Source organism: Lissotriton helveticus, chromosome 3_1 (assembly GCF_964261635.1).
Source record: "Lissotriton helveticus chromosome 3_1, aLisHel1.1, whole genome shotgun sequence".
NCBI lineage: Eukaryota > Metazoa > Chordata > Amphibia > Caudata > Salamandridae > Lissotriton > Lissotriton helveticus.
Window position 1 is genome coordinate 1,581,610,753 of NC_136061.1, and position 288,358 is coordinate 1,581,899,110.

The 288,358-nt window shown below is 44.0% G+C and overlaps 1 protein-coding gene across 1 annotated transcript; it reads left to right on the top strand.

Moving 5' to 3' along the window:
* The first annotated feature begins 24,677 nt into the window (after positions 1-24,677).
* Positions 24,678-238,014, top strand: LOC144823650 (nicotinamide N-methyltransferase-like). The gene is made up of 3 exons (XM_078682339.1): positions 24,678-24,845; positions 152,885-153,092; positions 236,476-238,014. Exons 1-3 carry the CDS (start codon positions 24,692-24,694, stop codon positions 236,906-236,908), a joined length of 795 nt encoding a protein of 264 aa, XP_078538465.1. The 5' UTR covers positions 24,678-24,691; the 3' UTR covers positions 236,909-238,014.
* Positions 238,015-288,358: the final 50,344 nt, after the last annotated feature.

Here is a 288,358-nt window from a genome sequence, read left to right on the forward strand (position 1 = left end):
CAGCCAGCCCTGTGCCTAGCCCCATTTCCAAACACAAATTACAGGTAAAATAAGCGTTTGGGGGGAGGTAGTATAATGGAGAATTAGGAGAGACGAGAGACTGACGGTCCTAGGACTATTGAATTCACTTACTCTGTGAGAGGCACTTAGTTTTGAAAACATTTGGGCAATTACTTACACAACTTGAATCAAGATGAGACTTAAAGTTTCAGGAAAACAAACTTACTGTTAAAACCCCACCCACCAGCCTCAAAATCAGTAAAAAACACATATGCTATATTTATATCCCTAACATAAATAATCTCCCACAAGTCCCAACCCACCCCCCTCCCGAACCCCAACGAATGTCCGTGAAAACTAAGTCCAAAAAAGTAGAAAACCCAACTCCCAATTCCCACCCCCTAGAAGTCTTTAAATTTAAAAAAGGGGCAACGGACAGTCTCCTCCTACTGCTGGCTGCTGTTGACTTTTCGGGCCAGGTCGGCATGCTCCTTGCAGAGGGTCTCGAGCAGGGTTTTGGTGTTGAGCAGCTCCTGCTCGAGGTAGGACACCCTGAGTGAAAGGCGGTGCAACCTTTTTTTGGTACTGCTGTGGGGGGCAGCTGATTTTTTTGCTGCTCGGCGATGGCGGGTGGCTGCGGTACCCCGGCTCCATACCGCTGGAGACCTGCTGCGCTGACTGGCTGACCCAGGGAGCGCGGAGGAGGATGCAGCTGTACCGGTAGATGTTCTGGTCGACTGTGTGTCCCCCTCCTCCTGGGCCACCAGCCGCCGATATTCGGCGACAGTCGCCTCCAGCCTCCGTTGCCGGGCCCTTTTAGCCAGCTCCTTCCATGTTGGTTTGGAAGGAGCATCTATATGAAGAAAGAAAGACATAGTCTGTAACCAATGCTCTTTAAGATTAACACAAAATGATTCAGCAGAAAGTTGTGTCACAGTAGAACTAGCAACTTGCAAGCGCAGTACATAACTATTGTGGCCAGTATCTATCTAACCTCCCACTTCTTCATCCTTGCTCTAACATTAGTGGGAGTTTAAGGAAGCAATTCTACAAGCACTATGGACTCACTCCATTAGAGTCGACTATGACAGTACACCAGTCTTATTCTTCTTCTTCTCTCTTGTTTAGCAAAATTGGTACATTAACTTCTGCAAGCCAGCATAATGCAAGCACAGTCAACTTGCACCCGAGAAAAACAGACGCCCGCCATGATGAGTGAGACAGACTTGCGTTACTGTACCGGTCCAGTACATGCAGGTGGTGATGCTCTTACTTTTCTATTACGGGTGGCACTGAGAATACTCTGTTACAAAGGCTACTGCTTAATTAATTAAAATTTCACCCTACAGTGCCAATGAATACTAGAAAAGGAAAATGAAGAAGATAAATAATCTGATTATCTATCACTGCACATGGTATGTATTTGCTTACATATGGGATGACTTTGGGTGCTTTGCTTTTTATTGAGTGAACAGTGATACATCCACACATGAATGACCAAGTTCTACTAAACTTATTAACAGAGGTAGTGAGTGGCATCGTAATAGCCGGATATATGCTGTGCATGCAATACAAACTACTGCTACTATTCATGGTAGTATTCGGACAAAATTAAAACTTCTTTTTCTTGCCTTTCCTACACTGGAACGGACTTGCGGGTGCGGTGTTACATGCTCTTCAAAGAAACACTTAGTTCATCCAGTGACCGTCTACTCTCTCTAGATACACATATGCTATCTAAGAGTCAGATAGTACCATGATCCAGGCATCCATCCATTCAAACTATATGTCAATCATTCTTCTTCATGTCTCTCATCTGGACAAACCTTACGTTTTCTCACGGGAAAACAACCTTTTCATTTTATTTGGGAAACTGCAAGCCATACATCCGTGCTTGACTTACATTTGAATTTCAACCAAAGGATATATTGCGCACACATACAGTTTCTGTTTCACCCACCAAGGCTGTTCTCCTTCCACCCATCCTTGCTTCATCCTTCACCCAGCCATGCATCATATTCCTTCCCAGCCACCTCGGGCACCAATCAAACACGTATCATTCTTCTTTGTCAGTCATCATTACTTTTAACTTGCTCGTCCTTCCACACTTACTTACACCCTTCTTCCGCTTTTCGTTCATCCCATCCATCAAGTTCATCTCAGATCTGATTTGGATTCTCAAAAAAACATTCATCGCTGAGTTGAAGTACATTTAGAGGAGGCTACTATCTGGTTGATAAAAACTTTGTTCTAAATTTGAAAGTCTTCTTAACAGTATAGTAACTTAACTGTACAACATATATACTACACCGGTGCAGAGAGCACACTCTGCAGTCTGCAATCTCTATAAGTAAGGAATATAAGAGCTTACCACTGCCTGCCACTACCTTGGCAACCCTCACAGCAGTTTCCTCCGGCACTTGTACCGCCTCCTCCCCAGAAGTGTCCTCCTCCACCTCAGCGCTGGCCCCGGCACCAGATATTCCACCTACAAAGTACATTTAAGAATGTTAGATGTCATAGACATACACCACTCACTAGTTTTGAGTCTAGGAATGAAGAAATGTGAATACAGAAACCAATCTAATAATTTGTGACTGTCTACTCAGGGAAGGGTGTTGTCTTGCTGCACTTTTTAGCACAACTGATGAATGCTTGCTTTTTAACACGCACCATTTTTCTCATAACAGACAGAAGCTTCACTTCTAAGAACAAGAGCAAGATCAGATCATCATCACTAGGACGGAGTGACCAACTATTCAGCACCAAAAAGAAAAATTAAAGTTCAAACCAGGTGAGGGCTCGGATCGCCCACAATAAATGTGTGAAATAAATCACTAAGCACTTTTCCATTTTTAATCAACCGTTTATGTTTTATGACAAACTTGATTTTTAATAAATGTTTTTACTTTTAATAAAGCTTTAAAACTTAAATAGACTCTGTGGTTTTTGGTCATGAGTGAGTGAGCAAAAGGTTTTGCAATTTTCAAGCAAGAGTCCGTGCCTCTGACACTTCTGGACTCTGACTCCGTACTCTTGTCCTGCGTTGGATAATCATCATTGGGGATCAATCATCGATGAATTCGGGAGCTAAATGACTCTGCCACACTATCTAGTCAGTAAGGAGATTGGGGGTTCTTCAAAGTCTGTTATCACTGAGGTATGTGGAAAGTCTATCTGCGCCTATTATAATTGATAAACAATGCACTATTTAGTGTCCATAGTTCTGTTTGTGCAGATTTGTCCCTGCAACAGTAGTAGTATGGATTGTCCTCCTGACCAAACCAAAAGTAAAGTAGTATCTTATTCTTTCTTGGTGGTCATTTGCATTTTATTGTTGGGAATTGTCAAAGCATAAACATTTTGAAGACTTGAAAAGACATTATGGACAATCCCAGAGGACTGCACTAAGTTCATAGAGCTATTGATGACTAGAATGGGAGTTTCGTTTGACACCTTTTGCCAACTGTGCAATCTTAGTTAGCTACACAGACAGACTAATAAGAATAATCTAGTAATACCACAGGGAGTCATAGTAGAGGCAGGATAAGAATTTAGATACAGTCTACAAGAAGATCAAAGACGATTTAGAAAAAATCGAATGAGGAACGCTAGGAAAAAATAGGTACTCTGTATTAAAATGAAAACTTACTGGGGCCAGCAAAGGAGCCCTCGCCTGACCGATCCTGGCCTTCTACAGCAGCAGCAGCCGACACCACCTCCTCTGTCCTCTTGTCCCTGGGGGGAGCTGATGTACAACATGAAAGAAAGAAAGACCCGAAAACATGGATGATTGTTGTCAACCAAATCAAACATTTCAAAAGAACAACAACAAAATATTTTGGCGAAATAGCAAATAGACAACTATTCCACGGGATATATTGACCTATCTCATGTGGTCTACTACGATATTAGTATTGCTTGATTTGCGGACCGTTGACTTGGAAAGTTATGTAACTCACTAAACAACGTACTAAAAAGGTTCGCCTAGGACTGGCAAGCAGCAGTCCGCAGCAAGCGAAGTGACATACAAACTCCATCGTGATTGCAGATCAGTGACAACACTAAAAAGTTTCCCACTACATTAACCAGTCATTAAAATACTCAAACTATCAATACACCACCACTATTTCTTCTTATTGCCAGGTGTACAAAGGAAGGATTTGAGTCTGTAGGGGCAGATTTACAAGCCCCTTGCGGCTCTTTTGCTCCGTTGTTGCGTGACTTTTGTGACGCAGTGGCAGAACAAAAGAGGCGCCATAGTGCGGCGTATATTAACAACGTGACGCATATGGGAGATGCATCACGTTGTAAAGCCCTGCTCCATCAGGGGGCGTTCCGGCGCAAGGGAGGGCGTTCCTGCGCAGGAACGCATCCTAAAAGTGGCTGAGGGAAATCTAAAAGATTTCAATCAGTCACTTTTAGGACAATGATGCGTCACTCAAACCCTGCGCCTGCTTGAAGCAGACGTACGGCTTGACACAGCATTGGGGAGATAGGGCACCCCAGAGCATTGCTGGAGCTGCGCCATCGTTGAGATGCAACTCCAGCAATGCGCCGCCTTTACGGCACAGATGCGTAATGCTTCGGTGACGTTTTGGGCCCATGGTGCGCCACATTGTAAATACGGCGCACCATGGGTGGTGGTGGCGTGGCACACAATTACTGGCGCATCCCTGCTACTTTGCAGGGATGCGTCGGTAATTGCAAATCTGCCCCTTAGTGTCTAGCATTACGCAGTTCTGTAAACTACACTCATACATAATTTCTCAGGCCAATGAAATGAACACAAAATCGAAAACAAATAAGTATAGTAGCAACGCTACTGGGAAGGAGAGCAGTGCACCTGAAATGCAAAGAAGATTTTGAAATATAATTTACCTACAATGTAATCGGCAGCATTATTGCTCTTGATAAAAAACAACAATATGCAATATAATAACACACAGAGCAGGAGAAAACAGAGTAGTGATGAAATAGCTACTACTACTCACCAAGCCCGGGGATCTCGACGCCAAGCAGGTCGAGCAAGTCGCGTTCCCGGTCCAGGAGATCCGTCCAACGGTGGGTGGCCTGGTTGTAGGTGCGCCGGACCCGAGAGTGTTGATACATGGCCCCGCACACCTTCTCCCACCGCTTCCGGCACTCCCGGAGCCCGGAGCCGCTTGCGATCTTGCCGCATGCCGCGATGGTCCTGGGGAGGCGGCGCTGTACAAAGTACACCAGTGCGGCCACCTCCTCCGCGCTAAAGATCTCCCGTGGTATCACTAGCTCCCCCCTCAAACGCCCGCTCGGGAGCCGGGCACGGGGTGCGGGACCCTTCCACCTTCGCGGGCTGCTTCCCGGCTCCCTTCACCATGGTCTGGGCAGAAAGGAAGGTAAATAAAAAATAAGAAATAGAATAGGGAAGAAGAAAAGAAAAGAGTTTAAAAAAGTAGTTTAAAATTAACCAAAAGTAGCAGAAAACACAAAAATATAGAGCTAGAAAAATAGAGGGATAGATAATAAGTAAAATAGATCAAAAAAACTTCAAACAAGCAAAGGATAGCAGAGATTGAGAGAGGATACAGAAAGGTTGCCCAGAACCATAGCAATGAATAAAAAACAAGATGGCCGCGCCCGTTCAGGACCGCATGGGTAAGTTCGCGCGAGTTTTCCCCCGCGATCACACGCGAACTTGTACTAGCGAGCCGCACACTTTGCGAGATTACACATAGCGCCCGGAAACGGAAATACGTCACGCAAACAAGATGGCTGCGCCCATGTACGACCGCTAGGGTAACTTCGCTTCGTTGCGCTACAAGCGGCTCGCGAAAATGCAAAAAACCACGGGAACTAACATGCCGCAAAAAAAAATCACATATTCGCACAAATTCGCGGCTTCCGAATTCGATCTTGTGCAAATTCGTGCCCCGTGAATCGCGCGAAATTGCAGAAAAACTATTTTTTCAAAACTGAAAGCACTCAGCAGGTGCAAAAGTTCAAGCTCATCATTAGTAACCATTCCCTGTAGTGCTTCCTGAGGGGCCCCTCCAGAGTTCAGTTGCCTACTTGCAACTATTCTATGACCCTGCTCTGACCCTCACAGCAGGCTCAGAGAATAGCTACAGGTATGCCACAAAGGTCCTGTTAAAAAAAATTACACTGCAACAGAAAGCAATTACAGATAAGGAAGCAGGTGCCAGACTGAAAGTTCAAATTCAGTGACACATAATCAGCCCCTAATTCATTCATGTCAGTTGAGGCAGGGCAGGTGTGCTAACGAATTTTGCAAAACTGAAAGCACTTAGCAGGTGCAAAAGTTCAAGCTCATCATTAATCAGGAAGCACTTACAGCTAAGGAAGCAGGTGCCAGCTCAAATTCAGGGACACATTAATCAGTCCCAAATTAATTCATGTCAGTTGAGGCAGGGCAGGTGTGCTTTTCCCCCATAATCTACAGTGATGAACCAGAGGGTGGCAGTGATGAACCAGATGTAGCATGGGTGAACCAGAGGGTGGCAGTTGTGAAACAGAGAGTGGCAGTGGTGAAACAGAGGGTGCTGTGATGAACCAGACGTAGAAACAACATGGTCGCGACCGTTGCGACCCGACAATTAAGTTCGCGTTTGCAAACTGGTAAAAAACCCTCGCGAACTGGCAGAAACCCTTGCGAACACAAAAAAAAAATCCGCAAATTTGCAAAAGTTTGCGAATTTTGCAGATTGCGAATCCGTAAATACGCAATTTGGCGAATTGTGAATTCGCAAAATTCGCCCATGCTTACTCTTTTGCTTTTCTGTTGGCTGTTGGGTGGGCGGTTCTTTGAGTGTTACTGAAGCTACATCCAGTGACTGCCTGGTTGTTCACAAATTCAATTGTAAATTTCTCCCAGGTTGTGTGGGCTGCACTCACATTGTTCAGAGCTGTCAGTAAACACATTTCTTGTTCTGAAAGGGCGAGGATTGCCTTAGAGGACCATTACAGTTTCATGTTGTTTATTGTGTAAGTGGTGCCCTATGTAGAGTCTGTTGATTTGTGGCAGTCCAGGGAAAATTTAAAGCACAGCTCTTGTGGTAAGTTGCGGCTTTCTTCCCTCAGCATTATGGAGCCACTAAGAACTATCTCAAAGATACGAAGGCAGTCCTCCAACTGCTTAAAGATCTACCTTTTGACCCAGGATCATAACTCCTGTTGAGCCTCGATGTGGAGAGCTTATATACGAGCCTGCCCCACGATGAGACACTCTCAATAATCGAGGAAGTACTTTCACCACCCCATGGAAATATCAGACACCCAGAAGTGTGGTGTTAGAATGCATTTCAACAGCACTCACAAAATACGTCTTTCAGTATAACACAACCGTTTATCTCCAAAGCCATGGGACCAGCATGGGCAGCACATTTGCTCCAAGCCTAGCTTGTCTGTATATTCATCACTTGGAAACCAACAAAATCCTCCATGCGGACAATCCTTTCAGAAATAACATTCTTATCTGAAAGAGGTACATAGATGAAGTATTTTTCATCTGGCAAGCAGACCTACAATCAGTTACAGATTTCATGGCATGGCTGAATAACCAGAACACCTACTTGAAATTCACGAGCACAGTCTCTAATTAATCCATGGTGTTTCTAGACCACAATGTTTACCCAGAAGGAGGCACTTTAAAGACTACTACACACTTTAAGCCTACCGCCAGAAACTGTCTTTTAAGATTTGACAGCTTTCACCCCCGGCATCTCCGTGAAAATCTCCTGTATGGCCAATTCCTGCGCCTGCGGAGAAATTGCACTGATGTGGCCACATACAAGCACAGGCAATGGACCTAAAAAACAAGTTACAACAGAGACAATACCCAGACCGGATAATCAATTCAGCAATGTAACGAGCAAGAAACAACAACAGAGAGGCTCTCCTGGAGGATAAGGTCCAAACCAATGCAGATCAGAAGAGACCGATCTGTGTAACCACATATAGCACACACTCGAACGAGGTCTCAAAGATCATCAACAAACACTGGCGAATACTAACATGGAGAACTAAAATTTGATAAACCTCTGTTTGCACATAGGCGGGGGAGAAACTTGACGGACATTTTAGTCCATACCCGTCCTAAAGACAATCAACAGCTCACACCGCCACTACATGACATACAAGGTCATTTTCCCTGTGGAAATTGCAGTAGCTGTCACCTCATCAAAAAAAACAAACAGCTAAGATTCAGAAACGGAACAACATGGGACCAAAGGAAACTGACTAACTGTAATAGCAAGAACGTTGTCTACATGATCACCTGTCCCTGCGGCCTGGATTACGTTGGAATGACTACAAGAGCTGTGAGAATATGTAGGAGTGAGCACAAGAGCAACTTGAGGTGCAAGAAAGCACAACAAAGATGGCCACACATTTTTTGGACGCACAACATTGCGTAAACGACCTAAATTGGACTGTGATAGAACAGCTACAGTCAGAAACAGGTCTGTTTCAAAAAGAACAAAGTTGGGTGTTTCGCCTTGGAACGCACATTACCGGCCTTAATGATGACATACCCTGGAGGCATTTGAACTAACAGAGACATGGGGGACATGCACTTCGCCCCCAATACACCCCAGAACCTGGGCAGTTCCACCATCCACATGTAAATGGCACTGATAAAAAATGAAATATGTAAAACAACCCCTCAACGGGTTCAACACACCTGCCCATGCGGGTTTAGGTTATGAAATAGCTAACCTTTCTCCTTCCATTACCATGTCACTAGCCCACAGGGTCTGAGAGCATATGTACATTAATGTTTAAAGACTGAACGATACACATGCTGTGAATGTATTGCTTCATTCAAGAAAACATTCTGATTATAACAATTGAGGCAGATGAGAAATGCACATCATTTCTTTTCTATATGCACAAGCGCTGCAAGCAAGACCCATGTGTCTCGCAGCCGCACATGCGCTATTAAAACTCCACTGCAATTTTGCTAGCCCATAGGGCGTGTGAGCGGGGTACATTTAATTTGGGAAGCCGAAACTATAAAACTCGCCCTGATTATATTGCTCCATACCAGAAAACATTCTGAATTCAACACCTAAGGCTTATGAAGAATGCACGCCGTTTTTCGCCTTATGCGCATGCACCGATGGCGAGACTCTAGTGTCTCGTGGTCGCGCATGCACGAGTAGGACTCAGCGACCAACTAGGGCGCATGCGCAGAAGCATTTGAGCCGCACTGCACTGTATGAAAGCCAAAACGATCACCACCAGTAACGCCGGAACACCCAAACATGGGCATTAAACACCATCCGGTCCGGAGGGTCGTTAATTTCCTAATTGCTGCTCAATTGACCACCAAACCGAGTATAAATAGCGCTCCTCCCAACGCATCAACCGCATTCACAGCGGAGCCGCGTGAGGGGCAACAAGGAGGAATCTTCTCAGTGGAATCGTGAGTATTCAACAAACTAGCGGATGGTCAACCTGAACTCTGTAATTAACGAAATCCTGATACTATGTATTACTTATAGGTAGCAGTCTGGCACGAAAACCCCTGACGCTATGAGGCTCATGAGGTCCAAAAGATTGAGGAAATAAGTATGCATTCAAACAAATCTGTTTATCCTCATTTTAAACACTAAATCCAAGAGGCACAGAAATACTAAGAAATAGAGCGTGTGTTTTATGTTTGATGTGTGTATGTCCTGTCTAAGCATGGGCGGATTTTGCGAATTGGCAATCCGCGAACTTGCGTATTTACGGATTCGCAATCCGCAAAATCCGCGAACTCTCGCGAATTTGCGGATTTTTCTTTTTTGTTTTGTGTTCGCAAGGATTTCTGCCACTTCGCGAGGGTTCTGTACCAGTTCGCAATTGCGAACTTACTTGTCGGCTCGCAACGGCCGCGACTATGTTATTTCTACATCTGGTTCATCATCACAGGTTCACAGCACCCTCTGTTTCACCACTGCCACCCTCTGGTACACCCCTGCCACCCTCTGGTACATCACTGCCACCCTCTGGTTGGTTTATCACTGTAGATTATAGGGGTGAAAAAAAGCAAGCACACCTGCCCTGCTTCAACTGACATGAATTAATTTGGGGTTGATTAATGTGTCACTGAATTTAAACTTCCAGTCTGGCTGGCACCTGCTTCCTTATCTGTAATTTGCTTTCTGTTGCAGTGCAATTTTTTTTCACAGGACCTTTGTGGCCTATAGTTGCAAGTAGGCAACTGAACTCTGAAGGGGCCCCTCAGGAAGCACTACAGGGAATGGTTACTAATGATAAGATTGAACTTTTGCACCTGCTGAGTGCTCTCAATTTTGTCTGTAATTGCTTTCTGTTGCAGTGTAATTTTTTTAACAGGACCTTTGTTGTATACTTATAGCTATTCTCTGAGCCTGCTGTGAGGGTCAGAGCAGGGTCATAGAATAGTTGCAAGTAGGCAAATGAACTCTGAAGAGGCCCCTCAGGAAGCACTAGAGGGAATGATTACTAATGATAAGATTGAACTTTTGCACCTGCTGAGTGCTTTCAGTATTGCAAAAATCCAAATATCCAGCAGCATCCACAAAAAGTAATCCTTCCAGGTCAAGATCCAAATCAAAGTGACCAGCACATGAAGAAAGCACTGGGAGGAGCCTGGTGGACAGGGACAGGAAGTTGGAGACTGTGGGGCACTTCCTTCCTCCCACCCCCACCCCCCAAAATGGACTCCATGCAAAGAAAAAGTGCAGGCAAATGTCAACCTGAGGAGTTATTCTGATAAAAATCATAATTTTCAAGGTTTATGCTGCCTGCTGGTGGACTTCTTGTGCGAAATTGCAAATTTTGCAATCTCGCAATTGCGAGATTGTCGCTGCCCGCCGCATCTACGTGTTCGCAAGTGTTTACTCCCGCGAAATTGTATAGTATTCTAGTTGGCAAGTGCGACCAAGCAAAAAATCCGCTTTGCACGGATTTTACGAATTTTCGGCAAGTTTGCGAGAGTTCGCGGATTGCGAATTTCCCAAAAATCTGCAAAATCCGCGAGCGGAACGGATTTTACACCCATGCTTAGTCCTGTCCTCGTTTTTTCTTACAGGATGCACCATCACAAGTAGAATGACAGCATCTGTCTAGTGATTGTAGCCCACACTAAATATATATATATTTTTTTCCCCAGGTCACTGAACCATGAATGATATAAGGAGCGGAATGCAATATCTTTGTTTTTTTTCCTCCTTCCTTCCATAGGTTTTGCTAGTAGCAGAAACCTCGGATACTATTGCTGTAGGTACATTTTAGCCTGCATTACATTTCACTTTTCTGTAATTAAACTATGGATTTTGAATAGAGAAACGTGAGTAAGGTGGGATTTGTGTACCCCGTCCTGAAGAAGGAGTTCCACTCCGAAACATGTTGACGCACACAAGAGGTGATGTACATTGCATTACATAAACACCTCTAAACTCACCCCTTTTAAAGTATCAGCCCGGGGGCCCATTAAAATTTTTTTGAGTTCACCCCACGAGCCAGGTACTTTTTAAATTTATCACTCACCTTAAAAAAAACACCACTCACTCACATTTACACATAAACCCTCACACGCACCACGCATAGTCTTTGAACTAAGTGCTCCTGCGTAGTCATAGGTAGTAGCACGCCGCATCCCGTAGAGGGGTGCGAAGACCCCAATGATGAAGCATGACACCAAGGGTCCTTTTGGTGTGTGAGGGGTATTTTAAAAACACTATGTGCTCCCCACCACAGTAGGGAACACCCATTACCCACAGGTGGATTCGTTTTGTTTATGTGCAACTAGGAACTATGGGCCAGATGTAGGTAATTCCGATTTACCTACTCTTAAATACCGAATCATACCGAATCGGTATTTAAGAGTAGGTAAATAGGAAGCAGGCAGATGTAGGTAATCTTTATTTTGCGATTACCGAATCGGTAAGATACGGTATTTACCGATTCGGTAAATACCGTATCTTACCGATTCGGTATGATTTCCCATTGATTCCTATGGGCCTTGAAGCCCATAGGAATCAATGGGAAATACCGATTCGGTATTTACCGAATCGGTAAATACCGAATCCTGACAGGGGGAACGGGGTGTCACTTTGACACCCTGTAGCACCCCAATTGCAGGCTTGTGTGCCATGTGGCACACATACATGCCCTAAGGGCATGTCTGTGTGTCACATGGCATAGGTGTACATGCACAGATGTGCATGTACACTGGAATTCGGTATTTTACCACCCAATAGGATTGGGTGGTAAAATAAGAACTCCTAAGGGCCTGTGGCACTGCAAACTGTGCCACCTACATATGGATTTACAGATTCTGTATATTTACCGATTCGGAAAAATACCAAAGTGGTAAATTTACCGAATCTGTAAATATACCGATTCCGTAAATTCCGAGCCACCTACATGTCAAAAGCCAAATACCGGTCGGTAACAGCCGAAATTGGCCGTTACCGACCGGTATTTGGCTACCTACATCTGGCCCTATGTCTTTAAGTGGAGCAGAAAGAACTGTGAAGTCTATTAAGGACCACATCTTGTGATTGCTGTAAGTGAAGGACTGTGGGCAGTCCTATTGGAAATTGCCATTGGTTGCACATAGATTCAGAAACTTAAGTTCTCTCATGAGCTTGTTGCCCTTTTTATGGTGCTTGAAGATGGGGTTTTAAACTTGTTCTTGGACCAATCAGAGAGCTTTCTGGACCAGCAATAGCTCCCCATATTGCGTTGACCCTAATAGGTTGATGTTGAAGTCCCCAGAGCGCATTCTTTCAGGAGGATGTGGTCCATCATACAGGCCTGTTATTTCATTTGTCAGATTTTCTTTGGCTTTCTTTTTTGATTTTGTTATTGAGGGTATGTAGATGTTCAAGAGTTCTAAATTAAACGTACATGAGACTTGTTCAAGAGTTATTGGGACTGTTTGCAGGCTGCTCCAAACTGTTGGTTTCATTGAGTGGTTACCTTTTAAAACCCAATTGATGTAAATTGCTAGGCTACCGCATAGGGGGCCGTAGATGGCTACTTTTGTCACTGGTGCTGTACAGCGAATATAACCTGATATAGCAAACACTTTTTCAACCCATTTCTCTTGCACCATGATTATTTAGCAGGAGAGAGGTATTTCAATGCCTCATTGTCTGTTCTGTTAGTTTGTCTTACAAGCTGTTGATGTTCCATAAGAAGATCAGAAGCTTGCCAAACTGGTCGGGTAGTGCAGATGCTATAGAGCTCATTCACACTTGACGTTTTCATTGACTCAGGGCTCCTGGGATCCAGCTCCAAACGTTGACCTGAAAAGGTGCTCGGTGGTGTTTGCATGCACCGGAGGAACTTAAGGGCTGGATGGGCGTTGGTGACCTGCTCTGTGCCACCCTCAAAATCGGACTTGAGTGTTTATTCTGGATGATGGGCATTTGGAACTTTTGTGAGCTAACAGAGCATGGAGGTAAGCCAGTTCTGCATATGATGACACCAATATCCATCAATGTTTGAGGGCCGTGGGGACCACAAGTACATGGTTGGCAGCTGCTGGTGATGACCAGGTCACCTGGTAGTTTCATTTGTTCGTCCAGATCCTGGGGCCAAGAATTCAACTGATATTATATCAGCCATGGTCAGGTTCTCGGTCTTTAGAATTTAGCTTAATAGTTGAAGGATTTTCCTGAGATTGAGAAGATCAAACTGACTTCTTGATTTGATATTCAGAATGCATTAGGGCTGTCTGGCTGTGATTGTACTGGGGGGTATGGACCTGGTATTGGCTGTGCTGCTTGCAGAGACTCAAGACTTCTTAGCCACTGTTGTATGTGGCGGTTCTCAAGTATCTGATTCCTCTTTGGACCTTGTTACGATGGTAATTGAGTCTAGTTTGATGTTGTCTTGGAATCCGCTTTTTCCTTGACTAGAGTTGTGTGAGCCCCAAGCAAGCTTGATGGCTTGTGACTTTAATGCCTTGTCCTTGGCTGGCACTGGACAAATGCTTTCTTTTTCATGATGCAGCTTGTTGTGGAGGTGACCTTTGGTGCCGGAGTTCACTTGATGTCCTGTTCCAAGGGGTGTATCATCCCTTCTGTTTTTGGGTGCTCCCGCCGAGGGTGTTACAGGGTCTTAATAGATTACTTGGTGTGTTGCCTGACAGAGTTCGCTGTGGGTGCCCGTTTCCTCCTCTTCCCAAACGGTGAGTTTGTCAGAAATCATGGTGTCTGGATTGCCCGTTTGAAGTTCCTTGTGATTGACCGGACATCTTAATCAGAGCCGGGATTTGTTGCTTGTTCATTTGGTGGTTTTCTATTGTGCAGGTTTTGGGTGCTGCTTGGGTTGACAAATTAGGAATAGATGTTTTACTTTAAGCCCAGTTTATCCCTGCGTTTTTGGGCTTTATGGTGATTCTTCCACCGCGGGCCTTCTATAATTTGGTCAGGAGCCGGTTGTGTCTCCTGGTTCCTACCAGGAGAGCGAAGGTTGAATCCGGGAGTGGGCCTGTCAATCGGCAAGACGTTGGCTAAGGCTCCCTTGGTAGCCACTGCAGTAGCTGTAATGCCCATAACCTGGGGTACGTCCTTGGAGATTTGTTCCTTACTGTCGCTAGGCGCACAGTTCTTTTTTCTTGTGCTGACTTTGGGGTGGGCTCGGTGAGTCCCTTAGGGCCTAGTGTGTAGGCCCATTCCCTCAGTTTGCAGAATTCTAGGCCTTTTTGAGGTAAATAAGAATTTCACCTAAGATTACAGGGAGTGACTTCGGTCTTTCTAGTATTGGGGAGCAGGGGCAGAGGGCTACCAGCGCCATGATTTCTCCCTTTATGAGCTTTAGTTATGAGACTGTTAAGATTGGCTATGTTTGTTTTAGGCCTGGGCAAAGCACTACGCTACGCTCGCGTAGTTTGTGAAGTTTGCGCAACTTCGCACTACGCGAACTGCACGTAGCACAGTGCGAACATGCGTAGCGTAGTGCAGCGGTTATTTTTTACTTGCGCGCGGTCCTCAATGTCAAGCTGGCGACCGCGAGCAAGCAAAATGACATCCTGGCGAGACTTTTTCCCCGTTAAAGATCAAGTTGCCGATCCCGAGCGTGAAAAATAAACCTCCCTGCGAGATTCTCAACGCGGGGAGGTCTGGTTTCTCATTGCGAGTGGTCGAGTATGCTTGCGACTGCTCACGATGAGAAACTACCAGTCCGCGTTGAGAAAGCTGCCGCTCGAGGAAAAATCTCCTCGAGCGGCAGAAAACTACAGCTCGCACTGTGCATGATGCCGTTTTCAATGATTGCACAGTGCTGGATGCTTGTCCACACTGTGAAATCATTGAAAACTGCATCTTGCACAGTGCGAACATGCTACTACGCAGTTCGCGTAGTGCTACGCATAGCTCGCGTAGTGCGAAGTGCACTTTGCATAGCTTCACGAAGCGCTACTTTGCAAACTACGCCCAGCCCTAGTTTGAATCATTCCTGATGGTAAAAACTGCCAGAGTGTTCAGTAGCTTGATTTGAGTGCCCATTTTCATTGATTGGCAATTTATGGCTTCCCCTGTTAGATGTAATGTTCTTAAAAAGGTTGCCCATACATCTTCAGGGTCATTTAACTTGTTGGTTAAGCTGACATGTGAGATTTTGTGAGCCTCTGCTTGGGCGGGGATTGAGTATTTCTCCTGGTCAGTGCCATACATTGCTATCAAGGCTTCCCATTCACCTGAGGTGAGTGAAAATGGGTTTTGAGAGAGTTTTACCTTAAATATATCAAGTTTGATTGTACTGTCTAGGAGAACACTCTTAGCATGCCTTGCTGGGTTGTACTTGTTGTGTTTGTTGAGGTTGGCTTCATTGGCAACTACTCCAGTGCTATTGTTTAGTTGGGAGCCTGTTTCATTAGAGGAGATTGACCCCCAAGCCAACGGTGAGAGATATAGGGGGATGTAGGACAAGTGTTCAGTCTCTATGCTTTGCCTGGTTTCCAGTGCTTTGATTAGAAGGGAGAGGTTGACGCCGCCCTTGCTATCAAGTGGGTTTGGTGGACTATCATTCATGTCCACACCTGGGTCTGCACCTGCTTGTACTTGTGCAGTGAAGGTGAAAGTAGATTGTGTTACCCCACTCTGTTTACATAGTTTTGTAGGGCTCGAGGATATTCTTTCCTGGTTCAAAGGGGCTAGTTTGAAAACTGCTCGCCCTTCATGTAGTTGACTTATGTGTTAGCGAGCATGTCGTGGTCATCATTAGTTGGGAAGCTAAATGCAGGCTGTGAAGTCAGCCTGTCAGGAATGCCTCACAAGAGGCCGTAAGAGGCAACTTGGTTAATGACGGTTGACTCTAAAGGGGACGTCAGTCCTGGGATGTTGGAATTTTCTTAAAAATAGCCATTGCTTGATCCTTCAGATAGTAAAATTTTCTGTGGAATTTAGGTTGGTGCCTTTTTGCTGCTAAGACCTTTAGCAAATTGGGTGGGCTGGCTGCACCATGTTGGTGCGGTAGTATTGCTCATAGAGTGTAGGGACTGTCCACGTCCGGGGCTCAGTCAGGGGCTCCATGCTGCCACTCGGGGCAGTTTACTATGTTTCAGAGTGCTGGAAAAGGTATTTTTCCTGTTGGCTTGAGTCCAGGGGGGGAGGGGCTTGCTTTACAAGGCCTCATTTAGCACTGTTTTTCTGTGCCTAACCAGGCTGATACTGGGGCGGTTAGGCGGCCGTGTCAAGAGAGGTACAAGCCACACCAGTCTAACACCAGCTGTCTCTGCACCCGCTGACAGCCACAGCCTTCTAGGTCCTCTCCTGGGAGCCTTGTTGCTGCTGCCCGTACCGCTTTCCTTTTCTTTTCTTGCTTTCCTATACTTTACACTTCCTTTGTACTGATTCTGTGGCTAAGTTGGAGGAGTGAGCTGAGGTTGATAGAGCTAAGAGCAGAGAGGTGGGCTAGGCTAAGTGTCTGGGCAAGGGCGACCGCAGGTTATGGGAATCCACCAGTCTCTAATTAAGATTCAAGTGCCCTAGCCATTAAATGAGAGTGGATTTTGGAGTGGGTAGCAGCAGTGCCTCACAAATCATCTGACAAAGAGTGGACAAGAAAAGAGTGAAGAGGCAGAATGGTGACCAGAATGTTTAGGTGTAGGTCTCAGGGCTGTTGAGCTGGAAAAGGCTTAATTGAGGGCTAGTTTGCAGAGCTCCTTGCTGACAGGCCTTTGGTTCAGGAAGTGAGGAGACTGAGAGGAGGGTAGTTGCCAGGCAGTTGGGCAGACTGGATGGCAGGCTGCAGGCTAGAAGGGAGTGGGCGCTTACTCACTCACAGCGGCAGACACTAGGTTTCATTGCCTTCTCCGGGGCCAGCTGCTCCGCCTTCCACTTGCAGCAGTGCAGTCTCAGTGCGGGAGCTGTGAAGTGCCTCCCGGCTCACTGAGGCATGTTGTGACATGTCGACTGCCAGCTGCTGCCACCGCTTGCATATTCCTCACAAGCGACCATGCTCCAGACCGGCCCGGTCCTGCTTACCCTGCTTTTGGTGTGACATGCTCAGGCTCCGCTCCTCTCTAGTGTCTCTCGGGCTCCATGACACTCTCCTGCTTGCCTGCTGGAACTCTCTCACTCTGTGTCTTGCTTCACGGTTTGTTCACCAACTGCTGACAAACTGATGAAAAACTGATATATTGTTTATGCACTACTGAGTCATGAGCGGATCCACAACCAGTAAGTGTGCCAGAGTTCTAACTTATTAGTTGCCTGGTACAGCTAAACAGAAGTTCTGAATCCCACCGTTAGGCACCAATGTGAGGATGTGGGTGTATTATATGATATGGCTGTGGTACCTTATCGTGTAATACATTTACAAAAGCTGTCTTAGGTCAGTCCAGGTTATTTGTAGACCTTAAGCTCAACCCAGGGTAGCTGTGGGTTCAAGCAGCAAGACTTAGTAAAGAAACAATGTGTAAAGCTTTTACATTTACCAAACAAAAAAATAAAAAAAGTGACACAACAAGAAAGAGACAAGACAACCATTTATAAACAGTAGACCATATTTTTGTGAATGTTTACAGACCTTGATGATCAAAATCCACCAAAGGGTTCCAGAGATACAGATTTCAGAACTTTGAAATACTTTTAAATGCAACCACAAACAAGTAGTGCTCAACAAAAAGCTTGCAAACTTTTGAAAGATTTGAACGAGTTGGTTAAGCAACTCTGGACCAGCTCGGGTAACCAAATTCGACAGGATGGAGGACTAGGGGGCAGGGAGAAGATACAGTCACCTTGCGGCCAGAGTGTTTTTAGGGCAAGTTCCAAGCTCTACACGATGAAAGCAATAGACTAAAATGGAGTGGTCCTGATGCTGGGGATGATCAAAGAATGCACTGGTTGAGGTACAGTTGACAAGGGTGTCTTGGTGGGTGCAGCTTGGTCCTCAATGACAAAGGGTAACTCTGGCCACAGGAATCAAAGTCCCTCAATGACCTCTACTTAGCAGTAGCTGGCCAGACAATGCTGGATTACTGATCTCATTGCACTGAGGTTGGCGCAAAATCCTTAGGTGGGGGGCTAATGTCCCTTGAGTACGATGATTCCAGACACTGATAGCACTACTGAGTCCATCAGACACGGATGCAGAATTTGGCTATCTTGGATTTGTCCTTTTGTGTGCCCGATGACTGGTAGCGGCAAAACTTCTGCAGTGGCTATCAACTTGTTGATTTCAACTCTTTCAGCTCTTGTGTCCCTGTAGCTGGTTTCAGGGGATAAGCCACCTGATCGTTTGAGTCACTGAAGTGAGATGAAGACAGTAATCAGATTTTCCCTGGGTCAGGAGCTGCAGGCACCATCCAAACTTCACTAGACCGCAAGTGCAAAAGGTGCAGTCCTTCCGATGGGGCAGCCTCTCTCCGTGCAGCTTCAGGGTGAGCAGGGAAATCCTTCTTTAGTCCTTTCTTCAGGTCAACAGTGATCTGGTGAGTTGGGTGCCAGGGGTGCCATATTTATCCCAGGAAAGTGCACTGAGGGAGCCACATTGTAACTAACAAATGGGATTTTGGGTCCCTTCCCACCTAGTGATGTGTTTCCTGCACACTGTTGCATCTAGCTATCCCAGAGTCCACTATTCTTGTCACACTCAAAATTTCGGGCCCTTGCTCAGCTGTCAGGAGCTCGGTAGCCCACTCTAACCATGATGTTTGTGTTTTAGAAGTTTGTAAGTATTAACAAGTTCACTTGCAAGCTCAAACAAGATCGCAATATGCAAAGGACACCCAAAGTTCTATGTTCGTATCTGTTCATATGATGTTCAACATAATACACTATAGTTGACACTTTTTGAATTAATGATCGAATATTTTGTGCTTGCTTGCTTGCTTGCTTGCGTTGGGTACCATTGATAACTTCTTGTTTTTCATTTGCAGGTCACTGAAGCACGATTGTTGCTGAAATATGTAACATGAGATGACTCACCGGAATCAAAGTGGAGCACCGGGATCACTCACCTGAATCAAGGGAAGTCTCTTTGACATCTGGATACCTTCAGGTCAGTGAATTATGAGGAGAGATTGTCACAAGGCATCGGATCTGGAAATTGAGAACCGAAACGCTGCTTCTCCAACGTCGTCCAGGCAACGGTCTCAAGGCAAAGCAACCTCTAGACCTGTGATACTCAAAGTATGGCCCGGGGGCCGCATGCGGCCCTCCTGACCTTTACATGCGGCCCTCTGGGCAGCAGCAGCTCTGGGCTGCTATTTACTCAAGTTAGCACTAACATGGAATTTTCTTTTAAATATACAGCAATCACTGATTTAAAGGTTAATTGCAGTTAGGGTAAGGATGTAGCTAAGCCCTTAACTTTAGGAACACCTTAATTTCTAAAGCCAGCCACTAGATATACATGATTTGCGTCCCCTACACTCACTTTACACCCCCACTGGCATCAGTGCAGCCCTTGGACACACCATAGACCAAAATTTGCGGCCCCCGGGAAAATGTTTGTGAGTACCCATGCCTAGACCGTCGGATGTGGTTCATATGGGAAACCACACCCAAGAGAACTGCTGCGACTTCCGAGCTCTCGCGAGAGCGCGCTTCCTTTACCTCGGGGCTAAGAGAAGTGTACAACGGGAAAAACAAGCATTAAGTCCCCCCTTAATAGTGCTCACGTGGTAAATTGACTGCCATATACCCAATGCTAGTAATAGGAAGGTCAATCTTGGTCATTAGCAATGCTATTACCAGTATTTACATTTTAGTCACAATCATTGTACAACAAAGAATAGAATCAGTATGAGATCTGTCCATACAGTGAAACCACTACAAACACATTAGGAAGTGCTGGTGCACGGGTTAGTGGTTGGGATTTTCATAGATATAAGAAGCCCTACACATTGTATAGACTTGTGTCATGACACCAATTCAAGATACTTTTAGGGTTAAAAACACTGGTGCTGAGGTCTGGATAGCAGGCCTCAGTGCACTCTCAGAATCCAAAAACCAGCAGCATCAGTCCAAAAATGTGGTGGTGAATATGTAAAAAAACACATTTCCTTACATTGATAAAGAATGATGGCCTTACCTATGCACTCGGGGGTAAAAAACATGCTAAATATTAATTTAGTGTGTGATCGGTCATGTGCTTAACAAGCACTGTGGTATAATATTGTTAGGTGTCTTTTCTATGGCAAGCTTGAAATCATTTCCACAAACCACACGGAACTATGCATATGATAGTAAACTTTCCAAAACATACTAATCCTTTTAAAAATATCCGCTAAGTTTCCCACACAGTTTATTTCTCAATCACCGGCAGTATAAATGTGAAGTAGTGGGTCATAATCAAAATAAATAGGAGGATATCTCCTAGTAATGATGAATAGCAATTTTATTGTCTATATGTCTTGCATGCTTATATGCTGTATACCATACCATACCAAGCAATTTATAGAGTGCTCGGCTAGCACTAACGTCAGTGTCCTGGCGCTAAGTGGACAGAAAGTGGGGAAGGAACACACTAGGGCAATTCAAACAGCCATGTTTTCAGTGCCTACCTAAAAGTAGGTTCTGGTTCTGCTTTGCTCAGGTGGTTAGGCATAGCATTCCAGAGAACGGCTGTTCTTACTGCAAAGGCTCGCCCGCCAATCCTGGCTTTAGAGAAGCGAGGGATATGGAGAAGCATCTGAGAGGTACAACGCAAGGTCCTGGACTGATGGTATTTCTGAAGTCTCTTTTTCAGGTATCCTCGACCTCTATCTCTTGTGGCTCTAAAAGCAAGAGACACTGCCTTAAATTCAATTCTCCTTTTCACTGGGAGCCAGTGAAGTCTACGCAGATGAGGGGAAATGTGGTGTTTGAGGGGCACATTTCTGATGAACCTTGCTGTGGCGTTCTGGACTGTCTGCAGCCTATGGGTAAGATAAGCTGGAAGACCTAAGTACAAGCTGTTAGCGTAGTCCAGCTGCAGTAGCGGTCGGCAGTAGGTGTTTCTGTAGGGACATTTGGCGATGCTGTGTGCGCAACGGAATTCGTTTTATTTATTTAAATGTTTACTTACCTGTAAAACTCCGTAATCCATACATTATTTCCCCCCACCCTGCCCCTCCCCCTGCCCACGTCACCGCCCTACAGAAACACCTACTGCCAACCGCTACTGTCCAGCTGAGATGTAATAAGGGCATGGACTATGGTGGCCCGACTAATAAAACATTGATGGAAGGAAGTAAATGAAGAATATGGATCATATGCATTAAAGAAGATAATATGAATATAAATACACTTTACATTTGTAAGTGTATGACTTCAGGGAATTGTCCCACTTCTCATCCCCGGTAAGTGAAAATGACCCAAATTTAGGATGTCAGCATAATTAAGGATGATAGACATGCCTGCAATCACAATTACTATAGCTAGTAAGTGGCTGTGTGATGAAATAGTGCATGCCTGAACCACGTGGTCTTAACCACGACTCCATCTTCACCACACATGCCTTTACCAGCATGCCTTTACCTTGTAATTTCGTGGTAAAGACATGATTGGTAAAGGGACATGTGTGGTAAAGACCACACCTCTGCCCTGTGCCCTAAAATTCATCCCTCCTGCTGTGTATTATACCCACACCAGCCCTAAAAACTACCCCCACCCCCTATCTTGAGCCCTAAACCCAACCCCCTAGCTCCCTAGCCCCAAACAACTACTCGGACCTCAACCCCCCTCTTTAAGCTCTCAAACCAGCCCTAACCCCTTAAAACCTACACCCACCTCCCCTGGCCCAATCCCAACTGGCCCCAGGCCTGAAAACTGCCCCTTTCCTGCCCTCTGCCCAACAACTCAGTGTGTGTTGCAGTACCCACAAAAGGTCTTAGTGCAGTTCTACGACAAATAAGCTAATTCTGTGTTTTCAAAAAATATCTTTATGTCACTTTTAGCTTCAGAAATGATGAATCTACAAATAACAGGTATGAGAGCTTGACATTGTGTGTTGCATGTAAGTAAGAGCAAACAAGGTACGGTAACTGGATAAGCCCTCAAACTCAGCCCCCCAAAAGCTACTCCAACCCCAGCCCCCCTCCCTGAGACCTAACACCAGCCCCCACACCCTAAAACATATCCCAACCCAACTTACCCAGCCACATCCTAGTCCGTCCTTCCTGTTGCATGCCTTCCGGTTTCTCTCCCATGCCCTCACACAGCTAGAATTCTGACTGCATTAACCACGCGTGGTTAAGGCAGACGCGTGGTTGAGTCAAGCATTGTTCAGCTTGTGCGGAAACGGCATGCATGCTTAATGCTGCGTTGTTAGGAACATTTCCCCTAATAGGCATGCTGTGTACATACGTCTCCATTGGGTACATCACAAAAGTGTGTGCTGCAGTGTCCACAAAAGGTCTTAATGCAGTTCTATGACAAAATTAGAAAATTCAATGTTCTCAAAAAATATTGTTATGTTACTTTTACCATCAGAGATGATCAAATCTACAAATAACAGGCATGGGAACTTTATGGAGTGCCTTTTTGTCTTGCATGTTAGAAAGTGCAAACTAGGTAACGGCCAACTCAGTACTGAAGATAGCATATGGCCCAGTAGAGTGCAAGAGATGGCCAAAACATGTAGGCAAAATTCAATGTCTGCTTGAAAAATTGATTTCAACAAAAATCACAGCTCAAGTTTTTAATCATACCCCGGTTACCCTCTGAATAAAAGAGAAATCCTTTGGGTGCACCATTAGACATTTTAAAATAACTGGATCACTCCTTATATCCAGAGGAGTTGGAGCTCCCATCACTTGTTGAGTCCATCAAGGTGGGATTTACCGACCTGGATTGGGAGAGTACATCTATGATGAAGCATGCAACAAGGAATCGTTGGTTAGATGCCATCATCCAATGTCTTGGGATAACTGTCATGTTCCAGGAGATGACTGAAAACGTCAGTACATTGGATGTTCAATTGTGACTTTAGCGAGGTTGCGTGTAGATCTGACTTCTCTCCCCATAGTGTACTAGAGGGGTAGTACTTGGCAGAGATGTTCAATTTCCATAGTAGATCTGGCCCCAGGACAGCAAGAGTAAAATACCTCAAACCTCCCAGTTAGGTCCAGTCGCCTCTGTCTGCCCAATTGCCCTCTGTAAGGGGTATTGGCATTCGGTAAGTGTAAAACTGCTAGCAATAGATTTGTGAATTGTCTTCAAGTAGTTTCTAGAAATTCATCTGCCTGTAGATTTGTAAATCAGTTCTGACCTGTTTGGACAACTTTGACGTGATAATAGGCTTGTTTACACAGGGCTGAAAATCACTCTCTTCAGAATCTACCTAAACACTTCACAGCAGTTTCCACAGTTTCTTCTTTCTGCTTAAGTTACTCTTTTAGTCTCTCCTTACTTTCTGTTTCATGTTCTAATTTCCCTCCACAACCCAATCTATCAAAAACAACTTACCATATAATTAAAAAATGAGGGACAATAACACTGGAATGTGAATAGAGGGTAAATACGCTGGGTTTGATTTGTAAAAGTTACAAGCGCCTATGTACTAAGCCTCAAAGAAGATTTGAACCTGGCCAAACTGTGCTGCATGTGCACAACAGCCTTGTGACCCAGATTTCTGCCTGTTACTCAATCACAAGATACTGAAATCTACTCCTGGCATGAATCACAGCATTACTGGGCAACAGCATGACTTCTGGGACTGAAGGAGATGCGTTCCAGATAAATTGGCAGAGGGCCAATAATGGGTGGAATGTACCTTCCGCTCCAACAATTAGGTGTTTTTTTCCTCTTTCTCCGTGTTTAGTTTGGAACATTTTGCCATCAGTGTGTCGCAAGTTCTAATAGCATTATTGCCCGGGCCCAATGGACACTGTCCTTTCATTCATTAAGGAACAAGTAAAATCTGAGCGGAATAAAATGACTTAAAAAATGATTAACTAAACGTACGTTTCAGAGAACTCCCTTGGGTGATGTGGATGTGTGTGTGTTTGGGGGGGGGTTTGGGGGGGTCATGGTGCCCCACTCTGCACCCACGCAGCTTACGGGAAGCATTGAATGCTGCTCATAAGCACATAGTCGGCTGACTATTATATGAAGTGGAGATACATTGTACTTAAACTGCCTGGTTACATAAGCTCCGTTTGGATTTCACCATGACTGTATTACAAGCTTGGCAGAGTACCAATGATTCATTTCGCAATAGTATAAAAGGAGCTGTTGCGATAAAATTATCACTCTTTGTTCCAGATATTCAAGCTAACACAATGGAATCTGAATCCGACGTAAAAGATTTGTATCAAAAGGATTTTGATGCAGAGAGCTATTTGCAAATGTACTACAATCCAAATTCTGATGTATACGTCGAAGGTTACTATTTGTCCTTTCTACTGGAAAATCTGCATAAAACCTTCTCATCAGGTAAGTAGCAAAATAACTGCATTGATTTTTAAATTATTTTTAGCAGGTGAAGGTGTGCATGTACATGAGACGTTTTATGTAATTGCTTCTGTTTTACTTTCTCACAATAGTATTTATTTCATCAAGTTTCCTAAAATACTATATAATAATATAATGCATAATTATATGATATCATTTTATATAATATATAAAATATACATTTCTGTCAGTATCCTTGATCACACAGGTTAATACAAGCAGAAAGATGTGACACATGCGACACTAGTGTATTATCATTGTACCACAAAATGGTACCTAGCCTTGCCGATTGGAATTGGTCATGTGACTATGCATTCAAATCGATGACCTCATCTGCCCATATCTTTGCAGGTCCCATAAGGACTATCTCCATGTTTGCAATACTGTATTGTTTCCCCCTTGCTGGAATGGGTCGTCGGGTGGATGAATAAAAATATAAGTTGAAACAAAAAGTCTTAGAGTATATTAGAGAAAAAGCACAATGAGATTATGACGTATTTGACTTGTGAAAACAAATATGATTTATACAGAGGAGTATTTGAGGTGCAACAGCCAGTCTTCCAAAACAGTGTAATAGATACAAGAGATTGAGACATGTGAAATGACATCAACTCAGAACTGCTGATGCATATAATAATTTTCAACAAACAACAGGTATATATGTTTTATTATTATTATTATTATTTTTTGGGTGTTTCCTCATTTTGCCAACTCTCATATTGAGTCTCTTTTCCTATCTCTCTATATTTGATGTGGAGGCCAACTGAGAGGAGGAGAGGTACTCTTTAAGAGACATGCTGTTTCTGATCCCATCTCGACTTCACTTCTATCTGTGCGCCCCTGTTTAGGAATTCTGGAGATACCAGAGCCGCCAGCACTATTTGGCTTAGTCATTGGACCCACTTGTCCTGTCTCTCCATTCCAACAGTAGAGTCCAGATCTTATCTCTACTTCCCGCATCACAGGCCATGTCAGATTTGCTTGTTAATATGCCACTCTTTAAACACTCAGCAAGAGTCGAGGGGTTTCCAGATTTCAACTTTATACAAATTTCTCGTCTTGCCAATATTACCACATAGAAGGTGAACATAGAGCCCACCTCCTTTTCCATTCTTTCTTCTTGTCCAAGCCCAAAGAATATTTCCATTGCAAGATCACTGACATCCACGACACCTTCAATACCTCGACCGCCCAACTACAGTACCCTCCACACCAAAAGCCACCTGCACCTACCAGCTGACCTCCTGATCCCACATCAACTACGACGAGACTGGCAAGGTCATAAACTCCATCCACTCAGGATCACCGTTAGACCCCTGCCCACACCACGTATTCAACAAAGCAGAAGCTACCATCACCCCCCCAACTAGGGAAGGTCATCAACATCTCCTTCGACACAGCAATATTCCCGGAAAGCTGGTAGCACGCCGATATCAACGCCCTCCTCAAAAAGCCCAAGGCGGACCCAAAGGACCTCAAGAACTTCTGGCCCATCTCCCTGCTCCCATTCCTCATCGAGAAGATCGTCAACACACAACTGACCCGTTACCTCGAGGACAACAACATCCTTGACCCATCCCAGTCCGGATTCAGACGAAACCACAGCACCGAGACAGCCCTCATCGCCGCCACAGATGACATTAGGCGCCAACTAGACAATGGTGAAACTTCTGCCCTCATCCTCCTGGACCTGTCGGCCGCCTTTGACACAGTCTGCCACCGAACACTAAGGACACGCCTCCAAGAAGCTGCAATCCAGGAGAAGGCCCTGGACTGGACCACGTCCTTTCTCTCCGGCAGAACCCATAGAGTCCGCCTCCCACCCTTCCGATCAGAAGCCACCGACCTCATCTGCGGTGTACTCAGCCCGACCCTGTGCAACATCTACATGGCCCCCCTTGCACAAGTGGCCCGCCAGCACGACCTGAACATCATCTCCTACGCAGATGACACCCTCACAAAGGACCCGCACACCGGAAAAACCAACCTCCATGAGGGAATGAAGGCCGTTGCAGAGTGGATGAGGAGCAGCCGCCTAAAACTGAACTCAGACAAGACGGAGGTCCTCATCCTCTGCCCCACCCCCTCCGCCTGGGACGACTCCTGGTGGCCGACCACACTGGGAACAGCACCAACACCCACGGACCACGCACGCAACCTAGGATTCATCCTCGACTCCTCCCTCTCCATGTCGAAGCAGGTCAACACCATCTCCTCCTCCTGCTACAACATCCACCGCATGCTTTGCAGGATCTACAAGTGGATCCCGACTGAAACAAGAAGAACGGTGACCCAAGCCCTTGTCAGCAGCAGGCTGGACTACGGAAACGCACTCTACGCAAGAATCCCGACCAAACACATACGACGGCTGCAACGCATCCAAAACACCTCTGCCTGCCTGATCCTCAACATCCCGCGGCGCAGCCACATCACCTCTCACCTAAGTGGCCTGCAATGGCTCCCCGTCAACAAGAGTATCACCTTCAAGCTCCTCACCCACACACACAAAGCACTCCACAACACCGGACCAGCCTTCCTGAACAACAGACTCAACTTCTACACCCCCGTCCGCCAACTCCGCTCCACCAGCCTCGCCCTCGCGGCCGTCCTGTGCAACCAACAAATGACCTCCGGCGGCAGAGCCTTCTCCTTCCTCGCCGCCAAGACCTGGAACACCCTCCCCACCCATCTGCGGCAGACCCAAGACCTGCTCACCTTCAGAAGGCTTCTCAAGACCTGGCTCTTCGAGCAATAGCAGCCCCCCTCCCCTCAGCGTCTTGAGACCCTCACAGGTAAGTAGTGCACTTTACAAGTTTACTGATTGGTTGATTGAATGGAGGCTTACCTTCATCTGTTTCCCCCGGACCTCTCCTAGAAAATTACATACGTCCAACCAATATTGCATAATTTTTGGGCATTCCAGGAACATATGCAGATTGTTCGCTTCTTCATACTTACATCTCGGGCAACAATACTGATTACCTGTAACCTTCGACAACTTCCATGGTGACCAATAAACTCTGTGAAGGGTAATTAGATGATTACGTTTTAATGAAGCAGGTTTTACAACTACTCTAAGCATATCGACAGAGTCTGTCCACAAAGTCTTAACTTCCTCCTCCCTGAATTCTTCGCCCCATAGATTTCTAATATCAGTGTCAAAAGTATCTTCTGCTTCTACGAAGGACCAGTACCAAAAGGAGATCTCCTTCTTACAATCATCTGTTCTTGTGAGCTGGACTAACTTCGGATCTTCCTCCTCCGTCCATTCTTGAGTTGCCCAGCAGGAGCCTAATTGATAATATTTAAACCTTGTCAGTTTCACCCTGGTGAAATTACTAAGTGCTTGCCAACTCACTACTCTATTGTCCTTCAAAAGATCTGCCCAACAAAATATGTCCCCTGCTTTTAATGGTTGGCTCAATTGATCTTTAAAGCATTCTGGGGTGCCCGGAGATTCTCATATCGGTGCCTGTGCAGAGTAGTATTTAAATCGTAGTTTCTTCTGCACATACATCCATGTCCTTAATGCAGTGCTTAAAACCATCAAACTGAACTTTTTGAAAAATGTTGGGTCTCCATACTTAAAGAGAAAATAGTGCTGGCCTTGACTAACATCCCCAAGCATTGCTGAAAACAATGAGCCCACAGATGACCTATCTGGCTTATTAGCTAACAAGCAAAAATGTTTTAAATGAAATGCATAGCAGTACGCAAGCAGGTCCGGTAGTTCAAACCCCCTACTCCTAGTTCCTCCATGCTATCCTGGGGCCTTTTGACGCCCATATAAAACTCCCAATTTTTCCCTGTATCTTAACTATAACATATTTCCTAAAAGTTAAAGGAATAGAATTGAAAAGGAAAGTAGCTTTCGGGAGTATAACCATTTTTATAAGATTTACCCTACCATATATGTTTAATGGTAAATTCGCCCATTTCAACAATAAGCTCGATATTTCCTGGCTCACTTTCTTCCAATTTACCCTCGAAATATCCTCTAACTTCTGTGTGATCATCACACCTAGATATCGCATTTGGGTTCTAACTCCTGGAATGTTTATTCTCAGATTCCATTGCATAATCTCTGTTTTATCTGCTTTTACCTTATATCCAGATATTGCGCCAAACTCTTCAGCCCTTTTCATTAAAATAGGTATCTCCTCCTAGAAATTAATAGTGTATATGATCAAATCATCAACGTATAACCCCAGTTTTACTTCAAACCTATTGAAGTTAAAAGGAATAATCACATTATCTGCCCTGATTAAATTAGCAAATGGCTCTATATATAGGTTAATTAAAAGCGGAGACAGGGGACATCCCTGCCATGTTCCTCTAGTTATGCTGAACTAGTTTGTTAGCTCGCCGTTAATCAGCACTCTAGCTCTGGGGTTATGATACAGATTTTTCACTGCCTTCACCATGTTCATTGCGAAATTGAAACAGATTAAAACCTCCCAAAGATACTGCCAATTAACCTGATCAAATGCTTTAGCAGCATCTACTGCCACTACCGTCAGAAGGATTCCTCTTACTTCCGCCATATCAACTGCTCCTATCATCTGGAAAGTCAGCTCATTCAATTTCCTCCCAGGAATAAACCCCCTCTGATCTGAATGCACAACCGCTTTTATCACCTTGGCTACTCTTGATGCCATGATTCCCGAATAGATTTTATAATCCACATTTAAAAGGGATATAGGTCTATATGAATCAACCTCTAGCGGATCCCTATTGGGTTTTAAAATTAAAGTAATGGTAGCTTCTGACCAGGAACAAGGAATACTTTCTCACTCACTACATAACCTATTACACATAGAGACTAGAGCAAATATCACATAATCCAGAATACAGAGGTATATACCCACTGGGAGGCCATCTGGTCCTGCTGCTTTTCCCCTAGCCATCTTTCTACACTGGATCCTTACCTCCTCTTCTGTTATCTCTTTTTCCAGATATCTTCTCTGCTCTTCATACAACTGTGGGAGCCTAGTCTGTCTTAGCCAATTCTCAATCCTATCTTTATAAGGGAACACACTCTTTTTATACAGCTCATCCATAAACTCGTTAGCCTCCCGGCCGATTTCTTCATTTGCACATAACTCATCCCTTGTCTCTCTACTCTTCAAACATTTTATTGTATTTCTAGCTCTATCTGTATTCACCTTCCAGGCCAGCAGGGAACTACATTTCTCTCCATAGGCGAAATGTTGAAGCTTACTAGCGTTCCATTTATCCAGTAATTTATCCAGTTGTGCCTGAAAATTGGCCTGCATATCTTTAATATCTTGGTCAAAAGAGATATATTGCTAGCACCATTTAATGAGGCCTTCTGTACATCTCCCTCTTTCTTCTTAATCTCCCTTATTTTACTCTCCTACTCTTGTTTGGCTATCTTTCTTTTCCCCCTGTTATAGACATCAACACTCCCCTTAAATAAGCCTTAAAGGCATCCCAAACCAGTTACTCACTAGCAGAACCTGCATTAATTGAAAAATATTCCTCAGTTTCTTTCCCAATTCTTTAACTACTATTTCATCTAATAAAATGGTCCTATCTAATGTCCACCTCCTTGGCCCTTGTCTTTGATAGAAGTTTACATACATCATCACAGCAGAGTCGTCTGACAAGATTGCCGGAATATGTACCACTTTTTCTATGTTTGAATATAAAACTTGGTCTTCAAGGAAAAAGTCTATACAGGAATGATGTCTGTACGTTTTACTGTAGTAAGTAAAATCCCTTATTCCCTTATTTTTATTACGCCATATGTCTACTAAATTAAATTCTTGTATTATACTTTTCAGTCTAGCTATAGATTTTGGTGGGGTAATGTACTTTACACGTGATGTTCTATCAAGCTATTTGGTAAGAACTAAATTAAAATCCCCAACTAAGATCACAGGTGCTTCTGTTTCCAACAGACAACTTTTGAGATACGCTAAAGGATCCTGATTATCTTCGTTCGGCCCATAGAACACAGCTCAAACCATGGGCTTATCTTGTATTAGAATTGTGGTGACCAACCACTCTAATTCCAGAATTTTTCCTTATAATAATAGCCACCCCTCTTGAACTTCCCCTTTGATCTGAACACAAAACCTCTTGGACCCAATATGCTTTACAAAAAGACTGCCAGTACTCCTCCCTCTCTAAATGCATGTCTTGTAGAAAAATAATTTGTGTATCATTTTCCTTTAAAAATTCTAGCACCCTGTAAGCCTTTTTCTGCTCCGTAGACCATTTACATTCCATGTTATAAAGCATATTATTTTATGATTATCGATGCTCTGCTCTTTTTCTACTTTCCCACGGGATTTTCTAACTCCTTTCGCGTATATCCTATATCATACTTATAATTATTCATCTCTTTAAAGTTCAGCATCTTGAGGACCTGTTTTCTCCCTTTTCCCTATACTCCCCACACCCTGTGCCCTCCCCCACCCCCCTGGGAAACCCCCTTTTTCTCCCTGGGCACTGCAGCCCACCCTTTGTGACCCCCTGGTTCCTGAAGAGAAAGAATAAAAAAAAAAAGAGCGAAAAAACAGTATCCATATATACACTTTATACACTTAATATAGTTTACACAATCCTCTGTAAGAGCATTAACTCCTGTCTACAATATATTTTCTTCACTAGTTGTATCTAAGATACTCAACCCTCCATCTGCGTCAGGAAGACATCCACTTCCTCTGGTAGGACGGAGGCAGGGAAACATTGCGGCAGGCTAGCATCCATTGCGAGACCCCCGTGGGATGGGTGAGAAAGAACTGGAGTGATGCGCGGATTTCGGCAGAATTAGGAAATAAAAACTAATTTAGCAAATACACTTTCATTTAGTAAGTATAATGAAATAGGACCTACTACGCATGGGTGCAGATCCGGAACGTCGGAGTAGAGGTGCCTGGAGCAGAGCTGCGGCCCGCTTTAGAAAGACGCAGGCTGCCTCCCTGCTGGTTGGTTTCTGGGTAAGAGGAGGCAGCGTCAGTATCGGAGGCGGATGGCCAGCAGGGGAGAGGCTCAAATGAGGCTGGAACGGTGGCTGGGACAGCGAGTTTGGAGAGTGTTGATTAGAGCGCGAGAGGAGCCGGTAGGGGAACAGAGGCTCTACCCTGGCATAGGCCAAAACCCGTTTATGAGGGGTGGAGCAGGTGATTGGATTTCAGGAATGTGGATAGGGTATGGTTAACTATTTTCTCTGCAATTTTGCCAATTGCCGGGAGCAACGAGATAGTGTAATAGTTGCCGAAATCTGCTGGGTCCAAGTGTGGCTTTTAGAGCAGAGCTTTTACCATAGCTTTCTTCCAATGAAGGGGGACAACCCCTAATGAAAGGGTGGAGTTGATCAGACAGGTCATACTGGGAGCCACCGTAGATGCTGCCAACTTTAAAACATTGAGAGGAGCAGGGTCCAGTGATGATCCTGACAACCTTCATTAAAGTGGCTAGAAAGGACTCCTGAGTCAGCGGTGTGAAGGTCTCCAAATTGTGTTTACATCCAGGCTGGCCTATGGCAGTCGATTCTAATGTGTCGGTATCTTTGTGGGGGAGATGTTTTCGAATTTTGAGAACCTTGGATGCAAAGAATTCTGCCAGTTCATTATAGAAGTCACCTGACAGGTCGGGGGGTGCCGGGGATTTGCACTTTTGAGAAGTTTTTTTACAATCAGGACAGTCTCTCTGGAGGAATTGTCTGCCCCTGAGATCTTTTCCACGAAGTAGGAGGCTTGAGCTCGTTTTATTTCAGCCTTATATTTGCCAATGGCAATCCTATATTCCTGTTTCTTTGCTGTCGAGAAATCCTTCGTCCAGATCCTCTCTAGGCGTTTACACTTTTGGTTCAGCATCCGCAATTCAGGGGAAGAGTATCACGCCTTTTTTTGTGCAGCTCCTGTTGTCACAGCCTCAGGTCTCTCCTGTGTCCTTTGTTGCAAGTCTGATCAGAACTGAGGTTCTGGTGCCAGGGGTGCCCCTTACATATTAGATTTAGGGGCATTAAGGGTGTGGGTGCAAGTGGCCGATGGGCTTATAGCCCCAGCACCTAATCTTCCCTGAGATGACCACACCAGGGGGTATATACCACCTGGGATACCCAGAATGCTACATTCTGCCACTTTTCAAAATGGCAGAGACCTTTCATACCTGAACAGACCAGGTAGCCCACCACAAAGGTTTGGCTAGCCTTTTGGGGGTGCACACCTCTTGACTAAATACTTTTTCTGACAGCCCTGCTTCAAATGTGCCTGGATGCAGGGGGAGGGCTGTGTCCTCCTTTGGGAGGCAGCCTGGTTGTATATCAAAGGTGGTGTAGGCTTTGAAGCTCACTACCTTGTTGTGCCACTTCACTACCCGTCCGGTTAGGTAAGGAGGTGTGACCTCCTTCTCATCAAGGCTTTGTTTCTGACTCCTGGGTGAGTTCACACCTCCTGGCATGTGGTCAGATTCCTGTCTTGGCAGTAGCAGCTGTGGGCTGGAAACCCGAACACAGGAAAGGCTGGGGCATCCAGATGGACAACCTCTAAAGAAGCCACCTAGATGCATGCCATATCGTCCTTGGCACGAGTATCATGTCATAAGTGATGAGGAATGTTGTTTGATATAAAACAGGACATATTTCAGAAGTACCATAATGGAACGTGCAACCTCGAGGATATTCGCGTGGGAGGACATTTTGTCCTATTGTCCCCTGATCACTTATAGTAGCCCTAATGGAAAAGGCTACTATAGGGACAAATGACCTTGCACTTATATGTTCCCACTTTTAATATAATTCACTCTGCCTCATGGGCTTTAGGAGGCCGTCCTTAAGGGTGACTGGTATAGATTAAAAAGAGTGCATTGACTTTCCCACACAAGGTGAGGGCAAAGTCAAGTATGAGCATTTTGCACTGCTCTGCAAGTCTGCAATGGCAGGACTGCTGTAATATGGTTACTTGGGTCACTCACGGTGGCGTAAATAGTGCTTCAGGACCTGATGACACCTTTAGTTCCCATGTCCTGGTTCCCAATTCACCTGTATCAGTTTTCGTGAGAGAGCACTGGCGCCTTGACAGCAGCCTACAGTGCACTTTCAAAGTCATAACCATCAGCAATGGGGCAAAAAGGGTCTGTGGGGGGTGACCATACTAAAAGGGCACTTTCCTACAATGACAGCCAAGAACATTGCACATTGCAAGGATGCCTCTGCCAGGTAGGTACAGTCATATTTTTATATATTCATACGTTACCCTTTAAATGTAACTTGTAAGCCCACAGGGGTGCAAATATAAAAAAATAGGACACACTAGATATTGGGGTTAGAGTGCTCATTCAGTAAAATAAAAGCCAATAGCTACAAACAGATTTTTTAAAGAAAACACACAAGAACTGTAAAGAAGAAACCATTGACCATTAACAAACTGAAAGGCAGGTGCACTAATGATGGCAAACAATAGCCATTGCAATCCATGCATGAAAAAATGGCTTCCACAGAGAGGAGGGAACAGAGAGAGAGATGAAAAGAGTGACAGAAAATATCCCATTCAAAGTACTGTAAAGCAATTAAGTCAGGATACCTCATCTAATTAGAATACAGTGTGGTGATATGTTATGTTAATCATTTTTCTAGAGCACTCAATTACCTGGAGGTGTCTTGGCTCTGGCTTTGAAACAGGAGAAGAGTAGCAGGGGAATGGACCAAAGAACTAGCAGGTTTTAAAGAGCCTGGTCCTCAGGAGCTACCTAAAAGTCATAAGATTGCATGCACTGTTGATGTGCAATGGTAAAGCATTTCAGGTTTTTGTTTTACTCAGATAAAAACTTCTGCCACCGCAGGTGGGTCATTTGAATCGGGGACAACAATATGTTTGGCAATTGCTGAACGTAGGGTTTTGCCTGGGGTATACCAGTTACAGCTTTGTTGGAGAAAGTCAGCGCCTAGGCCATGGAGCCTTGCAGGGGCGTAACAAAGGCCCCCGCAGCCCCCGCAGTGCGGGGAGGCCCCCAGTCTTACCCACACTGGAGGGGCCCCCCTCAGCCCCTACTGGTGTTAGCGTGAGGGGCTCCTTCAGCACATCGTGCAGGGGGCCCTCCGTCGAAGTTGCCTTCTCATGGCGAGTTATTTTTCACATCTCAACCAGTGTGTAGCAGGCAGGCATGTCATATGTCAAGAAATACGTTTATATCCTTCGTTTTATCTAAAACTACTATGTAAACAATGGCAAGCATGAAACGAGACGCTAATGCACTCTCTCTTTACTGGCCACATATGCAAGATATCCAACTTTTTTCCATAATCCAAACAGAATAGTTGTTCTTTAATCTTGTAAACTTGCGTACACTTCCTATGCTTTTTTTCTGGAGTTGCGATTTGGAATTTTTTAAGTAAGACAATTTTCCTTTCTGAAATGCGCACTTTAAAAACAATTGAGGTTGCAATAGAGGGAGATAAAACAACAGTTTGCTACAAGGATCATAAACGTCTCTTGCATACAGCGGTGGTGCGCAGATCACATGCGGTTAGTTACCTGCTACCAGCTGTCGAGTGAGTGAACCGATGATCCTAAGGGTAGGCACCTGTCCCTGAGCTTGACAACCTACTCGGGATAATAGCACAGTCCTCATCAGAGCCAGGTGCATCTGCAAGCTATATGTGGCTAGGAACCCTAAAGTTCTTTTCGATTTAAAGCTGCAGTGGCACCTGTTGGGCCGGGGCTGCAGCAGGACACCAGTGGTGACAGGCATCTACCAGGAGGAGGGGGAGCGAGGCACGCGCAGAGAAAATATTATAAAAAAATAAAAATAAAACATATCTGACGTGACATCCTCGCTTTGTACCTCTTCTTTACTGGAACCGAATGCTGTCACTCCCTTGCCCAATCCTGATGCTGATCACATGCAGCATGTCAGAAGCGCCAGGATTGGTGGGAGCGGCCTCCCTCGGCGCTCCACAGCACTTCAAAGGATTTGGCTTCCCCATGAATGCTCCCCTGGCATAATGTCATGCTGTAACTCAGGGGTTTAAGTGGGCCGGGTCTCACCGGGTCTGAGCACCAGCAGCCATAACTTCTCCACTAGTGAGAAGGGAGCAGTGTGAGCAGGGCAAATTGATGTGCCTGTTGTCACTTCAGTCCGGAAAAAAACGCACCGCCTGTGCTAGAGCACAAAACAGAGCCCGACAGAGACCCATTTCGAGGCTTTCTTTAAAAAACTGCTGGTGCTCAGCACCGGTGAGACCCGGCCACTAAAAGCCCTGGATGTACCTGTCCGAGCGCCAAGTGAAGTTTTAGCCCATGTGAGTGCAGGGTAACAGCTTAGCCGTGTGAATGCAGTGTGAAAGGGAGGCCTCTGTGAATGTATTTCAGACCTTGTGAATGCAGGGTGTGCCTCTGTGAGTGCTGGTTGAGACGTGAGCTTATGTTCATGCAGGGTGAGTGACATGCCTATGTGCGAGATTAGTCTGTGTGGATTAAGGGGGAAGAGGCGTACCTATGTTAGTGCATGGGAAAAGGTGAGTGTGTGACAGTGCATGGTGAGAGGTGAGCCTATGTGAGTGCATGGTGAGATCTGAACTCTTGTAAATGCATGGGCACAACAGAGAATGCAGGGGATATTTGAGCTCTTGTAAATGCACGATGAAAGATAAACCATGGTGAGTGCATGGGGGAGGATGTTCCCATGTGAGTGCACAAGGAGGGGTGTGCCTCTGTGAGTGAGTAGTGGTCTACCCAGGTGAGTGCAGGGTGAGAGGGGTGCCTATGTGAGCAGAGAGTGAGTCACGTCAGTGTGTGTGTGCAGGGTGAGTGGTGTGCTCACATGAGTGCAAAGTGGGAGGTGTGCTCGCTTAAGTAGAGGGTGATGGTACAAAAGGGGGTGGTGATGGACGGAGCATCTGAACCAATCAAACACTCACACCCAGTCAAAATATCTGGGTTTAATCCATCATCGTTCTTTAGCCCACTCTGCCACCCCAGTTCAGACATGGCTATATGCATATCAGTCTGACCCTGTGCCTCATGGGAACAGTCCACCCCGAACTGCCAAGTCTTGCCTTCCCTGGACCAGAAACAAGCTTCCGAGGACCGGTTTCTGGCATTACAGCCTTCTTCAGCCCGCCTTGCTTGAATCCAGTGGCAAAGTGAGCAAGGGACTCACGTCTGAGCATACCCTGCCACACTTATGGCGGCCAAAGCGGTACAAAAGGGGGTGGTGATGGACGGAGCATCTGAACCAATCAAACACTCACGCCCAGTCAAAATATCTGGGTTTAATCCATCACCGTTCTTTAGCCCACTCTGCCACCCCAGTTCAGACATGGCTATATGCAAATCAGTCTGACCCTGTGCCTCATGGGAACAGTCCAGCCCGAACTGCCAAGCCATGCCTTCACTGGACCGGAAACAAGCTTCCGAGGACCGGTTTCTGGCATTACAGCCTTCTTCAGCCCGGATTGCTTGAATCCAGTGGCAAAGTGAGCAAGGGACTCACGTCTGAGCATACCCTGCCACACTTATGGCGGCCAAAGCGGTACAAAAGGGGGTGGTGATGGACGGAGCATCTGAACCAATCAAACACTCACACCCAGTCAAAATATCTGGGTTTAATCCATCACCATTCTTTAGCCCACTCTGCCACCCCAGTTCAGACATGGCTATATGCAAATCAGTCTGACCCTGTGCCTCATGGGAACAGTCCAGCCCGAAGTAGAGGGTGAGTCATGTGAGTTCAGGGGCAGTGTGTGACTGTGTGAATGCAGGGTGAGAGGCATGTCTGTCTGAATGCATGGGAAGAGGAACGGCTGGGTGAATGCAGAGTGAGAGACATGCCTGTGTGTAACGGAGTAGCCAGAAAATTAGAATATCCTACCACTTCGAACAAAAGCTCTGATGGCACCAAGCAAGCGCAGCAAGTGAGTCCAACACACCCTAGAAGTGCTCCTCTGTCTCTTCCATCCACGCAACTGTTCATTCATTCTTTCTCCCTCCCATCCACCTTCTGCTATCAATCATTTGACCTTTACATTGTCATCCATTCATTATTTCATCCAACTTTTAATCGTTCACCATTTCATCCATTGGCCATTTTATCCATCCCTCCTCTAAGATTGTCATTTACTCTACCATCTATTCACCCTTCCTCAGATTTCCATTAACTCTGCCATCCATCCATCCTCTAAAATTTCCATTTACTCTGTCATCCTTTTATCCACCCATTAATCTATCCTCTCACTTACTTATCCTCTCATAAAACATATGTATTTGTAAAGCACACGTACAAGCAGAAGGGTATCTTGGCATTGGATAACAGATGTTTATTGTTACCCACTCAATGGAATTCATTGTATCCACCCCGGAAGGATGAAAGTCTGAGTGGACCTGCTGGGACTTGACTCTGTGACTAAAAGGTCAAACACAGTTTGACCTCACAGTTGACAAATTAGTCCACTGATCTACCAGACCCACTCATTCACCTATCCTCTCACCAGTGACAAAACAATAGCCCTCGCACACCCAGTAGTGCGGTGGGGCCCAACCTACAAAGGGACCCCTCCAGCACTGCGTATGAATGGCTGGTCCCTGGCCTGAGAGCTCCTGAATGGGTTCACAGCATGGGGGGCCCCTCCATGTACTTTGCAGGGGGGCCCCCTCAGGTTTCGTTACGCCACTGGAGCCTTGTAAGCTATACAGAGTGCTTTGAAAGTAGTTCTCTGTCTCAAAAGTAGCCAGAGCAAGTTTTTGATCGCTTTGGTCACTGAGTGAGGTTTTGAAATCTTTAGAAGTCTTGCAGCGGCATTCTGCAGTGATTGCAGTTTGTTGAGGATGTGCTGGTATGCGGTGAGTAGTAGGCAATTACAGTAATATAATTTGGCCATTACTAATGATGCAATGAGAGTTTAATGGAGATGGACAGGAAGAAAATGGGAGAATCTTTTTAGCATTCTCAGAGTAAAGAAGACTGAGGAAGACAAAGTACTCACATGACTAGTGTAGCATAGTTTATTGTTGATCAAAACTCCTAGGTTCCGGGTTTTGGTGACAGGTGTTGGCAGAGGGACCACAACTGCTGGCAAACAGGAGTGAGTCCAGAAGGTAGTTTGTGCACCGAAAAGCATCACTTATGTTTTTCCTACGTTTAGTTTCATGCAGTTCCTACTCATCCATGGGCTGACTTCCTGCATGCAATCATTAAATCTTAGGCTTATGCCTGTATCCTCCTTGGCCAGTGAGACCAACATTTGAGTGTTGTCTGTGTGAGAAGTCAAAGAGAAGCCAAAACTTTGAATTACACTGGCCAAAGGTGTAATACAGACATTAATTATTGTTGGAGTAAGTGAGGACACCTGAGAGGCCCCGAATGGGAAAGAGAAAGGATGAGAGACGAACCGGTCCAGCCAGACCGACTGTTCTCTATCTGATAGGAAAGATTTCAGTAAAACCCAGGCCAATCCTATGACACTGATTTCTGTCAACAGTTCCAACAGCAATCCATGATTTACCATGTCAAAAGCTGCTGAGAGATCCAGCAGGATGAGGGCTGCCACTCTTCCCTGATCAAGTGCCTGCCTGATCTCCTCAGTATCCTTGATCAGAGCAATTTCCATGCTGTGGCCACTGCAAAATCCAAATTGGGTGGTATCTAGATGATAATTAGATGGAATATGTTCCACCTGCTGGATATTCATAATTGTTTCAATTATCTTTGATGGCAGAGGGAGACGGGAAATTGTGCAATAACTACTGGGATCTGTTTAATCTACCGTTGCTTTCTTTAATAATGGAAGTATGGAACCTTTCTTCCAAATGGAAGGAAACCAACCAGTCATAATTATGAGCCAGAAAATAGATGTGAACTGAGATACAATTGTCTCCACCACTAATTTGGCTACCTGTGGTGGGCAAGGGTCATTGGGCAATCCAGAAGATGTGTCCTTAAGTATGTTGGTGACCTGTTCTAGAGTAGGCACTGAGGGTTGACAGGTTTTCACGTGAGATGGTGGGGACACTGATATTGTCAAAATGAGGGATAGAAGAGGAGAATAAATTATGAACTGCTTCCACTTTGTGCAAAAATAAATTGGCCAAGGTGTTGGAGAAAGAATGGCTGCTGAGACTGATGTTTTTGGAGGTGTTAGTGGTTAGCTTGGTTACTGTTCGTAAAAGTTCTTTTAAGGAGTTTTTTGCTTCCTCTATCTTTCTAGCGAGATAGCCAGTCTTCTCTCTGATACTGAGAGACATGTAAGTAGCTAAGCAGAGCTTTTAATAAACCTTCTCTAGCTTGTTGTAGTTGTGCCTCCATATTTTCTCTTGTCCGCGGCACCTTTGCTTTTGTGCCCTAAGTTTAACTCTGAACCAGGTGGATAATAGATTGTTCCATTTAGGTTTATTCGGTTTGCATAGGGCCAGCTTTGCATTGAGAAGAAGCTGTGCCAATGTTGTTGGAGAGATCAGGATGCAAAATATTACATTTTTCGGGGAAATTATCCGGCTGAATATTGTGCAGGCTCGGAAGGTGAAAGTAGCTGATCTGGTTTTGGGCCTATGATTTAGGGAGTTGCATTTAAGATTGAAACAGATAGCGCTATGGTCAGACCATGTTAATGGAAGAGTGTTAGTAATAGCTAGAGATGTATTATTTGTAAAGATTCCATCTTAGGTGTGCCCTGCCTGATGTGTAGGGCCATCTACAATTTGGGAGAAGCCAAAAGCAGACATGGTCTGAAGAAGAGCAAATGTGTCCATATTGTGAAGTGTTTTTAGGTGAAAATTAAAGTTACCTAGAACCATAAAATGCATGGACAGCATATGTCCCTCCAGGAAATTACTTACTTCCTGTGAACAAATGTATCTGGTACCAGAAGGTCGATATAGGAGCATGCCAATAAAAGTTTGGGTATCAGTTAATGCAATTTTAAAATAGAGTTATTTACAACATTGTGAAGAAGCCAGATTACAGCTGATTTTTAGTTCGGCTCTGTGGACAATCTTTAAGCCTCTGCCTCGCTTGTGTGGCCTATCCTGTTTATCGATGGCAAAGCCTCGGGGTATTGCCGCTAACAGGTCTGGAGTGCAAGAGGAATTGGCCTGCGTTTCCATAATGAAAGACAGGGCTGGCCTGTGAGTGTCAATAAATAGATGGAGTTAAAAGTTATGCTTAATTAAGGACCCAGCATTAAGCAATATGCACAGCAGAGTGTCTTGGGAGAGGTGTAGTTAATAGGCAGGTAGCGAGCGGGTGTTGCAATAGTTGCGTTGTGTGTAATTAGTTGGTCGCCATATCTGAGGCAACTGTGTCGCGAGTTGGATGAAATTACAAAACAGTCAAGTTTAGGGCAATCTATGTTTGTACCTAGATGTAAGTTGATCAGTTCATCCTGTGAATTTCTTTGTATCACTGGATCTGCCTTGGGGTGACCAGGGAGACAGGCGCTAGATGTGATCTGGGCGTGAATGGGCTCAGACGTGCTTACATTTGGTGTGCCTTCGGCACCCCACTGACGCTCCTGCTGCGTGTTTAGCAGCATTAATGTAGCCTGTCATGTGTAGGGAGTGGCAGGGGTGTGACTAGAATGCACGACATCTCTTCAGGCAGTAACCTGTGAGAGAAAATGATTAGACAAATTAAAAAGGTCCAGCAACCCCGGGAATCAGCTGCAGGCTCCCCTTGCAAACTAATAACTACTAGTAAATAAAAGCAATTAAATAAATAATGAAAAAGTAAAAAACATAAATGAAAAAAAAAGCGGGGATCACCCTTCCAATATGGCAGATCCTCTAGGCTGAGAGCCAGGCACCTCCCAAAGTACAAGGAAATATTAGATCGGTGAGACCTTAATGCTCCTGGATGGGACAAACAAAAGAATAGTCAGGAAAGACATTGAATGAGGAACAGGAAAGTAATATAGACTACATGGACCTTCGACTATGTGCAAAGGGCTGATCAAAAGTCTGCCCTAAGTATATATAATGCATTGGAAACAATAGCTCTGGCCAACAGACTCCTAAACATGTCTGCAGTCCACACTTAAAAAACACATCTTCAAAGGGGCATTCAGGTAGTACCTCGGATTTTCATATTAACAATGCAGAGAAATAATTTGTCTAAGCAGTCTAAGCATCAATGCTTAAACTAAACTCTGCTTAAAGTAAAAATTCAGGCTCCACAGCACTGACATGACAGACATTCATCAAACTTACATACACAAAGAAACACATCTTTTAAAAATTCTAATTTCCAGGTTCAACAGTTTGTTTTGAAGAAGCAGATTGAAATTCATTTCTCCTGAGTCTTTTTGTCCAGCTTCCCTTCATATTCCTACCATCCCATTCCTTTGCTTGGACCATGCTGTGTATTGAATAATAGCCATTTCAATAGCTTGAAGGGTGAATGGTGTTCCTGCCCAATAGCAAAAGAACAAGCAAGATGGCAGACGGGTAGGAGCACCTTCATGGTGCTTGTCAGGGCAGTTTCACCAAATACTGCCATCCAAGACTTCTTAGCTCTCCTCTGCCCTGCACCATCTTGTACCTTTGTCTCTACTTCCTAGGGAGCATCTAGACACCCCTAGGTTAACTTTCACTCATCCAGTGAGTTTTCTTTGGTCCATTAGGCTTGGTACAGCCCCTAACTACTTTTCCCTTGATTGCAGCTGTAGTCTGTCCTGTCTATGGGTATTGGTTTCCTGTCTAACTTCTGGTTATCTCTCCTGGATTATAAAACTGAGATTGCCAGCACTTCTCAACCTCACAGCACAGCCATGCACTTTGTGGTGATTCTAGGGCCCAACATTTCATCTGACCAATTTTCGTCCCGGTTTACTGATGCACCTACATTTGGGCAGAAATGAGTAGATGCCTGCTAGGGATTTCCATACTCACTATGAATCCCACAACTTTGAATCCTGTAGCATAATTTTCACCCTATAGTCTTCTTTTCACCTGGATGCCTGCCTGGGTAACTTTGTTAGGTCCCACTGTGAGAGCCTCTCCCATCGAATCCTCATTACAGGGGATTTTAATGTACGCCCCTGCGGGAACCCAAAGAACACTGAAATTGGATCACTGGGCTGTCATAGGATGAGGGGCCTACATTTTGAGCATACTTGCCGGGGTGATCTGTTGAACCAGCTCACAAACAAATTTGATCTTATTCCTGCCATGTCCCTGGCGGATGATCGTAGTCTTCAACCGGTACCTACATATAAAGGCTACATGGGGGGATTTTATATTGATCGTATTCTTCTCTCTAGTGGCCTCTGTACATCCATATTAGGTTTTGAAATTCAGGAGAACCAACACAGTGATCGCAACCCAGTTTGTATTCTATTGGGTGGCAACCTTTTAAAACCACGGGGAAAAATACAAGAAGGTGGCACTTTCAAATGCACGTATGGAAGGCAACGCTTAAAGTGGGCTAAGGTAAACTCTGACCAATTATATGACAAGATTAATATTTCTTGTGCTACCAAGTTATCACTTTGTGTGTCCCCAGCATCCTCCCCCTCAGATATTCTTTAAGCTTTTGATGCTATTGCATCTAAAGTAGGTGAAATGTTAACTGTACCATCCTTGGGCACTGTTCGCAGTGATCCCAAATGGTTTGATCACTCTTGCTCCAGGGCATGTCGTGATTTAAAGGCGGCTCCGAAGATTAAACCTAGGGATCCGACACAGATCAGGGCATTACGCAACTTATATAATAAGGCTCTGGCTAAACGTAAGTCAGAAGTAAAAGACGATATCTGGCAAGATTTGATAGACCCCAGAATTCTTGGTAATAGCGAGAAATTCTGGGGCATTGTTAATAAACCCTTTATTTGAGTCGTCAGGTGATACCTCCGTTGGTACTAATATAACTGAAGATGAGTGGGTATCCCATTTTAGTATTATTTTTAATAGTAACATTCCTCAGTCTGAACCTATGAGAGAAGTACAAGGAGTAACTCCACCACGTTTTTCCACGAGTGAGGTTGAGAAGGGCATTACGGGGTTGTCAAGTAATAAAGCGCCAGGTCCCGATGGCTTGCCCCCAGACCTTTTTAACTCAAGGGTACCTCTTTGGGCACCTGTCCTTACTGCCGTGCTTAATGCATCCGCAGAACATGTGTGACCTCAACGTTAGTGCCAGTTTTTAAGAAAGGGGACCGGAATAGCACATCCTGTTACCGGCCGATATCTTTAATTGACTCTGTGGTAAAAGTAGTGGGTGGAGTAATTTTGAACAGATTAACAGCTTGGGCTGAAGAGCATGAGATAATTTTTCCAATTCAATATGGCTTTCGGCCTGGTCACTACATAATTGCACAATGTCTTAACTTATATATGGTCTTAGGAAAGTATACCCGAGCGCGCCAGGGTACCATCCACATGGCGTTCATGGACCTCTCCTCAGCTTTCGACTGTGTTAATAGAGGTAAGCTTTGGGAGGTCATGGGCAACACGGGTGTGGAGCAAAATCTGGTTAACCTTTTGGTGGACCTGCACCAGGATACCAGGGCCAATGTAAGGTATTCTCAGGACCTTAGGGTGTCTAGGGAATTTGGTGTCCACCGGGGAGTCAGGCAGGGCTGTATTTTGGCCCCGTTCCTTTTTAATTTATACATTAACAATTTGGAGGAGTCCCTATTAAATACTGGTGCGGATTACCCTTTTGTTGGGCGTAAGGGGTTACCTGTTTTATTATACGTGGATGACGCCGTCTTGTTGGCCAGGACCGCAAGAGGGCTTCAAACTTTATTAGAAGCTTTTTACAGCTTTATGAAATCCCGTGATTTATCTATTAACAATACAAAATCTTTCGTAATGCAGGTAGGGCAACCTAACAAGAAGCCGTTTGTATTTCGGGTTAATGAGGAGAAGATCCCGACAACAAAAACCTTCTCATATTTGGGCATCCTTTTTGATGACCAGCTGAATTGGGGCCCCTCAGTCCAGAGGAAAAGGGGGGAGATAACCCGGGCAAACGCGGCTATCTTTAATTTTGCCAGGAAAATGGGTAAACGTCCCATTGCTGCCCTGTTAAAGATCTATCAGGCAAGGAGTGTGGCTATAGGCTGTTACGGAAATGAACTCTGGGGGTATGTGGCAATTAATGACCTAGTGGTGGCAGAACACAACTTCTTGAAACAGCTGTTGGGGGTTCCGAGGGGAACTTCCAAATTAATAGTGCGTGTAGAATCAGGTATCCCCTTTCTAAGTGACACTATTGCATTACGACCACTAATTTTCTGGTTAAAATGCTGGCTAAATAAAGACCTGCCTTTAAATCACCTACTTTTGAGGGAAGCTTTATCCTGGCATAATATGCTCAAAATTCCATGGTTAAAGTATTTGAAAGACTGTTTTTTAGTATGGGGCGTCCAGAACTCTTTTTAAAACCAGATTCTATCAGGGCTGCTGACGTAGAGTATGTGAGGAAAACTTTTTCCCTCTCTCAATACTTGCTTCGCGAAGAGGTGGAATTAAATAAACGTAGTGTTCGGAAATATGTAATCTTGACAAGTACTCCGCATATGGAGCCTTATTTATCCTGGCCAATGTCGGGCTTTGATCGCCATCTGTTAACTAGGTTCCAACTGGACTTTTTCCACCTAATGTTAGCTGTCCCAAAGGGTTGCCACCGAGGACAAGTGCAACCAGCCTGCGGCTGCGACAATGAGTCTCCGCAGGATTTGGTGCACTTTTTATTTATTTGTCCTTTTTATGATCTACCTCGGAGGTTTTATCTTAAGCCCCTCCTTAAAAAACGGACTTCTCCCAGGTCAGACCTGCACTTTGTTATTTGCAATTACTAAACACCGAAAGCACTTCATTTGTGATTTGCTTTTTAAAATCAGCCTTAAAATTTAGAAACAGCATGGAGGGTTGATTGCTTAGTACTGCTCTTATTAATCTATTTGCTCTACTGTGATTGTTACATGTGTTTTTAGATCACCTTTGTTTTATTGTGTAATTTTATCAATTGTGCTTTTATGGTTGTTTCTGTTTGAATAACCGAATAAAGATTTTGAAATGAAAAATGAAATGGATGCCTGCCGTCAAACCATAGTTAGTGGACAGTCATGCCCAGACCCCTACCGTCAGGTCAATCAATGAAACAAACTTTATTCGGATTTTACCAAAAAAAACATAAAAGTTTAAATTTGCAATAGATGTACAACATAAACAATCTGTAAAATAAAATCAATGCTGGATTAGTAAAAGCTATTTGGAAAATTCAAAGAAATAAATAAATACAAAAGAAATAAATAAAAAATAGTCTCTCAGCGACACGTTCGTCCATAACTAACCCTCATCTTTTATTCACAGCTGGATCTAAGCCTAACAACAGACATTAAATACTGCAAAAATAAAGTACAGTGTTACCTGAAAGCATTGATAAAAAGGTAAAAGCAGGTTGGACCTGCCTAAAATTTGTCTTTTTTAAAAATAAGGATAATATATGACATCCTGGGCACCTCATAGAAACTACAAAACATAAAAAAATTATGAATGTCCTGTGGAGACTTTTTGTTACAGCAACAAAGCAAAAGGCTTTCACCCTTATTCCCCCGTTAGGGTGGGAAAGGAGGAGATAAAAAAGTCTAAGTGGACTTTACCAAGTCAGTTTCAGGTTTACCCACCGTACAGTTGATCACCACTTGAAGGTTTGCCCGCCCCTATAGATCTGATGACACAGGCTCGCTTTAGGCCATTTGTGCTCATTCGTGGTGGCTTTTTTTATTATGTGTTTTTGTGACAAGCGTAGGGCAAAGATTTACTAATATTTGATGCCAGGCAGTGTAGCAACCAAACCTGCTGCACTGCCTTGAAACAAAAAGAGAGTTAAAAAATATACCATACTAAGATATGCTTGTTTCAGGTCCAGGGACAACCTGGCTGGCAGTTCGAGATGGACTGTTCCCACGAGGAGCAGGGTAAAGACTGATTTGCATATGGCTGGGTCCACACTGGGGTGGTATAGTGAGCAAAAGAACAATGAATTAAACCCAGATCTCTTGACTGGGGTTGAGTGTTTGAAAGGTTTAAGCACTCCATCCATCATTTTGGTGTGTTTGCTATACTAGGATATGGCACATTTCTCTATCCCATAGTGCTGGCACATTCTTGGCTGCCATGTACCAATGCACACACGTTTGCCCCATAGTGCAGGTGTGTGTGCGTTCTCCAAAACATAGGTTTTGTACTTGAAGGGGATCTTTCCAGTACAAATACTATCCTTTAAGACTTTTCCCACTTTTTGTGTGCACTGTTCAATGCAAAGTTGAAAAATTAGCAGAAATTAAAACACCTGTCCGTAATATGACTACCTTGAGGAGGCGTATGGTATTGCCTTAAATCCGTTACAACAAATGTTAGTGGGTTTGGATTTACATCAAAACCCATGGCTGGTTGCATGGAAACATCAAAGTACCATCCACGGAACAGCCCTTTGACACAGAGTAGTGCTAAGTAGTGCATAGCATAACGTTGTGTTACTTTGGGAAACTTTCAAGGGAAATAACCCAACTATTTTGAAAGGAAGAGGAAACCGCCAGGTAATTGCAATCTCTTTTATTAGACACAAGAGATCTCCAGAGTAAACAACAAGCCAGAGGGACATCCAAGAGTAACTGCCCTTCTGAACATTCCACATGCCACCATTCCAGCATGGAACACATAGTCATGGTGGCATGTGCAAGCATTTAAAAATACAGTGAAAGCATTTAAAGGTATACAGAACCTAACACATCTCTCCCCTTGAACATAGATAAAAGAAAGGTTATGCAATAAATACAATTGAGAAAAGAAACAAAAACATTAGGCATTATGCAAGAATTGTAAACAGCGTTGATAAGAGACCATCAAGTGCTAAAGTAAGCGTTAAACCAGAAAGATGGTTTCCGTTCCCTTGCAGGAACATTGGAACTAGGTGCACCATGGATGATGGAACTAGGAACGCTTTAACAAGTGGAATCCATGCTAGGGTCACCAGCAAATCTTTGTATGGACAACCTTTCCATATTCCACCATTTTCTATCACTTAGTTTGACAGATTTGTTTCTCAACAAAATAATTTGCATAGGACAAGAAAACTTGGAATGACCTTTGGCAACAAAACCAGGAAGTCTCACCATAACCCATCCCCTTCTTTGAAAACCACTTGTTTTCTTCCTTTAACAGGTTCATTAGTAACGTACTTGCTCTGAGCTTTGACACAATTGTCTTTCACTAACTCAGGGTTCATGTTAGAAGCACTCAAATCACGCATCCAAGGTCTAAACAATTATTGGAAGCTGATCTACCTTTCAATAATGCGAAAGGAGATACTTTGGTGACTGCATTGGGTTTTGTACGTACAGCCCAAAGTAAATTCTCCAATTCTTTCTTCCAGTTTAAACCATTGGCCATGAACAATTGAATACTATCTTTTATGACCCTGTTGCAGCTCACACCTGCTCACCCCTTCGGTAGCTTGGCACAAGCAGACAGGCTTATTCGAAAGGCAATGTGTAAAGTATTTGTACCAACACCCACAGTAACACAGTGAAAACACCGCAAATGGACACCACACCAGTTTAGAAAAATAAAATATCTTTATCTAAACTAAACAAGACCAAAACAACAAAAATTCAACATACAAAAACTCAGTAGAATGTCATTAGAAAGGTTGTTGCAAAAATAAACTTGTAGATGATGAAATGCAACACTTTACTCACAAAGTATCTGGGATGCGTAATGCAAAACAAACAAAAGGGTCACAGAGAAGGCGTTGTGTCAATTCATCCTGCGCTCCGGTTCCGATGCAACAGAATGGCACCTCAATACGTTGTGACGATCCAGTGAGATGCAAGAAAATGGGGTCTCTGTTGCGATGCGACAACTTGGAGGCGATGAATGCACGCCCGACGGCAGTGCGGCGAACTCAGTGGTTTTCTGAGCCGCAGCAGGCCCTGCAACATGCTTCTACGTTGATGCGACCTCGGAGACTGTGACACACTTCTCCGGTGATGCAACAGCACACTCTGTGGTGGTGGCACACTTCTCTGGTAATGTGACGGCGAACAGCGGCGACACACTTTCTCGATGATGCGACAGCGGCTGTTGTGGTAGTGTCATGCTTCTCTCTCGTTGCGTCGTGCTTACCAGCTCCCCACAGCAAAAAGGCCTCACATACAATTACATGCCCTCCTGGCAGCCTGGAACTCCCAGCAAGGAAGTTCAGGGAAGCTGGGGGTGAAGTCCTTTTATGACTGGGACTTCAGACACAGAAGGCCAGCTCTTCTCCGACCCTTGGAGACTTTTCTTCAGATGGACACAGCACACAGCAAAGTCCCTTAGTCCTCTCCTCAGTAGAAACGGAAAACTGCAGGCCAACCCCAGACACACAGCAAGGGCAGTACTTCTCCTCAGTCTCTTTGGCAGGGATTCCTCTTGATCACAAAGTATTCTTGGAAACCTTTAGATCCCTGTGTTTCCACAACAGGAGGCCAGCTCTTCTCAGGCTCTTGGAGACTTTCTATTCAGGACACAGCACACAGCAAAGCCTTTTATTCAAGTAGGGGACACAGCACACCGCAAAGTCCATCTCCTTCCTTTGGCAGAAATAACAACCGCAGGCCAACCCCAGACACACAGCAAGGGCAGTACTTCTCCTCCAGCTCTTCAGCTTTTCTCCTAGGCAAAGGTTCCTCCTTGATTCCAAAAGTAGTTAATTTGGGTTTCAGCTCTCATATTTATACACCAAAAGTCTTTGTTCTCTATGTGTGAGGGGTCCAGGACCAGTCCAAACCAGTTCTGGGTGCACTCTGCCAGTGCACAACTTCTTCCTTTGTTAGTGTGGGCCAGGGTCATCAGACGCACCACAGGGAGGGGAGCCAGCATTATAGAAGGCAGGCATGGCCCTATTCAAGCCCAGGTGCTACTTCTCCCACCACTCCAAATGCAGATTTGCCTATTCAACCTACTGCTGACTCACCCAGACTTCTGGAGCCACCCCAGCCCCTGTCACTCTCAAACCAGACAGTCGATCCACAAACAGGCAGAGGCACACAGAAAGGTCGAACAAGAAAATAGCCACTTTCCAAAAGTGCTATTTTCAAACACAGAATTTAAAAACCATCTTTACTAAAAGATGTGTTATTAAATTCAGGGATACCAGACTCCAATTTTCTATCTCAGTCCTATGGGAAGATATGCGGGTAATATGCTACACAGCATTCCCCATTCTGTCCTATGGGCAAGAGAGCCTTTCAATAGTGGAAAACGAAATTGGCAGTATTTCACTATCAGGACATGTTACCCCAACTAGTACATTTCCTACCTTTCACATACACTGCACCCTCCCCAGGGGGGTACCTTGGGCCTACCATAGGGGTTTCCAATGTGTAAGAAAAGGGAAGGGTAATCCCTGGCAAGTGGGTGCACTGGCCAGCCTGACATGGCAGTTAACAAACTGCGTACAGGCACTGCGGTGGCAGGCCTGAGATTTCTTTTCAGCGCTACTCATGTGGGTGGCACAATCAGTGCTGCAAGCCCACTAGTAGCATATGAATTACCAGCCCTGGCACACTCAGCGCTCTCTACTAGGGACCTATTGGTAAAACCAATATGCCAATCATGGATAACCAATCACAATAACAATTTACACAGAGACCATATGCACTTTAGCACTGATCAGCAGTGGTAAAGTGCCCAGAGTCCTATAGCCAACAATCACAGGTCAGGAAAAACAAAGGAGGAAGAAGCAAAAAGTTTGGGCATAACCCTGCAAAAAGGGCAATTTCCAACATGGACTCTAACATCTTTACGGCTGAAGCATATTCATCAATGGCATCAACTTCACCCATGACTACAGCAGGAGGTAAATGTTTTAAAACTTTACTCCCTTCTCTACCCAAGGAGTGATGCAGTAGGGCTAATTTTTTCTATTGCGTAAAAACTGCTTCAATGGCTTCTAGATAAGCCTCAAAACCTTTGAGCCACAATTCCCATTCTCCAGATTAATTTCCTGGAGTGGCGAGAAAGGGGGACGAAGGAAATAGAGATTGTTGCATTTGAACTATTTGGTACACTAAAATATAAAACAGCAACAGTAACACACTTTTGTGAGAGAATAAAATAACTGATATTGATAAGAATTAAGGTATGTATGTGAAATAGTGCGTGGAAAAAAGACAATCCGCTGAATAGTTTTGATAAGGAAAGGTGTGCGTGTCACCAACGTGCCGTGCACTTGAATGTAAGGGGCAGTGAGAATGCAATTTGCAAGTAAATGTTATGTAAAGATAGGTGTGCACATCACCGTGATATGCAATCAGGCAATCAACTGATAATGAAAGAAAAGCACCAAGTCGATTGAAGTGTGTGTAGATGGAAAGCAATTGGCATGTAATAGTTAATTATAGATTAGGTGTGCACATTGTATTGTCCTCCGGCGGGGTAGCGGTGCAGTCTACCCGCGCTCGGAGGCAGCACGTAACCGCTGGCGTGTGACGATACGCGCCAAGAATGAAATAAAAGGGGCATGGCATGGCTCTGGCAGTCGAGACCACGCAGTTGAATACACAAGCTGTGTCTCTCAGTCAGTCAAAATACAACTTTATTTGGTTAATCTTAACTCCGTGGAGTGGCCGTGCGCTATAGAAGCATAAAAATAACATAACATAACATAACATAAAGCATGAAGTACAGAAAAATATATATATATAAATAGCACCACATAAAAACGTCATATTTCAGTAAAACTTCTAAAAACATTACCTAATCTAAAAATCCGCAAGCGGGAGCCCACGTACATTTACTCCATATCTGCCTTTTTGATAACAGGGTGTCCACTTTAATCATAAATTATACACCACAACAAATTAAAATATTGGACGTGCCCCTCATCCAGCTTATTACCGCCTGCCTGGCAGTGCGAATTTGTAAGGCCTTGAAGTGTGCCAGTAACAGCTTCCTTCGTTCCATATTTAAATGATCACAAACACACATTAAATGGCATAATGATTCCTTACAATATCCACACAGCCGGCAATTTTTTGAGAGTTCTTTTCTCTTCCAGGTAGGGACTAAAGTCCTTTGTATTGTGGTCACCCAATCTGTATTCCGTAATCTTCTTTTTTTTAAATAGCCGAAAGTGCACCCTTAAATAGGGTTGTGGTTTTAATGAGGTATACAAATTTACTACTGCCCATGCATGGCGTTGTTTGGACAATCTTTTTTTATTTTCCAGAAAAGACTGTTGTTTTGCCATGGCATTAAATGCTTTATTAAATGTAGCTCTCTCCATCTTTTGTTTCCAGACTTCTTCCATGTCTAATACCGCCAGAGCAGTTCGCAGGGTATCGCCCCATGTGTTTGTTATTCTTTTAATATATTGGCTTCATATTTCCGTCCAACATAAATAGTTCAGCGACCCTGATTCAGAAGCTCTAAGTTTCCAGCACAGTTTTATAAATGTTGCCTTTCTTTGATATTCCTGGTTCTGGAGGCCAAATTCTAGACGCACTTGTGCTGGAGATGCTCCCTTTAGGAGATTAAAAACAGCTTTAAATCTTTTTGTCTGCAGCTCATTTAATATAATAATTTCTTGGCCGTGCCAGATTTCCAGGCCGTAGGACAATGTCGGAAGCAATTGTGCTACCATTATTTTCAAAAGGTGTCAAAGTGAAGGGCATTGCAATTTCTTGCGGAGTGGGCTTTCGCTTTAATGTCCATTTTTTGTTCCATAAAAGACATTCTTTGGCCCAATTTGATGCCTAGATATTTGTATGTTTTTGTTTCCCCAATTTGCGTCTCCTTGGCATACCATTTATATTTTTACCCTGCTTTTGGTCCTGCTAGGCGAACCACCTTTGTTTTTTTCTAATTTATCTCCACGCCTGCCAGATCCAAATATTCAATCAATTTATTTATGGTTCTTTGTAGGCCTATCGGTGTTTGGCTCATAACCACAATGTCGTCCGCGTACTGCAAATACCAAATTGGCTCATTTGCTATATTGGGTGGGTGTCCGTTTGTCGATTGCAGATAGTTGCTTAAATCTGCTAGATATAGATTAAATAGACATGGTGATAAAACACAGCCTTGTTTTAAGCCATTGTTTATTTTTATCTTTACCGATAGTCTACTTCCATCTCCTAACTTCACCCTTGCCCATGTTTCACTATATAATGCCATGATCGTATTTAAGGATCGTATTTAATGGGTCCCTTGCTCGCTGTGCTACTGGATTCAAGCTATCCAGGCTAATGAGGGGTGTTGCCCCGTAACCGGTCCCAGGATATTTGTTTGCAGTCTAGGGAGGACCTGGGCTGCCAGTTAAGTCTGGACTGTTCCCATGAGGAGCAGGGTCAAGACTGATTTGCATATGGCTGGGTCCACACTGGGGTGGTATAGTGAGCAAAAGAACAATGAATTAAACCCAGATCTCTTGACTGGGGTTGAGTGTTTGAAAGGTGTAAGCACTCCATCCATCATTTTGGTGTGTTTGCTATACTAGGATATGGCACATTTCTTCTATCCCATAGTGCTGGCACATTCTTGGCTGCCATGTACCAATGCACACACGTTTGCCCCATAGTGCAGGTGTGTGTGCGTTCTCCAAAACATAGGTTTTGTACTTGAAGGGGATCTTTCCAGAACAAATACTATCCTTTAAGACTTTTCCCACTTTTTGTATGCACTGTTCAATGCAAAGTTGAAAAATTAGCAGAAATTAAAACACCTGTCCGTAATATGACTACCTTTAGGAGGCGTATGGTATTGCCTTAAATCCGTTACAACAAATGTTAGTGGATTTGGATTTACATCAAAACCCATGGCTGGTTGCATGGAAACGTCAAAGTACCATCCACGGAACAGCCCTTTGACACAGAGTAGTGCTAAGTAGTGCATAGCATAACGTTGTGTTACTTTGGGAAACTTTCAAGGGAAATAACCCAACTATTTGGAAAGGAAGAGAAAACCGCCAGGTAAGTGCAATCTCTTTTATTAGACGCAAGATATCTCCAGAGTAAACAACAAGCCAGACGACATCCAAGAGTAACTGCCCTTCTGAACATTCCACATGCCACCATTCCAGCATGGAACACATAGTCATGGTGGCATGTGCAAGCATTTAAAAATACACTGAAAGCATTTAAAGGTATACAGAACCTAACACATCTCTCCCCTTGAACATAGATAAAAGAAAGGTTATGCAATACATACAATTGAGAAAAGAAACAAAAACATTAGGCATTTTGCAAAAATTGTAAACAGCGTTGATAAGAGACCATCAAGTGCTAAAGTAAGCGTTAAACCAGAAAGGTGGTTTCCGTTCCCTTGCAGGAACATTGGAACTAAGTGCACCATGAATGATGGAACTAGGAACGCTTTAACAAGTGGAATCCATGCTAGGGTCACCAGCAAATCTTTGTATGGACAACCTTTCCATATTCCACCATTTTCCATCACTTAGTTTGACAGATTTGTTTCTCAACAAAATAATTTGCATAGGACAAGAAAACTTGGAATGACCTTTGGCAACAAAACCAGGAAGTCTCACCTTAACCCATCCCCTTCTTTGAAAACCACTTGTTTTCTTCCTTTAACAGGTTCATTAGTAACGTACTTGCTCTGAGCTTTGACACAATTGTCTTTCACTAACTCAGGGTTCACGTTAGAAGCACTCAAATCACGCATCCAAGGTCTAAACAATTATTGGAAGCTGATCTACCTTTCAATAATGCAAAAGGAGATACTTTGGTGACTGCATTGTGTTTTGTACGTGTAGCCCAAAGTAAATTCTCCAATTCGTCCTTCCAGTTTAAACCATTGGCCATGAACAATTGAATACTATCTTTTATGACCCCGTTGCAGCTCACACCTGCTCACCCCCTCGGTAGCTTGGCACGAGCAGACAGGCTTATTCCAAAGGCAATGTGTAAAGTATTTGTACCAACACCCACAGTAACACAGTGAAAACACCGCAAATGGACACCACACCAGTTTAGAAAAATAAAATATCTTTATCTAAACTAAACAAGACCAAAACAACAAAAATCCAACATACAAAAACTCAGTAGAATGTCATTAGAAAGGTTGTTGCAAAAATAAACTTGTAGATGATGAAATGCAACACTTTACTCACAAAGTATCTGGAATGCGTAATGCAAAACAAACAAAAGGGTCGCAGAGAAGGCGTTGTGTCAATTCATCCTGCGCTCCGGTTCCGATGCAACAGAATGGCACCTCGATACGTTGTGACGATCCAGTGAGATGCAAGAAAATGGGGTCTCTGTTGCGATGCGACAACTTGGAGGCGATAAATGCACGCCCGACGGCAGTGCAGCGAACTCTGTGGTTTTCTGAGCCGCAGCAGGCCCTGCGACATGCTTCTACATTCATGAGACGGCACCCTCGGAGACTGTGACACACTTCTCCGGTGATGCAACAGCACACTCTGTGGTGGCGGCACACTTCTCTGGTGATGTGACGGTGAACAGCGGCGACACACTTTCTCGATGATGGGACAGCGGCTGTTGTGGTAGTGTCATGCTTCTCTCTCGTTGCGTCGCGCTTCCAGCTCCCCACAGCAAAAAGGCCTCACATACAATTACATGCCCTCCTGGCAGCCTGGAACTCCCAGCAAGGAAGTTCAGGGAAGCTGGGGGTGAAGTCCTTCTATGACTGGGACTTCAGACACAGGAAGCCAGCTCTTCTCGGGCCCTTGGAGACTTTTCTTCAGATGGACACAGCACACAGCAAAGTCCCTTAGTCCTCTCCTCAGTAGAAACAGAAAACCGCAGGCCAACCCCAGACACACAGCAAGGGCAGTACTTCTCCTCAGTCTCTTTGGCAGGGATTCCTCTTGATCACAAAGTATTCTTGGAAACCTTTAGATCCCTGTGTTTCCACAACAGGAGGCCAGCTCTTCTCAGGCTCTTGGAGACTTTCTATTCAGGACACAGCACACAGCAAAGCCTTTTATTCAAGTAGGGGACACAGCACACCGCAAAGTCCATCTCCTTCCTTTGGCAGAAATAACAACCGCAGGCCAACCCCAGACACACAGCAAGGGCAGTACTTCTCCTCCAGCTCTTCAGCTTTTCTCCTAGGCAAAGGTTCCTCCTTGATTCCAAAAGTAGTTAATTTGGGTTTCAGCTCTCATATTTATACACCAAAAGTCTTTGTTCTCTATGTGTGAGGGGTCCAGGACCAGTCCAAACCAGTTCTGGGTGCACTCTGCCAGTGCACAACTTCTTCCTTTGTTAGTGTGGGCCAGGGTCATCAGACGCACCACAGGGAGAGGAGCCAGCATTATAGAAGGCAGGCATGGCCCTATTCAAGCCCAGGTGCTACTTCTCCCACCACTCCAAATGCAGATTGGCCTATTCAACCTACTGCTGACTCACCCAGACTTCTGGAGCCACCCCAGCCCCTGTCACTCTCAAACCAGACAGTCAATCCACAAACAGGCAGAGGCACACAGAAAGGTCGAACAAGAAAATAGCCACTTTCCAAAAGTGCTATTTTGAAACACAGAATTTAAAAATCATCTTTACTAAAAGATGTGTTATTAAATTCAGGGATACCAGACTCCAATTTTCTATCTCAGTCCTATGGGAAGATATGCGGGTAATATGCTACACAGCATTCCCCATTCTGTCCTATGGGCAAGAGAGCCTTTCAATAGTGGAAAACGAAATTGGCAGTATTTCACTATCAGGACATGTTACCCCCACTAGTACATGTCCTACCTTTCACATACACTGCACCCTCCCCTGGGGGGTACCTTGGGCCTACCATATGGGTGTCCAATGTGTAAGAAAAGGGAAGGGTAATCCCTGGCAAGTGGGTGCACTGGCCAGCTTGAAATGGCAGTTAACAAACTGCGTACAGGCACTGCGGTGGCAGGCCTGAGATTTCTTTTCAGCGCTACTCATGTGGGTGGCACAATCAGTGCTGCAAGCCCACTAGTAGCATATGAATTACCAGCCCTGGCACACTCAGCGCTCTCTACTAGGGACCTATTGGTAAAACCAATATGCCAATCATGGATAACCAATCACAATAACAATTTACACAGAGACCATATGCACTTTAGCACTGATCAGCAGTGGTAAAGTGCCCAGAGTCCTATAGCCAACAATCACAGGTCAGGAAAAACAAAGGAGGAAGAAGCAAAAAGTTTGGGCATAACCCTGCAAAAAGGGCAATTTCCAACATGGACTCTAACATCTTTACGGCTGAAGCATATTCATCAATGGCATCAACTTCACCCATGACTACAGCAGGAGGTAAATGTTTTAAAACTTTACTCCCTTCTCTACCCAAGGAGTGATGCAGTAGGGCTAATTTTTTCTATTGCGTAAAAACTGCTTCAATGGCTTCTAGATAAGCCTCAAAACCTTTGAGCCACAATTCCCATTCTCCAGATTAATTTCCTGGAGTGGCGAGAAAGGGGGACGAAGGAAATAGAGATTGTTGCATTTGAACTATTTGGTACACTAAAATATAAAACAGCAACAGTAACACACTTTTGTGAAAGAATAAAATAACTGATATTGATAAGAATTAAGGTATGTATGTGAAATAGTGCGTGGAAAAAAGACAATCCGCTGAATAGTTTTGATAAGGAAAGGTGTGCGTGTCACCAACGTGCCGTGCACTTGAATGTAAGGGGCAGTGAGAATGCAATTTGCAAGTAAATGTTATGTAAAGATAGGTGTGCACATCACCGTGATATGCAATCAGGCAATCAACTGATAATGAAAGAAAAGCACCAAGTCGATTGAAGTGTGTGTAGATGGAAAGCAATTGGCATGTAATAGTTAATTATAGATTAGGTGTGCACATTGTATTGTCCTCCGGCGGGGTAGCGGTGCAGTCTACCCGCGCTCGGAGGCAGCACGTAACCGCTGGCGTGTGACGATACGCGCCAAGAATGAAATAAATGAAATAAAAGGGGCATGGCATGGCTCTGGCAGTCGAGACCACGCAGTTGAATACACAAGCTGTGTCTCTCAGTCAGTCAAAATACAACTTTATTTGGTTAATCTTAACCATAAAGCATGAAGTACTGAAAAATATATATATATATAAATAGCACCACATAAAAACGTCATATTTCAGTAAAACTTCTAAAAACATTACCTAATCTACAAATCCACAAGCGGGAGCCCATGTACATTTACTCCATATCTGCTTTTTGATAACAGGTTGTCCACTTTAATCATAAATTTTACACCACAACAAATTAAAATATTGGACGTGCCCCTCATCCAGCTTATTACCGCCTGCCTGGCAGAGCGAATTTGTAAGGCCTTGAAGTGTGCCAGTAACAGCTTCCTTCGTTCCATATTTAAATGATCACAAACACACATTAAATGGCACAATGATTCCTTACAATATCCACACAGCCGGCAATTTTTTGAGAGTTCTTTTCTCTTCCAGGTGGGGACTAAGTCCTTTGCATTGTGGTCACCCAATCTGTATTCCGTAATCTTCTTTTTTTAAAATAGCCGAAAGTGCGCCCTTAAATAGGGTTGTGGTTTTAATGAGGTATACGAATTTATTACTGCCCATGCATGGCGTTGTTTTGACAATCTTTTTTTATTTTCCAGAAAAGACTGTTGTTTTGCCATGGCATTAAATGCTTTAATAAATGTAGCTCTCTCCATCTTTTGTTTCCAGACTTCTTCCATGTCTAATACCGCCAGAGCAGTTCGCAGGGAATCGCCCCATGTGTTTGTTATTCTTTTAATATATTGGCTTTATATTTCCGTCCAACATAAATAGTTCAGCGACCCTGGTTCAGAAGCTCTAAGTTTCCAGCACAGTTTTACAAATGTTGCCTTTCTTTGATATTCCTGGTTCTGGAGGCCAAATTCTAGACGCACTTGTGCTGGAGATGCTCCCTTTGGGAGATTAAAAACAGCTTTAAATGTTTTTGTCTGCAGCTCATTTAATATTATAATTTCTTGGCCGTGCCAGATTTCCAGGCCGTAGGACAATGTCGGAAGCAATTGTGCTACCATTATTTTCAAAAGGTGTCCATGTGAAGGGCATTGCAATTTCTTGCGGAGTGGGCTTTCGCTTTAATGTCCATTTTTTGTTCCATAAAAGACATTCTTTGGCCCAATTTGATGCCTAGATATTTGTGTGTTTTTGTTTCCTCAATTTGCGTCTCCTTGGCATACCATTTATATTTTTACCCTGCTTTTGGTCCTGCTAGGAGAACCACCTTTGTTTTTTTCTTATTTATCTCCAAGCCTGCCAGATCCAAATATTCAATCAATTTATTTATGGTTCTTTGTAGGCCTATCGGTGTTTGGCTCATAACCACAATGTCGTCCGCGTACTGCAAATACCAAATTGACTCATTTGCTATATTGGGTGGGTGTCCGTTTGTCGATTGCAGATAGTTGCTTAAATCTGCTAGATATAGATTAAATAGACATGGTGATAAAACACAGCCTTGTTTTAAGCCATTGTTTATTTTTATCTTTGCCGATAGTCTACTTCCATCTCCTAACTTCACCCTTGCCCATGTTTCACTATATAATGCCATGATCGTATTTAACAAGTCCTGCGGTAATCCCCATTCTTTTAATTTCCGCCAAAGTCGGTCTCATGGCAATCTATCAAACGCCGATTTCAAATCGATGTAACATGCGAGTAGACTTGTTTTATTCCTTATGGCTTTTTCATTAAGTATAGCCATTGTTGCCAGATTAGTGATGGTGCCCATACCCTTCCTGAAACCGGTTTGAAATTTTGGGATTATACTTTTTTCCTCCATCCACTCCTGTACATGTTGTAAGATGCAGGATGAGAACAATTTTGCCTCAACGTCTATTAAGGCAATGAGCCTATAGTTCCGGGTTCCATTTTACTTCCATTTTTGTAGACTGGGTGAAGAAAACTTTCTCTCTAGGAGTCTGGTAGCATGTTCGTGGAGTGCAAGTGGTTATAAAGGGGAGTAAGATAATTAGCCCAAAACTCCGGGTCTTTCTTGAAGAGGTCATTCGGAAGACCATTTGGCCCTGCTGCACCAGAGTGCTTCAGCTTTTTTATCTACGCCATTACTTTTTTTATTGTTGTTAACGTTATTTGATCTTGGGTAACTGTGGGCCCTTCTTTCAGAATCGGATTACCAGTGGTAGTTGGTTTCTGATTTGCCTCCACCGTTTCGTTAGACAGTGATAATGTACATCTGCACGTACTTGTTTGGCTGTTGCTATACAAATTACCTATATGTTTAGTCCAGACTGACTCGCTTATCCCTGTGTTTTGAAGGGTCTCGGTTTCTTTAGACAGTTTATTTATTAAACCCCAAAACTCACCGCTACTTGGTAGTTTGCTTGCCCATAATAATTTCCCCCATAGATTTTCAATATGAACCTTCTTTGCCTCTCTACACTTTTCTTTATAAACCCGTCTCATTGTTTTGATCTTATTAGAGTCTATTTCTTTGTTCCAAATTGGCCTCTAAGGCAATTACTCTTGCTTCCTTTGTAATTAATCTCTTCTGGTCTCTGAGATTTCCGTTAAACGATGGTGCCTTTCTTAATCCGTACAGGGATTTTCCTGCTCGGCCTGCAGGAAATTTGTCTAACAAGTATGTACTTAGGCTCTCCCAATCCTGTAGTAGTGAATGGATAACTAATGTCTCCTTATTCCCCACATACAGTTTCACTGTGTTCATTATATCTTCTATGTTTGTTCCACTCCAATTCAGTTTCCTTTGATTGTACACATTCGGCATTACAGCTAAAGATACTGTGCTTTTTTTTGTGTCAAATTCACAGACAATGATATTTCTTGGGGAAAATGATCACTCTCCGGTCGAGGTTTTATGGAAAAAGATTCCACCAACTTTGATTGATCCTTACTAATTATGGTATAATTAATAATCGGTTTGTTCTTTCAACTTAGATAGGTGCTTCCCACCGGTTGGTCTCCCTTTGTACTCCCATTTAAAACGGCCAGCCCTAAGGCTTCCAGTTCTTGCTTCCAGTTGAGACCATAGGGTATACATTGCCAACCTTGTCGACCATTCTTGGTTAATGGGACCCCTATTATTTTACTATTAAAGTCGCCAAATATTACCATACCATAGTCTTGATATGTTACTTGTAAGATTTTTATTAGATTAATCAGGTTTGTCAGTCTTTCCAATTTTTTTGTCTTATCCGGATGGATGTAAATATTTAAAATCTGTGTTTTCCACGAAGCAGTGTAGCAGGGCCTTTTACATTCCAATTTAAATGCTTGTATCCAGTTTGCTCCAGAATCTATTTCCTCTACCTCCCAATTATTTTTACCGTTAGATACGATGATAAGCCCCCCTGGGATGTCCATATTTTGAATTTTTCTGCCATTACATGGTATTCTTCGTATCCTGCTATGTGCCTTAGAATTAAATTCCAGGTTTCTTGCAATAAGATTATTGCAAAGTTTCCCAAGTAGGCAATGGTGTCTTGATCCTGTTCCATTTCTCTGAACCCATGAGTATTCCAGGAGCAGATTCTTATTAATTCTCCACTTTTTGTAGATACCTGATTTACTCCAGACTGCTCCCTTCTATCCCTTTGATTTTCATCAGGGTCGACGTTGGTTTAGGGTGTATGGGACCCACGACCAATCCTGTTGGTTCCCGGTCCCCAAAAACTCTCTTCTGGTGTTGGGGCTGTTTAAATGCTTATTCTGATTGACTAGGTTCGTACTTCTTGCCCCCTTCAACACCGAAATTGTTGCTGTTTGATGTACTTTCTGAGTCCAAGTTTTCTCCTTATTTAACAGCGGATATGGATACTTTATGCGCTTTCGATATGTTAAAAAAATGCCCCACGCTTTAAAGACTGTTTTTGCAGAGTATATCCACTCTATTATTTCCTTTGACGCCCATGTTGTGCAGGTTGCTTCTTGTTTTGTCCCATATTCTGCTTCCCTAAATTCTACCGCCAAAAGGTCTGCTGTCGTTATTTGACTTAGTTTTGGGATTTCATTGAACAACCTCAATAAGTTTCCCCTATTTAAAATATCCAATCTACCTTTAGATGAATATTCTGGCAAGAAGATCAATTTATACCCCTGCTCTTCTGCCTTACTATATTGATTTTGATCTGGGTCTCGTTCCCTGTCATCCCTGCTTAGTGCTTGGTACTTGTGTGATTGCTCCTTTGTTAACTCAACCCTGCCTCTTTCTTGTATGGCTGGAGTTGGACTTAGTAGTGTTAGGTCCGCTCTATTGGTTATTTCTTTCTCTATCTTTGATTTTGTTTGCCCTATTTCTGGACAAGAATTGTCCACTATGTTTTCCTTTTCAATAGGAAACTTGCAAATCCTTCCTACGTTATTAAGTGTGATTTTCATTTTCTTTCCAGACATATTCGCATTCTCTGTTTTTTCTTTTGTATGTTCCCAATTTAAGATTGTTCTATTTGACTGATCTACAGTCTCCATCTCTACTTCCTCAGTACCTCCATTTACTTGAACTTTGTTTTCTATTACTCTTTTTGGAAAAGCCGTTTGATCCTCCCACTTCATATCTAGATCTTGACTTTTTATTAATAATTTTGGCTCCAACCCTTGGTCATCTTTCTCCTTGTTATCCTTTATGTTGTTTGCCTTTTGTTCTACCTCTTCCGAATCAATAGATGTTTTTCCTTGAACCATTGTATTTGTCTCGTGATTACTTTGCATTGACATGCTAAGACTCCTAGGCCTATCAGGTGAGTTTATTCCTGAACTATGTAGTTCCCTTTTTATAAGATTTCCATCCTGGCCGTTACTCTTTGTACTTGCCTTTTAAGTGAATATTGCATAAGTTTGACTTCTTTCCTGAATAGCCTTTTGTCCGGCATGTTTCCTGGTTTTCCGCAGTCTTTTCCGTTGTCTTTTTGTAATTGGAATGGCTAATAAACTCTGTGTGTCTGTTGTTTTGTTTCCGTCTTGACCAATGTTTTCTTCATTTATTATCTTAGCTTCTCCTAATTGTGGACCATCTTCGTGCGGAGCTTCGGGCCGCATATTTCCGGGTCCTCCCGTGTTAATCTTTCCATTATTTTGCAATGTTAGTGATTTTTCTCCTACCTTTCCTGAAGATTGTGCGACATACAGGATTTCTGTCAATATCTCCGGTAGAGACTCCAGTTTGTCTATTATTCGGCCGCATCCGCAACTTTGATCCAACAATTTATGTTTAGTTAGTGTGGCCATATTGTTGCCATTTGTAATTTGTGCTGTGATTTTGTCCAATTTTGTATTTATCCCTGCTATGTGTACCGCAATTAGGTTCATTAGATCTACTTGGACCTCTAGTTTATCCGATTGAAGATTTAAAACATCGATTGCTTGCTGCAGGGTTTTTAACAAAGATTCGCTCCAGACATTTGTTATATTATTATTGGCTAGCGTCGAAATCCCTGTAATTGACTCAATACCACTAACTGAAGAAATGGTAATTGGGGACTGTATTTTCTCTCTTTCTTTTAGGCCTCCATTGTTCTCATTGTTTTGTTTATCCCATTGATCCTTATTTAATGGGGGTTTAATTGGTGTTGAAGCTACGCCCCCTTCTTCTCCCGTTGTCCCTTTTTGAAACGTATCTGGTTCTTTCATATCCATCTCCCTGTTTACCTGTTGTCCCACTTCAGATTGTGTATTGCGTTCTAAGGCTTCTATAAGTTCTTTTTCCTCGGAAATTGAAAACAATTTTGACCATCCTGAGGATTGTGCCAATTCTTGTTTTTCTGTTTGACCAACATATTCTTGATTCCTTTGTCTTTTAATACTTTCCTTTTTTACTACCTCCTCCCTTTTTTCCTGTATATCCAATGAATGATGCACCTGCGCTGTTGTTTTTATCAGCCAATTTATTATTGAATTTTTTTCTTGGATAGCCACTCCTGTATTCTTTTCCTGTCCACTCTTGTCGATTTTTTGTTTATTTATTTTATCTATGTATTTAAAAGGTTTTATATAGCGCTGCTGGACCCGAGAGTATCAGAGCGCTTTACATAGTTAAAAGAAGATAACATAGTAGCATTAACAGGAATATATTAAATACAGACTACAGTTTTTTAGTTTATAGGAAGATTAAAAGAAATAATAGAAGAAGAATGAGAGAAAGAAGAAAATGAGTTGGGTAAGTGAAGGGGTCATGGGAGGGGAGTAGAGGAGGGATTTGGAGGGTAGAGCATAGTGACGGAGGGGGAAAAGGGGTAGGGTAAGAGCGTTAGAGATAGAATGGTACTTAGCAGGATTCAGGATAGATAAAAATTAGGGTCCCCAGTGTTTATTGAGGAGAAGTAATTTGAGTCTCTTTTTGAAGAGAGGGCAGGAGGGGTTGCAGCGAAGGTCTTTGGGAAGGGAGTTCCAGATCTTAGGGGCATTGCCAGAGAATGCACGAGATTGGATCATTTTACATTTAAGTTTATGAGGGATAAGGACAAGGGAGTTAGTACTTCTCAAGGATCTGGTGCAGCCTGCTTTATGTAGTTTACTTGAAAGGTAGGAGGGGGTGTCTTGGGGAAGTGCTTTGTGTGTAATGCAGGCTATCTTGTATGTGGAGCGGCCTTCAATTGGGAGCCAGTTAAGATTTTTGAGGGCAGGAGAGATGTGGTCGAAATTTTCTACAGTCAGCGATCAGTCTAGCTGCTGTGTTGAGAACAGCTTTAATCGGTGCCAGGTGGGCTTTGGGTGTACCTGCCAGAGTGGCATTACCGTAGTCAATCTTGGATAGGACAAGAGATTGAACAACGATTTTGAAATCATCGGCAGGAATGAAAGGTTTAATTTTTTTGAGGTGGTGCAGGGTGAAGAGAGCACTTTTAGCTGTATTTTTTATGTGGGGGATGATGGAAAGGTTCTCATCAATATTGATACCAAGGGATTTGATAGAATTAGAGGTGGAGAGGGAGCGAATAAGGGCTTTGATGTCCTTAATCCAGATTTGAATGGGGAGGGGATTTTGTTTAGGGGTGAAAAGAATGATTTAGTTTTTTTTGGGATTCAGTTTAAGATGATTAAGGTGGAACCAGGCTTGGACTTTCAGTAGAGTGTCATTGAGGTGAAGGATGTCATTGTGGGATTTAATCTTGTAGTAAAGTTGTGTGTCGTCGGCATAGAGGTGGTAGTTGATTTTGGCTTGTTTGAGAATGATAGTGAGGGGTTCTATGAAGAGGTTGAAAAGGGTTGGAGATAGGATAGACCCTTGGGGTACCCCGAGAGTGATAGGTTTGGGTTTGGATAGACAATGACTGAGCTTAATTTGTTGTGATCTGTTCTGGAGGAAGGATGTGAACCATTTGAGTACATTGCCTTCAAAACCAAATTGCTCTTTAAGGGTGGTCAGCAAGGTGGGATGATGTACCGTATCAAAGGCGGCCGAGAGATCAAGGAGGATAAGTAATGAGGATTCGCTTTTGTCAAGAGAGCGATGAATGTCATCAGTAACATTGAGCATCGCTGTTTCTGTGCTGCATCCCTTTCTAAATGCGGATTGGTCAATGTCGAGTAGATTGAAAGAGGAGACATGATTATCTAGCTGGGAAAGGACGTTTTTTTCAAGGGCTTTAGAGAGGAAAGGAAGGTTGGAGATGGGGCGCAGATTGTTCAGATCATTGTGGTCGGCAGTGGGGTTTTTAAGAATGGGGGACATTTGGCCTAGCTGAAGGGAGGCAGGAAAGCAACCAGAAGAGAGGGAGGAGTTGATGATATCGGACCAAATAGGGGCAATGATATGCTTGAGCTCTTGAACTAAATGGGCAGGGAGGGGGTCGCTGGAATGTGAAGACGGTTTAAGTTTGGAGATGATGTTGATGATATTGGTTTCAGAAATTGGTTTAAAAACGCTCCATGAAGCCTTGTTTTGGGAAGGGAATTAGTCGGTGAAGATGCAGGTTGGGTGCTGGAAAGGAGGGGGTGTGCAGGGTCGAGGTGTTGGAGTGTGGGGGGAGAAAGAGAGCTATCAGTACTAGGGAGGGAGAGTAGGATGGGCGGTTGTCGGGAAGGAGGAGGGGGGGCGGAGGAAGATGGTGAGTTGGGAATAGTAGGGATGGTGAAGTGGGTGGAGGGAGGATGAAGAGGGAGAGGAGGGGATGAGAAGGATAGTTCAATGGTGTTAACTTTATTAGAGAAGAAACTAGCAATTTCTTTGCATCTTTCCACAGAGGCTGTAAGTTTAGGAGGGCCAGAGGAAGTTTGTTTTTTAACAATGTTAAACAATTCCTGGGGCGGTTTCTAGCCTGGTCAAGTTGAGACCGGAGAAAGGTGGCTTTCTCATTGAAGATATGCTTTTTGTATTGGGCTCTGTTTGCTCTAAGAAGAGCCAGGTTTTCAGCGGAGGGATGGCTACTCCAAGTACGTTCAGATTGTCTGAGGGTTCTTCTTTCGTTATTGAAGTCGGCATTAAACCAGGATTTGGAGGGGATGATTTTTTGTTTTTTGAGTTTAATGGGCGCAATAAGGTCGAGGTCCTCAAGAATGGAATTATTGTAATGGTCAGTGAGATCATTGGTGCTAAGAGAGGGGGGAGGGGAGTAAGTGAGCTTTAATTGTGGATTCGAGTTCACCAGGTGGGATGAGGTGAAGGTTACGAGTGGATTTAGTGGGAGGAGTACTGATACGGGAGGGAGGTTTAGAGAGGCATTTCAAGGTGAAGAGGATGAGGTGGTGATCAGACCAATCTACAGGAAGTATACTAGAGAGAGTGGCCAAATCTTTGTTAGTGAGGACAGGATTTGCTTTGATATGAGTAGGGGCCAGGCAGATTTATGTCAGGTCAGTGATGTCTAGGGTTTGATTGAAAAGGGTGACCGCAGGATCATCATTTTTGAACCAGTGGATGTTGTAGTCACCCAGGAAGAGATTCTTGGAGTGAGAAATCGAAGCTTGCATAATAAGGGCAGTCATCTCTTCGGCGAACGGTAGGCAGTTTCCCTGGGGGTGGTAGATGGTTTGAAGTCGAGTGGAGGGCAAGTCGGGAAAAGAGAGGTCAGCGCAAAGGTATTCAAAGGACGAAGGGTCTTGGAGCAGGACAGGTGATATGTCGAATTTGCCATTGAAGATCAGGGCAAGTCCTCCACCTAATTGTTCTTTTCTATCTTTTCTGATAATAGAGAAGCCTGGAGGGACAAGCAGGTCGAGGATAGGGGTAGAGTGGGCGGTTAGCCAGGTTTCAGTAAGGAATGCGATGTCAATATTTTTACTGAGGATAGTTTCTGCAATCTCAGTGGCGTGGGAGGAGGCAGATCTACAATTTATCAACATGTATCGGAGGGGAGGGGGGACATGAGATGGGGTAGTGGGACCGTGGGGAATAGGTCTAAGAATTTGGGGAGGTCTAGGAGATGTCGGGTGCAGGGGGAGTCTAGTCGAGTTTAAGAGAACAGGTATAGTAGAAGGAAGGGGGATAGTGAGCGAGGAAGGAGAGGGGGGTTAGGGGGGTTATTAGAAGAGTTGGTTCCTGAGATTAAGAAGCTAGTGTCTCGGTGAGATTGAGATGATGAATTAAGGTTGCTAGTTGTGGTGCTAAGAGAGTGGTCATTATGTTTAGCTCGTACTGTGGGTTTAAAAGGGAGGAGAGGGGTGTCGGTGGAGGAAACTACAGTGGGAGGTCCGTTAGTGTTCGGCTTGCCTTTATTATCACCTTGTAAAAGAGCAGCGCAATCCGATGATGTAAAAGTGTGATCTGGATTGGACAGATGGATTTTGAGGAGGAGAGAGATATCACTTCTGAGTGAGGAGAGTTCTAATGCAAGTGATGAAAGAAGAAGTTCGACGTAGAGGCGTAGAGTGTATCAGTTAAATTAAAGAGATTGGAAGAGTACGGGTTATCAAGGTGGGGGATAGCATGGGGCAGAAAGGGGGCAAAGCCTGGGGGGGTGAGGGGGAAATTAAAGAGATAGGTAGGGGGTATATTCAGATTAGGAGGACCGATAGATGAGTGAGGTGGAAGAGGAGGTGGAGTGGGTGGGGAAGTGAGGGGGCTATTTGAGCGGTGGGCAAGGTAAAGGGGCTCATCAAGGGATGAGGGAGAGTGTGAGTGAGTGGTAGGTAGGAGGTTAGAGGAGGGAGAGACAATAGCAAAGGGGGATGATAAAGGGGAAGGCAGTGAGTCAGGAGGAGCAGGAGTAGTAGTTGAGGGGTTGTGAGGGGTTGTGGATTTGGGGGGATTGACTAAGAGGTGATCGTCAGGCGGCTTGAGAGAGGTTGAGTGAAGGAGATTAGGCGTAAGGGCGTGAGTCTCAGTAGGCGTGTGAGAATCAATGGATGTGTGCAAGTTCAAGGAGCCAAGAAGTGTGTTGGAGGGGGGGAAGAAGGTCGGGAGGAGAGCATTATTAGAAAAGGTAGGTGACAGGGAGTCAATATGTGCTACTGGAGGAGTGACTGGGGAGTTGGATAGGGGGGAGGTTGCGGGTGGGGTAATTGAAGTGTGATTGACAGGAGGTGAATGATTGGTTATGGTTTGGGACTTGTTGATAAGTGAGGGGGCCTGAGTGTGCATAAAGGAATCTGTGGGTAAAGGCGATATTGGGGAAGCAACAAGGGAGTCGGGTCGGACAGAAGTTGAGAGGGGTGAGAGGGGGAAAAATACATTGGAGGGCTGGGAGATATTCGAAGGTTGAGAGAGGGGGGGACTGGGCGACATTCAGGGACTGGGAGGGAGTTGGGGATAGAGGGACCGGGGTGTTAGAGCAGGTTTTAATGTTAAGGGAGCTACAAGGAGATTGAGGGTAGTCTGCTAGCTTTGGGGATATGGAGAGGGAGCAGGAGGGATGGGATAAAGGTGGAAGGGGAGTAGGGGGATCATTAAGAGAGCCATTGAGAGGGATGGGGGAAGTCATGTGTTGTTGGGAAAGGAAGAGGACGTTGGGTGTAAGAGAGCGGGAGGGCGTATCAAGGATCAGAGAAAAGGGGGAAGAAGGAAAGATGGGAGGGGAGGGAGTTGTAGGTTGAGTGGGGGTCAAGAGGGGGGCCAGGGGGGTCGTGTCGGATTGGGAGAGGGATTGTGATAGAGAGCTGAAGTGGTGTTCAAAGATGAATAGGTGGTTTTCGGAAGCTTGGATAAGAATGTTACCAGATTTAAAAATGGAGATATTGACCTCTCCTGGAAAGGAAGGGGAGGGAGTAGTGGAGAGTTTTAGACCGTATGGGATGTTGCGTGAGTTTGTGATGGGGAGGAGGCGGAGAAAGAGGCTTTTCCATTTGGAAGTGCGTTTAGTGTAGAAGATGTAGTTGGTGATGATGGAGGCATTAAGGGTATTATGGTGGTCCTCAAATAAGGTTTCTGGGTGGAGACAGAGGAGTTTATGTTTGAGGTTTTTTTCACCGTGTTTGGATAGATGAGAGGGGTAGAGGATAGACCAGGAGTTAGGGCCGGTTTTAGTAATGGGTGAGGCTGAGGTAGCATGGGGAAGCGAGAGAGGAGGCGTGATTAAGCGTAAGGGGAGAGGAGGTAGGAGCAAATAAGTAAGATCAAATAAATAATAAATAGCAGGACAGGATGCTGAAGAGTATGATAAAGCTGAGCAGCATACGAAAAGTGGAGTGAGCACAGAAATCATTAACATAATCATGTAAAATAAACAACAAAATAGTTTGGCCAGAGCGGATTGCAATGTTTAGACGTGAAGGTGAGCCAAACAGAGGTCATCAAATAGGGGGGAGCAAAATGAAACAAAATAAACAATCAAATACAGGGTACATAACGTAAAAGGAGCAAATCACGATGTGAATTAGAAGAGTTACAACTAAAGATGAGAAGGATGTAGAACAAATTATTAATGAGAAATGTGTGAATCAAAGTAAAAGGAGTAAACGTCGAAGCAATAAGGTGTAAGTTGTAAAGATGGTATGAGCTGTAAAGATGGTGACCTGTAGTATATAAACATAAAAGCAAACAACATGAGAAGAGAGAAAGGGGAACAGGCGACTTAGGCCGCAGAGAAAAACAAATAAAAAAAATGTATATGTTCAAACAGAAAGTACAGCTAAAAATTAACACATCAAAACGGAAATTAATAAAGTGCACAAAATCAGGTTATACAGTGTAGGTATAGGTCGAATATCGGCCAAGATGGGGGTAGAGTTAAAAGGTACCGTAGAATGAAGGTCAATAGTAAAGAAGCGGGTAGAGTGAAAGATGGCATAGAATAGAGCATTCTCAGTGATGGGTAGTATGTTCAGGAAGAAGGTAGTCGTAGGATAAATGGGGTGAACATGGATGAGAGAGATAAGAAAAGAGATAGGGGAGGCAGGTATAGAGAAGAAAGTAGTTAAGTGTGCAAAGACAGTAGGCTAGAACTCCAGAGGCAAAATGTAGCTGGGGCTCCAATTCAAAGATGGCCGCCAATATTTGAGGAGGTGGAATAAGCCCTTTTCCAATGTTTAATTCTCAGCAAGGCAAGGGTGTAACAGCACCAAAATAAAGGAAGGAAGTCAAAATGGAGGCTGAAGAAAGAAAAATTGTTAGTGATTTAAGAGACATGCAATAGGTACCACAAGTTCAAAATCACGTGGGAATATTCAGCGCAAAGGTGGGCGATTAACAGTCAAGTTCAGGGCAAATTGGCAGGGACAAATCCACCGGATCATCCGCAGGGTCCCGGTTCAAGATCCAAGAATCGGCGGGCTAAAGCAATGAGGTGGCCAAGGCAGTGGTAGGGTCCCTATATGTGTATCAGAGTTCCGGAAGCACCAGGTCGGCCAGTAGGAGCCGGTCACAGGCTCGGAGGGGACCCGTGCAGCACCACATGGAGGGGAGCAGCTGGACATAGGCTTGAAAGCGAATGGATCATCAATGAATGTGCTGTAGAAGCAGGAGACCCAAGCAAGTCGTCTGAGAAGGCACTCACCTCGACGTTCGGGGAATCAAACAAGACAGGTCCACCAAAGAAGAAACTCAGCCTTTCCCGGTTAGTCAGCATGAAGCCAGTGCAAACCGCCGAACACTCTGCTGATACCCCACGCTGCAGAGGAGTCTACACGACCCTTGTTTATTGTAATGGTGCGGTCCTCTTTCTGTTGTCATTGCTAGATAAAGCCTGGCTGGGGTAAATCTGTGGACCCTTGTTTGTTTTTATTGTTTGGTCCTCTTTCAATAGCCATTACCAGGTGCTGCCATTTTAATGGGTAGACTGTCTAAGGCAGAGATGGGCAGTTTAGTGTACAAAATGGAGGGGGTAATAAAGCCGATTTTGCCAGAGACCGGCAGCTGCACGGTATTGCTAAAATTCCGAGACCAGACGAGGCTTTGTCTTTTGATGTGTGCTCATTCCATACCGTCTTACAGCTCCTTGGAGTCCCTGCTGCCCCGAGCGCAGTCAGGCACTGTGGGGCGATCAAGAATGTCTTCAAACCTCGCCATTTTGGAGCCAGGCATTAATCGCAAAAGGATCCACAAAGAAGCTGCATACAGGCCAATCTGATAAACACACTCTACAGGGCTGCAGAGCTATTAGTTTTAGGGATGCTTGCATGAACACCTCATAAGCGGTTAGTTAAAGAACCAGGAGTAGTAAGAGATGCCCTGTGTAAGTGGTACAGCAAGTGTGTCGCTCAACCAGCCTGGGGCCACCGGAAGATCCCATATTGGTGCTCTGCTAGAATAGTACCCTTTGGTTTTTCTTTGTTCTCCCTAAGTTGGCAGGGTATGCTCAGACGTGAGTCCCTTGCTCACTTTGCCACTGGAGTCAAGCAAGCCTGGCTGAAGACGGCTGTAATGCCAGAAACCGGTCCTGGGAAGCTTGATTCCGGTCCAGGGAAGACATGGCTTGGCAGTTCGAGCTGGGCTGTTCCCATGAGGCACAGGGTCAGACTGATTTGCATATGGCCATGTCTGAACTGGGGTGGCGGAGTGAGCTAAAGAACGGTGATGGATTAAACCCAGATCAGTTGACTGGGGGTGAGTGTTTGTATTGTCAACGCTCCGTCCATCATCACCTTTGGTTTTTCTAAGGATCTTATCTTTGCCCAAGTTCTTGCCAGGCCCTGTTTAACCTTCAGTTTCACCTTTTTTAAAAATTTGGGATCTTCAAACGTAAACAAAAATCCAAACTGCCCGATTCCTTCACCCTTCAACAAACTACCAATGCCCTCTCTTGTAGGCGCTTTTAAAAGCATACGAGCATGAGATAGCTGAAATGCCCATGCGTAGATCTGTAAGTCTGGACCAGCCTGGCCCCCCTTCTCCCTACGGTGTCTTAGCTTTTGCCAAGCTATCCTTGGGTTCTTGTTTTTCCAGATGAAGGAGGTTATCTCGCCCTGTAATTTAGCCAACAAGGAGGGGTCAAAAAAAAGAGGGATTGTATTGAACAAAAAAGAAACCTTCGGTAAGATGGACAATTTCACCAAATTAACTCTGCCTAATAATGAGAGGGGAAGATGCATCCAAGCTCTCATTAGTTTTCGACACTCTTTCGCAATTATCGAAAAGTTGGAAGACGCGATCAAAGAGATATCTTTAACGATATTCAGCCCTAAATATCGCAGGCTCGTGCTAAGTCGTTCATTGAAGCAGGTCACGTCTTTATTCCAAACCATTATCTCCATCTTAGAGGCGTTTACCTCGTATCCGGAGACTTCGCTAAACTCCACGGCCAAGCTAATAGCTGCTGGGAACGCGGTGCTAATCTCAGATGTCATTATCATGACATCGTCCGCGTATAACGCGACCTTCTTCTCCCAATCTCTATATATGAAAGGCTCAATATTGCAATCGTCACGTAATTTTTGAGCAAAAGGCTCGATATAGAGGTCGAATAAGAGGGGGGGTAGGGGGCAGCCCTGACGGGTTCCTCTGGTGATGGCAAAAGAGTCAGACAGGCCCCCATTAACAAGTACCCGTGCTGATGGATTATGGTATAACAATTGCACTGCTCTACGAAAGCCCTCACCCACACAGAACTTTGCCAAGGCCCCCAACAGGTACAACCAGTTGACCCCGTCGAAGGCCTTGGTGGCGTCCAACGTGAGAATGGCCAATGGGGCTGCTTCTGAAGTTGCCATGTTAATTGCCCCTATTAAATCGTACGTTAACTCGAAGAGCTGCCGACCTCTGACAAACCCCTTCTAGTTGGGATGTAGAATTGTGGGGACGATCTGGCCCAACCTCTTTGCCAATAGGGATGCGAAGATTTTATAATCAGCATTCAATATAGATATAGGGCGATAAGAGCCACAATTGGAAGCAGGTTTACCTGGTTTTAATATGAGTGTGATAGAAGCGTTGCTCCATGTAAGTGGTGGAAGAGCCCCCTCTCGTAAAATCTGGTTAAACAGGGTTGCAAGGAGGGGAGATATTTCTTCTGCAAGGATCGTATATGTTTCTGCTGGCAGGCCGTCAGGCCCAGCAGCTTTGCCCCCCTTACTAGCCCGTATGGCGATCTCTACCTCTTCCTTGGTTACCTCACTTTCCAAAAAGACACTTTGATCTGGAAATAGGCTTGGAAGTGAGATGCCATCCAGCCACCTCTCTATATCTTCAGGATTAATGTTCTTGTCTTCCTGATAAATACTTTGAAAGAATTCTTTGAAAGAGGTTCTAAGATCAATGTCTGAGGAGACAGTTCCTTGGCTGGTTATTACGGAATCAATGATGTTACGTGCCCGGTCCGACTTTGACTTCCAGGCCAATAACTTCCCGGCCCCTTCTCCATACTCAAAATGAGCCAATTTGCTCGCTTCCCTTTTTTGTAAAATGTGATGGTTTAACACGGAAGCTAAGTTATCTTTAAGGGAGACCAATTTGGCTTGCAGTGATGTGTGGATAATACTAGAGACTTCGCTGGTGGTATCGATTTAAGCTTGGGTTGCAAGAAGTTCAACCTCAATAGAGGCAACCTCCTGCACATACTGTCTCCTCCGGTATACAACCTTACTCTTAATTACGCCTCAAAGGTAACACTTAAACCCATCCCACACTATACAGGGCTCTGCAGATCCGATATTTACTTGCATAAATTCAAGTGCTTCAGATTTAATAGCAAGCACATCTTCCGATGAAGAAAGAAAGGACCGGTCAAAAGACCAAGAACTAGAGGAAGGTTTAGTTACACCTGTCAGTTCCCAAAAAACAGAGGAGTGATCTGACAGATGGGACGGAAGATAACGAATATCTTTAACTGAATCGACCAGGTCACGACTTATCAAAATATAGTCGATTCTAGATTGATGATGATATTTGTAGTTGCGAAAAGAAAAGCCTGATTTAGTGCCTGCTCTTACCCGCCAGATGTCAACAAAGCCGTATTGATTCATAGAACTATGCAGCAGCGCTCTAGATTTAGACGGCATCCGCTGTCTACTACTCGGGGTCTTGTCTAAAACAGGGTCTAGCACAATATTAAAATCCCCCGCAATAATAATGGGTTCAGTAAAATGCAATAAATGCGAAAATAGGAGCTCCAAGGGTGCAGGGTCGTCCTGGTTGGGTCCATAGAAACCCGCCAACGTCAGATGTGCCCCACCAACATCTACCGTGGTAATCACCCATCTACCTCCCGGGTCTACTTTCTGTGTTATAGTTCTTGTGCTAATAGGTTTCTTGAACAGAATAGTCACACCCCTTATATTTAGTGATTAGGAGGTAGATACCGAGATGTCCAACCACCTGTTCTTTTTCACAAGATCGAGTATCTCTGCCTCAATTAAATGTGTCTCCTGGAGTATAATGATCTGCGCATCGATGTCATGCAAATATTGTATAATCCTGTTTGCCCTTGGTTTGGTGCGCAGACCATTAACATTCTAGGAGAGAATCTTGAGATTACTCATTCTTCGCATTCCCTCCTATAAAATGAAAAACACTAAAGGAAAAAGACCTACTCTTCCGCCTGGAGCAACTGCCTAGAAAAAAACGACTACCATTACTACTTAAAAAAAGCCTAAATGGAACCAATCTGAAAATGAGGAGAAATGTTTGCCCCAGGCTGGTTGGGCGACACACTTGCTGTACCATTTAGAGAAGCTGGGATAGTGGCTTGGGGGGACCGCTTTGTGGAAGGGATTTTGCTCCCTTGGGAGGACTTAGTCCGCAAAGTTGGGCCCAACATTTCAAGATTTAAATATATACAAATAGCTAGCTGGGCCCATGCATTAACAGCACAAGCCTCACGTTTTAATAATTCGCCAATAGGGGGAGGTAGTTATCTGGAATCCCTTTAGTAGATCAACCACCTGTAAAAAAAGAGGTTTCTTTATGGTACTCATTAATAATGGACGAAATGGATGGAAAATTCTGTCTCCCAGAACAACTGTGGGGTACCCTGATGCCCGACTTCAATGTAAATGATCTCTGGACTATGTCTTACAAGGTGTTGTGGGACCTAGTTAAGCCTGCATGGCTTCGCAGGAACCATCTGTTTACCCTGCATAGGGCATACTACTCTCCACAAAGCTCTCCAAGTTTTCTGCAGGGGGCCCTGTGGAGTGTGCAAGGTGCGGTCTCATAGAGGCCTCGGACTTGCACATGTTTTTTGAATGCCCCCAGTTAACTCCATTTTGGGACTCAATAAGCAGCAAGGTCTCGACCATCTTGGGATGCGCAGTAGTTATGGACCTGCGGTTAGTAATTTTTGGAATAGTGGATCAGACCCGTACCACGGCAGGGAACCTCCTGTTCTATTCTATCCTGGTGGCCCGTAGAAAAATATGCAAACATTGGAAAGAGCCCTCTGCACCTACATTCCACGACTGGTACACAGCGCTTTTACAGATTTCAAAACTCGATCTTGCCAGGACTGCGAAACAAGACAAGAGAAACATTTGGCACCTACTTGATTGGTCTCATTGAGCGTGCTGGTTTTTTTTTTTTTTTCTCCCAGTTCCGATGATTATGTTGCCTTGGTACAACCTCGCTGCTATTTCACTGGGCCGCTCCTTTCCCCCCCTACTCGGCACAGGGTCGGCTGATAGCATCTGGGGCAACCTGAGATTGGTTAACATCTGCCAACTGTACAGTGGGGGTTGGATCGGGAGGGTGCCCGCTGCTGCTGTTGGGATCTCGCGCAGACAAGGTATTTATTTCCCCACCAGTCTTGACTGTGGCAGTGCGGCGGCACCCCCCGTCGTCCTTCTTCCTTGCCTTACGTTGTTAGTAGTTTGGAACCAAGAGAGATGCCCTGTGATCAATTTCAAGCGCCGCCATTTTAGTTCCTGGGGAAACATCAGCCAACAAACCTCAAACAGTTAAAATAGCCCAGAAGACAATATAAATACCTGGCGCGAGATTTGAACTTCGCGTAGGCGGAAGGGCTCCACAGTCAGTGTTTCTGCTACCTCCTGTGTGATTAAAGGATCGGCGGCATCGACCTCAGAAACCTGGCGCCAGGGGCTGCAAGGCGCGGGTGAACCAGCGCTACGCAACCCGGGCTGAGACCAGGATGAAAGGCAGCCAGACGGGTCCAATTCAGCGGTCGGATTATGGTGTCGGTGCCCCCCGGTCGGGTAGCGGGTCTCTGATAACAGGTCTGTGGGGTGACTGCACTCGCATTAGGACAGAAAGTCAGAGTGCCCGATCATCGCAGCCCCCCCACAATCAACAGGGCAGACTGGGGACATTGTGGCGAAAGCACATGGTGTCAGGGGGGCCCTCAGTCGCAGACGCCGGGGGCTCGCTTCGAAATGACCAGCTCCACAGCGGCGGACTGATCCGGGAACCAGTGATAAGACGCAGCAGAAATCAGAGCAGTGTCTGGAATGGATACAGGACACCCGCATCAGCCGATCCAGCACGTAAGATAGGTGCCCGATTCTGCTTTCACGCTCGATTTCTTAATAAAAGCGCATTAAGGTCCCGGGGCAAGTGGGAGGGATGGCCGGTGAGTGTAGAGCGGGTTTAAACGGGGATATTAGCCAAATTGGAATCCCCAAACCAAGAGCTCCTCGGGGAAGCTCCTACTCTGCGGCCATCTTGCCGATATGTTGTTGCTGGTTTGTTTGTAGTTCAAGATGGTAGGGGCTAATAACTCCCGATTTTTTAGGAGTGATCACATTTATCGGTTTAATTGGGCTTTGAAGGCCAGACAATTCTCCACAGGGTGCGTAAATTGCCGCCATTGAGTCTTTTAGGAAGTGAAACTTCTGCGTCTCATTTTTCCCCCCAAAATTAAAAGGTTCTGGAGTTGAAAGCGAGATCAGTCTCCTTTTTTGTATAAAATCCTCTTTTATTTTGCTTTTGTTTGCGATCCGTGTTGGGTCTTCTGAAAGCACCTTTCTCCTGCTTTTACGTGTAGGTGCTTGCCGAATCTTTCCTGACCTCATCCCCACTGTATAAACTCTAATATGACGTAATGCCTAAAATATTTATTTATATATTTATTAATTTATTTTTTTCCCCACAGCGCAGACTTTACAAGTTTACTAGGCTGCGCAGTTTAAAGATGAAGGAATTAATCAACCCCGAAACCGCGTGTACTTGCCAAGCTCTGTTGGAGAAGGGACACCTCCGCCTCTCAGAACACCAACAGCGCGCTCTGTCCAGTTGCCACCGGGAGGATGCAGGCCAGAATCACTCCTCACATCCAGTCAGTGAGGGCCACTACTGGGGAGTTATTGCGTTGCTGCCTGGCTGCTCCCTTGGTTCCAGCCGCCCTGGGATGCCTCACGAGGCTCCTGCCGCTACCGGGCACCTCACAGGGCTCCTGCCACCACCAGGAGCCTCCGGCAGCCACTGGGCACCTCACGCAGCTCCTGCCACCAGGGGGCGCCTCTCGCGGCTACTGCCATCACGGGTTGCCTTTCCCAATTCTTCCGCGGCTGTTTTCTCTTACCCGGCCCCCCAGTACTCCTCAACAGTCACTGGCAGTCCTGCACCCCACACTGCTGGGGGGGAAGCGCGAGCACAATACACAATGCGGAAAACAGTTGGAGGCTTATACCAAAACCTCCTTGGCCTCTCCTTCACTCTGCTCTGCTCTGCTCCAAGCACTGAGCACAGAGCACAGAGAACCAAGCGTAGAGCGTTGGCGCCAGCGCTTTCCTCTCGCTTTCCCCATGGTCCCCACGGCCAGGGCCGAGGGTTGGGGTCCAATGCACCAGCAAGGCGAGGCGAGGCTGCTACAGGCGGTTTCAGATCTTCAGGGCGGTTTCCGATCTTGGTCGCGGACCCGGTCTCGCTCCCGCTGCCGCCGCCGCTCTCACTCGCTCTTGCTCTCTGTGAGCTCTGCGCGCCTATCGTGAGCAAAGCGCAAAACCCGTACTGGAGTGTACAGACAGGCAGTAGAGTTGTGTCCCTATGGATCCCGCAGTTTTCCTGTTTTCCAGCTGTGTCTCTCATTAATTGCGCCTGGAGGCGCTAATGGCGCACATCACACTGGCGATGAGGCGGAAATGATCCCAATTACCGCAATTAGTGGGCTTTTATACCCAAAGTGGTTAAGAGCCTTTGATCTAGGCCGTGAAACCATGTGGGACCCAACTGCCCTCCGCAGGCCTGCTGTGTGCCCCTGGCAATTTTGTTGCATCCAGTGAGGCCCCTTAGCCCCTGAGAGTGCCTGTAAAGAAGAGTGGCTATCTCTACACACCCTGTCAGTGCCCACAAGTATGTTTGCCTCCAGCACCCTGGAAGAGGAGGACACCACAGCGAGGCCTAGCACCTACAGGCCACAGAGAAAGGAATCCAACTGCGCCTTCGTCACCCTCGGCCAGACGGCTACCACCACGCCCAGGAGGTAGGCAGTGCACAAGCTGCGAGGAGGTACTGTGATGGCACTAAAATGGCATCAATCCCGGCCATTGAGCCCTTTGTGGTAGATGGCACCCCCTCTTACCTCACCCCGTGGTGGAGGGACTGGACTGGCGTCTCCAAATTTACTTTGAAAGGGCAGGCATATCCCGGGACAGACGCAGAGCCCTGCTCTTCCATCTAGGAGGTAAGGACATCCACTTCATTTACAAAACCCTGGTGGAGGCCACACCCAAAACGTATGTGACACTGCTCAACACCCTAAATGCATACTTCGAGTCAAATTTCGAACATGGACTATGAAAGATTCATTTTTCGCCAGGCCAAGCAAGAAGTGGAGGAGTCGTTAGACGTATTCTATGGGCGTTTGAAGGAACTGGCCAGCATATGCGGATTTTGAGATGAACAGGAAAAAAACCGAGGTCAGATAATACAAGGGTGCTACTCGTCCAAACTCAGAGTGAACATCCTTCAGGAGGACGGCAAGTCTCTAGCGGACACCTCACCCTGGGCCGGTCAAAAGAACTGTCGCAAGCCAGAGCATCCCACATGGAGGCGCCCATCCACCGACCCATCAAGACAGAACAAGTCAGCGCGGAGGAAAAGGCGAACGTGGTGAGGCCCAAAGCATGCCAAAACTCAGGGAGAAGACAACAAGACAAGAAAAAGGAATGCGCTACTACGGAGGCACGCCCCATCGCATGCAAGACTGCCCAGCGAGAGGGAAGAAGTGCAGTGCTTGCAAGTGGATAAACCACTTCGCAGCGGTATGCTGGTCAGCAAAATCATGGAAAGAAGCAGCACAGACAGTGGCTGAAGCGCATGACAGAGAAGACATGGACGATGACACAGGAGACTACCCAGTCCACTATGTATTCGCAGTAGACCAACAATGAAAGAAGAGACAATGACTTCCAAGGTGCAGAATCAAGATCCACCACCAGGATATGAGAGCCACCATAGACACTGGGGCCTCGATCGAACTAATGGCTGCCAATGTGTACAATCAACTAAGTCCACGCCCGCCGTTACGTGAAGCAAGGATCAGGGTATTTGCATACGGACAGTAGACACCTATGCCGCTCCTGGGATGTTTCAAGACTGAGCTGAGACACCGGGACCTCAAAATCCCCACCACAGTGTACGTGACCAAGGAACGAAGCGGACAATCAGCAGAAGAGCTGAAGCTAATATCATTTGACATGGCGGTACAAGAGGAGGAACTGGAGGCCATCATGGAGGAGTTCGAAGACGTCTTCAAAGGCATTGGATGCCTGAAAAGGAACGAAGTCTCTCTCCACATAGACCCGTCAGTCCAACCAGTGGCGCTGAGGCACAGGCGTATTGCATTCCACTTGCAGGTTGAAGAAAAGCTAGAAGCACTGGAGAAGCAAGGTGTCCCTGATCGTAGTGGCACGGAAACCGAAACAGTCAGGGCAGGTCCACATCTGCATTGACATGCACCTCCCAAACGCTGCAGTGAAAAGGGAACGTTGCCTAACCCCAACTATCAACGACATCTTGGGAGAACTGAACGGCGCAAAGTGGTTTTCGAAGATGGACCTCTATCACCAGCTGCCATTACACCCGGACTCTCGATACATCACCACCTTCTCCTGAAACCGACGCCTCAATTTTGGGATCTCGAGTGCTGCAGAGGTGCTCCAAAACACCATCCGTGAAGTCCTCAGCAGGCTCGCGGGGGTCTTGATCGTAAGCGACGACCTCCTAATATACGCATTGTCGATGGAAGATCACCACCGCAGACTTTGTGGGGTCTCCAGAGTATCAAAGAGTCCGGACTGACCCTACACAAAGAAAAGTGCCAGCTTCTTTGGCTACACTTTCTCTGACAAAGGAGTGGCCCCGGACCCCGACAAGGTGAGGGATGTCCAGGAAGCCCCAGCACCCTCCAACATCTTGGAAATAAGGAGTTTCCTAGGGATGGGGAACTTCTGCGGGTGGTTTGTCCCGCACTTATCCAACCTCAAAAAGCCCCTCAGGGAACTAACGAAATCCACCACCACGTGGCAGTGGGGCCACGACCAGCTACAAGCCTTCAAGGATACCAAAGCAGCCCTGTCAGCAGACACTACACTGTCATACCTCGACCCGGCCAGGTCCACCAACGTCGCTGTTGACGCCAGCCCATATGGGCTAGGAGCCGTGCTCACGCAGCTACAAGGAAATGGAGAGTGGGCCCCGATCACATATGCGAGCCGCTCCCTGACAGACACAGAACAGAGATACTTGCAGATAGAATGAGAAGTGATCTACATCCACTGGGCCTGTCGGCACTTCCACGTCTACGTGTAGAGCCACCAATTCACACTGTCCACCGACCATAAACCCCTTATCCCCCTGTTTCAAGGGTCAGCATCCAAGCCTCCCCGAGGATTGAAAAATGGATCCTTCAGCTACAGGGGTATCACTATCAAGTAGAGTACAAGCCAGGCTCATCCAATCTGGCGGACTACCTTTCGAGACATCCTAGGGCCACCACCAATGCGGAAAAAGAGGATGCAGAAGACACTGAAGAATATGTCCGACTCGTATCGGAATGATCACAACCACTTGCCATGAGTCTTGAAACTATTGTAGAAGTCACCCAGACTGATGAATGCCTGCAGCTGGCCATAATAATGGTCCGAGCAAATGACTGGTGCCCCATTCAGTCAACTATGTCCAGACGGACGCCACAAGCAAAGACTGTCCTGGAGTCATTTGTGTGGGTCAAAGATGAACTGTGGCTGCTTACTCAGAGGTCCGCGACTGTTGATCCCATCAAGCCTTGCTTAACAAGCCGTGGATCTCGCACACAGGGGACATCAAGGCATGGTAAAAACAAAGAGAAGGCTGATGGCCAAGGTGTGGTTACCGGGGATGGACCCAATGGTTGAACAGACGGTCAGAACGTGCTCATGGTGTCAGGCATTAGGCCAACCAGATTGCCCTCTCCCCGTCATCATGGAAGAGAACCCCCAACGGCAATGGAGCGTGTGAGTGTTCATTTCGGACACCTCCCAGATGGATGCTATGCCCTGGTGATCATTAATGACAGCATGAAGTACCCCGAAATTGAGATTGTAGGAAGTCAGACAGCCACGGAAGTGATTACCAAACTGGAGAAAACAATTGCAACCCATGGAATATTCGAGGTGGTGAAGACAGACAACGGCCCACCTTTCCATGGACAAGAATTTGCAGACTATCTCAAGGCCTGATAAATTCAGCACAGAAAGTGACCCCCCGCTGGCCCCAAGGAAATGGAGAAGTAGAGAGGTTCATGCGCACTCTCAATAGGTAATACGCCATGCGTACGCTGACGGAGCACCCCTCGAGAGAGCTGTATACAGCTTCCTGAGAGAGAACCGGTTGACGCCTCAACTCACAACCAAGGTGGCTCCGGGGCCCGCAAACATGCGCCGAATAGTGCGAGACACTATCCTGCATCACCGAAGCTGGACCCCGTCTCAGATTGAGGCCAAAAACGCCCTAGCCAACAAGACCAGTTCCAATGACCAGGCCAGCATCAACCGACGATCCAGTTGTCGGCCATTCAAGTAAGAGACAGAGTCTACGTCAAGGAAAGATACCCCGGGAGTAAGTTCCAGCTTCCGTTTGAACATCAGCCATGGACAGTCATCCGCTGAACCGACACAATGATAACAGCAAGGATAGAAATGGAGGAAATCACGCGCAAAAAGTACACGCCGGGACTCCTGACCAGCCGCCATCGGACAACCTGGAAGCCCGACCACGTCAACAGCCAGTGGAGGAAGGAACGGATGGTGACCAAGGGACAATCCCCGTAGAAGATCTGGATGGATCTGACCAAGGCACCCCTTTGCTGTTTGGAACTCCAAACAGAGAACTGCCAAATTCCCCAGTGAGATCTTCATAGGGTGGGTCCTCACAGGAAACAACCCCGTCATTGCCATCCTCATGGGGAGAACACTCCAGATTTGGCCTGAGAAACAATCAGGCTCCATCCTCCCGCCTAGCAGGGTTCATGGTGTGAAGAACCAACGACTGGAATCCTAGTGACTGGTAACAGATCTATGTTTTCAATGTTTTGTTTGTTGTTTAATAAAGGTTGGAAGGAATGTAGTGTCCTCCGGCGGGGTAGCGGTGCAGTCTACCCGAGCTTGGAGGCAGCACATAAGCGCTGACGTGTGATGACACGTGCCGCAGATAAAATAAAGGGGCTCCGGCAGTCGGGACCACGCAGTTGAATACACAAGCTGTGTCTCTCATTAATTTTGCCCACAGTGCTATTTATATGTGTCACGACTTCCCTGCAATAAGGACAAGGACTCACTGGCTTCGTTACAGAGCCTTTATTACATTGACCCTTCCCTATCAGTCCCTACTCTATTCTGCCCCGTATCCTGTTTCCACGCTCCTCCCTTTCCTGTCCCTCCCATGTCTCCACCCTCTAACAACTAGACTGCTGTTTACCCCATTACATCTCCCTCTTCTTAAACAAATGCAAACGTAGATTATGAAATGTTTATAGTTCCTCAATCAGCCGCACAGGTCTGCAGATGGTTCGTCGAGGTCTGAGATGTGCCTCTAAAGTTTCATTTTCAGACTCAAGCTGATTCTCGGGCCTTGGCAGAGGACTTCTGGAGATTGCTGTCTCCTTGACTGGGATTCCTGATGGCTTGTCAAGGGCATCTTTGACTACCGAAGTGCACTTTTGGATATGTGACAAATTTCGTGTGATCCTTTTGTTTTCAGATTCCGCAGTTATCATAGTTCCTTTTTGTTGAGTGACTATCAGGGGTTCAGCCTCATAGCGACAGTCCATTTTCCTCTGTTGCTCTTGTTTGACTAGCACCCAGTCTCCTTTCTGATTGGACGGGTCTTTTGCTCTCCGCCGGGCATCAGCATAGGACTTCATCCTTTCCTTGTTCTTGCGATCAGTGTCAGAAATGTCATCATGTGCCACGTCAGGTGTGTGAGACTGTAGAGCGTCCTCCAAAGTGGGTATTCTGGTCTGTATGGGTCACCCCAGCATGAGGGTGGCAGGGCATTTGCCAGTGGTCGCATGGGGAGTTGTGCGATATGCCCGTATTCTTGTCGAGGGACACCTGTTGAAATGTCTTTTTCAGAGTGGGCATGAATCGTTCAACCATTCCGTTAGCTTGCGGTCACAGAGGGGTGATCTTACGATGCTTAAAATTAAGATGTTTAGCAAATTCTCCGAACTCTTGACCGTTGAACGGTGGTCCATTGTCTGTTTTAACTTTTTTCAGTATGCCCCAGGCAGCAAATATTTCATCCAGGACAGCGATGGTAATGGCAGCTTTGGTGGACGAGACAAACTGTGCGATAGGAAACCTTGAATATTCGTCCATGATGATTAGGACGTATTTTCCCAATTGAAGAGGCCCGAAGAAATCCAGAGCAATATCTTGCCAGACGCCAGTGGGTAATGTGGACATTTGAAGGGGAGCTGGGGGTTCTCCCTGGCTCACCCTTTGACATTGAGGGCAGTCCTTGAGAGTCAGTTCGACCATCTGATCCAATAGCGGGAACCACACTCTCTCTCGGAGCGCTCTTTTATTTGCCACCACTCCACGATGTCCTTCATGTGCTAGATTGATTAAACCTTGGCGGAGTTGCATAGGGATGGATATTCTTTGGTCTCGGAGCACAAGTCCATCCGCTGTGACAGATAGCTCGTCTTTTACATGCTTGAATGCACTCAGTTCTTGCCTTTCACCCGGATCTCTGTTTTCATCATCATTGGAGTGTCTCCAGGTATTTGTTTGCAGCCGATGTTTCACTTGTTGCAGGACGACATCTTGAGCGGTGGCTGAGCAGATGGCTTCCAGCGGGACAGCCGGTGGCCTGGCTTGGTCAACTACAAAGTGGATATATTCCTCCGCTAGCGACGGTCTTGATGCACATAAAATTTTGGGGTGTCTCGACATATAGTCGGCCGGGTTGGCAGACTTCCCGGTTTTATGTATGATGGTGTATGTGTACTCCTGAAGGCGTAGGCCCCATCGTTCTATCCGGGGAGGCATCTTGGCTCGTGGGTTGCCGAAGATGGTGACTAGTGCCTGGTGATCCGTGACCAACGTGAAATGCTTGCCATACACGAAGATGTGGAAATGTTCGCAAGCCCATACAACAGCAAGGCTCTCCTTCTCTGGCTGAGAGTATGCCCTTTCTGTGTTGATCAGACTCCTGCTGGCATACGCAACAACGTGCCTCTGATCGGTGTCATGATCAAACTGCGCAAGGATGGCCCCTAGGCCAACAGGGCTGGCGTCAACCATGATTTCTGTTTTCCTCTTGGGATTAAAGTAGGCTAAGTTGTCTGCAGATTCAACAGTTTTTTTTGATCTCTTGAAAGGCTTGTTCACATTGTGGAGTCCACTGGAATGGCTGCCCTTGCTTGGTGAGATTACGCAACGGGTAGCTGATTGTGGCATAGTCTCTTATGTATGGAGCACAATAGCTCGCCATTCCTAGAAAAGACCTTACATCACCAACATCCTGCGGGCTTTTCGTGTTATTCAGTGCTGCTACTTTCTCAGGTTTCATCCCTGCTCCTGAAAATATGTGTCCAAAGAACTTCAACGTGGCCTTGTGAAATTCGCATTTCTCTTTGTTCAAAGTGAGATTGGCATCTAGGAGGGCGTGACAGATTCTATCTAGTGCCGTGTCATGATCTTGCACTGTCGCACCATACACCAAGATATCGTCGCTGTAATTCAGTGCATTTGGAATGTGGTGAATTGTCTTTCTTATGGTTTCTTGAAATATCTCCGCGGCAGAGAGGACTCCGAAGCTGAGCCGCTTATATCTGAAAAGTCCAAGATGCGTAGCAAATGTAGTGATGTATCGTGACTTTTCATGTAGCTCAAGCTGGTGGTATCCTTTATTAAGGTCCAACTTGGAAAAGACTTGGGCTCCGTTGAGGGACACGATCATATCACTCAGATGTGGACCAGGATGAAGCTCTTGCTCAATGGCGGTGTTTGGTACCCTCATGTCCACGTAAAGACGCACTTTGTCTCGGATACCCTTTTTTGCACGATCACTACTGGTGAAACCCAAGGGGTGGGACCATCTGTTCTCTCAATGATGTCAGCTTGTAACAATTCTTGCAATTCATCCTCCACGGCCTTCTGGAGGTGAAACGGGACTCGCCTGTGATGCTGAGCGACGGGAGTAACCTGCTCATTAATGTGTACGCGTACTTGACACCGTGCCATCTTCCCGAGTCCAGTGAACAACTTGGGAAACTTGTGAATGATGTCTGGGTCATCATTTACTCGATAGAGAATCTCTACTAGCCGGAGCCGTTCAGTAGTGGGGAGGCTGAGGAGACAGTCTGCTTCTGGCCCTTCGATCACATGGATGTGAGCGGGTACAGTGTGATTCTTGTGGGTGAGAGTGGTTGCGAACTTTCCTAAGCATGGAAGTGGCTTTTTAGACATCCATATATACACCATTTACGTGCGCTGGGCTTAATGGAGGAGTCGGCTTCATTCTCCGGTATTCGGTCACTGGGATGTAATTTAAAGAGGCGCCGCTGTTAAGTACGAATTTTGTCGTGTGATTTCCTACGCAGATGTCCAGCCGTGGATACTTCTTAAGTTGATCTGGGTCAGCCACCATGCAGATGTACTCGTCACTGTCTTGTGACACAGGTGACGGTGACCTTGACTCTTGTGACGGTGATCTTCTCAACCACTGCGATTTTCGAGACTCTCTGCTCGATCGCGAGGATCCGGTGGACGACTCTCGGCAGTCTCGAACTGCTTTGGCGTGATGTCGCACAGTTGTTGGGCGAGACGACCTGGCCTGATCTTTTTGTTTGTCTTTCCGATATTCTCCACAAACATTCTCAAAATGATTGTCTCTCCCGCATTTCCATCATTGTTGTCCAAGTGCGGGACATGCATCCGTGTGAGGGAAATCATATCCGCACCGGTAGCATTTGAGCGGACGTTCCCGTCTCCTGTCCCTTCTGCTGGAGTCATGATGTCTATGACCCGTGTGCAGGTGGTGGATTTTGGGTCGTGACGTCCTCTGTCCGTCACAAGAGTGTCGGCAGGTGGTGCGCGATTGAAGTCGGAATGCCTGCTCACGTTTCTCTGTGCGTCCCGCCTCCATCTTCTTGGCATGTTCCTCTGCCTGGTCATGAACTCTGGTCATCTCTTCGATCTCATTGAGAATGTAGCTTTTCTTGAGAAGTCGTCTTCTGAGGGATTCTGACTGGCATCCCTCTATATTGCGCAATCTGAGAGCATCTTCAGTGGAGAAGTTGTCGAATTCACAGTAGCGGGCGAGCCGTCAAAGTCTTGTGATGAACCTGCTCTTTGGTTCTTCCTTCTCCTGCGATGCTAGATTGAAGGTGTACCCTTCGTAGTCTACATTTTTCTTGTGCAGAAACTTTTTGTTTAGGGCGTCACGCACTTTGGTATATGACCCAGTATCATCAGTAGGCAGTTCTTTGATGAGTTGACTGACTTCCTTTCCCACAAGGTTGCGCAGAGAGATTAATTTCTGATCCTCTTCCGTCACTTGAGACCCTTGCATAAAATCTTCAAAGTCCTCAAGCCATTCTTGCCATCTGAGGCCCATTCTTCCTCCCGCCACAAGTGCAAGTGGTTCAGGAAAGGGTAAATAGGAGACGCCCATCATGCCTGGCCTGTTGGTCGCAGCTGGGACTTGGGCTCTTCTGGATGGTGATCCCAACATCTTTCTCTTGCTTTTTTAGCGCTTTGTGCTGACCACCAGTCGCTTTATTAGTGGCAGGGAGCTTTCCTTGCACGTATTCACTAGTGCTTCTGAAGTGTTTGTTTTCTTTCTTCCCACTATACTCCAGCTGTCTCTGGGCAGGTTTGCAGCACTGAACAGCAAATTCGGGGTCGTAAATTTGCTTGGATTTGTTGGAAAACCAGGTTGTCTGACTTTAAAATGGTGCTGAACAGCAGATTCGGGGGTTGGATTTGCTTGGGTTTGTTGAAAGCTCCCGGTCACCTGACCCCAAAATGGCCACTTGCTATCCCTGACAGGGGATAGGTGGAGAAGCCTGACTCTAAGATGGCTGCCGTCCTCAAAATCTAGTTCTCCTTGAGATTTGGCTCCAATTCACATTCTCCCAACTCCAACGCATGCAGGCGGGCTCTCACCGGGCATGCGGTTACCACGCTGGATGCTGGATCTGACACGACGTGGGAGATCGGGGTGGCCTCCCGTCTTCAATCGGCAGGGCTTCTAGGCATCAGGTACGACCGGCTGGGCTCCCGATGTCGATACTTTCGCGTGGGCAGCACACGCAGCTGGGGTGAGCACCCAGTCTTCAGCGCACGACCGCGCTAGTAGGACTACACTCCACACGGCCTCCAGGCCGTGGAGCTCATGTCCAAGTGACGCGATGCCGTCGGCCTTGACTCTGCCGCGGCACGCACTCGGAGGGGCGCGCTCATCGCGACTGCGACACTGGACACGCGCCACCATGGGGACAGGGTCACCAGCTTCAGGGATCAGCGCGTTTGCACAGCGCAATGCATCCCATCCTCGTCGCCAGTTGTCACGTCTTCCCTGCAATAAGGACAAGGACTCAGTGGCTTCGTTACAGAGCCTTTATTACATTGACCCTTCCCTATCAGTCCCTACTCTATTCTGCCCCTTATCCTGTTTCCCCGCTCCTCCCTTTCCTGTCCCTCCCACGGTGGGGCACATCACACATATCACCATGATGTGCCAACAGCTGATCACGATTGGAAAATTGGGCCGCTTGTAAAGATCCACATAGAGATGTCCAGAAGTAAGGTGGCAGCCGTATGCAGCTCAATCAGTTGCGTGGAACCCAGGAAGTCTTCTCAGGAAAATGCGGGCTGTGCGAGGTTGCACCAGACTTTGCCAAGCGATGAAGGACGCTAAGGAGACTTGAAACAGGCTTTCTGCGGGTTGCTAAGCAACATAGGACGCGCTAATGCCTTTGGTCAGCATCTTCACATGTACGTATTGCATCAGAAGTGAAACACGTCACAAAGAGGAGCAGGAAAACAGCTCAAGCAACCTCACGCTCATCTGCTCGAGGGCGGTGCGAGGCTGCAAGGGAAACTGTCAATTAGGGAAACTGCGCAAAGTATTCGAAAAGCAAATCCTACCGGAGTCCAATTTCAAGTTGTAACACGGAAAGGGCTCCAGCTGCATGTAGGATCACGATGGCTGTCAGCAATAGAGACAATGAACAGGGTCGCAGGAGAAGTCTCCAGGGCAAAGGAAAATGCTCTTCCCTGGTCCAGGCTCCAAATCCAGTCATGGCCAGTAAAAGGAAGATGAAACTCCCCCCGGTAAGTACAATCTCTTTTATTAGGTACAAGAGATCTCCAGGGTAAACGACCGGCCAGAGCGACAGTCAACAGTAACTGCCCTTCTGACCATTCCACATGCCACCATTCCAGCATGGAACACAGTCATGGTGGCATGTGCAAGCATTTAAAAATACACAGAAAGCATTTAAAGGTATACAGAACCTAACATATTTATTCTGTGATTGCATTACTTTTGTGACTGAACTTGGAGCAAAGCACGAGTAAATCAGGGTCTAGACAACTTGCTAAATACTCCCAGTGCACACTACCTCATTCTCACAAAACCTTGCAAAATATTCAGGCGGCATGATGTTCTTAAATAAAAGCAAAGAGCTGGTAATTCTATTCTAGATCTGAACATTCTTTGATTTCTCATATTTACAACTAGAATTTTTTTTACTCAATTCTAATGTAAACTGCTGCTATCTAAAGAACTTTTAAACAATATGAAAATGTTAATGATTGTAACCTTCATGTTTAATGCATTCTTACATAAACTGCTATATTGAAGTATGATACTGTCCTTACATACATTTCTCTGACAATCACATAGTCTTTGCTCGTGCTATCTAATGCTGCAACATAACAATATATAAATACCTGTGTGCTACATACAAGTCCGAAGTTAAGATCCAGTCACAGCTAACTCCGCATTTTATCCTTTTGAAGTCATGTACATGGGAACCATTTAGCTGGGCTTTGGTGAAAATAATAAATTACAGCCATTAGAACTACAAAGGAAATTATTCAGGATGTTTTCTCATGCATCACTGCAATATGGTCTTAGACATGTCTGTAACAGCTGCTGGGAAGTTCTGTCCTTCTATTTTGGGTGTGGTGTGGGTGTATGGCACACATCTTCAGTGTACACTCTGTCATGTTAACCTTTTCTTCAGCAGATAAGGCCACATTTTTTGTATACAAGACACTTTCTCTGTGACTCCCGAGCGTGGTGAACAGTGTCACATTATTCACTGTGTGACTGCTTTAGCATATTCTGGAAAAAGGTGAACATCAGCCGGAGCAGACCTTCTTTCTATCAGCACTTAAAAAATACACCCGGCTCCATCTCTAAAAGAGAAGGAGGCGTGAGAAACTATGCAAAGGGAGTGCAAGTGTTTCAGCGGCCTATAGGAAATATGCCATAAGCAACACTACCCAACTCCACAAAACCTACAATCTACCACAAATTATTCATAAGGCCCATAAACTAACATGACATATTTTGACCAACTGAATCATGTGACCTAATTAACCTATTCACAAAATATATACATTTATATACAACTGCAGTAAAACGATTTCATCACACTTTATCAAACCCTACGATTAATTAAGCCACTGTGGCGAAAAGATCTGCTATTAGTAACCTAAACTCATGAAGTAACAAGGCCAGCTTGTTTTTTTTTCAAAGTATGTTTTTATTAACTAATATTTAGAAATGGCATTTGGAATCCTTTATTAAAGCATTTTATTTCAGAATTTGCAAATAGTAATAACAGTTTCAAGTTAATTTCAAAAAGCTTAATTCAAATAGAAAATAGCAGTTTGGCATCATCTAAATTCTAAGTCCCTAACTATTCTTGCTCTATTAAAATAAAGGGTAAAAGTCTTAATCCCTAAGTTCTTACGTGCTCCAAGAGAAGTCCGTCAGCACGACACACCCATCTAAAGGTCAGCAAGCAGCAGCAGCTCTTCCCTAGAGGAAGAGTTTATATACCTTTTCTAACTAAACTAATCTAAGGAAAATTGTATTCTTTCTGCTCGGTCTGGGATTTCATTGGCTATCAAGTGACAGGCCATAATGTCATTGCATTCTCAAAACTTTAGTTCCGTCTCTTTCTTAGAGTCTCTTGTCCTTCGCTTTCGAATTGTGAGGCTTCCTCCAATTTGCAACATTTTAATAACGAGGTTCATAACTTCCTCAGCTTGTCATACTCCTCTGCCGGTTCCTGGCCTTGGCCTCGCTGACTAAAAGAATAGTCAGCTCATCACGTTTATTTATTTCATTCCACACGAATAATTTTTGGCAGAGAAATCATTTTTCCTCACAGGACTCTTTGCTTTCTCCGAGCAGAACTTTTGCCAACCGCGAAAAATACTAGGCCTCAAAACGCCTTCACGTTAACTAGTGTATAAACAAACATAAAAAGAATAATTAATGCAAAGAAATATAGTTTGTTCTGTTACCCACCCACCATTGCTAATATTTTAACCCATTAGTCTATATTATCTAGCAAAAGCAAACAAATAAAGCAGCATTTATATCTACCATTCTTCATTTAGTCCAACAGGATTCTCCACAAACCTGTATAAAATAAAAAGACATAACATAGACAAAAGCATACATAAAATAAGCGCATGCCATTAATTAAACAGCCGCAATTAATAAGACAATAGACGAACAGACAAGGTTAGCTAATTATTTTTAAAACATGCTTGCTGCAACATAGAGCACATAATGTTAAACCCATATGTTCGTGAATGTAACTTTTATTCTAGGTTGAATTAATTTTTTTTTTCACTACACACATTATTAATTTTGTTACTGAATTATGGAAGTATAACTTCGCGAGCTGAAATCGATTTATTTCTTAATCTCGCTCCATCAACTCCCTCATCTGGTGATTTCCAAATCACCACACCACACCCAAAATTTAGTAAATTTTATCTAAAATGAACATGATTCAATTCCACTGTGTTAGTATTTCTTAAAGACTTGTCTCAGCTGTTTGTTTGCAACTATCATATTGAGCTTTACGAAACTCCTCCAGCTCTATTTCTCTCTCCTGTTCCTTTCTGATTTTGTAAATCCTTCTCTTTTCTTTCATGTACTTCTTTCTTTTGTGTAACATGCAACTGATCTTAATCAAAACTATCACAAAAATTATTACAAATAAAGGTGTTAGAATCTTTCCAAGAACTGAACCACCAATCTCTTGAAACCAGGTTTTAATAGCCTGAAATCTTTTGGAAAGACGTTCCGAAAAATCATCCTCTTCTAATGGGACTATTTCCGAATGCATCTCTGTGATGTTCTTAATGTACATTTCAATGTTTCTCCTTTCATCTGGGATATATGTACAGCAATACTGAACATGTAAAATGCCACAGACTCCTCCCTCTTTTGCTAGGAGCATGTCCAAAGCAAGGCGATTCTGCATCACCATCGATCTAATTGCAATAACCTCGGTATCCATTAATTGGAAACCACCAACTGTGTCTGTTGACAATCTGTCAACTATTGTGGACAATGTTCTGATTCTTCCTGGATTTAGGGTTATACCTACTAAAGGTATCACTGCCTCAAAAATGTCTCCCAAAATTTCTGAAAAACTTTCTCTTTTGTACCTGTTTATATGACTACTGATTTCGAATGAGCCTTCTGCATTTCTGTCAACATGAAATATTTTTGGAAAAACAAGACCAACAAAACACGTCCCATACCAATGGTCCGGGAGGTTATAATAGGCTTTGTCTCCGCAAACAAAATAAATTCCAGGAAAAATTGGGTCTTTACCACCTTTAAATCCCCAACCCCCCATGATTTGATAAGTGTCTTCACAATTGCTAGCTCCTACAAAATAATTATCAAAAAGTGTGTTATCTCTTCTAATGCAAAGCTTGCCACTAATTGGTTTGTCTATGTGAATTGCAACATTATCAAAAGATTTGCCATTAAATTTTTCATCCTCCTTCTGCCAGAATTTGGATTTGGTCTGTTTGACCATCTCATTTCTTTTATAACTTGCCCTTCTCTCCTCAACAAGATTCAGGAAAGACTTTTCCTCAGCTCTCAATTTGCAGGTTAGATTATTTCTGTAAGCATACTCATAGGTAAGTTCATTAGTCACTAAAAAGAATTCCCTCATCTGTTTAGCTTGCTTGTGTTTATTTAAAAACTTTTCAATTTTCAGATTAGCAAAAATCTCGTCATAGTTAAAATAATAATACTCTAAACGACCAGTTTGATAAAATAAACTAGCTATCACACTGCAGGTCATGCCATAAGTTAGAGGAAGCATATTGTATGTCACTCCCTCTGAAACAGAAGCAGGCAACTTTACACAGATGTAACAATCTTTGACACCCATAACCTTAACATATTCACCCAAAAGTCTTGAAAAAGTATTGCTAGAAAAATCACCAACAGACTTGTCTTGATGAGCCTCTGGTCTGTGATCAATAACCTTGTTAGCTTTGTCTGTTGCACTATGTTTGTCTTGTCTAACTGAAGCTTTGCTTGTCATATGGACCTTGTACATCTCCTTATCGATCCCGAAAGGAAAGATGACAGCTAAAACTAACCAGAGCAGAATTAATATGAGCATACATATCAGAGTCATCTTACAGCAGTTTTTAAAAATGGAACATTTCGAGGTACTACGTTTCAGAACAAAAGGCATTTTCACTAGCCTTATCACAGAAAAAGGAAACAAAAATTTAAAAATATGTCTAAATGTCAAACCTAAAATCCTAAAATTTTAAACACCCCCCTTTTAAAAAATTTTTTTTTTAAAACCCTCTAACAACTTTTCTTCGACCTTGTGTCACAACTTATTTTCCAGCTAAACACAATTTCTTCGACCTCGTGTCACCTAACACAATTTCTTCAGCCTTATGCCAAAAACAGAAACCTAAATTCTAACAAATCAGTACTTCAATCTTAGTCACTGTAGTCCTCAAATTCTTCCTGACTGCTACTATTTATTTCAACTACAGGTGGAATAATAATGTAGGCCCATTCAGGAGACTTATATTTCTGGTTTGGTCTTAAAATTCTCTTTGTCTTTCTAGTGATAACTTCTATTTTCCTTCCTGTCTCTGCTTTCTTTTCAGGATCTTTCTGACTAGTTATTTCATTCACTTGTTCCTTTGATCTCTTTATCAACCTGTATCTCAGCCCTCCATTTTCACTTGGCCAGATATCACCTTTTCTTAGTATTTTCTTCTTTGGCTCAGTCACATTCGATTCCGTTCTCCAAGATCTCTTTCTCAATCTGCCTATTTGAGAATCTTCATCACTTTCTCCAGAATCACTGTCAGAAACTTCAATTCTAGACTCAGGTACTTTTCTACTCGGCAACTTCACTCCGTTAGGAACATTATTTCCCCCACTGGTACTCGGCAATTCGTCCTCTTCTTCAATAACCTTCAACTTCCCAGCTTCGGATTTCTCGTTCCTTCTTTCAGAGCTTCTTCTCTGCTTTTCGATACTCTCCTTGTTTTGTTTCTGAATTTGATCAGACTCTTCTGCAGCTTCTGCTTCTTTTTCTAGCAGATCTTCATCATTTTCAGAGTCTAGCACAATAATGTTCAAATCCTTTTCATTTTGATCTCCATTCTCAAATTAATTATCCAGATGTCTACCACCCTGTCGATCTTCGTCTTCAGAATCTGAATCAGCTGTTGTATCACTCTCTTCATCAGAATTTTCAGGTGTAGGTATAGGGATAGTATGACTCGGATGTATCCACCGTTTTATACCTCTGCACTTTATTGCATTTGTCGTCACAAGTATCACCTGTCTCGGCTTCTGCCACCTCGGCACCAGACAGTTCCTTCTTCGGTGAACTTTTGTCCTCACCCAATCTCCAGGCAACAGATCATGTGTTTGTATTTTTTCTTTTGACTGTACTTCAGTTCCCACCTGATTAGACACAGAATTCACGACATCAGACAGCTTCTTGCAATATTCCAAAATTGCACTGTCATTTATACTCAACAGTTTTCCTACTGGTACAAATGCTTGCCTCATGACTCTGTCCATGAGAATATCATGTGGACTTAAACCTGTCTTTTTAGCTGGTGTACTTCTTAGGGTCATCAAAACAAGTGGAAGAGCATCTGTCCACTTTATCCCTGTAGCTAAACACATTTTCCCTATTCTGTTTTTAATCGTTCCATTTATTTGCTCTACAACTCCAGATGCCTCTGGTCTGTATGCACAGTGTAACTTCTGCTCAATGTGTAGTGCTTCACAAATTAATTTCAACAGTTTGTTGTCAAAATGTCCTCCTCTATCACTCTCCAGAGTCACAGGGAAACCGTATCTCGGTATAATCTCTCTCAAAAGCAATTTTGCTACAGTAATTGCGTCACTATGACGTGTAGGGAATGCTTCTACCCATCTTGAAAACAAACAGACAATTACCAAAACATATTGTAGCTTGTTGTGTTTGGGCATCTCAATGAAATCCATCTGTAACCTGGTGAAAGGACCACCCTCCCGTCCTATGGTTCCCGTTCCCACAACCGTCTTTCTGTTTGGGTTCATTTGTTGACAGATCAAACACCTTTGACAAAGGGATTCTGCAATTGTTCTAAATTTGGTATTAAACCAAGTTTATTTGAAAAGCCTAATCATTGAATCTCTTCCAATATGTCCTGGGCCATGATACATTCTGGCCATGTCAGCAATCATGCAATTTGGTAAAACTACTCTGCCATCTTTGTAAGTCCAAACTCCATCCTTATCCCGCTGCCTACATTCTGCTTTCAACCATGTGTCTTTTTCCTCATCATCAGCTTCATCTTGTAAATCTTTGACTTCCTGCCATGTCTAAACTACTGATGTTAGCATTAATGAATTTGAAGCATGTTCATTGACCCTTTCCCGATTAAGTGCAAAATTGTTTCTTGCACAATATTTTGCAATTTCATCTGCATAGGCATTTCCTTTGGTGATAAAATCTTCACCTTTCTGATGAGCAGCACATTTTACTACTGCTATTTCCTCTGGCAACTGTATGCCATCAATCAATCTTTTGATAAATTTTGCGTTTCTGATTGGTGAACCTGCTGATGTCATGTAACCTCTCTGAGACCAGAGCTGTCCATAATCATGCACAACTCCATACCCATATTGGCTATCAGATATTATCGTTATCCTCAAACCCTTTGCTCTTTCACATGCACGAATTAAAGCAATCAATTCAGCTACTTGTGCTGAACGAATTCCTTCAAGACATGATTCTTCCACAACATCTGCAACTGTACAGACTGAGTAGGCTGCCCTTAAAACGCCTCCTTCTGATCTCAGACAGGAACCATCTACAAAGTAGACATAATCTGTGCAGGCAAAGGTACATCCTTAATGTCCTGCCTTGGCTTGGTACAGTATTCCAAAACATCCAAACATTCATGATCCGCATCATTTTCATCTCCAATTTCAGTTACAGTACCATCAGGCAACAACGTGGAAGGATTTAAATTCACACATCTTGCTATTGAAACATTATCTGATCCCAGAATAATTATTTCGTACTTCGTGAGTCTATTGCTTGTTAAGTGTTGCGTTTTGCTCCTTGTAAGGAGAATCTCAACTGAATGAGGAACATAGACTTTTACAGGAAATCCCATTATAATTCCTTCACTTTGTTCAAGACTCACACTAGTTGCTGCAACTGCTTTTAAACAACCTGGTAATGCTTTTGCAACTGGATCAAGGACTGCTGAGAAATATGCAATAGGTTTTCTCAGATTTCCATGTCTCTGAATTAACACAGACAATGCACATCCCTCTCTTTCACTGCAATATAGCTCAACATCTTTCTCATAATCTGGCATGCCCAGAGCTGGAGCTTCACGCAAACTTCTTTTTAATTTTTCAAAAGCCTCCAACTCAGTGTCAGTGAGGACAATTGGATCTTTTATGTCTGATTATGTCAGTCTCTGCAGTGGTTTCGCAATTACTGAAAATCCACTAATCCATTGACGACAATAACCAACCATTCCTAGAAACATTCTGACCTGTCTTTGCGTTTTTGGAGGTTGCATTCCCTGAATCATTTTAATTCTCTCAATTGTCACCTGTCTGATTCCCTTTGCAATTCTATGACCAAGGTGTTTTACTTCCTGTTTACAAAACTGCAATTTTGCAGGAGACACTTTATGTCCTTCTTCTGCCAAGTGATTCAAGAGAGTAATTGTATCTGTAACACATTTTTCTCTTGTTTTTGCTGCCACTAAAAGGTCGTCAATATACTGAACCAAATTTGAACGACCTGGTAAATCTAGGTCTTCCAAAGATTTCTTTAATAGCTCATTAAAGATAGAAGGACTCTCTGTATACCCTTGAGGAATTCTACACCATGCTAGGGTCCTACTTTGGAACCTGAAAGCAAAGATTTCCTGGCTTTCTGGATGCAATGGAACAGTAAAGAACGCATTGCAAAGATCAATGACAGTATACCATTCTGCATCATGCGGAATTTGGTAAAGAATGACTGCTGCATTTGGTACAACTGGACAACAAGGAACAACTATTTGGTTAATTTTTCTCAAATCCTGAACAATCCTATATGTTCCGTTTGGCTTTTTAATCCCCATAATCAGTGAATTACAAGGACTACTTTCAATTTCTTTTAAAACACCTTGTTTAATGAATTTTTCAATCACAGGAATGACACCCTCAATTGTTTCAGCTTTCATTTTATACTGAGGAATGTTTGGAAATTCAATTCCCTGCTTTACTGTAATTTTGACTGGATCAACATGTTTCATCAGACCCATCTCATTCCCTGTTAAATCCCAAATTTCAGCTTTGACTGTTTCTTTTATTTCTTCAGGCAGATTTTCTTTATCAAATACAGGAAATAGTTCTGCTTCTTCTGCTTCAACCATTAACATTGTTAACCTGTACAGCCCATCTTCTTCCATGGTTTGCAACTCAATTCCTTCTGGCGAGCAATATATTCTGCAATTCATCTTGCACAATATATCCCTTCCCAATAAGTTTACAGGACTGCTGTTGCAAACTACAAACCTGTGTTTGTCTTTAAAATTGCCAATTTCCAACTTCACAGGTTCTGTCAGATCTGTTTTAATTTGCTGATTAGTTACACCGACTACTTGGATGGAATCCCCAGAGAGAGGCAGGTTTTCAATTTCCACTGATCTAACAGTAGAACGGGTAGCACCAGTGTCCACAAGGAAAGTGATTTCTACATCATTCACTTTACCATTTACATATGGACCAGACTGGTCAACCTCAAGAGTGGCTCCAATTACACACTCTTCCTCCTCTCTCGGGCACCGTCAGAAGCAGTCGTCAGAATCGCTTCCTTGGTTTCCTGTTATCAAAAATTGTCCTGATGCATTTTGCACATTTGGTCTTTGAGCTCTTATTACCTGATCACCTCCGCTGAATCCAGTGTTTGAATGAAATCTCTGATCACCCCCACAGTTTGGAAGAGGAGGTTGTAGAATCTGACTCTGCTGGTGCACTAACTATCGCTGTAGCTGTTACTGAAGACTCAAGTCATTCAATTGTCGCTGTAGCTGTTGCTGCAGATCCACATCATTCTGCATCTGTGGATTTAATGATGCATTTTTAAAATTTCTGGGCGGGTTTTTACACTCGCGCTTCCAGTGTCCAATTTCCCCGCAATTAAAGCAAGGTAATTTTTGTTTTAATTTCTCAATGTTAACATAACATTTTTGCTTGCTGAAATTATTTTTAAACTTTCCCTGACCCTGATTCTGATTCTGATTCTGAACAAAGTTTACATTTTTATTCTCGAGACTTGCAATTTGATGTTCAGTTACCTTCACCTGTGCCCACATTGCCTTCTCTTTTAATTTCTTTTGCTTTGCTTCCAGCTCATCACTGCAGTATTTTGCCTTTCTCAAAATATCATCAACTGAATTTGATTGCCAACCGACAATATTATTCCTGATCATTTCTCCAATTTCTGGTCTGAGACCATAAACAAATCTGTAAATAAAGTGTCTCATGTCCTTTTCATTTAATTTCTCATAACCACTGTACTGCTTGAAAACCAACAGTAATCTTTCATAGAATGAATGTACTGATTCCTTTGGTTCTTGATTTGTTCTGTCTATTTTTACCCAATCAACTTCTTTTGGTGGAATTTTTTCTTTTAACCAATAAATCACTTTGTCATATAGATCCATGACCACTGGTGCTGGAGCACATGTCTCCTTGATTCGATCTGGCTCTGACTTGGGCCAATTCACAGCAATTTTACATTCTGTCCAAAGATCTATTGGGACAACTATGTCAAAGAATCCATCTAGATCAATCCACAGAACTTTTGAAACTTTGATAAATCTGTCTACCTGCCGATACCATTCCACTGGTTTTTCTCTCAGCCGAGGAAAATCATTTGTAAAAAGCAGAATGTCTTGTCTTGTCCATGGAACATGAACATATCCACCCCCAGCAATTTCCCTCATTGGAAGCTGTCTAGATAGTTTTTCTAACCTTTCGTCTTCCTTCTTTTTGGTCCACTTCACTCTTCATTTACTCAGATCACCTAACCTTTTGATGTACACAATCAGCTCTTTTATATGCATGATTCTTCCCATTGTATTGAAATTCCCAATGTCTTTCTCAGTAAAATCTAATCTGTAATGTTTTCCAAAATTTTTTTGTTTACTCAAATCAACATCCAACTCTGCAGCTAATTCCTCCAACTGATCATATTTGTTTTTAGTTTTCCACTGAATACTTTTGCTGATGAACAGAAGTTCATCATCCCGATAATACTTCAAACTGTCAGGACCAATTGTGCCAATTATTAATTCCTCTAAATCTGCTTTTAGTTTTGCCACATCAAGTTTAGAAGTGTCTTTTCTGATGATTCAGTATCTGACTCTGCACCCATTGGTGTTCTGTTTAATGAACCTTCATTAAAAGTTAAATCAGGCATTTTTATTTTCTCACGATGTATTTCAGTTAATTCCTAATAAAAATGTTCAGCTACTTTCTGAATTTCTGCGTTTAATGGAATTGTCAAACCTGGTTGTTTAATTTCTCCTTTATCAAAAACAGGCTGGACAGGACCAATCGTTACTGGAACTGTCACCGCTTCCATGCCCTTAGATAACTGCCGAATTAATTCCTCTTTTGATCGTAAATAGTCTGATGTATTTGCAACTTCCTCATCTCGCCCAGTTCCCATTGAATTTCTAGGAGCTTCCTTTCTCATTGGGGTTTCAGAAAAATTTCTACTCTCATTATAGACACTAGAATTAGTTCTTGTATCAAACCTTTCAGGGGTTTCAAAAGATTCATAATTATTTGGATACAATCTGGATGATTCTTCATTTAATGGAGGTGCACTCGGTGTGGTCCCTGGAGAAACCATCGGAGTGGACCATGAACAAGCTGGTTTTAATAGGGTCTGTTTTTTGTTTGTCATATAAAGTTCTTCTAAGACTGCATCTTCTGTTTCACTTTCTGCAACAGCATTATTTTTCTTTTGAGTACTCTTTTCACCTGGCGTTCCAGAAACCATTTCTCTTATTACATAAAGACCCTACACATGTCTGCCTGTCTCCACACATGTATTCTATCCTCATGTGTTTCTCGTTTGTAAATCGATGTTTTAGGAGGTCTTATTAAGCCATTTGCTTCCTTCTGAAGTTGAAACATCTCATCCTCCCATTCAACTAAAGCTTCAAATTGTGTCGGCCTAGGCTTTGGAACAAGAGCTGTCATTTTTTCTCTCAAGTTTCTCAAAATCCTCATGTTAAATGAACCATCTTCCGGCCAAGCTAAAACTCTGTCATCTCTAGTGTAATATTTCCAAACATCAAACCATAGGCAGGTGTGATAACCATATTCACCTTCCATATACGCTGCAGGTGTTTTATATTTATGAAGTAATTTTCCACCTCGCGCTTCAATTTTCTTATTGGGTGAAATAAAAAATTTTAATCTTTGAAACAACGTAGGCTTTTTCTCTACCTTTTCGTAGAAATAACTCATTTTTAAATCAAATCCGCTTAATTAAAATGTTCGTAAATACTTCCTGTATGTTCCGCAAACTCAGCCAATCCGTGCGCGAAACACACCAACAGACCAATGAGGTTCGAGCTACGTCACCACCTTGCTCAACCAGTAAGAACGGAGCTTTCCACAAAGCCAATCAGTGTCTAGCTCGTCAAAGTCACGTGAGCCAATCAGAGTACAAGCTGTGACGTATGATACCCAATCACAGCGCGGACGTGTGACGTACACAGCCGCTGCGGTTTCTCGCGTCTCACTCTCAGCGCTCACCCCTCCTTCACAAAAACTTTTCACAGCACCATTTTAAGAACACTTTTCCCAATGAAACTCAATTAATAACGACAAAAAGAACAAACCATTTGTCTGTTTCTCTAAAATAAAGTGACAGTTTTTACAGGCATGCAAGAATTCTTTTGCGTGGAATAGACGACGCTACTCTCACAGAATATACATTCGTCGATAAAGGAAACTTTTACTCTACCCTTCAAACAGGTAATAACGAACTCATTTCCCTCTGAATGCACATAAAGTAGCAATTCAAAGTTTGACTCAAACGGAATTACAGAATAATTTTCGCACTTTCAAACGGAAAATTACCCTAAACTACACATACGTGAAATCCAGGCAGGACTTTACCCAGCCTCAGAAATCCAGAAAACGCTAGCAAAATAAACGAAGTTATTTTACCCTTCACACAAGCTCGAATATGTTCTATTACTCTTTTCGCAGCGAGTTTTAAAACGGGCTCTCTGTTCCTATCCTCAAAGCTAAAATTTCATAGATAATCCTCACTATACATGCATTTTATCTAGCACACCTAAATCCCTAACACGTGTTGTACGACCACAACACCTGTGATATAAAGTAATACCACTATTCTGAAACAGATCAAATGCACTGTGTAACTTTACTTCTCGTCACACCACTCTGTACCGGTACAACTAGGATTTTTCACGCTACAAGAAAAAAAACCTTTCGACTACATGTAACACAAGTGAACGAACTCAACATATGTTAGACATTGATCCTATGTAACTACCATGTAGCATGTTGGTTACCATAGCAACCATATCTCTGCTACCAGGAAATTGTTCCAGCGCCTATAGGAAATATGCCATAAGCAACACTACCCAACTCCACAAAACTACCATCTACCACAAATTATTCATAAGGCCCATAAACTAACATGACATATTTTGACCAACTGAATCATGTGACCTAATTAACCTATTCACAAAATATATACATTTATATACAACTGCAGTAAAATGATTTCATCACACTTTATCAAACCCTACGATTAATTAAGCCACTGTGGCGAAAAGATCTGCTATTAGTAACCTAAGCTCATGAAATAACAAGGCCGGCTTGTTTTTTTTTCAAAGTATGTTTTTATGAACTAATATTTAGAAAGTGCATTAGAATCCTTTATTAAAGCATTTTATTTCAGAATTTGCAAAGAGTAATACCAGTTTCAAGTTAATTTCAAAAAGCTTAATTCAAATAGAAAATAGCAGTTTGGCATCATCTAAATTCTAATTCCCTAACTATTCTTGCTCTATTAAAATAAAGAGTAAAAGTCTTTAAGCCCTAAGTTCTTACGTGCTCCAAGAGAAGTCCGTCAGCACGACACACCCATCTAAAGGTCAGCAAGCAGCAGCAGCTCTTCCCTAGAGGAAGAGTTTATATACCTTTTCTAACTAAACTAATCTAAGGAAAATTGTATTCTTTCTGCTCGGTCTGGTATTTCATTGGCTGTCAAGTGACAGGCCATAATGTCATTGCATTCTCAAAACTTTAGTTCCGTCTCTTTCTTAGAGTCTCTTGTCCTTCGCTTTCGAATTGTGAGGCTTCCTCCAATTTGCAACATTTTAATAACGAGGTTCATAACTTCCTCAGCTTGTCATACTCCTCTGCCGGTTCCTGGCCTTGGCCTCGCTGACTAAAAGAGCAGTCAGCTCATCACGTTTATTTATTTCATTCCACACGAATAATTTTTGGCAGAGAAATCATTTTTCCTCACAGGACTCTTTGCTTTCTCCGAGCAGAACTTTTGCCAACCGCGAAAATACTAGGCCTCAAAACGCCTTCACGTTAACTAGTGTATAAACAAACATAAAAAGAATAATTAATGCAAAGAAATATAGTTCGTTCTGTTACCCACCCACCATTGCTAATATTTTAACCCATTAGTCTATATTATCTAGCAAAAGCAAACAAATAAAGCAGCATTTATATCTACCATTCTTCATTTAGTCCAACAGGATTCTCCACAAACCTGTATAAAATAAAAAGACATAACATAGACAAAAGCATACATAAAATAAGCGCATGCCATTAATTAAACAGCTGCAATTAATAAGACAATAGACGAACAGACAAAGTTAGCTAATTATTTTTAAAACATACTTGCTGCAACATAGAGCACATAATGTTAAACCCATATGTTTGTGAATGCAACTTTTATTCTAGGTTGAATTAATTTATTTTTTCACTACACACATTATTAATTTTGTTACTGAATTATGGAAGTATAACTTCGCGAGCTGAAATCGATTTATTTCTAAATCTCGCTCCATCACAAGAACCCTTGGTGAAATCGGTAACTTTCCCTGCACCTGACCTTTTTTGATGACTGAGGAATAAAATAAGTGTTAACATTATTTAAGTTGATTTAATTTACAGTGCAACCCACTTGGTTGCACGATGATGACCCAAGTCGGTAGATGAGAGTAAGTGTAAATTTATTACAGATTTAGAGTCAGGCTGATATATACCAAGCTTAGAAATACGTCGTAAAAAATAGGATCACAACTGGCAAACCATATTGTCTAACAAAGTTAAGTCTTAGTAACATGAAACATAAAGAAATTCAATAATTGTGATGCAGAAAATGACGACAATGATTTGATGATCAGAATATGATTTTCGCTCCTCTTGACTGGGCATGAGTAAAACTGAAGTTATCTGACTAATCGTATGCTAAGCAATTTGACTGGGAAACCTCTATTTAGATCCAGAAAGAAAGAAAGGTCTCTGCAATTACTGACACATATGTAGCTGTATATATTCTTGTAAGCAATATGATTAGTTTCACAACTACTAGTGTACCTACGATTATGTACCTATGTCTAATGTTATTAGTATTGGCTTCCATTGCTTTCTCTAGAACCAAACAGTTGAGTGGAATGTAACAGCAGCAGAACCTTCTTTGTTTATTTCCACCTGTGTAAGTGGCAAAATCAAAGTTCAAATGATATACAGTAAGATTATATGCAAAATCTACGTGAGACTTCCTTAGCCCTATTACATGTTCTTCTTGAGGACAAACTTACGCTGGTTAAGCTGCCTCGGTATGCTTCTTGCTTCTCCTGCAAAGTATGTTTAAATGTCTCCGATAAGGAACAGTTCAAGTTGATTGACAATCAGTTCCAAAATGAGATGTCTAAGTTCATTTATAACTAAAGGGAATTCCTTCTCAACCAGGAAAGGAAATTCAACCACCTCCAGGATAATATATCTGAAGGTGCTAACTCTTAGCAACAAAGGGAGTGCGAAAGTAAGATCAAACTGAAGATCAAGTTCCCCAGAATTCTATATCTCTGCAATTTACAGCAAAGTATGTCCATTCAGGTGGTGAGTACCTTCAACATGGCACTCTGGCTCATTTCTATCTTCTGAGAGTGATCCCTTCACCTCCTCTGGCACTCATATCAGAATTCTCAATGTCCTCTGGAATAGTCTGGAGCCCTCCTTCTCTTTGCCAAACCAGTCTCCTTTCCTGCCTTCTTGGCCAATGTTCTCCTGTTGCCACTCACAGTTCCACAGCACTAGGCCCTTCATCAGCCACAGGACAAGATTCTCCTGTTTCACCTTCAGCTACCAATTCCTCAAGCCCCTCATCAGTCCAAACAAGGTCCCCTACAGCTTGACTAACCTGGTCTCATGATCTCCCAACCACCACTGGCACTTCTGTAAGAGGTGCTGTTATATCATCAAGGGGACACTGTACTCAGTGAGTCTGGACAGCATGCACCCATTTGTGGAGACCTCCGCACTTCACAGCAATTGTAGTGACTAGAAACAGCTGAAAAGAACCACAACAGCGGGGCTCCAGATAACTCTTTTGTTTCTTCACCAGAACCCAGTCTCCTGAACTAAGGTAATGGCACTGCTCCTGATGGGGTGGGGCTGTGGTGGCTTCAACCTGATGAGACATTGAATGCACTATGTAAGCCAATCCTTTGCAGTAGGCAAGTATCAGGGCATCAGTAATGTTCACAAGCACATTTGCAGGTACAGCTGACAGGCTCATACCTCTGCCCATTATGACCTCATGGGAGACATTCCTGTCCTCCTATTAGGTATTGTGCGTAGACCAAACACAAACGGCAAAGCATTAGTCCAATTTAAAGATGCAGAAGCACACACTTTTACAAGCATTGCTTTGAATGGCCAACTGACCTGCTCCACCAGACTGGAAGCTTCAGGTCTATAGCTACAGTGCAGACTTTGCTCAACTTTTAACACAGCACACAGCATTCTCACATGTTGTTAAAGTGCATGCCTCAGTTAAATTCTAGAGAATTTGGGAAGCCAAAGCTAGGTATTTACTCCCTCAGAACGAACTTCACTACTCTGAGTCTGTTATTTCTCCTTGTCTGGTATGCATCAACTGTCATGTAGTTCCTATATTACCCATACAGGATCTGCACATTTGGATAACATAAACTGTAGGATTGGTGGCAGACTGACTCGGTACACCCCCACCAAGGTATTCTACCCTTACTCTGCGGATGGTTCTGCCCATTACCATTTCTGCACATTTTTTACTTAGCATGCTGTTAGTATGCATGCTACCGTTACTTCGCAAATAGGTTTATTCGCAGGCTATCTACTTTGTTGTGTTTATTTAAGGCGCTTCCGTATGCTGCGAATCTGACGACAGGAAGCATAACAAGAGAGGAAGCACGCTTGAATGTGAAGAGAGGGATTACGAGGGGAGTCAGGTAAGTGGGGCTGTGTGTTTCTTAGGGTGATGAAGGGGGTAGACTTTTAGGTTTTAGGGTTATGTTGTGTAGTGTAGAGTAGTGTATTTGTCTTTAGGGTAGTGTCGGGGAAGTGAAGGGTAGTGTAAGAATGTAGGGGCAGGACTGGGGGAAGGGGGAGGGTCGTGCAGGGTGTAGTCATTTAGGGTTTAGGGTAGTGCTGTGGTGTAGTGCTGTGGTGGTTGTGTTGTGTTTGTGTGTGTGAGACAGGTAAGTGGGGCTGTGTGTTTTTTAGGGTGGTGAAGGGGGTAGACTTTTAGGTTTAAGGGTTATGTTGTGTAGTGTAGAGTAGTGTATTTGTATTTAGGGTAGTGCCGGGGAAGTGATGGGTAGTGTAAGAATGTAGGGACAGGACTGGGGGAAGGGGAGGGTCGTGCAGGGGGTAGAAAGTTTGGGTTTAGGGTAGTGTTGTGGTGTAGTGCTGTGGTGGTTGTGTTGTGTTTGTGTGTCTGTAGTGTAGGGTAGGGTAGTGTCAGGTTGGGACTTGCATTAAAAAAAGGCGGAGAAGGAGCATAGTTTTTGTATTGACAATGTATTTACGTAGTAATAGCATGCGAACTATAAAATTGCGAAGTAATGGTTTTTGCGATGTAAAAACATTGCACTAAAGTCATGCGTAATTATGGTCCGCTAAGTAACGTCATACATTCCCCACCGAGAATGTTAGCCTTTTATGTTTTAGCTAGCTCACAGTGCCACTAGAATCTCCTCTTATCAGGGAGGGGCTAGTTCTTGGCAACCTCAGAACATGACAACCCAGATCCCTCAGAATCGTGAAAACAATGTACTACCTTTCGCTCAGTCACTTGTGCTCACTTATTCGGTCTCAGAGAGTTACACAGAAGAAACAGTTGGGCGTGTTATAATAAGAATTTATTGCACAGTTCTTCTAGTGTAAAATCGATGTGCTGCAACAACCGTTAAACAGTAGCAGATATATATGATTAGCAGTTCAGTAAAAATAAAAGGATAGTACAGTTCTACCATCTTGCAATAATCATGAAAACATACATGAATATGAAATGTATGATAAAAAGAGAGTGCATACTCCTACGATACCTGTGTAGATGTACCTAAGTGTACCTAGCATGTGAGTAGGTGTGAAGCCAAGAATCCCTCTAGGATTTAGTCTAACCCCATCCCCTGAAGAGAGAGAATATGGGACCCCATCCTGGTCTCAAGTTGGATCTCCCGCGAGGGATGTGTTAGACCACAGTCAGCTGGAGCGTCTGCATGCAGGAACCTCAGCGTCTCTGGTCAGTGTGTCGGCTGAGAAGTGTTGGTCTCTTCTTCCTAACCCTAGCAAGATGTGCTGTATTTAAACAAAAAGTATTTAGGGTTCCTTTGTCCCTTGTTTCTTGTATTAGCCATTATTAGATTTGAGGATGACGTATGGGATGAACCATGTAAGTGGATATTATGCAGGAATTGTAGCTCCTGCCTAGTTTCCCAGAACCCTTATGAATATTCATTCATACTGTTTGAGTCCATTGATGAGGGTATAGAACTCTATTGTTTGGGGAAAAACCCTTCACCTGCGCCAATGGACAAGAACTAGGTAAAGGTTCAATCCTAAAGGCTCATTACTGTGTAGTATAAGGGAGATAATGTAGGTGAATGTATATGATATTACCCTGGCCTATATTAGGGTACCTATATGGAACATAACACAACCCATTGTGAAAAGCTGCACAAAACAACCAAGACATATCTCAGACCATAGCACACTAGCATCTCAATGAAATCCAACTGCCTCCTGTTAAAGTGACCACCTGATCTTCCTACGTGGCTCAATGTTACTGCAGTCTTTTCCCTACATTGTCCTGTTGGCATGCAACACACCTATGACATAACACTACAGCCATCCGCCTAAATCTTGGATTGAACAAGGTTTGTCTAAACAATCTGACCATGGCATCTCTTTCTTCATGAGACAGGCCTTGAAAATGTCTGGTCATTGGTGGCAAAAGACTGTTAGGCAACACAGCTCTTCCATTTTCTGAAACCCAAATCTCATCCTCATCTCTCTTCACACAACCTGCTTTAACCCTACTCTGTTCGTCTGCCTCTGACCCCTCATTCTTGTAACCTCTTAACTTCCTCCCAAGTATCAGCTGCCATTAATCAAAAGTTGTAGTTGGTCTTGTCTGTCCCTTCTTTGGTGTATTCATGGTTGAAGGTGCAAGCATTGTGTACACAGTACTTTGCTACCTCATCGGCATATCTGTTGCCAATGGTAACATAGTCATCACCTTTACAATGAGCAGTGCACTTGACAACTGCAATCTGAGTGGGCATTTGCAATGCTATCAGAAACTTTACAACTTGCACTATATTTTAGATAGGGGACCCAGAGGAGGTCATAAACGACCTCTGGGATAATAATTGTCTGAAATCATGAACAATACCAAGGCCATACTGACTATCAGTGAAAATGGTCACTCTCTGCTGGTCAGAGACACAGCATGCTCTAGTAAGAGCAATCAAACCAACCAATTTATTCAGAACATATTCCTTGGAGCCATGAAGCTTCAGCTACTCCTGAAACTGCGCAGACTGCATAGGCAGCTTGTAAATTTCCTCTGTGGTCTCACAAACAGTAGCAATCCATAAACAATGCAAAATAAGATTCAGGCAGTGGCTCATCTTGTATATCTGGTCTTGGCTTGGTGCACAGTTCAGTACAACGAGACAATCATGCTCCACTTCTTTCTTAGCACGCTCACCTTCAGTAAGGGACAATATGGCGGCAAGGTTAAAAATAGAACACCTTTTTAATGTACCCACCACCGGTATGATCTGGTCATACCGGTTCAAGTGGTTATTTGTTAGGTGTTGTGAGTGAATATGTGTCAACAGTATATCCAGAGAGTGAAGAACATAAACTGTCAGAGGGTATCCATAACAATGCCCTCGCTACTCTCAATGTTGACACTACTGGTGGCCACAGATGTAGGATAACCAGGCAATGCCGCAGCACTGGATCAAGGGTAGCAGAAAAGTAGGCAACAGGTCTGATGGCCACCATGGGCTTGTGTATGCACTGAGAGTATGTCGCCCTTCCAGAAAAGCAAAAACTCCTTGTTGTCATCAGGCATTCCGGGATGCAGTAGAGACTTTCTCTCAACTCTAGGCAGGCAACCAAATAATCAGTATCCCAGGATACCGGATCTAATACATCCTTGTGTGCCAGCCTCTGTAAAGGCTTGGCCACTAGGGAAAATTGGATTTTCCCTGGTGACAGTAGCCCACCATTCCCCAAAACATCCTGACTCCTTTCTCAATGTGATGTCTGAGATATATAACTTCTTTCAAACAGTATTGTAACTTAATGGGGCCATCTTATGTTCATTCTCGGCCAAGTGGTTCAACAGGGCAATAGTATCCATTATGCAAGTTTCCTCAGTATTTGATGCAACCAGCAGGTTGTCAGCATACAGCACCAGGTCCGAGTTAAAGGATTCAATCAAGGACTTCGACTTCTTTTGAGAATCAGGTAAAAATTAATGGGTTTTCAGTATACCCCTGTGGAACTTGGCACTATACCATACCATACCTGCCAAACTGAAATGCAAGGAGGAACTGAGAGTCCTTGTGCAAGAGTGTGAAGAAAAAGACCCGACAAAGATCAATGACAGTAAACTACTCAAAATCACATTTTTTTTTTCTTTTTTTTTTACTCAAAATGACATGGAATATGGAATAATTTCACAGCTGGATGTGGTACCATGGGACAACATGGAACCACAATATTATTAATTTTTATGAGGTCCTGTCCGGTGCAGTGCTTATCGATAGGTTTCTGTAAGTCCATAATGGGTAAGTTACACTGACTCCCCATAATCTCCTTCGGAATACCTTGCTGGATCATTGTCTCGATCATTGGAACTGTTTCAGGGGTCAGATTATATTACAGGGTCCTTGGGTACTCAGCCTTTGATTTTATCTGTATACGGACAGGCTCAGCTCCTAGAATGAGTTTAATGTTCTTCCCTGAAAAATACAAAGCTTCAAACTTCACTGTATCTCTGAGATCCAGGGGTAACTCTTCACTAGACATCAAAGTCAAACAGTTTGATGGTGGGAATCTGATTAACCAATTTAAAGGCAATGTATTTGTCATGGATCTGAATTACCATATCACTTGTGGGGCCGTAAATAGTGCAATTCAACTTGCACAACAAATTGCATCCCAATGAACTCACAGGACTTGAATTGCATACAACAAACTGATGATTCTCCTCAAAAGTTTACATTTGCAATGGTACATCTTCCTCTCAGGATTTGTAATCTATTTATTTGCAGCACCTACAACTTGGATTCTCTGTCCCGAGAGGGTTGGTTTGAAACTTCTACTGTTCTGACAGTAGAACGGGTATTACCAGTATCAAGCAAAAATTATACAGGGTGGCCATTTACTTCCCCATCTATACCTGGACCATGCTGATCTACCTCCAAGCCTGCACTAAATAGGTAATCTTCTTCCACTATCAGGCATCGTCATCAGGCAGACTGATCGGAGCCATAATTGCCAATCGTCTCAAACATGAGGGATTTCTGAAATGGATTATTATTCTGGAAAACATTCTGATTCTCATCTGGAACTTGATTTGAGGTAAATTGAAGGGAGTTAGAGCTTGCAGTGGCATCAGGGGTTGGGGAACTTGCACCACTGGAGCTTAAGGTACATTGAAATTTAGAGATCTTGGATGTGGCTTGTTTTGTGACTGAATTGGATTATTACTCTGAGACTGTATAAACCCTGATTTTTTTTATCTTGATTGGTAGTTTTCATATGCCATTCTTGCTTCCAATGCCCCACCTATTTACAATAATGACATGGATTAGACTTTTTCAAAATAGCTACATCAGTACCAATACTCGGTTCAATTGGAACACTACAACCTCTTCCTTGTGGCTGTAATCCACCTCAATCTTGCATCACAGGAGGTTTCAGCTGCTACACTCACTGCATCTGAGGAATGTTTCCTACAAAAGGCTGATTGACCTCTCTGCGCAGCTTCCATTTAAACCACCATCAGCTGTCCTTTCACTGTCTTCTGCCTCAAGTCAATTTCATCATTACAGTATTTGGCATATCTCAAAATCTCACCAAGTGACTTATTCTGCCAACAAATCAAATGCTGTTGAATCATGCTAATCTCAGGCCTCAATCCTGTCACAAACCTTTACACAAAATGTTCAATATTTTAAGTTCCAGTGTCTCAATTTCGCTGTACTGCTTAAAAGCCTGTAGCAATCTCTCAAAATATGAATGAATTGTCTCTTTGGGTTCCTGCGTTATTTGGTCAATCACGACACAGTCAATATCTTTGTGGGATCCTATAAACATCAACCATATAATCACCCTTTTTGTACTTTCTCATTACTATGGGTTAGGACCATTAGTCAATGGATCTCTTGTTGGCTCTCTCTTGGGGAACTCTGTGGTGACTTTGCATGCGGTCCACAAATCACTTGGGACCACAATATCAAATAAGGTATTCAAATAAGTCTATGAAACCTTTGAGATTTTCACAAACTGCTCAATTTGTTTCTTCCATTCTATAGTGTTTCCTCTCAATTCCAGAAAGTCATTTGAGAATGATGTAAGATCACTCTTACTCCAAGGTGCATGAACATAACCTCCGCTGGGTACTTCCAATAAAGAGAAACTTGTACTGTTCACTGGCCCTTCTAAGGGATAAGGTGGATCTCTCATAGATCACTTTTTTACCCATTCACTGTGCCACTTATCTAGACCACTCCAAATCTGAATGTTTTGAATCAACTCCCAAATTTGTTATTTAACTCCAGGTACTCTCATTGACTCATGTCTCTGTCGCTAAAACAAAGTCAGTGGCTCTTCCGCAAGGATTTAGTTCTATTCAAATCTACTTAATGTTTCTCAGTCACTTTGGGTAACTTATCATAGACCTGCCTCGCTCACCTGGTAACATTCAGATTCATAAACAAAAGTTTGTTCTCTTGATTAGTATCTAATTCTTTTATAATCAGAATGGGGAAAGGATCACTTGTCCTGCTTAAACCTTGGGTTCACAAGTCGAGGAACTGGTATCTCCCAACAAATATGACCCTCATACACGTGTATGTTGGTAATTTCTCTTCAGCGGTATATACTGTGTCCCCGCTTTTTTACACGTGCGTGCGTAATCATCGAGTCATTTTTTGTATTGTGCACCCTCCACCAGGAGGTTTTGCCTTAGGTTTAAGGCAGTAGTGATCGTGGAAAGTGGGGGGTCTAGTGGTGGTGTCGTTATAAAAAGTCCGGACAGCCAGACAGAGGCAATTTAATAAGTCTGGATTCGGACTATGAATAAAAAGTTTGGTGCACTCTTTGAATTGGTAAGGGATTCAAGTGCATTTAGTATATAGGGTTTAAAAAGAGGTCAACATGTTTCAGCCTTTGGTAGTCAGAGGATCTATAGGCTTTCGTCAGGACCAATGGGGGTGAATAAATAGTGAAAAAATAATTTTTTGTGAGAAGAATAAAGGGTTATTGACCTGATTCTTCGCGGATTAAGGTTTCATTGTACCTGCAAAAATAGAGAACATACACACAAACAGCAACAAACAGGGAGATGGGGTATGGGAAAACACATAATTATGTACAATAGTACCCTTATATTTGTAAGGAACTAGAAAATGGCAATACTTTTCATCATACTCATTTCAGGCGTCAACTCTTCCTTTGTCATACTTCGGTGGGCAGAAAAGAATTGACTAATACTGTATTGAAGTGCCCATAGTTCTAACATTATACTCTCTCTGTGCGTGGTCTATGGTGAGAAAAGTTATAATATGTGGCCGCTTTGTGGTTGCATGTACACTGCAGACATTCCAAGCTCACTTTAACAAATATTTCGAGCGTGTGGTTTTTTACGTGCTACAATGAACTTATCACATGCTCGTGTGACCAAAAGTTGTCCGTGGGTCATAATTTGGTGATTAGGTGATGCGTGACTAGAGTAGTACCAAGTACGCTATGTGCGCTTTCATTTCCAATGCGTACCTTATTATGTCGGAAAAATTGCTTCCTCGGGGATTTAGGCTGATCGAGAGAGGCCTTACTAGAGGGGTATTAAAGGAAAGGTATTACAGGGCTCGGTCTTGTACTTGCGGTTTGTCTTGTACTCGGCGCGCTTGGGTTCCCGCGTTACCTTAGTGCCTTCTTACTCGGTCCTGGCAGCATGTGCTGACTCTGCCTGTCATCGCCCGGAACTACAGTGTGGTGTAGTTCCGGGTGGATTTGTACTCAGTGGCGATGGCGATGGAAGAAATACTTCTCAGTCGCTCTATGATGGCAGTTAATACTATTTCAGTTAGATTTAAAATAAAATGATGCCTAATAAATTGAATATTTTATTCGTTGGTGGCAAATTGGGATTGTAATATTGTAAACTTTATTTTGGCGAAGTGTGTGTACCAATTTGTAGAAGGATCAGGATTCAGAAGAAATACTTCACAATCGGTCTGTGATGGCAATTGATACTGTTACTAGTTATATTCATTTGCCAAAATAAAATTAATGCTCAAATTAGTAATTTAATTCGTAGGGGGAAAAAAGAAAAGGGAATTGTAATATTGTAAACTTAATTTATTATGATTGTTCTGGAAAAGTGTATGCACCACTGGATGCAGCAGATGTTGCTGAGCAGATGGTCCAGGATTCACGCATTATGGAAAGAGCAATTTTTATAATTTCAAGGTATGCTGAGGTGGGCGTGGAGATTACTACGCCTTGCGGAGAGCGCAATGGTTTAGTTGTTGCTCTCATAGGTCACTGATCTGCAATGTAAGCAGGGTTATTGGGCCACTTGAATACCGCACTTGAGGTAAAGTGTTACAAACGGGCTTAGAATATTGAATCATCTGTTAAGGGACAACCAAGGAACAGAATCGTTAAGACCCTGGGTGTCTGTTTTGAGCCTATGGACCCAACGTTGTTCCTTCTCAAACAGTATATTGGCTGCGTTTCTGTCTACTGTATCTAGGCTTTCTAGGATTACCCAATGCAGGTCATTGGATGTATGTTGTTTTTCTTTGTAATGCGATGACATCTTTGTCGTGCTTTTCTTGCAATTAATATTGCTCCTGTGTTCGCAGAGTCTCTGTTTGGCTTTGCGGCACGTCATCCCAATATACCTCATATTGCAAGGGCATGTGATCATATATACAACGTGGCTAGTGTTGCAGTTGGTGTGTTTTTTCAGTTTCCATACAAAGTCTGGAAGTAACTGCAGTTCTTTCGTTGGTTCTGTGGTCGCACAAACTACGCAGGTACCGCAAGGATAGTGTCCAGTAATTGGAGGGTTATTCCATAGGCCTGGTTGTTGTTTCTTCTTCTTCGGTGGTGGTCTTGTGTGGACCAGTAGGTCTTTTATATTGCTGCTCCTTTTGTTCGCAAATCTTGGTTTTGACCAGGTCAAGGTGTTCGATGTTATAATCTTCCAGTTGCGGTTGATTATTTTCTTCACATGATTTGTTATTGGGCTATAGGTTGTGACACACGTAGTTCTGTCATCAGTCTGTTTTGGGCGACTTTCAAGTAGAGATTCTCTGGGTTGATTTCTGGCTCGTTTTGCACAGGAGTTGATTATTCTTTTAGGGTAATCTCTAGCCGTTAGTTTTTCACAGAGATCAGTTGCTTGGACTTTGTAGTCTTTTATGGAGCTACAGTTTCTCCTCAGTCGTAAGAACTGACTGTACGGAAGGTTTTCTCTCAAAGGGCGGGGGTGAAAACTGTTAAAAGATAGCAGACTGTTTTTGGCAGTAGGCTTGAAGAATGTTCTTGTTTGTAAGGTGTTTCCCTCAGCGAAGATGGTAATGTCTAGGAAGTCAAGACTCTGCGCATTGGATGTGAATGTAAAGTTAAGGCATTCGTCCTGATTATTCAACCACCTATGGAAATCTGTTAGTGATGCATTGTCTCCTTTCCAGATTAAAAAGATATCGTCGATATATCTCTTCCAGAAGAGTATATGACGAGAGAAGGGGTTGTTTACATTATGGATGTAAGTCTGTTCGAAGGTGCTTACATACAGACCCGCCACGCTGGGAGCAAAGGTACTACCCATAGATGTACCATGTTGCTGGAGATAGAGGGTATCTTTGTATTGGAATTTTTTTTCCATAAGGGCCAGTCTGCAGCATTCCAGTACGAAGTGTCTTGGAGTTCGATGGGGCCAATCGGTGTTAAACAATATTGATTCGAGAGTCTCTAAGGTTTTCTGTTGTGGAAGGCTTGTGTAGAGGCTCTCGACGTCTAACCCTACTAAGAGCATACTGCTCTCTGAGTACTCGAAGTTCTGTAGCATATTGATCAAGTCTCGTGTGTCTTTAGGGTAGGTAGGCGTGGTTTGGACCAATGGTCTCAAGTACTGGTCTGCAAATTGTGATAATGGCTCTAGAATAGAGTTGATCCCCGAGACAATTGGTCTTCCTGGTGGGGGCATCTTATCTTTATGCGTCTTGGGCAGAGAGTAAAAGTATGGCGTGACTGGTGCTTTAGTTACCAGATAGTCCGCCTCTTTTTTAGATAGCCAGTTGTTACACTCTGCTTCCTCAATCATCAGGGCTATTGTCCTTTGCAGACGTGCTGTCGGGTCAGTTGTAATCACTTGATAGAATTTGGTGTCTGCTAGTAAATTCATGCATTGCCTGTCATATCCTTCTGCTGATAGTAGGACTACACCTCCGCCTTTGTCCGCAGGCTTTATGACAATGTCATGGTTGTCTTTCAGTTCTGTCAGAGCGAGTTTTTCCGCTTTTGATAGGTTCTGGAAAGGTCTCGGAGGATGTTGATTTAGTTCTTCAACTTCCTTCATGATGGCCTGTTCAAATGTACTAATCTCAATGGGTACTTGCGAGTTAAGTGGGCAAAAGGTGGATTTATTCCTTAAGGTGGTGTCTCCTTCTTGAGGCTGCTGTTCTCCTTTGAAAAACGCTTTCAGTTTCAGCGTGCGGTAAAAGTTTGCGAGTTCACACTTTGTTTTGAAAATGTCTGTTTTTGGGGTTGGCACGTAACCTAATCCTTTGTTCAGGACACTTGTTTGATTCTCTGTTAATTCTAGTCCTGTTAAGTTGACTATTAGATTGTCGGACCTTGTCCTGTGGTGGCTTTGGTGACGCTCCTGGTTTGGACCTGTCGTGTCTGGTCGGACCATGTTACTCCTTTTTGCCTGGACCTCCGGTTGTTCTGGCCATTCCCTAAAAAGGACGGCTTTGCTGGTAATTTTGGGCACCTTGTGGTGGCATTTGGTGGTTCTAATTCTGCCAATTCAGGACATCCGGTTAGCATTTCATCCAACTCAAGTTTAAAAGTACCTATATCCATCAAATTTACTCTCAAGGATAACTGAATCATTTCTTGACTCAATTCTGTTCTTCCACAGGCTTTCGAGGTGGCCTTGGGAGCCTTCATCCATTCATCCATCCATCATCATCATCTTTATTCGATCATATTAGAAATGACCATAAAAGCACACATAATAAATACATTAATGAAAATGTTGTTACAAAATATTATCATTAAGATTCCAAAATTGTTCTTCATGATCCTAGAATAAGATGAGAATGCATGCAGGCCGAGAGCAGTAGCAGGAGCGACCTTTGACCCGGCTGCGGCGAGGGACGTTGATGATCAGTCGGTCTGAGGCATTTTGGATGCGCTGTAGTCGTCGTAGGTGTTTGGCTGGGATTCCGGTGTAGAGTGCGTTGCCATAGTCCAGTCTGCTGCTAACGAGGGCCTGTGTCACCGATCTTCTTGTTTCGGTCGGAATCCACTTGTAGATCCTGCGGAGCATGTGGAGGGTGTTGTAGCAGTAGGAGGAGACGGCGTTGACCTGTTTGGACATGGAGAGGGAGGAGTCGAGGATAAATCCTAGGTTGCGTGCGTGGTCGTTGGGTGTCGGTGCTGGTCCCAGAGTGGTCGGCCACCAGGAGTCGTCCCAGGCCGCGGGGTTGGGTCCGAGGATGAGGACCTCCGTCTTGTCCGAGTACAATTTCAGACTGCTACTCCTCATCCAGTCGGCGATGGCCTTCATTCCGTCGTGGATGTTGGTTTTGGTGGTGTGTCGGTCCTTGATGAGGGAGAGGATGAGCTGAGTGTCGTCGGCATAGGTGATGATGTTGAGGTTGTGGTGGCGGGCCACTTGTGCGAGGGGGGCCATGTAGATGTAGAACAACGTCGGCTGAGGGAGGAACCCTGGGGGACGCCGCAGATGATGTTGTTGGCTTCGGATCGGAAACGTGGGAGGCGGACGCTCTGGGGTCTGCCGGAGAGGAAGGATGTGGTCCAGTCGAGGGCCTTCTCTTGGATACCGGCTTCTTGGAGGCGTGTTTTTAGAGTGTGATGGCAGACCGTGTCGAAGGCGGCCGATAGGTCCAGGAGGATGAGGGCTGATGTCTCGCCGTTGTCTAGTTGGTTGATGTCGTCAGTGGTGGCAATGAGGGCTGTTTGGGTGCTGTGGTTTTGTCTGAATCCGGATTGGGACGGGTCCAGGATGTTGTTGTCTTTGAGGTGGCGGGTCAGTTGTATGTTGACAATTTTCTCAATGACGTTCGCCGGGAACGGGAGCAGGGAGATGGGCCTGAAGTTCTTGAGGTAGTTGGGGTCTGCCTCAGGCTTTTTGAGGAGGTCGTTGATTTCGGCGTGCTTCCAGCTTTGCGGGAATGTCGCTGTTTCGAAGGAGATGTTGATGACCTTCCGTAGTTGGGGTGCGATGGCTGCGTCTGCCTTGTTGAATATGTGGTGTGGGCACGGGTCTGTCGCTCAACAAAGTGGGAAGAGAGTTACTTCTCCATACAGCAGCAAACATAGCCTGACAGTTCCATAGTAGGAGCAGGTGCATTCTACTAGCTAGGCCTCTCTGAGCATGTGCAAGGCTCTGAAGAGAGAAACTGCACATGGCGAGCACATGGCTACCTAAAATGGCTGCCAAATGCAAAATGGCTTTCCGCTCATGCTAACAAATGCCTGCAATCTTTAACAGATGGTCCTGTTAGCATGAGCTAAAGACATTCCTATGATCCAGTAGGAACACAGAAAATATTTGCACATTAATTTTCATAAATTTATTAATATCCTAATTCATTGCTAGGCGGGCATTTTCCATTCTAAACATTTCATTAGGCGGGTACATATGAGGTATAAGCAGGAATACAAAGGGAACGGAGCATTGGGTCATCATTAACATACAGATTGCAGAAGAGAGTAATGACCACTATCAATAACAGAATTATCATTTTTCACAACCGTAAGCAAATCCTAAAACCATCTAGTAAAAACATTGTCAGTACTACTTGTCCATTTTCCTTTTATGAGGGCTAGAACATCAATTTAATACATTCAAGGAAAGGGCAAAGTCACCTTTTTCAATTGCTCAGAAACATGTTTTTCGTGCATAATAAATATAACTAATGCAAATATTAAAGCAACTAAACAGATTATTAAAAAAACAATCCTGGCTCCAAGGTACCAGGAGGACCACACAGAGCCATAAGAATTAAGACGAAGAGCTGCAAAGGGCTGCTCCTCCTCAAAAATGGGACATCCAAAGGGGTACATTATTGACAAAAAGAAGAAGTCCTTGGGGAAATTGAAGCCGCTGTACAACCAACCAGAGGGGAGTCTTCTCCCTGTGTCCGTTTGAGCCTCACAGGCAGGCTCTTGTTGTTTCCACAGTGGAGCTGCACAAATCGCAACTCAAGAATCACAGCCCAGTTTCAAGGAAAAAGTCTCTTCTATCAGGATAGGGCAGTCACCCACCAGGAAAAATGCTCTCAGCAATCCTGTCCAGTGTCTCAGGCAGTGCAGCAGTTTCCTTCACTTCAATCTAACAGGCACCAGAGACACAGCACCTGTACCCTAAACTCAAGTCCTTCCCTTACTCCTGTATTGCTCTGCTGGCGCACTGCTCATTCGTTGGGGCCACACATCTGCATCCAGTGTGCTCGGATATCTTTAGATTAACAAACAAAGGAGCAAACTTGCATTTACTTTGGGACCAGGATTCAGAGGTCTGATGCTGGGATCTCTGAAGCAACCCTTGTTTCAAAAGGGGTCACCTCAAGCAAAGCCTCCTCGACATTCTGGTCAGTCTGTGACTCTCAGCTGGGCATCAAAAACTTGATCCACGATTTCTCCTTTCTGATTTGTGACCCCGTCTTTCGCACAAGACAGTTGGAGGGGTACACACTACATCACAGGGCTTCTGCCTTCACGGAGGTCCTAGTTGCCAGCAATGCCTGTGCTGGTTACCTTCACTTTGGCTTCAAGCTGGACTGGTGCTGATGCTGACTCCCCAGGCTGAATCTGATGTCCGGGCCCTCTGGCAATGGTTGTAAGGCAGCAAATATCTATTGGTGGACAGAACAAAAGGTCTTTAGACAAGGTACAGAAACAGTCCATTAACAGAGAGGATAGTCTCAGAATACTTCCTAGTCTTGGGACGCCTCATATATTAGCAAGGCACCCAAGAACCACTTCCATCTATCTATGTGAGAGTAAAACAAACAACAGCCTGGACCTATTGGCAAGTATAAAAGGAACTCTTTGGTGAACTGACAAGCGTAATACATCACCCAATCCCAAGCAGCCAAGGAAGTCTATATTCATGTACTAAACTCAGAGAAAAAGAGAAAAACAACACATAAATACCCCAAATCCTTACATTGGTGTATTCCTGTGTACTAATCTGAAAACCCTCAAAAAAAGAAAATATTCTACACTTTTACTTATAGATTTTAGACTACTTGTACATGACTGCAGACACTTCTAAAATGATTCTTCTTAATAAAAGCACCTACATTGTGTGCTTAAAACCATGCTCTCATCTTATAGGAGCAACAGGAAAATCTAACTGCTAATTTAACAGGGTTTCTTATCTATAAAACAACATTTCCTTCAAAACATTTTTTTGCTAAGGATCACATGGGCATCTTCCCCGCGTTCTACTTTTCATGATCCAAACTATGCAGCATCAGTTCTAATAAGGACTGTCAGTGGGACACCCCCGCGCCGCACGGCCACCAGCTGCTGTGTGTGCCCCTGCCCGCCCTCTGCCTCGCTACTGCCTCGTTTTGCCGGCTGCCGGCTGCCCCCGCAGTAGGATTGTTTTTGCCTAACATTTGTGCCTGTATTTTTTTTCTCGCCTTAAGACTCCGTGCATTTCTTTTTTTCCTCCGCATTTGCCTGTTTTGACTAATTGTTGTGCTTGTCTACTCTCTCCGTGTTCCTGGTATCTTTCCCCCTCTCACCCCCTGTTTTGTTGCTGATTTGCGCCTGTTTTGTTTCCCTTCGTGTTTCCCGCCGCCGCCCTCCACCCTCCCTTCCCGCCACCGCCGCTTGGCCACGCCCCTTTCTTCTTCTGTATCCCTCCCCGCTCCCGCCTCCCAGCTGCCCCGCCCACCCGCGCACTTGGCCTTAAATGGCGACCGTGCGACGCAGGTGAGTGTGACCCACTTGTGGGACACCCCCGCGCCGCACGGCCACCAGCTGCTGTGTGTGCCCCTGCCCGCCCTCTGCCTCGCTACTGCCTCGTTTTGCCGGCTGCCGGCTGCCCCCGCAGTAGGATTGTTTTTGCCTAACATTTGTGCCTGTATTTTTTTTCTCGCCTTAAGACTCCGTGCATTTCTTTTTTTCCTCCGCATTTGCCTGTTTTGACTAATTGTTGTGCTTGTCTACTCTCTCCGTGTTCCTGGTATCTTTCCCCCTCTCACCCCCTGTTTTGTTGCTGATTTGCGCCTGTTTTGTTTCCCTTCGTGTTTCCCGCCGCCGCCCTCCACCCTCCCTTCCCGCCACCGCCGCTTGGCCACGCCCCTTTCTTCTTCTGTATCCCTCCCCGCTCCCGCCTCCCAGCTGCCCCGCCCACCCGCGCACTTCGCCTTAAATGGCGACCGTGCGAACGCGCAGCGGTCACGCGCAGCGGGCGCGCCGATTGTGCGCCGAAGGCGCGCCAAAGGTAAGCCCGTCTGCGCCCGTCCGCGCCTGGACCGCGCCCAGTGCCAGGACCCCTGGCCCCCACCGACGGAAGCCGACCCGACGAACCTACAGCGCCGCCGACCTCAACGGACTCAACACCGGCCGCATCCTAGGATGTCACCAAGCCGCCCCGAAGCACACCCACGGACCCTTCAGCTGCCACGCCTGCAAGTTCACCTGCATCCGGACCTTCCCTGCACCCGCCAAGCCGAACTCCAGCAGCACCCACCTCAAGTGCATCCTGCTCAACACCCGTTCCGTCCACAGACACGCCGTAGAACTCTGGAACCTGCTTGACACCACCGTCCCCGACGTTGCCTTCATCACCGAGACCTGGATGAACGCCTCCTCAGCCCCAGACATCGCCATCGCCATCCCAGAGGGCTACAAGATCACCCGGAGGGACCGCGACAACCAGACCGGAGGAGGCATCGCCATCATCCACAGAGACACCATCCGAATCACTACCAACACCGACGACACCCTCACCACCGCTGAACACCTGCACTTCCAGATCCACACCAACCCGACCACCACCCTCAGAGGCACCCTGATCTACCGACCCCCGGGACCACGCACACGATTCAGCGAGGACATCGCCGACTTCGTCAGCCCGCACGCTCTCCCCTCCGCCGACTACATCCTCCTGGGGGACCTCAACTTCCACCTGGAGAACAACAACGACCGCAACACCATCTGCCTGCTCGACAACCTCGACAACCTCGGACTCAAGCAACTGGTGACCACCCCCACCCACCTCGCCGGACACACACTCGACGCCGTCTTCTCATCCAGCAAAGACGTCACCTTCAGCCACACCACAGAACTCCACTGGACGGACCACAGCTGCGTCCACTTCACCTTCAAAAGAACGACGATCCACCACCACCAGCAACAGGTCGCTCGAAGATGCTGGAACAAGATCACAGCCGACCAGCTCACCGCCTCCCTGAGCCAGCACCCTCCCGCCAACTCAGCGAACCCCAGCCAGGCCGCCGACAACCTCACGAAATGGATCAACGACTGCGCGGACGAACTCGCCCCTCTGAGAACCCCACCCAGCAGATCCTGCAGCAGGAAAACACCATGGTTCACCGACGAACTCAAGAGCTCCAAGAAGAACTGCCGAGCCCTCGAGAAAGCCTGGAGAAGGGAACCAACGACTGACAACATGACCACCCTCAAGCTCGCCACCCGGAAGCACCACCAACTGATCCGCGCCACCAAGAAAAATGCATACAAGGACCGGCTGGACAACAACGCACACAACTGCAAGGAACTCTTCAACATCGTGAAAGAGCTATCCAACCCCAACGCCGGAAACAATGACATCACCCCGTCGCAAGAACTCTGCAACTCCCTCGCGTCCTTCTTCCACAACAAGATCACGGACATACACAACAGCTTCAACAACCAACCAACGCAAGCCACAACCGCAACGACGCCACCCACCACCACCCTCCGCACCTGGTCCCCGATCAGCACCGAAGACACCATCCGCACGATGAACTCCATCCATTCCGGATCTCCGACTGACCCCTGCCCTCACCACGTCTTCAACAAGGCCGACGCTGCCATCGCACCCCACCTACGGGACATCATCAACACCTCCTTCGACTCCGCCACCTTCCCTGAGAGTTGGAAGCACGCCGAACTCAGCGCTCTCCTCAAGAAACCCACAGCAGACCCCACCGACCTCAAGAACTACCGTCCCATCTCGCTCCTCCCGTTCCCGGCCAAAGTCATCGAGAAGACCGTCAACAAACAGCTGGCCGCCTTCCTCGAGACGAATGGATCCCTCGACCCCTCGCAGTCCGGCTTCCGAGCGAACCACAGCACCGAGACCGCCCTCATCGCCGCCACCGACGACCTTCGAACTCTGATGGACAACGGAGAAACAGCGGCCCTCATCCTCCTGGACCTCTCCGCGGCTTTCGACACTGTCTGCCACCGCACCCTAGTACAGCGCCTCAGCAACATCGGAATCCAGGAGAAGGCACTGGAATGGATCACCTCCTTCCTCGACGGAAGAACACAAAGAGTCCGCCTACCACCGTACAAGTCAGAGGCCTCCAAAGTCATCTGCGGCGTCCCACAAGGATCCTCACTGAGCCCCACCCTCTTCAACATCTACATGAGCCCCCTCGCGGCCATCGCACGCCAACACAACCTCAACATAATCTCCTACGCCGACGACACCCAGCTGATCCTCTCCCTGACCAACGACCCCGCCACCGCCAGAGCCAACCTGCACGAAGGGATGAGAGACGTAGCCGAATGGATGACGACCAGCCGCCTGAAACTGAACTCAGACAAGACGGAGGTCCTCATCCTGGGCTCCACGCCCTCCGCCTGGGACGACTCCTGGTGGCCCCCCGCCCTGGGCGCCGCACCCAAACCGACGGACCACGCACGCAACCTGGGCTTCATCCTGGACTCCTCCCTCTCCATGACCAGACAAGTCAACGCCGTCTCCTCGTCATGCTTCAACATCCTGCGCATGCTACGTAAGATCTTCCGGTGGATCCCCACCGAGACGAGGAAGACGGTCACCCAAGCCCTCGTCACCAGCCGACTGGACTACGGGAACGCCCTCTACGCCGGAACCACGGCCAAACTCCAGAAGAGACTCCAGCGGATCCAGAACGCCTCGGCGAGACTCATCCTCGACATCCCCCGACGCAGCCACATCTCCGGACACCTGAGAGACCTGCACTGGCTCCCGGTCAACAAGAGAATCACCTTCCGTCTCCTCACCCACGCGCACAAAGCCCTACACGACCAAGGCCCGAGCTACCTCAACAACCGGATCAACTTCTACACTCCCAAGCGCCTCCTCAGATCAACCAACCACGCCCTCGCCGCCGTCCCCCGCATCCGAAGAGAGACAACAGGAGGAAGGTCCTTCTCCTACCTGGCCGCCAAGACCTGGAACTCACTTCCCATCAATCTGCGCCTGACCCAAGACCACCTCTCCTTCAGGAAGAAGCTCAAGACTTGGCTGTTCGAGCAGTAGCGGCACCCCCCCCTCCCAGCGCCTTGAGACCCTACGGGTGAGTAGTGCGCTTTACAAATGACCTGATTGATTGATTGATTTACACAGACTAGCTAATAAAAAACTAGCAATGCCCTTGCAAAACTATGTAGCATGAGAATAACATACAATAATGATGTTATCACCTTAAGACTTTTAGAACAAAAACTACCCACATCTAGTTCCGACTTAAAGGTCAAATAAGGGAATAGCAATCTAGACTACTCATCCTGTCATAATTTCATCAAACAGGATGGGCAGTACCATAACATATATATTTATTCAATTTATTAATGCTAACAATGTTTAAAACAGTATTTCTGAATAGCCAATTAAATGTCTCATTGCTATTTCACAGACAGCTTAGACAGGCTAAAATAAATTTGAGAAAAAGAGAGAGCAACACACATTTTACCTAGCCTTAATTTGTAGAGGAGTAGCCTCCTTCCCCCATTTTCACAGTAGGAAACCTGAAAGAGGTTTCACTTCTGTCAACATTATCAACCCCTATTTGTAGCAACTGGGCGTAAACAAAGTTATAGGAGGTACATAGTACATTTGAGGAGGTAAAGAATTTGAATACCCAACCCCCAATCCTTTTAGCAAATGTACAAATGTAACATGAGGGCGAATGAAGTCAAACTAAATTTCATTGCCTCAGCTTTTGTACAGTAATCCTCAGACTAAAAGCATTAGTGCTGTATAAAAATGACAAAAGAGTTCTGTTAATCAACGTGCACATATACCATGATATAGTTTTTTATCACATGAGTGCATAAAGTGCTTGCTTTTGCCCAAAAAAGTAAAACTTCTCCTTTTCTCCCCTGTCGTCTTTCAAAACATTTCAGAGGTCAAAATGGCAATGCAAACCTTGCTCTGGGAGCCTTGCCAGACTTCTAAATATAGAACTGACATTTAATCCTTCCCAGCTGTCCTATTCTGCGTGAAAGGGTTCCCATGCGGCTCTCCCAATTCAAAGTCATCCTAGATACAGAAAGCTGGAAAGCACTTATCCCCCGGTTGTCAGTTTAGAGTTAAAAGAATAACTTCTACTGCTTTTTTATACATATTTTCAATTATAAGCAGCGTGCAGTAGACTTGTCTAACAATATAGAAGTCAGCTGTTTGTATTATACCTAAATGTATGCATTTATTGAAGCCTCAGGCAGTTTAAAAGCTCTCTTTTGAGGTTCGGTCCGATCTTTCCAAAACCACCCTTGACAGACAGTGGGAGCTCGGTCAAAAAAATGGAAAAGTTTAGGGCCGCGGGGGCAACTGTACAGATGAGGTTCCCTGCCTTTTTGAGGGTGATGTATAACAACAAAATGTACAACATCCGCTCCCCTCTGGAAGCCGATGAATTAATTGTATCCATCACAGCGCACTCACAGGGGGGGGGGGGGTTCTAAGGCTCTAAAGGGATCAGGGTACCATGCCCCATTTTTTTGATCTTGAGGTTATGAGGGATCTAAGGAGGTTACCCTCCCCGTACTATGAGCACAGTCATTCCTCCTCTCTTGGAGGTGTTTGAATGTCACCGGTATATGTATTCTTGAAATAGAGTAAATAGTGGAAAAAAATATATAACAAATATAAACTAAAAGGTTTATAAAAAAAAAGGAAAAATGGAAGGGAAAGGTTTAAATATAGGTGTAAACCGAAGGTGAATAAAAATTTAAAAACGGAAAAAGAAAAAACATATAAAAGGGGGGTGGTACACAAAGTACATTTGGAACTCATAGTTCTTAACGGGGGGGGTTGGAATTCCTTCCCTACCTTCCTATCTTCTTTACGCCCCTCTTTTTTCAAGAGACATCTATTCTCAATAGGCTTTGACTTTTAGCCGGTTTTTGTACACAGCAAAGGTGGGGTAGGAGGGGAGGGTCAGTCCGATGACGCAAACCTGGCTACCCATCTGGCCAGTGTAAGTGAGGGAGGGTTTTCCAGGGGAGGGAGGGGGGCATGGAGGGGGGGGCGATAAGCTAAAATGTCCTTGTAAGCGTGTTCTCGTTAATTTTGCCTTGAACAACAACTTTTCTAAACACCACCGAGCGATCTCTGTCAGGTCAAGGGATTCCTCTTTACATATTTGAGAGGCGTTAGCCCTGTAGGTGGTTGGATGGGAAGGTGTAGGGAAGGGGTATGACGGTGGTCCAATTCTTATCCTGGAATGTCAATGGCCTGCGTGTGAGGGGAAGGAGGCACAGAATTTTACAGTACTTGAGAGACTCCCCCGCGCAGGTCATTGTCATACAGGAGACAATTTTACTCAAACATGAGGTAAAAGAAATGTTGGAAAAGCAGAGGTGGGTGAACAAATTCATTTGTACGAACCACAATGCCAATATTCGAGGGATCCTCATCATTTTTAAAAAGCTAGCTAAGGCACAGATTGTGGAATACGAGGAGGACCTCAGTGGAAGATGGCTTCTGACTAGGATAGTCTTAGACGGCCACCCATACACTTTAGTGGGCTACTATGGCCCGAACAACGACGACCCATCCTACCTAAACAAGATTCAGAGTTCTTTGATCACCTCCCAAGACCCGTTAATTTGGGCTGGAGATTTTAACATAGTTCTAAATCCCAAGATCGATAAGTCCCCGAATTCCAGAGCCCTGACGCCTTCCAAATCTAGGCTAATCCTTCTATCAATAATGTCAACTTTGGGTTTAGCGGATTTATGGAGGGAGAGGGCGGGCAACACACTGGGGGGTTCTTTCCAGAATTTTAAATACAAACATAAGTCGAGGATCGACTACCTCCCCTCACACATATCTGACCACTCAGCTATCCTCTTTACTCTGACACATTCCCAACAGATCAGACACACCTCCTGGTCTTTTGACCGGACGATTCTGCTTGAAGAGGAAGAGAAAAGCTTGTTGTTAGCTGAGTCCATCTTATTTTTGGAAATCAACCTAAACTCAGCTACTATAGTAACGGTGTGGGAAGCTTTCAAAGCTTACTTAAGAGGGTGTATAACCAACAGAGCCTCACACAGAGGGAAGGTATACAGGGAGGGAATCGAAAACTTAGAACAGGAACTGCTTATTATAGATTAGAGGTGTGGCTCTGCTGGAGGATCTGCAGTAGACCAAGAGAACCGGGTCAAACTGAAAAAAAATCTGGAAAGTCTATTACAGGAAAGGGTTGCAAAGAGGTGGGAGGCGAGAAAACTCTCAAACTTTGAGTACGGAGAGGCAGCAGGCAAGGTCCTAGCCTGGAAGATAAAATCAGACGTAGCCAAAAAACATATCAGGGAAATAAAACGGGAAGGGGAAGTAACAGCTAGGACTTCGAACTCGGAAATCGGAAGCGCCTTCCAGGAGTTCTTCCAGACCATCTATAAGGAGGAGATCACGGATGACCCTATGGTTAGGGACTCCTGGTTAGACAAGGTTGAACTGCCCACTCTTATAAGTGAGCAGAGCGACCACCTCGACAAAGAAATTTCGGAAGCTGAAATCAGTAAGGCTATTGGGCAGCTGAAGCGAGGGAAAGTGGCAGGCCCGGACGGCCTACCAGGGGAGCTGTACTGGGTATTAGCTCCTGCCATAGTTCCATCATTGACTGCCCTTTTTAATTGCATCTTTTTAAATGGCATGGCGCCACCAGAGTCATGGAGTGAGGCGATCTATCGTGCTGATCCCCAAACCTGGCAAGGACCCGACTGATTGCGGGTCCTATCTGAGGAAAATGATATTTTGCCTGACCAAAAATGTCCACTACATACACCCTATGTTACATTCATGTGCATGTCACCCATGCATATTTCTCGTAGTGGCCTGAATCACTAGGCCTCTGCAAACATGTCCTGCAAGTCATCAAGTCATCAAGTCTCCCAAACATTAAGCTAACATGAAGGCTCATGTATTTTGCATTTTGCATTGTGCACTTTTAAATAAATATCGTACTGAGCCCTTTTTTTGTGGTTGGAGCCTGAAACCACTTTCTGAAAATATTATTTACATGACTCCTGGCACATTGAAAACTGCAGTCACGTCAGCAAGAAGCCTGCCAAGACAGTGTTATGAATAACAGTTATCTGTTTTCAGTACAGAGTGGCATCCCTGCCCGGTGAGGAAAAGCAAACAGAACCCGTCCGCAACAGATAAGGCCTAACTCTCTGTCTCAGCCCCCATGCAATGAACGGAGGAATATATGCTTTTTCTTTATTTCTAGTGATGAACAACCTTTTGCTTCAGACAATACATCCCCTATCATATCAGATTGTACAAGATGTGCTTTTCGCCCTGACACAAGAGATGTCTCTGCTAGGTTGGAAGTCAGCTCTCCTCCCAGTTACACGTCAATTGCATGCCATGCTCGAGTTGCACAATTAGGGCAGAGTTCCAGCTGGTCATGCAAACTCCTCCCCTAAGTACCCACCCACCTATGACACCTACCTATCATCTACCTATGACTCATCAAGTGTACGCCCACATGCTCTTATCTCCTTCTTTCTTGCTCTGCCTGGAGCGCTCCTCCCTATGTACAAGGAGTAAAATGTATATATGCTGTTCATTGTTATTAAATGTTAGAAGACTCTTCCTGAACCTCAGAGGTGATGGAACATATTCTCCCTTTGACTCGAGTTATTGGAATAAAGCCCATTTTAACTTGGACACCACGGATCCTGTCTCTCATTTGATGCATGATACTTTGTTAATGCCTAGAAATTCTGCCAGGGTAATATTTTATTTACCACATTAATTGGCGCCCGAACAGGATCATGTCCCTTTCCCCACTCGCCGGAGTTGTTGGTCTAGTCTTTGCCCCCTTCCACAGCCGTGACGGACTTTAAAGTGTACACGCCATTGGGATTTCCCGCTATTCCCTCAGGCCCAGGAGGAGGACGGACTGCGACCAGGCATCCATGTGAGGCGGTGAGGAACGCGGATCGTCTCAACCCAGAGCCCAGCCCGTGAGAGAGCAAGGTCCGAGGTCTCCAGAGGTCCACCTGTTCCAAGGCGCATGCGTGGAAGTCCGAGGCCTTCAAGTTTCAAGTTCTGCTGCTTCCCGGTGAGTACCACTATGGGGAATGCATCAAGATTAAAGACGTGTCCATGGTAAACGTGGGTGCGGTAAAGACGTGTCTCATTCACGTGAGACCGGTAAAGTACGGGCCCACGGTTAAACGTGGGAACGGTCAAGACGTGTCTCATTTTTGAGACCGGTTTGGTTGTACTGTATTTCAGTGCATAAAGTTTTTCAAGTACATGTTTAGCTCTCTGTATCAGTTTAGGTTGTAACTGTTTTAGTGTTTAATATTTGTTTGTGTGTGAATGATTGTTGATTGTTTCAGTCTATTTTTGTGAATATTGGTTTCAAACATGCCACTGTTTTCAAAGTTACGTCAGATAGGGACCAGAAAAGGTATACTAGAAGAACCAGTTAACATCCCGCCTAGAGACACACCTGGTCATTATATGTATAATAAGCATGGGCTAGACGCCATTTTGTTTTTAGATTTATGGGTAGACTACACCAAGGACCTGGAGGAAAAGTATAGATGGCCAATCTCGGGTACATGGGATTCTGAATGCATTATGAGAGTAGAGGAAGCGCTATGGAAAAAGAAGTCAAGACCCTCTCAGAAAGATGCCATCAAATTGTGGCGCAAAGAGTCACATAGGAGAACAGAGAAAGAATTGAATAAAGCAGATAGAACTAGACAAGCTGGGGAGAAAGCCAGAGAAAAGGAACTGCGGGAGGAGGGGGAACGTGTCAAAACAGAACAGACTGATAGGGAAAGAAACGCCGTTGTTAATGGTATTTATCCCGTTCTGTCAGAAGAACTAGCTAAAGTGACCACCTCAGAAAGATCCAGTAGGTCGCGAACGCCACCACCTGTACCATATAGAGTACATAGAATAAAGCCGACAGCATCTGAAGCATTCATTTCCTCGTATCTAGACGAGTCCCTTCCAGACTACGTTAATGCAGGTTTTCCTCCACCCCCACAAGCAGATCAGCTCCAGCAACTTCAGCAGCAGCTAGCAAAAGATGACGTAGGTCCCGGGGCAGTGGGAGGGGTGCCTACTGTAGATGCAGCCATTCCATTTTGTGTATATGATACAGAACCAGGAAAGGGTTCAATGGTCGTGATTTCACGTAGACTAAGACAAGCTGTTGCATATCTAGAGACATTACCAGACATGAAAGATCACCTAGATAGCATGTATCGTTTTATTAGAACGGGGGAGGGACCAGATAGTATAGCACAAGCCATGGCACAGAGAAAAGTAGGGGTTAAGAATCATGTCTTACGTTTTATTATTAACTGCCTGATCAGGGAACAAGACGAAGGAGACGGAGATGTAAAGCCAGGTTTGATAGAATGGAGTGATCACATAGATGCCGGTAGACATGAGAAACAGGGACAGATAGATGCCATGTACAAGAAAATACGAAAGGAAATAATAGAAAGGCACAGAAAAGAGTCTGAGGAGAATGGTGAGTTATCAACAGAAGAAGTAGATGAGCCAAAAGACAAAATGAATTATGTAGGAAAAGCGCGACAGTTTGACAGACCCAAGTGCCTTGATTACCGTAAACAAGGGCCAGCTATAAAAGAAAGGTATTCCCTTGAAGCTCTATTCCAAGCTACTGAGAAAGCACTGAAACAATGGATAGGGAATGAGAGACCTCCCACACAACACGAAATAGAGTTGGCCCGGTCAGCCACCCAGTGGGTGTCCAATGCCAATATATATAGCAGTGATATAGTGGCTCAGACTTTCTTAAGCCTTCCACCGAACGAACAGAGTTTGGCTGGTATTTACATGGTTCAACACTTGATAACGTTGTATAAAAGTCAGCATTCTGATCCTGGTCACTTGCATAAAATACTTGACGACATTTTACTAGATAGATGGACAGGTTTAGGTACTGAATTAATTAATGTAATCCTGGATCAACGACATAAGTACATAGATTCTCTGACTACATACATGCCTCCAGTCTTACACCATGACAGACATAACGTACACATAGACAGACAGAACCCCCTACGAGAGGTTCATCCCGTTAAGAATGCGGCCAATGAGTTACAACGAGTGTATGTTTACACCCCCTTAACGAAATTAGAGATTCTTGAAATGAAAAAGATGTTGCCTTGTCATGATAAAGACCCAGGGGGATTTCACCGTGAATTAAAAGACATCCTCCGCATAGGAGATTATACGTACGCTGACATTCTGAAGCTATTAAAAGTACTGTTACCTGCAGGGATTTATGAAAAGCTTAAGGAAAAAGACTGGGAAGTGGGTGAGAAAAAGTTAAGTTGGGATGCATTGGAAACAGAAGAGAAGGGCAGGGCCCCAGGAGTTGGTCTTGGAGAAAGAGCTAGAGAACTACCTGAATTTCTGATACAAGTTTTGCCAAGATTATTGATTACTAAAAAGGAAGATTGGGATGCTATTTCAGCCTGTAAACAAAAGCAAGACGAGGACACTAGTGATTTCTATTCTAGATTTGAGAAATGCTTTACTATTAATAGTGGCCTTAAGCCAGGTAGCGAGTCATTTCCACATCTTTTTGTGAGCAAATTAGTTGAGAATTCCTTACCCCAGATCAAGAATAGAGTACTGAAGGTTGAGAGTACTTGGCAAGCAAACAGCCCTTCACAAATGTTACAGATGCTACAGAATCACCAGAACAGGATTAGGGAAGAGCAGGATCATGAAAAGAGACGCATGAAAGAGACCAAAATGAAGGTGCTGGTTGCCCAAACGGTACCGGCGACTTCAAACAAACATAACACGACACCTGTCAAAGGGAACTGTAATTATTGCAAACAACCAGGTCACTTTGTAAAGGACTGCACTGTTCTGAAACACAATATAGCTACAGGCAAGACAAAGGAGAGACAGTACACTCCTAGACAGAATAACACGCAACAGAACACGCAACAGACAGTAGCAAATTATCCTCCACCACCGCCTGTTAATGCCACACCACAAATGTATCAGTACACACAGTCTGACTATCCAGAGTATCAACAGTTCTCATGAAACAGCCTCGAGAGGGAAGTAGGCTTGCCCCTTATTGAGGTTCCTGTAGATCAAGAGGGTCCATATGTACATAGTCGTGTTCTAGGTCAGGATCGAAAGTTTCTGATTGACACAGGGGCGAGCAGAACTACCATCAGTCATGACGAGGTTCCAGGGGCACCTCTCTCGGGCTCACAGAATGTTTCCCTGGGATTTTCAGGAAAGCCTATTGTTAATGAAGTGTCAAAACCAGTCTCCCTAGGGGTTGGTCCACTGTCACGTACCACTGACTTGCTACTTACTAAGTCATGTCCAGAAAACTTACTTGGTATGAAGACATTAAAAGATCTAGGAGCAGTTATCTGCTGCTCTCCAGAAGGAGTACGCCTGTTCTTACGTGATTTTAAGGGACATTATGTACTGACTGATTTTGACCACAGACTCAAGAACGTGCCACAGATCCTGTGGGCACAAGGACCGACTGACGTAGGTTACATGGACATTACGCCTCACCATGTCACACTCAAAGCAGGAGTAGTACTTCCACATATTAGACAATACAAGTTACCACCTGACGCCGAAACAGCATTACTGAAAATAGTTGACGAATTTATTGCACGGGGGGGTAGTGGTAGAGACAGTCTCAAATGTATGTAACTCGCCTGTCATTCCTATCCTTAAAAGATCTGATCCTAGTGTACTGCCAGTGTACCGATTGATTATTGACCTGCGAGAATTGAACAAATGTGTAGTACCACAATATCCAGTGGTGCCAGACATTTCTTCATTGTTGACTGCTATTGATTCAGAGGCTACTTACTTTACTGTTATCGACTTGAAGAACGCTTTCTTTAGTGTTCCCATTCACCCAGACAGCCAGTACCTGTTCGGATTTTCATTAAAAGGTCGTAGCTTTGTCTTTACAAGAGCTCCTCAAGGTTTTACAGAAAGCCCTAGTATTTACAGTCAGGCATTAAAGAGACAGCTAGACAGTGTTCACATGCCTACTGACACTGCCCTGCTCCAGTACGTAGATGACATCCTAATTACAGCACGTTCAGAAAAAGAATGCGAAAATGCTTCACTGACAGTGTTACATTTTCTGGCAGATAAGGGACACAAGGTGTCGCCTTCGAAGTTGCAATTCTGTGAAAAGCAAGTGGTGTACCTTGGACACTTACTTTCCAATGAGGGTAGACAACTAACACGAGAACGCATACAGTTAATTGCTAACCTTTCACAACCCAAGACACAGAAAGAAGTACGTGCCTTTATTGGCCTCACTTCATACTGTAGGCAATGGATTCCCCAGTATGCCTTTCAAGCCAAACCACTCATACAGTTAACTACACAGGAGGCAGGGGGGACTGTCCTCCCTTGGACACAAGAACACACCTTGGCATTCGAGGAATTAAAAAGAGCTTTATGTCAAGCGCCAGTGTTAGCGACTCCATGTTACAGCAAACCTTTTATGCTTTTCGTAACTGAAAGAGAAGGAACAGTGTTATCTGTTCTCACACAAGATCAAGCAGGAAAACACAAGCCTTGCGCTTATTTTTCCAGTACTCTGGATCTAGTGGCCCAGGCTCTGCCTGCATGCCTGAAATCAGTTGCAGCAACAGCCCTAGCCATAAGACAAAGTGACTCCATAGTGCTGGGTCACCCTCTGACAGTACAGGTTCCACATGCAGTGGAGGTTCTCTTAAACAGGACTCAGATACAACACTTGACTGTAGCAAGACTGACAGGATATGAACTGACATTATTCCAGCCACACATAGAGATCAGACGTTGTAACATTCTGAATCCTGCAACACTATTGCCCTCAAGTACAGTAAATGCATCACCACATGACTGTGTGGAAGTAATGAATATAGTGACAAAGCCAAGACAAGACCTGACAGATATTGCACTTTCAGAACCAGACTTAATGCTCTATGTAGATGGATCATGCATGAGAACGAGTGCAGGAGAGTTAGTAGCAGCCTATGCTGTGACCACTGATAAAGAGGTCATAGAGACACAGAAAATAGACACATTGTCTGCACAAGCAGCAGAGCTCATTGCTCTGACACAAGCCTGCATAAGAGCTAAGCACTTGAAAGTAAACATTTATACTGATTCACAATATGCCTTTGGCGTTGTTCATGATTTCGGGGTACTATGGAGGGAGAGAGGTTTTTTGACCTCCCATGGGACCAAGATCCAGCATGGTACGCTTATTCAAGCCCTGTTAGAAGCAATACATTTACCTACAGCCATTGCTATCCTGAAGTGCAAAGCTCACACCAAAGTTACAGACACCATTTCCCAGGGTAATGACCTGGCAGATCGAACAGCCAAACTTACAGCCCAGACACCAACAGACACGACAAGGACAGAGGTACCATTACTGACAACATGTATGACAGTCAGGAATCCCACTCAAGACGTACTCGACATACAGACACATGCCACTGCAGATGAGATAAAGAAATGGACTGAACAAGGAGGGGTCCAGACTGACCAAGGTTGGATGACTAAGGGAAAAGGCACATGGTTTCTCCCAGATTCCATGGTACAAGTAATCATTAACACAGCCCATAGTCCAGCACACTTAGGAGAAAAAGCAATGTTAGACAGCTTACAGAACATCTGGTTTAACAAGCACATGCGTGCAGCAGCGAAGCAGAAAGTACGAACATGTATGATCTGTTGTCAGTTCAATCCAGGTAAAGGCATCCCGGTGGAACAAGGCGGATTTCATCCTCCTGACCACCCTTTTGAGGTTCTCCAGATGGATTATATCCAAATGGACAGATGTAGAGGTTACAAGTACGTCTTGGTAGTTGTATGTGCACTGTCTAGATGGACAGAAGCATATCCAGTTCCAGATTATACTGCTGTGACAACAGCCAGACAATTAGTGCGCGAGTACTTCCCCAGGTATGGATTACCTCGGGTGATCTATTCAGATAACGGCCAGCCATTCTCTTCAGAATTAATGAAACAAGTGTCCCTTCTGTTAGGTTATACATGGAAGTTCCATTGTGTCCGACACCCAGAAGCAGCAGGCCTTGTAGAAAGACATAATCAGACCCTCAAGACAAAATTAGCAAAGGTCTGTGCAGAAAAAGGCGTGGATTGGATGGTGGCCTTGCCGGTTGCCCTCTTTTACATGCGTATGGTAGCTCATTCCAGAACAGGCCTATCTCCGTATGAAGTGGTTTTCGGTAGACCGCCAAATATGTGGGGTACGCCTATGCCTAAAAAGATAACTGATGTTGACAGTAACATGCTGACAGATTACCTGGCTTCCTTGATGTCTGCACTACTCTCTTGTCGTTCACAGGTTGCTGCCGCCTTCCCTGACAACACCCAGGTCGAGGAACACGCCATTGTCCCTGGTGATTTCATTCTTGTGAGGAACTTTGACCGATCAAGCCCCCTTGAGCCACGGTGGAAGACGCCGAAGTTGGTGCTACTAACCACGAGGACAGCAGTGAAGGTGGAGGGACGCAAGGGGTGGATTCATCTTCAGCATTGCAAAAAGTACATTGGAAAATTTGGAACTTTGATAGACAATATAGAAAATACAAACTTTGCGCCGCCTTTGCTTGAAAAGACCCCTCAGCAAGAGTATAGGTCCAAATTAAGACCTAGTAAGTCAGACGTAGTTTAATTGTTTAAGCCCACCCGGTGGTGAATCGGTTAGACTAGTTTCTGACATACATAAGATCACATATGAGAATAGCAAGAAGAGAGAAAAATACTGCAAGACATTACGCAGTAGATGTATTGTTACCTTGATCATTTTTTTTTATTCTGTGCATTGTTATAATTGGTGTTAGTTTATTGCTACATGTTTTCTTTCCCATTTCCTCACATATACATTCATCCAGTATGCATACATTCAGTGACCAGCCAGACCAGCAATGCAACTGATTGCTGGGTATGTGGCCAACTACCCCCTTATCAGAAAACAAAGGGAGTTCTGCCGAAATAGATTCTAGAAAAATTTCCGGAAAAAACGCCCATTGGATAACATGGCAAATTGCACCTCCGCACAAAGCATCCTTTTTCCACCACTTCCACAGCTCAGATCCTTTTCAAACTTGGCATCACAGTAGTCCAAGCGATGCCCTACATCAACCAAATCCCTCCACTGGAATGGGTACGAATTTCCGCTCAAAGACACGCCCCCCCGCAAACAAATCTAGCTCTCTCCTGCCTAACGTAATGTCAACATACTCTGCACAAACCATGACCACATGGCGCTATTCACAAGCCATATTTACAAGAAACTCAGCAAGTTATAATAATGACATGCTCTTCATAAACCATATTTACAAGGAGCTATTTACAAGGAACTTCACTCTCAGAAGGACTTTCTTCTTTCAAATCGTCACGCCATACCTATTTCATTTGCGGTCAGACAGCTTATGTACATCTGCCCTTAGACTGGGGTGGAACTTGTTATATAGCAGACAGAAACAGCGTGGGAGCAATATACAGATTTCAACAAAGGTTTCTTTTTCTTTGTTGGCCCCGTCCAAAATAGTAAACTGATACGCAAATTAACAAGAACCCTTGAAGCAGTAGTGAATGTGACTGCATCTGCCCTGGCGACTTGATCCAGGAGCAGTTTGCCATGATACTATCTCTGTCTGCAGTGTGGCCTGGCGATTTGCAGCCTTTGTGCCACTGCCTGTGTTCCCCATCCACATGTACAAAGGATAAAGATGAAGAAATGATTCTGTATGATCAGCTATACGGTCTCATGAATATAGATGTATCCTAAAGGGTTATGTAGGTGACAAGGAGGGAATGAGGAAAATGATATTTTGCCTGACCAAAAATGTCCACTACATACACCCTATGTTACATTCATGTGCATGTCACCCATGCATATTTCTCGTAGTGGCCTGAATCACTAGGCCTCTGCAAACATGTCCTGCAAGTCATCAAGTCATCAAGTCTCCCAAACATTAAGCTAACATGAAGGCTCATGTATTTTGCATTTTGCATTGTGCACTTTTAAATAAATATCGTACTGAGCCCTTTTTTTGTGGTTGGAGCCTGAAACCACTTTCTGAAAATATTGTTTACATGACTCCTGGCACATTGAAAACTGCAGTCACGTCAGCAAGAAGCCTGCCAAGACAGTGTTATGAATAACAGTTATCTGTTTTCAGTACAGAGTGGCATCCCTGCCCGGTGAGGAAAAGCAAACAGAACCCGTCCGCGACAGATAAGGCCTAACTCTCTGTCTCAGCCCCCATGCAATGAACGGAGGAATATATGCTTTTTCTTTATTTCTAGTGATGAACAACCTTTTGCTTCAGACAATACATCCCCTATCATATCAGATTGTACAAGATGTGCTTTTCGCCCTGACACAAGAGATGTCTCTGCTAGGTTGGAAGTCAGCTCTCCTCCCAGTTACACGTCAATTGCACGCCATGCTCGAGTTGCACAATTAGGGCAGAGTTCCAGCTGGTCATGCAAACTCCTCCCCTAAGTACCCACCCACCTATGACACCTACCTATCATCTACCTATGACTCATCAAGTGTACGCCCACAAGCTCTTATCTCCTTCTTTCTTGCTCTGCCTGGAGCGCTCCTCCCTATGTACAAGGAGTAAAATGTATATATGCTGTTCATTGTTATTAAATGTTAGAAGACTCTTCCTGAACCTCAGAGGTGATGGAACATATTCTCCCTTTGACTCGAGTTATTGGAATAAAGCCCATTTTAACTTGGACACCACGGATCCTGTCTCTCATTTGATGCATGATACTTTGTTAATGCCTTGAAATTCTGCCAGGGTAATATTTTATTTACCACATCTCGCTCCTAAATAATGACTATAAGATCTTTCCAGCTATTTTGTCGGCACGATTGGGGAGCGAGATCGGCTCAATAATCCACCAAGACCAGAAGGGATTTATAAGGGGGCGTCAGTTGGCAGACCTCACTCATGACCTGGTTGGGGCTATCGACATTGCCTCCACTTTTTCCCTCCCCTTGGCCACATTTACTCTGGATGCTACTAAAGCATTCGATAGGGTCAATTGGCCCTATATGGCCGCAGTACTGAGAAAGTTTCAGTTGGGGGCCAACTTCTGTCGAACCATCGATCTCCTGTATAGGGACCCCAGGGCTAAACTGTTGGTCAATGGTGTTCTCACAGAGCCCTTCAAAATCATGAGGGGTACCAGGCAGGGCTTCCTGCTTTCCCCCCTCCTATTCCATTTGTATATTGAACTTTTTGCGCAAACTTTGAGAGAGGAGCACAACATCCCCTCTTTCGAGTTTGAAGGATGGGTTAAGCGGGTAGGACTGTACGCAGACGACATCCTTATCTACACTTCCGACCCTGTGCAAGCCTTTCCCATAGTCGTTAAAAGGGCGGAAGAATTTGGGCGGATCTCTGGGTATGAGATCAATGCAGAGAAAAACGAGATAATGATCTGGAACATCTGTAACACACGGCTGGCAGTAACTTCATCAATGCGCTATCTGGGAATAAAGATCACTCAGGAAATCGGTAACACTGTACAGATCAACCTGGATCAGGTCCTCCATGAATGCCGGGCGCTTTTAAAATCTTGGACCTTTCTCCCATTGACCATACTTGGGAGAATAAGTTTAATAAAAATGTCCATCCTCCCCAAATTCACGTTCATTTTTAACACCATCCTGCTAGCCTTCGACTCTAAGCAACTCCAAAAATGCCAACAGGAAATTAATTAATTTGTCTGGAATTATAAGGCAACCAGGCTGGCTTGGAAGAAATTGAGAAGGAGGAGGGAAAAGGGAGGGCTTGCTCTACCAGATTTACAATACTACGGATGGGCGTTTCAGCTGTCGCATTCTAGGATGCTGCTGAAATCCCCATCAAGTTCATCCATTGGGAAAATGTTTAAGGCCATGTTGAATGGGGCGGACCTGCCACTTGACGGTTTTTTATTTAAATTCGGGGAGCAGAAGTTCTTCAAAAAGGTGAGGCTAAAGATCTTACATTCATTGGCAAAAGCTTGGGTACAGATTAAAGCAAGGATAGGGTTGGCCTACTTTTCAAACCTCGCTCCAATTTGGGACTCCCTGGGGCTTCCCCTCTGTCTTAACGATATTCTTGCAGTTCCCCTAAAGGAGGCAGGGATTCTAAGATGGGGCGAATTGCTAGCAGGAGGGGCATGGGTAGAATGGGATGAGTTATATGAGAGGGTTGGCCCAGCTTTATCTAGGTTTAAATATATACAGCTCGTCAGCTGGTCTAGGGAGCTGATCAAGAAAAAGGCCCATCTAGGGAGGAGCAGCAATTTGGAACATCAGCTGGTAGAGAGGCAATCGGGGGGGTAAATAAGTAGCCTTTTGGTATTGGACCATTTTGGAGGAGGTGGATGGGGTGTTTACTCTCCCCGACGAGCAGTGGGCAGGTGACATGGGCCTTCAGTGTGAGGACTTGTGGATAAGATCGTTCACTCTCCTGTACAAAACTGTCAAGCATGCCTGGTTGAGGCGGAATCACCTGTTCACTGTACATCGAGCTTACCTATCCCCGCAGAGGCTATCCAAATTCCAATCTGGAAAATGCTGTAACAAATGTAACCTCCCCGCTGCCTCCGACGTCCATATGTTTATGGAGTGTCCCCCCATTAATTTATTTTGGGATGAGGTAAAGGTCACTTTGGATTCGATCCTTAAAACATCATTATCCCTCACATTACTATTAATAATTTTTAGGCTGGATGAGAATGTTACTGGGCCCGCAAAGACCTTCCTGTTCTACGCAATTCTCCTCGCGAGACGGCAGATTTGTACATTTTGGGTTGACTCTAAGGCACCATCACATGCAGGCTGGCTAACGTCCCTATACGATACATTAAAGGTGGATCTGGTCAGATCCTGCAGCAAGCGTAACCTCACCTTTTGGAACTTGCTGGTTCAGTGGAGGTAGATTTCGTGTCATCATTCCCGGGTTTTTTTTTTCCCCCGGGTCCGATGATTATGCCTATATACTCCATGGTCCAACGTGGTGGTTGCGTCCGAAAGCATTTGGTCCTACAGGCTGAAATACGCCTTGATGGAGTTTTGAGGGGATTGGCAGGCCTCCTAACATCTTTCCCTCCTCGGTTATTCCAAAAAGTGTCTCCCGCCAACCTAGCTTTCATGTCTGGGTTTGGCTAAGGATTAAGATCTTACCTTTGGCCTAACGACATGTATGGTGGTTGGCGTTCTTTTCTTGGAAACGAGGGTCATGCAAATGAGGAAAAAAAAATAGTTTAGAATATGCAGTATTATAACCAAAGTAGCACTTAAGGTACTCTTGTACTGTGTGCCGTTCAAATCAATTCAAAACAGAGAAAAGTCTCCTCATTAACTGCCTGCATAAATTGCAATTTATATAATACAAATTCCAAATACAAATATTGGCCAATCATACAAATCCAAAGCCACAGTAAGCGTTACTAAACTACCTTACCAATCCCAGGCATCAAAAACCAACAGCAAGTGTTGCATCAAAACAACCCTTACCAATCACTTGGTGTCCAAATTCTAACTGCCAAGTTCTGAATGACCTAACGATCATTTTTTTTAGAATACTCACGCCAAAAAGGTTCTCAGTCAGGAGTGGTAAACATCATGTGGAGGATCAAAATCAGGAAGACCAGAAATATACTGGGTTGCAGAGACAGAGAATCCCCAGAATCTTCGTGCACAAAGTACCTCCGTAGTAGAATCCTGTCCTTTCCACCTCAGTAGATTCCTGTCTCCTGTCAAGATCACTCTCTTGGATAGCCACTTCTCTGATGAGGTCCACGTTGGAGTGCCATTTGTAGAAAATAGAAACCTTCTCAGGGGTCTCACTGATACTTGGTCCTTTAAACCAACAAAGAAGAAATTGGCACAGAAGCTGTAATATAAAAGCAACATCTTTAATAACCTCAAATGAGGGAGACTACATCACACAGAAGCCTTAGCAACTGAATGAGGCAGTCTAAGGAGTACAGAAAACAGAGGCCTTATATATGCTTAGAGTTACATAGTCAGCATAAGACCAAGGGGAGGTCCTGGCATATGTCAGCATGCAAAATGACTAATATGGGCATACAAGATCTGCTTTGTCAACAAAGTGGGAGGAGAGTTACTTCTCCATACAGCTGCAAAAATAGCCTGACAGTTCCATACTAGGAGCAGGTGCATTCTACTAGCTAGGCTTCTCTGAGCATGTGCAAGGCTCTGAAGAGGGAAACAGCACATGGCGAGCACATGGTTACCTAAAATGGCTGCCAAATACAAAATGGCTTTCAGCTCATGCTCACAAATCCCTGCAATCTTTAACACTTTGACATTTTCCAGTTATCCATCGCTATACAGTTCCTTATTACCATTTGGGTCAACGGTACTGTATCTCTCCTACATATGGAGTGCCATTGGAGAAGCGGGGCTAGATGTATATGTTCTGATATATAGGGGAGGGCGAATTCTGTATGTAAAATACCATTTGCAAAAGAAGGGGGGAGACCCACTACTGATTTCAAAAATGTATTTTCTATAATTTGTAGTGGTGTAGATGTAACTGTGCCCCATACCCCAGTACCGTAGGTCACTGCCGCTTTTACTCTGGCCTGATATATATTTTTTAATGGCAATAAGGGTTTTGCACCCAATTTCTTTGCAAAGGTTTTTATGGCCATGATACCCCTCTCCATCACCAGCCTCCTTCTTTCCATCAATTTTGCACATGACAAGTCTTTGTCAAAAAGAATACCTAGGTAGGGAAAAGAGACTACAACCTCAATTTTCCCTGTGTTTGTGCTAAAATATGGGACTTTGTCACTTTTAGCGCTACCAGCTATGATTATAAAGGACTTTGCTTGATTTACTTTTAGGCTTAATGAGTCCATAAAAGAGACATCATTCATCCAATTCTTGAGCTTTAAGACTATGAACATGTTGTTCTATATTTTAAGCTATGGAATTCTCTGTATTCCCCCTAGGTGAATCTGTGCGATACATTTCTAATCAAAGACAGATACCACGGTGCCTTTAACAACTCTAGGCTAATCATCACTTGCATATGACAGTGTGCCATACTGCCACCTCAAGCTGAATAATCAATGTACTTATCCTTATTTTCCTTCTTGTTTATTTTCAGATGGTTAATTCAATATGTCCTTTCATTTGCAGTGTTGTATTATGTCTTCTCAGTTGTAGTATTGTATGTTTTGCTTTATTCGAAAACAACCAATAATGAAATGAAATGAAATGAAATGAAATGAAAATGTGACTTGTAGAGCGCTGCAGCTGCCCTGAGGCGTCCAGGCGCTAAATCAGAAGAAAGCACTCTTGAGGTTGTGTTTTTTTTTTTATTTTTTTTTTAGGCATTAAACAGCAGGGTTTTTAGTTGTTTCCGGAACGTAGACAGGTTGGGGTTGTTCCTCAGCTGCAGAGGGAGGGAGTTCCAGAGTTTGGAAACATTATACGAAAAGGAGCGTCCTCCTGCTCTGGCTCTTCGTATTCTGGGGATTTCGGCCAGGAATGCTGTTGAGGAGCGGAGGGATTTGTTGGGCCTGTAGGGAGAAATCAGGGGGCGATTGATGTCTGGACCCGTTTCCCAGAATGTCTGGTGGGCGATGCAGAGTGATTTAAATTTTACTCTGTCCCTAACAGGTAACCAGTGCAGGGTCTTTAGACCGGTTCTTACTGAAGTCATCCGGGGGATTCCCAGCAGCGCTCTGGCAGCACAATTCTGGGTGCGTTGGAGCTTCTGTAGGGTGTAGTCTGGGGCTCCCAAATAGAGGGCGTTATTGAAATCCAAACGGGATTGGATGAGGCCCTGTATAATTATCTGTTTGGCCTCAGAACAGAGGAGGGGAAGGACTTTCTTGATCACCCTAAGGAGGCCAAAGCAGGTAGCTGAGATCTTAGTGGCCTGTGTGTTAAGGCTCAGAGACTTGTCGAGCCAGACGCCCAAGCTTTTAATGTTGTCTCTGGGGGGTGGGGCCATTCCCATGCTTGATGGCCAGATCAGCTCTATGGAGGCGGGGGAGGCTGGACCCAGGATCATCAGCTCAGTCTTATCGTCGTTTAGCTTTAGGCATGAGCTCATCATCCACTTCTTTACATCCTCCAAACAGGCCGCTAGGTCTGGTGGCGACTGGAGGCCGCTCTTCTCAGCAAGGGAGACCACCAGCTGGGTGTCGTCCGCATAGGAGATGATCTTGACACCATGCGGACGAACTACCTCAGCCAGTGGCTTCATATATGCGTTGAAGAGCGTAGGACTTAAAGAAGAGCCCTGGGGAACTCCACATCCCAGGGGGCAGGTTGATGAGCGGGATGTGCCGTCGAAGACCTGAAAGGTTCTGTCGGATAAAAAAGAGTTGAACCATATCAGGGCGTCTCCGGTCACTCCTAAGTCGGCAAGGCGGGTTAGCAAGGTTTTGTGGTGTACTGTGTCAAATGCGGCACTTAGATCGAGGAGGATCACTGCCACTGATCCTCCTCGATCCAGGAGCCGTCTTGCCTCCTCAGTCACTGCCAATAAAGCGGTCTCTGTCCCATGTTTGGTACGAAAACCTGTTTGGGAGGAGTCGAGGAGGTGGTTTTCCTCGAGAAATGTTGTCAGAGTGGTATTGACATGTTTCTCCAGAATTTTCGACGCCCAAGGGAGTAACGAGATCGGGCGATAATTACTGGGGTTGGCCGGGTCAAGGGAAGGTTTCTTCAATAGAGCCCGAACCATAGCGTGCTTCCATGTTGAGGGGACCGTCCTACTAGTTATGGAAGAGTTCATGAGATCCAGGAGCGTGGGGAAAATAGCAACACTGGCAAGATTTAGTGAGCCTGGGGGGGCAGGGTCACACGGGGAGCCGGATTTTATTTGTTGTGCCAATTTCTGTACGGTTTCCAGTGTTATCAAGGGGAGAGACTCCAACCGCTTGGTCGGATTTGCTGTCAGGTGAGGGTTTTGACCAGGGACATCAGTGGATGGATTAAGGAAGGAGAGATAAATGTTATTAATTTTTTGGAAGAAAAATTCCGCCAGATCATTGCACTTAGTCGGTGAGTTATTGTTGTCTGTAACCGGGGATGGGGGTTTGATCAAGGAGTTGACTACGCGAAAAATTTCTTTGGATTTGGATTTTGCCATGGTAATTTTAAGGTTGTAGAAGGCAGCTTGCGAGGATTTAATTGCAAGCTTGTAGTTCCTGATCATTTCCCTATAGGTGGCTTTTTCTTCGGGATTGTATGAAGTGCGCCACTTTCTCTCCTGTCTTTTACAGAGGCGTTTATGGTTCCTGAGCTCCTCTGTGTACCAAGGGGCAGTTTTGCTATGTCTCTTGGACTTTGGTGCGTGTTCTGGGAGGACCCGGTCCAGAGAGGTGGTAAAATAAAAATATTTTTCAATTGAAAAAGACTATGAACACTCCATAGGCTTTGAGTATTGCTATTTCTTTGGGGGTGCTGCTATGTGCATTCAGGGGTGGCTCCAAGGTGAGTGTCCCCAAATCTGGCAATCCTGGGAACAACCTTAAAGGTTCAAATCATGTCTGGTTCATTGTGGGGTCTGCACTTGCACCACAAGGGGAACTTACATTCATCGAATTAAAGGAACAAATCCTCCCATAGTCAAACTTATATGGACATTCTCTGGGGCCTTTACCTTGGCAGGGACAGACAACGTATGGTTTTAATTTCCTGCGGAACTAGGGTTGTATATAGGAAGTACAGGTGAATGGTAACCTGGAAAGTGAGGGCATCCAGGGGCACAAATCCCTAAATTCCCTCCCATCAAATTTTGATTAATGTTCGCAGGGAAGGCTTCCATTGTATTAAGATTTACATTTAATGGTGGGGTAGCTACTCCAGAGTTTCCATCCACACTTGCGCCTCCACCTCCCATTGGCTGAGTCTCGTTATACAGAGGTGAGTGTTCTGACAACAACACATTTCGAAGACTTTTGCTTGAGTCACTGTCACTGCCTCCACTTCCCTCATCTGGTTCCCTTGAATCATTCCCTTTTCCTTTCTTGTTCTTTTCCTTACTTTTCTCAAATTCTTCACTTGGCAATGTAGGATATAACTTGACTCCCTCAACCATGTCACTTCTCCACTTCCTCTGTTCCGCATTCCACCTTGCATCAGCGTAAGTAAGCACTGGCTTTCTAGCTTTCCCCTGATATATTTCCTTCTCTCTGGCATGAGACGCGTGCTCCCCAGCATTGAGTGCTATAAAATGTGTAAGTCTAGGCTGTGGTTTTATCTCATATATTTTCCTCCTTAGATTCTCAGTGATTCTCACATTTAAAAGTACCATAGAGTTCACCTTCTTTGTCAGTGCTCTTATGCCATTGTTTAAACCAACTACAAGTATGGAGCCCTACATTTTATGCTATATAATGATGAGCAGTATCTTCGGATGGTGCCTTTCTCCTTCCCTAATGGGTATTGTCACATATCCCTTAATTAACTCTCATATAACTTTAAAACATTTCAGTTTAGGTAAAAAATTCCATAATCACAAATAGCATTTTGTTTTAAACCAGAAATTAATAGTTTACCCACAATCCTCATTTAGTGTCAAAAACCAGTACCAGCACAACCAATAGTAGTGTTTGAATGGATAAATACAATGTCAATAAATACCTTGATATGTGCAGGCCCGACAACTGCAATACCAATAACTGCAATATCAACGTATGCCATAGCCTGTGACCGCATGATCATGCGAATACACGTCAATTCAATGTCGGTATATCACATAACCAGTACCTGCACAGTAGCGCTGACACTGGCAATGACAATATCAATGGATGTCTTAATCTGTGCACAAATGATGATGCTATTACTATTAAGAACAATGTTGATGTTCCTTATGACCTAAGCAAACATAACCGTGTCAATACCGGTACAAACAATTTCAATGTATGCTATGAAAACTGTATTCACAATGTTAAGGATGTTGATAAAAATGATTCCGTCGACTGCCATATTATTTTCAGGAGTTCTAATGAACTCACATCATTGCAGTCGGATTCACCTAAGGTGACCTCACCATGAACCCCAATTCAGAGTTACGTGGTAAGACAAGTCCTACGACCTACAGTCAAGCCTTTTTAATACCAGGTCACAGGTGGTCTCTTTTAACCTAAAGACAAACGTGCTCCCAGGGAAAAAAGTGATCAATCCCACAGATAGATAGTTGCACCACAAACATGTCTGAGGAAATTGGCCATAGAAACATGTTTGGCCAAAGGCTTGCACAAAGGTAGAAACTACATGTAGATAGAAAAACCCAACCAATCAGGACATGACGTGCACACCACACGTAGTGGTCACACACTCCTCATGAGGGACATCTGGACACATACACACTGGCTCACACTAGCTTTCGCCGAGGTCAAGACCCATCTGTGTCCTTATCAGATGCCTGCACTTGCTGATTTATGACTGAGATGCTTTTTTGGAATGTAGAAATTGCTTTATTTTACCTCACAAACTGTATATAACAATGACTAAAACTTCGTACACCGAGAGACTTTGAGCAGACACACTCTATCAAGGCTCCCTCAGCTCCAGCGTTTAATTAAACCAATTTATTCTTGTTTTGCCCATTTGTCTTTTCATTTATTTAAGGTAAATTCATATCCGAGCAACAGGAACGTGGCTTTACACCAACTAACCAATCTCAACACGGCACACTGTGACGTCAACCTCACTCCTTGCAGAAGTTTACCCTCCTTTACTATTACAATTGACCATCTCTGCAAAAAACACAAAACCAATTGTAACAAGTAACTTTGGTTCTGATTTAGAGTTCGGCTGATGGTTTACTCTATCGCAAACGTAACAGATATCCCATCCGCTGTGTTACAAGTGAGTGCCATTAGACATAATGCACTTGTAATGTGGCAGGCAGGATATCTGTCATGTTTGTGATAGAGTAACCCATCAGCAAAACATTAAATCAGGCCCTTTGTCTGCTCCACTAAGGAAATAAACACTATTCACTCGTACAAGAAATGGTTCAATATAACACTTCAGACCGACTCAGATAAACACTTGAATGAATCCTCAACCTGTGGGAATCACCCTGATAAGTTCAGCTTCCCCCTTCACAAAAGGGTCCAGCACACCAATCACACCTCACTTTCACACAAAGATAAATGTACCTATCTCAATTGTGCTGTTGATGCCCTCTCACAACAGACACCAAAAAACCTCAGAAGATAATTATAATAAGGGGCCCGATGTATGAGCCTTCCAATTTGCGAGTCACAAATTGCGTCATTTTATCACTCGCAATTTGCGACTCACACATTGGAATTTACAACAGTGTCTCAGACACTGTTAGTGATTCTTAAAGGGGTCACAAATTGCCTGCCTCATTAAAATTCATGAGGCAGTTGCAATTTGCAAACCTATTGGGAATCGCTAGCGCTCCCAGGGATGGTGGCCTCCTGGGGTCAGCAGACCACCATCTCTGTAACTGCTTATTCAATAAAGCAGCTTTTTTTTTTTGAATGCAGCCCATTTTCCTTAAAGGAAAATGGGCTGCATTTAATAAAGATGTATGAAATGTTGCTGGTTACTGTTTCATTTTTAGATCTTGCCTACGCAGCGCTATGCAGCACGCATGCGCTGCATAGGAGAGAGACCATTAGCCATCGGCACAGCTTTGTGGGCAAAAACGTGCACGGTTTGCATTGCTTGCAATGGCAACGCGTGCACGTCTGGCGATTCCCTTGCGGGAGCGCGCAGCGCTATATGGTGGCGCCATATAGTCGCAATCATCGCGCCTTGCTGCACGCTCCCGCAAGGGAATCACGCAGGCCCCCACCCCCTGCTGCCGGGCGCGCTTGTGCTGGCTTTCATTTTTAGCAACATTGTTGACATTCTTTAAACGCTAACACACCACCTCACTATTAAGAAAGTAATTTAGGAAACCCACCATAATCACAACTGTTTTTCTCATCCTTCATCCCACCTGCGCACTTCTCTACAGATTCCTCATTAGCACACCGCTATAGGTTACATCTGTGCGCTCTTCCAAGCAGACTCGAAGAGGGCTCCACCAATCTGTCTCTAGGACTCAAACCCACCCAGACACGCATGTGGTTGGCGTTTTACAGACCAAAACTTTTATTTATTTAGATATGAAAACAATATTATCCAAACCAGAGCTGTTCAGATCAACTCTAGAATGGGGACAACTCTTCTACAACCACGTCTAGAAAACAAACAAAAAACACACATATGTCCCAATGGTTGGCTTTGTGTATTAAATGCAGTCAGTGCGAAATGGAAAGGCATAACCCCATGGCTCGCCCAACACCCCCCAACAATTTGTTCTCGAGCTTAGTGTAGCAGCAGTAGCTGCCCCCTCCACTTCCCATCCCCCACAGACTATTTCTCGGAAGTGTATTTTAAGCACTGGTCACAGTATATTTTAAACTGGTCGCACAAGCCGGCTCCTTGCTGTGCTCAAGGGTTACTGATGGAGCATTGTCAGGAATGAGGGGGGGAGACAGACTTCACGGCAGGTGTCAGGCAAAGAGCACCTGTCCATTCATTCATCCATGCACTTACTCCCCAATCCATTCACTCACCCATGCATGCAGTCAGTCACCCCATGCAGGCAGTCGGTCACTCACCCGCGCATGCAGTCAGTCACTCACCCGTGCATGCAGTCAGCCATTTACCTGCGCACGCATTCAGTCACTCACCCATGCAGGCAGTCACTCACCCATGCAGTCAGTCACTCAACTGTGCATGCAGTCAGTCACTCACCTGTGCATGCAGTCAGCCATTCACCCGTGCACGCAGTCAGTCACTCACCCGTGCATGCAGTCAGTCACTCACCCGTGCATGCAGTCAGTCAGTCACCCAGGCATGCAGTCAGCCATTCACCCGTGCATGCAGTCAGTCACTCACCCGTGCATGCAGTCAGCCATTTACCTGCACACGCATTCAGTCACTCACCCATGCACGCAGTCACTCACCGGTGCATGCAGTCAGTCACTCACCCGTGCATGCAGTCAGTCACTCACCTGTGCATGCAGTCAGCCATTCACCCGTGCACGCAGTCAGTCACTTACCCGTGCATGTAGTCAGTCACTCACCCGTGCATGCAGTCAGTCACTCACCCGTGCACGCAGTCAGTCACTGACAAGTGTGCATCCCATCTGCAGGTAGTCACCACGTGGAGTTTGGGAAGGGTTGGTGCTAGGACGGGACAAGGGGTGGGACTCGGTCTTAACTGACATGAACAATGGGGGTGGGCTATCTAAAAAGGACATGGCCACAACAGCTCACCTCTATGCATCCTTTCCACAAGACGTGGCCTATGTAATCAAGGCACTAGCTTAAAACATTTCACAAGTGACCTAAAATCCCGAGATTCACGGAGGTACCAACCTAGCACTTCAGTGGCCCTCTGTGCGCTTTCTGGCACTGCATCTAACTACGAAGGGGACCAGCAACAACTGCGGTGAACCCCGAGTGAGGACAGAACCGAACCTTAGAATTCCATTAGGGTGCACCATGGACCCAGTGCCTTTGCCAGTGCTTGTTAGTAGTATCATCTCCGAGTCAGGACAGGAAATAACCTCAGAATTCCTTTAGGATCCCACACGGACACAGTGGCTTTGCCAGTGCTTGTTAGCAGTATCAGATACATGATTACCACTAATGATAGTGTTGCGACAATAATAATTGAGAAGGTTTGGATTCTGAAGGCATGAGACTGAATTAAACCTTGCAGAGGCCTGTGGCAGGGGCAGTGGACTTCAGTTTTCAAAATCACTCCTCTGCATCTCTTCACATCACTTCCCACTGCAGTCTCTCTATGAAACACTGTTTCCCTCCCACATATTTGTGAAGTCCTCCCTCGCCATATTTCAGACCTTCTGCATTACTCCCTTGCATCCTAATCACTCCACCAGCCACATACAGACCCAAGCACCCACCTCTAAGCACTACATTGCTTTCTTTTCGCTAACTATTTCAAAAGTTCTGTACCTCCTCAACTTACTTTAATATGGAATCACAGTTTCCGCCTCGCCGTTGCTGCGTGAGCTCTGTAGAGGGTCCAAGCATTGGATGGGCGTGAATTCTAAACCTGTTTAGGCTCCACCGGCAGGTGCTATAAGAACCTCGCACTGCCTTCAGCTTCAGCTCTAGAGCCCTCAGTCGTGTATACGAACGAGGAAGAATCCCTACGCCCTCCGCTGATTTAACGCCAGGTGTGATCTCAGCCACACGTGCTTGGATAAAGGGATCTCTTTCCACTCTTCTGAAAAGAAGGCCACATTTCTGGAAAGCGATATTTACCAAGGACGGATAAAGGGGCGCTTCAAGCACATGTCCTACATTTTCTGTGAAATTGGAAGATGATGCGATGTTACCTAGTAACCGAATGCCATGAGTGTCACACTCGACCAATCCTGGCTATTCAGCCAACATCATGTCGTATTATGTGTCCGGCGGCTTTGTTTTTCCCGGTAAATGTCCCAGCAGGCAAGGAACTGCTGTATAACAAGCATTGGCATAGCCAATAGGTCTCGCTTTTGGGACCTTCTAAGTATTTAGTTATGCAGCACAATATTCTTGGTACAACAACAAATGTTGCATGGCTAAACACTTAAAAGGTCCCAAAGGCGAGACCTATTGGCTATGCCAATGCTTGTTCAAGAGTAGGCAGTGGTCCGAGCGACCACTCTCCCATTCTTGGAAAATATTTTCAATGCCAATCATAAAGGGGGGACCCCTTCCCGTTTGCGAGTGGCTTAGTTACAACCCATTTGAAATGGGTGGTAAAATGCGAGTGTTTTTTAGCCGCAATTGCGGCCACAAAATAATCTTACATTGAAGTGTGAGTCGCTATTATGAAGGGACGCCCTTGCAATGCCTCTTCCTAATAACGAGTCGCAAACCCTATTTTGCGAGTCGGTAAAAGGTTACTGACTCGCAAAATAGAGTTTGTAAATAGGGCAGCCCTTTTTTGCAGTCATAAACAGGCCAATTTCCCATTTGCAACCAAAGAAAATGGTCGTACATCTGGCCATAAGGGTCTTCTACACTTTCTAATATCATCCCAGGATCTTAGGCCACGTCTGACCCAATAACAACTTTGACTTCTCCTCATTAAGCGCTACATTCAAACAACATTCAAAACATCACCACCAAACATCACACAATCTTCATAAACACCAGAAGCTAAGTATGAGCCGTCAAAAAGTGTAACATAGTTAATAATCACTCCTCCGATGTTACAATTCTGTCAAAAACTTCTGAAACACCAACCGATCCTTTAAACCGCAACATGGGCTCTAGGGCTGGGACTGTGATCTAAGATATTCCAAACTATTTAAAGTCCCCCACCTCAGAATAAAACCATCTTCTGCCACCATCTATATGAAACCTGAGCCGAACCTCCAATTTTCCCTGCAACTGACCTTTTTTGATGTCTGAAGAATAATGAAGAGTTAGCATCATCCAAAGTTAATTCAGTTTACAGTGGATCCCATTTGGTTCCGCAAGAGGATCTAAATCCGTAGATGAGATTAAGTGTAAATTTATTACAGATTTTGAGCCAATCTGATATATAACAATCTTAGGACTACATTGTAAAAATACAGGATCACAACTGGAAAACCAAATCGTCTAACAAAGTTAAGTCTTAATAACATAAAACATACAAGAAATCCAGTATTAGCGATGCAGAAAATGAGGAAAAGGACTTGATCCAAAAATGATTTTTATTTTTCTCACCTAGGCATGGGTAAAACTAAAGTTATCTGACTAAACCTATACAAAGCAATATGACTGGGAAACCCCTAATTAAATCCAATAAGAAGGGTTGGTGTCAGCATTGCAGAGATTTTCTGTAGAAGTTCTCTCAAGTCAAAGTATTAAATAGCATGAAGCCCCACAATGGCGATATAGTGAGAAGGTCTGCCCCCCTCAAAGTCTATAGGGAATCTGAACAAATCTAAGATGTGTTCACCAATTAAACCCATAAAGAACTTTCGAGAATCCCACATCGCGTGCCTCATTATTTTCCACCTTCACATAGTAAAACTTGGCAACGATGTTTGAAACTCCTTTTCTTTAGTCCTCACATCAGAACGTCCTCTCATCTCCAGATAACGGCACGGACAGTCGTCCTCCCTTTGCTCATTAGCGCTTCTCCTCTTTGCCAGTAATACTTCTCCTGAGCTTCACTATCTCCCATACACAATGTGCTTTTCACTAACCATAAGATCATATGGCTGCACCTGCAGAGAAGAGAAAAACATTGCAACCCAAGCAAACTTTCACGTTGAAGGTTAATCATTAGAATTCAAAGCGAGGGCCTTTGGTCAAGTTAATGTGACAAACATTTTACTACACGTTTAAATGAATGGTTATAGATACAAGTATGTATATAATGTAAGTGCAAATTACTAGATAAATGAATATATGATTATACAAGAGTTAGCAATGTTATTCAACACACACAAATGCATATATATATATAGGTAGTGCAACGCGATTACACTGTAAGAAAAAAATACTATGCACACTCATATAATTGTCAGGACTATACAGTAAATGCACCTTCAGTAACTGGTCAAGTGCACTATTTTCTGTTGATAAAATTAGAGCACGCAAGTATTTGATGCCACATGTACGTATATGTAGCATAGTCAAACGTTGAATGGTGGCACCAAAAATTACGCTGCTCCAAGAGAAGAAAGTGTTTTAGTCAGAGAGAAATGGAGAAGTGAGTCCTGTTGCTACAGTGAGAAAAGGGTTAGGGGGAAAGGCCTGAAGAGATTGGTAGACCTGAAAGAAAGGAAGAATGAGCAGGAGGCGAGTGAGTATATGAGAAGGAAGGAGATTCTTCTTAAGGGGTTAGAGAGGCTGGAGAATGTAGTGAGAGAACAGGAGAGCGAGAGTAAGTAGGACTCAGACTGATGTACAGAAAAACTAATTTACAAATCCCCATTGGGCAGGTTAATCATTCCTGTGTCACAGCCCTCCCTCCCAAATACATTTACTATCAAGTTATTCTTCAGGAAATACCTCAAGTAGCTTTCTTTATTAAGTTTTACTCATACAGTTACTTAATGGGGGAATCATTCTTTCGGAAGAAGTAATTTGTTGAAAACTGTACTGACTTTGCCTACCTGTCTGGCCTACTCTTCTTTTGTATTCCAGGTGATGTAAAAGGTGATCTACTTATTGACATTGGCTGTGGACCTGCCATCCATACGATTATCTCAGCTTGTGAGTGCTTTAAGGAAATTATTGCATGTGATTGGACTGACAGGAACCGCCAAGCATATGAGAGGTGGCTGAGGAATGAACCTGGCTCTTTTGACTGGACCCCAGTTTTAAGCATCGTCTGTGAGCTGGAGGGTGACAGGTACAATTGAGAAAGCATATTTTGATGATAATCCATTCTAATTTTTGTCAAAACAATCTATTTTACTGATTTTCAGAATGTGGAGAACAGTATCCAACGATATGGTGCAACTTTGACAGAGAGCTACATTTTGGGGGGGGGGGGGGGGTGCACGCACACCTTGCAGATTTGTAAATATTCAAAGGGTTCTAAAACACCATACAAGTAAGCAGTTATTCAAACACACTGCAAAGGCTTGTTCAGCCTTAAAAGCATGGAGATTTACATCTGGCAAGATTAGAAGTGTATGTGTTTTCAGGGTGGGAAATAGGGGAAAGCCCTCATCGAATTTGTGAGTTCTAGGACAAGGAGTTAACGGGCAGCAGTATTTAAGATCAAAATTTGCCTTCTGAAGTAACATTAAAAAATTTATAAAATGCACTAAGTTCTCATTTCCACGTGAAAAAATGTACATTGCACATTTCCGTATGTAAAAATACACATATATGTGAGTGCTCCCGGGCATTTATGAAAGTCAGACATGTATAGGGGAAGTACTTAAATGCTTTAAAAATTCATATAAAATCTGAAACATTATCAAATCGTGGGTGCAGGTTTATGCAGATAAATGTACCACTATTGTTTGCGAGTGACACCTCTGATTACTAATAAAGACATAATTAGTGTTGCTATTGATTTTAACATTAAAATGAGTGTAGGAAACTGTCTCATTTGGCATGGTTAGCACCACTATTTGCCTGATTTCTGATGTGATTTCGAATTTAAAGTACATTGGGTCCCTGCTAACCAGGTTCCCAGTGTCAGATCTCTTTCTTACAACTGACCCACGATTGTCACTACTTCAGCCACCCCTGTAAGTCCCTAGTAAATGGTAATCCTGGTACTTAGGGCATAGGCAGTGAAGAGAGTCCTTTGGGGCTGCAGCACAAATTATGCCACCCTAGAGACCCCTCACCAAGGTCACTCACACTGCCATAACTGGTTGCGTATCTTGGTGCAGAGAAAATTGAAGAGAAGAGGTGGCACTCCTGTAAACACTATGAGGTATAGGTAAGTCATCCCTACTGCAGGCCTTACAGTCCTACGGCAGGGTGCACTATGTCCCAAGTGTAGACATATCTGCATGAGCATATATGACCCTACAATATCTAAGTCCATTCTTAGACTCTGTTAGTGCACATGGAAGCATTAGAGAGCACATGGGCTGGATACTTTTCATTACAAGTTTCCTAGCTCCATGATTACTTCACTGTATTCAATATTTCCTAAGATGTTTGGTACCAAACATCTTGTCTTAATAAATCCTCACTAATGCCAGTGATGGATGTATTCATTAATGTACACAGAAGACCCTTTTGGAGAGTACCCTGAAAACCTACCATGCACTGGTGTGGTCTCTGACTAGTGTTTGGAAGTGTGCCACCACCAGACATGTTTCTGACCTCATGGGGTGGGAGCCAGTGCACTCAGAGGCCAGGAAAAATGTCTGCTCTGTGCAGAGTTGCGTCACAACTCCTCCAGGCTACGTTGGCCTTCGAGAGTAGGAAGTTTTATTCCCTCTTTGAATTACAACCCAGGTATCTACGGATAGTGGAGGATGCCAAGCCTGCTTTTCTGCTCCAAACCACCCCTAAGGTGGGGCAGGTGATGTGGACAGGACAACCTGCTGCAGAAGATTTGCACCAAACCCTGTTGGCTGCTTACAGGACTCAACCATTGTGGTCTGCTATCTTGTCCTGCAACTGTGAGGCCTCCAAGAACCATGGAGCACCTCTAGCCTTCAAAAAATTACAAAGACCCTCACTGGAAGTAGAGGAGTTACTCCCCTGAAGCCTGCAGGCACCAAACCATGAAGTCCGGTTTACCAATCTGCTGCTCCCCGGTGACTCCAGCACAGCACCCGAGCAAGAAGCAGTACATCAGCTCCAAAGGGTCAGATCTGTTCCTAAACCAAGTGAGAAGATGCTAGGATCTATCGGAGCCATGCCATATCAATATCTGGGGTACCCCACACACAGAAGGCCAAGAAGAAAAAGCCCAATCCGGACTCCAGCGACACAGGACACAGATACCCATCGAGGGATGTTGAGTGGCCCAGCAATCCCAGAACCGTCTCGATATTCAATGCTTGGCTGCCCTATCTGCTCTGCTGCCCGCCCGCACAGCCTGAGTAATGACAAACCAGCTGTGTTCTCATGGTCCTGATGCCCTTGTGACTTGCTCTCTTGAGTGGGACCCCCCGGACTTAGCCTGGAGTGGGCGGCATGTACCTATCAGCAGGCCCCTTTTCAAATATGTTCTATATTCCTGGTGAGGAAAAACTGCCCATTTATTTTTTCCCATGGTAGATACTTAGCTCCATAGGTTAAAATTGCAATTTGTTATTTAGATATAACTATTGCTAGGAAAGGAGTGAAATATCAATCATGGACTTAACAGATTAGTATTGATAAAGTCAACAACTGCCATTGTTGAATTCATCATAACTAGTACAGAAGAGAAGTTATAGAACTTTCTCTTCCGTAAGCCAAAATACATCCTTGCAGTAGTCTCTGCTGACTGGTCAACCTTAACAGGATTGACCAGGCTGCTTTGATTAGGTGATAAGTGACCTGACCGGAGAGGAGGTTATTTGATGGAGAGAGCTCTGCAGCTAGGGAAGATGGGTCCTGCAGAGAGAACCAAGTAAAGTAAACTGACCTCAAATAGAGAGCAGTTCAGTGAGGAATGCCAGACATACATAACCCCACATCCTGTGCCCAAGCCAGATGGCAGGCTTAGGACAGGAATTTGCAGAGGTCATGGGGAGAGCTAATGGCAATAACATAACATCTGATATTTGTAAAGCGCACGGTCACAGATGTTTATTGTTACCCAACTCAATGGTACTTATTATATTGACCTCAGATGGATGAAAAGCTGAGTGTACCCACCAGGATTTTAACCTGTAACCATGCGGTCAAAAACACCCCTGCAGTGGACGCACTGAGCCACCAGACCCGGCAACAAGACCCACTGTGGATTGGTTTAGCTCACTCTTCCTCCTCTGGACAAAAATCATCCATGTTGGATTTTGGAAGTGCTGTGCTTTGTGGGACAAGAAGATGACACACTTTGGAGGAAGTTGCCATGCTATTGAGTGGCACCCAGCATCCCACTGGATAGAAGTGCCCCCTGCTTGTTGTCCCAAAACACTGAATAAATATGTGAGAGCTGCATAGTCTCTTAGATCTACTGCCTGAAAATACAAGGAAAAGGACTGCCCTGTTGGAATCTTGATTTTCACCTTAAGGCCTGCTTAAACGTCCCCTATGCGGCCGCGCAGCGGACGAGCGCAGCGGGCTAGCCGGCGTCGCGCCGGAGTCGCACCAGAGTCAAGCCCGTCTGCGCCCGTCCCCGACCGGCCGGACCCAGGGGCCAGGGATGCTGCCACTGCTATTTCCTATCCACCCCCCGCCCTTTTGCACCTTCGAGCCGCCGCCTGCCCTTTATCGTTTGACACTTGGACACGGATCACCTCTCTCGGAATTGCTGGTGACCTACCCCCTCACCTGGGCCCGTTCACTCCCTCCACCTCCTTTACTCTCCCTGAGTCACAGATCCGCCTACTGTATCTCAATACTCGTTCTCTTGTCAGGCATCAAACTGACATCTTCCATCTACTTATGACTGAAAGGCCTGATGTCCTTTTGCTCTCTGAGACCTGGCTCACGGACGACTCTCTCCCAGATATCTTGGCAGCGCTACCCCCTGACTACTGTCTGCTTAATACCAACCGCCACGGGGGCCGCCCTGGAGGGGGGGTCGCAGCGGTAATACGCAAGGACATTCATGTTATCGCTCCTACTTCCATGTCTCTCCCTGATGTGGATAACCTGGTTGGGCGCAGTTACCTTTATGGTACTCTACCGCCCCCCCCAGCCCATGCCCTCCTTTCCTGCATCGTTTATTGAACAGCTCGCCGGCCTTGCTACTTCTTCCCCACGTATAGTCATCGCTGGGGATTTCTACTATTGGTGTCAGCATAAGGACGCCGGTCCCCATGCCTTTGAACTGTTTGAAGGCCTCTCGAGCCTGACCTTCAGCCAATTAGTCACCTCTCCTACTCATAGTGGTGGTCATATACTTGACCATATCTGGGTTCACGGGGTGAAGCCCTCCCATCCGCTTACTACGCCCTGTGTATGGTCTGACCACTGCCTTATTGACACCACCATTTCTGTGGTGGGTCAGATTAGGATCCCCCCGCGGGAGGGTGGCATGGCTCGCAAGTGGAAGAACGTTGATCCTTCTAAACTGTTAACCCATTTGTCTCACACACGTCCCCCCACCCTCAACAACCTTGACATCAACGAGCTAGATGGCCAAGTTTCCAACTGGCTCATATCAGCCAGCGATACCTTTGCCCCACTAATTAAGTTCCCTCGATCCCGCCATAGCAACTCACATAAATGGTATACTCCCCATCTCAAAACTCTACAGCTAGAGCTTCGCCGATCTGAACGCAGATGGAGAAGAGACTACGGCTCGCCAAGCAGAGCTACTTATGTGGCAGCTCGCAATAAGTATAGATCCGCTATCTCTGCAGCCAAGAAAGCCTATGTCTCTGAGAGAATTTTACGTGCCCCCTGCAAATCGAAGGAGATCTTCAGAGTTCTGGACGAATTCACTTCTGACTCCAGAACGCTCCTGTCCCAGGCCCGACTCAGGAATCTTGCAACGCACTTAGCACCTTTTTTTTACAAAAGATTGTTCTGATTAAGGACACTATCCCAGTCTCCTCACTGGGCGCTGACTCTGCTACTCCCCCTCACAACGCCCTTTCTCTCACTCAGCATCCTCCTTTAGATCCTACCTCCCTAGCCAGCTTGGCCGCTCGTATCAAGTCTGGTTCTCCTGACGACCACTGTCCACCTTCTATATTGGGTGACATCTGCCATTCCCTACCTGACTGTATCCTCCCTTTGCTTAACTCTTCTCTCCTCTCCGGGACGGTACCCAGCTCCTTCAAGGAGGCCGTTCTGGTGCCTCTGTTGAAGAAGCCTGGAGCTGATCCTGCCGTCCCGGCGAACTATCGCCCCATCTCTCTCTTACCTTTTCTTTCTAAAATCTTAGAAGCCCATGCCACTGCCTGCCTCTCGAGGTTCATCGAGAGTTCCACCTTTCTCGAGGCCAACCAGGCCGGCTTCCGTCCTGGCCATTCTACAGAGACCGTGATCCTGGCGGTTCTGGATACCTTGAGAGGTGGAGCTGACAAGGGCACCTCCCAGGCCTTGGTACTTTTAGACCTATCGGCCGCCTTCGACACGGTGGACCATAACATCCTTCTCCACCGTGTCGAACAGGCCGGCATCCAGGGCCTGGCGTTGGCATGGGTTAAATCATTCCTCACTGGGAGGTCCCAGTCTCTCAGCCTAGGCACATTCAGGGCACCTAGGGAATACCTGCCTTGTGGGGTCCCCCAGGGCTCCTCTCTATCCCCTCTTCTCATTAATCTTTATCTTCGCCCCCTTCTTTTTTCTTTGAGGCAGTGGGACGTCACCGTCTTTAACTACGCGGACGACCTACAACTCATTTTCTCTCTCAATTCTCCCTCTTCTATTCCCACCTTCCAGGCAGTTATGTCCCATATCTTTCAGTGGATGTGTCAGAACCAGCTGAAATTGAACCCAGGAAAGACGGAGCTCGTCCTGCCGGGTAAGAGCTCCGTACACTGGGGTCCACACTTCTGGCCGGCAGAGCTTGGCTCCCCTCCCACTCCGGTAGCCTCGGTGAAAAGTCTCGGGGTTACCATTGACGCTGGGCTCTCTCTTGAGCAGCAGGTGGGGACGGTGGTTTCCTCCTGCATGTTCCAGCTACGCAGGATTAGGAAGGTGGCTTACCTCCTCACCCCCGATGCCCTGCTACAAGTCATCATGGCCCTCGTCCTCTCCCGCTTGGATTTTTCGAACTCCATCTATTATGGTTTGCCCAAACGTTCCATCTACAGGCTGCAAATCATTCAAAACCAGGCGGCGAGATTGGTCCTCGGGATACCGAAGTGGCAGTCTGCCAAACCCCTCCTTGCCAAGCTTCATTGGCTCCCTGTCAGCCTAAGGGCCGCCTTTAAGCTTGGCTGTCTCGTTTTTAAGTCTCTCTCTGGTGCTTGTCCCGCTTTCCTGAAATCTCTTATTCGACCCTACTGTCCTTCACGTAATCTTAGATCCCTTCATCTTCATCTCTTGGTGGTCCCTTCCTTTAAACTCTGTAGATCTGGTGGCCGAAGATTTGCCTTCCTCGGTCCCAAACTTTGGAATTCCCTTCCTCTCCCAGTTAGGATTTCTGGTTCTCTCATTCAATTTCGCAAATCTTTAAAAACCTGGCTTTTCCCACAACCTAGCTAAATTCCTTCTGTTCCCCCTCAGGTACCTTTTCAGCGCCATGATACCCACGGTGATAGTGCGCTCAATAAATACCCCCTTAACATAACATAACATAACATAACTCTGAATGACTGCGACTGGTGCACATTATGGTACTACTGCCCTGGGGACTGTGCCTTGCTTCAACCAGGATGATAGAGTGGACTCCCTGCAAGATACAGGTTAACAGAGCCCACCTACATCATCTCCACCAACAGTCCCCATTCTGGAGTGGCCTCTAAAGAATTTGTCAGGTGCATTGTTGGAATTGTGATCCAGACATCCCAGAGACAATCTAGAAGATTTCAGATTTTTAGATTGGTGATTTGGACATGTTGGACATGTTGCACCTACAAGAAGAAGAGCTCCAGGAAGCACCTCATGAAGTTTGAAGAGCTTTGGAGAACTTTAGTAAAATAACTACATTAGGTGACCGACCCAAACTTGAAAGTCAAACTGACTTTCTTCAACCGTGATCCAGTCAGCATTTCCGATCTGTCCCACTAAAAGTTCTGGAGCTCCAGACGTCCAGGATTTTACCGGGGCCTTGTGCAAAGTCAAGCCGGCGACGTCAGAAGAAAAATCCCCAGAAAAGTATCTAAGTCGGAAAGTAATATTTTGACTGGGCCTTTCACTAAATGTATCCAATCAGGGCTCTATCGCGGTCATCCTCAAACTTTGACTTCGTCCCGGTCAAGCATGACCAAATGTCCCAGAGTGGCGCTGTATGTTGATAAGCACTATAAATTGGTTATACTTTAATAATTAAAAATCTCTGGTTCAATACATTGGATTTTTGAACTTTTGGTATCCTTTAGTTCATTAAAATATTTCCTATTTTTTTATAAATTTGTGTGGGACTTTTTATTGTATGTTGCGTCTTACATATTTGATATATTGGTATTTTTAAATACTTCACACTTCTATCTCCTAAGTTAGTGGCCTTATTACTAGTGGTAGATGCATGTGTACCCCTACCAATACCCCACTTTCCAACATTTGGTGTTCAGTATTGTGGATACAGACTGTGTTTAAAGTACACCATACAGTAGTTGAGTAAAATCTTTAAAAATCCTCTAAATTATCTTAGCCCAAAACTGTTGATTTTTTAATTCTTTAAAATTTGGACTAAACTGATTTTTAATCTATTGTTTTGATTTTTCAACATTTCTTCTAAGTCTGATTGAACGTTGGCCTAAAATTAGGGATACCATGGAGCTGGATGTAACTAAACTGACTAAACCCAAAGTGGCTGAGCTTAGGGTTTTGTATAAGGCTAGGGCCTACCTCCTGCTAATAAAATTAGGGCGGCAGAGTTAGTTAAGTCTCTGAAGGCCTGGGCTAGGCCAGCCCCAGAGAATGAAGGGCGGGGGAAGGCTGACCCCCCAACCTCACCCAGGAGAAATGGGACAATGATGCATCCTCCATTTCTTCCAACACTCGATACATAATTCTAGATGGTAGGAGGAGGGCATAGTCTCCCAGACAGGAACAACTGTTGTCGCTTGGAGAGGGGAATCTTGAAGCCCAACTAGCTTTAATAGCTTTGGAGCAGAAGAAACTGGAATTAGCTAATGAGCAGTGGGAGGAGAAAGAAGCAAGAAGAAATTATGGCAGCGATAATGACAAGGAGGTTGAGATGTCCAGGGGTGGTGGGTTTGACCGAAAGCATTAGTGTCCAGGAACACAGAGGGGGATTATATTGATTATTGGCTGACTGTATTTGAAAGGGCCCTTGAGATGTGGGAGGTCTGCTCCAAGCATTGGGGTTCATTATTTTGAGAACTGTTCCTAGTAGCTGGGAGGGTTAGGCTGCTGACCCTGCAGGAAGATGAGGCAAAATTCTACTCCCACGAGGTAATAGTCAAGACGTTTTGTCCGACACAAGAACAGTACAGGGTAAGGTTCAGCAACACCCTGGAGGTAAACATACAGTCATGGGTGAACTTTGTGGACATCTCCGTGAAGGCACTAGAAGGTTGGATTGGTGGTAACCAAGTAAACACTTATGAGAGTATGTGTAATTCGTTTTTGAAAGAGAGCATTTTGACTCATTGTGTACAAAAGAATTTGCACCAGTATCTAGTGAACTCTAAGCTGACTAGCCCTAGAGAGCTGCAGGAGTTAGCTGATGAGTGGGTGAAATTTCCAGTTTCAATCAGCACCTGCGGGTGACCAGAAGAAGGGAAGACACAGGGGAATGAAGGTTAAAAACAGAAGGAGTCCCCAAAAGATCCACAAAAGCCTGAACAAGGATGGGGGGCCCGTGCTAATCCAACTTCAAGGGAGGGGTATCAGGGAAAGAATGGTACATTCTTTGATCCCTCAAAGGTGGGAAAGTGCTTTGACTGCAATCAGCCAGGACACAAGAAAAGAGATGCTGTCTGCACAAAGAAGCCCCACACTGGTGGGCAATTCGCAGTGATTGGTAGTAAAAGTGTGGGGGTGGAGAGTTCCACAGCAATGGGTCGGACAGTGGCAGATGAAACAATTGTCTCCCTGGGTGGGTGGATATTGCAACCCTGGCTGCCTTACCTCCAGGTATGCGTACAGACAGAGGCCTAACATCAATGGAACTGAGTTTGAGGCTCTGAGAGACACCAGAGCCAGTGACTATGGTCATGGACACCCTGTTGTCTAAAGAGCAGATCCTACCTGGTGAGTTTCACCAGGTGACCTTACGCAGACAAAGTATGTAACCCCATTCAATGGATATGGTGGATTCAGAAAAAGGGTGGTGTGACAGGCCCTATGATGGTAGTTGCATCTCTTGTATTCCTAGTACACAATTTACTGGGAAATGATCTAAAGCATCTGAATGGTCAGAGGTGAAGAGAGGTATCCACATGAGAGTATTGTAGCTCCCTGAGTGGGTATGTGCTGTGGCCAGGTCACAGACTAGCCAAAAGAGAAAAGATGAACACTTGGACCCTGGAACAATGGTCCAATCATCCATGGATAGGGGCACTGGGTCTGGCGAGCTAGCCAGGGAAATTCAGAAGTGCAGCAGGAATCTAACCATGAGGGGGAAGATCTGGCCTCTGAGGAAGGGGCTCCATCCCTGCCAGAGCTGTCAGACTAGGCAGGAATGACAGGAGCTGGTAGAGCCTCCAAGTGAGGAGTTTTTTCAGGGGCAGAGAAATTGTCTCACTCTTGAGGGTTTGATGCTGATTGCTTTGAAGCAAGAGGAAGGGGATGACCGTGGGTTCCACAGAATCTACTGGGAATATGGACTGCTTTATGCTGAGGACAGAAACCTCAACGAAGGGGCTACCAGGAGGTTGGTGGTGCCCCTAAAGTACAGAGAGTTGATCCTGACTTTGAGTTATGATATCCCCTTGGCAGGTCATTTGGGACAGAGCAACACCTGGAACTGGTAGGTGAACCATTTCTATTGGCCCTTTACGTCTGAGAAGGTAAAGGAGTCCTGTAGCTCCTATGTCACCTGTCAGGCCAGTGGCAAGACAGGAGTAAGGTTAAAGCCTCCTTTGATATCACTGCCAGTGATTGGGACACCTTTGATAGGGTGAGGGCAGACCGTGTTGTTCCCCTGGAGCCCCCAAAGGCATAAGGGAATAAGTATATTTTGATGGTAGTGGACCATGCCACAAGATACCCTGAGGCAATACCCTTTAGAACAGTCACTGCTCCTACAGTGGCTAGGGCCCAACTTGGTGAGTTCACCAGAGTGGAATTTTCAAAGGAGATTGTTTCAGATGGGGGCACAAACTTCATGTCCAGGTATCTGAAAGTGATGTGGGATAAATATGGTATTACCTACAAGTTCACCATCCCATATGACTCCCAGACTACTGGTGTGGTGGAAAGGTTCAATAAGGCCCTGAAGGGCATGATCATTGAGTTGTCTGACAAACTAGAGAGGAGATGGGATGTTCTCCTCCCATGCCTACTGTGTGCCTACAGGAAGGTCACACACAAGTGGTTGGTCTCAGTCCCTTTGAGCTGTTGTTTGGGCACCCTGTGAGAGGGCCATTGTGCCTGCTGAGAGAGTCTTTGGAGAAGCCTCTCAAGGAAGCAAAGGATAATGTGCTTGACTATGTGTTAGGCCTGAGATCTTGCATGGCAGCGTACATGTACAAGGCAGGCAGGAAAATGGAGGCCAGCCAGGAGCACAGGAAGCACTGGTGTGATAAAAATTCTGCAATGCCTGAATATACTCAAGGACAGTTGGTATGGGTGTTGGAGCCTATAGCTCCTATAGTCCTCCATGACAAGTGGACTGGGCCCTATCCAATCATTGCAAAGAAGGGTGAGGCTGCCTATCTGGTAAACCTTAACAACACCTGGAACCCTCAAAGTGTCCTGCATGTCAATAGATTGAAATCCTACCATGGCAGGGTAGACATGACCATGTTACTGGTCAACCTCCTCTCTAACAATGTGCAAGATGGGTCAGTAGAGGGAATTGTACTCTCCCCAAATTGACAGACCAGCACCACAAAGACTGCAAGCAGGTCCTAGGATAGTTTGCTGGTCTGTTTTCTTCAACCCCAGGTATCACTGATTGGTGTGTGCACCACATTGACACTGGTGATAGCCCATGTATCAAAAAGAAACCATATCAATTGTTGGACCAGGTCAGAGCCAGCATCAATGAAGAGGTGGCTAAGATGTGGAAGATGGGGGGAAATTTAGCCCTTTGACATTTCATGGGCTAGCCGAGTGGTGCTGCTACCCAAACCTAATCCCTATGGGGGAAGGAAGGAGTTAAGGTTTCGTGTGGACTACAGAGGACTGCAGGCAGTCACTAAGATTGATGGTCACCCTATACCTAAAGCTGATGAGCTCATTGATAGGTTACAGGCTGCTAGGTATGTGAGTACATTTGACGCCACTTCAGGTTACTGGCAGATTGCCCTCACTGAAGAAGCAAAGGAGAGGTCAGCATTATTTACACCAGAGGGATTTTACCAGTTCAAAATAATGCCCTTTGGCCTAAAGAATGCCCATGCCACCTTCCAATGGTTGGTGAACCAGATCCTGTCTGGGTTGGAGCAGGTCTGGGCAGCTTATCTGGATGAAATAGCTGTGTACAGTTCCACCTGGGAGGATCACTTAAACCACCTAAGTGAAGGTATTCAGACCATGCAGCAGGCAGGCCTGATTATTAAGGCCTGCAAGTGCAAAATAGGGCAGAGTTATGTAGTGAAACACCCTGTAGGTGGAAGCCACGTATAGCCTCTCCAGGCCAAAATCCAAACCATTTTGGATAGGACAACTCCTATTGCAGAGACACAAGTCAGGGCATTACTTGGTATGACTGGGTACTATAGAAGATTTGTTCAGAACTATAGGACCATTGTGGCTTCTGTGACAGAACGTACTTCTTCAAGAGGCCAAAGAAAGTGATGGGGACCTCAGAGCATCAGAGGGCCTTTGGCACTCTAAAATAGGCTATGTGTTTAACACAAGTGTTATTGGCCCCAGACTACACAAAGGAATTTATGATTCAGATAGATGCTTCAGATCAAGGGATAGGGCATTGTTGGCACAGAAACATGAGGAGGGCCTTGATCAGCCAGTTTCTTTTATTAGAAGGTGATTTCTCCCCAGACAGCAGAGATGGAGTGCCATTGAGAGGGACGTCTATGCTGTGGGTTGGTCCATAAAAAAGCTGTGACCATACCTGTTTGGTAGTTACTTCTATGTTCAAACTGACCACAGACCTCTCAGGGGGCTCATGCAGATAGAGGAGAGAATCTCAAGATACTGAGGTGGTCAATTTGACTACAAGGGATGGGTTTTACAGTGGAAAACAGGCCTGGGGATGTCCATGCCAATGTGGATGGACTTTCCAGGTTTTTCCACTTTGCTGATGAGGACTACCAGGGTGCAGGTTAGTTATCCATCACCTTTTCGTTTGGGGGGGGGGGCATGTTAGAAAGTCATGCGTTTGCCCTGTTCACCCCCATTTTCTTGCTGAATTGTACTGGTGGTAACTGCCTGTGACTGTACTCAGGGCTCTGCTAACCAAGCCCAGGGGCCGTGCTATGTGTAAAAAGGTACATGTAGTAGGGTACACTTACAATTGCAATGATAGACCCGATAAGTCCCTGGTAGATAATAGGGCAGTGGGGTGCAATCTACCTATAAGACCATTGTATATAATGGGGCAAGGAGGTGTAGAGGCCCTGCAGATTTCCTGCGCTTGCATGTGTGTGTTGCTGTGTGCCTGCTATCATTTTAAGGGCAGCCTGGCTTTTCAGACTGTCTTTAAAAGTAAATTGTGTGCAGACTCAACTTTGGTAGTATGGGCACTTTAAAAATGAGAAGCTACTTTATGTTTACATATTAGGCGTCCACCAGGTCTCCCCTGGTGATTGCTGGTGTTAAAGTCAACAATTTGCTGCGGTTACATGTATTATAACTAGTAAAAAAGAGAAATTATATGACTTTCTCATTTGTAAGGCAAAATCCATCCTTCTAGTGGTCTCTGCTGAGATGTCAGCCTTAACAGGCTTAGCCAGGCTGCATTGTTTAGCTGACAAGTGGAATGGCCGGAGTAGAGGTCATCTGAAAGCAATAGCTCTGCAACTGGGGAGGATGCGACCTTCAGGGATGAGGGCTCAGTAAAGCAAACTGAGCTCAAACAGAAAGTAGACCAGTAAAGAATATCAGATATACCTATCCCCTTATCCTGTGCCCCAACCAGATGACAGGCTTAGCACAGGATTTTGCAGACGTCAGAGGGAGAAGAGCTAATGACAATGGTTGTGGGTTGGTTTAGCTAGCTCTTACTCGTCTGGACATAATTCATCCATGTTGGATTTTGGAAGTGCGGTTCTTTGTGCGTCAAAATGATGCAACACTTTGGAGATAGTTGTCATGCTTGTGGGTGGCACCCAGCATCTCACTGGACAGAGGTTTCCCCTGCTTTTCTCTCCACAAAACTGAATAAATATGTGAGAGCTGCATAGTCTCTCAGATAGGCTGCCAGGGAAAATGACTGTCCTGTTGGAGTCTTTATTTTCACCCTATGTCCTGTACTCCAAATGAATGTGCATGCTGCACAATTTTGTACAAGAGCCTTGGGAACTGTGTCTTACTTCAAGAAGGATTATGGAATGGCATTCCCAAAATCTACAGTTTAACAAATCCCACCCGCATCATCTCCACCAAGAGTCCTTATGCTGAAGTGCGTCCAGTGGACTTTTAAAGATTTAGCCAGGTGCATTGTGGTAATTGTGGTCCAGACATCCCAGAGACCATCTAGGAGATTTCAGACCTTAGAATTGGTGATGTGGACAATTTGAACATACAAGGAGACCTTTAGAAAGGACATCCTGAAGTTTGGAGAACTTTTGTGAAAAAGCTCCATGAGGTAACCAAACTAACCTCAAGAGTCAAGCTGACTACTTTCAACCGCGACCCAGCCAGGATTTCAGGTGTGTCCCACTGAAAGCTCTGGAGCTCTCGACTTCTGGGATTTGGCTAGGGCCTCACAGAAAGGCAAGCCGGCAAACCCTCTTTGAATCCGGCCTGCTGTTGAGGGTCGAGCGGCATTGGAACAAAAAGCTCCAGAAAGGTTTCTAAGTGAGAAGGTAAAATTTTGACCACGGTCCCCCGCTTTGTGTATCTGACCAGGGCTCCAGCAGAGTTGGCCTCAAACTTTGGCTTTGTCCCGGTCAAGTGCAACCAAGTGTCCTTGAGTTGCACTATATGTTTTTAAGTGGTGGTCAATCTTTCAAATTCATTTCACTGGTTCCCTACATTTGATTTTTGGCATTTTGGTGCCTATTTGTTCATAAAAATATTTCCAATGTTATACATTTGTGTGGGTTTTCTATTCTGTATTGTGTGTTACTTATTTAAAGCACTCCTGCCTCCTAAGTTAGGCCTGACTGCTCGCTATCACCTACCAAGGGATTAGCAAGGGGCTAATTTACTAAGACCTTTACACCATGTTACTGGCCCTATTACTAGTGATAGTTGCATACTTATCCCTAACAATAACACACTTTGCAACAATCAAAAACTGTGAATTATGTAGAGACCAATATGGGGCAGTCTAAGGGTGACACAGAGGTCCCAGCGGGCTGCAGAACATCGATTTTGTTATTTGCGAATGAAACTCTGTTGGTATCAAGGACCCCAGTCGCTATACTGGCCTTGATGAAGCAGTTCACAGATTTCTGTAGGGATAAAAGTTTAGTAATGAACTTGAGCAAAAGCAAGTTCATGGTGATCAAGCCACATGGATCTTTTAGAGGACAGGTCACCCTGGACGGTGCAAGTTTGGAAAGAGTGTCTGAATTCGATTACTTGGGAATCAGACTCTTGGCAAATATTTCCTGGGTCTCCCAAGTCAGGAAGAGTGCTCTTAATCTGTCCCACTGTGCCTCAGGGGTGTTAAAATTCATTAATCTAAAATAAACAAAATGTTCACATCAGTATCAAAATATAAAGTTCATTTTCAAAAATAACTGATGTATCATTCTCAAGTCACATGTTTAACTCATATGTGTAGCTCCTCATATCATACTCTGAGTAGCAATGGCATGTCATAGTAATTGCAGGAATAGTGACATTGATCCTGAAAGACAGCATCATAAGTTCCCTTAAAATGTGACAATCATATTGTGGCCATCATGGGCTTTTCTGGATGATCTTCGCAATCTCCATTTTTGGGGAAATACATGACACAGTTCCTCTTTGTCTCAGAATGTATTCCCATTTGCACTTTGGCAATTATAGTGAGCGACTGAATGTTCTTCATAGCTCCTCCCTTTGGTCAGCAACATTATTGTAAACATTTGTCATTGGTGGGGAATATTATAAGAAACTATTATGTCAGGGCTGACCCTAGAAAATACACTTATTTTTCTATCCAACCTAACATATTAAGAAATTTTGCATTTATCAGCTCAGTTAGTTCACCAGGCTACATTTAATAATTTATGGCAATACACCTGCACAGGTTGTTTACGTGCATTTTAAGTTCCCCCTGAAAGTACTTTTCCTATGTAATGACAAACAATTTGCTTCCCAAAGGCTGTTCACTAATCTAACCCTGTGTGTACCAGATGCTCCCCTTTTGTTCTGTCCCAGAACAGGTCCATAACAACATTAATATCAACTCGAGCATATGTCAGTCACGAGATGTACCTAATTTTGGGGTTAGCTTTTCCAACACAGCCTTTTACACTTTATGGTCATTAATAGGCACTCATAAGGATGCACATCCATTTCCCTTTGTTCCTGTGCTAACATACATCAACCATACGGGTATCTTCCAATGTTCAAGACTCTTAAGAGTATTCCAAGTCCTGGGAACCTTTTAGGAATCCTGCAAGTGCCAGCAATGTATAAATCATCCCCAAACATGAGACAACACACTGATGTGCCCACTGGTGTTTGGGAAGGAGGGCAGTTCTCTAAAGTGAAACAAAACTTGTTCCATTTCCCTCAGACCTTCCCAGCAGTGTCACAATCAAGAGAATTATTCAATCACTATCAATCATTGCCGCCCACAATATCTTTACAAGTGAAACATTATTGCGTATTGCACCATTAGAATTCCATCTAATACTGCCACCAACTAGGGGGCTAACTGGACCCTCCTCACTTTTCACATCTTCCACAGGTTTAAGAGTTTCCATGATCAAGTATTCCAGAAGGAATATTCACTTGCCATTTTATAATGGATGTAAGCATCTCTGACACATCTGTCAGTGTCACCACTGCTGTCTCTTTCATCTTAGTTCTGTCAGCCCAAATAAGATTTATCTCAGTTGATGTTGTAAACAAAACTCTACACGCAGGAAAAATGCATACTTAAATTGTATATTAACAGAAGAAAATATACAAAGATGTCCTGAGTCAACTCCTTAAACTTGAGTGCTGATAGGAAAAGGCAAGACACAAATCTACAGTCATCTACAAACAAGTTTTCTGTGGGAATCACATGGTTTAGGGAAACACAGGGAGTACTCAGGTGCTGGAGGCTGAGATCACGAGAAAGGAAGAAGACAACCTTAATTTGTAAAAAGAATGTGCATTTCTTGGCTAAGCAAATGCATCAACACTTTCTGATTTTGATAGCCAAGATGTTAATGAGAGGCTCTAAGCATCCTAGACTGCTAAATCCTTTAGACATATTTAGCATGAGCAAGTACACATTTCTGCTGAAGTTACAGTTTCACTAGAACAGATGTTATACCAAAAAACTGAACCCACTTTGCCTTCTAGAGCTACATGCCACTAGATGATGGCTTGAGGTAGATCTGCCAAGTTTGGCCCCATAGATGTCCCAACTATCACTGATGTTACCATTTGTCCCTTCTACCCAGAGATCCAGCTGTTCCATCATACTATAGGATTTTGATTTTCTGCTGGACCTTTTGTGTTGTGTCTTCCTCTGTGATATAAGCCATACTTGTCTGTGCCTATCATTTTTCACTCTACAAATCAATGTGTATACAGTGCAATCTCCTCCAGAGGGTTGCTCACTCCAACGATGATTTGACTCCACTATCCACAGACCCTAGTTTCGCCCGATTTAATGTTTCACCCAGGAGGTTCTCCAAAGTCAGTTTTCAAAACACAAGTGATGCTCTTGTGTCTCTGCAGGTCATCTTACCCCATCTTGTCATCAGGTCTCTAGAATCACACTGTCTGTTGCCCACTGATACTTCTATTATCCTTTGATGGGAAAGATCAGGAAATAAAGAGGAGGATGACACCAGTCTTTCTCCTCCTAGTACCTCCAACCTAACAATGAAGGATCATGGGAAATAGTTAAACAAAAGGAGAGGAGGGGAGCGTAGAGTGACACTCTTAGACCCCGGTAGTAACAAATAAACAATAGAAGAGTGTCAAATGCTATAGGTTCAAGCACGACCACACAAGGGGAGCAAAAGTAACGGCTTCAATTTAAGACGTTTCAGTGGTTTTTAGAAAAGCCCTCACTCACCACCTAGTGATGACATGCTTCATCATTGGGCCCACCAAAGAGACCGAGTGTCTCTTCGGTGTGCTGCGACGCCAGATCTACTGCGGAGCGGGTTAGTGAGTTCAGGCAGTGTTGTGAGAAAGTAAAGGTAACTAGTGAGTGTTGAATGATAAAAAACAGTCCGTAGTGTATCAAAATAATAACTTTATTGGAATGATCACTAGGGAAAGACTTAAAATTATGTGTCTGGGAATTGCGTCCACAATTAATAGAGTGGGAATTTCTTAGGTATCAGTCGACATGTTTCAGCCATGAAACGGTGTAATTTTACCTGGCATTCATCAGGACTATAGTCAAATAAACCCTGGTGGAAATGGACGCGCTAAGGCCCACCCCAACCTAGGGACGTGAAAGTGAAAATTAACAAAAATGGTGAAAAAAGTGCAAAAATGATTAGGAAGAAAAATTACTTCTACCTAATAACTCCTGGTTTAGGAGGCTTCCGACTTGAGCGTTTCTGCACCTGAGGATAAAAAGGACAAGACATACAGATAGGACAAGACATACATTCAGTGATGATGTTTCGACACTGTACAGCGGTAATGCTCCAACATGTGATTCAGTGGACAGGAGTGATGAGAATACCGGTATCGTTATCACCACCATAGTCCCTGGGTTGTTGAGATAATACACACTGGGAAGTGCTGTGTACTATTCGTGCTAAATGAAGTGGGTTGATTATAAAAACAAGAAGGTGTTGGACCTTATATCTATCAAATTAAAATGCAGGCACAGGCGTGCTAGCAAATGGGAATTATCAGTAAAAAATATCTCACTTTTCTGGTGTTCGAAATTCGCACCATGGGTCTCAGGAGGGGGATGGGAACGTAATTGGCACACCCTGTGATTTTGTCAAAACAAAGGAAAAACGGCACAATCAATCGTGTAGCGTTTTCGTAATACTTAGCTCAAAGCACACGAAGTTAGAGTGGGGTACTTTTTACTCACGCCCTCGACGTTCGGCACCCGCTCGGCACCTATGTCTTCCCTCTACTGGACCCCGAAGATGTGAACGCGGGGCTGGGAGAGCATTAAATTGGAAAGTTACCGGAGAAACACTTCCGGGTGGGCGTGGCCGTGGGCTTGCACTGCCGCGTTGGGAGCCAATCGGAACGAACCCTCATCATCCGACGAAGTCGTCACCTGATCAGGAAATGCAATGTGAGCGTCTGTTGCCACGGTAATACATTTTCCGATGCCGTTTCCCAAATGTTGTAGGTGATTGGGACAGCCCTCCGTTTTGGTATAGAAGCGGCAGTTTACAAGGTATTCCTATGTGGGCATCAGATGTGGCTAGTGTTGCTTAAATACTGAAAGTGGGAAACACTTCGTGTTGCTTATGGTTACATAGGTGAAGCTTAAAAGAGAAATACAACCGCTATATTGGCAGTTGTAAAGCCCTTGGTATTACTTATGATTAAACCTGGCAAAGTTCAGAGGGAGAAAAAAAAACGCTGTCCTAATAGATTTTAATTATCTAGCTGTCTGACATAAAACTGCATGAATCATTTAACTTCTGTTAATTGCATCACGGAATTCCATGGGATATCATGCCAATATAGCGGTTGTATTTCTCTTTTAAGCTTCACCTATGTAACCATAAGCAACACGAACAGACGCTCACATTGCATTTCCTGATCAGGTGACGACTTCGTCGGATGACGAGGGTTCGTTCCGATTGGTTCCCAACGCGGCAGTGCAAGCCCACGGCCACGCCCACCCGGAAGTGTTTCTCCGGTAACTTTCCAATTTAATGCTCTCACGGCCCCGCGTTCACATCTTCGGGGTCCGGTAGAGGGAAGACATAGGTGCCGAGCGGGTGCCGAACGTCGAGGGCGTGAGTAAAAAGTACCCCACTCTAACTTCGTGTGCTTTGAGCTAAGTATTACGAAAACGCTACACAATTGATTGTGCCGTTTTTCCTTTGTTTTGACAAAATCGCAGGGTGTGCCAATTACGTTCCCACCCCCCTCCTGAGACCAATGGTGCGAATTTCGAACACCAGAAAAGTGAGATATTTTTTACTGATAATTCCCATTTGCTAGCACGGCTGTGCCTGCATTGTAATTTGATAGATATAAGGTCCAACACCTTCTTGTTTTTAATCAACCCACTTCATTTAGCACGAATAGTACACAGCACTTCCCAGTGTGTATTATCTCAACAACCCAGGGACTATGGTGGTGATAACGATACCGGTATTCTCATCACTCCTGTCCACTGAATCACATGTTGGTGCATTACCGCTGTACAGTGTCGAAACATCATCACTGAATGTATGTCTTGTCCTATCTGTATGTCTTGTCCTTTTTATCCTCAGGTGCAGAAACGCTCAAGTCGGAATTCTCCTAAACCAGGAGTTATTAGGTAGAAGTAATTTTTCTTCCTAATCATTTTTGCCTTTTTCACCATTTTTGTTAATTTTCACTTTCACGTCCCTAGGTTGGGGTGGGCCTTAGCGCGTCCATTTCCACCAGGGTTTATTTCACTATAGTCCTGATGAATGCCAGGTAAAATTACACCGTTTCATGGCTGAAACATGTCGACTGATACCTAAGAAATTCCCACTCTATTAATTGTGGACGCAATTCCCAGACACATAATTTTAAGTCTTTCCCTAGTGATCATTCCAATAAAGTTATTATTTTGATACACTACGGACTGTTTTTTATCATTCTACACTCACTAGTTACCTTTACTTTCTCACAACACTGCCTGAACTCACTAACCCGCTCCGCAGTAGATCTGGCGTCGCAGCACACCGAAGAGACACTCGGTCTCTTTGGTGGGCCCAATGATGAAGCATGTCATCACTAGGTGGTGAGTGAGGGCTTTTCTAAAAACCACGGAAACGTCTTAAATTGAAGCCGTTACTTTTGCTCCCCTTGTGTGGTCGTGCTTGAACCTATAGCATTTGACACTCTTCTATTGTTTATTGGATCGTGGGAAATGCCTGCCTTTTTTCTGTGTTCTCCGTGACACATCAGGACAATTTTCTATTTTTTAGCCTCTTGTTTCCTTTACAAAAGGAGTCTGCTGGCCTGGTTTCTGGAACAGATCTAGCCGTCCCAGTGGCCTCCACATGTCAGCTTGTCACACAGAATGATGGAACAATACACAGGTTCTCTTTTCTCCCATCACAGTCTGGTGAGACTTACCTGTCTTCTACCTTTGGGCTCCCCAACTCTATAGTTGCGCCAATTCCACCAGTTGCACCACTTCACCTGGGGTACTCTAAAAGTAGGGGATCAGCCCAACTGACTTTTGGTGGGCTGGCATGTTATGCCATGCATCACAATCTTAAGTCCATACAGAAAGGAAGGGGAGGTGGTGTGATGCCTGCTTCTCACCTTTGTAAAAAGAGATGTCACACTTCCCTTTACCAAAAGGGGTCAGCCACCTTCATAATCCCTGCTGAAGGGCCTGGACACCCCATACAAACATTCAGCCCCTGTCCCTCCACATTGCGGTGATTGAGGCAGGTCTGTCCCCTGCCTTTAGGCTCATCTGGCCCACAGCTCTCTCTTTACTTCACTGATGCAATTGTTACCAAATTGGACTCCTTGATTTTCTCTACACAGTGTTTCTCAGGGCATGGTCGATAATCAATAATCTCGGGAGGCCGCCACAGTACATCTCGTGTTTTAGTTTTCAATACATTTTAGGAGGAATTAGGGTATAGCAAATCATTCCATTTGTCCCTGCACTTGGTAGGGGGCTACACATCATGTCCCTAAATGACTTAACATCTCCTTGATTGCTTGCACTATATCATACTCCGATTTGCGGTATTGTATGTTGTGAGAAATTGGGTTGTTGATTGACTGAGGATGTGAGCCTGGTCAAGCAACAGCCAAATTCCCTTGCAGGGTGAACCACAAAAAGAAACAAAATTACACTGTGCTTAATCCTGGGTAGCTTGTCATAAATGGCATTATACATAAATGGGTAGACCCAATGGTACTGGGACTTGGGTAGTTAACTGTACAATATAGAGTGATCCCAGTAAACAATAGCTTAGTCGGACAATACATACAACGTTACAATCACATCAAATTAATACCAATAGATAACGATAATAAGTAGTCAGTGTTATTTAATCACTCACCTACATTAGGGAAATATATTGTACATATATCAAAATTCAAATGAGTACACAATAAGTGCCCAAAAGGACAGGTAAAAAAAGGGAAAAGTAGGTGGGTGATTCTCAGGCGCATAAAAGAATGTTAAGGGAGTATGGAAATCGTGCAAGCAAATAATGCCAAGTTCAAAAATAAATTCTGGCCTTATTTTTTGCCAGTAGTACATGAATTATTCATTGATTCAATAGCTAGACCACACAAAGGAAACACAGTCGATCAATCTCTGTTGTTTCTGGGGGCTGGCTCAAAGGAAAATGTGTCGACGTTTCGACCCCAAGTTATATTGTAGGTCAATTAACACCTTACACGGGGGTCTTCCTCAGGACTGTGATAGGGGGAGGGCACCATATTCAGTCCTACAATGAGGGCTACGATGTAAAAGAAACACCTACTTTTCCCTTTTTTCCCCTGTCCTTTTGGGCACTTATTGTGTACTAATTTGAATTTTGATATGTGTACATTGTATTTCCCTAATGCAGCTGTGTGATTAAATAACACGTATTACTTATTATCGTTATCTATTGGTATTAATTTGATGTGATTGTAACGTTGTATGCATTGTCCGGCTAAGCTATTGTTTACTGGGATCACTCTACATTGTACTTTCACAAAAGGTAGACAGACTTAACTTAGAGGCAATGTGTGAAGTATGTATGTAGCACACAAACAATAATAAAGTGAAAACACAATACAAGAAAGATCCTACACCAATTTAAAAAATAGAGCAATTTTAAATCAATTATTTGACACCAAAATGACAAAAATGCAATCAGCAGAACCGTAGTCATGAATTTTAAAGGGGTTTAGTAAATACGAGTGCTTAAATGTCAAAGCTGATACAGAAAAGTGAGCGACCCAGATTACCCTTGAGGGCTTGGGTAATTAAATGAAAGGGTAAGAGTGCCTTCAAGGGAATTCGTTTAAGTAAAGTTTCTCAATTCACAATGTGATTTCTAGAGAATCAGTTAATTATTCTCATTGGAACCCAATTCAACTGAATACAAACAAAATTAAACAAACATGACTACATATATGACAAATATAAGCAAACGCAAGGTGTATAGAAAATAGGATTTTATCAGACAATTAAAACTGATTCATATGATATACAGGAAAAAACATAGGACTGAAGGTTGACACTGAATATATGTACAAACAACTCAACAGAACCTATTGACGCCTATCCCAAAAGTATATTGAAAAAACAAACAGGATGAAGCGGAGGTCGACGTTTCGGTCTCCTACAAACTACTTGACAAGACCATCTTCAGGACTGGTGATATTTTCAATCTGTATATTACAAAGTGTAATAGCGAGTCTTGCGTCTGTAGCAATTAAATTACACCGACAGAAACACGTCGCATTTATTCAGTGCAGAGCATGGTACTTCAAGGCGATTAATGATCTCCGCCAATAACGAATCTTGCGGCTGTAGCAAGTCAATTGGACCAATAGAAACACGTCGCGTTATTCAGTGAAGAGCATTGGTGCTTCAAACCGATTAATGATCTCAGCCAATCTTAAATTACGATGGACTGCACGAATGCAGGGTGCCGCTTTTACTTGCAGCGTCAGTCTGGCAGCAGTCCGACTGAAAACGATCAAACTGGGAGAACTGTCAGTTCGGCACACGCAACCTTGCATCAAACTTCCAGGGGCTTCAGTCAGTACGAAAGCGCGATGAAGACGGGCCAAAATACGGGGATCCTGTCTATCGAATAGGCGGAAAACCACGTTTTCACGTGAAGCCCCTGGAAGTTTGATGCAAGGTTGCGTGTGCCGAACTGACAGTTCTCCCAGTTTGATCGTTTTCAGTCGGACTGCTGCCAGACTGACGCTGCAAGTAAAAGCGGCACCCTGCATTCGTGCAGTCCATCGTAATTTAAGATTGGCTGAGATCATTAATCGGTTTGAAGCACCAATGCTCTTCACTGAATAACGCGACGTGTTTCTATTGGTCCAATTGACTTGCTACAGCCGCAAGATTCGTTATTGGCGGAGATCATTAATCGCCTTGAAGTACCATGCTCTGCACTGAATAAATGCGACGTGTTTCTGTCGGTGTAATTTAATTGCTACAGACGCAAGACTCGCTATTACACTTTGTAATATACAGATTGAGAATATCACCAGTCCTGAAGATGGTCTCGTCAAGTAGTTTGTAGGAGACCGAAACGTCGACCTCCGCTTCATCCTGTTTGTTTTTTCAATATACTTTTGGGATAGGCGTCAATAGGTTCTGTTGAGTTGTTTGTACATATATTCAGTGTCAACCTTCAGTCCTATGTTTTTTCCTGTATATCATATGAATCAGTTTTAATTGTCTGATAAAATCCTATTTTCTATACACCTTGCGTTTGCTTATGTTTGTCATATATGTAGTCATGTTTGTTTAATTTTGTTTGTATTCAGTTGAATTGGGTTCCAATGAGAATAATTAACTGATTCTCTAGAAATCACATTGTGAATTGAGAAACTTTACTTAAACGAATTCCCTTAAATGTCAAAGCGCCAATCGTGGACATCTAGTTGTGCTAGACTGGGTCAAAGTTGAAAAATATGTCTGACGTGATGGAGTGTGCTTTAGATACAAGAAGTGGATTGGGCCTGGTCAGCGCTTACTTTCAAACTTAGAAGAAAGTTTGAGTAACTTTTTCTGACAAGGTAAATTTCATCAGGGACAGGCTGCAGGTGGTGTCCGAGGAGGGAGCATCGCCTTTGGGAGCTTTGGATTGAAGTCATGGTAAATTTACTCTCCTTTTTGAAAGCCAAAACAAAATGTCCAGTGGAACTTGGCAGAGGGCTGTAGCCGAAAAGAGCTTCATGCGGATGGATTCCCTTTTTGGGAAGGATGATTGAACAGTATATGCTGCTGCAGAGAAGAATGTAATGGGAGAAGCTGCAATGTCAATCTGACTGGCAATGCACCACAAGTTGATAGGCGAACAGGTTGATCCCTGTCTCCTCCTGGATCTCAGAGCAGTTTTTGGGCAAAACATTTTTTAAGTACTCAGTTTTAGAATTTGGTCGTCTGGCACCTTTAGCAACAAAACCAAGGGTCCAGGACTAGTGGGGTTCAGGACTCCTACAGGCTTGGTCAAGGTGTGGGTTCAAGATTGTGGGAGCCTTTTGTGTCCCTGTGGCTCTAAACATGAGGCCAGCAATGAACTCCTGGAAACACTCTGGTAGTCCTTCGTTCATATGAAGATGCAGGGCTCTACAGCAGGGCTGGCCTCTGATAGTTCAAGGCAGGCTCCAGGCAGAAAGCATTCCTTCCAGGTACAGCAAAGTAGTTTTGCAGAGTGCACATCCAGTCAGTTCCTATTTTTATACCCTGGTGCCCTCCTTCTGGAAGGTGGGAGAAGTTTCTACATAGTGTCTTTGAATTGAAGAGCACGGAAATTGTTGCCCCTACTGCCCTGGCCCTAAGCTGTCTGCAGTGACAATTTGGAGGGGATAGGTCCTTGTGTGAAGGCAGAGCATACCCTCTTTAGTTGCAAGTGGAGCTGTACTCATTTCCGACCCCACCCTGCCAGCAGATGGCCCATTCAGGCACACATAATCCCTCTATTGTGTGACTGACTGGTAGGAATTCACAAAGTCTAATTGTCAGTTATAACTAGTCATTTGACCGATGACAGGTTGCAGGCACAAAAGGGCTATGGGCAGGAAATTGCCAACTTTCTAAATGTGGCATTTTGAAAACTGTAATCAAAATTCTGACTTTACCATTAAATATAGTTTTTCATTACAATTCTAAAGACACCAAACATGACATAGCCGCCGGTTCCCAATTGGAAACCACAGCTTATTAAATGTAATAAAGAATTTCCAATGTTATAAAGGGATAGGCCTGGCAATAGTGAAACATTAATTAAAATGTTTTTCACTACCATAACATTTAAAACTAAAAGGTACATGCTCAATCTTTCAATTACCAGGTACCTTGCCCTATGGGCAATCTAGGGCCTACCATAGTGGTGATATATATGTAATAAAAGGGGAGTTTAGGGATAGGCAAGGGGGATGTGTTGCCAAGCTGGTATGGCAATTAAAAACTTCATTCAGGCTGCAGTGGCAGGCCTGGGACATGTTTTATGGTGCTTCTGAAGTAGGTGGCACAATAAAGACTGAAGAGCCACTGGCAGCAGTTATCTTACATGCTCTTGTTATATAGCATACTACTCTACAAGAGACTTATAAGTAAATTACATATGCCAATTGGGTAGAAGCCAATGTAACCATGATTTAGGTAAGAGACCACAAGCATTTTCGCACTGGTTTGCAGTAGTAAAGTGCACAGCCCTAAGGCTAACAAAAAGAAGTCCAGCAAAATGGAAGAACAGGGGAAAATGTTTGGAGGGTAGACCACCCCGAGGCTGACAGATGTCTTTTATTTTGTACTGGATTTTGCAGGAACAATTAAGGGAGCTCCGCAGGCTCATATCCTTTTGACAATTTCGCCAGTAACATACCCCTCTCAGTTAGCATACTTAACTTATTTGCATTCTAAGCCTTCCATGTACTCTGAACACTTTGCAATGGTATTGAATAAATGCCATACCGTTCTTAATCATGTTTTTTATTCATGGTTTTTACATGGTGTAAAAAGACACATGAGTATCAGAGTGCCATTTCAATTCTTGAACCTTGCTTTATGCGGCTCCTTGGATGACCCTCTGTGTGAGTGCAGATTTCAGACTGGATGTAGTAAAGAAAGCAAATATTATTCAATATAAAGGGAATTGAAAATGTGCTGAATATGATACTGTGAGCATTGGCAAAATCACAGGTGATAACATTCCCAAATGTTCTCCTAGTAATTGACTGCAATTTAGGCATGCTCTGTGGCTAATAGTGCACACAGCTAATATTGTGCAAAAAATATCCACTGACAAAAATATTGTCAACAATATTGGGATGCGAAGAATATTGTGGGTCAAAATGTTAAAGGTAAGACTATCATGTTTTTAAGTGTTTAATATAGTATTTTTTAATATAGTTTGATATCACTCAATCAACAAATTTGTAAAGTGCACAGCTATTCCAAAGACTGTGAGAGCCCACCACCCAATACCCCACACAAAAGACCAGAGAAAAACATCTATGCTCATTAAGCTAGCCCAAAACACTAAGGGGCATATTACCAACAACTAGCGATCATTTTTGTCTCTAACTTGTTTAGAGACAAAAATTATCGCCGCACATCGGCGATTTTTATCGCAGATAAACCTTGCTATTAGCAAGGTTTATTGCAAATGCGATAAAAAACGGCCGCAATGCATGAATATCGCTGAAAAGTCAGCGATATTCATGCATTATCGAGCAAATGCTCTTAGCCATGTTATCCACCTCCCATTGGATAACATGGTGAAGAACTGCTCAGGGCAGGTGTTAGCTTTTGGAGATATTCGCGCTTAGCGCGAATATCTCCAAAAGTTGGTAATAGGAGATAGCGATGTTAGCGACTGTTTCCAGTCGCTAACATCTTGGCACGCCCACTTTGCATGTCATTAGTGATAAATATCACTGACATGCAAAGCGGGGCCCAAGATGGTCGCTATCTCCTATTAGCTGTCACTAACTGGTGTTAGCGACAGCTTGGTAATAGGGAGATAATTTTATCTCCGCTTTCTTGGCTTTTAAAGCCAAAAAAGCGGAGATAAACCCCCTTGATAATATACCCCTAGATGTTAAGAGACTTTCTGATCTTATGGAACTGCTGAGGTAGGTGATTCCAGGCATGTGCTGCCAAAAACGTGAGGTAATAGCCCCCACAATTCTAGCATTTGATTTTTAGAATATGAAGGCAGACTGCATCAGTTGTTTGAACGGCCCCAGCAGGACAGTAGTGGGTAAGTCTGATCAAGATAAATACGGTGCCAGTGCAATAAAAATCTTTGTGTGCCACAACTAGGGTTTGGGAAAGAATACTCTCCTTGATCAACAGCCAGTGGATCTTCATTAATTAACAAAAAATTAAAGTCTGCCATGGCACCCTTAGTAGAAACTGAGGTTCTGTATTTTGTACCACCCGCAGCCTCTCAATCAAGGCCATGTATAAGGCATAGGCATAGCAAGATGAGATGTGATAAGCATGTGAATTACTGTTTGTCATGACTGAGAGGGCAGGCAACAGGAGCAACGTTTTTAAAGAGAATGCATCAAGATAAAACACAAGCCCACTACTGTTACAATCAGTAGCTGGAGGTAGCTAGTGGGCATAGAATTCAGTTAGCAGTCCACTCTCCACTGAGGTGAGAGAGAGCAAACAACAAAATGTTGGTCTTATCTTTATTACATTGGATATTTCTGGCCCACACCCACTCAAAAACAGCCACCCAGCCAGCTCTCTAATACATCCTATGTCTCAGTGGTGTTTTTTTCCATCAATATATATAATTGCTTGTCATTGGCACGAAAAAGGCCATAGGGTCAATATAGATATTAAATAAGGTGGGGCTCAAAAGTTAGCCCTGTGGTACTCCGAATTTGAGTTTTTTGATAACTTAGAAGAATGGGGCCATCCAGAGAGCCTAGCTCCTATTATCTAAAAAATGTTGTATCCCGGCAAGTGCCAGGCCCCCAGCCTCAATGTTCTCTAGGCGTTGGAGGAAACCAGCATGTAACACCCTATCGAATGTTGCTCATAAGTATAATAAGATCAAGGCAGACTGGTTTACCCGATCAAGTGACAGCTTGATAGAGTCAATCACCTCCACAAGCTCCATCTCAGTACTATGCGGAGGCCGGAAACCAGATTGCGAGGGATGGACCAATCTAAATTGTCAAAGTGTGTTTTAGTGTGTTTTATATAGCGCGCAGCTACCCCAACGGGGTGTCCCGGCGCTTCTGCACATTTACTGAGTCTTACCAAGTGAGTTTAACAGAAAAGAAAAGTTTTCAATGCTTTGCGAAAAGGTAGCTCCTCCTGTATCATATGAATGGAGATGGGAAGTTTATTCCATAAAGAGGAGGCGCGTACCTGGAAGGTTTGCCCCCCGGAGCGGACTTTTTTGAATCTGGGGGAGAACAACAGACTTTTTGAGTTAGAGCGAAGGTGTCTCTCATTGCTATAAGGGCAAAGACATGAAGAAAGATAAGCCAAGCCTTTTCCCTTAATAGCACGATGGGCTAAGGTGAGGGCTTTAAATTCCGCTCTCTTGCCAACAGGTAACCAATGTAACCTGTGTCGATGTGGCGAGATATGCTCACGCAGGGTAATGCCACTGGCTAGCCGAATGGCTGCGTTCTGGACTGTCTGTAGCCGATGACTGAGGCCAGAAGTCAGTCCAAGGTACAAACCATTGGCATAGTCTAAATGGGATGTAATTCGTGCCTGAACAATGATCTTCCTGGTGCTGCTGGGGAGGAAATTGATACATTTTCTGATCATCCTAATTTTTGAAAAACAGGCAGGAGAAACTGTCTGAACTTAGTTACTGAAAGATAGGCTGGAGTCCCATCTTACCCCCAGGTTTTTTACTGATTCCTTGGGGGAGGGAGCTGCACTCAGATCAAGTGGCCACCAGAGGTTAGAGTCCAAAGGAGAGGCTTGATGGAAAAAGAGAACCTCGGTTTTTCCTGCATTCAGCCGAAGAAAAATATTATCCATCCAGCGGGCGATGTTACGAAGACAAGATTTCAAAGAATCAAAGGTAGTCTGAGTTGGAGTGTCATATGAAAACAAAAGCTGAATATCATCAGCATATGAAGTGGCTTTGATTCCTGACTGAGCAATAAGCTCAGCCAGGGGGGAAAAGTAAACATTAAACAACAGGGGGCTTAATGACTAGCCCTGGGGGACACCCCACTTTAACGGACGGATTTCAGAAGTATAAGGTGGGGTTAACACCGCCTGTGTTCGGTTGGATAAAAAAGAGGACAGCCAGTCCAAGGCCTTGCCTCGAATGCCTTTAGACCAAAGGCGATCGAGCAGGATGGGGTGAGAGACAGTGTCGAATGCTGCCGAAAGATCAAGCAGCACCAACACCGCTCTTGAGCCCCCGTCCAGTTTCCATCGCATCGAATCCGCCATCTCTGTTAGGGCAGATTCGGTGCTGGGGCCAGCTCTAAAGCCATGTTGAGAATCATGGAATAGGCCATGGGTTTTGATAAAGCCTGCTAGTTGCTGATGAGCCAGTTTTTCAAGAACCTTGGCTGGGGCAGGCAATAAGGAAATGGGCCTATAGTTAGCCAGATCGTCTGGGTCTGTGTTGGCTTTTTTGAGAATAGGAACTAATTGGGCATCTTTCCATGAATCTGGAAATATGCCTGTCCTGAGGGAGTCATTCCAAATGCCATTTAATATGGGTTAAGAAGATGGGCCAGTGCTTTATATTGTTTGGCCGGCCAGGGATCAGTTGGAGAGCCTGATCTACATTTTAAAAGTTCTGTCAGGGAGCGGTCTAATGTGATCTCCTCAAATTCCGAAAAAACAGGAACAGATATAGAGTGGTCCGGCAATTTTTCTTCAGTTCCCAAGCTTATGCTACGGGGGAAGGACTCATAGATGGTTGCGATTAATTTTTCAAAATAGTCAGAAAGACGATTACAAGCCCTGTAACAGCCTGCTCTTCCGAGTACTTGCAGCCGACTAGGTGCTGCGCTCGAAGACGCTGCAACGAACTACAAGTCCCAGTGCTCCAGCGCTGCTGACGGGACTACAAGAGAAAATGGCCACTTCTCCGCGCAGCGGACGCGTTCGGTGGGCGCGCCGCTGTTGCGCCGAATTCAAGCCAAAGTCCAGCCAGTCTGTGCCCGTCCGCGACCATGACGCGGCCGTGGCCGGAGACTCTATCAGACTCGACACTCTGCCCACCATCTTTTATGGTAGGGAGGCTCTAATCAAGTTAATATCTAACCATTGCGCAGTCTCGCATTCTACCCCATTCGACCTTGAGACTTCCTTGTACCCATGTACGCCCTGTAGCCAAGGACAGGAAGCTGGTAATATTGTGAATCTATGTTCACTCCTAAAGGTCCCTGCTCGACCCGTCCTTAATAGGAAAGTGTTAAATCTTAAGGCGGGTCTGATTAACTGTCGCTCATTGGTGAAACATTCCCTAGATATAGCCCAGACCCTGATAGACAATAAGTGGGATCTTCTGTTTCTGACGGAAACTTGGTTGGGGGATGAATCTATCCCAGCCTTGTGTCTGGCTATTCCCTCTGATTATAACATCATGTGTGCCAATAGGCAGAGCGATAGTCATGGAGGAGGAGTGGCCATAATATATAGGTCACAATGGACCATCTCTTCTTATCCTTTTGCCCAAATTGAACTGATAGAGGCACTACCATTTTGTATTAAATTGAGGCCTAATATCACATGTTCAGGTCTATTAGTATATCGTCCTCCTAAATCTAAGGCAACTTTTCTATCTGCTCTTTCAGATTTTGTGCTCCAAGCCAGCTCTCGCTATGCTAATTTCACCTTGCTTGGCGATTTTAACCTTCATGTGGAGGATGCCTCCGATATTACCTCTAATTTTCTTTCCACCCTATCTGATGGTGAATTAATCCAACTGGTCTCTCTCCCCACCCATAAGGCTGGACATACACTTGATCTCATCTGCTTCAATCTAGCGAACATCTCCATTAGCGAGCCTTACCCAGTGATCTGGTCGGACCATTTTTTCATTCCTTTTTCAATTTTATTATTTCATCAAGACAGAGCTAGGCTATTGGCCAAGACGGTTGGTCGCAACTGGAGTAAGATCTCCCCCGACAGTCTAGCTGAGTACCTTCCAACTGTCGTCCCTATGGATGCATCAGACTTGGACTCTCGTTTGACTAAATTTAACAGCTGGATCTCCTCTGCGATTGATTCTCTAGCTCCTTTGAGGCCTATCAAAACCTTTCGAGCTGTCTCGTCCTCACCCTGGTATTTGGGTGAACTCTGCAAGTGTAAATCTGCCTGTATACTCCTGGAGCGTCGATGGAGACACTCGTACTCCCTAGACGATAAACAAAAATACAAAACAGCCCTTAAGGAATACCGGAAGAAGATAATCAATCATAAAAGAATCTTCCTGGATGAGAAAATCAACAGAGCACAAGGCTTCACCAGGGAAATTTTTAACACAGAAAGAACTTTCACTGACCCTTTGGCCCTTAAATGTCAACTCCCAGTGTCACAGTCCCTCTGTAATCATCTTTCTGACTATTTTGAAAAAAAATCACAACCATCTATGAGTCCTGATAGTTTAAAACTAAACAGTTTTTCCAGCATTTTAGAGCGCTGAAATTGGCCTATGGATAATTATCAGCTGAAAGTTTTTTCTAAAATCCAAATAACTGGCCTATTTCGAGTAGACCAGTGATGTAGCTGTTTGAAGAGATATATTAAATAGCTGAATACAAATTGGGTAAATGGAAGTTTTGATGGTTGTTAGAATAGAAGGAGGGCATGGGTCATTGGGAGAACCTGACTTGCAATACAGAAGAGCAAGCTCAGACTCTTTCAATGTTATCGGGGAGAACTAGAGCAAATCATAGGACCTCATTCTATAGACAATCTCAGTCCTTATCTCTGTGGTCAGTCTAACCAGGATAGACTCCATATTAGAAACAATTATAAGAATCTTAGCTTCAAAGACGTTGAATAATATATTGGACAAATCTGAAGTGGAGGTAACCAGTTGTGCACAGGCCAGAGGTTGAAGAAAATTCCTGACAATTATGATGATTTCGCATGGGCTGTTGACAGCTGTGGATATTATCATCATCATCCAGTTTTGCGAGTCCTTAATAGCGATTCATAAGGAATCGCTATTAAGGACTTGCAAAACGGGATTCATGTAGGAATTGCAAAAAATATTGCGATTCCTACATCTTCCTTATTTGCGATTAGCAAATTGCTAATCGCAAATAAGGAATAACTTCCCATTCATTCCTATGGCCCATAGGAATGAATGGGGAGTTATTCCTTATATGCGATTAGCAATTTGCTAATCGCAAATAAGGATGCGATTTCAAGGGTGCCAGGGGTGTCCAAAAGACACCCTGTAGCACCCCTGAAAAGCAAAATTACACAGGTGCTGCGCACACACATGTCCAAAGGACATGTGTGTGTGTAACATGCAACTGAGAAAAATGCACTAAAGTGCTTTTTTCTATTTTTTCCGCTATTTACCACGAAGTCAGACTTCGTGGTAAATAGCGGCCAAAAATTGCGAATTCGCAATTTAAAATTGGTTAATGAATTGCATTTAAGGAATCTCAAATAGAGATTCCTTAAATGCAATTCCTCGCAAATATGCGATTTAGCAAATAGCGATTTTTGCATTTGGGATGATGAATCCCAAATGCAAAAATTGCGCTCGCAAAGGGCCAGATTCTGAGAATCTGGCCCTTTGCGACCTGATTTTTTGTTCATGAATCTAGCTATATATCCTCAAAACATGTGACCTGTGTCACTTTAATTGATACATGATGTTTCCTAATGGTCTCTTTGTATTTATGTTTATCCTTCATGGAAGAATGGCTCTTCCAGAGCCTCTCAGAGATCTTGCACTGTCTTTTCTCTTCTCCCAATACTGCAGAGAACCAAGGTGCAGAGAGACTACATCTCTGATTAGCAGATTTTTAATTTCAGGGCCACTTTGTTATCCGTATTTCATAACCATTTGTTAGTGGCTTCAATATCTTTCTCAATATCTCGACAGACCACATGGACAGACTTGTCGAATAAGTGCTCAATACCAGAGAGCTTAGCTTTCTTCCAGATAGAATTGGAAACTGATCTGGCCAGCGAATCCCTCTTTTTCAGGACTTAATCTGAACACCAGAAAATAGAGACTAGAGAGTGGACAGACCAGGTAATCGCTATATAATCCTTGACCAATATAGTGCTGTTAGAAAAAAAAGAGATAGCACATTGGAGCTAATTGAATTAGGCCATTTTCTTCTGAGGAGGAGATGCCTGAGGATCATATTTATTATTAGTATGAAGCCTGAAATGTCCTAAAATTGTAAAATTAGAAATTGAAGGTATAAACTGAGCTATGACCTCCTCTAGGAAGTTAAAAAAAAATACCTGAATAGGCAGGGGGCATAAATCAAAGCCCCTGTCACAGATAATTGTGAGGAAATAGCATTACAGAACCTCATGGCTTCAGCTCCTTTAAGGTCCACTAATACAAAAGTTGAGTACCTATAAGAACTTTTGAAAACAATGACCACTTCTCCACCTTTACTTCCTGTTCTGTCAGCATGCACACAGAAATAGCCCTCAGGTACAGAATTCACAATGTCTGGATCACACACATCAGCCAACTGTTGTGGTGAGCCTCAGCTAGTCATACCAGTGCTAGGGGTTCGCCCTTCTCTGCACAAGTCCTCAGACCAATAGAATAGAAGTTGGCACGGAAACTGAAATATAAAACAAAGTACTTTATTAACCTCAAGAGGTAGACCTACATTTACAGAACACCCTTTGGTAGTGCATGAAGTAGCACACTGAAAAAAAGGAACATGGTCCTATTATACCCACACAGGGGCTCAGAAGAAGGCAGTACAAGTACAGAAAAGAAGGTTTACACACATAAAAGGTCACACATAAAAGGTCATACAGAAATCAACAGTAGGGCGGAGCTTAACAGTTTGCTAATTACAGTAAAAATACCCTGACAGTTACAGACTAAGACATAAATGAACAGTTGCAGTGTCTTCTGCGCAAGTGCAGAGTAGCAGAACCTAAATATAGTCTGTCCATAAGCAGAGTACAAGAGTAAACGACAGCAAGGAAGGACAGAGTACATGATGAGCACATGGCAGAGAAGATGGCTGCCGAAAGCAAGATGGTTTCAGCTAAATGCCAATACCGATCGCTTCCAAATTTCAACCAACAACCCTTTTAGCATTAGCTGAAGACATTTGTTCATTTAGGGTAATCTGAATATGCATCCTGTACGTTTATTTGCATCATTTCAGTAATCTCTTTATTCAGCATGTGTTGGGCTTTTATTTCTGCAACATTTCACTTGGCAGGTGTACAGGCAGTGATGCAGACAGAGCAAAGCATTGGACAGCAATGTATACATACACAGCATGCAAATAGTATTACTAGTATTACACATAAGATGGTCAATATCTTCCAGCCCCAGGTAACAAACAATGTCCAAAACCAGCTGGCAAAAGTCCAGGTGCTAGTCTATAGGTGAATTTCTGAATTTCTGAAGCAAGCAATCTTATGCAGTTTAGAGTTTGCATCAAACACTGAAGGAGAGTGATCCGGAATGTAGACGCATTAACTACTACCGATGATGCGACATGCACCACCTCGATCAGCTAAAACCACATCTAAAACCATACGATTTTGGAGTGCTACAATCCTCGCAACTTGCTGCTCTTCTGTAATGTTCCCAAGTGCCATAGCTGGCTGATTGGTAACAGCGTCCACAACACAAGTCAATTGTCTTATCTTTCTGCTGTTTAATGCAGCATCCACAAAGAAAAACAAGCCCAAATTGAAATCAACGTATTGTTGCAAAGTGGTGTCAGTCTGGTCCACTTCATCAGTGCTTATTGTCCTCTTATATCTGTTCTTAGAAATATCATTGTACAGTTTGAAATCCTTGTGATACGATGCAGGCGCCAGAAACACAGGGGGTAACAGAAAGGACACATAGCATACTCCAAACCATCCAACAGGTAGTTGGTAATATCCCTTGTTACCACAGACAAAGTAGGTATTATGTGAGGATGTGAAACTACTGTTATTGGCACCTTCAATAGTCAGAACCACAGCACACTCACTTCTTCCTATTGGAATTCTCCCAACACTGTCTATACACAAGTCTGCTTTAGCTCTAGTAACAGAAATCACAAATGGTCCCTTGTTCTTAATAGTTCTCATATTTGGGAAAACATATGGCGTGGAAATATTTTCAGGTTGATACTCCTCCCATTCCCACTTAGCCCCTTCAGCTCGAGGATAACCATCTTCATCTGGATAACACACTTTATTGAGATGATAATTAATCCGTCCTACTGTCATCCTTGAGTTGTTAGCCTTTTCAGAAGCAAACAAAAGCGGAAACCAGGCTTGGCAAGAACCATTATGCGAGAAAGGAAGAGGAATAAAAGGTGTTCCTCCTTTCTTCTGATGAGCAGGTATCATCCCACACACCCAACAGTCAGTAGTATTTGTGGCATTGTGAGTGTGATGCAACATCTGAATAAACGTGTTCTTCAAATAGGATTGTCGATGCTTTTGCTCATGGTATGGAAGCGTAAAGTAATGATGCTCAGCTGGTACTAGGGTAGTAGCGATCAGAAGCTGCCGAGCAGGAGCCACTTTCTCAACAAACCAGGTTGTCACTGCTACAGCGTCCATAGCAACAACAAATCCTACAGCACAAATGGCCTTTTTATTACAGATCTTAGCAACGGTTGATCTCCCTGCAGACATGATCACTTCGTTGTTGAATCAATCGTTGGAGCTCTAAAGTCCTGGGCAGCCATTGGTTTCTTCACCGAGGGTCAAGACGGGTGTCACTATGTAGGACTGATCCCCCCTTGCCACATCAGCTCCGTTTCACAAACCCAAGATGGTAGATCAACTAGTCGTTTTCATCAATGCAGGTTCTTTTCGAGGTCTCAGTTGGTATCGGGATACTCCAGGGATCGTGTGGTCTGGGAAGACTTCCTCAGATTCATCAGGTGATATGACGTGGCCTTTCTCCATATTCACAATCTCTCAATGGTCAGTCAACACAGCAGGTTCCACCAAGGTAGGCAAAACTCGCTTACAGTGAGTGCTATGAATCCAGTTCTTCCTGTTTGTCACTCAAACCGCTGTCCTCGTGGCTAGAAGCACCTGTTCCGGTCCTCGCCACCCAGGCTCCAGGCTGTTCGACCTTTCAAAGACTTTGACCATTACATGATCGCCAGGTCAGAGTTCATGGGCCTCACCTGTGGACCTGTGTGGAAGAGCTTCTCGAACCTGTTGATGAATAGAAATCAAACTGTCAGTCAACCGTGATAAGTAGTCACTCATCAGAACACATGGTACATCATGTATGGGGCGTGCCTTAGGAATTCCCCAAATGTTCATCGGTCTCCCAAATACCACCTCATGTGGTGTAAGCCCAGATAGTGAATGTGGCACTGATCTAATAGACAACAATGCCAAGGGCAACGCACCAGGCCATTTCAAAGACGTGGAAGCCAGTATTTTCGTTAGTTTCAAACTCAAAGTAGCATTATAAACTTCCACTAATCCTGCTGATTGTGGGTAAAAGATTGCATGGAACTTCTGTTTGATCCCTAATCCTTTCAGGACATACTTAACAACTTGCCCCTTAAAATGAGGTCCGTTGTCACTTCACAAAAGTTTGCAAACACCAAATCTAGGGAAGAATTCCTTTAAAAGCACCTTTGCTGTGGTGAGAGCCGTATTATCCTTTGTAGGGTATGCCTCTATACCACCACTAAAACATACTTCAAGTTATTACAACGTTCAATTTGAATGTAATCCATTTGCAAACCTTCAAAAGGTGTGGTTGGTGTAGCAAACCCTCCTGTAGGAGTCCGTGTCCCTTTACCAGGATTGTACTGCCAACACATCAAACAGGACTGTGCTATCCTTTTAGCTGTGCCAGCAATTTCTAGATGCTCCCAAACTTGCGTAAGCAATTTCGTTATTGCTGAAGCTCCAACATGTGCCAGCCCATGTGCCCTCTGAACCATAGGCTGTAAATCGGCTATAGGCAGTTTCCATTTATCCATCTCTTTATTGCGCCAACAGCCCTCATCATCCAACATTCCATCTTTAGACCATTGCTCAAGCTCTTTCACAGAAGCAGATATCTGTATGTGTAGCACTTCTTTTCTAGCATCATGCCAACGTTCAGCTTGTGATTTCACTACATACATAGAAGTAGTGCTTCGCTGCATCTCAGTCTCACAGGCTATGCAATCTGCTGTCTTGTCAGTCACTTTCTTGTGTGCGCTACACTTAACAATAGCTATTTTCTTTGTGTATGTCAGTGCAGTCAGAAGATTATGCACTCGTTCTCCATGCATTATCTGCATCCCATGGGATGTAAGAAAGCCCCTTTCCTTCCAAAGTAGGCCAAAATCATGGGCCACTCCAAAAGCATAGCGGCTAATTGTATAGATGTTCACACACAAGACAGTACTAAGTTCACACGCTTGGGTCAAAGCTATTAGCTCAGCTGCTTGAGCTGACTTCTGTGGTATACGAGCTGTCTCCACTAATGTCTGAAGTGTCGTAATTGCATATGCGGCTGAGGTCGTGCCATCGGGTAACTTCAAACAAGACCCATCAACCCATAGTTCCCCATCTACATCTGAAAGAGGCGTATCTTGCAAATCGACGCAACCCTTTGTCTGTTCTTCAGTAAGGAATATACACTCATGAGACTCCTGTGACTGAGTCTGAGTCGCTGGATATGGCAACAAAGTAGCTGAATTAAGAGTCGCACATCTCTTTAGGGTAATGTGAGGGGCCTACAGTGTCAATTCGTATCCTGTCAAGCGAGCACTAGTCAAGTTATGTGTCTTAGTCTGGTTTAAAAGGGCATCCAGCGCGTGGGGTACTAGCACCAACAATTTATGTGACAAAACTATCCCTTCACTCTGACGTATAGACACAGCTATTGCTGCAACTGAACCCAGGCAATGCACGAGCAATTGGATCAAGAACAGCTAAAAAATATGCACAGGGTCGCTGCTTGTCAATGTGTGTCTGTACTAAAACTGACAATGCACACCCATCTTTCGCGTGTACATAAAGTGTAAAAGCATTCATGTAATCTGGAGTGCCTAAAACCGGAGCAGAGCAAAGAGCTTGACGTAATTGACAAAAAGCATTCTGGCATTCAGTCGTCCATGGAAGGGGTATTGGAGTGTCTTTGGTCAGAAGTGCCAACAAGGGTTTAACATTGTGTGAAAAACCTAATATCCATTGCCTACAAAAAGAAGTAGGACCAATGGACATCTTTCTTAGTACAAGGCACTGGTGTGTCTAAAATTGCTTGAATGTGATCTGGTGTAACTGCATGCCTCTCCTTAGACAGAAGGTGACCTAAGTAGGTAACCTTCGGTCTACAATATCGTAATTTCTTCCATGATACTTTGTGGTGGTGTGAAGCAAGAAAGGAAAGCAAAGACAAAGCACATTTTTCACTTTTTTCAGGCGTATCAGCTGCCAACAAGATGTCATCGACATATTGTATGAGAGCCACTCCTTCAAGGAAAGGGAAAGAATCAAGTTGACTTTTCAATGCTTGGCTGTAAATACTAGGACTCTAAGTATACCCTTGAGGAATTCTACAAAATTTGATGATAGATTATTCAAAGTGAAGCCGAACAAATATCGGCTATCAGGATGAATAGGAATCGAAAAGAAACCATTCTTGAGGTCAATCACAGTGAATGTAGTTGCTGTTGGAGGAACTAAAGTAAGAAGTGTCGTTATGTCAGAAACCACAGGGTATTGTGGTGCTACAATGCTGTTAACTACTTGCAAATCAATAATGAATCTGTAAATCCTAGTGTCAGTATCTTTTTTTCAAAATGGGAAGAATAGGACTGTTGTAAATATTATAAGGAACTTCTTCCACAACCCCCACTTCAATGAAATCATGGACAATGCGTACAAGCACCTCTGCGTCTTCTTGAGAAATTTTGTATTGAGGCAAACTTGGCAATGAAGCGTCCTCCTTGACACTAATATGTACTGGTGAACTAACCATTTGCCCTACATCGGTGTCTGAAGTAGCCCACAAAGTACTAGGGAGTGAACCTAATGCAATGTCCTCTTTAACAAGACTTAATGCTGTAGGAAAGGTGGAAGGTCGCACAGCTGGGTAAGATTTAAAAAAATTCAATTGAGCGCACCTTTAAGTCAATTGTTGAGGTTTGCAGCCTGGGAGGCGTCTCCTGTCAAAGACGTCCAAAGTATCGTACAAAGAAGTGCCTGCAATAGATATTGAAAGCATCCCCTGGCGCTCCACTCTGAGATAGTAATTACTTAATTATTCAAAAAAAGTTCATACAATGTCTTGTTTGAATCAAATCTTATTGTATTTTCATAAGTATTGAGTTTCAAAACATTTCTTATTCAGTGATAAAGTTCATTGGTAGACGTCAAAATAGAAATAACACAATTGATGTCCAATGCATTTCGGGCTGTCCGCCCTTCATCCGGGACAATAGCTAGAAACAAGACCAAAACAAATCATTCAGATCATTGTAACTAAATAAAAAACGTAACTAAGCATGTATAAACACAACAGTCAAGTGATTAAACCAAATGCAAGACTGAAGTGCATAGGCGAAAAAAGGTTCTAGTGCATAGATAAATAAAGATTTTCTCACGTGTTATTCTTTATCGGCAATTTTGACTCGAAACTGAAAACAGAAATGAATGTGCAGGTGAGATGGTGTATTCTGTTGAAAGGTAATGATTTCAATGGATTAGTACCGGGATTGTTTAACTTACTTGATGTGCGCGTGAAACGCGTCTCCAGTATTTCATAAACCAGGATCAAGCTCGCGTGTGACGCGGGTGGCCATCTGGGAAAGGCGGCCATTCACGTAACTTGTTAAAAAACGCATGGGTATTAGAGTACGTGTAAGGCGAAACCTGATAGGATACAACGGCGATCATGTGATATATGATCAACCAATCAGAGATGAGTAGGTTGTTATCATGGTGATGGGGTTTGTTTACAGGTAAATAATGCAAACGGAGAAATGAAGTTAATGTGGGTGTCAATAGGAAGAATAAAATGGTGAGGAAATGGTGTGAACCTGTATATTATACTATACAAAACAATCATAATAAAAGTGGAACAGATAGACCAGCATCTACATTCCAATAAGATGCAATTACATATAGTTCATCAGAAACATGCAATCATACGTAGCATAAAAATTAAATCCGGTCATTAAGGCCATTAGGTTTGCTGGAGTTAAGCAAATAAATCCAATAGTTCTCTCTTTGTAAGAGAAATCGGTTATTGTCTCCGCCTTCAGTTCTTTCAACAGTCTCCAATACCACGTATTGGAGTTGGGAGATGTTGTGATTAGCATCCATGAAGTGTGTGGCTATGGAATATCTTACATTTTTCGTGCGTATATTTGATTTATGTTCATTCAGTCTGATCTTTATTTTTCGTTCTGTTTTGCCAACGTACATTTTGCCAGAGGGGCATTTGAGCATGTATATTAAGTTTGAGCTCTCACAGGTGGCATTCACTTTCAATTTAATAGGATGGCCTTTCATTGGATGCGATATTTGGTTGCCTTTTAAGATGTTATTGCAATTGCCACATTGTAAACAGGGACGAGTTCCACGATATTGTTTTGAATCGCTTGAAGTCTGTTTCAGCATTTCACCAAAGTTTTTATTTCTGGTAAAGGCAAAAATGGGAGGATTTTCAAAAGTCTGTTTGAAGTCTGGTTCTGCTTTCAGGATGTTCCAGTGACTTTTAATGATTCTTTTAAAGTTGAGGCTCACTGTGGAGTATTTGGACACCACTGTCATTCTTTCTTGTTTTGATTTCTTTTTGATAGTTAGCAAATCTTTTCTCTGTATGTTTTCAATTTTGTGTTCAGCTTCTTTGATAACAGATTCTGAGTACCCTCTCGTGCGGAATCTGTCTCCCATTTCTTTAATGGTGTCTTTGGTTTTTTCTGGATCTGATGTGATACGTTTCACTCGCATCATCTGAGATAATGGTAGGTGTCGTTTCAATGACTCTTGATGAAAGCTATCATAGTGGAGAGTATTGTTCCTGTCTGTGTTTTTTCGGAACATTTCCGTTTCTATTTTTCTTCCTTTGAGGATCACTTTTACATCCAAGAAAGTAAGAGATTCTGTGGAAATTTCCCATGTCAATTGTATTCTTTCTTCTTTTCTGTTGAGTTCCATTAGTTCATGTTCTAGTGATTCAGATGAATCCTTCCATAGGATGAAAATGTCATCAATATATCGCACGAACATCTTCAGATTGTTTGTCCAGCGTGGGTTACTTAGAATGTGTTGATTTTCGTATGACCTCATGTACAGGTTAGCGTATACCGGTGCTGCGCTATTGCCCATGCTCGTGCCAATAAGTTGCTGGTACCAGGTATTATCGTACTTAAAGTAGCTGTGGTATAAGATGAATATTGTCAGTTCCAGGAGAAAGATCTGTAGTTTGGGGTCATAATCTGTAGATAGAATGGCTTCTTCCATGGCTTCAATGCCCGGGCCATGTGGGATAGATGTATAAAGTGATTTAACATCCGCAGTGCAGAGTGTTAGTTGTTCTTGTTGATCTAGCTCTAAGGAGTTAAGTCTGGTTAAGAAATCGGTTGTGTCCCGAATATAAGTGACCATTGTTAGACCTGTCTGGCTTCTTGCGTAGTCCCTCCAATGTATTATTTATTTTGTCTCCTTTTTGCCCTCATACCTTTAATAATTTTTGTCCACTAACTTTTTCTAGGTGTTGGTCAAGGGGATAGGTGTTCTTTTCTCCCTCATAGTTTTTCACCTCAGGCCTAGAGGCCTGTTCTGTCAGGAAAATGTAGTAGTTCACAAAATGGAGGGCCCTAACTGTTTCCAACTGCCACATCTTAGACTGCCCCATAGGATAACCTTAGGCCTTCCAGAACTTTCTGGACCCTACTGGACTCTGTGTGGGTTATCTATAAAAGGGCAGGGGTCAGGGAGCCATTTTGTGTAGTCCAGAGTGTGAGAGGAGAGAGGCAGTAGTGTGAGGAGGAGGACGCGCTAGAAGAAGTTAGTTGGTCTACTGGATTGACAACATCTTTCAGAAGACGTTCCCCCTTGTGCTCCTGACCAAACCCTTTCATCGGTCTGACATTAATCTGGGTCAGTCAAGCAATCAAGAACTTTAGACACTTTCCCGTTTTGGGCCGTGTCCTACATCCACCTTCAAACCCCCCATTGGTTTAGTAATTGGCTCCCCGCCTTCATTCTGAAGTTCCAGCCTACCCGGACTGGAAGAACTGTGCCCGGTGTGTTCTGGCATCTCGTGCTGCTGAGGCGTCTCTACTGGGAGGCGCGAGGGGGCGTTGAGGTGTACAGTCCGCGGAGAGTGGCGCTGCCAGCTGTCAAAGCCCCGCGGTGAAATTGAAGGTGAGGCGGGCAGAACAGCAGCGAGACACTGCTCCTCCCCGCAAGGGCAGAGGCGTGTACTTCCCGGGTGAAGGAGGCGGCGTCGGCCGTGTCACTGATTCCCCCGCGCCTGCGCGGCTGAGGCCTACGTCTGGAAGGAGCGAGGGGCTCCCAAGCGGCAACGCGTCTCCGGTCTCCTCAGCGTTTCCGATTCCGGTGAGGACAGGGGCGAAGGTGCAGCCTACATCCCCAGAGAAGCGGGGAACTTGGGCCATAGCCGGACCGGAGGCAGCTCGTCTGGCGCCTGCCCTCAGACAGCGAGTGAGGGAACGGAGGGCCGCCGTCATCAATCCTTACCACACCAGCACCAAGGTTGAGAGGCTGGCTGGGCGGGGATAGGCGGCCGTTACCGCTGCCGGTGGCATTTACAGCGGAGCCGTGTGTCAGCCCCCACTCCTGGGGACTGGGGCAGGACAGACACACAGACAGTAAGGAGAGTGGGGGTGAGGAGGGAAAGTGCTGAGCCCTCTCTGGGGATATTCATATCACGAATCCTAGTGCCTAGAAAGGTGCCCCGACATTCTGATCATCTTTACTCCTGAGCTGTGCCCTAGTAGGTGGGGGAAATAGTTACATAACTCCAACTTTCTTGAGACAGGTCTGAGAAAGACATCTACCAAGCCAGAAGTCAGGGGAGGCTGAATCTATAGTCAGAAGAGCGCTGACAGTTCCTACCAACTGAGGAACCCCCTTCAGACACTTATAGAGGTAGCTGATGCTTACTGAGAACTTGTGAGTTTCCTACATTTCACTGGGTGTGCATTCACTTTATATATAAAGGTGCAGATACGGGAGGAAAATAGTTTAACACTGTAGTAAAGACAAAGTCAGTGGATTTGGCAGGTTAATGTAATGAGATGAATTGTTGTTGTTGATCATTAATGCAAGGTAATACTGCTGAAAGTAATCCTACTGAGATAATTTCACATTTCTAAAAGTAAGCATTTCTGAATTCATGACATCTGAATGTTTAGACTGTAATTTCTTTTTCCCCACAGACAGAAAAGTGTTCTTAACTTCTCCTGATCAAAGGTGTAATTTCCAATTGTGAATACTGAGAACTAAAACAAAGAGAATATTATTTTTATAAACCAGTACATATTTTCCTAACAAATTGGTGTAGTGTCCTTTTTAAGTGTTATTGCGTGGATTTACTGCTGGGTGGTTTGCAACCTTCACACTTGTGCCTCTAGAATTGCATGTCTTACCCTAGGCCAGGCTACCCTAGGTGACCTGTCATCCCAGGTTCCAACAGATTGGTGTCCAGCGGTGGGATCCTGACTGTGGTTGCAGCTACTCAGTAGTAATTAAACGTAATACACTAGCCTACACCTGGAGTTTTCTCCTAGCGGCCCTCCTAATTTTTACTTTTGTTTTTCCAAATTTGTTCCTGGTGGTGGGGTGGAGGTAGCTTCAGGTTGCCCTTGCCACTCCATTCTTTTTGTGTGCTTAACCTTGTGTTGCCTTTTGCAAAATGGAATTTGCACTGGAAAAACTGGACACTTATTCATTGGCCCAGCTAAAAGATTTCTGTCAACAATTGGGAGTGTTCTTTAAGCGTGGTGCCAAGAAGGGGGAACTCCAGACCAGTTTGAGGGCTTGGGTGGAAGCGCGCAATGAGGAGGGAACGGTGGAAGAGGAGGAATCGGACAGAGGTACTGTCATTGATAGGACTGTGGAATGTCCCCCAGGGGTGGGTGAGATGTCAATCAGCCCCAAGGCAACCTCACGGGAGGGCAGCAGTGTGTCATCGAGAGGGTTGTCAGAAACCGAGTTAGCTGACAGGAGAGAGGATAGACTGTTAAGGTGGAAAATAGCAAAAATGGAGTTGGAAGAAAAGAGGGAGGGGAGGAGGTTAGAACAGGAGAAGGAAGAGCGGAGAATGGCTCATGAATTCAAACTAAAAGAGTTAGAACTCCAGGCCCTGCAACGGGGACCCTTTCCAACTCCAAATGGTGGCAGCGAAACCAGAGAACCAACCAGGGAGTCCAGACCCTACCTGCCTAAGGATATAATTGCCAGTTATAGTCAGGGGGATGACATAGCCAAGTGGCTGGCAGCCTATGAGGTCTCCTTAAGAGCCCATGGGATCCAGGAGAAGCACTGGGGGGGTGGGTTGTATAAGTACATGCCTCCTACTGGTCGGGACACATTGCTGGCCTTGGAATCAGAGGAGCAGACCAACTACCCCACCATGAAGCTAGCATTGGTCAGGAAGTTTGGGCTTACCCCGGAAAGGTATCGCCAGAAGTTCAGGGGGAGCCACAAGTTAAGCACCCAGAACTGGGTGGACTTCCTTGATTATGCAAGAAAGGCATTGGAGGGCTGGGTAAAGGGCAGTGAGGTGAAGGATTATGAGGGGTTGTATGATCTATTTTTGAAAGAGCACCTCCTCGAGAAATGTTTTCCCGAGCTGCGCCAACACCTGGTGGACAGCAAGCTGACCAATCCCCGGAAGCTTGCAGAGGAGGCGGACATCTGGGCAAGTACCCGGGTGTCCTCAAAGGGGACTGGAGGGGATTCTCGAAAAGCCGGACAGGGCGCCCCCCAGAAGAAGGAGGGGGGAGATAAAAAGAGGGAGTTCTCTAAAGGTCCCCAAAACAATTTCCAAGGAAAGGGAACAGGTTTCAACCCTAAGGTAAACCCGCCCAGAAACCCTAATCCTGGCCAAAGCCAGCAGCCAAGGGTTCTCCACTGTTTTGAGTGTGGTGGTGTTGGACATTATAAGGGAGATGTCAGATGCCCAAAGAGACCACCCCCTCCCACCGGAGGAAAACCACCGGGAGTAGCTAGTGTAGCGCTCGGGGAGGAGTTGCCCTTAGATAAGGGGAGTGAGTGGGCGGGTGTCACCTTAGTGTCCCTGGGAGAACGGGAGATGGTTCCAAAGATCCAGGTGCCCCCAAATACTACAAAGTATGGGCAGTGGGTCACCATCAATGGCCAGACAGGGGAGGCTCTGCGAGATACAGGAGCCAGTATGACTATGGTGAGAAGTCAACTGGTGTCTCCAGAGCAGGTGGTTCCCAATGTACTCCACCCCGCCGCGATGGCTGACGGCAGAATGGGCCACTATCCAGTGGCTGAGGTTCCCTTTGAGTGGGAGGGGGTTGCAGGTTCACTTCGAGTTGCCGTAAGCCCTGCCGTGCCAGTCGATTGTCTGTTGGGGAATGACATGGAGCACAACACTTGGAGAGAGGTGGAATACTGGACGCATTCTGCGATGCTGGGTACACCTGACTGGGCCTGTGTAAGCACACGGTCTGCGACTGCCCGGAGAGGGAGTTCGCCTGGGTTGGAGCCTAGAACAATGGCCCAACCGCTGCTAAAAAGGGACAGACCCGGAGACAGGAAGAGCCTGCTCCGGCTTCCACACCCCGTGTGACAGATCGGCCAACCGCGATGGTGGACCAGGAGTCCGTGGAGGGGGAAGTAGACTCTCTGGAGGATTTACCCATCCCTGCTGAGTGGCATGTGGAGGGAGGTCCTACCAGAGAGGACTTCTGTAAGGGGTAGAGGGAGTGCCCTACCCTTGAGGGACTGAGGCGACAGGCTGAAGCCCAGGCAGCAGGTGATGTTACGGGACACTACCATATTTACTGGGAGGATGGACTCCTCTACAGTGAACCCTAGGTACCCTTGCATGGTTCATCAAGGGCCTTGGTAGTCCCGCAACAATACCGAGCCTTTCTACTAGAATTGGCTCATGCTATACCCCTAGCAGGACACTTAGGCCAGGACAAGACCTTTGCTCGGCTTGTCCTCCACTTTTACTGGCCTCAGATGAAAGTGGCATCCAACACTTACTGTAGGACATGTGTATCCTGCCAGGGAAGTGGGAAAACAGGGGTGAAGCTGAAGGCTCCCCTGGAACCACTTTCAGTCGTTAGCACACCCTTTGAGAGGGTGGGCATCGACATTGTAGGGCCTTTAGATCCACCAACCACAGCTGGTCACAGGTTCATCCTGGTTCTGGTGGATCATGCCACACGGTACCCAGAGGCAATTCCTCTGAGGACAGTCACTGCACCTGTGGTGGCTAGAGCCCTAATGGGGATCTTTACCCGAGTGGGATTCCCCAAGGAAGTTGTGTCCGACAGGGGGACCAACTTCATGTCAGCTTACATGCGGGCAATGTGGAAGGAGTGTGGAGTGACCTACCGGTTCACCACTCCTTATCACCCCCAGTCAAATGGACTGGTTGAGAGGTTTAATAAGACCTTGAAGGGCATGATCAGAAGTCTGCCCGAAAGCCTGCGGAGGAAATGGGACGTCCTCCTACCCTGTTTGCTCTTTTCTTACAGGGAAGTGCCACAGAAGGGAGTGGGCTTCAGCCCCTTTGAGCTTCTGTATGGGCACCCTGTACGCGGTCCTCTCAGCCTGGTGAAGGATGGTTGGGAGAAGTCTCCCAGGAAACCTCCCCAGGATGTGGTGAGCTACATGCTGGCCTTCAGGAGCCAAATGGCGAAGTTGTGGAAGCAGGCTTCTGACAACTTGGAGGCCAGCCAGGCATTTATGAAAGAGTGGTATGACCACAATGCTCACCCGGTGGAACTGGAGCCTGGCCAGAAAGTGTGGGTGATGGAGCCTGGAGAGCTTAGTGCCCTTCAGGATCGCTGGACAGGCCCCTTTGAAGTGTTGGAGAAGAAGGGTAAGGCCACATACCTGGTGGACCTTAAGACCCCTCGACAGCCCCTACGGGTGCTGCATGCCAACCGTCTCAAACCCCACCATGAGAGGCCCAAGGTCATGTTGTTGATGGTGACTGATGGGGAAGAGGAAGCGGAAAGCGAACCTCTCCCAGATCTATTCTCTTCTCAAGAGAAGGATGGGTCAGTGGAGGGAGTGATTCTCTCTCCCACTCTAACTCCTGAGCAACGGGAGGACTGCCGCCAGATCCTGGGGCAGTACTCTACGTTGTTCTCCCTTGTCCCGGGAAGGACTCACCTGTGTACCCATGATGTGGACACAGGGGACAGCCCACCAGTGAAGTCGAAGACCTACCGGCTGTCTGACAAGGTGAAGGCTAGCATCCATGGAGAGGTTGCCAAGATGCTAGAGCTGGGGGATATTGAACCTTCTAACAGCCCTTGGTCCAGTCCGGTGGTGCTCGTGCCAAAAGCCGCGCCACCAGGCACCACACCCGAACTGAGGTTCTGTGTGGATTACCGAGGACTGAACTCAGTCACAAAGACTGATGCTCATCCGATCCCTGGGGCGGATGAATTAATTGACCGGCTAGGAGCTGCCCAATATCTGAGTACCTTTGACCTCACTTCGGGGTACTGGCAGATCTCCTTGACAGATGGAGCAAAGAAAAGGTCAGCCTTCTCCACGCCTGAGGGACACTTCCAGTTTTGCGTGATGCCCTTTGGGCTCAAAAATGCCCCTGCCACATTTCAGCGGCTGGTGAACCAGGTCCTCTCTGGAATGGAGAGTTTCTCTGCTGCTTAACTGGATGACATTGCTGTCTTCAGTAGCAGTTGGGAGGACCAATTGCAGCATTTGCAAGCAGTTCTCCAGTCCCTGAAACAAGCTGGATTGACAATCAAGGCCAGCAAATGCCAGATTGGGCAGGGGTCGGTTGTGTACCTTGGACACTTGGTGGGTAGGGGGACTGTGCAGCCCCTACAGGCGAAGATTGAGGCAATCATGGCTTGGGAACCCCCCAAGACACAGACTGAGGTCCGAGCTTTCCTGGGCCTCACAGGTTACTACCGTCGCTTTGTGAAGGGGTATGGCACTATTGTAGCGCCCCTCACAGAGCTCACCTCAAAGAAACAACCTCGACGGGTAGTTTGGACAGGAGCTTGTCAGCAAGCTTTTGAGAAATTGAAGCAGGCAATGTGTGCAGCACCGGTCCTGAAGGCCCCAGACTTCTCCAAGGAGTTCATTGTCCAGACAGATGCATCAGAACATGGCATTGGGGCAGTATTATCGCAACTAAATGAAGAGGGCCTGGATCAGCCTGTGGTCTTGTTATCCAGGAGACTGCTTCCCCGGGAACAGAAGTGGAGTGCAATTGAGAGGGAAGCTTTTGCGGTGGTGTGGGCTCTGAAGAAGCTGCGGCCATACCTGTTTGGCTCGCACTTCCTGGTTCAGACTGACCACCGACCCCTTCGTTGGCTAATGCAGATGAAGGGGGAGAATCCCAAGCTGTTGAGGTGGTCCATCTCCCTACAGGGAATGGACTTCCGGGTGGAACATCGGCCTGGAGTGGACCACGCCAATGCAGACGGTCTCTCCAGGTATTTCCGCCTTAGTGATGAGGACTCCCAAGGGGTTGGGTAGTTCTCCCCACTTTCAGCTGGGGGGGATGCGTGTTAGACCTGTCTGGCTTCTTGCGTAGTCCCTCCAATTTATTATTTATTTTGTCCCCTTTTTGCCCTCATACCTTTAATAATTTTTGTCCACTAACTTTTTCTAGGTGTTGGTCAAGGGGATAGGTGTTCTTTTCTCCCTCATAGTTTTTCACCTCAGGCCTAGAGGCCTGTTCTGTCAGGAAAATGTAGTAGTTCACAAAATGGAGGGCCCTAACTGTTTCCAACTGCCACATCTTAGACTGCCCCATAGGATAACCTTAGTTACTGGACTCTGTGTGGGTTATCTATAAAAGGGAAGGGGTCAGGGAGTCATTTTGTGTAGTCCAGAGTGTGAGAGGAGAGAGGCAGTAGTGTGAGGAGGAGGACGCGCTAGAAGAAGTTAGTTGGTCTACTGGATTGACAACATCTTTCAGAAGACGTTCCCCCTTGTGCTCCTGACCAAACCCTTTCATCGGTCTGACATTAATCTGGGTCAGTCAAGCAATCAAGAACTTTAGACACTTTCCCGTTTTGGGCCGTGTCCTACATCCACCTTCAAACCCCCCATTGGTTTAGTAATTGGCTCCCCGCCTTCATTCTGAAGTTCCAGCCTACCCGGACTGGAAGAACTGTGCCCGGTGTGTTCTGGCATCTCGTGCTGCTGAGGCGTCTCTACTGGGAGGCGCGAGGGGGCGTTGAGGTGTACAGTCCGCGGAGAGTGGCGCTGCCAGCTGTCAAAGTCCCGTGGTGAAATTGAAGGTGAGGCGGGCAGAACAGCAGCGAGACACTGCTCCTCCGCGCAAGGGCAGAGGCATGTACTTCCCGGGTGAAGGAGGCGGCGTCGGCCGTGTCACTGATTCCCCTGTGCCTGCGCGGCTGAGGCCTACGTCTGGAAGGAGCGAGGGGCTCCCAAGCGGCAATGCGTCTCCGGTCTCCTCAGCGTTTCCGATTCCGGTGAGGACAGGGGCGAAGGTGCAGCCTACATCCCCAGAGAAGCGGGGAACTTGGGCCATAGCCGGACCAGAGGCAGCTCGTCTGGTGCCTGCCCTCAGACAGCGAGTGAGGGAACGGAGGGCCGCCGTCATCAATCCTTACCACACCAGCACCAAGGTTGAGAGGCTGGCTGGGCGGGGATAGGCGGCCGTTACCGCTGCCGGTGGCATTTACAGCGGAGCCGTGTGTCAGCCCCCACTCCTGGGGACTGGGGCAGGACAGACACACAGACAGTAAGGAGAGTGGGGGTGAGGAGGGAAAGTGCTGAGCCCTCTCTGGGGATATTCATATCACGAATCCTAGTGCCTAGAAAGGTGCCCCGACATTCTGATTGTCTTTACTCCTGAGCTGTGCCCTAGTAGGTGGGGGAAATAGTTACATAACTCCAACTTCCTTGAGACAGGTCTGAGAAAGACATCTACCAAGCCAGAAGTCAGGGGGGGCTGAATCTATAGTCAGAAGAGCGCTGACAGTTCCTACCAACTGAGGAACCCCCTTCAGACACTTATAGAGGTAGCTGATGCTTACTGAGAACTTGTGAGTTTCCTACATTTCACTGGGTGTGCATCCACTTTATATATAAAGGTGCAGATACGGGAGGAAAAGAGTTTAACACTGTAGTAAAGACAAAGCCAGTGGATTTGGCAGGTTAATGTAATGATATGAATTGTTGTTGTTGATCATTAATGCAAGGTAATACTGCTGAAAGTAATCCTACTGAGATAATTTCACATTTCTAAAAGTAAGCATTTCTAAATTCATGACATCTGAATGTTTAGACTGTAATTTCTTTTTCCCCACAGACAGAAAAGTGTTATTAACTTCTCCTGATCAAAGGTGTAATTTCCAATTGTGAATACTGAGAACTAAAACAAAGAGAATATTATTTTTATAAACCAGTACATATTTTCCTAACAAATTGGTGTAGTGTCCTTTTTAAGTGTTATTGCGTGGATTTACTGCTGGGTGGTTTGCAACCTTCACACTTGTGCCTCTAGAATTGCATGTCTTACCCTAGGCCAGGCTACCCTAGGTGACCTGTCATCCCAGGTTCCAACAACCATGTTCTGTACCGTTGGTTGCATCAATCTGTCAATAAACTGACCAACTGGTTCGTGTAGGCTATTTATAGTTGACACTATTGGGCGTAGCGGTGGGTCAAATAAGTTCTTATGGACTTTAGGCATCTTGTAAAAAGTTGGACTCTTGGGATACGATGTTTTTAGAAATTTGCTTGTCCTTTCTGTAATGGTACCTTCATTGAGAGCTTTATTGATGAGATCATTTAGTTTCGTCTGAAATTCATTTGTTGGGTTGTATTCTAGAGGTGCATACGTGTCCATGTCACTTATATGTTCTTGTATTTTCCGTTTGTACATGTGGAATTCATAATAACTAATCCGCCTCCTTTGTCAGCTTTTACGCATACAATGTCTTAGTTGTTGGCAAGTTTCTTTATGATTCCCATGTCTTTGTTGGTGATGTTTCTGTGTCGTTTCTTGTGACAATTAATTTTCATGAGATCTTGTCTGACAAGAGTTTCGAACAGATCTAATGACTTATGGCTCGTCGGCGCCATGAATGTACTTTTTGGTCTTAACCCTTTGAGTTGGTCTTGGTCTTGTGTTATAGGTTTGTTGGACAGATTATTAAAAAATGCCGTAGTCTTAATTTTCGCATTAGCATTTTTGTAATAGTTTCAATTCTTCATCTTTTAATCGGTAGTCCGAAAAACAATTAGTCATTAACATCTCGGACTACCGATTAAAAGATGAAGAATTGAAACTATTACAAAAAGGAACCTCCTTTGTTCCAACCACAAGCACCAACACCCTAGAGCTAGAAATTAGTTTTTTCAAACTAATGCGAAAATTAAGACTACAGCATTTTTTTAATAATCTGTCCAACAAACCTATAACACAAGACCAAGACCAACTCAAAGGGTTAAGACCAAAAAGTACATTTATGGCGCCGACGAGCCATAAGTCATTAGATCTGTTCGAAACTCTTGTCAGACAAGATCTCATGAAAATTAATTGTCACAAGAAACGACACAAAAACATCACCAACAAAGACATGGGAATCATAAAGAAACTTGCCAACAACAAAGACATTGTATGCGTAAAAGCTGACAAAGGAGGCAGATTAGTTATTATGAATTCCACCATGTACAAACGGAAAATACAAGAACATATAAGTGACATGGACACGTATGCACCTCTAGAATACAACCCAACAAATGAATTTCAGACGAAACTAAATGATCTCATCAATAAAGCTCTCAATGAAGGTACCATTACAGAAAGGACAAGCACATTTCTAAAAACATCGTATCCCAAGAGTCCAACTTTTAACATGATGCCTAAAGTCCATAAGAACTTATTTGACCCACCGCTACGCCCAATAGTGTCAACTATAAATAGCCTCCACGAACCAGTTGGTCAGTTTATTGACAGATTGATGCAACCAACGGTACAGAACATGGTCACTTATATTCGGGACACAACCGATTTCTTAACCAGACTTAACTCCTTGGAGCTAGATCAACAAGAACAACTAACACTCTGCACTGCGGATGTTAAATCACTTTATACATCTATCCCGCATGGCCCGGGCATTGAAGCCATGGAAGAAGCCATTCTATCTACAGATTATGACCCCAAACTACAGATCTTTCTCCTGGAACTGACAATATTCATCTTATACCACAGCTACTTTAAGTACGATAATACCTGGTACCAGCAACTTATTGGCACGAGCATGAGCAATAGCGCAGCACCGGTATACGCTAACCTGTACATGAGGTCATACGAAAATCAACACATTCTAAGTAACCCACGCTGGACAAACAATCTGAAGATGTTCGTGCGATATATTGATGACATTTTCATCCTATGGAAGGATTCATCTGAATCACTAGAACATGAACTAATGGAACTCAACAGAAAAGAAGAAAGAATACAATTGACATGGGAAATTTCCACAGAATCTCTTACTTTCTTGGATGTAAAAGTGATACTCAAAGGAAGAAAAATAGAAACGGAAATGTTCCGAAAAAACACAGACAGGAACAATACTCTCCACTATGATAGCTTTCATCAAGAGTCATTGAAATGACACCTACCACTATCTCAGATGATGCGAGTGAAACGTATCACATCAGATCCAGAAAAAACCAAAGACACCATTAAAGAAATGGGAGACAGATTCCGCACGAGAGGGTACCGAGAATCTGTTATCAAAGAAGCTGAACACAAAATTGAAAACATACAGAGAAAAGATTTGCTAACTATCAAAAAGAAATCAAAACAAGAAATAATGACAGTGGTGTCCAAATACTCCACAGTGAGCCTCAACTTTAAAAGAATCATTAAAAGTCACTGGAACATCCTGAAAGCAGAACCAGACTTCAAACAGACTTTTGAAAATCCTCCCATTTTTGCCTTTACCAGAAATAAAAACTTTGGTGAAATGCTGAAACAGACTTCAAGCGATTCAAAACAATATCGTGGAACTCGTCCCTGTTTACAATGTGGCAATTGCAATAACATCTTAAAAGGCAACCAAATATCGCATCCAATGAAAGGCCATCCTATTAAATTGAAAGTGAATGCAACCTGTGAGAGCTCAAACTTAATATACATGCTCAAATGCCCCAGTGGCAAAGTGTACGTTGGCAAAACAGAACGAAAAATAAAGATCAGACTGAATGAACATAAATCAAATATATGCACGAAAAATGTAAGATCTTCCATAGCCACACACTTCATGGAATCTAATCACAACATCTCCCAACTCCAATACGTGGTATTGGAGACTGTTGAAAGAACTGAAGGCAGAGACAATAACCGATTTCTCTTACAAAGAGAGAACTATTGGATTCATTTGCTTAACTCCAGCAAACCTAATGGCCTTAATGACCGGATTGAATTTTTATGCTACGAATGATTGCATGTTTCTGATGAACTATACGTAATTGCATCTTATTGGAATGTAGATGCTGGTCTATCTGTTCCACTATTATTATGATTGTTTTGTATAGTATAATATACAGGTTCACACCATTTCCTCACTATTTTATTCTTCCTATTGACACCCACAATAACTTCATTTCTCCGTTCGCATTATTTACCTGTAAAGAAACCCCATCACCATGATAACAACATACTCATCTCTGATTGGTTGATCATATATCACATGATCGCCGTTGTATCCTATCAGGTTTCGCCTTACACGTACTCTAATACCCACGCGTTTTTTAACAAGTTACGTGAATGGCCGCCTTTCCCAGATGGCCACCCGCGTCACACGCGAGCTTGATCCTGGTTTATGAAATACTAGAGACGCGTTTCACGCGCTCTTTAACAAACAAACATCTCTCAATCACGGGGTAGTTGTCATTTAAAATAACACGTACATCTTCTGGAGAACATCGTATCGTAGCCCTGAAATACCTGAGCATATCAAAACCCACAATATTGTCCGGTGTGTTAGGAAAAAGTAACAATGGACATGGAGCAGTAAATTTGTCAACATGAAATGCAAGTGGTTGTGACAGTGGGCTAAGGGAAGGTGTTCCATCGAAACCTATCGATTGTAATGGTTAAGCCAGACAGGGGAGCCCTTGGTACCAATTGCTTAGATAAGGCACTACGATTAGCTCCTGTATCAACCAGCAACTGATCAGTAGAACCCAAAACATGTGCTGTAACATAGGGACTCTTCTGATCTACTGGAACTTCAACTGATTCCTTACCCCATCCTAGGCAGTCCTATGCATAAGCAGAATCCTTCAAATCAGATGGCAAATAGTCGGACATTTGATATTGGTTCAGTCTATCGAAAGTGTTAAAACCATCCTGTCCAAGCGTATTAGTATCAAACCTAGCACGATCATCCATGCTTCCTCTAGGCCCCGAATATCATGAACGATGTTTCGTTTGTCCCCATCCACGTGGATACTGCTGAGCGCGCGGTACCGGAAAATCGGCAACACAATGTCCAAATTTCTTACAGTACGCACACTGGTCAGAAGACAAAGTCTGACGAGCATAAGGAGGAAAATACAGACCATAAGACACACGTCCACCCCTCTCACCACCTCTAGAAGGCGGACCATAAGCCTTAGCTAAAATAACCTTCAGTTTAAACTCCTTAGTCTTCTTGTCCTCATTACCCTTCACTTCTAATTCCTGCCATTCATAATACTGAGCCATATTCAAAAGAGAAACCCGAGAAGAGGCAGTTCATGAACTCTCACTGGCTTTTAGGCGACTAGCTATTCCTGGCAACAGATTGGCGACATATTTATCGACAAACAGATGCCTACCCATGTCATCTGTCAATGACTGGCCACTAAAATCGTCGAATGCCACCTCAAAACGTGTAAAGAAGTCAGAAACTGATTCATCTGTCTTTTGCTTACAAGATTACAATATAGTCCAGTCTATCTTTTTCGGGGGAATAATCGTCTTTTACTTAACTAAATAGCTGCGGGAAGGTCTAAAATTAACTGACATAGTTTCCGTGCGGGTTCTCTTTCTACGTCAATTTGTTCTAAATCTTTCCATATCGCTCCAAAAGTCGCACTACCATCAACTTTACGAACAGTTCTCCACATATCAGGGGGTAATATCAATCCAAAAAACATATAAATATCGGGCAGAGTCATGGTACAAGAGCTAATGGCCCCCTCAACTTCCTCGTAAAAAGTGCCTGGATTTTTCCCCGGATCAGGCAAAGCAGTTTTAAAAGCCATAACATCCGTTCTCTTCCAAGGAGTGTAAACCCAATTATAAATAAAATAACCCTTTGCATCAGTGGAATTCTTATCATCATCTGTTCCCGTACCTCTAGGAGGAACATACAAAGGTGCGGCTTCCCGCATAGGTCTCACATGAACTACTACATTCTTATCTGTTTCAGAGGTAGAAGCCTGTGTCACACTGGTCTGGGATGTTTGTGCAGCGGTGTCTGCTGCCTTTTCCTCGTCTCGCAAACGGACTGCTTCAGCATGCAATTTAACCAAACGTCTGATTGAGTCAGCCACCTGAGAGAAGACAAAAAGACCATCACGCATTTGCTTACAGTCATTTGCTATATCATATAACTCATCAGAATGTTTCCTAAACCACTCAATGACTTCTGAGGCGAATACCTCGGTAAAATATATTTGCTCCCTTTCCTGCCAGTTTTTCATGTTATCTATAAGTTCGGAAGCAAGAGCAGTACCACGGACAGTTTTGCGAGCAAAGGATCTAAGCTCAGACGCAGGTTCAGCGGTCACCTTGTAGTTTATTAAGGATAGGATAGAGGGGTCACCGAACAGTGTATTGGCCAGTTACCTGCAAATGACGCTCCCTATCTTCTCTCTATTTTTTACTTTCATTTCTTTATTTTTCATGTCTAATGCTTTGGCATGAATACTTTTTCGTTGTTCTTTTTCGATCAAGGCTTGCTCTCGCTACACTCGTTCACGCACTTCTTTCTCCCACATTCCTACACAGTCAAACATATCTTGCCTAGTCTTTCACTTAAACATACATTGTTCCACATACTGAATCTTTTGTAAATCAAATGACCCATGCATAGGCAAACGCAACTCAGGATCCTTACTAGTATATTTATTCCATAACGTTCTGTACATTATAGAAGAAATACCATATTTAATATACATATCCCTATTAGGCGTCCCCTTCGGGGAGCCGGTTGTATCTCATGGAGTCTCATACCACCAGAAAAGCAACACATTCTACGAAGTGAGCTAGAAACAGGCATGCCAAAAATAGTGCAATATATTCAGTATTATACGCAAAGTAGCACTTAAATCACGTTGTGCAGTTCAAATCTTATACAAAGTAGTGAAAATTCTCCTCATTACCTGCCTATATAAATTGCAATTTATATATGTCCGAATCCCAAAATCCCCAAATTGGCCAATACAAATACCAAACCAAACAGCAAGCGTCGCATCAAATGACCTTACCAATCACAAATGTCCAGATTCCAACTGCCAAGTTCTTGAATCGACCAAATGGTCACTGCACAGCTAATCAACAGAAGAGATCTCAGTCGAGGACCGGCACTACCTGGAGGGTCAGATCAGAAAGAGAGGAAAAACGCTGTGGTTGCAAAGACGTGGGTCTCCTCGGGCAGTGATCATACGTAGCAAGAATCCAATCCTCCATTTCGACCACTCCTTCGGGCATCCGAGTCGCCGATGAGCCCGCATTGGTTGGGCACCAATTTGTCGTGGTGAGCCTCAGCTAGGCCTACCAGTGCTAGGGGTTCGCCCTTCTCTGCACAAGTCCTCAGCCCAAAAGAATAGAAGTTGGCACAGAAACTGAAATATAAAACAAAGTACTTTATTAACCGCAAGAGTTGTAACTACATTCACACTACACCGTTCGGTAGTATATGAAGTAGCACACTGAACAGAAAGAACATGGTAATTTCATACCCACACAGGGGCTCAGAAGAAGGTGGTACAAGTACATAAGAGAAGGTTTACATACATAAAAGGTCATACAGAAATGCACAGTCAACACTAGGGCGGAGCTTAACAGTTTGCTAATTACGGTAAAAATACCCTGACAGTTACAGACTAAGACATATGTGAACAGTTGCAATGTCTTCTGCGCAAGTGCAGAGTAGCAGAACCTAAATATAGTCTGTCCATAAGCAGAGTACAACAGTAAATGACAGCAAGGAAGGACAGAGCACATGGTGAGCACATGGCAGACAAGATGGCTGCCGTAAGCAAGATGGCTTCAGCTAAATGCTAACACTTATAGCTGCCAAATTACAACACATCCATTTCCTGTTACAAATATGATGTTGAGCTGCTCCTCACAGGGCAAGTTATGTATTTGAAGTGGATTCTTGTGTAGTGATTGTATATTAGTTAATACAGCTTGTGCCTGACATGACCAGTCGAAGAATAATCTGTTTTCCTGAAACACTCACACTCCCTTCCGCTTTCTCCCAAATAGCGAGAGATACAGCACACTCACCGCATAACTGGACAACCTCTAACATTTCAGCAAAAGCCTGTGCCCATAAACAGTCACAGACCTCAAATTATATACTTTTGATAGGACTGTCTTCGCATAAGGGTCAGGAGCCTAAAATGAACAGGAAGTGTGGCTGGCACTGGTTGCTGAACAGGTGCAGACAGGTATAGATGGGATTTCCTTTGGCACGCCAATGGTGTATCCTCTGCATTGCGTTAAAGGGTAGTATTCATTCCCCCCTCTGATCAATTAGAGTACTGCTGTCAAAAATGGCACCTCTATGTCACCCAACAGAAGTATAAATGGCTTCCTGGTTTGAAGTCTCTCTGCCACACAGAGCAGAGCAGAGCCAGCAAAATGAAAAAGCCAATGCCCCAACCAACACTATTAAAAGCCCAATATAGAACACAATTCATTTAAAATCAAGTTAATTGAAAATAATGAAAATTATATAGCGAGGAACAATAAAAGTGAGGAACGAAAAGTGAAGCAGATACCATCTGTCAAAGGAGCTTCAGTACCACAGCTTGCCTATCAGAGATTTATTTATTACCCTCACTGATAGGTGAATTCAATATACAATTTTCATTATTGTATAATGTTTATGAGTCTGTGTGTTGTATGTTACTAATAAATTATTGTTAAGGATTTGCAATTTTCTGTAATACTTTTATTTTGTTTTGGAAATAGTTTTCAGCTGTTGTTTTTATGTTTATTTTAATTCATTACATTTTTGACTAGTTGCTGGGTTTGTAGGGGAGTAGGATGGGAAACATTTTTTATCTATATTTAAAATATTTTTTTTTCCATTTTACACTTTGGTTAATTGGATTATTACCTATGCATACTACTTTACTTAATTAACAAACTATATAAATAATATTGCTTTGCAAATTTTCCCTATTTGTAATTTAATTTTAATTGGCTATTTCTTTATTTATTAATGTATATTCATTATTTGTTTGAATTTGATTCAATTTAAATTTGTGAAGCGCAACAATTACCCATTGACATTACAGCACTATAATCAAAGCAGAGTGCTAAAGAACAGCTGCAGCTCAACCAATTACCTAACAGTAGAGGCTGAGTAAGTTGTAAACAGCCAGGTCTTACTTGCCTTTCTAAAAGACAAGTGTCCGTTAATTGCGGGCAGAGACTGGGGGAGGGAGTTCCAGAGTCTTGCTGCAGCCACCGAAATGGCTCTGCCTCCCCATTTCTACTTTTGGATTCTAGGCATGGTAATTGGATTACGATGGTCTGAATGGCAGTTTCTGCCTGGGGTGTACCGGTGGAACATACATCTGATCCAAACTGGAGTTTCTTGATAAAGAGCCTCGTCAACAATAAAGATAGCCTTAGACCTGATCTGCTTAAAATGGGGAGCAAATTCATTTATATAATTTTCTTGTGTTAAGTTTTAGCTTTTTAAATTTGTTGTGCTTTTTTAAATTGCTTTGATTCATTTAATTATTTTTGCATTATTTCAAAAAAATGTGCGGGTTGTTGGGATTTTTCAGAAACAGGGTATTTAATGTAATTATTATTTATATTTATCTGTTTTGTAATTGGTAAATGACCTTTAAATTGGTGAATTATTTATTAAGTACATTTTTATATTATGTGTTAAGTACATTTTTAGAGTGTGTGAATATTAAAAAAACATTGTCAAACATATGTTAATGTATTTTAATTGATATTTTTGTGGTCATTTATTTATGTTGTGATTTTTTTTCAAGTAGATTTTAATTAATATTTTATTTTTCCAAAATGTTCCCTTCTGTTGCTTAGGTTGGAGTGGGAGTAGTAAATGTGACCCCTCCTAATTTAAATACTTTCCCTACTGTTGTTTATGTTGGAGTGGGAAGAGTAAACCTAATTCCTTTAAAGTGCAGCACTTTCCCCACTGTTGCTTAGGTTAGAGTGGGGATTTGAAATCTGACCCCCAAAAGTCCAGTGCTTTTGCTACAGTTGCTTAGATTGGAGTTTGGATAGTAAATATGAGCCCTCCAAAGTCCATCATGGTCCCTATGGTTGCTTAGGTTGGAGTGGGAATAGTAAAACTGTCCCCAGTAAGGGCCACATCTTTTGCAACTGGTGGTTAGATTTCAGTGCCAATACTCAATCTAACCCTCCTGCACATAAAAATTGTGCCCAGTGCTTTTGCTACTGTTTAGTAAGTTGGAATGGGAATAGTAAATCTTACCCGTCCAAAAGCTAATATTTTGCCTACTATTGCTTATGTTATGATAGTAGTAAATATGACCCCTCATAAGTCCAATCCTTTTTCCTAATGTTGCATACATTGGAGTAGGAATAGTAAATAAGACCCCTATAAGCCAAATGCTTTCCCTACTGATGATTATGTTGAAGCGCAAATGATAAATCTGACCATTCCGAAGTCCAACACTTTGACCAATGTTCCTTAGTTCGGAGTGGGAATGGAACATCTAACCTCCCCAAATTCCAACATTGTTTCTACTGTTGCTTATGTTAGAGTAGGAATAATACATGTAACCATTAAAAATGTTGGTTAGTTGGTTGGAATATAGCAAATCTGATCGCCCTGAAATGCAGCACTTTTTCTACTCCTGCTTTGGTTAGAGTGGTATTATAAAATCTGACCCTTTCAAAGGCCATTGCATTCCCTATTGTTGTTTAGTTTGGAGTTGGAATAGGTAATCTGACACCTCTAAAGTCCAACATGTTTTTTACGGTTGCTTAGGGTGGAGTGGGAATAGTAAACATGACCTCGCCAAAGTCCAATGCTTTCCCAACTGTTTAGATTTGAATGCAAATAATAAATCTAAACCCAGTCCAACACTTTCCCAACTTTTACTTACGTTGGAGTGGGAATAGTAAATCTAACCCCTCCAAAGTGCAATGCTTTTCCTACTATTGCTTATGTTGGAAACGGAATACTAAATATGATCCGTCCTAAGTTCAATGTTTCCCCACTGTAGCTTATGTTGTAACTGGTATATCCAACCCCTCCATAGCCAATCACTTTCACCAATGTACCTTAGTTCGGAGTGAGCCTGGTAAATTTAACTCCTTCCCTCTAAATATTAACATTGTCCCTACTGTTGCTTAGGATGGGTAGGAATAATACATTGTACCCTTTAAAAGTCCAAAACTTTTGCTCATGTTGCTTAGTTTGAAGTGAAAGTTAAAAAACGCCTCTCCAAAGTCTAATACTTTCCTGTCTCTTTCAGAGGTGGGAATAGTAAATCTCAAACTCACCAAAGCCTAAACCTTTCCCTTCTGATGCTTAGGTTGGAAAGAGACTAGAGTACCCCAAAAGCTTTTCCTACTGTTTCATAGGTTGGTATTGGATTAGTAAATTTAAAACCTCCAAAGTTCGAACATTTCCTACTGTTGCTTATATTGGAGAAGGAATAATAGACGTATGATTATCCCAAATCCAACCCTTTCCCTATAGTTTTTTATGTTGTAGTGAGAATAGGAAATGTTACCCCTCAAAAGTCCAAAGCTTTCCCTGCTGTTGCTTATGTTTTACTCAGAATAGTAAATCTGAACCTTCTACAACAAACACTTTTCCTACAGTTGCTTACGTTGCAGTGGGAATAGTAAATCTGACCCCTCTAAAGTCTAGCACTCTCACCAATGTTGCTTATGTTGGAGTGGGAATAATAAATAAAAACCCCCTCGCAGCCAATATTCCATAAGTTGTCCTACTGTTCTTTCAGTTTGACTGGAAATAGTACATTTAAATAATCCAAACCTTAACAATGTTTTCTTTTTGAGTTTTTTTAAGTTGAAGTGTTTTTTAATTTGTTATTTATGTTCTTGTTTTATTTTTATTTTAATAGAGTTTGCATGCTTATGTCAGTTTTTTATGTTTAGTAATTTGGACGTTGCTTGGTAAATATTTTTCCCTTATTAAAAGTGTACCTATTTTTGTTTATTTTTATAGAAATGTTTTTGTCAGTGGTTTGATATTGTATTGTTTTACATATATTTAACCTGTTTACGGCGGCGAACATTCAGAGTGGGCGGAGCTGCGTCGGCCAACGGTCGTTCGCAGCACCCGCAAGGAATGGAACGGAATGGGTTACTGTGTTTTTTTGTAATTTTAAATGTATTTATTTATTATTAGTAGTTTTTTAATTGTTCTATAATTATTAGTATTTTTAATATTTCTTAAAATAAATCAAAATAATTTTGTTTATTTTTATACTGTTTATGATATATCTATTTATTTATCTACATTTTTTGTATGTACAACATATTTTTTATTTATTTTATATGTATTTTTAGACTTTCCAAATAGATTTCTTTTTATATGTAATATAATTTGAAACTTATTTTTTTAATGTTATTAATGTTTTAATGTTATTCTTTTAATGTTTAATGTTATTATAAATTTTAACGCTTTTAATTATGTGAAAATAGATTCGTAATGTCAATATTTAGGGCTACAATATTTTCTAGAGAACATTTCTGTGCTTTACATAGTAGGTATTTAGCAACAATTAGTAGGACCACAATATTTCTGCTTGAATATTCTTGTAGTGAAATTATTTTTATGTTGATAATGTGTTGTAGAATTGTGGCTGACCATTGAGTGAATAAGGACGGATCCAAATTGGTAAATTGGTTGTTCCAAAAATATTGCATTTGTATTGTGAATGAAGCTTGTTTAGAAGCCTAGTCCTTAATCAGGCAAGGACACCTGGCGACTAGTAACACGTAGCCCCACTTCAAACTTTGCAACACAAAATGTAAGTAGGAAAAATGGCTGCTTATTGCAGAGGAGACTTCATATTTTATATAATAGCTTGGATGTTGCGACGTGATCACCCGAGGAAGTTAGTTAACATTTTCTACAGTTTGTCAATACATTTTAATAACAATGGTAACAAAAGTCTAAACATGTATATGACTGTGGGGATCTTTTTGAAGGTTGTGGATGCAAGGCATTCTTAAGAAAACAAGGATGTCCCTCTCCCAATCTTGCAATTCTGCCTACCTAGTGTTCAATTTGAAAAAGATAAGTTCTAATGCCCAAACTTTCATCACTAGTCCCACCACAGCTTGCTTGGGCACCATCCACTGAACTTACTACCAGCCTTTGATGCCCTCACTACACATCTGGGTAATTATTTTCTTTGAGGCTGGGCCTGTGACCAATTCCAGAGAATATAGGATCTTTATCCTTCGTTACTCAGCAATCCCACACTGAAAGGAGTCACATAGAACTAGCAACAGGAGTACTATTACTGAGGAAACATGGTGCTTGTTTTGTCAAACACCCCTTAAATCTTAGCTCCTGCCTCCATGTCATGCATCCTCACACCCCATGTAAATAGTTCACAACAATCCCTATGCATTGTCCAGACAATTTAAGTTTGGAATATAGGCCAGTAGTTTTTTTCTTTAATAAACATTATTGAAATTCCAAAACATTACAAAAAGCAAAATGACCGGCGTCAATAATTGGCTAGTAGCACATATTATATAAAAGAGCACATTTGATACTGTTAACAGCTGAAAGAATCAATCAGGGTATATAATATAAAATAATGTTTGTCAACAGGCGACTAACCTGAAGCCACCTGTAGCTCGGGCAACATGTTTGTAAGCCAGTGTCCTGGCTGAAATTGCAGTGCGTGAGCACAGGGCTTGCAGGTAGAACACTGAAAAAGGGATGTAATAATTAGGTTGACATTCTACCAACAATAAACCATAGAAATTCAGCATTTATAGTCATACTGATAGTTCTACTTTTGTTTGGTTCAAGGGATTGAACAGACTTCGGCCCGCCCGAAGCACATGCCTGTACCCTGGCCCGCTGCGAGATGCAGCATGTCACTGACATGGAGAACGGGTTCACTGCAATACTGTTTCACAATCCAGCCGGCACACGTGCAACGAGGCTGGAACGTCAAGGGGGCCTGGAAGAAGATCGGTGATTAAACCCCTGCAACACTCACCCAAGCCTACAGCATTCTGGGAACTGTAGTTGTGGCAGAACTACAGTATGGTTGTACACATGTGACCTTCGGTCAGCGGATTGCTGCCAATGGCAGTAACTCTGGATATTTAAAGGTGGGGGAGGAGTTATTCTTTGTAATACAGCAGCATCTGAGGAAGGCCGTAAAGGCAGGAATGCATTATGCACACACTGTTCAAAGTTAATTAAAGATCCTTCAACGTTATCCCTCGAGTGGCCTCTACCTTTTTCCTGACGGAGTGGGTGGTTTGGATATGTATATATATATATATATATATATATATATATATATATATATATATATATATATTACCTACTGGCGGTCGCCAGTAGGTATATATAGTTAGGATTTTTTCTCTATGGGTTTTTTGAAAATTCTATGTCTAATAACTTTGGCGTTTGTGGACGGAATTGGCTGAAATTTTCTGGAAAATGGCACATTTTGTTCCTGAGCAGCCCCTGAAAATTGGGGGGGGGTTCGTCCAGGGGGGGTCGAGAAAAAAGGGGGGTCCCAAAACGTGTTTTTAACATTGAGTTTTCCATAGGGCGGTTGGCCTCACTTTTAGCCCGAACGGCTGAATGGATTTGCACGAAACTTGGCAAAATTGTAGGGACTGGTAGCCCGATGTGCCTTTTGTAGGTCTCAATATATGTGCTACAGTGGATTTTGAGAAATTAACGTTTAAAAAAAGATATATATCTGTAACAGCGGACCGGGCAGCGCTCCAGGACGCGTACTTTTCGCGCAACGGAGCTTTGTGAAGCGAAGCTGATTGGTTCTCCGGCGTCTGTCAACATTCCAAACAGTCCGTAGCGGCCGCCATCTTGTCTCTCGGTAGGATCGAGAGACAAGAGGAGGCCAAAGCGAAGGGGCAAATGACCATAAGGGGGAATAGTAGATCCTCGCTGACCCCCTAGGTTTGATGTGGAGGTTTTAAAAGGGCCCCGCGGGGCAAAAAAAAAAAATAATAATAATAATCGAACGGCTGAATGGATTTGCACGAAACTTGGCAAAATTGTAGGGACTGGTAGCCCGATGTGCCTTTGCTAGGTCTCAATATATGTGCTTCAGTGGATTTTGAGAAATTAACGTTCAAAAAAAGATATATATCTGTAACAGCGCACCGCTTCGCGTACTTTTCGCGTTACGGAGCTTTGCGAAGCGAAGCTGATTGGCTCTCCGGTGTCTGTAAACATTCCAAACAGTACGTAGCGGCCGCCATCTTGTCTCTCGGTAGGATCGAGAGACAAGAGGAGGCCAAAGCGAAGGGGCAAATGACCATAAGGGGGCATAGTAGATCCTCGCTGACCCCCTAGGTTTGATGTGGAGGTTTTAAAAGGGCCCCGCGGGGCAAAAAAAAAAATAATATTATTAATAATCGAACGGCTGAATGGATTTGCATGAAACTTGGTAAAATATTAGGGACTGGTAGCCCGATGTGCCTTTGCTAGGTCTCAATATATGTGCTTCAGTGCATTTTGAGAAATTAACGTTCAAAAACAAGATATATATCTGTAACAGCGCTCCGCTTCGCGGAGATAAAATTATATCTGTATTACCTAGCTGTTGCTAACACCAGTTAGCGACGGCTAGTAGGAGATAGCGACCATCTTGGGCCCCACTTTGCATGTGAGTGATATTTATCACTAATGACATGCAAAGTGGGCATGCCAAGATGTTAGCGACTGGAAACAGTCGCTAACATCGCTATCTCCTATTATCAACTTTTGGAAATATTCGAGATAAGCGCGAATATCTCCAAAAAGTAACAGCTGCCCTGAGCAGTTCTTAGCCATGTTATCCAATGGGAGGTGGATAACATGGCTAAGAGCATTAGCTCGGTAATGCATGAATATCGCTGAGTTTTCAGCGATATTAATGCATTGCGGTCGTTTTTTATCGTATTTGCGATAAACCTTGATAATAGCAAGGTTTATCTGCGATAATTTCTGACGGTAAAAAAATCTTTGCAATGCATCGTTAGGGATAAATATCGCTTAACTTTGGTAATATGCCCCAACGTCTGTTAACGTTCGATTCGAAGGAAATCAGGAAGTGTTGAAAAACATTGTCTGCGCCATCTTGTCTTTTTTCAAATGCCACACTTTTGTCGTGCACGGCAGCCATTTTAGATGCCTTGACCAGACCCACTCTGTGCACGCTGTCGATCCTTAGCATGGCTCCCCACCCTCGCAAGCATCTCACCCAGGCAGTGGTCACCCCCGCTCTCTGTCTTATGCATGGGTAATAAACCTCCCCCCATCTGCGCTGCTCTTCCCTGAGAATCACACCCTGTGCCCGCCCCACACCTCCCTTTCGCCCTATTCACTACCGCACCCTCTGACACTTCTTTTCCTCTGTGTCCGATTGTCCAGGCCGGTCCTAGGCTATCAGCTAGCCCTGCAGATGTAGTTTATGGCCACAGCTGTAAAGAATCACCCCTCTTCAAAGGAGTTATAGTAGATCAAGGCCCACACTCGATGAGATCCGTCACAGCAGAAGCGTTGCTATTATCTGAAAACCATCCTGTATTGTGATTGGGGAGGGGACGGAGCGTGAAGCGGAAGATTCCAGGGATGATTTTTTGTACATCAAAGTTTTTACAATTATGTGTCACATTAAAAATATATAGCACTCCGACAAAGTAGTAAGATTATAAAACTTTAATAATTTATAAATATATACAAGAAAACAAAAATAGTAATAACATATAAACATTTTTAGGGAAAAACAACGAAGTAGCGGTCGGCTGTGCGAATAGTCCCAACGCAGCACAACGTCCAGATTTCCGGCGTGGGGCGTCGCGGGGGGTGGGTCATCAGTAGCAAACTGTTGTGCGAATAGTTCCAAGGCAGCAGAACGCGCCGAAATCTAGATGACACGAAAGTGATGTCTAGTAAGTTGCCACCCAGCAACGTCCGTTTTTGGTCCACTGTGTCAAAAGCAGCAATTCAGCTGAGTTGCGCCCACTCTTGCGGTGCAGCGATAGGCGGCTGTCACAGGACTCTCAAAATGGCGGCAGGCTCTTTCCTTTTTGGGCCTGGTCCACTGAAATGGCCCTGGGACACCTTGGAAATCGGACGCTTGTCTGCTAGGTCTTGGACCCCATTCTCGAAAGCGTCCCCTCCGCCTTGAGAATTCATCAAAAGTTTTGGGGGCCCCGACTCCTGCAGGCTTCTGGTGGGGAGCGGCTGCCATGATTGCTCGCGGAATGACCACGACGGAGCTACGAGATGGTGGTGCTCTCATGCTGATGCCAGTTTAGTCTGAAACATCCAGAAACAAGGTGGGGCTTTCATCGTTTGGGAAAAAAATAAAAGTTTTCATCCAATGAAAAGTGTTGTTTTTAGGTCATATGATCAAGCCTTCCATCATTAGGAAACCAAAAGTAAAATGAACCAATGAAAAGTTTTATAAACAAGTCACATGACCTGTTATGCGGCATAGGGTATAAAATGCGTAGAAAATACGTTGGCACGTGAGGCGGCGTCAGTAGCGGACCGATGTGCGAATAGGCCGAAGGCAACACAACGCGCCAAGATCCGGATGGCACCGAGGTGGTGTCCAGCAAGTTGCAGCACTGGTGTGGCCATCCTACAATGCTGAAAGTCGGCGTGGGGCGCCCCGTTGGCCTGTGAGTTTGCGTCAGTAGCGGACCGATGTGCGAATAGGCCGAAGGCAGCACAACGCGCCAAGATCCGGATGGCACCGAGGTGGTGTCAAGTAAGTTGCCGCACTGGTGTGGCCATCCAACAATGCTGAAAGTCGGCGTGGGGCGCCCCGTTGGCCTGTGAGATGGCGTCAGTAGCGGACCGATGTGCGAATAGGCCGAAGGCAGCACAACGCGCCAAGATCCGGATGGCACCGAGGTGGTGTCTAGTAAGTTGTCGCACTTCTGTGGCCATCCTACAATGTTGAAAGTCGGCGTGGGGCGCCCCGTTGGCCTGTGAGATGGCGTTAGTAGCGGACCGATGTGCGAATGGGGCCAAAGGCAGCGCAACAATATTTTCTGACTGACACCACAAGGCGCTGAGATGCCAAGATCCGGATGGCACCGAGGTGATGTCTAAGTTGCGGACTGATGTGCGAATGGGGCCAAAGGCAGCGTAACAATATTTTTTGTATGGAAGATACCACTAGGCGTTGAGATGCCAAGATTCGGATGGCACCGAGGTGATGTCTAGCAAGTTGCTGTACTGGTGTGGTCATCCTACAATGCTGAAACTCGGCGTGGGTCGCCCCATTAGCCTGTGAGATGGCGTCAGTAGCGGACCGATGTGCGAATAGGCCGAAGGCAGCACAACGCGCCAAGATCCGGATGTCACCGTGGTGGTTTCATAGTTGAGAGGCACTTCATCTGCAGTGGGGCGCCGAGATCCGGATGGCACCGAGGTGATGTCTAGCAAGTTGCTGTACTGGTGTGGTCATTCTACAATGCTGAAAGTCGGCGTGGGGCGCCCCATTAGCCTGTGAGATGGCGTCAGTAGCGGACTGATGTGCGAATGGGGCCAAAGGCAGCGCAACAATATTTTCTGAAGAGAAGACACCAAAAGGTGCTGACATTCCAAGATCCGGATGGCACCGAGGTGGTGTCTAGCAAGCTATGCAGTTGAGTTGTGTGCGCACTTGCGGCGAATAGGTCGAAGGCAGCATAACAATGTTTTTTGAATAGAAGACACCACAAGGCGTTGAGATTCGGTTACCACCGAGGTGATGTCTAGCAAGTTGCCGCACTGGTGTGGCCATCCTACAATACTGCTCCGAATAACGGCGTGGGGTGACCGAAGGGGGGGGGGGCCGGCGTGAATGGGCCTTCCTAGGTGGAGGCTCGTCTGCTGTAGTGGGGCGCCCCTTTACCGTTTCAGTTGCCATTCAGCTGAGTTTCGGCTGCTCTTGATGCTACAGCGACAGGCGGCTGCAAGAGGACTCTCAAAATGGCGGCCTGTTCTTTGGATTTGGGCCTGGTCCACTAAAATGGCCCTGGGACACCTTAGAACTCGGACGCTCGATTTTTTTTTCCTTTCCTGTACATGCAAAAAAAGGTAAATGCCCGGTACGTTACACGCTTCATCTGCCACGATGAACTCTCCAGAGGAACCGAAAAAATATATAGTTGTGGTAACTATACCATGCATCGTCATATGGAGAGGTGGCACCAATTAATTATAGTGCTGCATAAAAGAGAGATTTGGAGGAGAACCCCTGACCTGCTAGTACATTCATCAAAGAAGTGGCACTGAGAGCTTCAGAGGCAAGGGAAACGGTCCCAAATATTTAGAAGAACTTTGGAAAGATTAAAATGACATGTTTAGATTGTGGCAAATTAATTTCATGTGGACAGATGAGTGTTACTCTAATAAATACAGCATATGAACATCATCATAGTCGATGGTTGGTAGAGACATTTTGACTATATCCTGGACCTGCCCGTCCTCGCCCAAAATGGCGCCGGAATAAATGGGACTCGTAACTCCTTGTTGTGTACTGGTTGCAGAACCTTGAAATCACTAGATACGTATGCAGTTTTGAAGTACATGGCGGGCGGGGACGAGAATTGATTGACTATTTCGACATCCCTATTGATATTAAGTTCTGATGTGTTATTGATTACTGTACTGTTGAAAGTTCGAATTAACGTCACCCATGGCACTTGCCCGCAAATGTATATCTAGATAATTTTATTGTAACTGGCCCTGTCGTATTTTAATTATAAAATGTACGTCCACCGATTCCGTAACTGTTAGACACCTTAGTTCTTGCAACCTAATGGCCCGCCCGTTACGTTCCTCTACAGTGTAAATGTCTATTCATCATATACGATTACAGTTTGCTCTGTGGCAGGCCCACGTGGTTATAGGCTCGTATTTGTATAATGACATTTTCACAATAAAGGTTTTTAAAAGAAAACATGGTAGTAGTATATACATTGGTAAAGTTTTTAATAATAGTGACTGTTTTAGAATCATTAAAAGGCAAGTGAAATAAAGCAGACCAATTACATGAAGGGTAAAAGGTATAATACGAAGGAACGCAGTAAAGATAAATGGTCAAGGGCTGTTGTGTTTTCTATTCCTGCAACATAAAGTGATCGATAAGAATCTCATATTCAGGCGTATCGGCGACTAAGACAGCAGGTCAACCCTCTTTTGCTCAACGGCTCCGTCATGGGACGAAGAAACGCTCTTTTTCTCGAAAAAAGAATATATTTTACTTGCAGGACAGTTGTAAAATTTCCGGGAAAGTACATTAGCCTGGAACATTATAACATATATTTAAGAAAAAATAATGTTCGGAAGTAATGAAAAGCGTACTTTTTAGGTCATATGACCAAGCCTTTCATCATTACAATAAGAAAAGTAAAATGAACCAATGAAAAGTTTTATTAACAAGTCACATGACTTGTTATGCTTACGTTACGCGCTGCGCGCCCCGGATGACTTCCGGATGCGCTAACGCGGCGCGTCATATGACGCATTATGCGACAACGCAGGTACAGAATATAGTCAAAATGTCTCCACCAACCAGCGGTCGGAACACAACCCCTTTCAGCAGGCTAAATAGTTCTGTTAAATGGCAACAGAAGGGACAGGCAACAAGAACCATCAGTCAAAGAGGGGAGGGCTAGTTCTTCTCTACCGGGTTACATTGGGGCGCTACCGGAACTGATCGAATTGGTAGTCTACAGTGTTTCTGGATGTTTCAGACTGAAGCTGGGGTTAGCATGAGAGCAGCACCATTTCGTAGCTCCGTTGTGGTCATTCCGCAACCAATCATGGCAGCCGTTCTTTATCGTTATTTTGGGCGGGGTGGGTGGCGGAGCCGAGCTGTTTTGCAGCCATCATTGTGTGGAGTTCAGTTCATCTCACTAGTTTTGTATTTGTCATGAGGGGTTGTTCCTAATGTTTCTATTTTAGCGAGGTCAAAAAGAGATCCCATTAGTGGCCTACTGATTTTGCTCGATTCCTTTTCTTTTTTTTTACACGATTTTTCGTTATCTGCAAAGACTAAACAGAGTATTGCGACTCTGTGTTTGTTTGTAAATAGAGAATGAACCAAAGAGAACTAATTCTAAAACAGTAAATACTTGGATAACAATCAATCAAATGGAGAGAGAAGCAGGCACGACGGATTACAACGGGGGCAAACGCCTGCGTTAACTACCTTTCACTATCTGCAAAGAGAGAGTACTCCTAATAGAAATGAGGGGGGGGGGGGGGGCACCATTCAAAGCAGATCAGTGTGCATAAACACGAAAATGTTTTCACTTACCACGTACTTGATATTCGACAGCTTATGATATTTGCTATTAAAAAACCATTGAAATTCACTGAAAAAACCATAGGTTATAGACCATATATAGTTAGGAATTAGCATTTACAAAACCTTGAAAATTCACTGAAAAAACCATAGGTTATAGACCATATATAGTTAGGAACTAGCATTTAAAAAACCTTATTTTACTCACACAAAACCATTGAAATTCCATATATAGTTAGTTGCACTAACTATATATCGCGCACCCGCAATCCACTGCTGATCATGTCACATATTACATCATTCATGACATGGTCAGTGACATCACTGATGACATCACTGATGACATCTCAAATGACATCACTGATGACATCACTGATGACATCTCATTTGACATCATTCTTGTGCTAATAGGATAAACCTCTTCAGACTCTAATATAACCTTAGATACACTCAGTGTATACAGACACTCACACACTGCCACTCATCCATGGAGTTACTCACACACCCAGTCAGTCATGCAAAGAAACTATCTCACCTCCATTTCTTCAACTATACAGTTAAACACACCTTACTTATTGAAACATATACTAACACATATTTACTCTCTTATACAATCCCTGATACAAGTTCACAATGATCGATACAACCACTCACTCATTCAGTGGCTCTCATGCACAGTTATTTATATATGCCAACTCTCACATGTACTGTGTTTTACATATGTACTTACTATGACATGTAGCATTGAGATATCCATTCACTCATCAATACACTCATGCACACAGTCAACTGCCCATGTAGCTGTTTCCACATGCACTCTTGAACTCATACACCTAGTGAATAAACTGCTCACACATCTATGCATAGAGTCACACACCTTCCAGCCACCCCCACACAAACTCAATCTCCCATAGAAATACTTGGGCAACCAATTAATAACACATATAGCCTCTCGTATAGCTAATGATCAACACATGCAGCAGTTTACAGAACAACAGACATAATGATGCACAAATTAAGACAGTTTAGTCACTAACCCATGCATTCAGTGAGACACATTTAATCACTCACTCATACAGTCAGTCATGCACCTACTAAATCCTTCATCCAGACACTTATACATCCACTCAAGACATATTTTAACTTTACAGAAAAATACAGTCACTGGATGTTGTCATCAGTGATGTCATCAGTGATGTCATTTGAGATGTCATCAGTGATGTCATCAGTGATGTCACTGACCATGTCATGAATGATGTAATATGTGACATGATCAGCAGTGGATTGCGGGTGCGCGATATATAGTTAGTGCAACTAACTATATATGGAATTTCAATGGTTTTGTGTGAGTAAAATAAGGTTTTTTAAATGCTAATTCCTAACTATATATGGTCTATAACCTATGGTTTTTTCAGTGAATTTTCAAGGTTTTGTAAATGCTAATTCCTAACTATATATGGTCTATAACCTATGGTTTTTTCAGTGAATATATATATATATACACAATATATATATATATATATATATATATATATATATATATATATATATATATATATATATATATATATATATATATATATATATATATATATTACATCTCACCATGCTCCAAAAGCAGCACGCGTGCACTCCTTATGAATAAGAAAACGTAGTTGTTATTCTGCTTCCAAAACGATAACGCCTTGCTCAAATGTAATTTGATTAACAAAAAGACAACATTTAAACACATATTGCTTCTTACGTGCAACCTGCATAGTGGACATAGAAAGTGGACACAAATCCCACAAAACTGTCGGCCATCATGTAATGGTGATTTCGTGAATAAAACCAACTTAAGTTTGTCGGCATCATTCAAATTTATAGCTTATATCTTCTTTTCGTATTCAAGCATCTAAAGTATAATTTATATTTTAAATTATATAAACATGTTACGTGCTGCCCAACAAACCTTATAAGGCATATAACCTTATCGTGCCTCTTTCCCCATCTGACATACCCCATATTACATATGCAGGAAATCACATATTATCATCACTATATAACGCAAGTGCGACTACAAACACATATAATAATTCTAATCTAAATGCAATCTTCATCAAGAATTACAAATCATGAATAATTTCGAATTTCTATATTGGTTAGCTTGTGACCACATATTCATATGCAACACTCGAGTAAATGCCATCATTAGGAATCATTTACCCCACACGTTTTCTGTAATCTATAAAGTTCAAAAACTCCATCACACAATGTGTGCATTACTGTATTGACCCAAGTGGGTAAGATCAGGACAAATTAATAAATCCCAACAAAATTGAATTCATTCAACCCAAGTGGGAAAATTCTCACACCCTACATGTCCCAATCCCAATTAAATCTCAGAATCTTTGTTAGAAAACCCATGCTGTATCCTTCATACATAATCAATAACTTGATTGGAAAACATAATCAGAAAATCCTCATAAGTTTGTTAGGATTAGTAGTCCTATGCGATGTATACGATCATGAATACTGCTCCACCTATGCGAAATGGAGAGGGGAAAAAGAACACGATTTTAAGCAGTTGCCAGTGCCTCAGTTTTCTGTGGAAAATATACAGTGACTGCAGTGCAAGTGATTAAAAAACATTGTTAAAAACAAACCAGAATCATCGTAGTAAGAGACTACCAATTCATTTATATCCTCATTGTATATAAAAAGAGAGAAGAAAAGGAAAAACAGAAAATGAAAAACAAGAAAGGTAAATTCTCTAATATATACAAACACTCAAGCAATAAGAGCATTAAAAACGCCCAACACCTTGGGTTCCTCACCCGACATCTAAGGTATTCCTATGATTATTCCCCCAGGTGCCAAGCCAATTCTTCCTCTGAATTAAGACTCCTAAGGATTTTGGTGTCCAACTCCATAATGTATCTTGACTCTAACCTACGGAGTCTGCAGATTCTATCTCTGCCCCTGCTCGATGGTAACACTTTGTCAATTACAATAAAGTGCAATAAATTGCGGTTACTCTTGTGGAGTTCTTCGAAGTGTCTGGCCACCGGGGAAAGTTTGTCTTTGTTTTGGATCGCTCTCATATGTTCCAGGATGTGCTTCTTTGCTGGAAACATGGTGCTGCCCATGTCTTTCTTAGCGCATGGACATACCAGAACATAAACACAGTGATCTGAGAGGCAGTTAAGATGTTTATCAATCTGCTTCTCCGTATTGGTGACTAGATAATGTACCTTATTTACATTCATGCTGTATTTACATGCTTTGCATGACATGCAGGTAAAGAAACCATGGAAATTACTTTCCTGACTCTTGTTCTTTAGTACCTCATTACTACACAATCGGTCTTTCAACGAATTTGCCTTTCTGTATGTGATATTGGGAAAATCTCCAATCACATCTTCCAGGGTAGATTCTGTTTTAAGTACTTTCCAATGTCTATTCCGACATTTCCGTACCTGCCAGGAGCCTGAGTTGAAAGTGGAGATGAATCTAATAACTCCATCCTCTTCTGTTTGTTTCTCTTCTATGGGCATCAACAACTCAGTCTGCCTGAAGTTGGCCGCTTTCAACTGTGCTTGTTTAATGACATTAGTATCATAGCCACGCTCCAAAAATCTGATAGTCATGCATTCGCATTCAGCATTAAAATCTGATTCCAAGCTGCAATTCCTCCGGGCCCGGAGAAATTCCCCATAGGGTATACTGCGGAGCAGAATGTTTGGATGACCACTATCAGCAAGCAGTTGTCTTGTAATACAGTTTGGAGACTAATTTATTTTCTACTACTTCTACACACAGATCCAAAAATTCAATCTTCTGGTCACTTATCGTACCCTCAACTTTGAGATTGTTTTCATTAATATTTAAGTGAGAATCAAATTCCATGGCCTCTTCCCGTGTGCCTTCCCAAATAATGAAAAGTTCATCAATATACCGCAACCATGACTTAACATGGCTGCGGTATTTGTCATGCCATCTGGACACCTGCTGCTCCCAGCTACCCACAAATAAATTGGCGTAACTGGGAGCAAATCAGGTGCCCTTGACAGTGCCCTGTTTTTGCCTATAAAAGACCTGATCAAAAATGAAATAGTTGTTCTCTAAACAAAACTGAATCATTTGTAAGACCATTTCAGTATGTTTTAAAAATGAAATGGAATGAGAACCTAAAAAGTGTCTGCATGCCTGCACACTGTCAGTATGTTTAATAGATGTGTACAGGCTGCAGACATCTAAAGTGATCAAAAGAAAGCCCTCCTGCCATTGTACATCCCGGATCTTTCTAAGAAAATCTCGACTATCCTGAATGTACGATGGCAAGGCTTCCACATAAGGCCGCAAAAAGTAATCAATATACTTTGATGTTTTTTCTAGGAGAGACCCTATCGAAGAAACGATTGGTCTTCCAGGAGGTGAAGTGGCATTTTTATGCAGTTTGGGTAAAAGATAGAGAATTGCTATGTTTGGATTACGATTTAGCAAAAAGGAGAACTCATCACCTTCCAAAATACCCTGTAACTGCCAATCTTTCAACATCTTGTAAAAGGTGGTATTACACTTGTCCACATCCTCCCTCGTTACCCGTTCATAACAATCCTCACAGTTTAACTGGCGTAACCCTTCTTTTATCTAGTCATTAACATTTAGTGTGACTACGTTGCTGCCCTTATCCGACTGGCGGATAACAATATCCTGATCTGCTTGTAATGATTTAACCGCTAATCCCTGTTCTTTGGTCAAATTATCATGAAACCACTTCTTCTTTTTAGTAACCCTTTTCAAACCATTGATAACTAAAGTTGCAAACGTATTAATACCGCAAGATGGCAAAACAGGATTGAAAATAGATTTAGGTTTGAAAATGTTGGGGCAATTCAGATCAACTTTGTAGCCCAAACTTTGTGCAGTGATTGGGACTGGACTTACATTATCCCAATCTAGCTCTTTAAGCGCAATCAAAGTGTTGATCTCATTAATGGTTTCAGTTACAGGCAAAATAGTCTGACTCTTCATTACTTGTGAGGTGTTTTTAACTTTCAATTAATGCCACTTATGTAATCGTAGCTTACGGGTAAAATAAAATAGATCAAGTCTTTCTTGGGGATAAGAAAAGGTAGATGTGGGGCAAAAGGAAAGACCAAACTGTAAAACATCCAGTTCAACATTATTAAAAATGCTTGAAGACAGATTTACCACAATATTACAGTTCTTCATTTTCCACGCTTCTTTTGGCCTCTTGTTTTTACTCCCACCGGGCCTGTCATTGCTTTTCCACCACCCGCCCCTTCTGATTTGTTTGTGGAAAGTGTTGTTTCTTCTGTTACTCTTCCTTTTCCTCTGCCTCGTCCTGTATAACCCCTTCCTCTTCCTCGGCCTCTGTCAATCTGCCAGTTCTGTTGATTTGATGTTTGGTTCAATAGTCTGAATTCCATTTTCGGTTTGTTCGTTGTCTTCACTGTGGTTAATGTGCCATCCTCCGAAAAAACACTTTCGCTAACATCGCTGTCAGCTCCTCCAGTAGCTTGTATGGTGTCTATACTACCTTGAATTCCCTTTCGTTGAACATTATCATATTTGCGGCTGAAGGTGAACCCTCCCTGCTTGATAATCAATTTTATCTCGTAAAAATTTCCTTTCCTTCTTCACAATAATTTCCTTCTCATGTTTATCAATCTTCTTGCAGATTTCCTCCATCTTATTTGCAAAATTCTCTGCAGTTTCTTCTTTTTGTATCTCCTCCTTTAGATCTGCAATAACTTTCAAAGAAGCTGTTCGCTCCATCCAGGCAAATTTAATTAATATAGATAACATCCGATTAGAGCAGTCCATCAGATTTTCTGCCCACTCATCTGCTAGGTCAGGGTCCGGGTCCTCATATGAAGGAACAATAAGGATTCTAAGCCCCCGTGGTACTCTTTTTTCCACTTGATACTTCTCCAGCGTGATTGCCTCCCACCACTTTGAGATTTCTTTTCTCATAAATTTTTCTAGTTTGAGATATTTCTGATGAGTAGTGGTGGGTCCAGTTGTAGTACTCTTAGCCTGAAGTAGTTCTGCTGATTTAATAAACATGGTTTTTGCTCGTAGCCTCCTACGTGACTCTGTATCTTGAGCCATTATAATGGCTTATGCAATAGATATTCTTTTCCTCTTGATAAATATTTTTATTTTAGTCCATTATAAATCGATTTGTTGGCATTTCTTAAATCCTGACCACCAGCCGGTAGTCACTTTACACATGTCCTTCGAGAGCCCCAATGTTCTCAATGCCCGTACAGCAGAGAACCCTAGGAAAACGCTGCGAGGCGTTGCTTCGGAGGTATCAGACTCCGTAATGAAATCCGGACTGAACTGTAGTATTCGTGCTGGAAACAAAGCCACAAACAAGCAATATAGTCGGAATGCCCGCATTACTTGCAAAAACTAAAGTGACAGATGAAGCAATCACATTTCAACCTCAGGCGGCGATGGCACTTTTGTAACGCTGCCTCGGTTTTTGCGAGTATCCTCCACCTAGCTTCTGTGGCAGTCCAATCACGTGAAGTTCAGATGCCTCGAGAAATCCTCCTTCTGCACATCTCGCGGTCAACCGGCTGATTAATTCACATAAAATTGCCACTTCCTTGGAATTGCCGGGACACAGACCCGACGGTGCACAACAGGGTTCTAGGTCCCCCTGTTACATATTACATCTCACCATGCTCCAAAAGCAGCACTCGTGCACTATGAATAAGACAACGTAGTTGTAATTCTGCTTCCATAATGATTTATTCAGTCATAAGTCAAAAAAACACCCTACGCGTTTCGGCATATAACGCCTTGCTCACGAGTAATTTGATAAACAAAAAGACAACATTTAAACACATATTGTTTCTTACGTGCAACATGCATAGTGGACATTTATTATGTCAGTGATGTACGGTATTCCTAGTTCTACATGGCAATTGTATGTCGAAGTACCTCATGGAACTGCCAACAAATACCTCAAAAGGGCATTTTTCACTTTCTGTATAGCATCAACCCCACCATAACCCCAGATTCCAACCCCGTATGTTGCCATGCTAATGCATTTGGCTTAGTATATCTGGAGCATTTCCACCGGTGGCCTCTTGCCTAGCCTCAGTGCAAAACTGTCCAGAGACGTGGTGATCCTTATGATGAGGAGTTTCCTGGCATTTATTGCTTGTCTCCAGGAGCCCTTATTGTCAATTAAAAAACCTAAGTAAGGGTATGTGGCGGTAGATTCTAATTTTACTTTTTCTATAAAAATGTCCTTCTGCTTCTTCCTCCCTGCCCCACAGCTCATTACAAATGTCTTTTTAATGTTGATTTTTAAATCTGCATTGGCCATAAAAATGTGACATCTATTAAGGGCGCATTGTAATTCCAGGGAAGTTCGTGCTAAAATCACGGCGTCGTCCGCATAGAGTAGGGTGGGCATTGGGCACTTCTGTAGCAGAGGTAGGTCCTGGCTCCCCTCCAAAATGGCCTGTTCAAGCCCATTTGTATAGAGTGTAAAAAGGAAGGGAGCCAGGACACATCCCTCCATCACCCCCTCTCTACTTTGAACGGTGCCGTGAGATCCCCACCTACACCAAACCTCACCCTAGCCGTAGCATTCGCGTATATATCTCTTAAGAAATTAACTATGGAGATCTCCACACCCATCTTTGCCAAGATACTCCATAGTTTAGCATGATTTACTCAATCGAAGGCGGCGGTCAGGTCTACGTAGGCCATCTATAACTTAACCCCCTTTGCATTCACATATTTTCCCATTAGGAGTGACAGGTTTAGGCCTTGTTCAAATATGCCCATACCTTCCCCGAACCCAAATTGGAGGTCAGACAGTACTTAATTATCATCTGTCCATTGCTGTAGGCAGTTAAGAACAATACGGCCTGCCACCTTACCTAAAGAATCTAATAAGGATATGGGGCAGTAGCAGGCCGGGTTCTGTCGGTCTCCTTTCTTTGAATATCGGGACCAGGATTGATTCTGACCACGAGTCAATGAGTCCAACTGAACATGAGGCTTGTAACACTCTTGTCAGTATTGGTGTCCATAGGTCCATGTTATAAATAAAAAGATCAACTGGAAGCCCGTCAGGGCCTGGAGCCATTCCCCCTTTACTGGCCTTTAAAGCCTGCTCAACATCTAATAGGATGATATCAAGGGCCATGGGAAAAGTTACCGGGTGAGAGAGAAGACTTGTCATAGGATTATCATCTATCACATAATTCACGTCTCTGTTTAGACCAAAAATTTGGGAGAAATGTTCTATCCAGTGATTTTCATAGACAGCAATTTCAATTATCAGCCTGTCCCTAACTTCTGAGAGAAAAGGAAATTTAACAGCCCTCCAAAAGGCAAAACTATCCTTGTTCCTGCAGCTTTTGTGTAGTCATTCCCAGGATTCTTTTTTCAATTCAGCTTTTCTTAATTTTAAGGCCTGGTTATATGCTTTTCTAAGCGGACTAATATTATTTCTATCCCTCTCTTCTTTATGTAGAGCAGTTTTAACTCAGATTATGCCTTTGTACAGGTCTTATTAAACCAACCTTTATTCTTACCCTTACTTTGTTTTTGTTGGACAGTCAATGTTTTGTTGATCACATTTGTGATTTCCATACAATTACTTAAATCCTCTTGGTGTGAAGTTGAGAGATCTAAACATTTCATTATAGAGTCAAGAGAATTCGTTACTACCGCTTTTGTTGTTTGTTGTGGGTCAACTTTATCCCATTTAAGGGAATACCCATTTATTCTATCAGTAGTCAGTATTTTTTGCCCTACCTTTCTCTCCGACTTGCTTCTGCCGGGATTAGACGGGCAAAAAATTGAAATGATGTTTAGGAAATGGTCACTAGCGGCATTATCATGAGTTTTAAAATTCAACAAACGGGGCGCAGCCCGACTCGTTATGAAAATAAAATCAATGATGGTGCTAGCACCTCTGCCATTGAAGGTTTGTGAAAAGGGAATTAGGGGAGAAATTGATTCATTAGCAAAACCCAATTCCAATAGGCATAGTGTCTCATTTAGGCATTCACCACTTATTGTGTGTGGGAAATGAGTTAAGTTTATGCTGTTCTCATCAGTTAGACCACATATTGAATTACGATTTTGGTCGTTAATTTAAACAGCCCCCCATATAATAAAAACAGTGTGGGTACACTTACTCTGAATTTCCAGGAGGGCAAAGCGAATTTCTTTTTGGGTTGGGATCAACTGTTCCCTATGCATGTTATTATAAAAATTAACCAAGACCAACTTTTCTCGCTTGTTCACTTTAACAGTTATGATTTAAAAGTTAGGTTCTGACTTAGAGAGAGTTATTTCCTTAAACCCCGGGAGATTCTAAGTATAAACTATCAGTCCTCCTTTAGCCCTACCAGAAGTAGAAGAAATCGAAGGGGTAAAATAAGTCTTGTACCTTTCAAGATGTGTTACTGTGGTGGCCCAAGTCTCTTGTAAACAAAGCACCTGGAATTTACCAAAAAAGCAAGCCATAGGTCTTTACTAAGTTTTGATCGAAGGCCCTCTACATTCCAGAGAAAAATATTGAATATTGTTTCATTCATAATTCTCACCTGATTACAATCTATTGCGGTCTGCCCCAGTTGAACTTCAACTGCCTTTGTGGTCCCCAAGTTTCCTAGTTCTTTCCCCGATGTTATATATAATCCTAAGCCACTGCTAACTGGCACTCTATTAGGATGAGGAATCTGGGGCTCTGGTTGGTGATTCATTGCTAAGTGTCAGGCCAGTGATCTAGAATTGGTAGTAGTCTCTAAAAAAGATGGTCCAAGGGAGGAATGTTTTACCTGAGTCCTGGGGTGTGGGAAAAATTGTTGGTCCAGTCAGTATATTTCCTCAAGGCCTGAGAGAGTAGAGAACCTGTTAAAGGTCGGAAGATTGTAGCCATAACTATCCATTACTCTCTCATTACCAAACTGGTTCTCACTCACGGCCCTATGTGTCGGGGGGTAGAAGAACCCCAAGGGAAGTACATTAATCCCTTCAACTGATACTAGGTTGTTACCAACTTTCCGAATAAATTTTTCCACTAATGCAGGTGTTTTGAACATTAAAACAACACAATCCCCTGGTAGCGTCTTCCTTTTTCTACCAACCCACTAGACCCTCCTCGTCATCTTGAACTCAGTGAATAATTGCTCAATCGGCCATACGCTCCTTCCTAACCAATGCAAGGTTTTGTTTCTTAGCATTTCCCAAGTTTCCTTCCCAAGTGTCCCTAGTTTGGGTACATTTGCCAAAATAATTACGTACAGAGTTGTCAGGTGGTAAATCTAGCAATTTTAAGTGCGTCGTGGTTTGAGTGTTTTGGTGGAACCCCTGGTTCTCGATCCCTCTGTTGCATTTGGATAGGATGGTGAAACCTACTTACTAAAGCTTTCCCCGTATTGCTCCTATTCACACCCCCATTCTTTATAATGTTGGCGGAATTACTTTTCATATTCTGTTGAGAGAGATCTTTTCTAACAGATTTAATACTTTCTGGGGGATCGCTCAAGTTGGGCATAGCTATCTCATTGGTACAATTGAAGTGGGGGTCTCCTATTCTCATGCTAATGTTCGTGCTTTGGACATTGTTACCACTAAACGCAATTCTTGGGTCTGTGGATGCCAGTTTTTCATTTTTTCCCTGACCGAGATAGTCCGTCAGTGAAGCTTCAATGACGGTTAGTCTAGCACCCATTTGATCTAATGAAATTCGAACATAAAGGTCTAGTCGTTCAACCAAAGCTGTTAAACTCTTTAGCTCATTACTATGTGTTTCAGTTTTTCTATTGGGCTCATCCTTGCTTCTCCAAGATCCTTTTCTTAGGGTTGTTCTTTTTTTTCCTTTGGTTACCCTGTTTTGTGACAAAGGGAGCCTGGAACATAGGTTTCTTTTTATTAACATCACCCCCTTCTAACTCAACAATGGGGGGGTTGTAGAGAAGAATCAGAGTCACTTAATCGGATTTCCTGAGAATTATGATGAATGCAACCATTGCGAGTTGCATTGGACTTCGACCTTACCTCCAAGGACTCTAATGCATCTTGCTTTCCTGAACCAATGGTAACACAGGACAGGCCTAATTATAATGACTCTTCTATGGATGATATCTGCTTATCTAGTGCCCCATTGCCCCCGTAAGATAGCTCAGTAGGATTTGCTGGACCTCGGTAGAGGTTCTTTTAACAGTAGAAGGGTGAGTATTTGGGAGCTTTCTTTTACCCATTTTCATTTCTAGTGTCCTAGTGTCTATTCTATCGATACGTCAGCCTCCTTTTCAACAAGAGAAACATTTTAAAAGTCCAAGTTCTTTTAACAGGCACAGAACCTCAAATAGTTACAATAATATTAACTTCCTTTAGTCGCCTAGACCAATCATAAAACAAAAGCCAACAATAATGCTCAATGGCAATGTGGTTGTTTAAAAACGATTATATCAGGTCCTTACTGAAGTACAGAATTCACTCAGTCCATAGATGAGCCAAGAGATTGGGCCCAGCCTGGCCTTATCCAGGCACAGACGGGCAAGGACGGGCCTGCCATTGGCCCGGGCTTTGCCCGGGCGAGCCCGCGTGCGTCCCGCGCTACGGGAGCCTCCGCACAATCTTATGGGGCCGGTTGTGTGATGATGCACCTCTTGCGAGAGCGCACTGCCCACTGGGAAGTGTAGTCCCAGGCCTTCCACGCTCCGTGCTCGTGAGGGGCCGACGAAACAACAAGCAGGCCAGAGGATGCTGGGCCAGTCCCAGATTCCAAAGATTGCAGCAGGTAGCAGGTACCAAAAAAATCAGGTAGTTAAGGGCATCCTTCTATATCACAGGGGGAAGAACTGCAGAATTTATAATGGCGGACACTCACCTGGTTCCATCAGCAAAAAACTCTACCTGGTGAACCTTCAACCAGCAGGCCACCAGGTAGCACAGAAAGGAAGGAATACTGGTGTCTAGCAGGTACATTTAATTGAGATAATCAATTGATTTAGTTGAGATAGTGATGTACACAGGCATCGTAAACTGATTTTTAGTAGTAATTAACATAAGAATGCCATTTTATTGATTATTTTGAGGAATGATTGCTTATTCAGAAAATGCATTTCAACATGCTAATCGTCTGCTCTAACTTTTGTAAATTCATTTTTAGGGCTAAATGTGCTGAGAAAGAAAAGAAGATAAGATCAACGGTCAAACGAGTTCTTAAATGTGACATCACAAAGAGAAATCCACTGATTCCAGCCATCTTGCCACCAGCAGACTGCCTGGTCACATCATTGTGCTTAGAATCTGCTTGCACGGATTTGAACAGCTACTCACAGGCAATTAGAAATATCACAACACTCTTAAAACCACGTGGGCATCTAGTAATGTTTGGAGCCACTGGAAGTACCAGTTACAAGGTTGCTCAGAAACTGTTCCCTGCTCTAAACCTTAATGAAGAGTGCATCAAGACCACGCTTAATGCTAATGATTATGTAATCAAGGAGATGAAGATAAATCCCCTTTCTCCTGAGCAGAAGACCACATTTCCTTACTTATTGGAGTATTTTTTTGTGCTTGCACAAAAGACATCTAATTAAACTTGTAGTAAAAAAATCAAACATTTTGGAAAGGTTTAAAATAGTGGTTTAGTTTAAGAATCTTACAGCAAGAGTGTGTAATGTAATTACAGTACCTTGCAAAGTCTAACATAATAAGATTTAAGAAAACCTTGTCTAATATCTTGATCCAATCAATTTAAAACTCTATGTCATGAATTATTAAAATGGAACGTTGCGACCCTATTGTTCAACAATATTCCAATATGGCATAACATCTATATTTTTAAATTGATTTGCATTATTTATGTCAGACTTTAATCTACTTGCCTATTTAAGCCAACTCAAAGAACAAAAATCCATTGTGAATCATTGATTGGGACATTTTAAGTCAAAGAAAGTCGTTTTTAGTCTGGTGCCTGCGTGGCAGTCACGCCATCTCTTCCACACCCGCTATTGGGGCTCTCCGTACTGATATTTTGCCACTTCTTGAAATATTATTACAAAATGTTTCCTCCTTACTTGGCAGGAGCCACTTTGGGAGAAAAAAAAGAATGACAAATAGTCTACCTTCCTGTTTTCCAAAGACAGACTGGCATTCAGAATGTTTCCAAAGATGGACCCCCAAATCAGAAAAAAATTTAACTGTTATCTCTTAATATGCATTGCCTGTCTCAAGATCATGATGTTATAGCTATCGTGGATGGACCCTTCCCGTCTAGGATTGCCAATAGTGAACATGGAGGACAGGTACAAGAAATGCACTGCAACGAAAGGTGTCAGAAGGGCCGCCCTACCTAAGGCTTCCTATCTGATGACATTCCAAGAGAAATGGTTCTGGTAAAAGATTTAAAACACCTACAGCAATAAAATATCCATAAATCGACAAACACTTGAAAGCCTCACTCTCTTCACTTGAAGCATTTGTTTTTTTGAATTATGCATTTGTTTTGAAGAATGTCCTAAGAAACTAATTGTGACATTGTGAAAACTTCTTAGAGGCCATTAGCATATCCCCACTGCCTGTGATACCAAAAACGTAATAAACACAAAGCTTTAGAAAAAAAATGTATTTCATTGTATGTGTTGTTTGTTAAACATGTTTTTCAAATATTGATCTCTGTTAATAAAACTTTGTAGGAGAACTATTACCAAATGAGAAAAGGGTACTTTTGTACATTTTGTCATACCAAGGTAGTGGAGGTGACAAGGGCAATTGATCATGTATATAACACCTTTCGAATTACAGTTGGTGAATTGTCTTTGTACCCAATTTGTGTTGTTTCTGAAAGTCAATTGTTGGTTGTGGTGGTCAGGTGACAGACACTGCGGTCTCCGCATGGTGGTGGCATGTGCGGGGTAAAGGAATCTCTGGGGTATGCCCGAGTTATCCCTAATGCATGGTCTAGTGTAGACTATCATGTCTCTAATGCTCCTCTCACGTTTGTGTGAAATCATTGGGCCCGATTCACAGAACTAACTTAAGACAAAATCCTAAACGTACTAGTATTTTGGTATTCACAGAAGGCATTTACTCATTTTGGTATTCACAGAAGTTAGGACTCCTAAATGCCTTCTGTGAATACCGAAAGTCTTAAAATTAGGATTTTTCTAAATTTAGTAGTAGTAAAGTTAGGAGTCCTAACTTTAGAACTCCTAAACTGAGAAAAATCCTAATTGTAATACTTTCGGTATTCACAGAAGGCATTTAGGAGTCCTAAAAGTCGGCTTCATGCTTTGGGACACTCATGGTTTGTTGGACTTAGGACATCAATATGTCCTCTTCAATAATGGTTTTAGCATATGTGGATGGGGGGACCAGAGCACCTACTATCTTTGTGCCTGACCGTATGGCTCACTCATGCTCATCTAGATGGTGATGAACTTGTGTCCTTGCTCGTTCGAAACCAAACACTTGGGTCCCTCACTATGACCTGAATCAGAAAAGTTAAGGGCTTAAATGAACTGGACACATAGAAACAAAAAGACGCAGAGCTGCTGTTAAACATATGATCATCCCTTATGATGGATTTAAAATAAACCAATTATATAAACCACATCTGCTCTGGACTTGGTCATTATGCTGTTATATAGGAAGTACATTTGTCTAGATTTGGATTACGATGGGTGACTATAAGACATAAGCGGATTCACCAACTAAAAATATTATGGTCATACATAATGAACCCGTTGGAAGTTACTGAGCTTAGTAGTAGACATAAGGCCAGATGTGCGAATTAAGAGTATCAAAACACTGAGTGCACTTTGAATTAAGTATTTTTGCGGCTAGTAAGAATTGTATGAACAAAGTTATGTACTAAGAGATTGTTTCATAATATTTGGATTCACATGGATTACACGTTGAGAAAGTGGGAGACTGAATGTTTGATCTCCTCCTATTGAAAAATGTTTCCACCCATTCTAGATGGCGTCCTTGCATCCGCTCTACAATTTTAATGTACTTTGTAAAAAAGTGCCAATTTTGAGAGGTTTCGGTGAATGTGAAAGCAAGAAAAGTGCAACAGAGAAAACAATATATAAAAAAGAAAGAATTTTGATGTAGAACAGAAAGGAAGAGGAATATAAAATCTGGAACCAATTAGGGTATTTGTTTAACATTTGGCCTTCAGCCCATCTCTGTGCTGCAGTCAGTCCTCTCATTACGAGCCTCCAGTCAGAATTCTGCTCACAGAGCTCCATAAGAACCATAGTGCACAGTTATTTTTGTCTAGGAGGCAAAGTTAATTTAAATTATCAATCGATTTATTAGAGATAGTGACGTAGATGGGGATCATAAACTGATTCTTTAGTAGTAATTACATTAAACATAAGAATGACAATATGTTGATTATTTTTAAGAAACGATTGCTTATTCCAGAAAGATGTAGTTCAACATGCTAATTGTGTACTCCAAATCTTGTGAATTCATTTTTGGACTTAGGGGTCGATTAGGATGGCGGACGGAAATGGGTACTGTCCGCCATGGTCGGGGAAATTTTACTCCCGGCCGCGCCGCGGAGAATCCGCGGTTGCGATTAGGATATTCATGTCACGAAACTCATAACAAACACCGTCCGCGGTGGACGGAACACATCTAACTCCGTCCGCGGCGGACGGAGCCTAATGAACAGCCACCGCCGCGGGCGGGAATGACCGCGGAAAAAGACACATTTACCGCCATACCTGTGAATAATCCGTGTCCGCAATTAGGATAAATCCGCCTGTACCACGGTACGCACAGCCATCCACGTCCGCGGCGGAAAGAATGCAACGATAAACAGTGCATCACTGCGGAAGGCCAACACGCACAACATCCCTTACGTCAAACAAATGTCAGAAAGTGTACCGCAAGTACAAAGCAAACATACGAAAAATGACAACCCCCCCGATACACCAACACCAAGCACAAGCCACCATGACACGCCCCAAGTACCCAATAATGCACACTAGTCAACACGCCCACCTACCACCTGACTGGCAACAACCATTGAGACACGACTATAAAATGACACCCACACACTACCACAATCCTTTGCATCACAGCATTGCTGCTAGCAAGAGGCCCTAATCGATATACAGCTTACTGAAATAGAAGACACACAACCACCACCCTACCACACCCACCACACAAACACCCACCACACCATTCCTACACATCACACACCACACACCTGCACCCCCCAACTCACTCAACCCACACACTGAGCACCACACACCATGGCACCCAAAAAAAAACCTAAATTCACGGAGACCGAGTTGAAGGTAATGGTAGCTGAAATCATCCGTGTTGAGCCCCACATCTTCGGGGCCCAAGTCCAGCAGACGTCCGTGGCGCAAAAGAACCACATGTGGGACAGGATCGTCAGTCGGGTGAATGCGTCAGGGACCGTGCCGAGGACGAAGCATGAAATTCAGAGGCGGTGGCATGACCTGAAGACCCGGGTGAAAGGCATCCGCGCAAAAAACTATGCAAGAGCCAATCATACTGGCGGCGGAGCACCCCCGGAGCCCATACCCTACACCGATTGGGAGGAGAAGGTGCTGGTGATACTTCACCCAGAGAGCCTAGACGGACTTGATGAAGGAGAAGAGGCTGGTAAGTACAAACCAAGCACCACGATCAGTACGACATGGTCAGGCTCACACAACTGAGAAGACACATCTCCTACGCCCCAACCCATGCACGTCGGACACCTACTCACCAACATGTACATGGCTACCAAGAGGCCCCCATGTTCACGGGGAGGGTGGTGGTGGTGGAGGGTGGGGTGTGTGGGGTGTGCGAGAGCTCACAACTACAACTCCCAACAGGCCCCCATGTTCACGGGGAGGGTGGTGGTGGTGGTGGGTGGGGTGTGTGAGAGGTCAAAACTACAACTCCCAACAGGCCCCCATGTTCAACGGGATGGTGGTGGTGGTGGGTGGAGGGTGGTGGAGGGTAGGGTGTGTGGGGTGTATGAGAGCTCACAACTACAACTCCCAACAGGCCCCCATGTTCACGGGGAGGGTGGTGGTGGTGGTGGGTGGGGTGTGTGAGAGGTCAAAACTACAACTCCCAACAGGCCCCCATGTTCACAGGGAGGGTGGTGGTGGTGGTGGGTGGGGTGTGTGAGAGGTCAAAACTACAACTCCCAACAGGCCCCCATGTTCACGGGGAGGGTGGTGGTGGTGGGTGGAGGGTGGTGGAGGGTAGGGTGTGTGGGGTGTGTGAGAGCTCACAACTACAACTCCCAACAGGCCCCCATGTTCACGGGGAGGGTGGTGGTGGTGGTGGGTGGGGTGTGTGAGAGGTCAAAACTACAACTCCCAACAGGCCCCCATGTTCACGGGGAGGGTGGTGGTGGTGGTGGGTGGAGGGTGGTCGAGGGTAGGGTGTGTGGGGTGTGTGAGAGCTCACAAGTACAACTCCCAACAGGCCCCCATGTTCACGGTGAGGGTGGTGGTGGTGGAGGGTGGGGTGTGTGGGGTGTGTGCGACAGGACACAGAAATGTGTACAAATCGATATGAACATGTAATGTCCACATTACTGACCAGCTCTATCTTGTCCCTCAGGTGATCGTGAACTGACTGGGGAAACCAGCACCCGGCCGCAAGCCTCGCCTCCCACACATACCGGACTCTCTGGGGACGATGACACAGGCAGCTCCGGTGCGGAGGATGGAGCGGGCCCAAGCAGACAGCCAGGGCCATCTGGCTCACAGGGACTCCCGGGCCCGACAACCGTCGCATGTGTGACTCCAGCGACACCTGCCTCAGTGATCTGCAGAGTCACCACCACCAGTACCACCAGTACCACCAGTACCACCAGTACCACCACTCCTGCCTGTGCCACCCTGCCTAACCCAGCGCACGACGCAGGTCCATCGGCCTCACACCCAAGCAGGGTGAGTGGGCCACAAAGGAGAGAGGCGACGGCACATCAGGCAATCAGGCGACCCACACTCCGCCGCACTGAGGAAGGACACCTACCCCATCCTGTGGCAGAGTCCCTTGAAGCCCTAGCCAGGTGCCAGGCTTCATACGACCGTTCCCAGGAACATGCAGATTGTGAACACCAGGACTCGGTGGACAACACGAACATGTTGCGGGAAATTTTGGGGTACCTTGGCCAGATAGTGCACATCATGGGACAGCAGACAACAATGTGGAGGGAATGGATTGGCCAGAACAACCCCACCCCCCCTCCACCAATTGTCGTAGCGCCACCGCCACCGTCACCTCCACCTCCACCGTCACCTCCGCCTCCACCGTCGCCGCCACCACCACCACCACCTGTGCCCCTGGCGACGGATGTGGCCCATGAACAACCTGCACCCCCAGCTGACTCACTTCCACCTCAAAGACGGAGGGGCCGCCCGAGGCTGGAAGTGGGTGAGAGCAGTGTCGGAGCGCCATCCACACGCTCCAAGAGGGGCCGCCAATGACTTTGACACTGCCTGAGCCACACATTCACCCGGCAAAGTATCCTGTCCCACATAGACAATCATTGGCACTGGTATGCTGGACTAGCCTGACCCCCCCCAGTGTGGTGTCACTACGGACATTTCATCTGCCATTACCTTCAACTCCAACTCCCTCCCCCCCCACTTACTTGTAAATATTCACCATCACAAATGCACAACCTGTAAATAAATTTAACTTACACACTCAATGATATTTTGCCTCCATGTTTATTCACATGATTGCCTTCAGAAACAGACGTAAACAGGTTCAGGGATCCTAGTCGTACATGATCATGGCGCTGCGGGAGTGACCTAGGGAAAATCAGAGACAGCAAACACACGTCAGGAAACAGATTCACAGACATCACAACACACTACACAGCAACATTCCACAAACTACACTCATCACAAAAGCATGGGATGAGAGGACACACATCATGGAGACTTGTATGTCCAAAGAAATGAAGACACACATATGCAACTATCACAAACATGAACACACAGCTGATGCACCCCACATCCACACAACACCAGCAAACATACATAAGGCATTGTCAACTGGCACAAGAGGTAGTTACTCACATTCAAGGGAAGTAGCGATCAATGAGCTGGCGCCTCTGGTCCACACCTTCCTCCTCACCACTATCCTCATCAGTCGACATGGGTGGGATGGGAGGCCGAGGAACTTCTTCGTCTTCAGGGTCCAATAGCAGTTCAATGTCATTGCGCACGGCCAGGTTGTGGAGCATGCAGCAGGCAATCACGAGCCTGCATACTTTGCCTGGTGAGTAAGGCAGGGCCCCTCCGGTCTTATCCAGGCACCGAAACCTAGACTTTAGCAGTCCAAAGGTACGTTCAATCACTCTCCGTGTCCTTCCATGTGCATCATTGTAGCGCATTTCACCCGCAGTTGTTGGATTACGTATGGGACTCAGGAGCCAGGGCCGGTTTGGGTACGCCGAGTCGCCTATGTAGGGGGATGACAGACACAAACATCACAACAAGATATGGTGGGTACCCCATGCCACACAGAGATCACAAGAGTCCCCACTGCACACTCACCAACAAGCCACGCTTGACCGGGTCGCAGATTTGCCATCAGTTGGGGGACAATGCTGCTCCGCATGATGTGGGCGTCATGTGCGGAGCCTTGAAATCTTGCACACACATGGGAGATGATGTTGTTTGCCAGGCACACCACCTGCACGTTCAGCGAATGGAAGTGTTTGCGATTCCTAAAAACCTGCTCACGTGCCCGTGGTGGAATGATAGCGATATGTGTGCCATCAATTGAACCCACAACGTGTGGTATGTGGCCCAGTGCATAGAAGTCTGCTTTGACTGCTGGCAACTCTTCCGGCCGTGGGAAATGGATGTAGTCATTCTTGTACAGCATCATAGCTCTTAAAACATCCCGAAGTACCGTGCTGAACATGGACTGTGACATCCCCCCGGCATATCCAACTGTGTACTGAAAGGTGCCAGTAGCAAAGAAATGTAGTGCCGCCATAACCTTTGCTGTGGGTGTAATAGAACCAGGATACGTCCTACGTGGCTGCAGATGAGGAGACAATTGGGCAACAAGCTCCATCAACCGACGTCGATCCAGCCGGAATTTCCTAATCACCTCCTCGTCAACCATATCCTCCAGCACAGTGTATGGCTGATGCACATTTGGAGCCCTCCTGTGTGGGAGAGAGATGTAACTTGAGTCAACTTACAAACGACGCATACGTGTGCAACTCCATCACATGTAAGGCAACATTAGCAAGAACAACATTTTTAGGGAGAATGGTCATATGTGTGACATCTCTGATAGTCAATACAATACGGAGTGGCCCTTTAACAAAGTGCAGCCACTTGCAACAGGAAGTGTGTCAACACGTACAACACAACGTAGTCACATGTGAACATTACTGACAATACGTGTGTCTTTACCCTAATGTTTAGAAGCCACAACACAGACACACATGCAAGTGCATGCACACAAACGATAATGATACACACACACCATGTCATCATGCACCAATGCCAACACCAATAATGTTGAGCATACGGTAATTACATGCATGGTGACACAACGTCCAAAACACATACACTGAATGCATGTGTACCACCACCATTGTAGTCACCTCGCCAGAACCACACACTGACAACAGATTCATAATTTGGCCATACAGCCGTGATGTACTGTGTAGTTGTGAAGATGTAATAACGTCTGTAGGGTCACACCCAACGTCAACACATCCAAATGCACATCTGTTGCCCATTGTGTGCCCACCGATGGGCATAGTAAGGACACACATGGAATAGTGAATGACATATGAAGTTTCCCTATCACGCTCACAACCCTCATGACGCAACTGCAGACAACACATCACGGTGCAGCGTCTGACAAGATAACATAATTGGCGCCGCCATGGCGGTGCACAGCTTCCGCTACTTCCCAATGGCCATACGCGGCCAGCGGCCCTCTTCCCATTGGCTGCATGTGCACGGACCGTCACGGGCACACATCGGCAACCGCACGTGCAAGCTTCAGGCACGGATGCTTCAGTTGCAACAATGTTCTATCACTGGCGCCACCATGGCGGTGCACGTACTCAGCGGGGGAGTTGCAGGCCTATACACCCTTTAGATGTACTCAATGGACATGCCAGTTCATGTCCCCTCTTACAGTCACATTGCATCATCCACCGTACACCGGCCGGAGCGGCCGGGCCTAGGACGGCCGTGCCGGCCATGTCCACAACCGCCGTGCCAGGCCGGGCCTAGGACGGCCGTGCCGGCCATGTCCACAACCGTCGTGCCAGGCCGGGCCTAGGACGGCCGTGCCGGCCATGTCCACAACCACCGTGCCAGGCCGGGCCTAGGACGGCCGTGCCGGCCATGTACACAACCGCCATGCCGGCCATGTCCACAACCGCCGTGCTGGCCATGTAAACAACCGCCGTGTAGTGGGCATGGCCGGCACGGCGGTTGTGGACATGGCCCGCACGGCGGTTGTGTACATGGCCGGCACGGCGGTTGTGTACATGGCCGGCACGGCCGTCCTAGGCCCGGCCTGGCACGGCGGTTGTGGACATGGCCGGCACGGCCGTCCTAGGCCCGACCGCTCCGGCCGGTGTACGGTGGATGATGCAATGTGACTGTAAGAGGGGACATGAACTGGCATGTCCATTGAGTACATCTAAAGGGTGTATAGGCCTGCACCTCCCCCGCTGAGTACGTGCACCGCCATGGTGGCGCCAGTGATAGTACATTGTTGCAACTGAAGCATCCGTGCCTGAAGCTTGCACGTGCGGTTGCCGATGTGTGCCAGTGACGGTCCGTGCACATGCAGCCAATGGGAAGAGGGACGCTGGCCGCATATGCCCAATCGAAAGTAGCGGAAGCAGTGCACCGCAACACCAGGGCCAGTCATTGGCTCATTTCACGAACACGCATCCAGGGCTGACCAATTGCTGGCGACGTATGCCACTGACACGTGCTGAGGGCCCTATATATGTGTGTTGTCCAAAAGCACACATCCTACCCTGGGGACCAGTGCTGCCTGTTCACCTCGACCTGCTGCTGCTGCTGAGCTGACCACCGACTGCTGCCTGTGACCATCACCTCGACCTGCTGCTGCTGCTGAGCTGACCACCGACTGCTGCCTGTGATCCTCACCTCGACCTGCTGCTGCTGCTGAGCTGACCACCGACTGCTGCCTGTGACCATCACCTCGACCTGCTGCTGCTGCTGAGCTGACCACCGACTGCTGCCTGTGACCATCACCTCGACCTGCTGCTGCTGCTGAGCTGACCACCGACTGCTGCTCTAGTGCCATACTCCGTGATCTTGCCATGTCGAGAGGCAAAGAGATCCGGTCTCGTCCCTTCACCGCCGCGGAGCTTGATGTCCTCGTGGACGGTGTGCTCCGCAACTATGGCGCCTCTACGGCGCACCCGGACAGGTGGTAAGTGCAGTGTGGGACATGTTGGTGTGCATGAGGGGGCCAAATAATCCTGCCTACTGCAATCTTAGCTGTGTAGTGTGGGCTCGACATATTTTCCGGATTGTGCATGGCGGATGACAGATACGTGTTGCCCCTATCTGTGTGACAGGCCAACTGTCCACTGACTTACACCCTTTTGTCTCCCATCATGGTAGGTCAAGCTGCACCTTCGCAAGGACGTGTGGAGGAGCATTGCACGTGAAGTACGGGCATTGGGGGTGTGCAACAGACGACATACACACTGCCACAAACGCTGGGACGACATTTCCAGGCTGAGCAAGAATGTAGCGGAAGTGACACTGGGGATGGTTCCAAGGACGCCACGTCTGGCCCGACGCTCCATGACCCCTCTCATGCACCGTATCATTGCAGTGACGCATCCTGACCTGTCCGAACGTCTGAGTGTTGATCAACAGCAAACTAGCGGTGAGCATACTGTCTGTGTAGGAAACTTGTGAGTGCAATGCATGTATTGGTGCACAGACACAGTATTGAGTTCCGTGGTGCCTATGTATCTCTGTGATGCCATGTTGGTCTGATTGGGTGGGTGTCATTTGACATCCAGGTCCGCCATGTTGACACGCCACTTGCTTAGTAGTTGAGTGTTGAAGCACATGCCCTAGTGGTCCGTTGCCCCATGGCAAGAAATGTGTGCAGATGTACGTGCTCCTGCCCTGTCCGCATGCTGTACATGTGTCACGGCCACCAACGCTTATGTAATGTGAGGATGACTGGTAGAGGTGGGCCGTGTGCAGGATGGGGGCTACAAGAACTTTGTCAGCTATGGAATTTGGGAATCCTTGTCCTTCTGTACGTGAGTGTGCCCATGACTTACACCTCTTTTATGTGCATTTCAGCTATGACAGAGGACACTCAGCCACAGACGGAGGAGATTAGTCGAGGAAATGAGTCCGGGTCAGACTTCGCACACACGCAGACTGACACAGAGGAGGGCAGCGCCGGAGAGGGGGACAGGACCGTCCCTGGGGACTCGCATGTGGAGACACCATTGTCCTCATCTTCTGAAAATCTTGGTGAGCCAGCACTGTTGTCACAGACTGGGAGTGGGCAATCATCACCTTCTGTCGGAACACAGCCCACAGGGCCCACACTTCGGCCAACTGCACCATGTACTGTTCGTGCCTGCAGGAGTAGGGGGAGCAGAGTGGCGTTCAGTGCAGGCACCGCTGCCCCTGCCACGGTGAGCCAAAATGCACTGTGTGCTGAGGCCGTTGATCTGCTGCGACAGCTGTGTGTGGGGCAGACCAATATGACAAATGCTTTCCAAGACCATGATAGGAAGTTGGGGCAGGTGGTGGCATTCATGGAAGGGATGCATGGCGATCTTGCTGGTCTACACAGGACAGTGCAGTCATTGGCAAGCAGTGTGTCGTCTGCAATAGTACAGTCGCATGGACAGGGTGCTACTTCTGTTTCCCCATCTACACCACTGGATGTCTCAGGGGGTAGTGATTATTCTGAGCAGGACTCAAATACAGGTTATTGCACTAGAAGCAGCGTCAGACAGCACGTCAGGGCACGCAGGGCACAGACCCCATCCCCTAGGTCAGCAAAATCTGTTCACGAAGACGTCAGATACACTGGAGTACACACACAGGATCCACAAGTGTTGTTGGGGGACATGCCTTCAGGAGCTACACAGGCATTCAACACAAAAGGTACTCCCAAGGCAAGGGATACTCACAAGTCCATGGACAGTCCCTTGGACAAGGCCACTCAAAAGACAAAGGCACCTCAAAAGAGCAGGGAAAGTCCCAAGGGCAGGCCCACAACAGAGGAAAGGGCCACTACCAAGGACACGGACAAGGATAGTCAAAAGACAAAGGCACCTCCTAAGAGCAGGGAGACTCCCAAGGGCAGGCCCACAACAGAGGAAAGGGCCACTCCCAAGGACACGGACAAGGACAGTCAAAAGACAAAGGCACCTCCTAAGAGCAGGGAGATTCCCAAGGGCAGGCCCAAAACAGAGGAAAGGGCCACTCCCAAGGACATGGACAAGGACAGTCAAAAGACAAAGGCACCTCCTAAGAGCAGGGAGACTCCCAAGGGCAGGCCCACAACAGAGGAAAGGGCCACTCCCAAGGACACGGACAAGGACAGTCAAAAGACAAAGGCACCTCCTAAGAGCAGGGAGACTCCCAAGGGCAGGCCCACAACAGAGGAAAGGGCCACTCCCAAGGACAGGGACAGGGACAGTCAAAAGACAAAGGCACCTCCTAAGAGCAGGGAGAGTCCCAAGGGCAGGCCCACAACAGAGGAAAGGGCCACTTCCAAGGACAGGGACAGGGACAGTCAAAAGACAAAGGCACCTCCTAAGAGCAGGGAGACTCCCAAGGACAGGCACACAACAGAGCAAGGTCCATCTCCCAAGGCCAGGGACACACACAGAGAGCAGGTGTCTACTGGAGACAGGTACACCACAGACGACAAGTCTGCTGGCAGGAACAGGGAGCCGACCAGGGCACAGGCAAAATCCAGAGGCAACACTCCACCTACGGATAAGGCACATCCTACGGACAAGGCTTCTACCATGGACAATGGCGCAATCAAGGACAGGCATACTTCACCCCTGGCTGCACTGCGGCTGATGTTTTCGACTGAACGCCAAACAGATGTCTCCGCGGCGGAGTCCCCCCATACCTCCACTCCCATCCAGGCCAGTCAGAAGCAGAGGAGGGAGTCCCCTGTTGTTGCATCCCCCATTACACATGATTCTGAGTCCAGACGGCAGGCACACAGCAATCGACAAGCAGGCTCCAGCACGTCCCCAGAAACCCAATCCCCGGCTGCAGATGCTCCACCTATGGTGGGTGATATTTGTTTAGAGTCACCACCACTTGCCAGTCCTGTCCTGTCCAGGGTGCACTCACATATCCCTAAGAAACGCAGACACACACGATTGACACCTGCCCACCCCGATGTTGCTCAAGGTCAGCTATCCCCAGCTCCCAGGGCCACCCTGCCTCCTGGCCCATACAGCCCTGTGGCTCATCATTTCAGTGGTCCCAGTGGCGCAGATGCAGTTGACTCTCATGTATCAGATAGTGGCACTGTGTCTGTTGTTTGCTGTCATGCATCATGTAGTAGCACAGTCTCAGTTGTGCCCTCTCCTGTTGCAGGTCCTGGCAGTGTATCTGGGTCTATGGCTCACGTGTCAGTGAGTAGATCTGTGGCTGTGTTGCACACTCCTGTTTCTGGTGCTGGCAGTCTGTCTGGGTCAGTGGCTCACGTGTCAGTGACTACATCTGTGGCTGTGTCTCACATTCCTGTTGCTGGTGCTGGCAGTGTGTCTGGGTCTGTGGCCCATGTGTCTGTCACTCGGGCTGTGGCTGTGTCTCACACTCCTGTTGCTGGTGCTGGCAGTGTGTCTGGGTCCGTGGCCCATGTGTCTGTCACTCGGGCTGTGGCTGTGTCTCACATTCCTGTTTCTGGTGCTGGCAGTGTGTCTGGGTCTGTGGCCCATGTGTGTGTCACTCGGGCTGTGGCTGTGTCTCACACTCCTGTTGCTGGTGCTGGCAGTGTGTCCGAGGCAGGTAGTTCACGCAGTCCACCTGATTCTGTGATGTGAGTTGCTGATCACTTCACTCACATGTTATTTCACATGGTGTGTCCATTGTCCATTGAGAACTGCCTTGCACTCTTGTGGTCCCTGGGACGGGTTGGTTGGGACACATACTTGTGCTGCCTCTGATGTACCTGCTCTGTTATGCACAATGCCCTGTTGCTGTTCTGATACTGCATTCTGCCCTCTGATGTGCTGACCCTAATGGACCTGCTCTGTTAAGCACAATGCCCTGTTGCTGGTCTGATACTGCATTCTGCCCTCTGATGTGCTGACTCTGATGTACCTGCTCTGTTAAGCACAATGCCCTGTTTCTGTTCTGATACTGCATTCTGCCCTCTCACGTGCTGCCTCTGATGGACATGTTCAGTGCTATGGACTGTAGATGCACTTGGCCCCTCTCACGTGCTGCCTCTGATGGACATGTTCAGTGCTATGGACTGCAGATGCACTTGGCCCCTCTCACGTGCTGCCTCTGATGGACATGTTCAGTGCTATGGACTGTTGATGCACTTGGCCCCTCTCACGTGCTGCCTCTGATGGACCTGCTCTGTTAAGCACAATGCCCTGTTGCTGTTCTGATACTGCATTCTGCCCTCTCATGTGCTGCCTCTGATGTACCTGCTCTGTTATGGACACTGCCCTGTTGCTGTTCTGATACTGCATTCTGCCCTCTCACGTGCTGCCTCTGATGGACATGTTCAGTGCTATGGACTGTAGATGCACTTGGCCCCTCTCACGTGCTGCCTCTGATGGACATGTTCAGTGCTATGGACTGTTGATGCACTTAGCCCCTCTCATGTGCTGCCTCTGATGGACCTGCTCTGTTAAGCACAATGCCCTGTTGCTGTTCTGATACTGCATTGTGCCCTCTCATGTGCTGCCTCTGATGTACCTGCTCTGTTATGGACACTGCCCTGTTGCTGTTCTGATACTGCATTCTGCCCTCTCACGTGCTGCAACTGATGGACATGTTCAGTGCTATGGACTGTAGATGCACTTGGCCCCTCTCACGTGCTGCCTCTGATGGACATGTTCAGTGCTATGGACTGTTGAAGCACTTGGCCCCTCTCACGTGCTGCCTCTGATGGACCTGCTCTGTTAAGCACAATGCCCTGTTGCTGTTCTGATACTGCATTGTGCCCTCTCATGTGCTGCCTCTGATGTACCTGCTCTGTTATGGACACTGCCCTGTTGCTGTTCTGATACTGCATTCTGCCCTCTTACGTGCTGCCTCTGATGGACATGTTCAGTGCTATGGACTGTAGATGCACTTGGCCCCTCTCACGTGCTGCCTCTGATGGACATGTTCAGTGCTATGGACTGTTGATGCACTTGGCCCCTCTCACGTGCTGACTCTGATGTACCTGCTCTGTACTCCACGATGCCCTGTTGCTGTTCTGATACTGCAGTCTGCCCTCTGATGTGCTGACTCTGATGTACCTGCTCTGTACTCCACAATGCCCTGTTGCTGTTCTGATACTGCATTCTGCCCTCTGATGTGCTGACTCTGATGTACCTGCTCTGTACTCCACAATGCCCTGTTGATGTTCTGATACTGCATTCTGCCCTGTGATGTGCTGCCTGTGATGTTCATGCTCTGGTGCCCACTTTGCCCATGCTCACGCATACACTGTGATTATACCCCTATTCTGTGCAATAAAGGTAGTCTATCATGTCTCATGGTTTGTCGTTGTCATTCATGTTAGCGTACTACAAATGTGTATTTCTATTTGCTTCTCATCAGTGGTTTCGGTAACATGACACTCCCCCTCCCTACGTCACGAACCTTGCAGGTATTCCCCTCCATGCAGCCAATGGTTTGTGCCTTACCTGCGTCGGCGTCCATGGTGGGCCAAGACTAGGACGTGGTGGATCGCGAAGAGCATCGGGAAAGTGTGTAGCGCTGGGTCCATGGTGGCGAGCAGCTTGTGGTGGGTCTCTCTGCTATGTATCTTTTCTTCGCTGTGGGGAATCCGCCGTGTTCAGACAGGTTGTTTTTCCGCAGCGGTTTTATGTGTATTTTCCGCCATCTTGATTTGGGGGACGGTCTTAGACGTCAGTACGTACGGCGGAGCCTCCGGATGTGTTCCGTCCGCCGCGTGGTCGTGTGTAGTTGGGCGGCGGTGCGTTCTTTTCCGTCGCGGACGGAAATTTGACACGTATTCCTATCCTGATATGGCGGACGGAGTGTCCGCGGCAGGCGGACACGGAAAAGGCATTTTCCGCGTACTCCAGGGCCGCGGTAGCTCTTCTGTCCGCCATCCTAATGAGCCCCTATATGTGCTGAGAAGGAAAAGAAGATAAGAACAAAAGTCAAACACGTTCTTAAATGTGACGTCACAGAGAGCAATTCGCTGAATCCAGTCGTCTTGCCAGTAGCAGACTCCCTGGTCACTTCATTGGGCTTAGAAGGTGCTGGCACAGATTTGAACAGCTACTCACAGGCCCCTAGAAATAACACAACACTCTTAAAACCATGTGGGCATCTAGTAATGTTTGGAGCCACTGGGAGTACCAATTACAAGGTTGATCATAAACTGCTCCCTGCTCTAAACCTTAATGAAGAGTGCATCAAGACCACGCTTAATGCTATTGATTATATTATCACGGAGATAAAGATAAAACCTCTTTCTCCCGAGCAGAAGTCCAATTTTCCTTATGTACTGGAGTATTTGTTTGTGCTTTCACAAAAGATGCATAATTAAATTTGTGATAAAAAAATCTAACATTTTGGAAAGGTGTAAAAAAATGGGGATTTAGTTCTAGAGTCTGCCAGCAACAGGGTGTAATGTAATTATAGTACATTTCAAATTCTAAAATAATAAGAATTAGGAACACCTTTTCTTTTGTCTTGATCCAATGAATTTAACACTCCATGGAATGAATTATTAAAATGGAAATGTGTGACCCTAATGATCAACAATGCTCTAATATGGCATGATATCTTTAGCCTTTAAATTGAGTTGCATTATTATGTCTGACTTTAATCTACTTGCTGATTTAGGCCAACTCAAAGAACAAAAATCCATTGTGAATCAGTGAGTGGGTCATTTTACATCATTTAAAGTAGCTTTTGGTCTAGTGCTTACGTGACTGTCGTGCCATCTCTTTCACACCCGCTATCGGGGCCCTCCTTACTTATAGATTGACGCTCCTCAAATTTTTACTATGAAGAGGCTATCCTCCTTGGCAGGATCCAATTTTTGAGAAAGAAACAATGGTGAGGAGTCTACCTTTCCGTTATCCACAGACAGACTGGCATTCAGAATGCTTCCAAAGATGGACCCTCAAATGAACCACCAAATCAGAAGAAAATGTAACTGTTGCCTCTTAATATGCATCGCCTGACTCAAACAATTCAAATTCAAAAAGACTTTATTCGGTTATGAAGCATTGATAACCATAAAAGTACATAAAATCACAGCTTTATCACAGTTTACACAGGTTACACAATAAATATTTATACAAACAAAAACATCTACTAGGCTCAGACTATTAAAAATATTAAATAATTATTGATTTCCTTGTTTGAAAAACATTTTTAAGGTATCCAGAAACAGATGCTACCGAAAATATGTCATCAAGTTTCCGAATTGCCAGGAAGGCAGGACGACATTGATTACAATTCATATATTTTAAAATGAGCATAATCCACCTTTTCCATGGTACTGTATAAAATTTACAAAAAAATAAAATATGAGTGTCCGATTGGGTGGATGTATCGTCACATTGGCATTTACTTATATCACTTGTCCAGTCGTTAATGGCAGGGAAACTCAATAATCTAAAAAGAATTCCGAATCTAAATCGTATCAGCAAAAACCTTTCAGGTTCTGTCATCCGCAGGGTTAAGTAGGGTTGAATAGCCTGCGAAATTAAAAGCGGTTGATGGGCAATCGCAGTTTTTTTGGTCAACTCAGTTTGATCTCTGAGATTCGATAAATACATAATACATAACCTTTTCAACTCTTTCCTCGGAATCGTAGCCATTGACATGGGGTCATCATAAAATTCTGGATGTTTAATATTCCCACAAAAGGTTTTAATGTATCTAAGCCATTTCACACGATGGACACCCTCCAATTTCAGGGCGTCCCCCAATATAAGGCGGTTCAAATGACACTCGATGGTAGTCCACACCCGATGCCATAGAGACCGGGTTGAGCCCTAATAAGATCTTCCAAATAGGGCATACCAAGTTCAGTGTGACAATTATGGGTGGACGTGCTCTCAGGCATAGTTAAAAGATATCTCAGAAAGCTATTCTCAGTCAGCTGAAACTGGTGACATTAGTATTACCTCAAATTCCCGCGCCGTAAGTTGCCACCGTGACACAACTAGCTTTATAAATACTTAAAAGCTCGTGGACAGGTTTCTTTCCCATCTTCTTACTGAATAGTTTAAGGGCCATCACAGACTTGGTAAACAGCTAATTTCTCCCTTTGACTGCGCTGTTCCACTGGCCTGTACAGTCAAATAGTATACCTAAATAAGGGAAAGTTGCAGTATGATCCAGTGGCTTAGAGTCAATGAACATAGTTCTTTTCCTCTGTTTTACTTTGATACCACAGTTCATGGAAAAGGTTTTGGTGCAATTCCCCTTCAGGTCCAAATTAGTCATAAAGGTACAAAAAGATGTAATCATGGTCTGCATTGCTATGGGAGTCCTTGCCAAAAGGACGGCATCATCTGCATAGATGAGTGCCGGTATTCAACGTTGTAATGCCATAGGCATATCAATGCAGTCCCTCAGTAGAGTATCCTCCTACCCATTGATGTAAATGGAGAATAAAAACGGGGCAAGGACACATCCTTGCCTTACTCCTCGCGCAATATTAAACATTCTCATGCACTCTCCTTTTATACCATATCTGATCGTTACCCTAGCCCCATTGTACAGCTCTCTTAAAAAACAGATTATGTTATCCTCTACACCCAAATGAGTTAAAATTGACCATAATTTGCTGTGATTAACACAGTCAAAGGCGGAGGTAAGATCCACAAAAGTTAAAAACAACCTCCCTCCCTTTACCTTAGTATATTTTTCCAAAAGTATAAATAAGTTGAGTCCTTGATCTATGGTCCCAACTCCTTCTCTAAACCCATATTGTAGATCACTAATGATCTTATGCTCATCGGCCCATGACTGCAGCCTATCTAGGAGGACCCTACCGATAATTTTAACTGTTGAGTCAAGCAGGGATATTGATCGATAACACATGCAGCTAGCCCTGTTGCCCTTTTTAAAAATGGGTACAATGATTGATTCGTACCTGTGCTAACGAGACCTAGCGAACAAGCAGCATTAAGAAATATTGTCAACAGTGGCGCCCATAGTGTTACGTTATTTTTAAAAATGTCTACAGGGGCGCCATCTGGTCCAGGCGCCTTGCCCCCCCGGCTTGCATTAATACCCTTAGTTACTTCTCCCAATGTAAAAAAGAGGTTCAGCCCCTCTTTAATTATCGGTAGGTTAGACGTCTTATGCCTTGCGAGTACCCTCTGAGGTTCTACATTCGCGGGTGAAGGGTTATAGAGAATCTCAAAATGTCTCACCCATTCATCCTCAGCAATGGCAATCTCTAACCTCGCCCTGGTGTCATCCTTGAAGTATGGCGCATTAACTGCCCTCCAAAATGCTGTCATGTCCTTGAGTTCAGAGGCTTCTAATAATGCCTCCCATGCATCCTTCTTCATCTTTGCCTTTCTATTCTTAATGGCTAGTTTATAAGATTTACGAAACTCCCTGATCTGTTTATGATCTCTATCATGCCTTTTCAGCGCCCGCTTGAGATTTGTGTGTGCCTTAGTACACTCATGGTCAAACCAACCCCTCTTTTTATTGTTATTGTTCTTTAAGTTGACCCACAGGCTTTCCTTTATAGGTGTTATAATTAATTTGAAGTTATTAAGTACTTCGATATCCTCAGACCCCATGTCCAAACAAATATTAAAACACGTATTACAGGCCTTAAGTAAGTTACATAGAAACTCATCAGGTACAACATTGGACCACTTTAGAGCATAACCATTCTGTCTAGAGATTTCGATGTCTCTTGAGTGTATCCCAGGGGTTTTATCTGTATTAACATGCGGGTCTGAAATTTCTACCCTAATGGGTAGATGATCACTTAAGGAGGTCTCCAGTACACTATAATTAGCAACACTACCCCCAAAACATGAAGAGATCAATACATAATCAATTACAGATGATAACCCTCTACCATTAAAAGTTGCAGAAAACGGAACCTCTGGATGACACAATTTATTTGCGAAACGTAAATCGTTCATAAAGAGGATCGCATTTAGGGCATCACCCTTTCCAGTATGTTCAAAATGTGTCAATATAGACTCCCTGTCCAATGTTAAGCCACAGTTCCCTTTTCCTGCTCGATTACAAAGGGTACTATTAAAGTCGCCCCCCCCATATCACAATAAACTCTTTGCGCTCATTGCAAAATATTGTGTTGAGTTCGGAGTTTAAGGTTTTAAATACTGAAACTAAGTCAGCCGAAGGGACATTATTATATAGATGTACAATTAGAATGCAAAAGGTATCATTCATATACAAACCAACAATATGGTAATAACAATTATTGTAGAAAACCTTGATATTTTTACATTTAAAACGATTTGAGACATATGTGCAGAGCCCTCCCTTGGCTCTGCCATGTAATGAGCCTATGGCTGGAGTAAAAACAGTTTTAAAACCATTCAAATGATACACATCCTTTTCCCATGTTTCTTGCAGGCACATGACATCAAGTTCTTTTGTTAATTTATGCCAAAGCGGGTTATCCAGCTTGGCCCTAAGTCCGGCAATGTTCCAGAAGATAATAGTCCATTTGTCATTGTTCACGTCATTTGTAGCATGTATCAAATTGGCAACCTTGCCTATATGGCTATCTGAGGTACCATCACTCTTGCATTGGCCCTTTAATGATATAACTGAAGCTTCAGGTATTTCTGAGTGCGTCCGCACCGTAGCAGTATTAGACCGCCCTCCTAGGTGTTGAAGTTCTGCATTTCCCAGGGAGTCCTTTGCTTGAATGGATTCGAAATTTTCAGCATAAGTAGCGATTACATGGTCCCGTACTGGTCAATCCACCCCCCCCCCCAGACCAGAAAGGGAGTCAAACCTGTTATGGGTTGGAACATTAAATAGATTCCCTGGCAATTGATAGCCCTGGAAATTATTCGGCATAAAGCCTCTATACATCCTGGGTGCCATTGGGGCATTAAAGCGATTACCAGTATGTAGATACCTTCCTTCATAGCGTGAATTGTATGGCCTCTCACTACCCACCACAAAGGGGGCCGGTGGGTAGAAGTAACTTAGATCTAAAGAAAAGATTCCACCAGAGTTTCCATAATTCGGGAAGGCACTTATAAATTGCACTACCCTTGGGTCTCTAAAATTTACAATAATGCAATCTCCTTTAATATCTTTTGCATTATGGCCCAGCCGGTTTACTCTCCGGACATTAATGATTTCCCCACCCAGGTCAGGTCTAAGGGGTCTATTTTTCCCTAGCTGATACATAACTTTATTTTTTAGTCCATGAGAAGTTTCGTCCCTGTTGTTCTTCCACTCCGGAACACCTGCCAGCACAATTACATAGGGAAAGGAGTCCGGGGGAAGATCAACTCTCTTCCCATGTACATTACTTCTGGGTGCCACTATTTTATCTGGTTCTAGTACCATTGTATCAGGGCTCTCAGTTGTGCCTATTTTATTGCTATCTGCTTTACTGCCTCTCCCAGCTTTACAAGCCAGCTGGGAATCATTATCTTTTTCATTTACACTTTCTGGCTTTGATAGATCTTTGCCTGCTTGTCCCGATTTTACTCTAGATGGCGGCTTCAGTTTTTTTTAGGAAATGCGGGAGAACTAATTTGCGTGGGTTTTGTAACCCCCAGTTTTTTCAGCAATTCTGAGTTATCCCGTGTAATCTTCTCAAGAGTTTCCAACTGATCACCTATCCTTTATACACGCTCCACCAAAGGAAGAATTAAGGAGTTAACCAGGTGCTCAATATTTTCCAACGAGCACACAGTATCTCTGATATTTATAGGCGGGCTTTCATTTATTTCGACAATGGGACAAGTATAATCCAAACCAGTCTCTTCAGTCTGGTTAGATATCTTGTTCCTATACATAACCCCCTTATCCCAATGCTTAGGGAAAACAGTTTTTATCTTTTTAGTGCATGCGCCTTTCTGCTGGTTTTCGCCACGCTTACGTTTTAAATTAGGAGCGGTAACCTGTGCAGATTCAATGTGAGTTTGCTCTCTGGGCTCTCTAGACTGCCCACTAGTTAGAGACTTTTGGCGCTGACCCGCCTCCACATTTGAATAAACCATGTAGGAGTCTAGGCTTGCATCAATCCCACTTAGGTCTAGTATAGTTGAAAGGTCTTGTTGGTCACACGATTTTGGAACTATCTGGGTGAGTGGTGGTTCAGGTGACGGGACTGTTGCATTGCTCCCAAGTGATGACCTTCTCATGAACACAGGGTCAAGAGATATCCGTCGTTGAGTTGAGGCTATCTCTTTCTCTAGTGCAGACGCAGCCCTGGTAATGAAGGCATCTAAGGTGCCAGTGAGTCCTCCTCCCACTCCCTTGCTACATGACTTGTGTACTGTAGAGTTTTTTGACGTCATTACTACGATGCCTATAATGCTTATGAGTATACCAAACAGTTATAATAAAGTATATGGTATATTAAATATTAAGTAATTAAGAGTAAAATTAAACAATATATGGTCAAGTCTTACTGAGATTGAGAAGGCAAGGGGTATGGTCCAGTCCAGCCTCCTCCTGTCTCGGACGGGCTCAGACGGGCCCGCCCTTGGCTTGCGCACGTCCAGCGACGCGGGGATGTGCGCTGCTTTATGCGCCTCCTGGCGCTGCTGGCGTGTCAATTTTGCGCGCCGCCGCTGAGGATGCCGGGAGATGGAGTCCCGGGGCGGCGGCGCGGTTCACGTCAGCGTCTGGTGGCGTCTCCTTAGGCCAAGTATAGCGGGCACGGTGTCCTGCTCCTGCAGGTATGCTCTCCCCTTATGTTTTGCAAGGCTCCCCCTGACTCAAGTTCATGATGTTGCAGCTATCATGGATAGATCCTTCCTGTCTAGGATTGCCAATAGTGTACATGGAGGACCAGTACAGGAAATGCACCGGGACAAATGGTATCCGAAGGGTCGCCCTACCTAAGGCTTCCTATTTGATGCCATTTGCAAGAGAAATGGTCTGTCAAGAGGTTGAAAACACCTTAGAGCAATAAAATATCGACAAATAAAAAAATACTTTAAAGCCTCACTCTCTTCACTTGAAGAATTTGTGTTTTTGAATTATGTATTTGTTTTGAAGAATGTCCTAAGTAAATAATTGTGACAGGCAAATCGGTGCAGAGACGGAATATCGAATCACAAATATTAAGTTGCACAAATATCGAGTTGCAAATATCGTGGGTCAGAAATATCGACAGCAAGAACATCGTGGTCAAGAATATTGACTTAAGGTAAGTAATATCGATTTGAAAAGTGTTTAATATCTTTTGCAAAGATATAGTTTTAAAAATATTGTATTGTTAGTATATATTTTATTTGTATGAGTTGTATGCTTTTTTGTTTAAGAATTATTTGTTTTTTAATATATGTGTTAATACTTTTTTTATTTGAATTTTGCATTTTTAGTTCTGTAGCGGGTTGTGGGTTTATAGGGGAATAGGGTGGGAAGTAATTTAATTATATTCAATTTTTTTCAATTTTTTTTATTTATTAATATTTTGGTTAATAGAGATGTTATAGTGTTACATGAGTAAAGTAATTTAGTATTAATTCATTCATATTTGGTTGTCAATTAATTGGTAATTCATTATGGTAATTGTGTAATTAATTTTAGGCGTGTGTTGTGGTGTTTATAGGTGTTAAGGGTGGGAAGTAATTTATTTTAAATTGATGAATTAATATTTAAATGTTAATTATTTTTAATTAATTTGGTAATTAAATATGGTAATTGTGCAATTACTTTTAGCTGTGTTTTTTGGTGTTTATAGGAGTAAAGGGTGGGAAGTAATTTGTATTTAATTAATTAATATTTAGGGCCCACTTCCGATCTCATTGGGAAGGCCTTCCCAATGACTCGGATCCGGACTGTTTCCCAAACGACTCGTACATGTGCAGTCCGAATGACAAAGTACGATGCAATGCGTGTCAAATCGAAACGACTAACGCGGAGCACAATCCCGAGGAACGACTCATATGGAACACATTCTAGAGGAGCAACTCTTACCGAACACAATCCGTCTGAGCAATTCCTTCGGAAACAAGGCCAAAGTGAGCAACATGTACACGAACGCTACCACATAGCTTAGCGTGTATGGGACAGACTCGGACCACCCCGCAAATACATGACCAGCATCCGGTGCGGTCTACGGAACATTTCGGTGATGCTCAATAAAGTACAACAGAAACAGACAGAAAATGGGCAAACAAGCAATTGGCTATATATATATATATATTCACTGAAAAAACCATAGGTTTCACACCAGTTATAGTTAGGAATTAGCATTTAAAAAAGCCTATTAAATTCACTAAAAAAACCATAGGTTTCACACCAGTTATAGTTAGCTGGAAATTTTACTTGCATAAAACCATTGAAATTACCACGTTATAGTTAGTTGGACTCACTATAACTTGCGCGTGCAATGCACTGCTGATGACGTCACATATTACATCACTCATGACATGGTCAGTGACATCACTCATGACATCACTGATGACACTGATGTGTTATATATGTATATGTAAAAGTTAATGGAAGAATAAATGTTTAAATAAGTGTTTACATGGATGTTTTTTTTTTTTTAATTGATTGGTTAACTGGTTTATTAAGTGTATCTTAGTGAATACATATATTAGAGAGTAATGTTTAAATATCTAAATATATGTAATGTAATGTATTATTGCTTGTTAAGCGCAACTGTCTCCCAAAGGGCATCCTGGTGCTGAGACCGATCCAAACATCTGTTAGGTAAGCTACATTACTCTTGGGAACAAGTGGGTCTTAAGGTCCCTTTTAAACGTGGGCAGGTCATGGCTACTCCTCAGTGCCAGAGGTAGAGTATTCCACAACGTGGCGGCCGTAAAGCTAAAGGCACGTCCGCCCATCCTCACTCTGTTTATCCTGGGGACCCTTACCAGGAACGCCGAAGAGGATCTCAAAGGTCTGGCGGCCTGATACCAGGAAGAAAGATTCTGAAGGGGTATTGGTCCCAGTCCATGCAGGGCCCTAAAAACAAGACATAGAGCTTTAAATACTATTCTCTGCTGGTCTGGAAGCCAATGGAGGTCGGCCAGAGCTGCCGATGAGGAGGCAGATCGCGGTCGAGACAAGGCCAGTTTAGCGGCCATGTTCTGGATCCTTTGGAGTTTAAGGACCAGAGTCTTCGGGGCTCCCAGAAGTAGTGCGTTACAGTAGTCTAACCCACTGAGGATGGAACTACGCACTACCTCTGCTCTGGATCCCCGAGGAAGAAGTGGCAAGATTTTCCGAAGGGCACGAAGCAGGCCCATACATGTCGCTGCCGTCCTATTTACGGAAGCATCAAGCTGCAAATTGGGTTCGAACAGGACTCCCAAATTACGAGCTGATTCTGCAGCCTCCACCGAACCCGGGATAGAAGTTGGCCAAAAATCAACCGGTAGTGTGCGAGGAATTCGGTCCAAGGAGCAGTAAAGTACCTCCGTTTTCGACCCGTTGAATTGCAATGAATTGGCTCGCAGCCATGCTGCTGTTGCCGACATACAACGGTGAAAGGCGTCCCTTGAAATTATCTCCGATCCCTTAAATGAAAAAATCAACTGAGTGTCATCGGCATAATTGATGACTGATATGCCGAATTATTTTATCAGTGCTACCAAGGGACGGAGATAGATATTAATTAGGGTCGGACTAATCGCCGACCCTTGGGGGACTCCTTGATTCACCTGCCGAGTGGCTGATCGAAATGGTGGTAATGCCACGGCTTGTTGTCTGTTGTCCAGGTAAGAAGTGAGCCAGTCTAGGGCCAGACCACTCACTCCCGCACTCCGAAGACGGCCAAGTAGTACTTCATGGTCTACCGTGTCAACGCGGCCGACATGTCAAGCAGCACCAAAAATGCAGACTTGCCCCTGTCGACTCGCGTTCGTAGATCATCCAGCACGGTGACCAAGGCAGTCTCGGTGCCATGAGCCGGTCTGAAGCCAAATTGAACAGCATCCAGGCAGAGATTTGTTTCCAGGAAGTTGGATAAAGCTCTTGTGACCCATCTCTCAAGAATTTTTATCGCGAATGGTAATAGCGAAATCGGCCTGTAATTGGCCGAACAGAGAGGGTCCAGAGAAGCCTTTTTCAACAAAGGTGTTACAATTGCCATCTTCCAGCTGTCTGGGACTGTTGCTGTAGTCAATGATTGGCAACATATGGAGTGCAATGGAGGGAATAGCTCATCTTGAAAGGCCTTCCAGATCTTATGAGGTGTATTAGTGTTTCACTTTGTGTATAGGTGGCGGCATGGGTTGGTGAGTAGCTACATGTGTATGTATATGGGTTATTAGATGTTTTTCTTAGTATCAATATGAGTGTTTGTATGGTTTGGTGGGGGTATTACTTAGCACATAGATGCATGAATGACTGACTCTCTCTATGTATGTGTTTTGAAGACAGCATATGTGCAGGACTGTATGGGTGGATGAGTGTGTATATGTGTGTGTTAGTGAGTGAATGACTGTCTCACTAGTGTCTTTATCAGTAACTACATATGTTTTAATCTAGTATATGTGAATATTGATGTATATAAGTGAGTATATGTGAGAGTGAGGAATTGTAAGAGTTCCTGTTTAAATTAGTATGTGTTTCTATAAGTGATTGTTTAAGAGAGTAAGTATGTGTAAGTTTCCTTAGAAGTAAAGTGGTAGTGTGTGTATAGCTGTATATGCAAATAAATGGATGTTCAATAGTTTATTTGCATGTGTGAGTATGTGTGAGAGTATCTTTTGGATGACTGTCGGTGTGTAGGAGGATGTATAGGTGTATCACTACATATGATGAGTAAGTATATGTATGAGTGACTATATAGAACTGTTGGTGAATGAGTGGATGTGTATATAGATGGTGGAATTATTGTATTGGTTGTTGTAACTGGTATGGGTATCTCCATTTTTTTGAAAATTTTAGTTTCTATTTTTGAATATGTGTTTTAAGGGTTACATTACAGTGAAAGGAGGTCTGTCACTCTGTCACAAGGATGGTGTCATCAGTGATGTCATGAGTGATGTCACTGACCATGTCATGAGTGATGTAATATGTGACGTCATCAGCAGTGCATTGCACGCGCAAGTTATAGTGAGTCCAACTAACTATAACGTGGGAATTTCAATGGTTTTATGCGAGTAAAATTTCCAGCTAACTATAACTGGTGTGAAACCTATGGTTTTTTCAGTGAATTTAATAGGTTTTTTAAATGCTAATTCCTAACTATAACTGGTGTGAAACCTATGGTTTTTTCAGTGAATTTCATAGGTTTTTTAATAGCAAATCTCTATAGGTATGAAAAGTAATATTTTTTATAATGAATTTTATATTTTATAATTATGTAATATTTTTTTTATGTTTATTTTTATTTTTGTGCCCCGGAGCGCTCCCGGAGCGCGTACCGATGCGCTCACCGGTGAGCGCAGTGTTACGGCGCGCCCCAGGGCGCGTACCGGTGAGCGTCCCGTTAGGGCCATTGCCGCGAACGAAAACAACATCGTGACGTATCGCGTAGCCGAGTGATGCGTCATATGACGCACGGCGTAACCGCATCCGGAAGCACCCGAGCGCATACGATCGCGCAACGTAAGCGCCGCCGGGCGCGCCCCGGAGCGCGACTACGGGCGCGCCCCCCGGCATGCGCCGGGGCGCGTAGCGTAAGCGCGTCGGGTCATGTGATCTGAAAATAACACTTTTCATTGGTTCAGATCAGTTTTGGTTTCCAAATGATGAAAGCCCGGATCATGTGACTTGAAAATAACACTTTTCATTGGTTCAGAACAGTTTTGTTTTCCAAATGATCAAAGACCCCACCTTTTTTCCTCATTCTCACTTTGTTATTTGAGTGAGGAAGACCTGCTTTTTCCTTACAGAGATGGCTACAGTCATATCAGCAGCTGGAGCATCTGCCCCACCACCACCACCACCACCACCACCATCAAAAAGACCACCAGAAGATCACATTGGTGGTCAAGAAGAAGAGGAGGAGGATGATGAAGAGGAGGAACAGACAAGGGTTTTCCTGCCTGAAGATAATCCCCCATACAAACCCAAAGAGCACTTCATATGGGAGTATTTCAAAATCCCAAGGGGTTTAAAAAAAGTCAACGCTGCGAAGGTGACTTGTCTGATCTGTGGTGCTGAGCTGTCCAGGGGGAACCCTAACAAAAAATATTCCTTTGGGAATCATACGATGATTCGCCACATGATGCGTTTGCACCCTAACAACTATTCTGCAGCAGAGGTAAGGGACCTCTGCAGTAAGCTACCCCAATCAACAGCCATACCCTCAACATCAAAAGAACCCACTCCATCGGGTCCAGAGGCAAGGGAGATAGTCCCAAATATACAAACAAAGTTTGGGGATTACAAAATTGTTTGTATATATTGCAACAAAACAATTAATTATGGTCAGCAAAGCATCACACTAATTAATGTTGCTATGGATAATCATAAATGCCCGAGGAAACCATAATTTTTCCTGATTTTTTTTGTGCTCCAGTTGAGCCATTTTCAATTCCCTGTTTTTTGTTTCTCCCCAAAGAAAATACAAAAAAAATATAAAACTGTTCAGAAAAGCCCAAAAAAGTAAAAAATTTTCAAAAAACAATAAAAAAAATATAAAACAACAAAAAGAATAAAAAAACTGTTCTTTTTTGAACTACCTCTAATTTATTAAAAAAAACATTTTAAAAAAAACTCTGTCATTCTTTTTTCTCAACGGTACGCGTAATGGTACGCTCCCGGGTACGCGTACCGGGGCGCGCACCAAAAAAAAAAGAATGAAGGACTGAGCATGAGGGAAAGAGACAGAGAGAGTTATGTTAAGAGAAAGAGAGCTAGAGGGAACAACACAAAGGGACTGTGTATTAGATAGTAAAACAGTGAGGGAGGATTAGAAAAGAGAAGTGACTCTAAGTAAAGAGTGGTAAAAGAGGGTGGATAAAAGTGAATAAGAGTAAGACATGGGGAGTGACAGACAGAAAGGAGAGAGACAGTAAAGGAAGGAGTGACTGAAAGGGAGTGAGTGAAGCAGCAAACAAAGGTAAGTGAGGGAGTGTGGGTGAGTTGTAGGGAGTGAGCATGATGAAAGAGTATTGACAGATTGAGGGGAGAGAGACAGCGACGATAAGAGAGACAAAGTGAGGGAACGGAAGTGAGGAACTGTGAGGACAGACGGACTGAGAGAAGGAGTGACAGGAGTGAAGTAAATGATTAAGGGAAAGGGAATGAGTGAGGGAGCAAAGGAAGGGAACCGAGGGTAAGGGAAGTAAAGCAGGAGGACTGAAAGGAGTTGAATGTGCGAGGGGAGTTAGGGAAAGGGGAGTAAACATGGAGGATAAGAATAAGTGAAGGAAGCAGAGTAAAGAAACAGGAGTGAGGTAGGGTGAGAGAATAATAGTGAGGTTAAAGGAAAGGGTGATGACAAACTACATTTTTTTAGTCATACTTACGATATAATCAATGTAACTTTAATTACATTTTTTACTACACTTTGTATCTGTGAAGGATAGAAGAAAAAATAAGTTATAATTAGTAAAATATGTATTTTAAAATAAAAGATACAAATGAAGAGGTTGAAAATCATAACAGTGTATTAAGAAATAAAGTAAGAGTGAAGGACACAGAAAGGGAAATAAAGTAAGGTAGAAGGACAAAAAGAGGGAAAAAGAAATAGAAGGAGAGCAAATTACTAAGAGTAAGGCATATAGATTGACTGACAGAGAGGAAGAGAAGAAGTGAGAAATGAACTGAAGGTAAGAAAGATACTAAAAGAATGTGAGTTAGCAAAACTAAATCAGGAAACAGGAGTAAGGAAAAAGATAATGACTTAGAGGGAAAGGAGTCTAATTAAGGATGCATTTAGAAGAATGAGGAATGGAAGATAACTGAGAGTAAGTGAAGGAGAGTAATAGAGTGAAGGGATGAAAGGAGAGAGGGTAATATAGAAGGATTGAGGGAAAAGGAGTGAGGAAGTTAGTAGACAAAGAAACTAAGGGAAGGACTGAGTAAAGTGCAGTACAAGGAGTGAGGAAAGGAAATGAGTAAGGGAGCAAAAAAAGGAAAGAGAGAAGAAGAGGACTAAAACAGTGGTACTGAAAGAAAGTGATTCGGTGATGAAAGTAAAAAGAAGGACACTGAAAGATAGGAAATGAGGGGTAGTAATGGAACCAGAGTAAAAGAAATGGGATGACGAACGATGAGAGAGGAGCAGTGAAGTTGTTGTAAGAGAAATGATAGAAGGTAGATAAACACAAGTGAACATAACACAAGGAGAGTGAGGAACTGAGGACATAGAGGTAGTGAACGGAAAATAGAGAGAAGAGGTCAAAAGAAAGGAGCAAACAAAGATAAGCGAGGGAGAGTGGGTGAGTTATAGTGATAGAGTGCGACAATACTGCTCAGTGAGTAAAGAGGAATTACTAAAAGAGCAAAGGAGGAAAAGACGGAAAAGGGAAGTAAAGCAGAGAGACTGAAATCTGAAAAGTGGTGCAAGGGAGAGAGGGGATGCAGACAGTTGAAATGAGAATGAGGGGTTGTGAAAGAAGTGGAGTAAATGAATGGGTGTGAAACAGAGTGAGAGAAAGGCAGTGTGAGTGAGTAAAGAGAGCTGAAAGAGAGAGGAAAAAGGAAAGTGAGTGTGAGACAATGGGAATACAATATAAATTACACAATACAAACTGTAGAATAATTTATGCAACATGTTAGATAGTTTATTTTTGCTGTTCTCAGAACATATTGAATTTCACTAAAAACAGTGAGTTCAAACTATTCATCATATGACAGCGGGAAAAAAAACACAATCAAAAAGATTGTGTTTAAAAAAAACCATATAAACTTACAAATCACATATCTACACTAATCTTTGATTCACTTACTTTTCCTTTAGGCCAAATAGTACATCATGAAGGTCCTTTACGTTGGAAGGTACTCTGCTGTTCTCTAAAAATACCATTTCATCGACTCTCTAGAAAAAAGGCTCCAAGAACATCTGAAATATGTTTCAATGTTTTCATATGCTCCTTCTGTTCAGTCATGACTCTTTCCTCATTCCTTCACCTTTCCTTAAGGCCAAATAGTGTCAGATGTATCAGTATATTTTCAAATTAGTTGAAACAAACTCTAAAATTACTGTTTTCCCAACGTTCTGAAAGAAAGTCTCAAACAACATTTTCACAATATTTAAATATTCATAATTCCATCTCTGACTCTCTCATGTTGAACATTTCCTATAATACTGATATCACTTACTATGCGATCCACTTACCATACCTTTATGAGAACTATAATTTTTATATTATCTTCATCACTGTTACTCACAATATAATTTTAAACAGCAAACTAACTTTTATTAACTGCTCCCGTCTTCATAGGGCAATTACCTTTACTTACATTTTGGTTCTAAAAACACTAGGTATGAATTTTTTAAGTCAAAAGGCAAACGTTGTTTGAAAGTCAAATGAGTGTCATTACAGTGGGTCCAACCTTTACGACATTTTAAATAGCATGTGTAATGCCCTGATGTTGTTGAAGGACCGTCGTGATAAATCATAGCTACAGTTGCAAAAGTTCTTCCTGAAATGGATAACTGAGAAGCCACGAAATTTTTAATAAAAGTTGTTAATTTACTTCCATCAGGTCTACATCGTTGGAACATTAAAATGACATACTGACCATAATTTTGTATAAATAATGTGGACAGCATTGCAGACTTACATTGGCTACACACCATATTGTGATCAGCTGCTTTAACTAGATTATTAAAAGACACTGATTTGCAGTCTGGTAAAGTCAAATATATAAATCTTTCAGTGTCTATTGTAGTACTACTTGATAAACTACAGTTGTCGCAGTCATGCTGCCATTGATAAGAAAGGCTAAAAAGATTTTTGTATATCTACACCTTCATCTTCCAATACATCAAACATATACAATAAAAATTCCTGACAATCCTAATGAATATTCTGTGAAAATTGATTTTTACCAGAACATATGTCTAGAAGATTTCGAATTTCTGAAACACTTTCTATTTTTGCTCTATCACTGCTACATTTCTCAAACACAAAATTCAATAAACAGCAGAGTGTTTCATCCCGATTTTCAACAATCTGTTCTTGTAAATTTTGAAGAAAAAAAACAACATTAACCACCACATTAGCAGAGCAGTTGACACCAGAACTGTTTTCAAACTGAAATCCAACAACATCTTCAACAGAATCCTTTTTCCTTCTGCTCACAATTACAGTTTCATCTACTTTTTGTCTTTTTGCTACTACCTCACTGCAATTATTCTCATTTCTTCTTTTTCGGCCTACCACACATTTTTCAAACCGAGGATATTGAGGCAAATGTGGAGCATACTCTCTTCTTAACCTATTGTATTCTTTAACACAATCTAGATCTGCACAAATCTTTGTTTCATCACACTCAATCAAGTACAATCCTGATAAAGTTCTGACTCGTGATAATGCCACATATGCCATACCCTCTTTAAACACAGAACTTCCAATGTTCACCAAAGCACTATCTACACTTAAACCTTGAGATTTATGAATTGTCACCGCATATGCCAAACAAACAGGAAACTGTTTTCGGCGAACATATAAGTCTTTCACAAACAAAAATCTAGCTGAACAACGACAAATTTGTTCTATTTCGTCAATGCCATCAAATTTAATTTTTAAAATTTCAATTCCATCTCTATTTTTGTAATTTACAAAATCAACAACATGACCCATTGCTTCATTTACCAGACCTCTTTCAACATTTAAATTCCTTCTCAAAATGATACGAAAATTTAAACACTCATTCAGAGTCTTTTCAAAACCAGCAGTTTTGGATATAGTCTTCTCTAATGAATCCAATTTTGATTTCCAATTTTCTGACAAAATTATTGTTGCTCCCATATGCTGTATTTTATCTACAGCTTCCAGTTTCACAATCTCTTCATTTTCTAACTTTAACATTTTGTTGTTTAAGATGGAACATTCTTTCAGATTTGGCATCAAACATATCCCAGATTTCTTCTCGTTAATTTTCTTAAAAATATTCTCTGGAAGAATGTTTTCATTTGGGTACAAATTTGAAATTAATCGTGCATGTAAAGCTTCTTTCCCATGCTGACTTACTTTTCCGATTCTTACATCGTGTAGAATATTTTTATAATCTTCATCCTTTGCCTGTCGCATATTTTGGAGCAGTTCTGCATATTTGAAATTTAACCATATATTAACGTTTCCAATGCTTCCTAGGCACTTCCTGGTATCTTCATGCGTGACCATTTTAAACACTGGTTGTCCTTTCACTGGAGTCAACTGCAGTAGATCTCAAAAAACAATAATGTGTTTCCCTCCAAATAACACATCATACTCTGTTCTAAGAATTTCTTGCATTCTCAAATGCACAAAAGCAAGCATTAGATTTGAGACCATGCTTACTTCATCAATGATAAGAAGTTTCATTTTCTTCAGGACTCTGGAAACTTCGGAACACGCATCTCCAGATAGCTTGTGGTATTGCAATTTGTTATCATGCTCGACTGGTAGCATCAGTAAACGATGTAAAGTAATCCCTTTAATGTTATGAGCTGCCAGCCCAGTTGGAGCGGTAACAACACGAGACAGCGGTGATTCAGTCCTTTTCTGCAGATAAGTTGCAATTGCTTTAATCAGAAAACTTTTTTCAGTTCCCGCTTCTCCACTCACGTACAGTCGGACAGGCTTAAATGATGTACATGAACACTCTTTTTTCTCATGACTGAATCCATGTTAAATCTGTTCTGTGACTTCGTCATATATCTGTTTCTGCTCAAGGTTGTTTCACCAAATCTTCTAAGTTAACTACATCATCTTGAGCTTGTTCCATAGCTCTTTCCACCTCATCCATGGCAGTGGCAGCTTCATTTTGAATAATTGGTCCTCCAAGTGGATCCTGACTCCATGAAGCAGAACTCTGACTATCTTGAGAACTGTCTCTAGCAATCTCTACAGCAATTGTGGCTTCTTGCTCTATTTCTTCGTTCAACATTTACAGATAATTTGAAAAAACAGGACATTCTATGGTATCCTTGGTTGCATTAAAAGAATCTTCGTAACAGAGAAAATCTCCAAGTTGTTCCTCTTCTGTACGCCATGGCTTAAAGAGTTGCAAAAGAGCTAAATAGTAAAATTCCCTTTTCTCTGGATTTTCGCAACTCATTTTTCGATGATTAATCAAATGGCCTTTTCTCTGCTTCACTAGACATCCTTCACAGCCAATGACAGCATATATTCCATTATTGATATCTTCTCTGATGTTCCTCTTATAAATATATCTTTGCAGAACTTCATAGAGACAAGCGTTCTCAAGGTAAGGACTTCTATATTGATAGTATGTATCCAACATGTTTGTCTTCAAAATATCTGTACTTTCTGGTTCTTTCTCCGCCAAATACTCTATTTCTTGTACAGATTTCAAAACTCGGTTTCGTGTTGCAGAAAGACCTAGACTCACCCAAATGATGGTTCTAGATTTGGCATATAGACTTGCTGATGACAATCGATCAGAACATTCATATGCTCCAATTTCTCGATGTGACAACATCTTCAGACTGTAACTGTATAATTTCTTGCTTAGACTAATTTCATGTGAAATATCCTCCCACATTTCCTTCAGTTCTGTCTTTTCTTTTTTTGTGATGTAAGACGTCACATATCGAGCCACAGCAATAGAGTTGTCAGCAACGAACTGAATATCCATGTTAGCATTCCACATGGACAAAATCACTGGGTTGTAGTCGTTGATGTACTTGGACTCTTCGTTTCTTTTTAAATTGTATGTATTTTTTGGTGATTTCCTCGTCACAGTATGTCGCAGAGAAGACATCAAATTATTTACTCTTCCTTTAGAAATCACTGGTCGTGGAAACCCGAAATGACATTTTGTGTAGAACTTGTCCTTGTTTCTGAATTTTCGACGACAGTATTTTCCACAACGATGGGATTGAAAGCCTAAAACTTGTTGCCTTAAACTGTTTTCTTCGGTAATTTTCGGAACAGCACATGTTGAATACTCTTCAATGAACCTCATCACTGTCTCATCTGAATCTGTTCCAAATTTGGGTGCATCTTTAATCCACAACAACACATGTATGTGAGGAGCACCTCTCGCTTGATACTCCTTTCTCCAAAAGAAATCCAAAACCTCTCCAAGGGAAGGATTTTTTTTGTTGGTAATAAAAGACATCATAGCTTCAAATCTATGATTGAAATATCTGCATACATTCACTGGATCCAAAGAACACAGTTCTCCAGCAGTTTTGAATTCTAGTTTTTGTATATTTGCATTTGCCTCTCGTAGAAATTGAAGTAAGTCATCCCATGCATACTCGGCACAGCTAAGAGTGAGGAACCATGTAGGAGTTCCTAAGTTTCTTAGCATACATTTCAATTCCCCATGACGACGGTACCAATACTCATTTGTACCACGCTGACATGCCATGAGATTGATTAGATGAGATTCCAAAATATTATCTTGCAGATTCACTTTCTCCATAAAGTCCCTCGCCGAAACATTTTGCAGATGTGCTCCACTTTTCAGTATATGGTTTACTGCATAAGAAAGCCCAGACAAGTCACTTTCATACAGTAGATGAAACAAATAGGGAATACATTGACGAAACCTTGGATCTTCAGCATATAATCTTAAAGTTCGATATTCAGATGCAGGAATTTGAAGTGGTCGATCGTCATATCGTCCACCTCGACCTGTTGGAAATAAATGTGGAAAACAACGAGCTTCCAAACTTTCTTCCCATACACTAATGGGACTTCCTTTTGCTGCTTTCATTTGAAACAAGTCAATTGCATTCCCCATTACTTCTTTGGAATGCAAAAGGATGAACAGTATAATGTTCATATATTTCTTCACTTCTAGACACATCAACTTTTTCAATTTGGCCAGTAAGCATGGGCGTAAAATCCGTTCCGCTCGCGGATTTTGCGGATTTTCGGCAAATTCGCAATCCGCGAACTCTCGCGTACTTGCCAAAAATTCGTAAATCCGTGCGAAGCGGATTTTTTCCTTGGTCGCACTTGCCAACTAGAATACTATACAATTTCGCGGGAGTAAACACTTGCGAACACGTAGATGCGGCGGGCAGCGACAATCTCGCAATTGCGAGTTTGCAAAATTTACAATTTCGCACAAGAAATCCACCAGCAGGCAGCATAAACCTTGAAAATTATGATTTTTATCAGAATAACTCCTCAGGTTGACATTTGCCCTCACTTTTTTTTTGCAAGGAGTCCATTTTGGGGGGGGGTGGGAGGAAGGAAGTGCCCCACAGTCTCCAACTTCCTGTTCCTGTCCAGCAGGCTCCTCCCAGTGCTTTCTTCATGTGCTGGTCACTTTGATTTGGATCTTGACCTGGAAGGATTACTTTTTGTGGATGCTGCTGGATATTTGGATTTTTGCAAAACTGAAAGCACTCAGCAGGTGCAAAAGTTCAATCTTATCATTAGTAACCATTCCCTGTAGTGCTTCCTGAGGGGCCCCTTCAGAGTTCAGTTGCCTACTTGCAACTATTCTATGACCCTGCTCTGACCCTCACAGCAGGCTCAGAGAATAGCTACAAGTATACAACAAAGGTCCTGTTAAAAAAATTACACTGCAACAGAAAGCAATTACAGATAAGGAAGCAGGTGCCAGCTTGGAAGTTCAAATTCAGTGACACATTAATCAGCCCCTAATTCATTCATGTCAGTTGAGGCAGGGCAGTTGTGCTTTTCTCCCCATAATCTACAGTGATGAACTAGAGGGTGGCATGGGTGAGCCAGAGGGTGGCATGGGTGAGCCAGAGGGTGGCAGTGGTGAAACAGAGGGTGGCAGTGGTGAAACAGAGGGTGCTGTGATGAACCAGACGTAGAAACAACATGGTCGCGACCGTTGCTACCCGACAAGTAAGTTCGCATTTGCGAACTGGTAAAAACCCTTGCAAAATGGCAGAAACACTTGCGAACACACAAAAAAAAAGGAATCCGCAAAATTCGCAAGAGTTCGCGGATTTTGCGGATTGCGAATCTGTAAATACGCAATTTCGCGGATTGCCAATTCGCAAAATCCACCCATGCTTATTGGCCAGCTGAACAATCACTGTCTTTATCTGCAGCTGTTTTCTCTGCTTCAACACATACATGTTTATAGTACTCATTGTTTTTGACCAAATACAACGTTGCCTTTTTGACTTTCCTAACATCCACTAAATCTTGCCTGATTTTCTTACTCTTTGTCGGAACCCCATTAACTAGAATAACCAGAGGTTCCTCTTCCACTTTCTCTACACCAATGGTAATGGTATCAATATTTTTCTTGAAATCTAGAGGCAAATAAACAACTCTTCCCTTTAATCCTCTCTGTAAATCTGAAGGAGGCAATTTCCCTATCTTAGGCTCCATGCGAACAATAGCCTGAAAAGGATGGACACATTGAATCAAAATAGACTCATATGTATTTAAATCCATCAATTCAGGAGGAATGTCTACCAACTCCAGATTATTATGAACAGCTCTAGCAGGCATTCTGTTTTGATTTAATTTATCATAACAATATTTACAAATACGCTGATCAGAACTCAAATCAAAACAATTCTCCACCCACAAATAAGTTGCAAAATCCTTCCACTCATTATTATTTATCTTTTCACTTTTTACGTATAAATCAACTAATCTAGTTTGATGCTTATAATGAGCTCGTCGACAACACACACAAGTAAAATTCGGCCTTTCACTTGATTTCACCTTAAACCTGGTAATTTCCTGGTCAAACTTTTCTGTACTTGAAATCTGTACATTGTCTTCCACATTACCTTGAATTTCTGTGTCAATTTCTACACTGCCCTCTTTTTCACCAAAATAACAAATCTCAATTTCTTCACAAATCTTCTTCGCATCTAATTCAGTTCCATGCAAAAGAGCACTGTTTAATTGTGTAAGCTTAAGTGCTGGACTTTTTCAATAATACAACCTTCTCACTAATTTCCTCATTTTGTTATGATGCACTGCTAACATCCTAAAATGATGAAAAACACTCTGACAGACATTTCTAGAAAGACAAGCCAGTAAATGCCCTTGCAAACCTGTGTTTTCTCTCACTCTGCAAGGATCTAAGTCTTGCAACATCTTCATCTTCTGTTTTAGACTTTTCTTACTATATGTACGTAAGAAATTACAAAACAAATCGATTGATTCCTGTCGCACACTACAAATACTACTACACTTCCAAGTGTACACTGGACCCTTAGTACGTCTCCCTAAAACTTCATCAGTTAACACCTCTTCTGGTTCTCTAGGCACAAGTTTCTCTTTTTCAATCGGACAACCGTCTATCACCTCATATGCTCGACCACTGGTGTCAACTGCATGCACTAAATCATTCTCCTGGAAGTAACTCTCCTCATTAAAAAATGGCTCACAACTTGAACTGTGCATCCATTCTCCTGAAAATACTTTACAAAAATTAGTCCGATTAATTACTCTTTTCCATCTACTGTTTAATTTGAAAACATCAATTGTCTTGTTAAGTGTCCTAATTCTATTGATTATTAAAATAAATAATTTTTTCTTAACTTCAAAAGCCTGATCAACAATCTTCTCTACACTTTTCTTTTTCTTATAAAAAGCAGCTCTCTGTTTACCTTTCCTAATGTTTTTTAACAAATTTAAAACCACCCTATTGCGAAACATTCATTTACGAATGTCTCTAAACTGATTCTGCCTTCTATTCCTATACATATTATTCTCTCCTGCTCCAGTAGTAACATTTTTTGAGGGCCTCTCCTTCCTTTTCAAATTTGCTCTCTCCTTCTCTTTTTCTACATTCTGTCCAATATTTTTTTTTTATCTACATATGTTCCGTAAGAAAGACTTAGTTGTCTTACCAGGAGCTTCTTTCCTGTTTTTTGAAGTATTTGTTGTAGAGGAGTGCTGTAATTCCGTTGCTGTTTTTGATTTTTTACGCTTAGCATCTTTCCTTCTCCTCTGCCTTGAGGGCATATTTCCTTACTTTTGAAATCTTGATTTCAATCTGTGGTAAATAAAAAAATAACACATTATAGACCACTATTACCAAACAACAAAGCAATTGCAATAAGCAAACAGTCTATTCAGGGTTACAGATCAGGTGAGGATTGTCCAGGGGTGCAGAAGAGGTGAGGCCTGTATTGAAGAGTGTAGTGGAAGAGAGGTCTGTCCATGGGTACAAAGAAGGTGAGACCTGTGTCTAAGAGTGCAGTGGGGGATAGGCTTCATGAAGTCTAGTCCACTGCACTCTTACACACAGGCTTCACCACCTATGCTCCCCAGGAAAGGTCTCTCTCCCACTACAGTCTTGAACATAGGCCTCACCTCCTCTGTACCTCTGGACATGCCTCAACTCATCTGCACAATCTACTTCCTAATCTGAGGTAACACAGGTGACATCATTGTGAAATTTTCAAATGTATTTCTTTAATCATGCAGACACTATTTATTCCTTCTCAAAAATGTAAAAGCCATTCATTTTCCCCAAAATCGTTTTTCACATCACATTTAAGAAACACAGCACAGGTCCTATGTACAAGCATTCCATGTCACTACTGAAACTTCACAATTTCACAAAATACAAATCCCCTATCTTGCAAATGTTGATACCAAGCATTATCAAAAAACATAACACAAACCAACAGCAAAAAAGCTCAATCTGCTTCCTAATCTGAGGTAACACAGGTGACATCATTGTGAAAGTTTCAAATATATTTTTTTAATCATGCAGACACTATTTATTCCTTCTCAAAAATGTAAAAGGCATTCATTTTCCCCAACATCGTTTTTCACATCACATTTAAGAAACACAGCACAGGTCCTATGTACAAGCGTTCAATTTCACTACTGAAACCTCACTATTTCACAAAATACAAATCCTCTATCTTGCAAATGTTGATACCAAGCATTATCAAAAAACATGACACAAACCAACAGCAAAGAAGCTCAATATGCTTCCTAGTATGAGGTAACACAGGTGACATCATTGTAAAAGGTTCAAATGTATTTCTTTAATCATGCACACACTATTTATTCCTTCTCCAAAAATGTAAAAGCCATTCATTTTCCCCAAAATAGTTTTTCACATCACATTTAAGAAACACAGCACAGGTCCTATGTACAAGCATTCAATTTCACTACTGAAACCTCACTATTTCACAAAATACAAATCCTCTATCTTGCAAATGTTGATACCAAGCATTATCAAAGAACATGACAGAAACCAACAGCAAAGAAGCTCAATGTGCTTCCTAGTATGAGATATAACAGGTGACATCATTGTAAAAGGTTCAAATGTATTTCTTTATTTATGCAGACACTATTTATTCCTTCTCAAAAATGTAAAAGCCATTCATTTCCCCCAAAATCGTTTTTCACATCACATTTAAGAAACACAGCACCGGTCCTATGTACAAGCATTCAATTTCAGTACTGAAACCTCACTATTTCACAAAATACAAATCTTCTATCTTGCAAATGTTGATACCAAGCATTATCAAAAAACATGACAAAAACCAACAGCAAAGAAGCTCAATGTGCTTCCTAGTATGAGGTAACACAGGTGACATCATTGTAAAAGGTTCAAATGTATTTCTTTAATCATGCAGACACTATTTATTCCTTCTCAAAAATGTAAAAGCCATTAATTTTCCCCAAAATCGTTTTTCACATCACATTTAAGAAACACAGCACAGGTCCTATGTACAAGCATGCCATGTCACTACTGAATCTTCACAATTTTACAAAATACAATTCCTCTATGCAAAGAAACTCAATGTGCTTCCTACACTGAGTTAACACAGGTAACATCATTGTGAAAGGGTCAAATTTATTTCTTTAAGCATGCAGAAACTATTTATTCCTTCTCAAAAATGTAAAAGACATTCATTTTCCCCAAAATCGTTTTTGACATCACATTTAAGAAACACAGCACAGGTCCTATGTACAAGCATTCAATTCCACTACTAAAATTCAACCATTATCAAAAAACATGACACAGACCAACAGCAAAGAAACTCAATGTGCTTCCTACTCTGAGTTAACACAGGTAACATCATTGTGAAAGGGTCAAATTTATTTCTTTAAGCATGCAGATACTATTTATTCCTTCTCAAAAATGTAAAAGCCATTCATTTTCCCCAAAATCGTTTTTGACATCACATTTAAGAAACACAGCACAGGTCCTATGTACAAGCATGCCATTTCACTACTGAAACTTCACAATTTTACAAAATACAATTCCTCTAGGCAAAGACACTCAATGTGCTTCCTACACTGAGTTAACACAGGTAACATCATTGTGAAAGGGTCACATTTATTTCTTTAAGCATGCAGACATAATTTATTCCTTCTAAAAAATGTAAAAGCCATTCATTTTCCCCAAAATCGTTTTTGACATCACATTTAAGAAACACAGCACAGGTCCTATGTACAAGAATTCAATGTCACTACTGAAACTTCACAATTTTACAAAATACAATTCCTCTATGCAGTAAAAACTTTTTACCAAGCATTACCAAAAAGCATGACACAAAGCAACATTAAAAAACCACAATTTGCTTCCAAATCTTCTCCATAGAGTATACAAGTCTCTATCTATATTAAATGAATCATTACTCACCTTTACAAATGCTTTAGGAGAATGAGAACAGTGTCAGACACACACACCAATACTTCTTTAGCAGAGCAAAAGGTATGTACTCCAGGCACTGCAACCACGAATGGCACAGAGAACCTCTAATTCTATACACATATTCCTCATGGTAACCAATCAAACCTCTTCCCTCTCTTTTTTCAAATCAACACCCTTCCCCCCCCTCAGCCCTTTCTACCTGTTACCATAGCAACTCCCTCCTCACTGAGCTCTCAGGTTTAAAAGTTTATTCTACAATGTTGCAATTGAACTTAGCAAGGATGTTTGACCTCTCAATACCCCAGCTTATCCAGTGCAATGTTTCTTTAAATGACTTTTTCTTAACCATCCAAATTGCTTCTTTCACAAAACAGAACCATGCACCCTAACTTTCAGTTTTCAACTATCTGAATCCACCAATCATTGCTTGTGATTCAAGAGCACTGAAAGTCCACAGTTTTTTTTTGCAAACTCCTACTATTCTAACTGCCATTTCATTTTCACACTTCCTCTGACTGCACCAGAACCTCCTCTTACCATGTATTCTGTCTGGATTATTGGACATAGCTACATCCACTGGGCTCAAAGGTATGCAGCTACTAGAAATTTTCACAACCTTGATTTACCAAATGTGAACATCAAATGGATTGGCCAGAGAGGATTGAGATGTCATCAATTGATACCATTGGTGAAAACCTTTTTGCATCTGCCACACCCTCACCTCATAATTCTGCACTGTGGTGGAAATTAATAATAATAATAATACTGTGTTTTATAGAGCGCAAACAGCTACCTCGCGAGGAGGTGTCCCGGCGCTAAAAGTACCACAGAGGTCCAGGGGCAGAAGTGGGAGACCTAGCGAGGCTGGGAAAAGAGCCAAGTTTTTAGCAACTTCTTAAAGCACGATTCAGATGGAGCCTGCTGGATTGCTTGAGGTAGGGAGTTCCACAGGGCAGACACGTTTGCCGAAAAGGTACGACCACCAAGGCGTGCCTTTTTAGCTCGTGGAACAACCAGTAGAATACGGTCATTTGACCGTAATGCACGGCTTTGGGAATACCTTGGAAGGCGTTTTTTAAGGTAGAGTGGGCAGGAGCCATGCAAAGATCTAAACGCAAGCGTCAGGGCTTTGAATTTTATCCGGATGGCCACAGGGAGCCAATGCAGGGTTCGAAGATGCGGAGAGACTGACTGTTTGAAAGGAATTCGCAGTAGCAGCCTCGCAGCCGCATTTTGAACTACCTGCAGTTTATGGGTTAGAAATTTTGGGAGGCCCAGGTAAAGACCATTGGCGTAGTCCAGCCGTGAGGTGACAGTTGCATGGACTACCGTTTTCCTGCAGCTCTCGGGTAGAAGTTTAAGAAATTTTCGGAGGTTTCTTAATTTACTTAAGCAGCAGCCGGCCACTTGTTGGATATGGGAAGAGAAAGACATCTTATCATCCCATCTCACTCCAAGGTTTTTTGCCGAATGACTGGGCAGGGGTGAGGGGCCCATTTCCACCGGCCACCATAGCTCTGGGGCGGGGACAGGACCTTTACCGAAGAAGATGACTTCGGTTTTATTGGCGTTTAGTTTTAGTTTGTTGGTATTCATCCAGTGTGCGATGTCCTGGAGACAGCCTTTAAAGTTTGCGAAGGATTCCTGTGTCATTTCAGAGTAAGGAAATACCAACTGGGTGTCGTCGGCATAGGAAATTGCCTTAACACCCCAGTTGGCAATTAGCGTAAAGAGGGGGGCCAGGTAGATATTGAATAAGAGAGGGCTGAGGGCCGAGCCCTGCGGGACTCCACAGTTGAGGGTTTTAGGTGTGGAAGAGATCGTCCCGAGTGCCACCTTCTGCGTTCTCTGAGATAGATAGGAGTTAATCCACCTCAGCGCGTGATCTTGAATGCCTATCTCTGCCAGTCGGCTGAGTAATCTGGCGTGGTCCACCGTGTCAAAGGCGGCCGACAGATCCAGGAGTACCAGCATAGCTGAACTTCCTGCATCCATCGACCACCTAACTGACTCGGCTACCTCTAGGAGCGCTGTTTCTGTACTGAAACCGGGTCGAAAACCAGACTGAGTTTCATGGAGAATGTTGCTATTTTCCACAAATTTACTCAATTGGCGTTGTATCACTTTTTCCAGCATTTTTCCCGGTGCGGCTAGAAGGGATATTAGGCGGAGGTTCGTCAGATCATCTGGGTCCCCATTTGGTTTTTTCTTTAGGGGGAGGAGCGTGGCATGCTTCCAGACGTTAGGGAAAATTCCTGATGTAATGGAAGAGTTCCAGATACTTTGGAGTGTAGGCGCTACAGCATCTGCTATGGTGCTCCATAGTTTAGCCGGACAGGGGTCATCAGGGGAACCGGATTTACAGCGGTTGAGCTCTTGCCTCACCTCGTTCAGAGGGATATACGCGAACTGGGTGAGGGTTTCTTCTGTCTCGCCATTGTACGCTGTGTCCTGTTTCACAGTATTTATTACTGGACCAAAGGAGTCATATACTTTCTTGATTTTATAATCGAAGTATTCTGAAATTTGCTCGCAAAGTAGTGGAGTGGGGGTAACCTCTCTTTCAATGCATTGAGGTTTGAGGAAGGACTGTACTACTTTGAAAACTTGTTTGCTGGATTGTTCTGCCTGCCTAATCGAGTCCGCATAGAAGCGCTTTTTATTATTCCTAATGGCTTTACGGAATTTTTTTGATGCATCCTTGTATCTAGTTTTTTCTTCTAGACCGTAGTTTTCTCTCCAGAGTCTTTCCAGTTTTTTACAGGCCGCTTTCTCCTCTCTAAGTTCCTGCGTGAACCAGGGAGCTGAGGGGGATTCTCTTTTTGATAGAGCCCGAGAGGCAGGGGCAATAGAGGAAACCATCCCTCCTATCCATTCATTGAGTAGTACAGCGTCCATATTTGGATTATTTGTCAAGGGGGGGGTGGTTCGCGCCAGAGCCGGGAACATAGCCTCTGGGGTCAGTTTATTCCATTGTCTTTTCATGAAGTAGCATTTACTTGACGCCTTGATATCGCATTGAATATTCAGAGTGAATGGAATAAGTGAATGATCAGACCATATCAGAGGGAGAGGTTTTTCAGGCCGCACATCCTTAATATTAGTAAAGATGAGATCAATCGTATGGCCCCCAGTATGTGTGGGGCCCTCATTGATTAGTCTGAGGCCGGCCGCGTCTAACGTTGTTTGGAGTGTCTCTGCCATGGCACAGTCTGCTTTATCCATGTGGATATTAAAATCACCTACCACTAGAAAAAGGGGGTGAAGGAGTGAGCTCTGTACTATCGTGTCTAATAGGGTAGTGAGGATGGAATCCGCGCTGGCCGGGGGGCGATATATCACTAGCCCTGCTAGAGAGAGCTGAGGGCTTACTTGGAAGCAAAAGTGAAGACCTTCAATTCCTAGAGTCGTCATGGCAACCGAGGATGTCAGTACTAGGTGCTCTTTGAAAATAATCGCTACGCCACCGCCTCTTTTTATCCCAGGCCGGTTGGCGAGGCATATTTTAAATCCCGGAGGGATAGCCAGAGCGGTAGAGGACAGGTTGTCCTCCTTGATCCATGTTTCAGTTAGGAACAGGATATCCCACTCCTGCTCTTCTAATAAGAGCCAGATCTCATCGGTGTGTTTGACAAGGGATCTACAATTAAGTAGGCCCGCTTTGATGTTGGTTTGAGGAGGGGATTTAGGGTAGGGATGTATTGCGGGGACAGCGCTGTCAAAAGTTATTCCACAGTTGCTACAAGTTTGGACGGGGTCAAAAGTTGATGGGTCTATAGCGTGGGGGCAACAATTAGAAGGTAAGTTGAATGCCTTTAAGTCCTCACCTGACCATACTATCTGTCCTCCAGATGTACCGTTTTTGGCAGCATGTCTGGCCCCGGCCGCAGTCTGGTCGCGGACGGGCGCAGACAGGCTTGCCTTAGGCGCGCCTTCGGCGCGCAGACGGCGCTCCCGCTGCGCCCGTCCGCTGCGCTTCCTGGCAAGACACATAATTTATGACTGTGGGGGAGGGCGACACGGGGGCGTGGCCAGCTGAGGTGGGCGTGTCCGATGACGCGCCTCGCCCTCGGTAGTGGCGATGTCAGGGGAACGTTGCAGCGCTACAGCACGCTGTTCAAGAAATGAAGAGTAAGTTGTTTTTTTAAAAGGTTTTACAAAGTATCACAATCAATAATTAAAAGTGTCAGCTCACTCCCGGCTTCCGCCTCAGGAGACTCGTGGATTAGTGGGAGTCGCGCTTTGAACTGCGCGCCCTTTTATCGTCAAAAAAGGGGGCGTGGCCAGCTGAGGTGGGCGTGTCCGATGACGCGCCTCGCCCTCGGTAGTGGCGATGTCAGGGGAACGTTGCAGCGCTACAGCACGCTGTTCAAGAAATGAAGAGTAAGTTGTTTTTTTAAAAGGTTTTACAAAGTATCACAATCAATAATTAAAAGTGTCAGCTCACTCCCGGCTTCCGCCTCAGGAGACTCGTGGATTAGTGGGAGTCGCGCTTTGAACTGCGCGCCCTTTTATCGTCAAAAAAGGGGGCGTGGCCAGCTGAGGTGGGCGTGTCCGATGACGCGCCTCGCCCTCGGTAGTGGCGATGTCAGGGGAACGTTGCAGCGCTACAGCACGCTGTTCAAGAAATGAAGAGTAAGTTGTTTTTTTAAAAGGTTTTACAAAGTATCACAATCAATAATTAAAAGTGTCAGCTCACTCCCGGCTTCCGCCTCAGGAGACTCGTGGATTAGTGGGAGTCGCGCTTTGAACTGCGCGCCCTTTTATCGTCAAAAAAGGGGGCGTGGCCAGCTGAGGTGGGCGTGTCCGATGACGCGCCTCGCCCTCGGTAGTGGCAATGTCAGGGGAACGTTGCAGCGCTACAGCACGCTGTTCAAGAAATGAAGAGTAAGTTGTTTTTTTAAAAGGTTTTACAAAGTATCACAATCAATAATTAAAAGTGTCAGCTCACTCCCGGCTTCCGCCTCAGGAGACTCGTGGATTAGTGGGAGTCGCGCTTTGAACTGCACGCCCTTTTATCGTCAAAAAAGGGGGCGTGGCCAGCTGAGGTGGGCGTGTCCGATGACGCGCCTCGCCCTCGGTAGTGGCGATGTCAGGGGAACGTTGCAGCGCTACAGCACGCTGTTCAAGAAATGAAGAGTAAGTTGTTTTTTTAAAAGGTTTTACAAAGTATCACAATCAATAATTAAAAGTGTCAGCTCACTCCCGGCTTCCGCCTCAGGAGACTCGGCACTTTGACTGGGGTAGGTCTGGAAATGCTTTTAAAGGACACCTTTGAGCAATTGATGGCACTTTTTCCTCAAACTGCCTTGGTATTTTCCAATATATGCCAAAGACAGAAATGGAAGTGGTCCAACCAATTTTGTCCACAATTTGAGAAAGCACGGAAACATGTGAATAAATCTGTTTCTGCTTACATGAGAGACTATGGAATGGGTTCAATATACAACAATAACTTGCGTTACAACATGCAAGATATCTACAGAGGAGATGGTGTGCACTTCACAGATGAGGGGAATAGAATATTCCTCCTGAATATAAGACTGTGCATTGGAACCTACTTGTAGGTACCTAAATCAGCCACAGAACCCAAAAGCTCTTTTCAGGGCTACCCTACCTCTGATCACAAAAAATGATTATTTTCTCTAACTTTTTTCACTGTTTTTCACTAAAGTACGCTCCCCGGTACGCTCCCCGGTATGCGTACCGGGCGCTTCCCCCGCGAAAATTAAAAATAATAATGTTTTTTGGGCCTATATGGGCCTCCTAAGCCCCCCTCAGAAAACCTAGGGGGTCAGGGAGTGTCTACCATGCCCCCTTTTACCCATTCCCAACGTTGTTTGTCCTCCATCTTGTTTCTCAAATCTACCAAAACACAAGATGGAGGACTCCCGTAGCGCTGCCGGTACGCGTACCGGGGCGCGCACCGGTAAGCGCTCCCACAAATTTTTAAAAGTTAATTTACATAAAAACCTCTGTAGAAATGTTCACCAAATATAGAATAGGCCATACTACATACCAGTCCCTACCATTTTCCCAAATTTGGTGGAATTCCATTGAGCCATTTGCCCTATAGCCCTGTCTAAATAACCTGAGGTAAATTACATGACAAAAACACATATGAATAGTTAGGATTTACAACCAATTAAAATGTTACTTTCATTTTCTACTATTTTTTCCTGACATTTGATTGGTTATGTACATGAATATATATAAAAAAAGAGAGGGAAACAGCCATTTTGACTAGTACTTCCTGAAGTACATTTGAAAAGGATTTTCACTGAAAACTTCAACTGCTTTCACAAAGGTAAGTTGTTAATTTGGAAAGGGAAGTATGTTGTGCACTTTAAGTTAATTTGGGAAAACATTTTCTGATAGTTATATACTATCCCTCTGTAATAATAATTAATTAATTAATTTCTGTTAAAAACTCAGAAATACCTGTCTGAACTTAAACCTAAAAGTACCCTAACTCAACTGATAAAGTTATTTTTTATGCAATTTACAGAAAGAAAATGGAAAAAGCAACAATCCAATGTTATTTCTTTCGAAGTAAAGATTGAAAACAATCCAGATGAAAAAAAAGATGTCTTGGATTTCATGGATGACTCTATAGACCAACAATTAATTGACTGTTTGGAACAAATTGAATCATACAATGATAATTATGAAGAAATTCCAGACAATATAATGTTAGAAGTTTATTAAATTTTGAAAAAGAATCAGAAGAATACATTTATATTTATTAATCAAAAATTGTTTGAGACATTATTCATTTTTATATGTAATTCATGAAGTACAAAATGATTATAATATAAAGTGAGACTTATAGTATTCTGTACAACTTTTTTGTCTTACATAGTAAGTTTACTCATTTTCATCATCATAAGGGAGCAGGATAGACTACATATGATCCCCTAGGCCTTCTCAGGGAGTGCTTAAATTATCTATTTCTGCTTTCTTGACAGACTATGATATGGTTTCCATATACCACAATAACGTCTGTAACAACATGCAAGATATCTACAGAGGAAACGGTGTACATTAAATTCAAGACTCTGCATTGGTTCCTACATGTTGGTACTTAAAACACCCAAACAACACAACAACTCTATTCAGAGCTACCCTACCTCTAAGCACTTTAAATTAGTATTTTACTATTTCACTGGGTTTTCCTCATGTGTGTGGGGGGCGTGAGGTGTGTGTGGGAGATGTGTGGGGTGTGTCTGTGAGGTGTGTGTGTGGGGGGGGTGAGGTGTGTGTGTGGGTGTGGGTGTGTGGGGTGTGTGGGTGTGGGTGGGGGTGTGGGTGGGTAAGGTGTGTGTGTGGGTGTGGGTGTGTGGGGTGTGTGGGTGTGGGTGGGGTGTGGGTGTGTAAGGTGTGTGTGTGGGTGTGTGGGGTGTTTGGGTGTGAGTGGAGGTGTGGGTGTGTGAGGTGTGTGTGGGTGTGTGTGTGAGGTGTGTGCGTGTGGATGTGTGTGGGATGTACTTGTAGGTACCTAAATCAGCCACAGAACCCAAAAGCTCTTTTCTCAGCTACCCTACCTCTGATCACTCAAAATGATTATTTTACACTAACTTTTTTCACTATTTTTCACCAAAGTACGCTCCCCGGTGCGCGTACCGGGCGCTCCCCCCGCGAAAATTGAATTTTTTATTTTTATTTTTTTTTGCCCCGCAGGGACCTTTTATGGCCCCCACATCAAACCTAGGGGGTCAGGAGGGGTCTACCCTGCCCCCTTATGGTCATTTCCCCCTTTGTTTTTGCCACCTCTTGTGTCTCGATCCTACCGAGACACAAATGGTGGCCGCTCCGGACTGTTTGGAATGTTGACAGACACCCGAGAGCCAATCAGCTTTCCGCGCTTTCCGTGCGCTCCCCGGTACGCGTACCGGGGCGCGCTTATAGATATACATATTTTTTTGAACTTACATTACTCAAAATCCTCTGGAGCACATATCTTGAGACATAGCAAAGGCACATCGGGCTACCAGTCCCTACAATTTTGCCAAGTTTGGTGAAAATCCATTCAGCCGTTCGGGCTAAAAGTGAGTCCAACCGCCCTATGGAAATTAACATGGGGAAAACACGTTTTGGGACCCCCCTTTTATCTCGGCCCCCACTTGACGAATCCCCCCCAAACTTTCAGGGAAGGACCGGAGCGCCGCGAGGCAAATTTGAGGAAAATTTCAGGCAGATTCCTCAACCGGCACTAAAGTTATTCCCAATAGAATGTTGCGATTTCCCTATGGAAAACAATCCTAACTATAACTACCTACTGGCGACCGCCAGTAGGTAATATATATATATATATACATATATATATATATATATATATATATATATATATATATATATATATATATATATATATATATATATATACTTATATATATATTCACTGAAAAAACAATAGGTTTCACACTAGTTATAGTTAGCTGGAAATTTTACTCGCATAAAACCATTGAAATTCTCACGTTATAGTTAGTTGGACTCACTATAACTTGCGCGTGCAATGCACTGCTGATGACGTCACATATTACATCACTCATGACATGGTCAGTGACATCACTCATGCCATCACTGATGACACCATCCTTGTGACAGAGTGACAGACCTCCTTTCACTGTAATGTAACCCTTGAAACACATATTCAAAAATAGAAACTAAAATTTTCAAAAAAATGGAGATACCCATACCAGTTACAACAACCAATTCAGTAATTCCACCATCTATATACACATCCACTCATTCACCAACAGTTCTATATAGTCACTCATACATATACTCACTCATCATATGTAGTGATACACCTATACATCCTGTTACACACCGACAGTCATCCAAAAGTTACTCACACACATACTCACACATGCAAATAAACTATTGAACATCCATTTATTTGCATATACAGCTATACACACACTACCACTTTACTTCTAAGGAAACTTATACATACTTACTCTCTTAAACAATCACTTATAGAAACACATACTAATTTAAACAGGAACTCTTACAATCCCTCACTCTCACATATACTCACTTATATACATCAATATTCACATATACTAGATTAAAACATATGTAGATACTGATAAAGACACTAGTGAGACAGTCATTCACTCAGTAACACACACATATACACACTCATCCACCCATACAGTCCTGCACATATGCTGTCTTCAAAACACATACAACCACAGTCACTCACTCATGCATCTATGTGCTAAGTAATACCCCCACCAAACCATATAGACACTCATACTGATATTAAAAAAAACATCTAATAACCCATATACATACACATGTAGCTACTCACCAACCCATGCAACCACTTATACACAAAGTGAAACACTAATACATATATTTAAATATTTAAACATTACTCACTAATATTTATTTTTCAGAAAGACACACATTCACTGGATGGTGTCATCAGTGATGTCATGAGTGATGTCACTGACCAAGTCATGAGTGATGTAATATGTGACGTCATCAGCAGTGCATTGCACGCGCAAGTTATAGTGAGTCCAACTAACTATAACGTGGGAATTTCAATGGTTTTATGCGAGTAAAATTTCCAGCTAACTATAACTGGTGTGAAACCTATGGTTTTTTCAGTGAATTTAATAGGTTTTTTTAAATGCTAATTCCTAACTATAACTGGTGTGAAACCTATGGTTTTTTCACTGAATTTCAAACGTTTTTAAATAGCAAATCTCTATAGGTATGAAATGTAATATTTTTATAATGAATTTTATATTGTATATTTATGTAATACAATTTTTTTTATCTATATTTTTCCCTTTTTTTTATTTTTTTGGGTTTTTGCCTTGGGGCGCTCCCGGTGCGCGTACCGGTGAGCGCACCGGTAAGCGCAGTGTTACAGCGCACCCCAGTGTGCGTACCGGTGAGCGTCCCGTTAGCGCTATTGCCGCGAACGAAACATCATCGTGACGTATCGTGCAGCCGCGTGAT

Bases quoted from the DNA above. Each gene is read 5' to 3' on its own strand.
- LOC144823650 (XM_078682339.1), top strand. From the start codon at position 24,692: ATGGAATCTGAATCCGACGTAAAAGATTTGTATCAAAAGGATTTTGAT. The intron at 24,846-152,884 runs GTAAGTAGCAAA...TTTGTATTCCAG, and splicing joins GCATAAAACCTTCTCATCAG to GTGATGTAAAAGGTGATCTA. The intron at 153,093-236,475 runs GTACAATTGAGA...ATTCATTTTTAG, and splicing joins TGTGAGCTGGAGGGTGACAG to GGCTAAATGTGCTGAGAAAG.